This window comes from Zalophus californianus, chromosome 1, assembly GCF_009762305.2.
Source record: "Zalophus californianus isolate mZalCal1 chromosome 1, mZalCal1.pri.v2, whole genome shotgun sequence".
In the NCBI taxonomy this organism is placed as follows: domain Eukaryota; kingdom Metazoa; phylum Chordata; class Mammalia; order Carnivora; family Otariidae; genus Zalophus; species Zalophus californianus.
The window spans coordinates 157081290-157326509 of NC_045595.1; the positions used below are offsets into that span (position 1 = coordinate 157081290).

The 245220-nt window shown below is 39.6% G+C and overlaps 5 protein-coding genes and 1 pseudogene across 18 annotated transcripts; 2 read left to right on the forward strand and 4 right to left on the reverse strand.

Annotated features, from left to right (window-relative positions):
• Window positions 1-3374: 3374 nt before the first annotated feature.
• QTRT2 (queuine tRNA-ribosyltransferase accessory subunit 2) lies at window positions 3375-29351 on the reverse strand. 5 transcript variants are annotated; one of them, XM_027585273.2, is made up of 9 exons: window positions 29254-29351; window positions 23534-23751; window positions 22706-22761; window positions 20930-21006; window positions 19149-19361; window positions 12760-12959; window positions 9943-10094; window positions 7741-7858; window positions 3375-5444 (listed from the first exon to the last, which is right to left on the reverse strand). In XM_027585273.2, the coding sequence occupies exons 2-9, from the start codon at window positions 23731-23733 to the stop codon at window positions 5213-5215; spliced, it is 1248 nt and encodes a 415-aa protein (XP_027441074.1). In that variant the 5' UTR covers window positions 23734-23751; window positions 29254-29351; the 3' UTR covers window positions 3375-5212. The 5 variants fall into 5 exon arrangements, with proteins under 5 accessions (XP_027441074.1, XP_027441073.1, XP_027441076.1 ...); XM_027585272.2 differs by lacking the exon at window positions 29254-29351 and adding an exon at window positions 28578-28712; XM_027585275.2 differs by lacking the exons at window positions 20930-21006; window positions 29254-29351 and having other exon boundaries at window positions 23534-23613.
• On the forward strand, window positions 28812-117887 carry CCDC191 (coiled-coil domain containing 191). 7 transcript variants are annotated; one of them, XM_027585266.2, is made up of 17 exons: window positions 28814-29068; window positions 31381-31419; window positions 38966-39107; window positions 42696-42839; window positions 45989-46167; window positions 47865-48088; window positions 51082-51235; window positions 62054-62244; window positions 70514-70760; window positions 74462-74907; window positions 75695-75807; window positions 78206-78288; window positions 79250-79351; window positions 100403-100546; window positions 104766-104918; window positions 105446-105591; window positions 106772-106898. In XM_027585266.2, the coding sequence occupies exons 1-17, from the start codon at window positions 28979-28981 to the stop codon at window positions 106872-106874; spliced, it is 2700 nt and encodes an 899-aa protein (XP_027441067.2). In that variant the 5' UTR covers window positions 28814-28978; the 3' UTR covers window positions 106875-106898. The 7 variants fall into 7 exon arrangements, with proteins under 7 accessions (XP_027441072.2, XP_027441067.2, XP_027441069.2 ...); XM_027585265.2 differs by lacking the exon at window positions 106772-106898 and adding an exon at window positions 116784-117887 and having other exon boundaries at window positions 28818-29068; XM_027585268.2 differs by lacking the exons at window positions 100403-100546; window positions 106772-106898 and adding an exon at window positions 116784-117887.
• On the reverse strand, window positions 96382-96708 carry LOC113917484 (annotated as a pseudogene).
• A 673-nt stretch (window positions 117888-118560) lies between the features above and the next one.
• Window positions 118561-130736, reverse strand: ZDHHC23 (zinc finger DHHC-type palmitoyltransferase 23). Of its 4 annotated transcripts, none has more exons than XM_035728169.1 (5): window positions 130479-130736; window positions 129704-129873; window positions 126943-127653; window positions 125052-125210; window positions 118561-123169 (listed from the first exon to the last, which is right to left on the reverse strand). In XM_035728169.1, exons 2-5 carry the CDS (start codon window positions 129844-129846, stop codon window positions 122902-122904), a joined length of 1281 nt encoding a protein of 426 aa, XP_035584062.1. In that variant the 5' UTR covers window positions 129847-129873; window positions 130479-130736; the 3' UTR covers window positions 118561-122901. The 4 variants fall into 4 exon arrangements, with proteins under 4 accessions (XP_035584062.1, XP_027440246.1, XP_035584061.1 ...); XM_027584445.2 differs by having other exon boundaries at window positions 125052-125219; XM_035728168.1 differs by having other exon boundaries at window positions 129704-129974; window positions 130479-130614.
• A 2261-nt stretch (window positions 130737-132997) lies between these two features.
• On the reverse strand, window positions 132998-217999 carry GRAMD1C (GRAM domain containing 1C). Its single transcript, XM_035728963.1, has 18 exons — window positions 217892-217999; window positions 213354-213503; window positions 202965-203049; window positions 193059-193162; window positions 192359-192454; window positions 185574-185654; window positions 166306-166424; window positions 163504-163636; window positions 160213-160375; window positions 153088-153225; window positions 146470-146588; window positions 144547-144689; window positions 143662-143769; window positions 141984-142159; window positions 140819-140876; window positions 138696-138806; window positions 138376-138481; window positions 132998-133126 (listed from the first exon to the last, which is right to left on the reverse strand). The coding sequence occupies exons 1-18, from the start codon at window positions 217916-217918 to the stop codon at window positions 133046-133048; spliced, it is 1998 nt and encodes a 665-aa protein (XP_035584856.1). The 5' UTR covers window positions 217919-217999; the 3' UTR covers window positions 132998-133045.
• LOC113917028 (ATP synthase membrane subunit DAPIT, mitochondrial) lies at window positions 185888-186194 on the forward strand. The gene has a single exon (XM_027584446.2). The coding sequence runs from the start codon at window positions 185904-185906 to the stop codon at window positions 186078-186080; it is 177 nt and encodes a 58-aa protein (XP_027440247.1). The 5' UTR covers window positions 185888-185903; the 3' UTR covers window positions 186081-186194.
• Window positions 218000-245220: the final 27221 nt, after the last annotated feature.

Here is a 245220-nt window from a genome sequence, read left to right on the forward strand (position 1 = left end):
GAAGATGCTTGCCCTGTTTCTCAATTATTGGAGGACCCCCCCCCACCTTTTGGGTTGCCTCCCCTTTTATCCCCTCCCTCTCATCCCCTATTGGTAGCAGCTCTAAAGCAGTAGTTATGAAAGGGTTAGGAAATTTTTATTTGAAGCAGAGATGAGTATGTGGCTTGGGAGGGAAGGGAAAAGGACTAAATAAAAGGAAGTGACTCTAAGCTGTTAGGAAAGAGAAGGCCATTAATAGCAACATCTTGATTTCATTAGGAGGTGAGCTGAAGCCATCCGAAACAGGCAGGGAACTAGGTGATAATAAGAGAAAATGTGTTTCTCAGACAAAGGAGCAGACAGCAGGGGACAGCGGCTCAGGGAAGGAGGCGACAGGATCAGGGAGAGTGTGCAGAGAGGACGTGCTAATCGCTCTGAATCGTACCAGCAGAAGCTCAGGGCCGTTTGAACTCCTTGGCCGCAGCAGCCTGGTCTCAAAGTACCTCGTGAGGAATGAGAACAAAAGAAAAGTTCACTCCGAGTTCCTCTTGTCAAAGCAGGGGAAATTGCTTTGAGGCCAGCACTAGGAGATGCTAATGGTAGAAAGCGAACCAAGTAAAAGAAGAAGAAAAAATGTGCCAGGTCACCGGGAGCCTGCCTGGCGTAGAGCGAGATAAAACCACCACTGACAAGACATTCAGCCCAGGTCCCACCACGCACTGCTGTGCGAGCCACTTCTAACCTGTGCTGAGCTGGCTACAATCCGAAGAGAAGGCCTCAGCTGCTCCAAGAATTATTCGTTCACTTGACAAACCATAATTGAGCTCTCACTGTGTCAGCCAGGACTATTGCTGTTAATGCTGGAAGGTGCACTAGGAGCCCTTATGTCCTGGTACCAGCCGGTTTTGTGAATCAGAAAGGATCACTGGAAAGTGAGTACTGGGAAATTGCTGCTGACCCTGGAAGGGCACAGCTCAGCAGAAAACGTGGGAAGTGTAGGAGAGCCAAAGTGGTAACTGGAAAGAAACAAGTGTCTGTTTAAAATCCTGGAGAGGAAAGACCCACTGACTGCTGGTCTTCCTTCTCCGGGCCTAGCAGTTCTCATCCATAAAATCGGCTGAACAGGATGATGCGTTCTTTCCCTTTGAGCAGATTCAAAATGGTGCTGGGAGTTTTCTGGGGATCACGCCATGGAGTTGGGACAACGTGGGGATCTCCTAATGTGGGAATCTGTAATCAGCTGCAGGAGCTAGAAACCAGAGGTGCTTTTTCTGTATGTTTTGATGAGTCACCGAGAAAATTTAAAATGTTAAAAGATGTCACAAAGCTTTCGCTCCAAATTCTAATCCCGAGGCTGCCAACTCGGAGCACCTGGGTTTTGTTTGTCTAGCAGAATACTTTTGAAAACTTGAACCAGCGTTTACAAATTGTGAGATTTCTGAAAATCCAGATTTGGGGCTTCGCTGAGAGACTGGAAGATCTAATGGCACTGGCCCCACATCAGCAAGTGGTGAGAGGTGGGTAGCAGCTGTCCCATTTAGGTGAGGCACCTGCTCTCCGGTTTGACCATCTCTACCACTCATCATGGGGACCACATAATTTGTCATCCAAACTAAGGCACTTTTGAAAGTAAAAGAGGGTGCTGTTTGTAATTATGCCTGGATGCACAGACACAAACGAGGGCTATTATGGGCAATGAGGATGTATGGTTACCCTAATTCCTGTTGCTTACACTGGGCTTGCTTTTCTTTTTTGCCCACTGTTACTTGGGTTATGTGGTCATAAGTCAGGGACTCCCCTGAGGAAAATAGGGAGAGAAAAGGTATAAAGTGAGGATGAGACCTGAACGTTGAAAAACAGGGAAAGAAATGAAAAAGAATATTCAAATGAATGCCAATTACACAAAACCTTCAGGTGGAGGCAGAGCCTTGCTGGTGGCTGGCTCAGCATGTAAGTTTGACCTTCCAGGCTCCCTGCCCTCCACAGCACTGTCAGTTTTAATAAGCTGTAATCCCATAGCTACGAGCGAGACTAATCAAACTGCAGAGAGCAGCCTGTTCCTAATCAGGAAGGCACAGGATCATCATTTAACTCTGTGGTTTCTCAGTGAGCTCCAAGCTGCCTTGACAGGAAAAAAAAAAAAAAATCCTGCATAAGATAGTTGCTTACACTCTCTAATCTTGACCTTTTAATGGTCTTTGTTTGAAATTTTTATTAAAATGCTTTAATTACCCAAGTATTTGGCTTAAAAAAATATTTTAGAAGAATCTTTTTCCCTTTATTCCCAAAGAATAGAGTAGCGCTCCCCCAGGGCACTTTAGGACACTTCAGACTGCCATTGATTCCCTGAGTCTGCTTGAACTGACTGCAGACCCCAACCCTTTCAACACCACTCAGGGTGTGATTACAGTCCCCAGATTGGGGGCGGGAGGAAGTGGGGGACGTGGAATGGCAACTCACGTTGAGCACCTACAGGGGCCACCATGGGCCCTTCCCCATGGCAGGAGTGGGAGCCAGGCCACACCACAGTGAGGCTCCAGAAGTCCCCAACACCTCGGGGCCATATGGCCCTTCTAGTTCTCCCCCTAGAGGAACTAGGGGCTACTTCAACCCAGGGGCAAGTCACAAGAAGTTATTTAGTGCAATGCTTTCACTGCAGAGTGTTAGATGCGGCTAAAGTTTAACTTGGAAGCTGACTAGTGGCAGGCCCTTAGGCAAACTACTCAACCTTCCAGAAATTCCTGGTAGGCCCTTAGGCAGGCTACTCAGCCTTCCCGAAACCCAGTTCTTTTTTTTTTTTTTTAAGATTTTATTTATTGATTTGACACAGAGAGAGAGAAAGAGACAGCTAGGGAGGGAACACAAGCAGGGGGAGCGGGAGAGGGAGAAGCAGGCTCTTGGCTGAGCAGGGAGCCCGTTGTGGGGCTCGATCCCAGGACCGTGGAATCATGACCCGAGCCAAAGTCAGGCGCTTAACGACTGAGCCACCCAGGCGCCCCTTCCTGAAACCGAGGTCTTAACATAGGAATAATATCCACACCTCATAACCGTGCTCTAAGGGTCAACGAGATATATAAGGAAAGCATTTACTAAGGTGACTGGTTCGTTAAAAATGCTCTCCATAGGTTATGGTTATTATTATTTTTATTATGTGCTAGCATGGCCTTAAGGTCCCTAATTATATAATTTAAAGAGACAGATACATTGCTGAATCTCCTTGGATTCTGCATTTAGTGTGAGTGCACTTAAAACAATGGACCACAGATGAAATAAATGTAGAAAAAAATTCTTTTCCAATGGAGAACATTTCTAGTACCATGGAAATTTAATAGTTTGCTTAATAGACTCACTAGTATTTACAGGAAACAAGACAGTGTATTTTTTTAATTAAAAATGTTTATTGGCTATTGACTTTAATCGACTTACATTAAAGGAAAAAAACATTTTTTCCAAATGTGCTAATAAGAAAAAGACCCAGAAAAATGAACAATGCTTGAGCAGAACATTCAGTGTTTTGAACATAAATAAAACTCGTAATTTTTATATGGATTCTGGGATATTAATACTCCCCCAACAATGGATTTGGCCTTGAACAGGAATATAAACCTATGAACGAGTCTAGTCCAATATATTTCAAAGCAAGCAGATCCTTGAGAGCAGAACTTTCATAACTACCCTTGCCATTCATGGAGAGATTATAGGAATGTCATGGACGTTCCTAAATCATTAATAAAAGAAAAACATACAGATACCTAACACAAAAATAGAGTAACCACATAATAATTAAAAACAATGTCAGTAATGCCCACTGAAATGAAAAAATAGCAAAATATAGCCTAAGAATGTAAAACAAATATATTCCACGCTCCTACAAAAACAAAGGCATTTTTTTGGTTCTGTTGGTTGTTTTTACAAAAACTACGTGTGAATGTACTCTTACAGAAAACATGACAAATACAGAAAAGCCCAAGGAAAATAAAAATCACCTGTCAAATCAACACGAACGTCACTCCTTTGGTGAGAGCAGAAAAAAACTCATAGAATCAAAGATGATCCAGGAAGGTCTTCCCAGTCTCAGGATCTGCTGATGCCAACTCACCAATCACTTCAAAAGTCACAGGCCAAACCTCTTTCTAGGCTCTCAAACATCTCGACTGTTGCCTGATTCCTGGTACCACTGCACTTTTCACTAGGCCAACACTGATCAGTAAACAAGGACATAAGAAAGCTACGACTATCATTGACAACTTTTTGTTCCCCCAACATTACAGCTAGATAGAATCTTGGAAGTTCATGTAGTCCTACCCCCCATGCCTGTCTGTGTTCAGGAGGAAACAGGCATGGAGGGGTTAAGTGATTTGCCTGGTGTCACAGCTGAGCAGAACTGAAACCCAAGCTTCCATTTGCCAGGCCAGGGCTCTGTCCAAGTGAACACATGGTGAATGAATCTCCCCAACTGATGGGGCTACAGTTCTTATGTGGCCAGACTATTAATGGCCTGAAGGGCAGACCAAAGTGGATCTGTATGACCAGATGAAAGCATCTGGGCAAACTTTCGCCTCATAACAGGCAAATTGCATGGGCTCTCAGGAGACAAGTCACACATAGATCATGTGGTCAAACGAAGGCGCCCTGGGCCAACTGATCGTAGGAGCAATGTGTGAGCCCCACATTCCATGAGGATACGAGCCTAGTTAAGTCACAAGAGCCTTTTCTGATTGACTGCAGCAGCGAGGCAGCTTGGAAGGCACAAGTGTCTGAGAGGCTCCTGAGAATATAAGGATTAAAGCTAGGAAACTCTTAAAATCAGCCAGATTCCTTTTACAGTCAGCAGTCATGTGTCTACAGAAGTCATGCTGCTCGTGACCAATCATCTCTTTTCAAGCTCTGATCCAACTCTGCGAACCCACACAATCTCATCAACCCTGCTTCAGGGCTGCCCCTTCACAACTAAAGCTTTTGTCTTTGACTAAATGAATCTCCACTGAAAGAGCACTGAAATATTAGAGGTCATGGTTCAATTCTTTCTGATCAGTTGGGGTCACTTAAGTCTTTGGAAGAAATCTCTTTAGCCTCAAGTCAGCAGAGTTTGTTCAAACGTTCCTTATTTATAAGCAGATTCTATTCTCAAATATAAATGATTAAAGCTAAGATCATTTCTTGTTCTCTTCTTTCCACATTCCAACAGCGGGACAGGCTCAGTGCTAAGAGTCAGACTTGCGTATGCCAGGTCTCAAGATGCTTGCCTGCGGATGAGCTCTTTCAACTGTGCCAGTCTGTCGCTTTTTAGTGCTTCCCGGATGGAGTGGAAAAATCCAAAATAGTGTTCAAAGTTGTGCATCATAAGCAGGACCCCAGCCAACAGCTCGTTGGTCACCAGCAGATGGTGGATGTACGCACGAGTATGATTCTTACAGCAGTAACAGGAACACCCTCTCACAAGTGGATCAAAGTCTTCCTGGTACCTGAGAAAGGAAGTTACAACAATAGTCCAGAAAATGAGGAATACAAGAGATCCACAGCCTTGGCTATCTATTCTGCTGGTACATAACCAATAATTAATAACCTCACTGGCAAATGTAGTGCTGGGCACCTGCTTAGGATGACAATGTGGTGAAAAGTTAACCTAGGGCATAATGAGTCAGGAGACTCGGGAGTCTTCCCCTGACAGACCTAACTTCCTGGACTGAGGCTTACACAAGAGCATCAGGAGAGAGTCCCCGGGTCACTCCCTCATGCTGAGCTTTGTTAGTCACAATGTAACGGCACACAAGGACAATAAATGCTGTTCTGATGCATGACACACGTCTCCCACTCACCACCAGAACTAGTACAGAAGACATGGTATGACCTTTCACTTGCAGAGCATTTGTGTGTGTGTGTGTGTGTGTGTGTGTGTGTGTGTGTGTGTGTGTGTGTGTGTGTGTGTGTGGACTGCAAAGCACTTGGACATACACAGTCTCACTTAACCTCTGCAACCACCTTTGAAGACAGGCATTTTTATTGTCACTTCCCAATGAAGACTACTAAGGGGGTAGAGAGGAAGAGCTCCCGAGCTACTGGGCCTAGGTTTGATGCCCAGCTCACAACTCACTTGGGCAAGTCACTTAACTTCCCTCTGTCTTTGTTTTCTCATCTGTAGTGGTAATAAGTATAATAACAGCATCTACCTTAGGGAGTTATTACAAGACTTAAGTGAGTTGATATAGCAAAGCATTCTCTCTCTGTGTCAAATAAATAAAATCTTAAAAAAAGGGGGGGGCCACCTGGGTGGCTCAGTCTGTTGGGCGTCTACCTTCGGCTTGGGTCATGATCCCAGGGTTCTGGGATTGAGCCCCATGTCCATCGTGCTCCCTGCTCAGCGGGGAGCCTGCTTCTCCTTCTCCCTCTGCCTGCCACTCCCCCTGCTGTGTACTCTCTCTCTCTCTGTCAAATAAATCTTAAAAAAAAAATACCAAAGGATTTGTACACTGCTGGGCACATACCAAGCACTACATATGTGTTACTTTTTATCAGCTATTAAAAAGAAGTTAAGGGGCGCCTGGCTGGCCCAGTCAGTAGAATATGCAACTCTCGATCTCAGGGTTGTTGAGTTCAAGCCCCACATTGGGCATGGAGCTTACTTTAAAAAAAAAAAAAAAAAAAAAGGAAGTTAAATGACTTGACCAAGGTCACAGAGCCAATGAGTAGTGCTAGGCTCTGAACTTCAAGTCTAGTGCTGACAATAAAAGAACTACAATTTCCAGTTAAATCTATAATGTGAGAGAAGTTTAGTAGTAACCCATTTATATTACCCTAGCATTTGAAAAACAGAAATGAATCTCCTTGGCTTATTTTTCAAGTTAAATGTAGTAAACATCACCATTTCAGACCTACAATCAAGAAGCCTCTATAGAATATAGATCAGTCCTAGGATTTTCATATTCTTTCATAAATTTTCAAGTCCATACTATTCTTAGATGGACATAAATTAAATCTGAATCCCTAGAATGTTCCTTTACATAAGACAAAAAACACCCCAGCACTAAAATGAGAATACCAAACTCATAGAAAAACCTCTCAGTGGTTCACTAATAATTACTACTTTGGGCCAAATACAAAGTTACAAGATCTCTTAGTTCATTCTTTTTTTTTTTTTTTTAAGATTTTTATTTATTTATTTGTCAGAGAGGGAGAGAGAGAGAGAGCACAAGCAGGGGGAGCAGTAGAGGGAGAGGGAAAAGCAGGCTCCTCACTGAGCAAGGAGGCCGATGTGGGACTCGATCCCAAGACCCCGGGATCATGACCTGAGCCGAAGGCAGACGGTTAACGACTGAGCCACCCAGGCGTCCCCTTAGTTCATTCTTTATAGAGGGAAATATTTTATTAAGATTTATGACCTGTATATAACCAAGATGACTTAAGTTCCTTAGAATTGAAACACTTTGTTGTTTTTTATCTTGAAATCTTTATTTTGCTCTGACATTATTTAAAGTAATCGGAAAGAGTAAAAGACACCAGACAATAGATTTGGTCTAATCTTTCTGACAGCTCTTCTAAAACACCAGTTATCTAGCCTCGGTTTTCTGACAAGACAAAGTACACAAACTCATCTGCAGAAAAAATGAGTTTTTCTGGAACTGAATTTAAGAAGGCCCAAATAATATCCAACTATAAATATTTTATGAAGTCATAAACTGAAAAGGGAACAGTTACATAAACTTTTTAAAACAGACTAAAATTAAAAAGTCAGAAATCAAAATCTAAAAAAAAATTCCTTACTTTTTTTCCTTCAGATTAATTTCAAATGATGTCATTTCTTGGTTGCAACTGGTTGTTTTAATTTTCTTTGTTTGATCCACATATTTTATTTCTTCCTGTATCCCATTTTGTTGTAATACTGAAGGACAAACCAACAAGTCTTGAATAAAAATCAGATAAAGACTGGCCATTGGGAGATTATTTTAGTAACTATTTTATGGCCTTTGACCCTGTAAATTCCACTCATAAGAATTTATCCTAAGGAAATGACATAAGAAAAGTAGTAATATGGGTCAAGATGATCACTGACATATTCTCTATAACATCAAAACTTGGAGATTCAACAATGTCTAAGCAAACTATGGCTACAAGTAGATAATATATAATCTTACTGTCAAGGAGTGATTTTAAGAAAACAGTTGGGGAGAGTGTGTGTGTGTTTGAGAGAGAGAGAGAGAGATAAATGTGTGTGTATATTGGAGTTATGTCTCATCATCATACACATGCAAATTAATTGTGCTTTGTAACTGCTTGTGTTCCAAATAGATTAAAAGTAGAATATGGTTTTAACTTATGTATTTTATGGGGACCCTAGCCTTCCAGGGAACTCAGATTATCCAGAACTAGATGGGGACTTGAGTTGTTCCCTTGAACTCTTTAAGAAAGAACATTACTGGATATATAAGGAAAATACCAGTTACTATGCAAAGAGCCAGCTGTCTTGAACAACCGCAAGTAGAGAAGTTTTATTGGGAAGGAGTAGTAACAAACACAGGGTCAGCCCAAGGAGAATGGGCAGACAGTCCTAAGAAGGTAATTTTGTCCACATCAAAGGAAAAAGAGAAGTGACCTGAGCATTGAGCAGAGGGCTATTATTTTGCTGCCATGAATTTGCACGCTGATGTGGGAAACCACAATAATGCCCTGGCTTTCTGGAAAATCCTTATCACTAGGGGGAACTATATTAGTTCCTATATTAGGCAACTTATTCCTTTGTAATTTTCACTTTGCAATTAACAAAAGACTTTAATTTACTACATATACACACACACAAATATGATTAATAGTAATACTTTAGTGGAAAACGTTCAAACTATTTCAATTTTCCTGATCTTTATAAAGAAACAGCTTTCTCTAGCCAAAAAGGAATTTGTCTGTTCTGGAGAACTCAATATCAGGTTCTTATGTTTTGCATATTCATGGTACAGAATGGTTAACAGTTACCCATGTCTTTGTGGAAATAATTAAGCTTGTGAAGAACATTTATAGTGTTTGTGGTATGCTTTTCCACCCGTATACATTATGTTCTAGGCAGTTTAAAGGACAGCAAAACTGACCTCTTATATATAAGAATTTGACCAATCTGATTTATTTTGTTTCCAGAAGTAATTCAATTTCGGTTAGTGGTTAAATTACTTTACAAAACTGTAACATCTTCTGGATGAAATTTTAATAACTTGTGGGGAAGAAAATGAATCTTTAAGGAAGTCTCTGGCCCGAGCTAAATGCAGGGCCAGCGGTGACAGAGGAGGAATTCAAAGGACAGCAGGAAATGGGAAAGGAAATCACACCTATGAAGGCCAGAGGGCAGACAGGGCATGCAACACTCTCCAGAAAAACTGGGTAGATATCCTAAGGGACCCCAGCCCAAAGCCCATATCCCAATTCTTTTCCTATTGTCAGTCAAATGTCAGACTCTGAAACTGATATTCTTGACTTCTGAATAACTAAGCAATACAAGAAAATGGTGGTGCTTCAAAGAGTATTAGCTTTCACATCCCTGTGTGTAAAAAAAAAAAAAAAAAAAAGCAAAAGTAACACTAGGATCAGAGGGGGTGAGAGACTCCCTGTATTTTGATAGCATGGAGTTTGCAAAAAGCAGACAAGAACTCTTTTGTGAAAAACTAAATTAACTTTTACTAAGTAGTTCAAAGGTTTTCTGTTCTTAGATTTTCATCACTATTCACCCTGAATGTTCTCTTTTCAGATTGTTAATAGAAAGGGTTTTGTTTTTCTTGGTTCTGCTCACTCTAAGATCACTCCCCAATATTGAGGAGCTACGGTTTTGTATGCCAACATGCCAGAGCATACAGATAAGAAACAAACACGGTAGTTTTATAAAAGGCTGGCGTTATAGTATGCACATATTTCTGGCTTGCGACTCAAGGCCAATAATGAAATAAAAGAAACTTGAGGATAACAGACTAACTTCAGAAGACCTACATGTCTCTTCAGGGTTCGGCTGGTAATCAAAGCTGAAAGTCAGGGCACATCCCCGCTCTGTCACTTGATAAGGGAAAAAACTCTCAAATAAGTCCACTCCCCTTTCAATACACTCGAGGACCTCATCTGGCCGGCTGACTCCACAGATGAGCCTGTGAAAACAACAGTAAGAACAGTGACCTGAGGACAATGCCAGGAATGGAAGCAGAGACTCTTCCCAGAGGGTGTTAAAAGTAGTAACAATGAAGGTACCTGGGTGGCTCAGTTGGTTAAGCATCTGCCTTTAGCTCAGGCCATGATCCCAGGGTCCTGGGCTTGAGCCCCATGTCTGGTTCCACGCTCAAGGCCACTTCTCCCTCTCCCCCTTTCCCTCTCCCTCTACCCTTCCCCCTGCTCATGCGCACTCTCTCTCAAATAAATAAAACCTTTAAATAAAAAAAAGTAGTAGTAATGAAACCCACCAATCACGGTTGCATGGCAGGCAACAGATAATACAGTGTGATAGAAAGGACATAGGACTTTGGCAGCAGAGACCTGGGCTCGAATCCCAGCTCTGCCTTTTATTTACTTACTGTACTATTTTGGGAAGGTTTCTTAACCATTCTGGGTTTTAGTTTTCTAATCTTAAAAACAAGAGCAGTAATATATACCTCACAGATTTGTTGTAAAGATTAAGAAGAGATTTGAAAAAGCACACTGTGGAGTTTTGGGTCCCAAAGAGAAGTTCAGTAAAGGTTAGTTTCCTTTCCCCTCCCATTCCTTCTAAACAACCTCTCTAGTCTTCAACTGAACTTTACAGCCTGTGTATCCACAACATAAGATTTTTTTGAGGGTGCAAAGCTATATGTCAACTGTACATCAATTTTTTAAAAAAATTTTTTGAAGAGTGCAAAGCTGTGTGCTTTATTTCCCCCTCAAATACTTTCCATGTTTTAACTGTATTTTGCCTAGAATTCTTTTTCATAATTGGCTCAAGAAAGACATTTTTTATCTACTGTATTCTTTATAGGTTCATTTGCAAAGCAACTCTTGCTCTCAGAATTTCAACTCTGCCCATAAGATCTGAGACTCTATTTGACTTTCTTTATTCTTCTTTTATTTTCTCCATTAATAAAAAGTCTGCATGATGGGATGAGATGGTATTTTCAGAGGTAATCGGTAAGGCATTCTGGGAGTGATCATACCACTCAACCGGGTTTTGCCACTAAAACAAGAGGGGGAGGTGCACTTGATCAGGGTTGGCTGGCTGGCTGGCTGGCTGCTATCTTTTGTTTGTTTTTCTACCCATAGTCCCTTTTATGAACTGGCAGAGAAAAGCTTACAGACTCCCTGATTTCTAAGAGAAGTCCAAAAAAGGCTTATGTAATATTAAACAACCAGAACACTTAAATATATGCTGGTTTTTCTGACTATAGTTTCCTTCAACTAATGTAATGTTTTAGAACTCCTCTCCAACTGAAGCTGGCATTTCTATGCACGTTATAGAATGAAAACAATCCCAGCTCTCAAATCCAGTAACAGACATCTGTGAGCACTTAGCTCAAAGAAGTCTAGAAAATAACTAGAAATACTAGTGCTGAATTATTATCTGCATCAGAACAAAATCAGCACAGGATGGGGAGGCAATGAACACAAGAGAGCTAGGTTAAAACTGTGGGGCAAGTACTGCCCAGGCTACTGGAAGTATCTTGCTCTGGCTGATATTTCCAGGTTGTATTCGTGTGTAAAAATCCATCAAACTGTATATAAGATTCACACACTTTATTGCAAGTTATACCTGGATTTTTTTTTAAGTGGTAAAATTTACATATACTGTATACCATTCAACAGCCTGAGGGGCATAAAGCAGCATCCTATAATCAAACCCCTTAATAGATCTGTAGGAAAAAAGCATGAATATTCATACCAAGTTGGATGAAAGACTAGGGATTTAAAACAAAAAGAAAAGAAAAAAAAGAAAAATGTGGGTAGTCTATTAAAGACATCAGCTGTACTCAGAACCTTGAGATTTTGAGCTTTGAATCCTGCAGATCGTTTCTCTACACCAGTATATAGTGAATCCCGTGTTTATGGAAAGAACCAGCCCCATTAGTGTTGCCAGTCCTCTTGACTTCAAAAAGTGACTTAACAACCTGCCTCAAATCTAAGAACTTCTTCAACGTCCTTATTATTACTACAGCCCATGTTCATTCTGCTAGGCACCCAAGATCTGTCCTCAACTTTCCTTGATTAAGGCCAGAGTTCCACATGATTTTATACCTGTCCCCAGGCACCATGGTATAATGAATAAAGAACAAAACTTGCATTTGGCATAAAAATGAGGTGAAACAGTATAACACTTGCCCTCACTTATGAAGATCAAATAAACTAATTCAGGGGACGCCTGAGTGGCTCAGCCATTAAGCATCTGCCTTCGGCTCAAGTCATGATCCCAGGGTCCTGGGATCGAGCCCCACATCGGGCTCCCTGCTCAGCGGGCAGCCTGCTTCTCCCTCTCCCACTCCCCCTGCTTGTGTTCCTGCTCTCGCTATCTCTCTCTCTCTCTGTCAAAATGAATAAATAAAATCTTTTAAATCAATCAATCAATCAAATAAACTAATTCACCTGGCAATTGTCCTCATCTACGTTCTGAAATTGAAGGTGGGACAGCTGTGATGGAAACTCCCCCCATAGTCTGCTTCAGCAGACTCAGCCCAGAAAAGACACAATCAGTTCATCAAAAGACATGCCCATGTAGAGACTCTGCATAATACACTACACCAGCACTCCTGCCCTGCAGCCCACAAGGCGTGGCCTGCATCCTCACTGAACACTAGCCTTGGTTTGTCTTCCGGCAGCTCTGCGGTGACTGATGACAACAAGTACAGTCTAGTTTCCAGGGTTGCTGGATTCCCTTGAAAGCCATCCAGAAGGAAGCCACCTACGGGCCGCTTGGCGGTCTCCCGTGCTGACCTCAGCCTCTCCTCCATCACGTCTCCACCTTCAATCACTCCGATGATGGTACTTTTCTGAAGGACCTAAGGGGAAAAAGGACTAAATGCTTTTAACTGTTTCCAATAGTGGAGACCTTCGTTTAAATGAACTTCACATGGAAGAGATCTCAGTGCAGCTGCTACGGTTGAAGCATGAAAGGGGGATAGGGCTTCCTCCTCCCCAAAACACACCACTTGAAAGCCACCCAAATAGGTAAGAAAAGAGAAACTGAGCAATCAGTACATGCAGTCATGTTTGAGCTTAGGTTAAATTAAACACACACTGAGGGTGCCTGGGTGGCTCAGTTGGTTAAGTGACTGTCTTCGGCTCAGGTCATGATCCTGGAGTCCCGGGATCAAGTCCCACATTGGGCTCCCTGCTCGGCGGGGAGTCTGCTTCTCCCTCTGGCCCTCTTCCCTCTCGTGCTCTCTATCTCTCATTCTCTCTCTCTCAAATAAATAAATAAAAATCTTTAAAAAAAATAAAAAAATTAAAAAAAAACAAAACACACACACACACTGAGCAAGTATGAGAGGGAAAGGACAAAAGTATCAGTTTTCATTCATTTAAATGACTATCCAGGCCCTCTTTAAGCTACCTCCAAGTCTCCCTGTTAGAGATAACTTTAAGAACTCTGTGGTTAGGATAACTGACAATCCATTTGGAAAAAAATAAATCTACACTGCACACCATCCTCAAGAATAAATCCCAATGGCCCTCTAATCTAAACATACAAAAGAGTTACCCAAGTCTCAAAAAGATATATTCAAGTTTACATAATCTTGGAGTAAGGAAGGCCTCCCTAAGCAAGCTAAAGCTTACCAGAAAAGGCTAATGTATTTAAGTACAAAACTTCTCTAGTGAAATATACTCTCGACAAAGGCAAAGGAGAGCTCACTGCTCATTGGAATAGACAAATACTATAGGAAACCTCCAACAAATCTTCTATGGAAATGACAACCCCATAGAAATCTGGGCAGATATGTGAATATGAACTTCAGAAAAGTAAATGCGAATACCCTGTACACATGTGGAGAGCTAACTAAAGCTCACCAGGAAGGAAATACAAATTAGAAATAGTTAGATACCACTTTTGCCCATCACTCTGACAAAATAGTTAAAAGACAGATAGCAACAGTGTAGAGGTAAAGTGTTAGAGAAATGACATAATCTGATAACTAGAGAGAGTAAAGATTAGTTCAGCTTCTTGGGAGAGCAAGTAGACAACACTTCTCAAAATGTCAATGCTTTGGGCGCCTGGGTGGCTCAGTTGGTTAAGCGACTGCCTTCGGCTTGGGTCATGATCCTGGGGTCCTGGGATCGAGTCCCACATCAGGCTCCCCCTGCTCTGTGGGGAGCCTGCTTCTCCCTCTGCCTCTGCCTGCCACTCTCCCTGCTTGTGCTCTCTCTCTGTGTCAAATAAATAAATAAAATCTTTAAAAAAAAAAAGTCAATGCTTTTATCTTTATGTCCTAAAATTCCACTTCTAAGAATCAATCCTACAAATATATTCATTCATACGCATCAAGGTATATTTACAAAATGTTTAGAATAATGAAAAACTGGAAACAAACATACATCCATAGTGTAAAGGCTTACAGGAATTATGATACATTCGCAGTATGGTTTCCTACACAAGTGTTTTAAAAATAATGCAGTAGAGGGACGCCTGGGTGGCTCAGATGGTTAAGCGTCTGCCTTCGGCTCAGGTCATGATCTCAGTGTCCTGGGATCGAGTCCCGCATTGGGCTCCCTGCTCAGCGGGGAGCCTGCTTCTCCCTCTGCCTGCCGCTCCCCCTGCTTGTGTTCTCTCTCTCTGACAAATGGATAAATAAAATCTTTAAAAAAAAAATGCAGTAGATATAGCAATGTATGCACTGACAGAGAAAGAGTTTTGAGATATTGCTAAACAAAAACAAGCACATTTCTGAACATATGATCATACTCATGTAATGAAAACCCCATACAGTAATGCACGTATGTAAAAACTATGTGTATGCAACTAAAAAATAAAAAGGCAAATCAAGAGTGGCTCTCTGGTAGAAGAGAGGAATGGGGAGAAAGCCTGGAATGTGGTGAAGAGGGAATTTTGCTTCTCAGTTTAAGCAGGAGGGACACAATCAGAAAGAACCCTTGCGCAGCTGTGTGGAGAATGAATTAAGAGTGAGTATGGCTAAAGGATACGTAGGAGGCAAGTTTAATAATTCAGGTGAAAGACAAAGAAGACCCAGGCTAAGGCAGTGGCAGGAGTAAAGGGGAAGGACAGGATCCGAAACTTCATCAGAAGGTACAATCAACAGGGGCGCCTGGGTGGCTCAGTCAGTTGTCAGTTAAGCATCTGCCTTGGACTCAGGTCATGATCCCGGGGTCCTGGGATCGAGCCCCACGCTGGGCTCCCGGCTCAGCAAGGAGTCTGCTTCTCCCTCTCTCTCTGCCCCTCCCCCTGCTCATGTTCTCTCTCTCTCTCTCTCTCAAATAAATAAAAATCTTAAAAAAAAAAAAAGACGGTACAATCAACAAACTTGACCGATTACTTGCTCACGGAGAGGATGATAAGTCTAGGATGACTCCTGGCTCCTGTTCTAGAAGTCCAGGGAGACAATGGGAAGAGCAAAGACAGGGAATCCTAGGAAAATAGTGGAGGATGAGGCAAGATGATCATTGTGTTTTGTGCATTCTGAGTTTGAGGTCATCAGCCGCCGAGGACACGTGTGATACAAATGTGACGAGCCAGGCTGGAACAGCAACACTGGCACACTGCTGCCACTCCCCACGGCAGATGTGGGGGACAGATAGGTACTCTCTTCCTGCTGCACTGAGGCACAGCTCCAAGCACCTTGGGATGAAACCCATTTGCCATCCCTGGCCCAGGAAATATGTGGAGAAGAGAGCCAACACTAGAACTTTGGGGAGCTTCAGTATTCAAGGGCATTCAGAATAAGAAGATCCAGTGAGTAAAAAAAGGAAGAAATCACAGGAAAAGGGAAAGATGGATGCAGACATACAAAGCAGCTAGTTAAATGGGCCTGCCCCTTTACGTGACTGGCAGAGCCCTAACCCCTGCCTGAGGAAAGGCCCAAGAATTTTGGCATTGGACAGGACAACCAGCCCAAAAGGGACCTCACCCGCTGTGTCAAATGGCCCCGCTACATCCAGCTGCAGTGGCAAAGGGCTTTTCTCTATAAATATCCGAAAGTACCTCCCGCAATTAACAAGTTCACCCAAGACCTTGGCCTTGGACTGCCAAACAACTACTCGACCTGCCTAAGCTGGCCCACAAATACAGACCAGAGACCAAGCAAGAGAAGAAGCCAAGATTGTTGGTCCGGGCTGAGAAGAAAGCTGCCAGCAAAGGGGATGTCCCCACTAAGATGCCACCTGTCCTTCCAGCTGGGGTTAACAGTCACCCCTTTCGTGGAAAACAAGAAGGCTCAGCTGGTAGTGACTGCACATGATGTGGATCCCATTCAGCTGGTTGTGTTCCTGCCCATCCTGTGTCATAAGATGGGAGTTCCCTACTGCATTATCAAGGGGAAGGCCAGGCTGGAGCATCTCGCCCACAGGAAGACCTGCACCACTGTTGCTGTCACACAGGTTAACTTGGAAGACAAAGGAGCTCGGGCTAAGCTGCTGGAAGCTATCAGAACCAATTACAGTGACAGATATGAAGAGATCTGCCATCACTGGAGAGGCAATGTCCTGGGTCCAAAGTCGGTGGTTCACATGGCCAAGCTGAGAAAGGCAGAGGCTAAAGAACTGGCCACCAAACTGGGCTAAGTGTGCACCATTGAATTTTCTGTACGTAAAAGTAATAAAAAGTTCTCTTTCAAAAAAAAAATTTAGGACACATGTAAGCGTAAAAGAGGGCGCTATTAATAATTATGTCAAGAAAAAGGCATGTTCATAGGGATAGAAAGAGGGACCACCACACAGCAATAATGTGAAATGATAAGGCTGACTAGCATGGAAGAGGGACTTGAGGCTCATCCGGCTGTTCTAATAATCATGCTGTCACACTCCCTGTCCTCCTTTCTACTCATGTAAACATTACTCACCCTACAAGGATAATGATTGGCTCAAAACAATTACTAGTGAGCAACACTAACAATTAGGACCCACAGCAATGTCCCCACGCTGAACTCTTACTGTGGATATGAGAGTTCTATTCAGAATGACAACTAAGTTTCCTCCAATCATTTTATGTATACTAACTTTATCAGCCAATTATATTTTTCATTGGTACACTCAAGATAACAATGTTCCTCAACCTCAGTGCACTTTGCCACAGTGGGACCTGATCACATTGCTCAGGATTACTCCACATAAGTGATCTGAACACTGAATTCTCCCCTCCGGTCACACCTTCTCTTCTCTCACCAGCTCTGCTCTCTCGTGACTACATCCTTTCCCAGCTTCATTCATTCTGCTACCAGGGTATCTGATCTACCACCGCAGCTTCATCCTCCCCAGCCCGTCAATACCAGCCACCATCAGCAAACATTTACTGAGGGCTCACTTATGTCAGGGATTATGCTACATGATGGAGATACAAAAAGGACACTGACAAACTGAGTTTAAGGAGGTCACAATCTAATAAAGTTAAAGGCCATTAAGAAATCATTGCACTATAATATGACTGGAGCTATAATACAGCCACATACAAATGAAACGGATGGCAAAGGATGAACAGAACTTCCTGGAAGGATCAGGGACAGTTCCCTAGAACAATGAATGAAATGGAATGAGCTGGGTCTGGAAGCAAGAGAAGCAATATGGCTGGAGATCAGAAAAAAGAAACAGTCCAGAAGGAAGTCCGTGGACAGCCTCAGCAAAATGAAACAGGGAAATGCCTTGGGAACTGTGGGTGACTCAGAAGGGCCTCAAACACAGGAGAAAGAGGTTGGCACTGAGCTGGAGGAGTAGGCAGAGGTCAGGTCACAGCAGCCTGTCCATGTCACATAAGAGTTGACATAGAGAGTCATTAAATTCTCTTAGGGAAGTGGACATGAGCGATTTGTGTCTTATGAAGATCTCTCAGATAGCCGGGCTAAAGATGGATTGGATGGAAATGAGAAGAGACAGAGTAATTAAAAGGTAATGTCTACATAAGAGATGATGAGGTTATTGTGCCTCAAGGTGGTGCTAAGAAAGATGGGGAGGTGGGGGCAGATCCTAGATATATTTAGGGACATGGAATCAAGAAGGAGCAAACAATTGGATATTAAATTGGGTATTAAAAGGAGCCTTGAATGTGGAATTTAAGAAACCAAACAAATGAACATAGGGGAAGGGTGGGAAAAATAAAATAGGATGAAATCAGGGGGCGCCCGGGTGGCTCAGTCGTTAAGCGTCTGCCTTCGGACCAGGTCATGATCCCAGGGTCCTGGGATCGAGCCCCGCATCGGGCTCCCTGCTCGGTGGGAGGCCTGCTTCTCCCTCTCCCACTCCCCCTGCTTGTGTTCCTGCTCTCACTGTCTCTCTCTCTCTGTCAAATAAATAAATAAAATCTTAAAAAAAAAAAAAAAGACAAAATCAGGGAGGGAGACAAAACATATGGGACTCTTAACTCTAGGAAACAAACTGAGGGTTGCTGGAGGGGAGGTGGACAGGAGGATGGGGTAACTGGGTGATGGGCATTACAGAGGGCACGTGATGTAACGAGCACTGGGTGTTATATGCAACTGAGGAATCGCTAAACTCTACCTCTGAAACTAATAATACACTACATGTTAATTAATTGATTTTAAATAAAACTTTTTTAAAAAGGAGTCTTGAAAGACTCAAATTTCTGGGCTGAGGAACTTGGTGGCTGCTATGAACTAAGACAGAGAGGAAAAGAAAGGTTTGAGGAGATCAGATACAGAGTTTGGTTTCCTCTGAGTTTGAGGTGCATGTGAGGGATACTCTAGTAGAATCCAGCTGCAGTCCACTTTATGTCATTCTGAAGCTAAGCAGAGTGAGCTTGGTTATCCACGCAATTTGCGAATTATTCAGCAATTAAAACCAAGGGGAGGCTGCCCAGGGAAAACATCCACAGTGGGGAGAAAAGAGAGCCTAAGGCAGAATTCTGGAGAGTTAGAACACGTCTGGCTCAGGACAAGAAAACAGGAGAGTAACAGAGACCAGGAAGTGAGAAGCAAGGAAGCAGGAGGAGGAGCTGAGAAGGCAGTAGTATGGAACGGCAGTAAGCCAGAGTTTTAAACAGCAAGGAGTGGTGGGTGCTGCAGCCTTACCTCTGACTCTTCCTGTAGCCGTAGACAATTATCCAGGAATAGGAGCGATCGATCAACAGACTTCCTGGCTCTTTTTATGGAAGTTGCTTCCTCGCAAGATGCCTCTCCATCTGACAGACACTGGAACCAGTCTGGCTGAAGGGCCTGCTGAATTGCCATGAACTTGGAAGCAGTCATTTCCACTCGTCCCCCAACACCCCACACGGACACAGACTGCCATGGAACAAAATGATGAGGAATCAGCAAGAGTAAAATGCAAATCAAAAGGAAATAATAAAATGATAAAGCAATACTGAATTTAATCCTTCCTTACAAATAGAGAGATGGTGGCATTCATTATCTTAGACGTGGGGGGGCAGAAGAAGCTTCCTGTACTATATTCCAATCCTCCGAGCACCTTATAGCTCACAGAGAATCCTTCAGCAGCCACACAGCCAGCTTCTGAGCTAGCCCCAAGAATTCTTTGGGATACTTTTCCAGCCCAGTCTTCCATTCTCCGAGACCCCACCCCATGCATGCTGTCCGTAAACACACCACAGACTTTGATCTTGCTCTTTGATCACATTGTTCCTTTTGGCTGAAATGCCCTCCCCCTACTTCTCTGCCTGGTAAAATACCATGCATCCTTCAAGAAAGGTCCAAATATCATCTACTCTATTGTGCCCCCCAAACGTATCTGGGCATAATCCATCACTCACTCTTCTAAGCTCTTACAGCAATCTGTACTTATGTCTTTTATGGAAACGATAGTACTGAGTATCCCAATTCATGTCTGTGCCCCAAAAGCCTAGTGTAGGGCCTCACACATTATTGAAGGTTAGTAAGTTTTTACTGGATTGAGTTAGATACGGACACAAAGAAGTCACGTAAGCACCTCGATGTAACGTTCTTTGGTTACTCCTTCCCCATTAGTATCTTTCTTCTTAGAAGAGACTGACAAGGACATGAATGGGGAGGCCACATAGAGTCTCTTTATTCTGGCCTAAGGCTGAAGAACACTGTTTAAATGAATCCTCTCTCCCTTACAAATGGGTAAGGTAGGTAACTGAGGTAAAAATACTCTCTTTTGGATTAAAATTACAAAATAAAAAGAAGTTTAAAGCAGAAGACTCATTTAAAACACTTCTCTTAGGTAAGATTAATAGATATTATTGACAACAATAAAGCAGGTGCAGGAAAAGTAGCTGCATTTGTAAAGCAGCAGCATATATATGGAGGCCTTGCCAGAATGTAGTCTTCAGGGACAAGACCAATGCGCCATGTCTCAGGTGGAAACTTTTAATGAAGTCCTTTTGATACTGTTCGTCACTAGCTAAAATCTCTGGCTGTGCACCCAGCTTTTTCAAATGCTGTTCTAAAAGCAAGCAGTATTACACGGAGATTCTACTATATATAGTTATACATGTGATAACACTCATCAGCAACTTTCCTAGCGCTTCCTGAGGTTGTTAAAACTGCAAATAAAGCATGGCATAAAAAAACTATTGCTTTCTACCATCATAGCAATTTCTTTTTTTGCCATGTACTTGACCCTCCTTCATCCCCAAATTTTTTTGCAACAATGAAAATGCTGAGGATATATTCCTTACCCCATCTGCAGGCAGCCCTACTCTAATTCCTATAAACCACTCATCCCACTATATTCATTGAAATAAGGAGAAGGTATAAAGGGGTCAGGAATGGGCTAGTATCCCAGGCAGTGGGATCTAGCACTGGAAAGCTACAATAGGCTGACTTTCTGGGACAAAGCTGCAGCCGTGGAGGTCCTTCTGAGAACACACCTTGTTTGTTACATAACCAGCTGGGCAGGGGCTCACTGGATCATGCAGGGAACAGTACAAGAGTGATTCTGGCATGCCTGTATAAACATAAAAAAGAACTCTTGCAAGCACTTACATCAACAATTACAAAGTGTTGTAACAGAGGGCAGCTTCATATGTGTACTACTGGATAAAGTAAGTATTGTTAGACGTTGTAAACTGTTCATACCCGATCTTAGAATTATAAGAGGCCTGTCAACATGAATGAAAAGATTACCTTTAAAACCTACTCATCTGAAAAAAGAACTGAAGGTTCATGTCTAATGACTGAGTTGCTACAAAGGAAAAGTGTTTCTTAAAGTACGAAATACAATAAAAGTGTTTAGTGCCATGTTGATGTTGACCCTACTTGATTTATTTTGAAGAAAAATATAATATCAAGTATGTTCATGTTAGGTACCATCCAAAGGAACAAGCTACTGGAAAGACAAAATGATATGGTCAAAAGGTAATAATAAAGCTATCCCACATCATGGGACCTAGGGACAGAATTACAGGGAAGCTATAGCATACTGAATGAAAATGGATCGAATTCTCAGTAAGTTTCATTGACTCAAGATGACAATTTCTTAGGTTCTTTAGTCAAAAATATAGTCATATAAAAAAATTTTTTAAAGTGTTTACTAAACCATATGTGCTTAAATTTCCTATGCTACCCTATATCTTCATTAAAAAAAAAAGGGGGGGGATTTCACTGAAAAAAGACCCAGAAAATAAAGCAAGCAAAAAACAAAAAACTCTGCAATTCTCCACCTATTTTTCCACAATTTCAATTATTATAGTTATCTCTAGAAAGCTTTTTAAGCTATTTTCACTTAATTATATGCTTGTATACTTTAAAGCTGGTTTTAAAATTGGATTCAGTTCAAGGAAAACATTACATAAATCCTTCTACTTAAAAACAGGGCCTTGTGACCAACAAGTCGTCATGCAATTCCCCAGAGAAGCAGAGGACTGAATAACCAGTGGAAACAGAATTTTCATTCACTTAAGTGAGTCTTAGATATTGGGAGAAAGCTCAGGAGAAAGTGATCCACAGAAGAATGGATTCTCTAGCTGCCACTGCAAAGCTTTTCCTATAATCAAATGGACACATGCATCTGTATATAAAATCCTATTTTTGGAACAAAAGATAATATTAACATACCAGAATACAGCTATAGATAAACACTTCATCTTCTGCTTCATCTTATGGTTTGGCTCAAACACGGCTAGACTGCTTTGGATCTTAGGTATGTCCCATGTAGTTTCTTACCTCTGGGTCTTTGCTCTGTGCCTGGGATGTCTGCCCACACCTGTCTACCACCACTACTGCGCCCACCTCCCGAGCTGGCTAAGTCCTACTTTTCCTTGACTCAGAAAAGGTACCCCTTCTTCCTCCCTCTCTCAAGAATCCTTTCCTTAGTCTGACCTCCATCCACATGAACCCTACAGCAAATTATGTGCTCCTCCCTCTGGGCTCTCCTGGTACATGTACATATTCCTAATCCTGCAAATGTGGTCACTGCATCCTACTAGAATTACCTATTTATCTTTATTTCAGACAGGCTCTGAGTTCCATTGGGGAAGCAACTGTTTCTATTCATCTCTGAATCCCCAGTGTGTACTTCTTAGATGCCCAATAAATGCTCATTAAATTAATGAATAAGTAAATGTATGAATGAAAGATCAGTCAACAGTGCCTCCAAACTTCCAATTAATATGTCATGAGGCAAACACAAATAACATGATTTCTACCTATAAACTTTCCAATTCCTTCCTTATAGTCTGCCAAGATTTCATGGTGTTCTGCCCTGTAAGCAAAACAGAAAAATACATAATGATGAATCATTCTATAGACACTCTATGCAACAACTGAAACCCACTTCCCTGCACCCAAACAAGCTATGTGACAATAGTAGTAGTAGTAGTCTTGAACAACAAAGTACGCCATTATTCAAGAGTCGCAACTCATTAGGCTGTGTTCATTAGCCAGAGTACAGGTCTTCAATTTACAAGTAGTTCTGTGAGAACAGAAACTGGCAAAGATCAACTGCTTCCAAATGCCCCATTTTCTTCTTCCCCTCTCCCCTTTAAAATCACTATTATTAACACAATATTGCAGTTATTTCATCATACAGCAGGTTCTTCAATTAAGCATAAAGTCAGTATGTACATTACATAAAATGATCTAACTCCATTAGTTTTGTTTTCATAATGTAGTACTAGCAAGTACATGTGCAGATACAGGGAAACGTTTGAGGCTGGTGCGTGAAGACAGCCCCTAGAGACCAAGTTTGGTTCTCACAGATCATTTCCTGCCCTGTCACCTCTGGGAGGCAATGAGGGCCACCATACTGGCACAGTTGGGCCAGAGGAATAGTGAAGCAGCTCTGACACGTAGGTCCGGCCTATGGCTTCCAGATTAGGGCCAGATGACGTATTAACACTTGACATCTGATTTCATTCTAAAAATCTATAAATTTCGTGCATATAATCAAAAAAGTCTTTCTCTTTACTGCACCTTATTAAGGTATCTGAGCTGCTGCCAGAATTGATACTTAAGTGATCGGGTTTAATACTTACAACGAGGACAGCGTAAGCTGAGCCATGGCAGGAAGCCTGTGGATAGTATGCAGTGTCTGATGGGTCAGGTGTGGGGCAGAGCCGGTCTTGGTGTACAGAAGGCAGGCTGGAATGTCCATGGTGTGGTCCCCTGTTTTGCCCAGGTTTTTTATTTTTCCTAGGCGACAGCCATTAACTACCTTGGTAAGACTCAGCTTCATCCTAAGAGATTCCTCTACCTAATTAAGAAAAGAAGAGTAAATTCAGGAGCTCCATGACATCTAAAGGCTAAGCATTTTACAAAGAAAGTAACCTACACGATGATGAATGACAGCATGTTTATTACTACTTCCAGTCTACAATTGTTTTAGATATCAGGGAAGATATCTCTCCCCAAAGACCCAGAGCAAAATGATGACATCAACCACATTTAAATTCGGTCATGGAATTTTTGTCTGCACTGATAAAAATCAAACAAATGGAAGGACAGGAGTAATGACTAATCACAGAAAGAGTGTGCATTCTTTTGCCAAAGGCTAGCTTTCAGCCTTGAAAATGTATATAAAAGAAGGCCACCCTGCTTAGGCTATACTGATTATTGATTTGATCCTTTTTTTCCTTTAATTTGAGAGAATGCTAGGCAACATAGCAATTTCTCCTAATATGTTAAGTAAAGAAAGCAGGTTCCAAAACAGCATCCCGGTGTTTATTGAACTATATGGAACAATATACATCAAAAGATAGAGATTATCTCTGAGAGGTAAGATTATTTTCTAATTTGTTCTTATATGGTGTCCAAATAGAAGTGAGAAACCACATGGAGCATACGTGCGATTCATAAGCAATTCAGCTTTACTTTTATCAGGGATCTTGGTGACTAGTCCCTGGTCCTTTTGTGTAGCAAGCCCTGGATCTTGTCCATACACCTAGCACAGATCCACCCTCAGGGTCAGGCTCAAACAAACCAATCTCAAAGACTGAACAACAAAATAAGAATGCACATTATTTAATCTGAGAACCAAAAAAGGAAAGAGGACCAGTTCCTGTATTCATGCCCTATGGCGTACCACACAGGAATCCAAATGCCACATGAGTATATTAACTGGAATAGGAAGGGTAAGTAATGATTTACATATCTATGTAAAGATAACTGAAAGGAAACCCACTGGTCCTCAGATTCCCCAAGGTTAGACACAGGGACTGTCCGAGAGGGAAGCAGTGGGGTGCCTGGGTGGCTCAGTCGTTGAGCGTCTGCCTTCGGCTCGAGTCATAATCTCAGGGTCCTGGGATGGAGCCCCACATCGGGCTCCCTGTTTCGCGGGAAGCCTGCTTCTCCCTCTCCCACTCCCCCTGCTTGTGTTCCCTCTCTCGCTGTGTCTCTTTCTCTGTCAAATAAATAAATAAAAATCTTAAAAAAAAAAAAAAAAAAAAGCAAGCAGCAACTAGATTTGAAAGCCCAGACTCTTGGCTTCCAACACTTAGCTTTCTCTTGGGGACCTCTTAGACCTATCCTTGTGGAAGGAAACAATGAACATGTTCTAGGAGTCCCCATCTTCTGACAGAAGAGTTTCAATTGTGATTAATCATCCGCTCAATTCTGAAAGCATTTTCTCTTATCTTCCTTTCCCACTGTTCCCTCAATTGAAGAAACAGATTTCTTCATTCTTAACGCAAGGTCTGTCATTAGGTCCTTGGGAGCTTTAGAGGACACTGGCCATGTTCTTGGATGCAGAGATGGGTTCTCCTGTGATACAATGCACAAAAGTTTAATCCCCATATTTTTAAAAATAAATTCAAAGTCCTCAGCTTCGTATACTGAACCTACTAGGTCAGCTAGAAAGGAATATCCAGTTGGCTCTCTCCATAGTGCAGGACTCTGATGCTATGTACTCACACCTGCTGTTTGGGGCTTCTTCAGAGTCCCATCCTAATGATGATAAATCGACATGTCACCAAACAAAAAAGCAAACAAGGAAAAGTAGATGGCTGCATTTAAGAAAAAGTATTGTTTTTTTTTTTAAGATTTTTAAAATTTATTTGACAGAGAGACACACAGCGAGAGAGGGAACACAAGCAGGGGGAGTGGGAGAGGGAGAAGGTTTCCCACGGAGCAGGGAGCCTGATGTGGGGCTCGATCCCAAGACCCTGGGATCATGACCTGAGCTGAAGGCAGATGCTTAAACGACTGAGCCACCCAAGTGCCCCAAGAAAAAGTACTGTAATAGATAAATTGCTATTGTCAGTGATTCTCTGTATCATGAGAATGAATACAAATATTAGAGGGCATTAGAAAATGCCCTTCAGCTGGAAATCAACATTAAAAAAAAAAATGCAACTTTGCCCAGAGCTAGAAGAACCACACTTTCCTTTCCCCATTCACTATTCAGTTTATGATAATTTTTATAAGTGCAGCCATTTTCTAAGGGCTCAAATACAACAAGTTTTTATCACGGAGTAATGTAAACATAAATACGCACATACACATATTCACGCATATGTTTTTTTAAAACATGCTTTGGGGGGGTGCCTGAGTGGCTCAGTTATTAAGAGGCTGCCTTCAGCTCAGGTCATGATCGCAGGGTCCTGGAATGGAGCCCACATTGGGCTCCCTGCTCGGCGGGAAGCCTGCTTCTCCCTCTCCTGCTCCCCCTGCTTGTGTTCCCTGTACCGATGTCTCTCTCTATCAAATAAATAAAATCTTTAAAAAAAAAAAATGCTTTGGGAGGGATACAATCTAAACCAAGCAAATTTCTCAAGAAACAAACCAATAGTCTCCAAAATACCAGCTGACTTTTATTTGCCTTCATCATCACCCTCTCCCCTGTGGGTCACTCACTGAAGGTACCTTCTAAGATTTGTGGTGTTATGCTTTTCTAAATACACATTCACACTTCACTTTTACAAATGGAGTTCCTAGGAAAGTCTAAAGGAAAAACCATTAACAAGAGCCACCTGGAAATTGTTCATGGAAAAAACTTTATCACTTTAAGGACAAGTGATAAGCTGTCAATGGAACTATGCCTTCACAAGGGCTAACAGAGATTCCCTGCACCTTTGGTAGCATTGTACCAACATGTCCTAACGGTTCCAGTGCTACACATGCCCCACCCCACCTCCCCAGCATTCCCTCAGAAGAAGGGATTTCTAAATGTTTTTTAGATGAATTCTCTACTGACTATCATGACTGTGATATGCTAAGGAAAAAGAGTAAGCTTAGGTGAGCACATTTTTTTGTGAAAGAAAAACTGTATACATGTTTATAAACATATATGTACACACACATGCTACAATGTTTTATACATGCATACAAAAAAGTCTGAAGGACTTCGAAACAATATGGTGCACTGAGTTGACTCAGAAAGACACAGAAATGATGGATTTTAAATTCTAGAAAACAATAACAGAAGATGAGACAGAGCTTATTCAGAGGCAGAGTATTCTAAAATCCTTACACTATTTGGGAGGGGGAGAGAGATAATGAATGATGTCAAACTGTTAAGTATGTGTGCCAAAAATTTCAAAGTAACCATTAAAAGATTAATGACGGAATGCATAATTTCTGAAACCGTTGGTGAGGGATGGGGGATGATAAAAGAAAAACTGGTTAATACAATAAAAGGCAAGAAAGAGGAAAAGAGACCAAAAAGCACATCTAATATAGAAAATACAAAATAAGATGGTAGAAGTAAACCTAAATATGTCAGTGATCACAATATAAGTTAACAATTTCACATAATGACAATAGTAGCAGCTAACATTTATTGGGCATTTACCATCTTTTACATATTAACCCTGCTAAAATGTATCATATCGACCTTGTAAGACAGATGCTATTAAGTGCATTTTACATGAGAAAACTGAGGGTAATAGAGTCACCATCTGGGGAGTGGCAGAGCCAGGACTTAAATCAGGGAAGTCTGGCTTTAGAGATTGTACTCTAATAGGCTGATAGCCTATTAAAAGTCTCATCTTGTCCATACACATATGCAATGTTTATATTAATTGTAATGTTAAGATACAATTTTATAATCATATTTTCCATTTTGCTATAGTGTTCTTATTATTTTCTTTGTTTTCCCTCACCTTTCTTCTCTGCTTCTATCCATCCTCCCAGCCTCTACAACCTTTCTCCATACTCATACAAACATTTAAACATACTCGTATATGGGAGGGGATTTTTTTTTTTTAATGGAAACATACCACACTGTATGCACTTCTCTGCAATTTGCTTTTTTCCCAGAAGGAAATGGATATCTTTCCTGGAGAAGACACAGAACTAACTTACCCTTTTAAAATAACTACTTCATGATATTACGTAAATTGGATGTGACACAATTTATTCAACCATCACCCTTCTGATGGACACTCAAGTTACAGAGCAGGTCCTATGATCTCTGCAATAGTACGAGGACACAACTTCCCTGATCTCATTTTCACCAATCTCAAGTCTAGTTTAGTTTATGTTTCCTGGCAAAGCGCTATGTTTACATTGATTTTTCTTCGTTACAATATTCCAGTGATTTAGGTTTGCCGATGAGTAAATCCAGGGTTCGCGTTATTAAAGTTTCCTCAGGTCATACAGGCACAAAGCTGGGTTCAAAGCTCCCACGTAAACCACTACCCCTCCTTACAAATCCATGTATCCTAGAAAGTACTGCCTCGGGAACATCTGAGTTCAGTCAATAAGGATGGATTTTTCTTCACTCCATGGGCCCCCTCCACTGGCCCCAGACCTCGCGAAGCCCTTAGCTCAGGGATTCGAGATCATCCCAACCCTCCTAAGTATCCTGTGCAGTCCAGAAAACACTTCCGGCTGAGAGCCTGATTCTTGAGCAGAGGCCGGTGGAAAGGAGGCCCTTTTCTCTCTGAGATGCAGTGAAGCTTACACGATTTGGGAGAATCTGGACTTAGAGAAGCCAAGATCCACCAGGAGAGCCAGAAAAGGGAAGGAGAAACGTCAGGAGTACAACTACAGTTACTACAACACAACGAGTACGCGTCTGAGCGCGACGCGACTCATCCACCCGTGGTAGCCCCCATTCTAACAGGAAAAGGGGGCACTTACCTGCACACCTCCCACCTTGTTTTGGCCTTGAGACCCCTCAAACTCCTCGTATTTCGCTACCACGTGTCCGGCCAGCAGAATTCTCGGCCCCCTAAACCACCGCCTCCGCTGCAGAGCCAATCAGGGAGCACTGCGTCATCCCCGGGCGCCAGGAAAAGGCAAAGGTAATATCAAAGCGAGCTCTGGTGACTGCGAGGCCGCGGGACCGCGGCCGTTGCCATGGGTTACTGAGCTAACCCGTTCCGCCTGCACAAAGCCTCCTGGGAGTGGTGGTTCGGCGGCGCCCCACACCTGCCTTCTTTGCGGCCGGAGGAACTACAACTCCCAGGACGACCAGGAAGCAGCCTAGGCAAGGGAGCGGTAGTTCCAGCTTCGCGGTGGTCCGGGCCCGAACCTGGAAAATGCTGCTGGCGCCCAAGGAAAGGTCCTCTTCTAGGAAGAGGACGGGGCCGAATCGCTGGAAACAGTTTACAAGGAAGCCGAGTCCCAAGGTGATCCATCCCAATCGGGAGTTCTGGGGGGGCGGGGACCGGCCCCGAGGCAACCGGCTGGGCTGCGCTACCTCCCTCTTCCCCCAGGGGCATCCTTAGCTGTCTGCCCCTTGCCTTGACTGCCCTGGAGCCGGCATTGCCCTGGTGAAGGGGGCCTACGAACTTTTGGGGTCTGGATAACTTACGGCTTTGGTGGGCAGTACCGTGAAAGAACTATTTCCATTTTCTTAAACAGGAGAGGTCTGGTAGTGCCCATCCCGGTGAAGAGAATTCTCGAACTCCCTCGCCTCGCATTCCCACCCCCGCAATTTTAGGGAATTTCCCGCACATTTCTTTCTTTCCTTCCCTTCCCATTTCCCTCACTTTCCTTTCCTAATTTTAGATGTTATTGGAGAGGGAAGACCTTCATGTTAAGTCCTCAGCCTCATATTTCTCCCCTTCTAATTTTTCATAAAGTATCAAAAATGAACTCAGGAATGCAAGTGGATATTGGACGTATCAATACTTGATTCACTTGAATTTTTTTGAATTCAACCGACATTTCCTTTTTATATGTTACCTCCTTTGATGCCTTAGCATCCAAAGACATGGAAAACTGGTAAGCCTATTTTAAACTTGAAACATACATAAATGCCATGTGCAAAGTCACAGTCACACGGTGTGTGCTTTCCACGGACTACCTTTTTAACAGTCACAAAAATAACTGCTTTAAATGTAAGTGAGAGTACCAAAATGGAGTGGTTTCTCAGCTTCCAGCTCCAGAGCACTTTCACCAGCTGTGTTCACCCTTAAGTTATACTTTCTTAAAAAAAAACAAAAAACAAAACTCGACACGTGGCATTCTTAGGGCTCTAGGCAATCGTGCTTGCAGTTTTTTCTAAATATACCTGTTAAATAATGCCCTGGACATATTCCACTTGGTGAATATCTTGCCCCAGATACCAGAGGGTGTAGATAGGAGCATTAGAGAGAGTTGGAAACAGAGTCAGCTCCTATTGTAATGTGCTAGTTCCACAATAGATTGGATCCCAAATAGGTTATGGGTATAGACTTGATGATGAAAGGTAAAAATCTGGGAGTTTCTTAAGACTCCAGAAGGAAAGATTTTTGCTGCTAGTGCTCTTTGTTACTGCCTAGAGGATAAAAAGGAAAAAGCACAAGAGCTTCTTGAAGTTCAGTTGTGTTTTAATAGGATCAGCTCTTTCTTTGTTGCAGTGACAAAATTATTCAGCAGTACAGCTGCATTAATTAGTTATCTTAAGGTGCTTTGAAGGTGAAGTGTTATGTAAGTGAAAGAGAGTATTATACCTTTCCTTCCTCCATGTGACGGTATGCTAATTTAGATATTCCCTTTATTTAAAGATCCACCTGAGTTATTAGCAAAGCAAATACCTCTATTTGTTAAGTGACTGTTAGAGGGAATTCCACAAGATTCTAAGAGTTACAGAGAGTAAAGAAAGGAGGTACCCTACTGGTTTGATTTCTAATTTCAGATTAATATCTGACTGACCTGGGTAAAAATATATGTGATCTTTACTTCATTTTCTGCTTTGTAAGAAGATTGATTATCCCCCACTACATCCTCCTACCGCCAGCACCCCTCCCCCAGTTATTATCGGACCAAATAGTATTCCTGTTACAGGTAAGATAGGAAAGCCCCTTGCTACAGGTTGTTCTTGAAAAGACGGACCCGAGGAAAGGGGCATACCCTTCTCCAAGCAGACTTGCTTCCATGACATTTGAATAATCTGGCTCGTTAATCAGTGCTTGTTTGGTTTTTTATAAAGAATAGATTTAGCATTCCTCTATTTTGGCTCTTGGAGAGCTTTATTTTTTTTAAGATATTACTTATTTATTAGAGAGAGAGTATGAGAGGAGGAGCAGAGGGAGAGAGACAAGCAGACTGCATGCTGAGTGCAGAGACAGACGCAGGGCTCCATCACAGGACCCTGAGATCATGACCCAAGCCGAAATCAAGAGTCAGCCGCTTTAACCGACTGAGCCACCCGGGCGTCCCTCTGGAGAGCTTTAAAAAAAAAATAATACTGACACCTGGGCTCTATTCCAGACCAATTAAATTAGAATCTCCAGGTGGGCTTAGGCAGGAGATAAAAACAGAAGAGATCCCAGAGAAGGCTTCACGTTTTCTTCCTCTGACCATCATTCTGTGTCCTTGCTGAACTTCCTGACGAAATGGCTTGGGGAAGGAAAAAGGACACTTTTCCATATGCTTTAGTCAGAAGGATAGATTAAAATGGCAAAGTTGAAAAAGTTATTGCTGTGTATTAATATTCTCTATATATTATCTACAGCCTGCCTTTGACCCTGACAATGTGGAACACTGGATTAAGGTGAGGATATTGCACAGTTAAGATAGAGAGTTACGAGTCAGACATAATCTGATGGGAAGGAATACTGATGGACCTCCATTTTGCAAAAATTGCAATTGCAATTGCAAATTGCAAAAATAGCAATGTTTTGCTATTTTTATTCTCATGTGGCTGTGTTGCTTTAGTTTTATATTCCTTAGTATTTTTTCATTCTGTTGCTTTTCATGAAAATATGAATGACAAGAAAATGGGTATAGACATGCTCTTTTTTTTTTTAAAGATTTTATTTATTTATTTATTTGAGAGAGACAGAGCACAAGCAGGGGGAGGGCAGAGGGAGAGGGAAAAGCAGACTCCCTGCTGAGCAGGGAGTTGACATGGGGCTTGATCCTGATCCTGGGACTCTGTGATCATGACCTGAGCCAAAGGCAGATGCTTAACTGACTGAGCCACCCAGGTGCCCCTAGACATGCTCTTTCAAATGCTGTGAGGATCCCATGAAGAGGACTAAAGGAGCAGGGGAGGAGAAGCTGTAAGAGAGGATGTGGTGGCCTTCCTCAGATATTGGAAAGACTGTACTGTAGTTACATTGATCTATGGGACCAGTGCATTAGGTGAAAGCTGTGCATGCATCGTAAGAATTTTCTAATGCCTGGAGGGATCCAAAAATGGAGCGGGCATTCTCATAAAGAGATCAAAAACTAATGATGTATGGTGATTAACATAACATAATAAAAAAAAGATGTATTTTCTATCGATGGAAGTGTTCAAGTGGATTCTAAATGGCCACTTAATGTTAGGACTAATGAAGACTATGTTTGAGCATTCTGTGAGGGGGGGGGGATTGAATTAGGTAACTTTCTGAGCTCTTTTCCAGGCCTGAGATATGTTTTTGAGTACAAGTACCATTTAAGTTGAAAGTACTATTAAACTACTTCAGGTGCATGCCTTTGAGTATCAGTTTGGCAACTTGCCTTACTCAATTCATTTGTGCAGCATGTTTCAAAATCATGCAGCATTTTCCTGGGAAAATATCATTCTGCCTGGTAGTATTTTGAAGAGCTATTACTTACCAAAATTGACAGGCATAAGTTCCAGATGGAACCTAGGCCAGATGTAATCACTGTGAACTATTTATTTATCCAGCCAGTATTTATTAAGTGCCTTCTAAGTACTAGTCCACTCTGTTGAACACTGAAGATAAAACCGTGCTCGGGACAGGTATAATCCCTGCCTTCCCAGAGTTTATAGTCCAGTGGGGATTAAACAACTTACTTAAAACCAGTGGGAGAATTAAAGATGTAATAGAAGCAGGTGGTAGGGGACGCTAGTCTAGACAGGCCAGAGAAGGCTTCCTGGTTCCTGCAGAAGGTCCGACTTAGAAGACCACTAAAACAGATCTGCCCTTGTGGAGGCCGGCCTCTGGGAAGCCCACTCCTCAGCCTCCTACTAAGCCTAGTTTCCATGTCCGTGCTGAGTGTCCCAGTGCCAAGCCCCTGCAGGGCTCAGTTGCACATTTAGTTACTGTCTCCTCCAAAGGGGAAGATTTAAGTGAAAGAGAAGGATAAAACTCTGCTCTGACTTTATGCAGTTGTCAGACAGCTTGACCGGTTAGATTTTTATCATTCCTCTAAAATTTCCGCAATAGCTCTGTCTCCATTATGCCCTCAAATCTCCCATCTCAAAAAAAAAAAAAAAATCAGTAAGTCCTTACTTGACCCTGCAGTCCATTCTGATTATGGTACAGCATCTTTTTCTTATCCAAGTCTTTGAGTGTATAGCCCAGACTCCTTGCCCTTGCATTTTTATTATCCTCTGTTGTCTACAGTAATTTCCTCCTGTTTCTCACCACTTCACAGCAATGGTTGTCCTAAATGACTTCCTGATCAAATCCAGTGTTCTCTTCTTCATCCTCAAACTTTGTAAGGTTCGTTTGATCCAGTTATCACTTTTTTTTATTCTAGAAATCTTCTCCTTCGTTATCTTTTTATAACCCTGTTTTCTCTTGCTTCTCCTACTACTTTTCTGTTCACTACTGTCTTCTTTTCTGATTTTGTTCCCTAATGTATCCCAACTCTGGGTGTATCCTAAACAGGACTTCTGAACCTAAGACCTCCAAATCCCCTTGAGTGCACCACCCTCTCAAAATCAGTTTAGACCTTGTTACATGAAAGAAGGGAGAGAATATGGAAAGGCCGTGAAGCATGGTGAAGATCAAGAAAGGGCTCTCTTCAGAACAAAAAAGATCACTGGGGCAGCACTGGGACTTGGCTGAAGCAGGTAACCAGAATCTTAATGTGGTACCCAAAATTGGTAGATCAGATTGACCTGGCCTCGAAAGTTTTCATTGGAGAGGTAAAGATACAAGTGATCTGAGGCTTATGTAAGAGAGTAGCTGAATATCCATGCAGAGTAGGAAGGAGGGGACCCTTCAAAGAACTCCTAGGTTGGGAGGAGGAGGCCTGTAGTGACGAAGGACTTGGTTAGGTGCAACACCAATGTAGTGGAGGAGGGGGAGCAAAACAGGGAGATGGATAAGAGGCTGATGTTGGGGAGGGGGTTATCGGCTTTGGGGTTGAACAATGGGGAATTCTGTGTGATGTGGTTCAGGATGACCATGTCAGTGGGTTGCAGAAGTACAATTGCAGGAAAGGCTGTTGGAATACAGGAGATGAAGCAAACCTTGAGGCTGAAATATTGGTGAGTCTTCCTCAGGGACGCTGAAGTCACTTAGAATCAGGCAGATACTTGAGAACTGTGAGTTCTGGGGCAGGTCACCCAAAATGCAACAATTCACCATGATTTATAATTTATCCTCATCCTGACTTGATAGACTCATCTTTTTACTCCTGTGCATTCTGTTACTTCGATGCTTAAGCTTTCTCTAAACATTTTCATTGATTTTCTATTCTGGAACCTTCAGGGATTCTGTATGCCATCCGATGAAACTGTAAATTCCAGATGGGCACTTACAGCCCTCTGTCAATCTAGCTGTAATATCAACCCACCTGTAACAGCCCCTTTGCTGATACTCTGTGTGACTTGTCAGGCCAGTCTCCTTCCCCTTCTGTCTTCCCTTCACTTTGACTCACACTGATCCCCCAAGCCTGGAATATACCATTCCTCTCTTGGAGGCCAATCCAGATCTTTCCCTTAAAGCTCAGCTTGAGATGACCCTCTCAGTGAACAACTCCCCTGACACACCTCAACCACCTAATCCCATCTTCTAATACTTTTTCCCTTGGAATTATGTTGACATTCATACACAACAGAGACTGCATCCAGCATTTGCTTGTGTACAGAGAGATTTAAAAAGAATTGGACACTTTCAAAAATTTATTACTCCCAAAACTATTATTTATAAACATGCAGTTTGCACTTGAGTGTATATGAAGAAACTTGTGTTTGTACCTCCCAGCCTTGAGGAAATGAAAGAGTGCATTGTAGCTGCTGTTCCTGCCGTCCAGTGGACACTGGGATTGATGTGTGTCATGGGATGTAAGGAGCGTTTATTGAGCATTTATAAGATCATGGAAATAACTAAGATAGTTTCTTTACAAATTATATATTTACATGTAACACAGTTACTGAGTAGGAAACTTTTGAAGGTATTTGGGGTTTCTTATCACCCTGTGTTCCTTTAGAACTGTTCTTGAATTGTGTCTTGCACATGTGGCACATGGACACAGTAAATAGTAGTAGATAGGTAGATAAAAGTGAACTCTTTGATGGTCACTTTTAGTTTTGTTTTCCCCTCAGTGTCCACTAAGGTAGTGGGAACAGTGCTAGCCTTCAATCCTTCAGTCAACTTGCTTAAAGAAGAAGTTGTTAAATTGACACTTTGTTTTATTGAAATATAATTTAAGATGGACCTCTTTTTTTTTTTTTAAAGATTTTATTTATTTATTTGACAGAGAGAGAGAGTGCGAGCAGGAACACAAGCAGGGAGAGTGGGAGAGGGAGAAGCAGGCTTCCCGCTGAGCAGGGAGCCCAATGTGGGACTCGATCCCAGGACCCTGGGATCATGACCTGAGCCGAAGGCAGACGCTTAACGACTGAGCCACCCAGGCGCCCCTAAGATAGACCTCTTCTGTCTCTCACGTACTTATTTGGAATGAAATGGTAAGGATGTAATATTTTAACCAAGGAAACACGAGACTATTTCTTTTTTTTTTTTACCATAAAACAGGCTTTTTTTTTTTTAAAGATTTTATTTATTTATTTGACAGAGAGAGAGAATGAGAGATAGAGAGCACAAGAGGGAAGAGGGTCAGAGGGAGAAACAGACTCCCTGCCCGATGCGGGACTCGATCCCGGGACTCCAGGATCATGACCTGAGCCGAAGGCAGTCGCTTAACCAACTGAGCCACCCAGGCGCCCAACATGAGACTATTTCTAATCCTTAATATCATCTAGTATTTTTTTTTACCAAAATCTTCATTTTAAGTGATATCCCAAATACATGCTTTGTGAGAGCCCAAGCAAACATTTCTCCTTACTCCCTTCCTTGTAAGTCCCAGCCTGTGTCCTTCTTGAGTACCAAAATCAGTCTTCCCCTGTGTCCAAGCTCTGTCTACCTCCTTCATTAAGAATCTGTACCAATTCCAATTCAGGTGAGATGACCTATCATACAGAGTTCCTTCTTTCACTCATAGCCTGAGGAACTACGTCTACAATCCTGTTTTGTTATTTATTTTTTGTTTGTGAATGTTGGTTTAAAAACTGAAAGTTGATCTATTTGTACATTATTTACATATATGTGTATATAACATACACAATGATACATGCGAAATTCATCTTGCTGTCTTAGAATTTTTAAGGGAAGGACTGTGTGCCAAGCATAATGTGACCATCCAATAAATGGCATATCGACCATCATAAATTTGGGCACATCAGAGGCCAAGAAATAATGTGGGAGACAGATCTCTCCAGAGTGACCTCATAAAGAGTGAATGATATTTTCTTTATTCTAACCCTGATTAGATCATGTTTTCTTCTGGTTTATATCTTTCCCTGTGTGTTCTATTTTCTACATCTTTTTCAAATCACCCTTAGCTTTTCAACTTTATTCCTCTGTTTCTAATTCAAACTTAATATATGAAACCCTTGAGAATTTAAAAGGTAAAGTCCCAGGGCACCTGGGTGGCTCAGTCATTAAGCGTCTGCCTTCCACTCAGGTCATGATCCCAGGGTCCTGGGATTGAGCCACGCGTCGGGCTCCCTGCTCAGCAGGAGGTCTGCTTCTCCCCTTCCCCCTGCTTGTGTTCCCTCTCCTGCTGTCTCTCTCTCTCTGTCAAATAAATAAATGAAATCTTTAAAATAAAATGAAAGGTAAAGTCCCTGGCAAGTTTTGGCAGAGGTACTACCAGTCTTTCCATGAAGGGCAAGAGGAAAAATCATTTTCAAAATAGGTCAGGCAGCAATATAAACTGTGGGGAAAGTACAGCTTTTTAAAATAAATTTTAGGGGTGGCACCTGGGTGGCTCAGTCATTAAGCATCTGCCTTTGGCTCAGGTCATGATCCCAGGGTCCTGGGATCAAGCCCCGCATCGGACTCCCTGCTCAGTGGAGAGCCTCCTTCTCCCTCTCCCCCTCCCACTGCTTGTGTTCCCTCTCTCGCTGTGTCTCTCTCTGTCAGATAAATAAACAAAATCTTTAAAAAAAAATAAATACATTTTAGGGGCGCCTGGGTGGCTCAGTTGGTTGAGTGTCCAACTCTTGATTTTGGCTCAGGTCATGATCTCAGCGTCTTGGGATCACTGAGCGGGGAGTCTGCTTGTCTCCCTCTCCCTCTGCCCCTCCCTCGACTCATGCTAAGCTCTCTCTCAAATAAATAAATCTTTAAAAAAATAAAATAATAAAATTTTACATGTATTCATTTTTTAACTAACATTTATGGGGCACCTAGATATGCCAAGCACTGTAATAGGTACTGGGGGTTTCACACATGAAGAGGACAAACATGCCTGCTCACATTCTGCTAAGGGGAGACAGTATATGGTAAAATATAAGGTCATAAGTGCTATAGAGAAAGTCAGAACAGAGAAAGGGAATAGGGAGAGCCGTGAGGAGGGTGGTTACAGTTTCATGTAGGGTAATTCAAGAAAGCCTTACTATGAAGGTGACATATGGGTAAAGACATGAGGAGGCAAGAGAAAGTTGTATGGCTATCAAGGGAGAGCAGTCCAGCAGAGGGGAAGTAAGCCAAAGGCGCTGAGGTGGGACTGTGCTTGGCATATTTGAGAAGGAATGCACAAGGTCAGTGTGGCTGAAGTCAAGTGAGCAAAGGGACGTAGCAGACGAGAAGGTTGTAGAGCTCACAAAGGGCCTGATGGTGCAGGACCTTGAAGCACATAGTAAGGACTTTGATTTTTATTCTGAGTGTAATAGGGAACCATGAAAGGGTTTTGAACGAAGTTATGTATGGCTTTCATTTCAAAGGGACTGTCTGCTGTGGTGGGAGACTATCACAGAAAACCTGTCAGGAAATTGTGGTGCCTTGGACCAGGTGATAGCAGTAGAGGTGACAAGAAGGGGTCAGATCCTGGATATATTTTGAAAATAGAGTCAACAGATTTCCTAACAGATTGTGGGGTAAGAGAGAGAGAATAGATTCAAGGACTCCAAGGTTTTCATCCTGAGACCTGAAAGAGTGGCATTGTCACCTAGGTTGGAAGCCTGGGAACACAGCAGATGTGGAGGAAAGCAAGTTTGTAGGGAGGGAGAAAGTCAGGGATTTAATTGTAAAAGAAGTTCTTTTTTTTTTTAATTTTATTTTTTAAGATTTTTATTTATTCATTTGAGAGAGAGAGAGAGAAAAAGCACAAGCAGGGGGAGAGGCTGAGGGAGAGGGAGAAGCAGACTCCCCGCTGAGCCGGGAGCCTGATTATGGGGCTCAGTCTCAGGACCCTGAGATCATGACTTGAGCTGAAGGCAGATGCTTAACCATCTGAGCCACCCAGGCGCCCCAAGAAGTTCTTTTATATTGTGCAGGTAAACCAAAGTGCCAACACAGTTTGCCCACCTCCACCAATCCCATGAATTGGGCTGTGTTTTTACTCTTGATTTAAAACCTTCTGGATGACTACAGTTCAGTGACTCTATCCCAATTTTATTTAGTCTATAGTTTATTATATGATGGGAGGTTCATTCCAGGGGTAGTAATTTGAGGAAGTATAGCTACTGTGCCTCTGCTTCATATTCATATGCAAATCCTAGTGGCAATGGGAGTTAATATTGTATTTTTTATTTAAAATAAAATATCCAGGTGTCATGATCTCATCACTAATGCTCTAAACAAAAGTTAACTAAAGTTTAAACAACCTTTTGTTCAAAAATAAATATTGTGAATACATGTTAAAATTTGGTAAAATATTGCAATTAATTTCATGTTTAAAAAATGAAATTATTTGGGGTAGTTAAGCCTCCAGAGTTCCTTTAAAAATGGAACAGTGGAAGTATCTTAGTAGGTGGTAGAAAATCAGTTTTCTTGAGTGGGAGAAAAATTCTTTAGCCCTGAACAAAGTTGTCATCATCTTAATGGATTTTTTTTTCTATGATATTGAAGAAGGTGGAGAAAGCCTCAGAATTTGCAGTTTCGAAAGCATTTTCTCCTACAAATTCCAATTTGTCCAGAAGGCTTTGCAGCCAACTCATAGATTTGGAAACGTCTGAGCAAATCGGGGATCATGATGAAGTCTATGCAGAAGGTAAGAGAATACATTTTTTTGCTGCGGTGTTAACAGTTCTTTAGAATACAGCTTATTAAAGCATAACCTGTAATGCATTTCAAAGTACAGAATGGAAATTTTTCTTTCTCTTGCGCTTAAGTTTCATGTTTTTCCACCTCTCTGAAACTAATCTATCCTGGAGTGAACTCCCAATATTATAGGTAAGGCTATATTTAAGGCTCATTCTGTCTCCTGAAATGGAACCACATCAAGAGGCAGGTTGATATGATGCAACTAACTAGTGAGTGTTATAAGGTATCCCTCCTGTGACATGGAGGGCAACATGATCACTTGATCTAGTATTATGAGATCATTTGACCATTAGTTTGTAAATCCACTTTATTCTTTATGAAGAGAGTCTAAGATTGATCTAACCTTTCTACCTCCCCAAAACATTTACTCCTCTGGAATTTAGTATTTTAGTTTCTGTTGCTCTTGGGAACTCCAGCATTTAGGGATGAATAGATCAGGAGGAACCAGCAAAGACTGGAAAGGAGAAGCCACGGAGGTAGGAAGAAAGTCAGAGTGGCCATGTCCTGGAAGCCAGCTTCCATTTGGATGATTGTCTCTTTTTATTCCATTAACTTATTCCATTAAATGTCTCTATTTATTCATAGCATGTCTTTATTCAAAATATATATATATAATTTTTATGTTTATAAGTATATGATAAAAACTTAACATGTTTATAATATAATCTATTATATATATTAAAAAAATTATCACTCTGTGCCAGGTACTATTTTAGGTACTGGACGAACCTAAAATTTTGAACAAGTGAGGCAAAGCCGTTGCTTTCATGGGGTATACATGCTAGTGTGAGAATAAAGGAAACTTAAAATTATTAGGTAGTGACAAATCATTCAAGTTTGGACCTGAATAATAAGAAGGAGCCAGCTAAGCAGTAATGGAGGAGGGGCATCCTAGACAGAGGGAAAGGTAGCATCAAGAGTTAAAGTACAGACAAGCTTGGTGTGTTTGAGGAACTGAAGGAAGACCAGTGTGGCTGGAACATCCCAATGGATATGAGCTAGCAGGAGTGAGCAGAAGACCTAGTACATAGGGCCTATAGGCCTGGTAAAAGAATTTAGATTTTATTCTGAGTATGATGAGACATCATTGAAGGGTTTTAAGCAGAGGTACAACAGATCAATATTTTAAATATATGAAAAGTGGATTATAGGGGAGAAAAGGAGGGAAGAGGGAGATCTGTGAGAGGCTGATGCAGTGGTCTGGGTGAGCAGTAAAGGCCCTTGGTCTTGGGTGGTTGGTAGAACTGGAGATGGAAAAAAGAGATTGGTTCAGAAATTGGCAAGGCTATGTCTTGCCCACCCCATCTCCCAGCCCACTATTGGGAATACACAATATACTTTAGCCTCTTAAAGTTTCTGAGAAGTCATGCTGTCTAAAAAATAATGTTTACTTACCCCAAATCCCAAGCTTCCTATACCTGGAAACTCCTTTTAGCCTGAAATCCATATTCTTATCCTGAAGAGTTAGTGATACACATTAGAAAGTACTAGTGTATGAACAGAACATGGTTTTCAAAGGTTTATATCCCTTTTCTCCTCTCATCAATCATCTGTTAATATTCAGTAAGAACCAGTGTTCTGAGGAACATATTTTGAGAAACTCTGCCTTAATGTAGCCTTAGAGCCTCTGATCCAACAGGAGATGTTCCTGCAGTTGAACTCTCCAAGGGTAGTTCGCTTTCTTTGTGCTTTTGGGGCACTTCATAGCAAACCCCTCTTTACTAATGAATGGCATTGAGTAGATCTGAATTAGTCTCCATATAAATTATTATACATATAAATGTCTGACTTATTGTGCACAGGGTTAATCAGTAAATATCTGTCCCCTTTCTCTACCTTCCTCTGAAAGCCAATAATATTTTTTGCTAGTATACTTTTTACACTTGATTTCTACTATCTTGATTCATTGTTTTCTATTTTATATGTCCCTCATTCCTGTCTATTTTAAATGCCTTTTGGCCTCATTTAATGTAAGAAACATTCCATTCCCTCAGAGCTATATGATCATGGTAACAGTGATGAAGATAGTGCTGAAATATATACTTTTATTCTTTGAAACCCCTATGCCCTACCCATAGAGCTGTTTGATAATGATGATAGTGATGAAGGTATTGCTAAAGTAGACATTTTCTCTCATACCTATATATTTAAGATTTTCTGAATATCACCAAGAAAGAAATTCAAATAGAAGTTGGCTTCCAGGAAATCACACTGTTTTGATTTTTCTCCTACCTCAATGGCCTCTCCTTCCTAGTCTGCTTTTCCAGTTCTGCCTTATCTCTTCAACCCCTAATGCCGGAGTTCTTCAGGGCTTATTGCTGGAACCAGTTCTCTATCCATCTTCCTCTTTTGGTGCTCTCACGCACTTCTGTGGCTTTAAATTTTATCCATATGCTGACGACACCCACATTTATTTCTTGAGCTTGGACCTCTCCCCAGAAATCCAGAGTGGTATAGCCAATACCTGTTTGACATTCTTATTTTTATGTCTCCTAAGGATTTCAAACCCAACTAACTAGTCTAAAACTGAGTTCCTGATCTTCCCTGCTGACCTGCTTCTCCCTCAGCCTTCCCTGTCTCAGTAAATGGCATCTCCATTTTTGCAGTTGCTTAGGCCAGAAACCTTGTAGACGTCTTTGATTTCCCATATCCACTACATCAGCAAATCCGTCAATTGCATCTCAAAACAATACTTTCTAAAACTGGACGATTTTTAATACTTCCTCTCCAGGTCCAGGCTACTATCACTTCTTTCCTGGATTATTGCATTTGCCTCCCAGTTGGTGTCCCCTGCTTCTGTGCAAGGGATTTTCAACCTCAGCACTGTTGATGATATAACAGATAATTATCTTTGGGGTGGGGGCTGTTCCATGCATTGTTGGATGTTTAGCCACATATCTGCCCTCTGCCTATCAGATGCTAGTATCATTTATCCCTGTTATGATAACCAAAAATGGCTCCAGACATTGCCAGGTATCCACTGGGGGGCAAGATCATCCCTGATCTAGAACCACTGCTCTAAATCTGATCCCCACATTACCTCTTTACTATATCTCCTGTTATTCCCCCTTCACTCACTCCTTTCTAGCCACACTGCCTCCTTTCTACTTCTCCAACACTGTGGACATTCTCTTCCTTAGGATCTTTGCAAATGCTTTCCCTCTGCATGGAATAACCATATGGCTCACTCCCTCATTTTCTTCCCTTCTTTGCCCAAATGTCTTCTCAGTGAGGCCTTCTTTGAACCCCAAATTTAAAACTATCAATACCTGCCTTCCATTTCTTACACACCATTTCTCCTTTGCCTGCTCTGTTTTTCAGATTTACTTATTTATTGTCTCTCTTCTCCAATTAGAATGTAAACTTCGTTGGTGATAAGTTTTATTTGTCGTATTTGTTGCTCTTTTCCCAGCATCTAACACAGTACCTGACACATGATAGATGCTCAGTATTTACTGAATGAATGAAAACAGTGAATGAAGAAAGTCTCTGAAGTAATAGGAATATTAAAAAGATTTTTTTGTTTTATTGATAGCTCAGGAGCTAGTCAATGACTGGTTAGACACCAAACTTAAGCAAGAACTAGCAAGTGATGGTGAAGATGGTGCTGAAGACACTGTGTCAAATATCTTTCCTGTGCCAGAAGCCAGTGATCATTTGAAATATGGCAAGTTTGATGGTAAGAACTTGTCTGATTGTTCTAAGCTTTAACATCTAATGGATGTATCTAAGAAGTCTTTTTAATTATTTTAAATAATAAATGATATATTATTTGACTTTTCTGTGATTTGCTTAGTTTTATAATTGGCTTTAATTTTTCTTGGTTCAATTTAAATTACTTATCTGTATCCTCAGTATGTTCATGGTGTTTTTTAAATTAAAATATTCTATTTGTAATTCTTCTTATGATTATAATAGCAATTAATGCTCTTTGAGTGTCTCTTCCCATATATTATTGGATGACTCTTTACTTTGATGGGGCTACATTTAAACATTTTATATTTGTAAAAGAGTTTACTACTTGTACACACAACTAGTGAGTGAGGGTTCCTCGAATGTACTCAGAATTTGGCATTTTTTTTCCTCAGCATAAAGATAGGCCTGGTGATGGTGGTGGGCAGCAGCTCCTCATGTGTGACTCACACACCCTTGGTAATCTCACCTGGCAGCATTCCCCTTGTTTAGGACTCTACAAAAATCTACAAAATCCCCAGCCCAGGAATCACAAAGTCATGAGCTCTTAAAGTTAGAGAAATCCTTCCAGATCACCTAGTCTGATCTCCCCGCTTCACCCCCTCTGAGAGAGATCCTTCTATAGTATCCCTCACATGGGGTGATATACTCTCTGCCAGCACATCTCCCAGGATAGGAGGAGCCCATTCACTTGTTGTGGGGCTCTAATCCTCATATATTTTTCTCTCAGGAGAATTAGGAGTTTGACCTCTGTAACCCTTTAGAATAAGAGAAAATAATACCATGTTCCCTTTCCCAAGAAAAGTAGTATTATTGTTGTTTTTTGCACGTGATATAATCATATCTGATCTCATATACTTCAATGTTCCTAGCTTAAATATACCAATTCTCACAGTAGTTCTTTATATCACATTGTTTCTAAATCTTATCATGCTGGTTGCCTCCTTCTGGATGTTTTCTAATTTATTAATGTCATTATTAAAGTGAGGCATTTCCATACTTCATATTTATTCTGAAACATATACAGAATATAGTGAAACTATGACTCCTTTTATATGGTGCTAATAGATCTAGTTATATTTCTTTACTTAGATTGGCAGTTATCATCTAGTATCATACCAGGCCTCATTCATCTTACGCTTGTAGAGTTTTTTGTTTTATTTCCTTTTTTTTTTTGATTGCAACATTCCTATTATGTAGCCATTTAAAAAGGATGTTTACCAAAAATACTGATTAATGGGATTATCTCAATAGACTCAGAAAAAGTACTTGACAAAATCTGACATCCATTCCTGATAAAAATGCTCAGCAAACTAGTAACAGAAGGTAAATTTCTCAACCTGACAAAGGGCATTTACAGAAGACATACAGAAAACAAATACCAAAGTGACAAACATAAGCTATACGTTATCAGGAATTACATCTAATGTAAATGGATTAAATAGTCCAATTAAAAGACAAAGATTGGCAGAATGATTTTTAAAATATGACATAATTATATGCTATCCACAGGAGACACAATTTAGATTCAAAGACACAAATGCTATACCATGCAATCAGTAACCAAAAGAAAGTGAGAGCAGCTTACTAATTCAGGAAAAAAATAGACTGTAACATAAAAAATTGTTACTAGGGACCAAGAAGGGCATTTGATAATGATAAAGGGTCAGCCATCAAGAAAACATAACAAGTATAAACATACGTACACCTAACAAAAGAGCCCCAAAACAGGGGCACCTGGGTGGCTCAGTTGGGTAAGCATCTGCCTTCAACTCGGGTCACGATTTTGGGGTCCTGGGATCAAGCACTGCATCGGGCTCCCTGCTCAACGACGAGGCTGCTTCTCTCTCTCTGCCCCTCCCCCTGCTCATGTTCTCTCTCTCTCTCTCAAATAAATAAAATCTTTAAAAAAAGCCCTAAAATACATGAAGCAAAAACTGACAAAGTCGAAGGGAGAAATAGGTAATTGTACAATTCTCCAAATTATTTGGAGACCTTATGCCCCATTTTCAATGATATATGGAACTAAACAGAACATCAACAAGGAAGATGTTCCTATCATTAGTCATTGAGAAAATGCAAATTAAAACTACCTTGAGTAACCACTACATACCTATCAAAATGGCTTATATCCAAAGACTGACCATACTAAGTATTGGTGAGGATGTAGAGGAACCAGAACACTCCAATACTGCTGGTGAGAATATAAAATTTTGTGACCACTTTGGAAAACTGTTTGACAGTTTTTTAAAAAGTTAAACAGATACTTCTAAGATCAAGCCATTCCACTCCTAGGCATTTTTCCAAGAGAAAAGAAAGCATATGTTCATACAAAAACTTGTACACAAATGTTTATAACAACTTTATTTGTCATAGCCAAAATCTGGAAACAGCCCAAATGTCTATCCATGAATGAATGAACAAATTATGGTATACCCATACAGTGGAATACTAATCAGCAATAAAAAGTGATAAACTGTTGATATAACAACATGATGAATCTCAGAAATAATTACGCTGAGTAAAAGAAGCCTGACCAAAAAAAGAGTACATAGTGTATGATTTAATTGATAAGAAATTCTAGAAAATGTAAATTAATTTATCCTGAGAGAAAGCAGGTCTGTGGTTGCCTGGGATAAGACCAGGAACATGGGGAGGAGTGGGAGGAAGAGATTGCAAATCAGCTTGAGGACCCTTTTGGAGCTGACAGACATGTTCTTTATCTTGATTATAGTGATGGTTTTACTGGTAGATGTGTATGTCAAAACTTATGGTAGACTTTAAATATTTACAGTGTATTGTATGTCAGTTATACCTCAATAAAGCCATTTAAAAAAAACAATGGAGTCTTCAAGGATGTTTAGACTGAAGTAGTATCTTTTACATTTGGCAGTGAAGGAGTCTTTCGTGACTTGGGTGATGATAATTCCTCATGAGTGGAATTTTCTTTCCTCTCAGTTGAAGGTAGTTAATTGCTGAGGGCTATACTCATCCAATTGGCATTATCAGTTACTATTTATTGAACACTCACAGCTTAGTATTTTTATTGTACCAAGATTATTTATATAAATATGGAAATTGTACTAAATTTTTTTTTAATTTTCCCTTTTTTTGTTGTTGCTCTGTCTCCCCCAGAGTTGTGTGGCTATTTGGAGGAAGAAGAGGAAAGTACCACCGTTCAAAAATTTATAGACCATCTGCTCCATAAAAAAGTGGTGGATTCTGGAATGTTGGAAGATCTTGGAATGAATGGAAACCAAGACAAGCAGCAGCAGAAGGATCCTCGTCTTACCATGGAGATGAGACATAAGCAGGTGGGAGGGAAAAACAAAATTAAAATGGGTAACAGGAAGCAATCTTTGTGTAGCACATTTAATAAGCTTAAATAAAGACTTAGGCTTTATTATGAAAAAGAGTGCCATCTGTGGTTTGGTTAGAAAGAATAAAAATAAAATATAAGAACTTCAGAAGAAAAATAATGCTCATAAACTGAGGACAGGAAACAGTTTATTTAAAAAAACCAAAAAAAGGAATAATTGATTTTGAACAATGGAGTGGTGAACTATATTAGTTTGTATATGGTACTATTATAAATATGTAGATTGGTTTTGCTTGAATTTGATTTTTGAACTGTGACATCAAAATATTAATATCATGAATATTCTAGTGAATGTTATAATGATAATTCTTTTCCAGACAACTGAAAAATTCACTCATTTTGTGATTATAATTTGAAAGGGAGGACAGATCTGAATTAAATCTAGTTCAGCTGTTTTGAATTAGAAAGGCATATGGGAACTTTCCTTTCTTCAAAGGGAATAAATAGTGGGTTATAGGAAAAAGATGCGTCTCAATTCTTTGTAGGGGAGCTTCAGGAAATCAGAATGACCAAGTCTTTTCCACATGTCCAGAACTAAGACTGAACTAGAATGAATGTCTATACATTGTATAGACATTTTTTATAACCCTGAATAGAAATTTTTTTAACCCTATAACCCTTTTTATAACCCTGAATTTCTGATTCCTTTAAAGCATTAAGGTGTGCCTAATCAGCACTAAGGATGTTAGAAAAAGGGGTAGAAGTATGATCCTAGTTTGGGTTTGATAAAAGGGAGGAGAGAAGGTTCAATAAGAGATTGCCAATATCTAGAAGTCTTTTTTTTTTTTTTTTTTTTTTTTTAAAGATTTTATTTATTTATTTGAGAGAGAGAGAGTGAGAGATAGCATGAGAGGGAAGAGGGTCAGCGGGAGAAGCAGACTCCCTGCTGAGCAGGAAGCCCGATGTGGGACTCGATCCCGGGACTCCAGGATCATGACCTGAGCCGAAGGCAGTCGCTTAACCAACTGAGCCACCCAGGCGCCCTATCTAGAAGTCTTATAAGTAAAGAGTAAGACAAGGTCAGTGAAGAGGGAGGTAGAGGAGCACTCCTTAATTCATAGCTAGAAGAGCCTCTAGAGAATTAATGGGTTTGAAAAATTGATTGTGCTTATTCAGAATATCGTGGTTTTGATTTCTAAATATGAGCCAGAATCATTGATACATTTAAATAATGATCAAAGTGAATAGTGTTGTGTTCCTCAGGCAGTAAATCACTGTTGTATCTTTCACGATGTAGCCTCCCCACTATATCCATATTCTTTCTTAAATGGCGTGCACAGAGGGCCTAAATAAACAGCTGTAGTATACACCTTGGAAAATTTTAGGGGTGGGATATCATTACTAAGTAAGAATCCAGAACTTGGCATCTGACCCAGTAAATTTTCAACCTTCCATGGTGCAGATCATTCCCAGAGTGCTGGGAGTCCTCTGACCTGACTTCATCTAGACTTTTGTATTGGCTCTTACCCAAGTAAACAAATGAATTCTTCCTATTCTTCCAGTGAACAGTGAGCTTCTGGGCCAGAATGTTTCAAACTGGGCATATTGTGAACTTGAAAATGTATTCTAAGCTTTTGTGTATCCTTTTCTACTTGAAAGGCTGCATTCCACCCTCACTGTGTTCTCTTTAAGGTAAAAGAAAATCGCATGAGACATGAGAAAGAACTGGAGCGCCAGAGAATGGAAAAGGCCCTGAAAAAATCGGTCTTCTTAGAGGCTCAGTATTTGGTGCAGGAAGAGAAGAAAAAGAAGGCTCTGGAGGCCAAGAAAGAGGAGGAGGAGATTCAAAGGGAGATGGTAAAGCTGCGGAGGGAGATAATTGAGAAGAGACGAACTGTGGAAGAAGCATGGAAAATGTAAGCCAGCCGTGGTGAGCGGTGTGAAGTTTTTTTTGTCTAAGCAGTCATTTTGGAAGTTTAAGTTTTTCTGTTTCCTCTGGGTCTTGATCCCTTTACATACTTAATTGCAACCATAAAGTACATTTATTCTGCTTGTTTTAGTTAACACATTGCCCAGAGTCCTGAGGTCTGTATATTATTACTCCATTGAGTTCCTAGACCGTAATTTATGTAATGAGCTTCCCCCCCATCTGATAAGCATTTCAACTATTTCAGGTTTTTCACCATATAATAATGCAGTGAGCTCCCTTAAGCATAGAGCTTTCTACATTCTTAGGCATGTAATTAGAGTTAAATGGTATAGGCCTTTGATGACTCTTGAAACATTGGCAAATTGCTTTCTAAATGGGTTGTACTTACACCATTGCTGGCAGTGGACGAGGTTACCACACTTTTTAGCATTGGGAAGAAATATCATTTTCAATACTTCTGCACTTTTAATAGGTATTATGTTGGTTAGTTTGCATTTCTTTGGTTACCTGAACATTGTTAAAATTGTTTGCTAATTGTGCCTCAGCCTATGTGAAGGGTGTGAGTGTCTTATCTTCTGATAATCATACAGAGTCATCATTGCCTTCCAACCACTGATAAAAACAGGAATATTTGACCTAACAGGAAAATCAAAATAGTCCTCACAGGATGTAGTACTGTTATATATCCTCATGCAGAAAATGAGCTTCTAAGTGAAATAACTAATGTATTCATTCTGAGAAACAGCACTGATGCATGAACTGCAAAAAGCCTTGGAGTAACGTGCCCGAAGTGACTGAATACTCATACTCGGAGGCCTGTAAGACCTATTCGATAATCCCTCCTGCCCCCATCAGCCTACACAGCTTTTCCCCCTGTGTTCCTGATTGCTCTTATTCTACCCAATTTAAAACAGCTCAGCAGTGGACGAGTGCTTTGCTCTTTCAAGTGCCAGCCTCAGGCCTCCTCCAGACACCATTCCTTTTAGAAAGCAATCACCGGTTTTTAGTGAGTTCTTGCTAAGGTCAACCTTACTTTTAGATTGCTTTTAAACCCTGAAAAATCTAGGCTGACCTAAAATAAATTGTGAAAACAAGTAACATTTGATGGGAGCAGGACGCTCTGTTCATAGTGGGCACTCAACAGATGCTCACTGACCACTCATTAAAATCTTATCCATGGTTACAGTGATTCAGGTAACATGCTATACTGCTAGCAGATGAACTGATTTAAATGTTCCAGAAGGCAATTTGGCAATAAACAGGAGCTATAAAAATGGTATTACCACTTGACCTGGAAATTCCAGTGTTAGGAAAACACCCCTAAGAAAATGATCAGAAATCCAAAGATTTGTGCACAAAGATAATATAATATTATTTATAATGGGCATTAATAAATACTGGAGAAATTAATGAAAATGGTTATACAATGAGGCAGCACTGACATGTTGTCAGTGTTTGGGAGGAAATATGGATGGCTTTTATATCCAATTTTTCACAATAAGTGGCTATCCCTTTTATAACAGATACATATTTTAATGTTATTTGAAAGTCAGATCCATGGTATTAGAACTGTATTTCTTTAAATGGCCACTGTGGTCGGCCTATAACTGTCTAACATAACACTGTTATGGCATTTGGATAGAGTCAGTAAAATTTTATTATTGATAGAGTTTTTAATTTATTTGTAAGCTATCCTAAATCTGCTTTATTGCATAGTTTCAAAATATCTCCTCTAAGAGATTTATTAATTATTAATTAATTAAGGCAAAAATGGCAACTTCATACTGGAGAGGTCCCCTTAGCCAAGTGATGGTTAACATCACCAATAATAAGATATAACACTGTGTGTCCTCCGTATGTATATGAGAATTAATGAGAATGTCTATAGAGTATCCTGGCATCCCTCTCAACTTGAGTTTCCACAACTATAAAGTCAAATTCAGAAAGATAAGGTGACTTGTGTGAGTTTTCACAGCTGGTTTGTGGCCAGAGCCCATGAATCCTGATTCCTGACTATTTCTACTGTGTCACTGGTAGTATATATACCTTCCACACATACACATACATATACTTTAGTACACTCCAGTAAGAAGGCAGTGACTGTGAACTTGCTTGAATGGGTATGTGGAAGAGGGATGACCTGGATGAGAAAGGATATGTGGGCGAGACAGCAGATGACCAGAGAGATGAGCAACAAATTTACAGAGCGATTCCTGTCACTTGCCTGAAAGTTTTTTCCTTATTGTTATTAAGTTCTATTTTTTCTCTTTTCAACTATTTTAGAATTAATATAAATTTCACTCGTTATATAAGAATACCTGATTCTTTTATTATTTTTCTCCCTAGAAGCCTTGTAAAAGCCTTGGGGTAAAAATCTCATCCCTCTCTTACCTGAGGGTCCTTTTTTTTTTTGTCTCTCCCTTAGAAGAAAAGAGAGAGCTTATGTCTACATATTGTTAACTCTCAAATTTTGATCAAAGTATCCCTTGATGATAAACTCAATAAAAATACTTTACCAAAATATTTATAGGGCTTTCTACTTTTCAGAGTGTAACAGTCTCATTTAATCTATATTTTATAAAGGAGTAAACTAAGGTTTAAAAAAAAAACACCCTACAATGTAGTTTTAGAACCAAATCTAAAAATCTGTCTTCTGGGGGCGCCTGGGTGGCTCAGTCGTTAAGCGTCTGCCTTTGGCTCAGGTCATGATCCCAGGGTCCTGGGATCAAGCCCTACATCGGACTCGCTGCTCCGCGGGAAGCCTGCTTCTCCCTCTCCCACTCTCCCTGCTTGTGTTCCCTCTCATGCTCTGTCTCTCTCTGTCAAATAAATAAATAAAATCTTTTAAAAAAATAAAAAATAAATAAATAAAAATCTGTCTTCTCATGGAAAATTCAGTGTTCATTCCTCTATAGTAGGTTGTAATTACCCATCATTAATTATGTTGTTCATACATGTATTTTTTAAAATTGTTAACAGAGAGAGAAAAAAGCAGGAAGAAAATTCTCCCAAAAATACAGAAAAAGGCATGGTTCAGAGTGATTATATTCTTCTGGGTGAAGAAAAAATGGCAAAAGAAAGAAAAAAGAAACTGAGAGAGTTATTAATCCAAACTTTCAAGGAAAATCATCAGGTGGGAATTATAACTTCTCTTTTATCAGCATTCTGTGGTGTAAATGACAGAGGGCTCCATCAGAGATGGGCCAGTGTCACACTAAACCCAACTGAGCCTCATCACAAATACCAAAATGCCCACACCGTTGGTTCTGTGCTGCCCACCTGGCCTAGGGCATGGGGTCGTGCTCCAGTCCGCTGTCCAGGGGCTATTCTTATAGATACTTTGTGTGATCTTGGGAAATTGGTGTGAATTTAGGGTGGCTTCCTAAATTTCTCTTTTCAGAATAGCATGTAACTACTAATGTAGATCTCTGGTAGGTTTTTGAAAGCTTGGCTACCACAGTCTTCTGGATTATTCAGAAGAATTACTCAGAAAAGTTACTTGCCTTCTGGGAGCTAAGATCTTAAAGCAATGATACACTTCTCCTTTTCATGGTCTGCATTTTATTTTACTCTTTTCTCCTTCTCTTTTACTTTTTGTAAAAAACAAAACCAAACAACAACAAAAAAACTAGTCTATTTTTATTGACAAATGAGCATCCTTTTCAGGCCATTTAAGCAGAAGTTTCTTTCAGTGAAGTGGGATTGACAGCAGTATGCATTTGAAACTTATAACATTTCAGGTAAAAGGGATTAGTTGGAAGATATTTAAAGTGAGAAGGTTGGATGAGAAAAGATAAGTATGATATTTTATATTTCTTGTAACACCCACCCAGAGCCTTAGGCTTCGCTGAAATTCAGTGAAAGTTAGTGAAGTGAATGCAGGAATGCACAGATTTAACAAGAGAAAAGACAATGTCAAGATGATATTGAGGGAGCTTGATAAATATAGGATAGATTTACAGAAGCCCTGGAAATCAGTATCAGGAATTTGAATATAATATTGATAACTGGGGTATGAGCAAGAAAGTAATGTAATCTAAACAACATAAAAAGAGACATGGGGCGCCTAGGTGGCTCAGTTGCTTAAGCATCTGCCTTTGGCTTAGGTCATGATCTCAGGGTCCTGGGATTGAGCCCCGTGTCAGGCTCCCTGCTCAGCGAGGAGTCTGCTTCTCCCTCTCCCTCGTGCTCTCCCTCTCAAATCTTAAAAAAACAGAGACATGTTTGATAGAGGTATTTTGGACTGATGGGCGAGAAGTCATAATTATTGAGATATAAAACAACAAAAGCTTTGGTCAGAGTTTTGGCTTTAGGAATAGTGAGGGAAGAGTTAGCAGGAGGAAATGTTAAGAGTTGACATTAACATTTTGAGAAAGATTGGCAAGGACTCAGATGTTGTATCCTTCACAAGACAGATAGAATTCGTGTGTCCTAGAATAACAGTTCAGATTTCTGAAGGAAAATGGGAAAGGAGATGAATACTCAGGGGGCCATCTAGAGAAGGAGTGAGGAAAACGTGCCATGTTATGTCACCCATCCAATGAGAGATGAATAAGACATGTGTTTTCTAGAAACTTAAATTTTAAATTCACTGTACAGGAAGAAATAATACATGTTTTAGGTGGAAGTGGCTAGCTATGGATTTTAGACACTTGTGAAGAGTTTTACAAAATTAGTGGTCCACCTAAAACCGATTACTCAGTTTTAAAAAGAACAACCAGTGTAACTTAAAAATGTGAGATTATGAATAAATTATCTCCACTCCTCACAGATTCTGCTTGATCTAAACCTATACTATATTGTTAAGTTCTTATTTTGAAATAATTTTAGACATACAGAAAAATTGCCGAAACAGGACACAGAATACCTGAATTCCCTTCATGCAGCTTTCCCCAATGTTAACATCTTATGTAAATGTAGCATAATTATCAAAACTAGGAAATTAACCTTGGTACAATACCATCAAATACCATTAACTAAACTATACACCTTATTAGAATGTCACCAGTTTTTCCACTAATGTCCTTTTTTTATTCCAGTACTTAGCCCATGATTCTACATTAGAGAATGCCTAGGAATAATAAAATTAAAAAAATTAAAAAAAAAAGAATGCCTGGGAGTATATATCTAGGACTCAGTCCATAATTCTGTCTCATATAGCTGTCATGTCTCCTTTGCCTCTTCCAGCTTTATGACAGCTCCTCAGTCTTTCCTTATCTTTTATGGCCTTGACAATTTTTTAAGGGTACTGATCAGGTATTTTGTAGAATGTCTCTTGGCATTCTGAAAACATTGGGTTTTCTGATATTTTCTCCTGCTTAGATTGAGATTATGCATTTTTGGCAACTTTACTACAAGAAGTGATGCTGTGCCCTTCTCAGGATCATGCTGGGGGTACACAATGTTAGTATGCTGGGTTTCTGTAAAGTTGCTTTTATTTTTTATTGTATTTATTATTTTTTTAAGATTTTATTTATTTCTCAGAGAGAGAGAGAGAGAGCAGCAAGCCGATAGAGAAGCCGGTTCCCCACTGAGTAAGGAGCCCAATGTACTACTCGATTCCAGGACCCTGGGATCATGACCAGAGCCAAGGCAGACGCTTAACCGTCAGAGCCACCCAGGCGCCCTATTTTCTTATTTTTTTGAGAGAGATCAAGCATGAGCGAGAGTAAGGGGGTGGAGGGGGAGAGGGAGACAGAGAATCTCAAGCAGGCTCCATGCCCAGTGCAGAGCCTGATGCAGGGCTCGATCTCACAACCCTGAAATCATGACCTGCGCCTAAACCAAGAGTTGGATGCTTAACTGACTGAGCCACCCAGGTGCCCCCGTACTGTAAAGTTACTATATCTCCTTTGGAATGTTTTAGAGGAGATATAGTAAAATTATGCAAATATCCTGTTTCTCCTTAAACTTTCACTTATTAATTTTAACATCCATTGGTAGGTCTTGCCTATAACATTAAATGTATTTGTCTAATGATGATTTTGTATCATCATTATGATACAAATGAAATGTATTTCATTTCTTCTCCATTTATTAATTGAAATTCTTCTAGAAAGAAAACCTGTCCTTTCTCCCCATTTATTTATTCATTTATTCAATTATGTCCTTTTATCAGCATGGGCTCATGGGTATTTATTTTATTTTGTGGGTGATTATTATTGTTTACTCTATTACTCAAATTGTTCTGAGTTTGGCCATTGGGAAGTCTTTCAGGTTGACTTCTTTGTTCTTTCAAAATGCTTCCATCCTTTTTTGAGCACTTCCTTTCTTTCTGGCACTGTAGGACATTCCAGGCCCATCTTGTATTTTCCCTGTTCTAGCCCCGGAATCAACCACTTCTATACGGAACTCTGGTTTCTTTATTGGAGAATAGTATTTAGAAACCCAAATATGAATACTGGGTGCTGTTACTGCTACTGGGGTGTCATTACTCAGCAGACAGAGCTGGGAAATGTGTGTGTACTAACCTACACATATATACACATTATATGTATTTCTGTGTTTGTCTATCTGTAGACATATTAAAATCTGTGAGTTCATACTGATACCTCAAATTCCAGTGCAGTAACACAGGGGTCATGGTATCCTTTGCTCTTCATTATTTATAACTTCTTTCTATAACTATCTGTATGTTTATTAAAATAATCATGAGTTCATAATGATGCCTTCAACCCTAATCCAGCACCACACCCTTTCCCCTTTGCTTATTTATGATTCATTTCTCTGGCAGTGAGAAATCTGGCACTCATTACCCAAAATATATTTACTTATTTAATCCTGCTATACTATAAAAGTAGTTTCAGAATTGCTAACCCATACTGCTATGTAAACAAATTCTCTAACCAGGGTACAATATTTGTACATTATTTTCATTTTCAGTCACATTCAGCCAGAATATTATTACTTAGGTTATAGGTTAGGTTCTGTTCTTCCCCTTCCATTTCAGTGTGATTATGTTATTTATTTGCAACATGGCCAGTGAACCTGTAATTTTTATTTCCCCCATGTATATGAGTATAACTGAGACATGGGGAAAATCCCCCTACCAGACTCCTCAGGCTTTTACGTAGATTTGGTTGGAGACAGGACAGTCCTCTGGTAAATGCCACGGAGTAGCAGACCCCCGGGCTCATTACCTTGGCCCCAGTCCACATTCCTAGCCTGGTTCTAAAGGAGCCTAAAGCTGCCCTTGGGTAATGAAACTTGAACACTCAGCAGCCTAAATATTACCACAGGATAAAAAGGGGGAAAATGCCTAGCTGGCTTGCAGTGAGTGGCTAGATAACAGGAAACTTGTCAGCACCCTCAAAATGGTTCACTGGCACAAGCCCAACAGCAAGCTATATGGAGTATCTGTAGGAAGACTTTAAAGAATCTGTTTCTAGGAGGAGTTCCAGTTCAAGCTCCTTTAATTCTTGTAATTCTCTGTGCTTTGACTCTGGATTGTATCTGTTCCCCCAAACAGTCTCTTTTAACATCACATGTGGGTCCAGTTATTCAATAGGAGACTTTCTGAGAGAAACAGAGCTGGCCCTCTTATCCAAACAGAGGTTCAGGTGCAGTGCTGTGCATGCATCTTCCCCACATATTTCATTGCCTGGTCTCTTTGTTATATCAAAAACATCTCTTTCTGTATAGAAACTTTCTGCTTCCATTTTCCATCCTATTTTCTCTTTGATCTTGCTGTGAAATCTCTTGGGGAGATACAGCAATCCTCATATCATTGCTAATTAGCAGAAACAACAAGGGATTAACTGTGAAACTCTTATACTATTTGGGAAATGGCCTTCTTAACTCTCACCCTGTTCTGAAATACATTTTATGTTTTCTTAAGAAAGTCTGTGATCTTTGCTGCTTGTGAAAGTTGAAGAGAACAATGAAAGATGAGTTGATACTAACTTAATTCTGTGCGGGAAGTTTTGGTTTGCTTGTTTGGTTGGGTTTTTCTGTTAGAGAGTAAGATAATAGTGACCCAAAGGAATCATTGTTAATGTTGCTCTTACGGCATAGCAGCTTCCAAAAGGCCACCCCAAACTAAACCAGGGGAACATGGAGTTCCCCTGTAGTTAAGTACCTCATTTATATAGCACGATTCATCCCCAAAGATCTTTGTTCTGTTGGGACTGCCTACATGCCACTGAAGTAAAGCCATTTCTGAGTGGAAACATAGCAACCATCCTCTCTGTTTGAGGAAGGAAATGAAGGAAAAACCTCTTGGCAAATAAAACTTCAGAGAAAGAAATGCCGGGCACACATGTGAAGGATGTTGGGATTCATGTAACTCTCCCCTCTAAGCTTATTGCCAAAGAGCAAGTGTGGTGTGTATTTTAGGAGGGGTTTGAAACATTATTATATATTACTTCATACAGCTAACTCTGGGAAATTTCCAATTAAAATTTTATCGGCATTAGTAAGGAGGTTGTTTATTCTGCTGTTCTTTTCTTCCTTACCCTCACCTTGTGAGTTGCTCACATTTCCCATTCTCCCAGAAGGGACAGTGAGGGCCATCTTACCAAAATATCGTGTTGGTGTTTTGCTTTTCAGAATGCCATGAAGCCGTTTTTGAGCCAGAGGTTCCAATTCATGTATAAGTAATTTTTTGTCTTTTGAAAAAAGTACTGATTAAATTCTGCTTTTAAAGAAATAAGAAAAGAGCCTTTGGCATAAATGGAGCCCATTCCATAAAATTTTACAGCGTAGAATATCTTTTCCCCTAAATACTAGACATTTCAGGTGACTATTTTTAAGGATCTTGAGAACCAAATGACATAGAAACATAGAAACAAATGACATCACATCATTGTCTTACTGTCAGACTACGCTGGAGGTGAACCTAACATTTGTCTAATATATTCTGAGGTGAGCTCTACTCTTGGCTTAGTTCTAGTGTGTGTGGCTGGTGGGGGGGGGGGCGGTGGAGAATGGGCAGGGAGTGGGGATTGGTGGAGGGGGGAAGGAAGTCTAGAAGAGGAAGAAAGAGGAAAGGAGAGAGTTCATGGGAAGCAGCGGGTCTGCCCTCCCTAAAGACATGAGGCCCTGAAAACTGGTCTAAGCTACGTTGGGGAAGGAGGACTGTCCTAATGAATAGTCAGGTTATAGGCTGTATTGTGATCATTCTTCTTTAAAAGATCCCAGAGTTTTGCTTGTTAAGAATTTACTATATGGTAAGACTAAGCAATTGCTTTCTGAAATTGTATTGTTTCTGAAGTGAAACAGAATTAGATTAATAAAAGCAATATTATTGATTAAACTTCTTAGCAGAATTAAGAAGAATTTACAAAATGTCCTAATGTTGGCCATACATACTCACACATTTATGAGTGAAGTGATAAAATGTCTGATGTATGGGATTTATTTGTAAATATTCCAGAAAAAAATGGATGAAGGAGAGAGAAAATAAGATCAGCAAAATGTTGGTAATTTTTAAAGCTGAATGAGGGGTTTATTCTTCTGTTCTACTTTTGGGTATGTTTGCTAAATTTCTGTAACAAGAAATGTTTTTTGTTTTTGTTTTAAGTTTAAAAAAGGAAGGAGAAAAAACTTAAATACAGAAGTTAAAAGAGCATTGCATCTTCCAGGATATAACAAAAGTAGCTTTTTGTCTGTAACCAGGGTTAGCATTTCACACAGCAGTGGTTGTCAAAGCTTAGGCCTCTGGGCTTTTCCATGGAACCAGGCATTGTCCAGGTCTTAGCACTGTGTGCAGGGAACTGAATCTATTTTCCCTAATGTAATTAGTTATAGGAGTGTTTATGCTCTGGGGTAGGGGGCACAATGACTTCCTCTCTTTTCTTTGGGGCATAAGTATGAAAATCAGGAGGAGGGTGGGACACAGGATACTGCTTCCCAGGGGCATTCATTTTGCCCTGATAGGATCCTCCTCTCCCCAACCCCCAGGGACTGCAAAGGTTCCATGGGGCTTTTCCCTAGCTGGAGTGGTCCCCAAAAGGAAAAAAGTTACTTCCTTGGGTAGCTATAGAGTGCCTATTCGTTTTGGCCAGGGAGCAGCAACGAGAGTCACCTGGGGTCCTAGGGGGCGTGTAGCTTTCTTGCTAACATGGAGGCGAGCCTTGGCCAACTCCCCTCGACCACTGGTTGCACCACAGTTAGTTCTGTTAAGCAGAAATAAATTGTAAACTTGTTGACATTTTTGTCCTCTTTACAATGCATTGTTTATTTTTCCATGACTGAGAATTTTGATGCAATTATCACTGAGCTTTCTGACAAAAGGGAAATAGCTGAGGAATTTTGATGAGTTACCCACTTCATTAATCAGAACAAGCATCTCTAGTGACAGGGTTAGAATTACAATGAAGATTAGATAGCAAATTGCTGTTCCACCTAACGTCAATCATTCTCCGTGACAGCAGTGTGATTACACTTCAGGGAAGAGCTTTTCTTGCCAACAAAACGAGGGCAACTCCAGTGCAGGTAATAAATTTAGCAGGGCGAGCTGTCATTTCTTCTCTTGAGTGGAATCCTTAACATTATCAAGTGATGTCTTATAGAAGATTTTGAGACGAGAAGAGCATTTCCCTTAAAAACTTTCAAATTTCACTTTGTAGTATTTGACTTTATAAATTATTAGAGATAGAGATAATGTATTTAGGAATAGTTCTTCCCACCGTGATTTTCAGTATTTTACTTACCTGTAGGAAGCCTTAATTTTCACTACCACCACTATGTTAAAGGGATGTGGAAGTTAAAATCCATGACTATATTTGAAAATCCTTCAGAAATAAAACATGGTGCAGAAATAAAGGAACTAGGTAAGAAAGGGAGGGAGGTCAGCCTAGTCATCCAGCTAGTTAAAACATTAAATTCTGAAATAGAACTTATTAAATAGAATGAATTAAAGTGTATTCCTCTTCCAACCCGACTGTGCTTTTAAATAATAGTTCTTGTTTCTGAGAGCAAAAGGATAGAGCAGGGTTGTCACTCCCGAGCGTAGTACTGAAGAGGAGAAGCAGGCCTGGCAACAGCAGGGACTCAGCTGGGGGGAGAGGTAATAGAAAGAATAAATAGATCATGACTATGGAAGTATGCCACTTCTCATCCCTTCTAAATAAAAGCAGAGTGCTAGCATCTTCCAGAGAAGACAGGACTGAGAATATTTTCCTTTCCCAAATATTTTCCTCCAAGCACATTTATGGGACTCCTGTTTGCCTGAATAACATTTGCTCTGAATCAAGAATAAGTGGCTATTCTTGGTTCACACTTGTATTTTTTCATTTAAATTTTAATGAGATTGCTCTTTTGAATAGGCAGGAAAAACCGGTAAGTTGATTTCAAGAAAGCAGTTGCTATGAGTCTGTCGCTTTGCTATTACTAACTTCTATGTAGTGAAACTGAATTATAGACCTTTAAAACTGATCATTTTGCTTTCGAAGTCTAAACTTAACTATTTTAAAGAAATATGTTGACTATAGCATTTAGGAGCTCAAATTTTCCCTTCTTAAATTCAGTTATGTTCTAGTGGTGCTCTTGTACCATAGTTAGTTATGTACTGACTTCTTTCTCTTTCGGTATAAAAGCAGCAGAGATTTTGCCCTTCGTTTTTAGGAGACTTTTTGCCTAATAGATTAGGTCATCAGGATCCAGAATGTTTCAGTTTTAGCCTTAGGTGTACCACTAACTTTTCACTCTGTGAATTTAGTCATTAACCCTTGTTAATGACTTGTTACCCAAGTAACGTCTCTACTTGAAGTTCAGCTTGGTATGGTAAATCATAATAATATCTGCAGTCTCTCTATTTTGCAATGATGGTCTACAAATTAATAAAATGGTGCATGTAATATTGTGCTTACAGTAATGCCTTGAACTTAATAGACAAGGAATGTAGAAATCCAAGAAGCATGGATTAATAGTGTTATTAATAGTGTTATTATTGTCCAGGTGGATTATGTTTATACTATTTCATCATTAGAAATATTCCAGGAGTTAAAATTAGAGATAGCTGTACATCAAGAGGAGTCTCTTAAATGAATCTGGTAGACAGAGGATATTTTCTTTTGACTATGGCACACAAGTTAACAATATATTTTTTTCATGCTTTATTTTGTGGGTTAGACAGGCAAATAATAAGGCAAAAATTCATCCTGGCCGCTATGTGTCTTTGCCTTTTTATGACTGCAGGCATATCCTGTATTCAGCAAATGTCCCTTCCTCCCTCCCTCCCTCTCTTTTCTTCTTCCCTCACTTCCGTGGGATCTAAGGTGAAGGTCTAGACAGTACACCCTCATTTGACATAATGGAAAGGGAATGAGAGCTTTTTAAAGTTTGCCATGGTTTCTCCTAAAAAATAATAATAAAGAAGATTCTGTAATTTGTCTAAATGGTAATAGAACTGAATTCTTGTGTAAGAAAACATTCCTAGCCAAATGGGCTATTTCTAAGAACTCTAACATATGCTCCCTTAGGTTATTAGTCTTTTAATTTATTTGCCCTCTTAATTTTCTTCAGAGTTCCCCAATTTAAACCCAGTGGTGGCTGCTTACTAACTGTTGAAATAGTGAAAGATAAGTGTTGTTACACAGATAGAAGCCGTAAATAACAGCTGACCCTGGTAGGGCTAGCAAGTGCTTGAAGCTGGTCATCAGGCACCCCCTCTGTCTCCCACAGAGTCACTTTCTATGAGGTTACTTTCTATTTTATTGCTATCAACACTTGGTACAACTCTCAGATTTGCCATTTCCATTCATGGGACCCAGTCCCTTCCTTCTGGAGGTTCACAGTCTAGTGGAAACCAGTAAACAGGTGGTTATAATACAGTGTAATGAGTGTTTTGATGGAAAGCAGAGGTTGCTCTGGGAACATAGTGGAAGAACACTTATATTTGGGGAGAGCAGTTGGTAACAGGAGAACTTCCAGAGAGAAATGAGTCCTGAAGTAGTCAGTCAAAGAAAGGGCAGAAAAGGAGGACCAAGAAATTAGTATGAACATAGGAAAGCGTTAAACAGTGTGGTTGATGTAAGGCCAAGAGCGAAAGTTATGTGATGTAGTGGGAACATTAAGTTTACCATGAAGGGGGCGCCTGGGTGGCTCAGTCGTTAAGCGTCTGCCTTCGGCTCAGGTCATGATCCCGGGTTCCTGGGATCGAGTCCCACATCGGGCTCCCTGCTCCGCTGGAAGCCTGCTTCTCCCTCTCCCACTCCCCCTGCTTGTGTTCCTGCTCTCGCTATCTCTCTCTGTCAAATAAATAAAATCTTAAAAAATAAAAAAATAAAAAAATAAAAAAAGTTTACCATGAAGGTAGGAGATGTAGGCAAGGGCTAGATCTCAGAGATTTACTAGGACCATGAGTAATGTTCTTCTCTAGGGACATCCTTAGGCTCAGTAGAACCTATCTTACTTGTCAGATGCATGTAGTGGAAGATCCCAAGCATCCTGAGCATCTGGTCTCTCTAGGCACTCATCAAAGCTCTGTCATGGTCAGTGGTGGCGCAGCTGAAGCTGTTGTTTTAGCCGTCTTGTTTCCAGGGACCAGAGTCCCCCATTCTATCCTCATGGGATCTTCCATGTTCCTTTGTGCAGGACATCAGCAGCATTAGTAATAGGAATGAATTACTCAGGTAGTATTTAAACTCCAAGACAAGCTGGCAAGCCTACTGGAAGCAGGTGTTTCAAGCTTTTCAAACGAGTTCCTGAACTCGGGTCTTCGATGTGACTGTTTATTACTCGGGCTCCCCATCGGACCGATGCCTTACAATGAGAACTAAGTATTGAAGTTTAAGTCATGAGCCCGGGAGTACCTCAGCTGCATGACTTGAATATTTGTCGTCATTATTAGCAGAAAGCAATTATATTTTGCTCCCCTTCCATCAAGACAACAGTTCCTAGCTTTGTTAGAAAAAGTGTGAGGGGGAAATCGGAGGTGACAGCTCTCAGTATCAGATATTAGAGAAACTAGTGCTCATTCGTGGTGATTTTCCACATGTTTCCATTGCAGTGTCAAAAACGGTATTTCTCTGCCTGGCACAAGCTGATCCTTGATCATAGGATTAAGCTGGGAAAAGCTGGGACCCTGTCCAACTGGAAGTTCCAACTGAAGGTCCTGCGGGCCTGGAGAGACTACACAAGATCCCAGAAGTTGGCGCGGGAGACTCAAGCCATGCAGAGTGACCTTAGGGAAGAAAACAGGTACTGTTATTTGTATCATGAAAACCCTGGTGTGTTTAGGACTTTTTTCCTCCTGAAGAATTCTGAAATAAACTCTAAAAAGTACGTCATCCATTATAAAATGTGGTAATCCCTGTTTTTCTGTATCACATCCCAAACTAGAAAATTTTAACTGAAAAATGTAAGCAAAAAAAATTTTAATTAAAATATGCTAATGTCCATGCTTTCCTTTTTGATGGAAGCAAGTATTATGCTTTTTCTCTTCTGGTGTCCTAGAATTGCTACCTTGGACCATCTTACAATTCAGAAGACAGAGTTGGGTTTATACGCCAGTAATTCTCATTGATAGAAATCCCTGTCTGCACACAGAATGTTAATTAGGGACACAGAGAACATTCATCTAGGAGGGCAGACCTGCCAAGGTGATTTCTCCCACTCCATCTTTTATTCCACACCTTGTTTAGAGATTTTTGATACCTTTATATCAGCTCCCTCTTAGGCTTGTGAATGACATAGAATTTGTCTTCAAATAAAACTTGCTTTGTCCTGTCATCTCAAAATTAAATACATTTTCTTCTTTTCATTTCCAAGTTCAACTTTGCACCTTGAACCAAAATCATGGCTTTAAAAGGAACCATTTGTTTATTTGGGGGCGGGGACAGTTTATGTTCTTGTGTGTAATCACTTCTCTCACCGGCTACTCTGTTAGTCATTCAGGGTGAAAGTCGAATGAATGGTGTCTGAAATCATTGTTACGTAGAGGGAAATGGTTCCCCCTATATTTGTGCAACCCTGTGACAGCATCAGGCCCTGGGGTGGATACACAGGAGCCTAATGCCTGGCCTCACAGTTCTGTGGGGAAGACAAGATCTAGAAATAGGACAGGTGTGCATCCTCTCTGTTGCTGAGAATTTAGCAGAACGAAGTGTCGAAGGGATTGAGGAGGCTCCTACAGCGTGCCAGGAAGGGCTTTATCAGGAAGGTGGGTCATGAGCTGGACTCCGTACCATAAGTAGAACGCTCCTAGGTAGGGACGAGGAGATGAGGTAATGGCATGTAGTGTAGCCATCCAGGTTGGTTGGAAGATCATCAAGTATGTGGTTCTCAAGTTCATCAACCTGTGAAAGGCCTTGAATGCCAAGACAAGGAGTTTAGGGATTCTTTGTTAAATAAAGGTGAAATCTTGACAGATTTTAAGCAGAAGAATGACCTAGTCAATTTCCCTTTCTTTACAGTATGCCAGGGGGAATCTTCAGTTGGGGGGAAAAAGGCAGCATAGAAAACTCTTTCCCATAATTTGTTTCTAAGTTCTCAGGATCCAGTAATTGATACAAGGAATTGGGATGATAGCCTACTGAAAAAGGATTGGCTAGCAGGATTTGCTGGATAAAGGAGGGAAACTGGAGGTGCTATAAAGGGGAAGCAACATGAGTGAGGGCATGAAGGGAGTGGAAATTGAGTGGTAAAGTTAAAAGTGGCCTGTGAAATTTACATGCCAGAAGAAACTTGTAGAAGAAAAATCTGAAGAACTTGAGATTTCATTCCAATTAAACTGTTTAAATATAAAAATCACTAAATGGGGATTTCATAATAGCATGATGTGCCAATTTTTTTAAAGATCTTAGAACTTTTTGTCTCATATCTGTGAATTATTTTCAGGTGTCTATTTTTAAATGTTCAGAATGGGTACTACATTTTTTTTAAAGTGCCAGAGTTAGAAAACACATAATAATTTTTTTACTACAAAACTTTAGAGCAAAAAAATCTTAGAGTAGGAAGTCACCTCAAGGATCGTCTAATCCTGCCTGTCATTTTACGGATGTTAGAAGTAAGGTCTGGAGAGAGTAAACGAGGTGAGGTAAGAGTAGCTAATCCACGACGAGAGTCTGGTCTTTTTGATTCTGAGTCAGATACTTTTTCCTATACCACCCTGCTTCTGTGTTAAATGTTAAATTGCATCTAGGTGGTGGTTCCCTAAGACAGCCATATTTTTCAGTTATATGGCAATTTACTTTAGGTGGTTGCAGATGAAAAATAAAGTAGCAATTAATAAATAACAAGTCATGCCAGAAGCATATGAGAAGAAAGGAGCTATTAAATACAAACCTCCTTTGTGCTGCTTTCCTGCAGATCCCTGGCTCTCTACATGTTTTTCTTTGTTCTAGAAATTAAGTTGGGTGATTTTGTTCCAAGAAGGTCGGGATATTACAGGTGGGGGGAAAAGCTCCAGAGGTAGATACTGTGAGCAGAAACCAAGAAATGTCAGTGGGATTGAGAGTGTCTGGAGAGCCTCTTTTCTGTGTTCATCAGAGTTTCTCCTAGTACCTCAGGGGACACCAAATATACATTTGTTGAGTATAAGTGAGTGAATGAGTTCATTTGCTTCCTCTCTTGTAATTTAACTTGATAGTGTCTTCAAGCATTTTTTTCTAATAATGAGCTCAAGGAATATAATGGGTTACTCACTGTAGAAACTAAACTCTCACCAGATTGGCAAAACACAGGTCGTTCTGTGGCCTATCTACCTGGACATGGAAGTCATTTGCTGTGCCCATTACTCGGATGTCAGCTGTGTCTTCACTCTCCAGCTCCTGCATCCACTTTTGTTTTTGACACCTGGGGTTTTCCCCTCACTGGCCTGTCCCCTGTGCAAGGGCCAGCTTTCCTGGCTTCCTTCTTCCTTCCTTCCTTCCTTCCCTTCTTCCTTTCTTTCTTTCTTTTCTTTTCTTTAATTTTCTTTATTTTCTTTTCTTCCTTTCTTTCTTTCTCTCTCACCCTCCTATTTTTATCTATCTCTTTTCTTTTAAAAGTAGTTATGGAAATGTATTATAAAATTTCAATACAATATCATAATACAATCTCAACATTAACAAATATTCCCAGACCCTGAGAATTCACTTGCTTAGGTAATACAGCAAAACCCTGGTGTACACACCAAGTTAGGCCCTTTGATGTGATGGTATTGGAATTTGAACTGTATTTTTAATTTGATTGTTAGCATGTTCACTTTCAAAGCTGCCTTTAGTTCTTCCATTGCTCCTCTCTCCCTTCCACTCTCAAATTTATGGCCAGCCCTGGATAAAATTAGGAAGAAGTGGGGTTTGTTTTCAGCATCCTCCCCCAGCCCTTCCTGAGCCCCCAATTTCTCAGTTCTTCCCTGAGAAGCATCTCTGTCCTTCCCTTATTAACCTCCACATTGCCTGCAGTCCTGCCCTCTCTTGCGCCAGAGCTCTGGGCCTTTCCTGGAATATGCTTTTATCTTTTCCCTTTGTCCCTCAAGCCCCTCGTGCTTTTTTACTGTGATCCTCAGTTGATGTTATCCCTGTCAGGAAACTTGTATTTTCACCGGTGTTGTCTGGAAACAGTGCGCAAAATGTCAGTGATGGGGATTTGAGGATTTGAGGGTCCTGTGGCCAGCCAGTGGACAAACTGGTCCTTTGACATCCCTCAAACCATGACATTCATTTGTTCACTTATTCTTTCATTCTGTTTGATGGAATTTATTCTTTCAGCCAACCAGCTTTACTGACGTTTACTGGGTACTAGGCTCTCTCCTAAGTCCAGGGAGGGGGACTTGGAAAAAAGTGTTAAACACTTACCTTCTAGGAGTTTTCAGTCTAAGTGAAGTGAAAAAATGGTACCCAAATACTAAAAATAATTACAACAGAAGGCACCATAAGAAAAGTACTTAGGAATGACATAGACTTGGCTATCGTGCATTATAATCCCCCGAGGAGCTTTTTAAAAATAGGAATTCACGGGCCCCATCTTCTGAGAGATATAGAAATGTGGCTAAGTAGAAGAGGGCGTTTTTTAATTTGGGGGGGAAAACTGGTAAACCAGCACATAGGCAGCTTGTGGGAGAGCAGGCTGGGGTGAGCCCAAATGCTAGCCTAGAGGTGGGGAAGCTGAGTTGAAAATAGACTATCAGATATCCCCATATCCCCACTCCTTGTTTTAGCATTGTTTTGGGCAATCACTTATGGAGCCCCTCTGTGAATCATGTTCAGTGCCCTTCCCTCCATGCTCACCTGGGTATCCAGGCGAGATGCCAGAAACTGCAAGGCATCCGAAGCTGGTAAAGCTCCTCATAGGTCTATCAGACAGGCAGGGGGCCCACACTTGCACTGCCTGGCTTGCTTTAAAACACTTTCAGACAGAATTGTTATTAGCTTCCACTCTTTCCCTGGGGGCTGCCTGGTGCGTTATTGAATGCATTAGCTTATCCATCCCTGTTCCTGTTCATCCCAAATGCAGCTGTCCGCCCTGCTACTGTTTTCGCGTTCTGCGTCAGATTTCGGCACTTAGTCAGATCACGAGTATGTGGTTATTTATTTATCATTTCTCATTTCCTTTTAAAAACTTCAGACACTTTTTAGATATCTGGTGGTCTTGTCCTAAGATAGTGTTATCTTCCATGAGAATTTGTTCTATATATTCAGGGGTGTGTGTGTGGGTGTGTGTGTGTTTTAAATTAGATCTTTAAAAAAAAAAAATCCTGTAGGACAGGCAATGTAGGTTTTGTTTTTTGTTTTTTAGGGTGATACCATTTTTAGGAGGAAACTGAGGCTTAGAAACTTCCAGGCGCTTATCTAGTGTCCCCTGTCTAGTTAGTATTCTTCTGACTTACAGGTTCTAGAACATGTACTTATCACTAAGCGTCATTTGAGGTGTTGATTCTAAACAGCACAGTTCATATTTAAGTTTCTATTTAAACCTTTATATTTTATATTCTTAGGTGTGAGATAGTAGAAAATGCATATTGGTCTCTGCCCCTGGTTTCTGGAACAGAGCTCCTAAAACCCATATAATTTCCTAAATGATAAGAGTACTAGGAACATCTCTTGTTCTAATATCTTTGACCTCTGCTCCTGACACAGAACTCCTGAAACCCTTGTAATTTCCTGAGTGATAGGAGTGTTTTTTGTTCTAATGAGATAGCTCTGGGTTGGCTCCTGGGTGGCTCTTGGATGAGGGTTAGTCACCAGAAAGACCAAGCCATGATCAGAAACTTGGAATTTTTGGCTTTGCCCCCCATTCCCTTGAAAAAGGAAAAAGGCTGAAATGGAGTTAACATCAATCATAGCTACATGATGAAGCCTCCATAAAATCCCAAAAGTACAGGGTTCAAGGAACTTCCGGGCAGGTGAACACATCCACATTGACACCCCAAGTACATGGGGACAGAAGCTCTTGTGCTCAGGATCCTCCCATACCTCACTTGATGCATCTCTTCATCTGGCTTTTCATCTGTATCCTTCATCATGTTCTTTAATAAACTGGTAAACATAAATGTTTCCCTGAGTTCTGTGAGCTACTCTAGCAAATTATCAAACCCAAGGATGGAGTGGTTGGAACCTCTAATCTATAGCCAGTTGATCAGAAGCACAGGTGATAGATAACCTGGGTTTGTGACTAGCATCTGAAGCTGGGCGCGGAGGGAGTGTTATGGGACTGAGCCCTTAACCTGTGGGATCTGACACTGTCTTTGGGGTAGATAGTATCAGAACTGAGTTGAATTCTTGGATACCATGCTGCATGTCCAAGAGTTAGTTGCTTGTTGGTGTGGGGAAGAACCTCCACACATTTGGTAACCATAGTGCCAGAAGTGAGGTGTTCTCTGAAAGGGTAAAGGAGACACACAGGAGACAAACACAGTGGGGAAGAAACAGGTTTTTCCCTGCAGAGGAAGGAGAATGGAGTTTTTCCATTATATTTGGTCTTTAGGGACAGCCTTTCTGTGCGTGCAGTTACATAACTGTGATGATCAATTTATATACTCTTGTCAGAAATTCCCAGATTTCAGCTTGGAAGCATCTTGGGGCAGGGTGTTTTCCATAAGGGAACTCTGCCCTTCATTGTATGATTATCTGGGAACTGTGTCTGAAACCATTTCTTTTGGTTAGCATACCTAATTATGTATCAGATTGAGGTTTTAAGAAGTTTGAGTGATTTTTCACTTTCAGAAATATTTATGTTTTTAGTGTCATCTTTTAAAAAGTATGGAAACTAAGCTTATTTGGAATATTATCACTTTGCCGAAGTGAACTGCAGAGGAGCAGGAGTAAAACCAGCCTGTGTCTGGATCCCTAGCTTCTGCATTTCTGCTCTTCCATCTCAATGCACAAATGTAGATATCTCCAATACTGTGAAATCCCCTACATAACCACTATAGAGTGGGCCCTAGGCACTATGGTCAACATGCAACTTTTACCTCTTTTCTTACTGTTTAGTCTTTTTGTTATAGTTGCAGAAATATTTTTCTCTTTACCTTTTTATAGCGTCCAAATAATCTCTTCCATAACAGTCGAAACCCTAGTGCTGCTTTTGGCTGTTTATGCTCTAAAAACATGAAATTAACACATCAGGTAAATTTCACACTCCCCCTTCCTAAGCAGATTGATGTAGATTGAATTTCACATTAATCAGACAGAGCAGTATACATCTTCTGTCCAGTGGAAATTTATGATTTTCACTTACTTAAGAAAAGTGCTGTAGGCTTTTTATTTGTTTCACTATTTAAACATTGATATTTTTGGAGCTTTTTTCTTACCTGCGTTGCTACCTGATTTGTTATCCTTATCTCCTCTAAAGTTTGTATTTTGAGGTTATTCAGTCCCATATTAGATAATTTATTTGCATCAAATTAAATTCCATGTATAAATATTTATATTACCACTTATATTGTACTTTTATTACAAAAACTTCAGTTAATCAAGTATTAATTGAGTATCATTAATACAGTAGAGGGAAGCAATTAAATACAATGAAATACACTGTTGGCAGAATTGTTGTTAGTGTTTATTCTGAATTTCACCATTTCAGTTGACTCTACTCCCACTAATTGGTTGTTTCATCCAACTCCTCTGACATAGGTTAAATTCTGTGACTTTAGAGTAGTCTTTTTCAAGCTAAGGGTTTTAACCCATTAATGGGTCCTGAAATCAGGCTCCAGATGAGCTGTATTTTTCAAAGAAATGGAATGGAACAGAAATTCCAGAATGCACCTCTGGTAGTAAGGATAGATCTTGTTTGCTAAAACTTCTGTTTCAATTATATATACTTTTGTTTCATACACACACACTTAAACTTGTATATTGTGTCTCAGTGTAACATTTTTCTTACTGTAGGTGCCAGTCAAAAAAGATTTAAGTCACTTAAGCATTTAAGAACTCTAGAAATGTTCTCCTGACTCATTGACTTAAGAACTTTATGATTTTTTTTTATATATATAACCCCAAAGAGTCCATGAGGAGAGTTAACCATTAAGGGATGTTTAACAGAAATGGGTCTGCAAATAGTATTATAGAGAACTTATTTGAGTCGCCTTTACAAAATAAAATCAAGTAGGTGTCTATACAATAGATTTTAAACCTCAAAACTGACCCCTGATGCAATATAATAAGTCCCAAGCTCTACACCTTCTTCAGGGACAGTAATCATCCACTTATAGATAGAACTCAGAGACCTCCACAAAAATGTCTCCTAATGGAGATCCCCTTTGGGAAGGGAATGTAGCAGGTGGTTCCCAGCTCCACTCAGTGATGTCCCCTAACATCATGAAGTTTCCAGGAATCAAAAGGAGCTCTTCCTTACAAAGAGAATGAACCAGACCCTCTACTGGACTGGAAGGGTGTGAATGAGTTCCATGAGAGCAAGTGCCTTGTCTTTGACATGTCTTTTACACGTTTCCGGTGTTCAGGTCTCCTCACAAGGCAGTGCTTCATTCATTCAGTTTAAGGGTTTGATAAATGAATCCTTTTCTTTAGAGATCCTGTCCCTGATCAAGTCCTTCTTTCATAAGATCCACCCTCATGGTTTCATACTGACTTTTTATAAGTCTTATACTTATTGACAGTTCACTTGTTATATCTTGTTCCATTGCCTTTCTCCAAAACCTCTGTCTTCCTTAGATTTGCAAGCATGGCTGAAATCTCCCTCACGCATTCATCCTTTTAAAAGTAGCGATTTATATGCCTATTTCTTTTGCTCCTTCCTCTCCAAAAGCTCTCAGAAACTATTTTGTGGTAATTTAAAAAATGTAATATGCCTCTGTGACATGATAGAACTCTTTCTTCTGAGGTAATCTCTTAAGGTGCCAGCTCCCTCTACAAGCAGACCTTTTGCACCAGGGAATTTGATAAAGCGATTCCATTTAGCTTAAATAGAAGGATATGCTGGATCGAAGATGGAACATTTCTGGGACTCCTTTAGACCTGTGTTTCATTTATATTACCAACAAACAAGCTGTAAATGGCTTCTTTTTAATGGGAAATACTTTGTTGCTTAGAAAACAACAACTGGCCACTGAGTATAACCGGAAACAAGTTCTCCGACACCGCTTTACAGAATGGCAGCATTGGCACCGTGTGGAGATCCTGAAGAGGGAGCTGGCTCTAACAAAAGAGGAAACTAGGAAGAAAATGAATGAGCTGCTGGAGGCGGCATCACTAGGGAAACTGAGCACAATTGGGTCATCAGGCATCAGTCTACTTGAGGCAGGAACTGTGGTGCATCCGCCTATAAAAAATGGAGAGGTACATTGTTTTTCCTTTGCTCGGGCTTCTGCTTATTGAACAGTGGCGTTTGGGCTCCACACATGTATACAGCCTGGGTTATATTAGCCGCTGTCAGATTGCCTTGCCTGGACTATCTAGAGGATGAAAGCTGTATACAGTGCACAAAGGTTACCTTTCAGTCAGTGTTTATTTTCTTGAACCGAATCTTCATTTTATATATCACATATAATCTTCGGTATACTTGAGACTTGGTAGGGACATAATATAGAGAGGGAATTTAAAACAACTAAGTGAAAGACTCCTTCAGGAACAGTTATATAAAGCATTGTTTATACCTCTTGAACTCCTCTTACTTGATCATCAGACATTTCCTATCTAAATGAGCTTGATTATATATATATATATATATATATCACACACATACATTTAGATATACATTCATACACACATATATGTGGGAAATTTTTAAGTTTTTATTTTTCTAGTAAGAAAAATCATATGTGTTAATTATGGTAATTTGATAGGAGAAAATGACAGGAAAAAGCAAAGTAGCCTATAATTCCATCATCTGGAGATAACCACAAGTAACATGTTGAATAGCCATATAGTCTTTTCTCTATTCAGGCATATGCAAATTTTTCTCTGTAATATTTTATTTAGCTTTTAAATTTTCTTCAGTCAAGTTATTGAGGATATCTACTTTTTCATAATACATAATGCAGAGAAAGTAGGCCATTTTTTTTCTTAATAATATAACTATTCTGTTTTTTTTTTTAAGATTTTATTCATTTATTCATGAGAGACGGAGAGAGAGAGAGAGAAGCAGAGGGAGAAGCAGGCTCCCAAGGAGCAGGGAGCCTGATGCGGGACTCGATCCCAGGACCCCGGGATCATGACCTGAGCTGAAGGCAGACGCTCAACCATCTGAGCCACCCAGCTGCCCCCTATTCTGTCTTTCTAAAAAAAATTTGCAATTTCACATTATAACATGAGAACTTTCTATGTCACTAAATCTGCTGCAACATTAGTTCCCAACTGACAGTAAACCACAGATCAGACCTGCAGAATCAGCATTTCTGGTTGTGGGGCACCTGTATTATTTTTTTTTAAGTTTCACAGGTGTACCTGATGAATACCCTGTGATTAAGGACTGCTATTCTGTGCCATCATTTTGTAATGGCTCTCAGATATTCAGTCATGAACCCTAAGATAGAATCTGTTTACCTTTTTCTGTATTGGTGAACATTTAAGTTGTTTCCAGTTTGTCACTATTGCAAACAGTGCTTCAGTGATCATCCTTGTAACAAAATCTTTGCACACATACACTTTACTTAAATGCTTTACTTAGAATAAATACCTAAAAATAGAATGCAAATTGATTCCTTTCTGGAAGGGTTGTGCCAAAGAAATGCCTGTTTTCCTCCCTGGTTAACACCTTTTTTATTGTTGCTAAGTTGATAGGAAAATATTTTCTTCATCTTATTGCTTCAGCATTTGCATTTTTTTATTACTAGTGAGGTTAAACATTTTTTATAATGGCCATTTACATATATATGTATGTGAAAATGGATATAGATAGATATTTAGTGACTTGTCTATTCCTGCCCTTATACATTTTTCTACTTGGTTATATATCTTTTTCTTATTTATAGAAGCTCTTTATATTTTTAAGACTATTGGTGTTTTTATTACTATATATTTTGCAATTTTTTTCATTTTTTCATTTGTCTTTTTGGGTAATTTTTGGTGTTTTGGTACTCTACAGAGTTAAGTTTTTATAAAGTGAATACTATCAGTTTTTGCTTTCATAATTGCACTTGTCATATTTGAAAAGTCCTTTGGAGAAGATCCTCTATCCCCTCACCTTCATCCTAAACCCCTCCACATAATGCTATTGGGTACTTAACTCAGACATGTAAAATTAAATTGGGCACCAGAGGGGCCCCAGTCTTGCTTTTTACCATGATTACTGCCAGCAAGTAGGCTGGTTTTAATTTAAGCCTAGCCTCTCAGCAAAGGGGTATCATGAGGATCCTTATGGGGACTGATGTCCTCTAGGCAATTTATCTACCTTTATGTCAGTTAGATAATTTTGTTTCCATTAAGACAGCAGAGTCTTCTATCTTAAGAAATAGCTGTCTGAACTTTTTACTTTACAAAGTTACACTGTTACTATCTGTAAATTTTTAAAAAGTCAACAAAGTATTTTTTACTTGCATAAAACAGAAAAATTACTATGTGTATCTAGTGCGTATATGTACACACACAATGTATATATATGTGTGTGTATATATATATATATGACTCAAGAAATAAAAACCTTTAAATCTCTGAAGTTAACTCTGAAAAGAATTTTATAAAGAAAGGATATTATAAAAAATAGAGCAAGTGAAAATAAAAGGATGTAATGGACTCTCTAGGTTATTAGATAAATCCTAATTTTTTCCAGAGTATAGAGTATAACATGAACAAATATGATATCTTTAGTTAGATGCCCACTTATTTATACAATCATAGGGACTCATGTACCACAAATGCATACATTATTCCTTGAAAATTTTCAAAACTATCAGATAGCTAATAGATGACTTTCGCTAATTATGCCAGACTATTCAGTCCTGTTCTAGTAAGTACAATCTGCACCATTAAGCTTTGTTTCATTCTCTTATTTTCACCTTGAAAAGTTACTGTGATCCAAAAGAAATCTTTTTGCTATACTCAAGGCTTTTACAGTCTTGCTGGGTTAATAATGTACCATTATCACAAAATTTAAAAGGGCCTAAAACATATACCCTGCTTGATGCTAAATTACTTAAGCAGGTGTTCTCATGAATAAATGTCCATTGACATTTCTGAAATAGAAGGTTATTTTTTAGTCTTTAGCATGTCATATATCACATTTTTTACTTGAGCTGAATCTATAGGAAATATTTCCATCATCATGAAAAATATTTTTGAGTACCTTGGAGTGAGAAGCTTCTAGGATACAAATACTTCGTAGTATTTTTCTTCTTGTACCACTGCAGATGGCAGAATCAAAAGCTGGTTAGACCTTAGGCCATGGAATCAGACCATTCTAAAAGAGACATTTTAACTATGCATTGTTTTGGCCAGGAAAAGTTTTTCCGATTAAGAATTCTGTTTCCTCCCCCTCTATATAGAACTTAAAATTGAGTATGATACCTCAGTCTATTAAATGAGATCCATTACATGATAAAGCTTTGAAAACTATTAAGCCATATGCTAAAATGTAATATTATTGATAATATTCTTATGTAATGCAGATATTTGCCCAGTAATCCTGGGCTTACAGATATTTCCCACAGATAGTCTGGCAATAGTCTGGAGACTGTAAGCTTTAATCCAGGCTTTGATCCTGAGGATGAATGAATGAATGAATGAATGAAAGAGTGAATACGTAATTACATACGTACATACCTTGTGATTAATTTATTAGTGGCAAGAGAGGCATTGAGAGAACAGAGCTGTTACTGATTTGTAAAGGTATTTGTTAGTTTCAAACATTCTTGAGGGAGAATATATCCTTCACCACAAAATTCAGAGTTAATTCATGCAGCTTAAAATTCCTGTACTATGTACCTGGAGTAATCCTGCCTCATTCACAAACCAACTATCCAAATCAGACATTTCTAAGAGCACGGTTTTCTTATTGCACAGTCCTTTAAACAGCTGAGCGTAACATGCTCCTTCTCTCTCAGGTGACTGCCAGGCCGCCTCTGTGGGAAAAGTCTCCCTCAGGGAGCCGTGATTGCATGCCCAGCCCCCACCTAGGAAGACCAACAAAGAGCGACTTGCGGGTTCCCCTCCAGCATGTCCCTCTGAACACATCCGACAATAAGCAGCACATGACCAGGGATGTCGAGCCCTCCCAACAGCCTGGAAGCAGCAAGAAGCTCAGAACCACCAGCCAGAAAGCAGAATCCATTTGCATCGGTCATTTCCACAACCGCCATGTCTTCCAGCAACAGTTGATTGAAAAGCAAAAGAAGAAACTTCAGGAACAGCAGAAAACAATTCTGGAGCTGAAGCAAAGCCAACGGCTGGCAGAGGCTCGGTGGGCTGCAGCAGTCACAGATGCCCAGAGCTGCCTGCTATCAAATCCCAGAGGAAAAGAACCCAAGAGAACCTGCCAGGTGCTTCCAAAGTATGTCCACTATATCAGAACATGCTTTGGACTCATGATTTGGGTTTTTTCACCCTGTGGTAGAGAGGCCCCTGAACCTCTTTTGCCCAGCTTCCAGACTCCATGATCTCTCCTTTTCTTTTATTGTATACTTTCAAAACAAAGAAGCCCCCCTACATTGTGATTGGTCTGTGACAGGTACTAACAGTATTTGAGGCAACTGGTTACCTGTGAATTATACACTTAGCATTTGTGTTGTGCTACCTTTGGGGAGCTCTGTTACTATACCAGTAAAAGAGAACAATGCTTACATGCTCTACCTCAATTTCTGGGTTTCTGATTATGTTTAGTTCTGAGAAGCCGGGTTGTACTATGTCAGGTACAAATGGAGCAGCCTCTGGGCTGGCTAATTACCTAGCTTAAATTTATAGTTGTTTTGGATAAAAGTAAACATCTTTGAGGCTAGAATAAGAGTCCAAATTTCTCAGAAGCCACTTACTATGATTTCAGATGTGTTTGAGACATACTCAATACATGTGATAAGGATAAGAAGTGGGTGATAAATACCCATTGATTTGAAGCACTGGTATGGGAGTCAGAGCACCTGACTCATTGCAGACTCCGGCCAGTCACTCAGCCTTTCCATGCCTCATTACACCAGTAAATCGAGTTCGTTTAATACATAGTTATCTTAGAGAGTAAAGATTAATTAAAATGTGTGAAATGCTTTGAGTTTCTCAGGTTCAAGAGCTTTTAACAGAGCTGGTTATTGTTCTGAATTCTTTTCCTTTTTTTTTTTAACCCCCAGTTCACCTGTTGCTGCCCCTGAGACTGATGGTAGAGGAAGTGACTCCCCAAATTCTCTGTCTGGACCCAGAAGGAACCCAAGGCAGCTGATGGCATCCCACCCCATACTGAAAGGCAGGGCAGTCTTGGTGGTGGTCTGGGGGTGGTTATCTTCCTTCCTGAAATAGAATATGCTAGGACTGAATCTGGGAAACTCAGGTTTTGAGACTTGGCAGAACCTGGTCAAAGATGGCTGGACATGTGAGGAGTGCAGTGCACTAGAGAACTTTTTGGCCTTCCCAAAGAATACCAAAAAAAAAACAAAAAAAAAACCAGTGGCTGAAAGGTATATCATTTTGGATTGGTTTGGATTATGAAAAAAAATGGGACAGTTACACAAATGAGAAAACTCTTGAATAGCTGCTAAGGACAAACATTGATAAAGATCACCTATCACTGTACTTCATTAACCTTAAATTATTGATCCATTTATAGCAATCCACATCATTTTATGAGTTGTACCTTGATGATAGGCTTTTAGTAATGAAATCTACAAATCAGACATTTTAATTTAATAACATTTTTGAAGCATGTAGAAATCACTATTTAGGGGCACCCTGGGTGGCTCAGTCGTCAAGTGTCTGCCTTCGGCTCAGGTCATGATCCCAGGGTCCTGGGATCGAGCCCCGAATCGGGCTCCCTGCTTGGCGGAAGCCTGCTTCTCCGAACCCTCCCACTCCCCTGCTTGTGTTCCCTCTCTGTCTCTCTGTCTGTCAAATAAATAAATAAAATCTTTGGGGGAAAAAAAAAAGAAATCACTTATTTAAACCAAACAATACTATGAGAAGAAAAACATTCGCCATCTAGTGAATCTACTAATTGTTTTTACTGAATACGTAGGCATGCACTGTGCATATATTTGTGTATGGAGGTAGGCACGTTGGCAATTATATTGTGGTTATAAGTCTGATTTTTCACCTTCGGCAGGATTGCTGCCCTTAGAAGAAGTGATGTCATCTGAAGCACGTCATGCCCGAAGTCAATTCCTTTTAATGAAGAAATTAGCAGTCTTTGCATCGACTCTCTGCCAGGACAGCAGTTTATGCCATCTTTGCCTACACTGAGGATGATCAGGAAATGCTCAGTTCAGTGTGGTTATTTTTTAAAAAAGTATTGTTTGACCAAGGAGTTAACCATATTTTAGAACTCCCGCTACTTTTCAAGTGGTCTTTAACGATTAACTCTAGAAAAGACGGGAAACACGCTTATTACTGCAGACTCTGCCTCTCAGGGCTCTCACTTTATTTATTTATTTTTTTAAAGTTTTTTTTATTTATCTGTTTGACAGAGAGATACAGCGAGAGAGGGAACACAAGCAGGGGGAGTGGGAGAGGGAGAAGCAGGCCTCCTGCAGAGCGGGGAATCCAATGCGGAGCTCGATCCCAGGACCCTGGGATCGTGACCTGAGCCGAAGGCAGACACTTAATGACTGAGTCAGGGCTCTCACTTTAATCCTTTAGTCTATTTCTGCCTCTTCCAAGACAGCCTCACTGCCGCCATCTGTGGCACCCCCTCTCTTCTTTTTTCAGCAATGCAAATACTTAATATATGTAAGAAATAGCCTGGTGAGTTTTTTGTTTATTAATTCTTGAAACTTGGACTTAAATTTTCTTCTCTATAACATGGCACAAGGAAGCAAAAGTAATTACTGGCTGACTTAGGTGAGCAGAACTTGATACTCCTCCCACCCATTCCCCTCTTCCTGTAAAAGCCCCGACTGATGACAGAGTCATATTTTCAGACCATCTTGCACATTTGCTTCTTTTGGATCGATATTTAATAGACTGTCAAGAACAGGAGTCTGACACTTGAATTTGTTCAGATGCCAGTTCTCCAAATGCCTAGTACAATTCCATTTCCTGCCCATCTGGATATCTATCCAGGCCTTAAAACTAGATTTTAATGTATTCATTGTGACCCTAAACTTTAGTTTGTTGTTGTTGTTGTTGTTACATACACAGACATATGTATAATGACTTAGGAAAAAATAGCAGACTCAATGGGATTTGAAGACTGACTGTACTGTCAAAGTATTTTTTAGATGTAATTAAAGTTTTCTCCATTCATTAAAGAATTACCAAATTAAAATTCTGGTTTCTGGGTTTCAGTAACAAAAGTATCATCGAGGCACATTATCTTATTTAAACCAGTAAACAGTTATTCTAATAGAAAAGTAAAAACAATTTGCCAATTGTTCATCACTGCTGAGGGTAGGATGGTAGGTCTTTAACCCATGGGGGTATATAAATAACATATATATACTTATATATTTATAAATACAACTACAACTTATATTTTTAAAATATAAATTTTATATTTATATATTTATAAACAAATGTTTCTGAAATTGTAAACACTCAACTTGCAAGAAAACCCTAACATTAACACAAAATTTTGCTATAAAATGTGGAGACATTTTCTCTTGCTGTGTTCCTTATATTGTTTATATTGGAACTCTGTTACTATTTTCTAGCCATGGAAGAGAGAGCAGTTCAGCGAGCTGAACGTAGGCGGATCTTGGCAGAGAGGAAGAAGAAACAAGAAGAGGAGAAATTGGTAAATCAAGAATGAAATCTGAGGCAAGAAGAAGGATTTATATAGGTCTTTATTAAAAGAAATGAAGCTTAGGGGTTCATGGGTGGTTCAGTCGGTTAAGCGTCCAACTCTTGATTTTGGCTCAGGTCATGATCTCAGGGTCATGAGATCGCGAGCCCTGCATCAGGCTCCCCGCTGGGCATGGAGCCTGCTTAAGATTCTCTCTCTCTCTCTCTCTCTCTCTCTCTGTCTCTCCCCCACTCTGCCTCTCCGCCCCCCCCCCAAAAAAAATGAAGCCTAGCTTAAGTGTCTTGAGACAATCAAGCTAGATCAACTTCAGAAATAACTTTTTATCCACTGGCCTGAACTCTGGAAATTTTAGGAAGAGAAAGGGAGAAAACAGTAACACTATTACTATAGCAAGACGGAAATGTTATAAAAGTTGATGGGAGCCAGCAGTGAGGAAGATTTACACATTTAGATTTAAATGTCCAACCTGATAAGTTGCAAAGGTGTAACTTTTGCAGTTACAAAAGTTGTACTACAAGGTGTAGTTCTTGCACGGTTTTGACGTAGACTGTCAAAAACAAATTTTATTATCTATTAAGAAAAAATAAACAGTTCCAGCAGTTTGGGGGTTTTTTTTGTGTGAAACGAAAGAAAAAATTTTTCCTACGCTCTGTGGAGTTTGGACTTAGTATTTCCCAGGTAAAAATAACTAAAAAGGAATCATTATTTGATGAAAAATTAATGTTCCTTTCTTGCTCAGTATCACCTTCCCAAGTAGAAGAGGATTCTTTCGGAGAAACTTAAGTTACACAACTGACCACCTGTTGGTTGGATTTTCTACTTTTATCAGGAAGTATTGGCTTCTTTCAGAGACAGGACAGGTACTCTTGGTAGATATTTGACTTTCCTCAACGTAAAAAATCTTCCATACAAACATAGTGTTCTTACTTTTTCCTGACTCTCATCTTGACAGGCCCAGTTAAAGGCCCAAGAGGAGGAGCGTCAGAAAAGGGAAGCAGAAGAAAAGGAGGCTCAGCTTAAGAAAAAACGAGAAGAGAAGAGACTGCAGAAAATGGTTCGTAGAGTCTGTTTGGTCGGTCACCTGCTTAAAGCCTATTGGGTGCAGTACTGTGGCCCTGTGCACCTTCTCCGTTCCCGAACTTCCCTCCAGAACACTCTTTTCGCACCTCCACCCTTTCACCCACTTTAGTGAAAACCTGCGCATTCTTCAGATCATAGCTCAACATGGCTTCTCCCAGATGAGCCTTTCTTGCCTTGTACACTCTCTTCTCCACCCAAGGTTAGGTTACGTTCCCCTTTGTGGATTCTGAAATATATTTCCTTCAAAGCATTACCAGGGCTTATAATTATGCATATGTTTTGTGGTTGTCTTATTGATTTCAGCATCTCCAACTAAACTGGAATCTCCTTGAGAATAAAGGGAGCAGTCTGGTGTTGCTCACTGTTGTATTGATGAGCAGTGTCCCTGACATATAATAGGAGCTCAGCAAGCATGTTGAATGAGTAAGTGAATGAACAAATAAAGTAACAAATGGAAGAAAACAGCACCCAAGAAATAAGAGATAAAATTCTTACTTTCAAGATTATTGCATTCTAGTTGGAAAGATAAGGCCTAAATATGCACACCTGTCAGACAATATAGTACAACACATGTTGTCTTGTGCCCCAAAGAACGAAGAAGGAGCACCTGGGTGGTTCAGTCAGTTAAGCGTCCAATTCTTGATCTCAGCTCAGGTCTTGATCTCAGGTCATGAGTTCAAACCCTGCGTTGGGCTCCATGCTGGGCGCAGAGCCTACTTAACAAAAAACAAAAAACAAAAAAAAACCAAAGGAGATCAAGAGAGCCATAGAAGGCAAGACCTATAAAGATTGAGGGGATAGTAGAGACATTTTCATAGAAAAGAGATTTGAATTAGAAATTGTATTAGGATTCTACAGAGAAACAGAAGCAATAAGTTGTATGTGTAGGAAGAGATTTATTACAAGGAATTGGCTCATATGATAATAGAGGCTGAAAAGTCCCACAGTCTGCCATCTGCAAGCCGGGAGACCCAGGAAAGCCAGCAATGTAATTCCCGTCCTCATCTGAATGTATGCTATAAACTCTAGTTCAAGGGCAGAAGACCGATGGCCCAGCTCAAACAGGCAGGCAGAAAGGAAAAGGGGGCAGATTCCTCCTTCTGGTTTTTAGTTTTTTTGGGGGGTTTTTTGGTCCTAGTTAGCTCTCAAGGAATTGGATGATAGCCACCCACATTTGGGAGGGCAGTCCCACAGGCTCCATGGATTCAAATGCTAATCTCTTCCCAAAACACATTCACAGATACACCCATAAATCCAGGCACCCTGTGGCACATTCAAGTTGGCACATAAAATTAACCATCACAAGTCTACCCCTTATCAACTTGGCACCCATACACATCTCCTTAAACCATACTTAATCTCCAAATAAAGACAAGATCATAATTCTGCTTAACATGATTCAACTATCCTGCATACAACCAAAAACGTACTAACCCCTTCCACAGAAGAGAAGATAAAGTCCTTGAATGATGTTTACTCTTCTCATTGATATTCCATGACTTAAATACTCTGATGTAAAATTAAGAATACTTAAACACAATGATACAAAGTCAATACATCTTATATTACTATTCATTGTGGAACATTTGAGAACTACAAAAAAAATGAAAAAATATGAGCTCAGCAATAAGACGTAACTAAATATCTTAGTATATTTACTTCTTTTTCTCTAAGCATCTCTTAATAGATTGATAATTTGCAGGGGGGAGGTATATATAGTTTTTAATCTGCTTTTTTTGCGTTTAAGAGTCTCTCATCAGTATTTTCACTTACCATTAAGAATTCTTCAAAACCTTTTTATTTATATGTTGAAGGTAAATTTTTTCTTTTTTTTTTAAGTTTTTATGTAAATTCCAGCTAACATACAGTGTAATAATTAGTTTCGAGTGTAGAATTTAGTGATTCATCACTTACATACGGTACCTAGTGCTCATCACAAGTGCCTTCCTTAATACTCATTATTTTTTTAAAAATCAGCTTTTTGTTTTGGTTTACTTAGGTTTATAAAGAAGTTGCAAAGGTAGTACTGGGAGTTTTCGTATACCCATCACTCAGTTTCAGTTTCTCCTTAATATTATCACCTTACATTACCATGGTGCATTTGTCAAAATGAAGAAACCAACATTAGTACATTAAGACCAGACTTGATTCAGATTTCACCAGTTTTTCAGTTTTTCTGACTTCTCACTGTGTCTTGTCATGGTGGAAGGAGGTAGGGAGCTTCATAGGGTCTCTTTTATGACAGCACATCCCATTCATGAGGGCTCCACCCTCATGACCTAATCACCTCCCAAAGGCCCCACTTCCTAACACTATCACACAGGCATTAGGATTGGGCGGGGGGGGGGGGGGGGGGGGGGGGCGGGGGACACACGACACGTATTCAAACCATAGCACATAATCTTTCCTTGTTTTTTATAGCCTTGGTAATTTTGAGAGGAGTACCTATAAGGTATTTTGTAGAATGTTCCTCAATTTGGGTTGGTCTGATGTTTTTCTTAAATTCTTCTGGGGTTATGGTCTTTGTTTTAAGAATGCTACCTAGATGAAGGGCCCTCCTAATCTCATCACAGCAGGGGCTACATTAAATTAAGATGACTTGTATGGTGACTAACGTAACATAATAAAATAAGATAAAAAATAAATAAAAAGATGACTTATCTCTGGTGATACTTTGATGACTTGTGTAAGGCAGTGTTTGACACGTTTCTCCACTGTGAAGTTACTGTTTTTCCCTTTTCATACTCTATTCTTTGGAGGCATTTCATTAAGTCTGGTCCACTCCCAGAGTAGGGAGGAATGGAAATTAAGCTCTGTCTCCTGAAGGGACAGGTGTCTACACATATTATTTGGGATTCTTCTGTGAGGAAGATTTATTTTTCTTTCTCCATTGTTTATTTATTTAATCATTTACATCAGCATGGATTCATGAATATTTATTTTATACTCTGAGTTCTAAAAAATATTATTTATTTCGTGGCTCAAATTCTTCCCACTTTGGCTATGGGTTGCTCTTTAATGTTGGCTCCTGTGTCCCTCTGACATGCCTTCATCCTTTTTTGGTTTTGGGATGTTTTACTTTCCAACACTGTTCTTGTATTTTCACCCTAACCAAGATGCCCTGGTTCTAAATGGTATTTGGAAAGCGAGATCTGGGCAGTGAGTGTACTCATTGCTTCTGGGATGTCATTAATTCTAACACCTCGGCAGAGAGAGCTAAGTAATATACATATGTATACTAAACCATGTACACACCTATCCATAATTATTTCTGTATCTATCCATCTGAGTAAACATTAGTATGAACATGAGTTCATACTAATATCTCTGGCTCTAATCCCACATCAGATGATTTATTTTTCCCTTCCCTTCTTGCTTATCTGTAAGTTCCCTATTTGACAGTGTAAGATCTAGTTCCCACAATTCACCATCCACTTACCTAAGTCGTTCAGCTCCCGTATACATGTAAAGCAAGTTCAGAACTGTACCCCCATGAAAAAATTTACCACCTGGAGTACAGTATTTATACAGTTTCTTTTGCTCTTAACCTTACAGTTTTCAATTAAAATTTGGTTTTCTAGGTCAGCTTCTATTTTTTCCCACCTCCTTGCATCATTTGTAGTAAGTTTATTTCTTTTGCATATAGACGTTCAGTTGTTTCAGTATCATTTGTTGAAAAGGCTATCTTTTCTCCATTGAAATGCCTTTATACCTTTGTCAAAAATGAGTTGACTGTATTTGTGTGGATCTGTTTCTGGATCTCTTTTCTGTTCTTTTATTCTTTATGTATATTCCTTAGCCACTACCACCTGCCTTTGATTGCTGTACCTTTATAGTAAATCTTGAAATTGGGCAATGTGAATCCTTCTACTTTATTCTTTTTCAGAATGATTTGGCCATTCTGTTTTCTTTGCCTTTTTATATAAGTTTTAGACTTATCTTGTCAATGTGTACAAAAAAAAATGCCTAGATTTTGATTGGGATCATATTGAATCTACAGATCAAATTGGAGAATTAACAACTTTGTTAACAACATTGTTTCTTTAATCTATGAGCATGGTATATCTCCTCATTTATTTAGATCTTTGTTTCATGAGTGTTTTATAGCTCTTCACATATCTTATATATGTTTTGTTAGATTTATACCTACATACTTCTTTTTTGGTGCTATGATAAATGATGCTTTTTTTAAATTTCAAATTCAGTTTTTTCATTGCTGGTATATAGAACACAGTCCATTTTTTGTATGTTAACCTTGTATCCTGCAACCTTGCTAAACTCACTTATTAGTTCTAGGCATTTTTTTGTAGATTCTTTGGAATTTTCTACAAGTTCTCTGCCAATAAAGGCAGTTTTATTTCTTCCTTTCTGATCTATATGCCTTTTATTTTTCTTGCCTTATTGAACTAGCTAGGAATTCCAGTGCAAGGTTGAATAGGAGTAGTGAGAGAAGACATCCTTGCCTTGTTCCAGATCTCAGGGAAGTTTCAGTCTCTCATCTTTACTGTCATACATGTCCTGTATTTTACTTTTATATATAATATAAATACCCAATACCTTCTTACTTTTATTGCTTTAAACAATTGTGTTTTAGTGTGACTAAAAATAAGCTGGAGGCACCTGGGTGGCTCATTCAGTTAAGCATCCAGCTCTTGTTTTCGGCTCAGGTCATGATTTCAGAGTCATGAGATTGAGCCCTGTGTGGGGTTCCATGCTGGGTATGGAGCCTGCTTAAGATTCTCTCTCCCTCAAATAAATAAATAAATCTTTAAAAAAAAAAAAGATTATAGTTTTTCATTTCTTTCATTTCTGATGCTCTTTATTTCTTTGTGTAGATCTAAGATTGTAACCTATATCATATTCCCTCTGCCTGAAAAACTGCCTTTAACATTTCTTGTAGGATAGGTCTGCTGGTAGTGAATTCTCTTAGTTTTCATTTGTCTGAGAAAGGTTTTGTTTCTCCTTCACTTTTTTTTTTTTTTTTTTTTTTTTTAAGAGCACATGAGCAGGGCAGGGAGAGAGGGAGAAAGAGAACCGACTTAACCAACTGAGCCACCCAGGTGCCCCTCTCCTTCACTTTGGAAGGTATTTTCACTGGATATAGAATTCTGGGTTGATAGTTTTTCTTTCAACACTTTACCTATGTCATTCTGTTGTCTTCTTGCTTACCTGGTTTCTGACAAGTTTGCTGTAATTCTTATCTTTGTTCCTTTATTGTAGGTGTCTTACTTGGGTTGCCAGTTCTATAGACTGGACATCTGGGATCAGGGTGCCAGCATGGTTGGTTTCTGGTGAAGGCTCTAGTCCTGGTTTATAGATGGCCACCTTCTCACTGTGTCCTCCCATGACCTCTGCTAGTGAGAAAGGGAGTACATGAGCTCTCTGGTGAGTTAAAAGTATACTAATTTCACTTTTAGGACCTATTTTACCTTAATTACTTCCTTAGAGGCCCCATGTCCAAAAATAGTCACGCTGATTGTTAGGACTTCAACATATGAATCCAGAGGGGGGTTATAAACATTCAGTCTATAACAGTAGGTAAGGTGGGTTCTTTTCCCTCAGCTGCCTTCAAGACTTTTTCTGTCTTTGGTTTTTAGCAGTTTGAATATGATATGCCCAAATGTGATTTCTTTGTTTTTTTTTCCCTGCTTGGTGGTCTCTAAGTTTCTTAGATATGTGGCTTTGTATCTGTCAGTAATTTTGGAATATGTTTACCCATTATTTCTTCAAATATTTCACCTGTCCCATTCTTTTTCTTCTCCTTCTGGGATTCCTGTTGCAATGCTTGCATTACACTGTTTAATACTATCCCACAGCTCTTGGATGCTCTGTTATGTTTTTCATTCTTTTTTCTCTTTGCCTTTCAGTTTGTGTAATTTCTACTAATTCAACTTCAAGTTACCTGATTCTTTCCTTGTCTCTGTCAAGTCTAGTGATGAGCCCTTTGAAGGCTTTCTTCATATGTTGTTACATGGTTTTTTATTTTTTAGCATTTTCATTTGACTCTATTATAGTTTCCATATCGCTGTTAAAATTATGTGTCTGATCTTGAATGATGATTACCTTGCCCATTAGAGCCTTTAATGTTATTATAAGTTATTTAAAAATTAAAATTCCCTCTCTGTAGTTCCAAAATCTGTCATATCTGAGTCTTGTTGTAAAGATTGATTTATCTTTTTAGACTGTGTTTATTGCTTATCTTTTGGTATGTCTTTGTTGTTGCTGTTGTTGTTGAAAGCCAGGCTTGTTGTACAGGGCAATAGAAACTGAGATAAATAGGCGTTTAGTGTGGAGACTTGTGTTAATCCAGCCAGGAGTTGGACTACATTTCAAGTTTGTTGTTGCCATGGTTACCATTGATGAGGTTTGCTATTACTATGAGCACCATAGACTTCAGTTTACACTAGCAACTTTGTTTTTGTCTCCTTTTTTTGGCTTCAGGTCTTCCCTTTGTGCTGTTCCCCAGAGTGAGTCTATCTCTTTTGCAGGTCTCTCACTTGTACTCCACTGTTATGACTGGGGGTTTGTTTGTTTGCATGCTGGTGGGGTGTGGATGAGGGGAAGCACTCTATAACAATCTTATTAAATCTCAGTCTTTGGAGTGCACAGTATTGGGCAGTCAGAAGAATATCTGCTCCTACTCCTCTGTTCCCACCTTTTAGTATCCACTGGCTCAGTCTTTAACCTTAAAGTCCTTCCCTCTGTAAAGGGAAGCCCTTCCCCCCAGCTGCAGTAGCATTCCACTAGTGTCCTCAGGTGGGGCCACTTACAGATGAAGGCTTTTATTTTCCAAGGGAGAATGGTCTGGGCAGATTTTACAGTGGTTTCTGTTCCTCTCCACCAGCCAGAACCGTGGTAGGAACTTTATCTGGATTCTCCCTGATCCTCTCTGTGAGAGCCTGCAAAAAGGTGGAAACTCTATGGAGTTCCTAGAGCAAAAGCCTGCAAAAAGGCGGGAACGTCCCTATGACTATGACCCCCAGATAAAATACAACTTCAGTCCATAACAGTAGACAAAAAGACTTTATCACATAGACTAGTTTCCATTTAGTAAATGTACACATTGATGGTGTTTGAGCTTTTTTGCAAGCGCTTCAGATCTAAAATGCACTTGGTGGGGTGCCTGGGTGTCTCAGTCGGTTGAGTGTCCCAACCTTTGGTTTCAGCTCAGGTCATGATCTTGGGGTCATGAGATCGAGCCTCACATCAGGCTCTATGCTGGACATGGAGCCTGCTTAAGATTCTCTCTCTCCGGGGCACCTGGGTGGCTCAGTCATTTAAGTGCCTGCCTTCGACTCAGGTCATGATCCCAGGGTCTTGGGATCAAGCCCCACATCGGGCTCCCTGATCGGCAGGGAGCCTGCTTCTCCCTCTCCCTCTGCCTGCCGCTCCCATTGCTCATTGCTCACTTGCTCCCTCTCTCTCTCTGTCAAATAAATAATCTTAAAAAAAAATTTTTTTAAAAAGATTCTCTCCCTCTGCCTTACCCCACCCTATCCACCACGTGCACGTGCTCTCTCTCAGAAAACAAAAATGCACTTGGCAGTTGTCTCCTTTGCTTCTGGACAATCATGCTCCACATAGTGTATTTCTCCACCCAGTTTATCATCAGGTCATTTTGCATCTGATGTATCATATTCTGCACAGGTGATTTTTTTACCTCCTTGTAGACTTTATATAGCCATTACCAGTAAGCAGTCACCAAGGCCATGGCAGAATTATTCCTCTGGACATCAAAAAGATAACGACACTTCTGAGCCAGTACCTGCTATGACTTCTCTGAATAGTCACATCCTGGATGTGTTTGATGGGAGCCTGCTTCACCTCTTCTAGTTGGGCATTTTTTTTACTCATTAAGTTTATTAGTTTATGGTGTGCAGTACCATATTTTCTAATTATATAGATGAGGTGCCAATATGGTAGAGAAGTTCTCTAGGGCAATCACATGAATTTCTTTGGATAGAAAATGCAAGATAAGTCCTTTGACATGTTTTAGGATAAGAGAACTGGAGGAATTTCTCAGGGATGAGCCCATGACAGATTTGTCCTCCATATTCAGGAAGTGGTTCAGGGTTAAGTAAGACATGGCTGCCCTCTATGATCCTTGTTACCGACAATTCCCCTGGACCTAGAAGTGCTGCATTCTTCGGGGGGGTGGCCACTCTAACCGTGGCAGGAAGTACCACCTGGGACAGCATGGTCATTGATGTGCAAGTGTGTTTTAGTGTTCCTGTGGCCCTGACAGGATAGCCTCTCTGATGTAGCAGTATGATGGCCTCACGCAATGACCTTTTGAAAATAAAAATCTAAACTCCTCTTAAATCCCATTGCTCAGTGGGGAGCCTGCTTTCCTGTCCCTCTGCTGCTCCCCCTGCTTGTGCTCTCTCTCACTCTCTCTCTCTGTCAAATAAGTGGATAAAATCTTATATATTTATAATATATATATTTTTATATATATATAAAATGCTGTGTAATACAAAATTTTGGCTCAAGCAGATCTCTGTTAAATGTTTTTCTCTTTTTTCATGGAAAAGTAGACTTAAAAAAAGGCTAGTTTTCCCCACTCCATCAGAAAATGGATTTCCTTTGGAGCCTACACCACCAGCCACAGAGTTATAATTCTAGGAAGATAGTTACACTGTAACTTAGGTGTGCATGTGAACAGGGTTGGCCAGCCTGAGGATTTCTCCAAAGGCTTATTATCTGTGTTAGATTCCTGTCTGTAAGTCACAACTGCTGTCTCAGTGCTACCGGAACATTTCAATGGATGTGAAAATAGCTACTTTCTGTTTTCACCCCCCACATAACCCTCAGCTGTACTTGTTATTCATAAGAAAATTCTTGTAAATAATTTTTATTTCTGGCCGTCCAGTTCAACATCTCAGGTGTCTGAAAGGAAGGTTACAAAGATAATTTGGGGTTAGTGCTTTAGAGAATGTGGACATTTCATCTTGAGGAATTTGTACTGAAACAGGTAATTTGGATTGGAAGATCAGGGCAAATCTCCCTTCCATAGTAGAAATGTTCCACTGTGTGCTCTCATTTTTTTCTCACAGAATACTCAGCAATTAAGTAGCTTGTCAGAATCAGCCAATTCACCACACTTTTCCTGAAGTGAAATGGGGAGGTGGGGTGGGGAGAAGCTTAAATGTTTTTGTAATTATACTACATAAATGACAACTATTGTGAAGACAGTCTGAAGTCTTTGCTTTGCTCTTGTGACTTTCATAAGGGGTATCACTTGCTACCACTGACCATTTTTAGGTAATTTTTTTCTCTCACTTTTATTATAGCCTACTTTTATTAAAAATAGAAAAATTAAAAAATCATATCTCTACAGTAAACCATTATGCTTCTGTCATCTTAGCCCCTCAAGGGGTACATTCTTCTTTGAGGAGCATGGGGGCTATCTTTTCTCAGGGTATTACCAGAAATGGTTAATCCTTCTCAGAGGAGGGAGGGCTGCCTAATGATCATCAAATACTTTTAACTTTTTTCTGGACTTATTTTATTTGTTCATCACTTTTAAAAAGAGCACAGTGTAAGAATATTATTCTAGGGCTCCTGGGTGGCTCAGATGGTTAAGCATCTGCCTTCGGCTCAGGTCATGATCCCAGGATCCTGGGATCGAGTCCCGCATCGGGCTCCCTGCTCCTTGGGAGCCTGCTTCTCCCTCTGCCTCTCTCTCTCTCTCTCTCTCTCTCTCTCTCTCTCTCTGTCTCTCGTGAATAAATAAATAAAATCTTTAAAAAAAATATTATTCTAGGCTTTTAATGCAGTATGGAGTATCTTTAAATTTAAATAGGGTTATTTACATATCTCTATAATCTAAATGAAGGGGCTGTATTGCTATGTTTCCCATAATAATGAGGGAGAAATATTAATTGCTCTCCTAACTAGATACTTTACTTTTGAGTAACATAGTGAGATACAAATCATCTGTGAACAACACTGAATATATCTAAGACTATGTACAGCACTGATTCTTGTAGTACTCATGACCACCTTTTCCTTACCCACTTGGCAGAATTGTTTCCTTTAATGCTCCAGAGTTCTGTTACCATGATTAGCACACTGTTTAGTGGTTATATGTTCAAAATTAAGTTAATTAGCTATTTGTTGATAGGAAATTCATTAGTGTTTTGGTCATGGCACTTTTACTTATTTTTTCAGTTCTTCTGAGGTATAATTTATAAAACTATAAGGTACTTAAAATGTACAGTAGGATGGCTGCTGGGAAGGTGGCAGAGTAGGACGTCCCTGGGCTCACCTCTTGCCACGTGGCCGCCAGAGAGCACCCACATCGGCATAAATAACCCAGAAAGCAGCCCCAAAACTGGCAGAACAGACTCTCCACAGCCCGGCATAGACAAGAGGCCACAGCGAAGCAGATCCACCCCCTCCAATCGCTCTTGGCAAGATCCCATCAAAGCGGTGCCACAAGCCTGGCAGTGGGCGCGCGGCCCAGACGAGGGTCAGCACCGCTCCAGAGTGAGTCCTGCCCCAGGGAGAGGGAAGATAACACACACCCGTCTGACTGTGACCCCAGCGGTGGGCTGGGGCCAGGCAGCTGGTCTGTCTGCAGGCCCCACCCACCACCAAAAGCTTCTCAGGGGACAACACAGGGAACGTGCCTGCAGTTTGTTGCTACTGCATCTCTGGCAAACACCTGGTCTGACTCAACTCAAGCCCAAGGCAGCTCCGGCCAGACCGGCCCACTAACACCATGGGGACCAGACTCTGCCCACAACAGGCAGAGAGCCATCACAGGCTGGACTGAAGTAAACACATCCAGCCACAACGGTAGGACACCCCTGGGAGCAACACATGTATAGGAGACACCCCCTGCAGCACCACTTTCTGGTGAAAAGAAGACATTGCGCTACAGGACCTCTTCTTCATAAGCCACTACTTTCAAGTGCAGTTGACATAGCTGACTTTCCTAACACAGAGAAACAGACACAGCAATAGACAGAATGAGGAGACAGAGGAATATGTCCCAAATGAAAGAGTGGAAAAAAAATCAGAGAAGTAGACCTAAGTGAAATGGAGATAAGTAATTTGTCTGATAGAGAATTTAAAGTAATGCTCATAAAGATACTCACTGGACTTGAGAAAAGAATGCAGAACCTCCATGAGACCCTCCACCAAGAGATAGGAGATGTAAAAAAGGAACCAGTTAGAGCTATTGGACTCACTAAATGGAAATAAAAATAGACCACCTGGAATAAATAGCAAACAAGAGGAAGTAGAGGAACGGATCAGCCACCTGGAGGACCAAGTAATGGGAAGTAATCAAGATGAGCAGGTGAGAGGGGAAAAAAAATACACAAAATGAGAATAGACCCAGGGAACTCAGTGACACTGTCAAGCATAACAGTCGCATGATATGGATCCCAGAAGGAGAAGAGCGGGAAAAGGGAGAAGAAGATTTGTCTGAAGAAATAATAGCTAAAAACTTCCTGAATCTGGGGAAGGAAAGAGAAATGCAGATCCAGGAGGCACAGAGAGCCCCCAACACAACCAACCCAAAGAGGTCTGCACCAAGACACAAAGTAAATAAGATGGCCAAAAGTAGTGAGAGAGAATTTTAAAAGCAGCAAGGGGAAGGAAAGCAGTGATATACAAGGGAAACCCCATATGGCTGTCAGTGGGTTTTTCAGCAGAAACTCTACAGGCCAGAAGGGAGCAGCATGATCAATTCCAACTGCTAAAAGGAAAAAATCTACAGCCAAGAATACTCTATCCAGCAAGGCTTTCATTTAGAATAGAAGGAGACATAGAGTTTCCCAGAAAAACAAAAGTTAAAAGCAAAACCAGCCACATCCCTGTCACACATGCCATCGGCCTTTGGGTCCCAAATTCACAGTCCAGCTGCCCTCCTGCCCGAGTCAGCATGCCCAATGCCGAGTCAACATGCCTTCACCTCAGATTGCCAGGGGCTCAGACTGCACTCTTCCCCACAAATTCCAGCCCCTGTGCTCAAGTTTGTGCACAGAAGTGGGCTTAATTATAACAGCAGAATGAAGCAACCCAGTGACACTATTTCTGTGGACTATAGAATGGATAAAAGGTGTGTGCTAGGCTGAGAACATCTCCAGCACGCACATCAAAGAACAATACATACAGCATGATTCTGGTTAGTAAAAAAAAAAAAAAAAGCAAAAAAGCAAAAAACCTGGAAAGAATAAAACAAGATGAAATCAGAGAGGGACACAAACCAAAAGAGACTCTTAAGCATAGGAAAGAAACTGAGGGTTGCTGGAGGGGAGGTGGGTGGGAGGGATGGGGTAACTGGGTGATGGGCATGAAGGAGGGCACATGATGGAATGAGCACTGGGTGTTCTATGCAACTGATCACTGAACTCTACCTCTGAAACTAATAATACACTATATGTTAATTAATTGAATTTAAATTAAAGGAACCACCCCCCTGCCAAAAAAATGTACAATAGGATGATTTGATGTACTTATACATTGTAAAAGGATTCTCACCATTGGGTTAACACATCTGTCACACACCTTTTGTGTGTGTTTGTATGTGTGTGTGTGTACACTTAAGTTCTCTCTTAGTAAATTTCAGTTATAAAATATAGTATTAAAAACTACAGCCACCATGTTACACTTTAGGTCCTCAGACTACATTCATCTCACAGCTAAAAGTTTGTACCCTTTTTCCAGGCTCTCCTTATTTCCCCCGCTCCCCTCAACCACTTGCAATCACATTCTACTCTCTGTTTCTAGTTCAACCTTTTTTTTTTTTTTTAAATAAAGATTCCACATATAAGTGATACCACCTAGTACTTGTTTTTCTCTGGCTTATTTTACTTGGCATAATGAGCGTGATGTCCTTAGGGTTCATCTATGTTGTCAAAAATGGCAGGATTTCCTTTTTTTAAGGCTAAATAATCTTCCATTGTGTGTATATATATATATATATATATACCATATTTTTAAATTCATTTATCCATTGATGGAAACTTAAGTTGTTTCCACATCTTGGCTATTGTGAATAATGTTGCAATAAACATGGGAGTGCAGATATCTCTTCAGATAGTGATTTTGTTTCCTATGGATATATACTCAGAACTGGGATTGTTGGATAATATGGTAGTTCCATTTTTAATTTCTTGAGGAACCTCCATACCGTTTTCCATAGGGGATGCACCAGTTTACATTCCCAACAGCAGTGCACAAGGGCTCCCTTTTCTCCACATTCTTGCCAGCATTTATTTCTTGTCTTTTTGATAATAGCCATTCTAACAGTTGTCAGGTGATAGATATCTCATTGCACTTCTCTGATGATTAGTGATATTGAGTAGCTTTTCCTGTACCTGTTGACCATTTGTATGTCTTCTTTAGAAAAACATCTATTCAGGTTCTTTACCCATTTTTTAAATGCGTTATTTGGGGGTTTTTTGCTGTTGAGTTGTATAGGTTCCTTGTATATCTTAGGTATTAACCCTTTATCAGATATGTGGTTTGCAAATATTTTGTTCCATTCCGTAGATTACCTTTTCATTTTGTTGATGGTTTTCTTTGCTGTGCGGAAGCTTTTTAGTTTGAAGTAATCCCACTTATTTTTGTTTTGTTGCCTTTGTTTTAAGGTGTTCAATCCAAAAACTCATCTCCAAATCCAGAGTCAAGGAGCTTACCTACTGTGTTTTCTTCTAAGAGTTCTAGTTCCAGATCTTACATTCAAGTCTTTAATCCATTTTTAGTTGCTTTTTATGGATGGTTTAAGATAAAGGTCCAGTTTTATTGTTTTGCAGGAGGCTACGCAGTTTTCCCAGCACCATTTATTGAAGAGACTTTCCCCCTTTGTATATTATTGGCTCCTTTGTTGAAAATTAATTGACCACATATGCATGGGTTTACTTCTGAGCCCTCTATCCTGTTCCATTGATCTGTGTGTCTTTTTTTTTAATGCCAGTACTATACTGTTTTGCTTACTGTAGCTTTGTGATATAGTTTGAAACCAAGAAATATGATGCCTCCAGCTTTGTTCTTCTTTCTCAAAACTGCTTTGTCTATTCAGGATTTTTCATGGTCCCATACGAATTTTAGGATTGCTTTTTTTATTTGTGAAAAACCATTGGAATTTTGATAAGGACTGCAATGAATCTGTAAATTGCTTTGGGTAGTATGGCCATTTTAACAATATTAATTCTTCCAATCCATGAGCACAGTGAGTCTTTCCATTTATTTATTCTGTGAAAAGATTCACAACAGCTGTGTTTTGGTTTTTGAAAAGGAAAGAAAACTTTATTGTTTTTAATATAGAAACCTAATAGGAACAGAAGAGGAAAGAAATCTACACATAGATGAAGGTAATAGTAGGCAAGAAATGAGAATAAGGCAAAGTTACGTCAAATTGGGTATTTACAACATCCAACCTCATTAGCTGGGGAAGCCCCGTGGAAACAGCTAGGCTGGAGTTCCAATTGAGAGGTCTGGGCAGAGCATCCTCCCCTCAGGTGAGACTTCCAACTGACAATATTTACAGGGCACATAACAGGGTTTGAAGTTAAACATTTGTTTGTCTACATGCAATTTGGAGCAAGCTGCATTTCTTTGTTATCATGTTTTTATGTTTTCAAGGAGCCTGGGCTATGTGTGTCTGCCTCCCTGCCTGGATTCTATTCTAGGGAGCCAGTGCAGCCTGGAGCAGGAGGGGATGTGAGACAAGATTTATAGATCTTGGTATCCAGAACAGAAGGGCCAGTTCTGACCTGGAGGCCAGATAATATATTTCAACAGCCAGGCTCCCAAGGTTATTCACACATCACAAGTCTCACAAACAACATTCCTTAGCCTGCCTACGTATGTGCAGGTCTAGGTGGCTGGTTATGCAGTACAAATCACAGAAAAAAAATCTATCCATATAGGACATTTGTGTCTTCTTCAGTTTCTTTCACCAATATTTTATAGTTTCCAATGTACAGATATTTTACTTCCTTGATTAAATTTTATTCCTAAGTAGTTTTTTCTCTTTAATGCTATTGTAAATGGGATTAATTTCTTAATTTCTCTTTCTAATAACTCATTATTATGTATAGACGTGCAATTGATTTTGTATACTGCAGTTGTACTAAATTCGTTTATTCTAACAGTTTCTAGTGGAGTCTTTAGGGTTTTTGATATATAATATCATGTCATCTGCAGAGAGAGACAATTTTACTTCTTCCTTTCTAATTTGGATGTCTTTATTTCTTTTTCTTGCCTAATTACTCTGACACTTCCAACACTATTTGAATAAAATTGGTGGGCCATCCTTGTCTTGTTCATAATATTAGAGGAAAATTTTTCAATGTTGAGTGTGATATTAGCTGTGAGCTTCGCAAGTATGGTCTTTATTATGTTGAGATACGTTCCTTCTATACCCAATTTGTGGAGAGGTTTTATCATGAAAGGATGTTGAATTGTGTCAGATACTTTTTCTGCGTCTATTGAGATTTTTATCCTTCATTTTGTAACATGGGAGTATCACAGTAAGTGATTTGTGGATGTTGAACCATCCCTACATCCCTGGAATAAATCCCACTTGATCATAGTGTATGATCCTTTTAATGTACTGTTTGATTTGCTGATATTTTGTTGAGATTTTTTGCATTTATGTTCATTAGGGATACTGGCCTATAATTTTCTTTTCTTGTGTCCTTGTCTGGCTTTGGCATCAGGGTAATACTGGCCTTGTAAAATGATTTAGGAAGTGTTCCCTTCTCTTATATTTTTTGGAAGAGTTTAAGAAGGATTGGTATTGATTGAAATATTTGGTAGAATTTACCAGTGAAGCCATCTGTTCTTGGACTTTTCTTTGTTGGAAGGATTATGATTACTTATTCCGTCTCTTTACTAGTAATCGGTCTGTTCAGATTTTCTAATTCTTCATGATTCAGTCTTAGTAAAAGTTGTATGTTTTTAGGAATTTATCCATTTGTAGGTTATTTAAGTTGTTGGTATATAATTGTTCATAGTAGTTTGTTACAATCCTTACTATTTCTGTGTTTTCTCTTTCATTTCCGATTTTATTTGTCTCTTTTTTTCTTAGTCTAGCCACAGGTTTGTCTATTTTATCTTTTAAAAAAGACAGCTCTTAGGTTTTTGGTTTTTTTTTTAATCCTTTCTATTGTTCTTCTAGTCTCTATTTCATTTATTTCTGCACTGATCTTTATTTCATTCCTTTTGCTAACTTTGGGCATAGTTTCTTTTTCTAGTATGTTGAGATGTATAGTTAGGCTGTTTGAGATCTTTCATTTTTTCTAATGTAAGTGTTTACTGCTATAAACTTCCCTCTTAAAACTGCTTTTGCTGCATCTCATAAGTTTTGGTATATTTTGTTTCCATTTTCCTTTGCCTGGATGTTTTTTGATTCCCGTTTTGATTTCCTCTTTGACTCATTGGTTGTTTGTAAGCATGCTGTTTAATCTCCACGTATTTGTGTGTTTTCCAGTTTTCCTCTTGTAATTGATTTTTAATTTCATAACACCATGGTTGAAAAAGATGCTTGATATGATATCAGTTTTTTTCAATTTATTAAGATTTGTTTTGTGGCATATAACATATGATCCATCCTGGAGAATGTTCTATGTACACTTGAGAAAAATGCATATTCTGCTGTTGCTGAATGAAATGTTCTGTATATGTCAGTTAGGTCCATCTGGTCTAACATATAATTTAAGTCCAATGTTTCCATAGTGATTTTCTGTCAGTGTGATCTATCCATTGTTTAAAGTGGGTTATTTAGGTTTCCTACTATTATTGTATTGCTGTCTAGATCTCCCCTGAGAATGTTAGTATTAGCTTTATGTATTTAGGTGATTCAAAATTGGGTGCATAATTTTTTTTTATTAGATGAACTCATTTGATAAATTAGGCAAAGAAAAATATGTGCAACTGAGTAAAAAGCACATTCTCATACTACTTGAACACACAGCAGTGGTCAAAAATAATTGTGGAATGGATCCCAAGATTTAAAGCAAAAAACACCCTCTACAGAAAACTTCAGGCTTCTAACTTCACTGAATCCAGTACTAAACATGCTTCCTTATATTCCTCAGCTTCTTGCAAGTCTTTTCCACTCTCTACTAACTGCAAAAGATCAGTACATGTGGCTTCCAACCTGTGCTGGCAATCTGGGATCATTATCCAGGACTCTTGTAGGATCTCTGCCTGCTTTTTAATTGGACAATTTTCACCATCTTCAGCTTTCATTTTTTTAAATCTTTCTTCTTACTGTTTTGCTTCTTTTTCATGCATAATTTTTTCTTTGACCAATCGCTTCACCATGCCGGTTTTGATCTTGATCTACCTCATTTGAGGCTTGACCATGACCCATTGAGCACCACAGGAAGGAGGGGTGGAGCCAAGGGAACCATGGAGGAAGACCGGCGTATAAATATTTATAATTGTTATATCCTCTTGATGAATTGACCCTTTTATCATGATATAATGACCTTTTTTTTTTATCTCCTTACAGTTTTTGGCTTAATGTCTACTTTGTCTGATGTAAGGCTAGCTACTCCTGCTGTCTTTTGGCTTCCATTTGCATGGAATATCTTTTTTCCATCTCTTCACTTTCAGTCTCTGTGTGTCCTTAAAGTTGAAATGAGCTGCTCATAGGCAGCAGGTTGGGTCCTGGTTTTTTTTCAGGACTGAATGGCCTGTATTCAGCCACTGTATGGCTTTTCATTGGAGAATGTAGTCTGTGTACATTTAAAATAATTAATAGGCGTGGACTTATTGCCATTTTGCTGTTTTCTAGCTCTTTTGTAGTTCCTATATTCCTTTCTTCCTGTCTTGCTTTCTTTGTGATTTAATAATTCTCTGTAGTGTTATGCTTTGATTCCTTTCTCTTAACCCTTTTTTGCTTATTTACTGTAGGTTTATGCTTTGTGGTTACCATGAGGCTTACATAGGGCATCTTGTAGTTTTAACAGTCTGTTTTAAGCTGATAACTTCAAATGTATACAAAACCTCTACATTTTTATACTCCTGCTCCCACAGTTTGTGTTTGATTTCACAATTTACATCTTTTTTTTTAAGATTTATTTATTTATTTTAGAGAGAGACCATGAGTGGGAGGGGCAGAGGGAGGGAGAGAGAATCTGAAGCAGACTCTGTGCTAATGTGGAGCCCAACGTGGGACTTGATCTCACAACCCTGAGATCACGACCTGAGCCAAAACCAAGAGTCAGATGCTCAACTGACTGCAGCACCCAGGTGCCCCACAATTTACATCTTTTATAGTGTGCATCCATTAACAAATTATTATTATAGTTATTTTTAATACTTTTGTCTTTTAACCTTTTTTTTTTTTTAAGATTTTTTTTTATTTATTTATTTGACAGAGAGAGACACAGCGAGAGAGGGAACACAAGCAGGGGGAGTGGGAGAGAGAGAAGCAGGCTTCCCGCCGAGCAGGGAGCCCGATGTGGGGCTCGATCCCAGGACGCGGGGATCATGACCTGAGCCGAAGGCAGACGCTTAACGACTGAGCCACCCAGGCGCCCCTTGTCTTTTAACCTTTATGCTAGAATTATAAGAGATTCACCTACCACCATCACCATATTATTCTCAATTAAACTATTTATATATACACCTTTACCAGTGAGTTTTATAGTTTCATGTTTTTATGTTACTAGTATCCTTTACTTCAACTTGAAGCCCTTTTATTTTTAAAAGATTTATTTATTTATTAGAGTGCACTAGTGGGGAGTAGGGCAGAAAGAGAGGAGGTGGGGAAGCGGACTCCTGATGAGCAGAGAGCCCATTGTAGGGCTGGATCTCAGGACTCTGAGATCATTACCTGAGGCAAAACCAAGAGTTGGACACCAAGAGTCGACAAAACCAAGAGTCAGCAAAATCAAGAGTCAGACACCTAACTGACTGAGCCACCCAGGTGCCCCTTGAATTAGTCCTTTTCAGGGTTGGGTATGACATAAGGCTGGTCTAGTGTTAATGAATTCATTTAGCTTTGGTTTGTCTGGAAAATCCTTTTATCTCTCCTTCAATTGTGAAGGACATCTTTGCTGGGTAGAGTATTCTTGTTTGGCAGGCTTTTTCTTCTAGCATTTTGAATATATCATCCCACTCCCTCTGGCCTGCAAGGTTTCTACTGAAAAACTTGTTGATTGTCCTATGGAAGTGCCCTTATATGTAACAAGTTGCTTTTTTCTTGCTGCTTTTATGATTCTCTCCTTGTCTTTAACTTTTGACAGTTTAATTGTCTTTGTGTGTGCCTCTTTAGATTCATTTTGTTTGGTATTCTTTGGGCTTCTTCGATGTGGATGTCTGTTTCTTTCCCCAAGTGTGGGAAGTTTTCAGCCAGTATTTCTTTGAGTAAGCTTTCTGCCCCTTCCTTTCCTCTGCAACCCCTATAATGCATATATTTGTACTCTTGATGGTGTCCCATCAGTCCCTTATGCTATCTTCATTCTTTTTTCCCTAATTGGATGAATTCTCTGCTCTGTCTTTAAGTTGGCTGATCCTTTCTTCTGCCTGATATAGTCTGCTGTTGAACCCCTTTATTGAATGTTTCAGTTCAGTTACTGTATTCTTCAGCTATATAATTTATGTTTGGGGTTGTGTTTTTTGTTTTTTTTTTTGTTTTTTTTTTTTTTGTATGTCTTTGGTGAAATCCTGTCTTTGTTCATGCATTGCTCTCCTTACCTCAGTGAGCATCCTTATGATCATGGTTTTGAACTGTCGATTGGGTAAATCATTTATTCCATTAAGATTGGTTTCTGGAGATTCATCTTGTTCCTTTGTTTGGAAGATATTCCCATTTCTCTATTTTTCTTGACTCTTCCTGTTGGTTTCTGCATATTAGATAAAGCAGCCACCTCTCCTAGTCGTTACAGAGTGGTCTCATGTGGGAGATAAACCTTGTCAGTCAGCCTCGCCCAGGTTCTTGGTTGTCTCTCAAACCTTTGTGATCATCCAATCTGCTTTCCTTGTTCTTAGCTCCCAGTAGTTGAGCTGTACCAGCACCTGCCAGTGTTCCAAAGGGGAGAATTTCAGTCAGCACCTAGATGCAAGCCGATTAAAAACTGTACCCTCAGGCAGCAGCTGGGAATGTAGGTAACTAAGCCCCTTCCAGGGAGAAACTATGAGATGTGTTTTGCCTGCTCCCTCTGCACTGAGCCCAGGTATATAGCCACAAGGGGAGAAGGGTGCTCCTACATCCATTTAAAAGTTACTTCTTTGTTATAGTCCTGTAGGACCTGTGAATGTAAGCGCCATTGGCTTTCAGAGCCAGGCAAACCAGGGTCCCATCCCTAAAGTGGTAATCATAAATGTTGGGTGACCAGATTGTGTCCAAGCTCCTTCCAGAGAGATGCTTGTGGTTTGGTTTTATCACTGGAATGAGCTAGAGGGAGAAGGCAGGGGAAGGGTCCATTGGGCACTTCCTTTGGGGAGGACCACAGCCAACCCCTAAAGGTGTACTAAATAAGAAGCTGGACCCTCAGGCATTAGCTTATAAAATATACAGTCAAACCGCTTTCAGAGAGACTGGGAGATGGGCATGTTTGTCTGCTCCCTCAGGGATGAGCCCTAGGGGGATAGCCATAGGGAGTGCGCACACATCCATTGAGAACCACTTCTTTGTTTCCTGTCGTTTTATGTATCTCATGGACACAAGCCCCAGTGGCTTTCAGAGCCATTCATTTTAGGGGTCCATCCTCTGGGTGGTTGTTTTAAAAGAGGAGGTGCTAGATGTGCAGTCCAAACCCTTCATTCCTCAGAGAGAAGCTCCGAATTGGGAATTCCCTCCCTATTGTATGGTGCTGTGCTAAGGATGGGGTTTCTCTCAAGAGTGTGTTTCAGCCTTTCCTACCCACTTTGATGTGGGTATTTCCCTGATAGGGAAGAGTCACTCAGCTGGTTTCTAGATTTCTTTCAGAGGGAGATGCTCCATTTGTAGTTACACACTGAATGCATCCAAGGGAGGAGGGAAGTCCAGGACCTCCTATGTCACCATCTTGGTCCCTCCTCAGCATTTTTACTTTTTAATTTTTCCCAGAAAGAACTAGAGAAGCAGAAGAGAATTAAGAGGACCCAGCAGCTGGAAGCAGTAGCCAAAGAACATTATGAAAGGGTGTTGCTAAGAAAAAAAGGCCTGGAGCCTTGGAAGAGATTGAGAATGCAAAGCAAGCAAAACATCCAGGTATAGTGTCACATACTTCCTCCCAAAATTACAAAATGGACTTTTCTTTTTTTTTTAAGATTTTATTGATTTATTTGACAGAGAGAGAGACAACAAGAAAGGGAAACACAAGCAGGGGGAGCATGAGAGGGAGAAGCAGGTTCCCCGCCGAGCTTGGAGCCCGATGTGAGGTTCGATCCCAGGACCTTGGGATCGTGACCTGAGCCGAAGGCAGATGCTTAACGACTGAGCCACTCAGGTGCCCCAAAATGGACTTTTCAAATGAAATAAATATCCAATTAGGATTTGAGGGTTGTTTGGTGATTTAAAAGCCAAAAATATAAGCTAATTGAGTGTGTATGTATTTCTTTGTTTTGGATAACAGTTCAGATTTGGTCTTCCAAGACAGAGAAAGATTTCTATAACTGGATAGGATGGGAACAAAATGAGTAGATTTTTTATTAAAGACTTTCAAAGTAAGATGAATAGAGGCGTCTCTCAATTTTAGCCATGTTTCTCATAAAAAGGAAATAATTACCATAAAGTATTAGGTTTCTGTTTCAATAAAGCAGCATAACAAACAGCCCTCAAAAATCAGCAGCTTACAATTTAGGCATTTATTTCTTACACATCTATGGGCCAGCTGTGGATTACATTCAGGTCTCTCCACAGCCTCTTTCTGATTTCAGCAGTAATTCGGGCCATGCTTTTCACCTGGCAAATGTCTACAGTGCAACAACTAAACCCAATGATGTAAACCCATACGATACCTCTGCCTGTATCAGGTCCATTGACATTTCATTGGCCAAAGCAAATCACAGATCCAAACTCAGGGTCATTAAGGGAAGGAAAAGGTTCCATCTACTTCATTGGGAGGCATTATGAAATCACATACAAAGAGTAGGGATATATAATCCTATTATAGGGAACAATAACCTACTCTGCCACACGGAGATATATAAAATCAAATAACATGAAACTTCAAACTTACCCAGTACATAGGGCAGGGCATTCTAAACTAAATGATCAGAAGCTCAAAATAGATGAAATGTTACTTTTAGAATTCTGTATAAAAATAAGCACAGTAATCTATTCTAGGTATGACAACTCTTACTTACACATTTGGCCAGGTTAATATTGAAAAGTAAAACTAGCATTTTGGGTTATGAAAACCAAATAGAGTAAGAGTCCCACTAAATTGAGTAATGCTGCAGATTATACCTCTGGAAACATGACGTAGGCTCCCTGCCTATTCGTTCTTCATTCTTTGTTGTCTTCCTGTTTTTCATACTTTCTTTTTACCTTCCCAAAATGCCCTTCCCATTGTTTTTTCTCTGTCCCTCATTTTTTGTCCTCAGCCTCCTTACCAATGGTTCTGGAATTACTGAGTATTCCAAACCAGCTGAGGAAGCCCATTTGTGGTGATCAGGCCTGAGGGCAAGAGGATCCATCTGTGCCCCAGGTCATTGCTATTTTGCTGTGGCTTTTTCCTCATAATGAGAGGGGAGGGCTGACTCTCTAGTCTTCTGAGTGAATGAATCTGGAAATAAAATTTTTGAAATTTGAATTGAAATTTTCCTTACAGTACACTACTACAAAGATCATTTGCTATTCAACTCAATGCTTCTAGTTTTGTATTATCTGGCTTTTGTATATTTGGGGGGTGGTCATTTATTAATATACAAAGGAAAAGCAGGGAATGGAAAGATTCATTCTTATATTCCTATCAGTTCTTCTTTTTTGGTCCTAGTATTTGACTGAATAAAATTTAAAAAAGGTATAAAATTCTGAAACAAAATTGTATCTATGGGGGAATAACCAAATTAAAATTTTACAATTTATTTATTAGAATATAAAAATAGAAACAAGAGTTTGAGCTCAAAATGACAACTATAGGCTTTAAGTACAGAAAAATCCAATTAAAATAAAAACAGGAAAACAGATCTGAAACCAGCATTTCCAAGTTTTTCTGTTCATAAAACCTGTTTTCTGTTCATCTGGAGAACTTATAAAAATGCACATTCCTAGTCCCACCTCCAGGTATTCTCAGTAGGTCTGAGTTGTTGGCTGGTGTGTGTCAGGGAATCTGCATTTTTAATATGTAGCCCGGGGTGGGGGTTGGGGGGCGCCTGGGTGGCTCAGTTGTTGAGCGTCTGCCTTCAGCTCAGGTCATGATCCCAGGGTCCTGGGATGGAGCCCCACGTCGGGCTCCCTGCTCTGCTGGAAGCCTGCTTCTCCCTCTCCCACTTACCCTGCTGGTGTTCCCTCTCTCACTATATCTCTCTCTGTCAAATTAATTAATTAATTAATTTAAAAAAAAGTAGCTCAGGGGATTCTGAGTGGTCTGAGCACCACATTTTGGGAATCACCTCTCTAGCTCATAACAAGTGTATTAGCTTCCTATTGCTGTTACAACAAATTACCACAACCTTAGTGGCTTAAAATAACACATTTATTAACTTAAAACTGGACTTGCTGGGCCAAGGTCAGAGTGTCAGCAGGGCACATTCTTTCTCATGGTTCCAAGGGGAGTGGAGTCTGTTTCCGTGCCTTTTTCACCTTCCAGTGGCCACCTGCATCCTGTTGCTCTCAGCTCCCTCCTCGAATCACTCTGCTCTCTGCTTTCAGGTCACACGTACTGATGCTGACCCTCCCGCCTCCCTCTGACAAGGATTCTTGTGATTACATTTAGGGCTCTTGCATATCATGCAGGATAATCTCCCCATTTTACGATCCTTCACTTAATCATATTTGCAAAATCCCTTTTACCACCTAAGGTAGCATATTTACAGGTTCCAGGGATCAGGACGTGGCCATCCCTTGGGGCCACTATTCAGTCTATCACAACAAGATAACAGAATTCTAGAACATTAACAGTCCTCTCCACCTCTTTCCATTTGTAATAAGGGCACTGAGCCTTAGGAGAACTGACTTGCTTAAAGTCACATAGCACGCTGGTTACAAAGCTAAAGTGTAGCGAGCACCTGTGAACATAGCCCAGGAACGCGGCCCGGTTCTGGCACACCGTTAAACTGTATAAGGATCAGAGAGTTTATGTAGATGGCAACCACCAGTTGAAAGTTAAAAAATAAAAAGAAGTAAAAGGAAAAGTTCTGGAGGATGGTAAAAGGAACGGGTAGCTTCTTTACCCGTCTGAGTTGGCTTCCAGGAAGGGATAGAAAAAAATTAAGAAAAAAGAAAGGTCCAGTTAAATAGTCCCTGCCTTGTTTGTAACATTTTTTCGGAAGAGTTACTTAGCATTTTCCCTTAAACTCATGTGTACTATAGGATATTTAATCCAAAAACCATTTTCCGAGCTTCTGTGAGACCTTCTGATAATCTTTTTCTTCCTGGTTCTCTGTTTTCCCAGAGGACGAAGAGCAAGGAGCATAGGAGACTCCCCGTGCCTTTTGGCTCACAGGTGGGATGAGTCAGGCCAGACAGCGGTCTCAGGTGCCACAGTGACCTCCTGGATGGTCATTTTGGCCAATAAATTGGACTGTTAAGAGATTCACTTGGATCATTCCCATTCACGGTGCTGGCTGGCTAGGCAAGGCTTAGAAAAATGTGTGATTGGACAGGATTAAGAGAGAAGGGTTTTTCCCTCCTGCCTCTTAAAAGAATATAACAGTTACCTTTTAAAACTCATAAACTCTGAGTTACATGTTTATTTTGATAGAATGATGCTCTCTCTGACCCTTTTAAGTTGGTAAGACATTTAATTATTCATCATGTTGTTTTCCTATCAAATGGTTTTGTGGTTTATTGATAATGTCTAAATTTCAATGCTGGTGACAGCTCATACTATAAAACTAATTGAAAGTATTGGCATTTCCCCAATTAGACGGTGGTTAAGTACATAATAGAGAGGTTTATTATGGAGTTGCTGTCCAAGCTCCAGGAGAACAAACTGAGAATATCATCAGCCACGCACTTCAAAACTTGACACAAGTGGAATAATGGCTTTGGAGGTTTATTCCATTTTCCTAATAACCAGCCAGTCGCTGTGGTCTTCGGGGAGTCAGCGCTGAAAGGCTGTGCATGATGTGAATCTAAAACCCCTATAAGATAGGGTCAGTAGTCAGAGCTCTTAAGACATAGTCTGAATGCCCTTAAGATTTTTCCCTCTGTAACTGCCTACGTGTAGTTTATAGCATCATTTGCCAAGGTGATGTGTATTTCCTTAAATGATTAAACATATAAGGAATAATTTCCTTTTCTCATTTAAAAAATTGTCCAGGTGGCCGAAGAACATCACTCTTTGGCTCTACAGAGAAAATGCCTGCTGTCCTGGTTCCAGTATAGTCAGGAAATCCTGGCTAGGAACACAGCCCGGGCCGATCAACTCTATTGCCAAATATTGCTTAGGAGAGTTATCCGGAGCTGGCAACAGGTAAGGCCACAGAGAAGGAAGCTTTAAATATATGTCTCTGCTCAATCCTATGTAAGAAAATTAGATGCAATCCAGATGTCCATAACCATTGTTTTTTCAAGAACAATATAGAATAGTCAATCCAGTTCCTTGCTTTGAAATGAATATGAAAATGTCACATCACTTCTTTCTTAGTATAAAACATTTTTCACAGTGTCCATAAACTGTTCATAAACTGTAATGTATCATTACATTAGCTTTTGTTTTTATACTCATTTCTTGTTTCTTGTCCCATAATTGCTCAAGTAATTTTGTTAGAAACCTACCCCCTCAGGCTTAGAACTGTTTCCACACCTCTGGCTCCATTGTTTTTTTTTATACATTGCAGAGGATATTATCTTGGCTGCCATGTTATCTTTTTCTCTTTATGCCCCCAGTGTCCTTTGTTCTTTTGTATTGGTTGCAGTTCTCTTTTGTACTGTTTATTTGCTCTAATTCTTTGTCTACGACATTGTTTGTCTCACTTCTGTTCCTGCCCTCATCCCCAGTACCTGACTGATATGGAGGAAGAAGTACAAAAACTGCGGGTGCATCTTCTTCAGAAGAAGATATTCAGGGCCTGGTTTAACATGGTCAGGGAGGCCAAGACCGATTCCCAGAGCAAGCGTGAGATTGCAGGGCAACATCATGACAGGTGAGTTTCCAATCTCTGAGGAAACTCACTCAGACTTCACAACCCTTCCGCAGCATATTCTATGCCCAGAATATGGCTGAAAGATGAGGTGGGGGCTGGGAGATCTGGGTAGTAAAACATATACCAGACAGCGGGGAGAGTCCCAGCTCACGCACTGACTACGTGGAAACCCCTGGAACTCCAGGGTCCCCATCTTAAAAGGGGGAGGAGGATGCCTGCCCTTCCTGCCTCACAGGGGCTGTCCAGAGGGTAAAAAGATGAGAAATACATGAATCACACCTGAGCAAAGTGTACTGTCTGTTAGTCATACAGGTTTATCTTTGAAGTTCAGTTGTTAACATTTATTGTGAAATATAACACAAATACAGAAAAGTACTTAAATCATACAGAAACAGCCTAATGAATTACTGTCAAGTGGACACCCATGTCAGCACCACTGAGGTCAATGTTTTTTTTCTTGGATTTCTAATTTTAAATATTTTGGAAAGACATGTTCTAAATTTCATTACATACTTCCCCTTGCAAGTAAACAAACAATCTGTGTTTCGATGATCAGTAGTCATTGCTTATGGAGCATGACGTGGTGGGCATATGCCTCCAAGCTCTGAGGCGGGAAGACTGCAGTTTAGGTGGAGAAGGGACCCCTTCCTCACTACACCCAGATTAATTTTTGGTTGCTGTGTTTTCATTTGTGTGTATGTGCCTGTGCTAATGTCTGGTGTTTATGAAAGTGTTCCTCTCTTGCCACTAAGGTGTCGCCACCACCAGCAAACCCTGCTCACCCTTGCTTGCTTTACAGGTTACTGAAATCTGCGGGCTGGGAAAACGATAAGCAAGTTGATTCTAATTTGATCTAGAAGAAAATAAGCAATGAGTGAGGGTACTCAGAGGACTTGTCTTTGAATAAATGCTTCACTTTGAAGGTTGAAGTTTGAGACTCAGGGTCTGTGTGTGACCCTGCACAGATAACCTTTCAGAGCCTCCCCATTCCTCTTTTGGAAAATGAGGATAACAACAGAACCAATCTTAGGGCGTTGTTGAGAAGACTAAACAGGGTAACACAATACCTCACTCGACACATGCTTAGCCCCCAAATAAGAGCTACTTTTTGTTTACTGTCATTGTTTAAGTGTTGTTAAACATCCTGTCTGCCCACCTCTACTTTCTTTCTGTTTCTCAGCTGCTGTGTACAGACTGAGAGACGCCCTGGGGCGGCTGCCCGATGTGGCACAGGACAGCTTGACAGGGCTTTCATACACGCCAGAGAGGAGGGGGCCGAGTGAGGAATTTCATTTTCAGGCAAGCACACTGAAGCTACAAGCAGGTCGGTTGCCCAAGGTACACAAATAACAAATGGTGGTGCCTGGGCAATAAACATAGAGGTGCTTATATTTTTTCAAATTCGTGTTTCTATATTCTTTGAGTAAATACCCAGTGGAATTATTGGATCATAGGGTAGTTCCATTTTTAATTTTCTGAGGAACCTCCATCGTTCTCCACAGCAGCTGCATCAGTTTGCATTCCCACCAACAGTACACAAGGGTTCCTTTTTCTCCACATCCTTGCCAACACTTGTTATTTCTTAGGGTTTTGATTTGCATTTCCCTGATGATGAGTGATGTTGAGCATCTTATCATGCGCTGGCTGGCCATCTGTATGTCTTCTCTGGAGAAATATGTCTTCATGTCTTCTGCCCATTTTTTAATTGGATTGTTTTTTTGTGTTGAGTTGTGTAAGTTCTTTATATATTTTGGATACTAACCCCTCATTGGATATATCATTTGCAAATAGCTTCTCCATTTTGTAGGCTGTCTTTTTTTGTTCTGTTGATTGTTTCCTTTGCAGAAGCTTTTTATTTTGATACAGTCCCAATAGTTTATTTTTGCTTTTGTTTCCCTTGCCTTAGGAAACCTATCTAGAAAAATGTTGCTATGGCTGATGTCCAAGAAATTACAGCCTATACTCTCTTTTAGGATTTACATGGTTTTAATTCTCACATTTAGGTCTTTAAATATGTTAAGTTTTTCTGTATGGTGTACTAAGAAAGTGGTCCAGTTTCTCTCTTTTGCATATAGCTGTCTGGTTTACCCAACACATTTGTTGAACAGACTGTCCTTTTCCCATTGCATATTCTTACCTCCTTTGTTGAAAATTAATTGCCCATATAATCATGGGTTTATTTCTGAGCTCTCTATTCTAGTCCATTGATCAGCATGTCTTTTTTTGTGCTCTTGCCATTCTGTTTTGATTACCACAGCTTTGTAGTATATCTTGAAATCTGGGACTGTGATACCTCCAGTTTTGTTCTTCTTCAAGACTGCTTTCACTATTTGGAGTTTTTTGTGGTTCCATACCAATTTAGGATTATTTGTTCTGGTTCTGTGAAAAATGCTATTGGTATTCTGATAGGGATTGCATTAAATCTGTAGATTAACTGAGTTGTATGGACATTTTAACAATATCTGTTCTCCCAATCTATGAGCTTGGGATATCTTTCCATTTGTTTGCATCATCTTCCATTTCTTTCATCAATGTTTTATAATTTTCAGAGCAAAAGTCTTTCACCTCCTTAAAGTTATTCCTAGGGATTTTATTATTTTTGGTGCACTTGTAAATGGAACTGTTTTCTTAATTTCTCTTTCTGTTAATTCATTACTGGTGTATAGAAATGCAATGGACTTATGTATATTGAATTTGTATCCTGCAACCTTATGAATTCATTTATTCTACTAATTTTTTGGTGGAGTCTTTAGGGCTTTCTATAGTATCATGCCATCTGCAAATAGTGAAAGTTTTACCTTCTGCCTTACCAATTTGGATGATTTTTATTTCTTTTTCTTGTCTGATTGCTATGGCTAGGACTTCCAGTATTATGTTGAATAAAAATGGTGAGAGTGGGGCATCCTTGTCTTGTTCCTGATAAGGGGGGAAGCTCTCCATCTTTCGCCACTGAGTATGATGTTAGCTGTGGGTTTTTCATGTATGGCCTTTTGTTCTTTCTTTCTCTCTTTCCTTCGTATCTGGCCTTTATTATGTTGAGGTATGTTCCCTCTAAACCTACTTTGTGGAGAGTTTTTATCATGAATGGATGTTGTACATTGTCAAATGCTTTTTCTGCATCTACTGAAATGATCATTTCTCTTGTTGATGTATCACATTGATTTGTGAATATTGAACCACCCTTGCATCCCAGGAATAAATCGCACTTGATTGTGGTGAATGATTCTTTTAATGTATTGTTGGATTAGGTTTACTAGTATTTTGTTGAGGATTTTTGTGTCTGTGTTCATTAGAGATATTGGCCTGTAGGTCTTTTTGTTTTTTTTGTTTTTTTTGTTTTTTTTAAAGACTTTATTTATTTGAGAGAGAGAGAATGAGAGATAGAGAGCACGAGAGGGAAGAGGGTCAGAGGGAGAAGCAGACTCCCTGCTGAGCAGGGAGCCCGATGTGGGACTCGATCCCGGGACTCCAGGATCATGACCTGAGCCAAAGGCAGTCGCTTAACCAACTGAGCCACCCAGGCGCCCTGTAGGTCTCTTTTTTGTAGTGCCTTTTTTTTTTTAAGTTGGCTCCATGCCCAGCTTGAAGGCCAATGTGGGGATTGAACTCACAACCCTGAGATCAAGAGTCAGATGCTTAACCAACTGAGCCCCCAGGCACCACTTTCTTATAGTGTGTTTATCTGGTTTTGGTATTGGGGTAATGCTGGCCTCATATAGAATGAATTTGGAAGCTTTCCTTCCTCTACTTTTTTTTTTTTAATTTATTTGTCAGAGAGCACAGCAGGGGGAGTGGCAGACAGGGAGAAGCAGGCTCCCTGTTGAGCAAAAGCCTGATGCAGGACTTGATCCCAGGACCCCAGGATCATGACTCAAGCTGAAGGTAGGTGCTTAACCAACTGAGCCACCCAGGCGTCCCCTCCTACTACTTTTTGGAATAGATTGAGAAGAATAGATCTTAACTCCTCTTTAAATGTTTGGTCAGGGCTCCTGGGTGGCTCAGATGGTTGGGCGTCTGCCTTTGGCTCGGGTCATGATCCCAGGGTCCTGGGGTTGAGGCCCACGTCAGGCTCCCTGTTCGGCGGGGAGCCTGCTTCTCCCTCTCCCTCTGCTTCTCCCCCTGCTCATGCTCACTCTCTCTGTATCTCTGTGTCTCGAACGAATAAGTAAAAAAAAAAAAATTAAATGTTTGGTCAAACTCACTTGTGAAGCCATCTGGTCCTGGACTTTCGTTTGTTGGGAGTTTTGTGGTTACTGATCCAATTTGATTGTTGGTAACTGGTCTGTTCGAATTTTCTATTTCTTCCTGGTTCAGTTTTGGGAGGTTATATGTTTCTAGGAATTTATCCATTTCTTCTAGGTTGTCCAATTTGTTGGCATAGAGCGTTTCATAATATTCTCTTACAATCCTTTGTATTTCTGTGGTGTTGGTTATTATTTCTCCTCTTTCATTTTTTTTTAAGGTTGTTTTTTTATTCATTTGAGAGAGAGAGTGCATGAGCAGGGGGGAGGGGCAGAGGGAAAAGCAGACTCCTCACTGAGCAGGGAGCCCAATGCGGGGCTTGATCCCAGGACCCTGGGATCATGACATGAGCTGAAGGCAGACGCTTAACTGAGCCACCCAGGCACCCCCTCTTTCACTTCTGAGTCCTATTTTTTTTGTTGATGAGTCTGGCTAAAGGTTTAGCAATTTTGTTGATCTTTTCAAAGAACCAGCTCCTGGTTTCATTGATCTGTTCTATTGTGGTCTTTTTTGTTTCATTTTTGTTTTTAGCTTCAATTTTGTTTATTTCTGTTCTAGTCTTATTTCCTTCCTTCTACTGGTTTTGGGTTTTGTTTTTTCTTTTTCTAGCTCCTTTAGGTATAAGGTTAGTTTTGAGGTTTTTCTTCTTGAGGTAGGCCTGTGTTGCCATAAACTTCCCTCTTGGAACAGCTCTGCCCATAAACCAAAGATTTTGGACCATTTTATTTTCATTTTCATTTGCCTCCATGTATTTTTTGACTTCCTGTTTGATTTCTTGGCTGACCCATTCATTGTTTAGTAGAATGTTATTCAACCTCCATGTATTTGTGTTATTTCCAGATTTTTTTCTTACGAATGATTTCTAGTTTCATGGTATTGTGGTCAGAAAAGATGCATGGTATAACTCTGATCTTTCTGGATTTGTTGAGATTTGGTCTGTGTCCTAACATCTGATCTGTTCTGAGAATGTTCCATGTGCACTTGAAAAGAATGTGTATTCTGCTATTTTAGGATGGAATGTTCTGAATATATCTGTTAGATCCATCTGGTCCAATGTGTCATTCCAATCTATTGTTTCCTTGTTGATTTTCTGTTTGGATGATCTATCCATTGATATAAATGGGATGTTAGAGTGTCCTACTATTATTGCTATTACTATTGATTACTTCCTTTATGTTTACTGGCTGCTTTATGTATTCGGGTGCTCTCATGTTGGGTGCATAGTCATTTACAATTGTTATATCTTCTTGTTAGACTGTTCCCTTTACAATTATGTAGTAATTGTAATTGACAAATCTACTTTGTCTCTTTTTACACCAAAACACATAGTAATTAAAATGGCAAAAAGGTAGTGATAGAGAGTTTTAAGAGCAGCAAGAGAAAACAGTTACATACAAAGGAAACCCTATAAGGCTATCAGCTGATTTTTCAGCAACATTTGCAGACCAGAAGGGAGTGACATGATATATTCAATGTGCTGAAAGAAAAAAAATTGCAACCACAAATATTCTATCCAGCAAGGTTATCTTTCAGAATAGGAGACAGTTTCCCAGACAAACAAAAATTAAAGAAATTCACCACCACTAAACTAGCCTTACAAAAAATGTTAAAGGGGACTCTTTTTTTTTTAAGATTTTATTTATTTATTTGAGAGAGAGAGCACATGAGAGGGGGAAGGATCAGAGGGAGAAGCAGACTCCCCGCTGAGCAGGGAGCCTGATGCAGGACTCGATCCCGGGACTCCAGGATCATGACCTGAGCTGAAGGCAGTCGCTTAACCAACTGAGCCACCCAGGCACCCTAAAGGGGACTCTTTGAGTGGAAAGGAAAGACCATAATCAGGAGTAAGAAAAGTAGGAAGCATAAAAGCAGTAAAATTAAGTATATCTATAAAAATTGGTCAAGAGACTCACAAAATAAAAGAATATAAAGTATGATACCATATACCTAAAACATGGTGGTTGGGGGAAGCAGGGAGTAAAAATTTGGTGCCTTTATAATGGGTTCAAATTTAAACAGCCATCAACTTAATATAGACCACTATATGCAGAAGATGTTATATGTAAACCTAATGGTAACCACGAATCAAAAACCTTTAATAGATATGGAAAAAATAAAGAGAATCTAAGTATATCACTAAAGCAAGCCAGCAAACCATGAGAGAAGAGCAAGAGAAGAAAGGAGCAAAGAACTACAAAAACAACCATGAAACAATGGCAATAGGCACATACCTATCAAATTACTTTGAATGTAATGGACTATATGCTCCAATCAAAAGACATAGGATGACAGAATGGAAAACAAAGCAAGACCCATCTATATGCTGCCTACAAGAGACTCATTTCAGACCAAAAGACACCTAAAGATTGAAAGTAAGGGGATGGAGAAACATTTATCATGCAAAAGGAAGTGAAAAGAAAACCGGGGTAGAAATACTTATGTCAGACAAAATACATTTTATTTCTTTTTTTTTAAAGATTTTATTTATTCATTTGACAGAGAGAGAGACAGTGAGAGAGGGAACACAAGCAGGGGGAGTGGGAGAGGGAGAAGCAGGCTCCCCGCTGAGCAGGGAGCCTGACACGGGGCTTGATCCCAGGACCCCGGGATCATGACCTGAGCCGAAGGCAGATGCTTGACTGACTGAGCCACCCAGGCGCCCCACAAAATACATTTTAAAACAAAGACTCTAACAAGCGACAAAGAAATACTTCTTATATTTCCAATATTGCCTTGGTACTATATTTCTGAAGCATTTTGTAGTCATAGGTCCCTTCACAGTAATAAATCACATACCAAGACCCCCAAAAATGCACCTATGCACATCCCATACAGTGTTACATAAAATGTCAAGGAGTTTGTGGACCACAGGGTAAGAACTCTCATGTTGTGACTTAAATCACATTTATTACATAATACATCCATAGCTCATCTATCAAATCATATTTGCCAAGCATAAAAAATAATAACATGGTATCTGGCTCATAATTCAGTAGAAAGGTAACAGATTAGAGGGGCGCCTGGATGGCTCAGTCGTTAAGCGTCTGCCTTCAGCTCCGGTCATGATCCCAGAGTCCAGGGATCGAGCCCCATATCGGGCTCCCTGCCCCACGGGAAGCCGGCTTCTCCCTCTCCCACTCCCCCTGCTTGTGTTCCCTCTCTTGCTGTGTCTCTGTCAAATAAGTAAATAAAATCTTTAAAAAAAAAAAAAAAGGTAACAGATTAGATACATACTTATACACATACCCTAAGTAAGTACCAAACCAGTGATTGTGACCACATGCTGTAGGAGTTCAGAGGAAGGAAAGATAAATGCAGGCAATGATGGTCTAGGAAGATTTCCTCTAGCGGGGGCAGAGCATTTCCATCAGGGGAGAAGAGTAGGAGATGAAATGTAGAAGTCAAAAGTGGAGGGGTAGCCAGGAGAAAGATGTGAACAGAGATAAGAGTGGGAGACAGGCAAGGACTGAGTGGGCAGATAGTCGAGGACAGTGGCTCTAAGTGGAGGCCTGGATGGACAAAGGAAGAAAGCAAATGAAGCAGCTGCACTCCTTGTAGCCTTTTAGTTTTTAACTTCCAGCAACAAAAATCAACATTATCAGAAATAGCAAACCACCATCAGCCATAGAGTTAATGGGGACTGTGATGCATTCCAGGGTTTCATGAGAAGGTCAAGAAGCTAGAAGAAATCCCATCTGTGCCTCGAGTTGTGAAAATATAAACTTAGCTACTCTGCATTTTTGTTTCAGCAACATAACTCTGCTTATAATTCCTTACACACACCATGCTATTCTAGCCTGTTTTGCCTTTACTCAAGACATACCCTCTTCTAGGAAAGCCTTTTGTCTGACAAAAATTCAGTTCAGATAATCTTTCAAAAACTTGTGATGTCCCTCACCACCAGACTGGAGAAGTACCCAGTGCTTATCTCCACCGTGACAGCTCCTCACTGCATTGAAGTGATCTGTTCACCGGGGTAACTCCGTCTGTGGGCAGAGACTATCTGGCTTACCTTCACATCCCTAGTGTGCGGGTAGTTGGTTATCCTAAAAGGCCACTGCATGTCTCCCCTCTGACAGCAGATAATCCTTGCTTCTACTTGTGATTCTCCAGAACCGTTGATTCCAGAACCTGGACATTAGGGTAATCTTTTCTCAACTAAAATTCAAGGGTGGTGGTGTTCATTGTTGGAGGTGATGTTACCAGTGGCGTTTTAAACAGTATACACAAGCACACCTCAGAGATACTGTGGGCTCAGTTCCAGACCACTGCAGTAAAGCGAATGTCGTAATTAGTGAGTCGAGTGAATTTTTATTTCCCAGTACTCATAAAAGTTATGTTCATACTATACTATTAAATGTACATTAGAATTATTTTAAAAAACAATGTACTTACCTTAATTTTTTATTGCTAAAAAGGCTAACCATCATCTGAGCTTTCAGGAAGGTCTTGCCTTGATGTAACTGACTGCTGACTGATTAGGAGGGTGATTGCTGAAGGTTGAGGTGGCCGCAGCAATCTCTTTAAAAAGACAACAGTGAAGTTGACTGCACCGATTGACTCTTCCTTTCACAATTTCTCTGTAGTATATGATACTGTTTGGTAGCATTTTACCCACAGTAGAACTTCTTCTAAAATTGGAGTCAATCCTCTCATCCCTTGTTGCTGCTTTATCAACTAAGTTTATGTAATATTCTAAATCCTTTGTTGTCATTTCAACAATCTTCCCCAGGAGTCGATCGCCTCTCAAGAAACCACTTTCTTTGCTCAGCCATAAGAAGCAACCATTCGTCCATTAAAGTTGTATCATGAGATTGCAGCAGTTCCATCCCATCTTCAGGCTCCACTTCTAATTCTAGTTCTCTTGCTGTTTCCCCCACATTTGCACTTACTTCCTCCATTCCAGTCTGGAACCCATCAACCCATGATGGTTGGAATCGACTTCTTCTTCACTCCTGTGTATGTTGATATTTTGACCTCTTCCCGTGAATCATGAATGTTCTTAATGACATCTAGAATGGTGAATCCTTTCCATAAGTTTTTCAATTTACTTTGCCCAGATGCATCAGAAGAATCACTATATAGAGAGGTATAGCCCTAAGAAATGTATTTCTTAAATGATAAAGACTTGAAAGTCAAAATGACTCCTTGATCCATGGGTTGCGGAATAGATATTGTGCCAGCAGGCATGAAAACAATCTCATTGTCCATCTCCATCAGAGCTCCTGGGCGACCAAGTGCATAGTCAGTGAGCAGTCCAATTTTGCAAGGAATCTTTTCTTTCTGAGCAATAGGTCTCAACAGTGCGCTTAAGATAGTAAACCATGTTGTAAACAAATGTGCTGTCATCCAGGCTTTATTGCTCCATTTATAGAGCACGGGCAGAGTGGATTTAGCAGAATTCTTAAGGGCCCTGATTTTTGGAATGGTCAAGGAGCACTGGCTTCAACTTCAAGTCACCAGCTGCCTTAGCCCCTAACAAGAGAATCAGGCTGTCCTTTGAAGCTTTGAAGCCAGGCACTGACTTCTCTCTAAGAAAGTCTTAAATGGCATCATCTTCCACAATAAAACTGTTTCATCTACAGTGAAAACCTGTTGTGCAGTGTAGCCACCGCCATGAATTATCTTGGCTGGATCTTCTGGAGAACCTGCTGCTTTCCCTTCACTTTTATGTTACGGAGATGGTTATTTCCTTAAACCTCATGAACCACCTCTGCTAGCTTCCAGCTTTTCTGCACCTTCTTCATCTCTCAGCCTTTCTAGAATTGAAGAGTTAGGGCCTTGCTCTGGATTAGGCTTTGGCTGAAGAGAATGTCATGGCTGGTTTGATCGTCTATCCAGACTATTCAGACTTTCTCCCTATCGGCAATAAGGCTGTTTTGCTTTCTTAGTATTTGTATGTTCACTGGACTAGCACTTTTAATTTCCTTCAGGAACCTTTCCTTTGCATTCACAGTTTGACTTTTTGGCAAAAGATGCCTAGCTTTTGGCCTGTCTTGGCTTTTGACATGCCTTCCTCACTAAGCTTAATCATTTCTAGCTTTTGATTTAAAGTGAGAGACATGTGACTCTTCCTTTCACTTGAACACACAGAAGCCACTGCAGGGTTATTAACTCACCTAATTTCAATCCTAATTTCAGTTATCATTGTGTCTCAGGGAATACGGAGGCCTGAGGAGAGGGAGAGAGATGGAATGGCTAGTCAAGCAGTCAGGACACACACATTTATCAGTTAAGTTTGCTGTCTCATATGGGCGTGGTTCATGCCTCAAACAGTTACAATGTTCACATTAAAGGTCACTGATCCCAGATCACCGTAACAAATACCATGATAATGAAAATGTTGGAAATATTGCGAGAATTACCAAAATGCAACATAGAAACACGAAGTAAGCAGATGCTATTGGGAAAGGTGGTGCCGACAGACTCGCTCAGTGCAGGGTTGCTACATACCTTCAGTTTATAAAAAAGGCAGTATCTGCGAAGTGCACTACGGGAGGTAGGTCCATAAGTCTGTAAGTACCTGGGCCTCAGTGCCTGTAACTGTGGTGCTGCATTTGCTTCTCCAACATCTTTGCCTTGAGGGCTTTGGCTGCTGGAGCCTTTGGTCCACTGGTCCTGTCTTGAGCACAAGACGCAGGCTGTGATCAGATCACCTGGGGGTGTCTCATGGCCTGCGTGTTCAGAGGCCCCTGGGTGCTCTGCCCAAATGTCACCTCACAGAGGGTTTCCCTGATCGCCTGATGGAAAATAAAAATGACCTAGCAGTCCCTCCATCCTGTTTCGCCGCTGTATTTTCTTCATTAGCATTTCTCACTGTCCCATTTCCAATTTGATCTCCGTATCTTTTATCACTGTGTTCAAAGAATTCTTCTACAGTTTTTAATGTACTTCAGATGGAAAGTCAACCTTTCCATCGAGTTTAACTTTTCTTCCTTTTCTGTTTAAAGGAGGACTCTCTGGATCACATTTGAGACATGGAAGAAGTTTGTAAAATTTATGAAAGAGGAAAGAATAAAAGAAGAAAGGCGAGAGCAACTCCGCCGGAAGGTGGCTGAAATTCTCCCAGACTTCCAGGCGCTTGCGCCGCGCTGAGCCCGGGTGCGGCAGTGGCGGCGGACACTGGCGCTGAGAGCGGGTGCCGCGTGTGGGCCGGGCGTCCGCACGCAAACACCTGCTCTGTGGCCTGCTGGGCACTTCTTGGATCAAAGGGCCTCTCTGGGGAATTTTTACTTCCTTCTTTGTTGGATTGCTAATTAGTTCACTAGAGCATTTATCACAGCAGGATCAAAGAACAGTGTAAAGCTCAACTATTCAAATGCATCCTATATATTTTTAGCATCAGAAATTTTTAAAGAGTACAAGTGTTTGCTTGCCTGAGTCTCTGAAAGAAAATGTGTCCCTATAGTTTAACATATGAGTTGTTGACAAATGTTAACTTAATAGAAATTAAAGGCAGTGAGTACACAGAAAAGGAGTCACAGGTGGTCCGTGATCTAGTACCGTAGCATCGGCAAGAGGCCCTCTGCCCGACGCCATCCTTTGTGCCCACCCTGCCGGAGAGCCGCATCTCAAATGGAACCCAGTGCAGCTGCTGCAAAGGGCAGCAATTGTCTCCTCATTGCAAGGCAACTCTGGCACCAAAGATCCTTCTCTTCAGTGCATCCTGACAGGCATGAAGGGAAATCCAGAAGTTAATGACTCTCTCAGGGGCAGTCCAGCAGTTCGTTAAAACGTCTGCATGCTTCCAACTACAGCTTCTAAATAATACACTCCGTCTCTCTTCTAGTCCTCCGCTCGGTTTGATCCACATAACGAGATGAATTCAAAGAACGATTTTAAGGTGCAGATGACTATAGAGACTGGCAAAATGCTCTTCTATGAATTGTCTGAATTACCTGCTAGAAAAAAATTTTTCATTACAAAATACATGTTCGTTATAACAAATCTAAGTAATAAGTGCACCCGGTAGAACAAGAAAGTCCCTTGCAGCCCTGAGGTAACTGCTAGTAGTTGCTAGGTTGAAAATTCGAGTTGGTAAGATAAAGTTCAATATGTGTTCAATAAATTGTTGTTGTCCTTACTTCCTAGAAGGGATATCCAGCTCCACCACCTGCACAATGATTTACATCCTTTTTCTGTGGAACATGTGTGAGGATTTACTCAGAAATGACAAAACACCCTAAATTGAACTTTATTCCTTCTACAGTGTCCCTGTCCCCACATCTCTTTTCCTTTAATATGATTATACAGTTGTCATCTAAAAACTCTTTTTAAGACTAAGCCGCTTAGTCTTAAATCCCATAAAGCTTAAGTTTCCTCTCTTAAGCTTTCCTTTATTTTACTTCACCTCAAGCATCAATTAGCCATTGAGTCTTTAGCAGCACATATTCTGACTGGGCCAGTGAGGACTTTTTACCTACTTATGGAACCTCCTAAAGACCCACAGGAAAATCCCTTAGTAAATGACCTGTAGTTCTTACCGGGCTATCCTAAAGACATGATTAAAAATAGTGCTGCTGACAAAATGCCCAAACAAGCAGTACCCCTGGCCTATAAAACGAGACAAAGTAACCACCAGGAAACGGGGTGTTTAGGGCCAGAGATAACAGGCCCGCAGGACGGGACACCTCAGGAGCCGGCGGAGCGGCCCAGCTCTAACACAGGCTTCCCTCGAGGCAAAAGAGTTCAGGAGACACACCAATACACACCAACTACTTCCCTTAAAGAAAGCACTTTATTTTCCATTTAAAGCAAATTGGTCACAGTACATTATTTTACATAAATGGCAGTAGTTTAAATCTCCATTTAAAAGGCCTTTTGTCTGAGTCTGAGGTGATAAGAGGATACGAATACATGTATAAAAACAGTGCAAAACGTCTAGCCCACAGCCTCCCACGTTGGCGGCAGGAATCCCCTTTAATGTTGCTGGGCCAGTTGCATTAAATATCGAACATTAAATATTCCTGGATGTCCTTTAGCCTAACATGAGACCCAGAAATGTAATCAAATGAAAAGGTTCAAAAGTCCTAACAACGCAAATCATCAAATCCCCCCAGACCACAGGGTCAGAGCAGACTGAGCTTCCCAGTTCTGGAACATGGCATCGTGTCAGTGGTGCCATGGGAAGAAATACACGATGTGTGTTGCATCGGTAACTAGAATCGACTGGCTCTGGTTTTAAAGCTTTGCCTTTGAGGAATGAATTTTCTAGGAGAGAAGGTGCCACCACGAAGGCTAGAGTAGCAGTTAAGTCAAAAGCCCAACTCAGAAATAGCTGGAATTAGCTGCAGCCTCTGAGAGATCTGTCTCCATGAACCACTCCGTCTTTGGCTACTGCCGGCCACTGTAGTGAAGCACGGGGTGCCGACGCAAGTGGGGTAACAGCCCATTAGCAACAAGATTACATGTAGCTAATTCTGCAGAAAGTTTCTGTTAATCACAGCAAACACCCACAGGAACACAGGGGACTTTTTTATTAGAGTTAAGCATAGCTCTCCTTCTTCCCCTGCATCACACCTTGGCGGTGTTTAACATAAAACGGCATACTTGCCCCGCTGCTGCTGAGAAAACCAGATTCCCAACAGATGCCTCAAGCGAAAGTCTCTATCCTCCCTTGCTTGTTTGAGGAAATTTTCTTTTTTCAAATGCAGGGTACCCACATATGGCTAAAATGAAGTCATATAAACCCACTTACCTCATTTAAAGAGACCCTTAAACTTCACAAAACACTGTTAAACATCCTGGTTAAAACTGTGCTTCTAGATGTCATATTTTTGCTTACGGTAGTTGAGTTTTGTAATAAAAAGCTAATGTCCTACCCAAAGGAAATATAGTCTATGAAGCAGATGGGTCAGTATTCTAGTGAAACCTTACTGGTATTGTGTTTTCTGGCAGTGGGAGATTCTAGTATAGAAAATTTTCTCTTACTAAAAATATTAGAAGTACCAAGGACTATTGCATAAGAAAAAGTTCATAGCAGTCTTTCTGCTAGGCAGGTGGCACAGTGGATGACAACAATTACTTCATTCAGCAAAGGACAACACTACTTGAATAGCAAAGATTTCCGGTATCCTAAGCAGACACAGAGGTGGCTGAGGTGAGATGACCAGCAGTGTCCCTAAAACTCACTTAAGGCTTGTTCACGGTCAGTTCATTTCAGGTGGGCCCAGCTAGAACCACAAAGTACTCTTTGGGTATCATTAAAAAAGCATTTTAAATACTGAAGGACGTTTCTCCTTTCGCAATCCTGATCCTTAACTATTTTTCCCTTAAATCTTGCGAATGGACCCATTTCCCTTCCCCAGGAATAGCACACAATGGCATGACCATAATGTAAGTGGTCAGAATATAGTAGATGGTTTGCTAAAGCTCCATATCAGTATGTTTATTAACAGGCTGAGGATGCAAGGGCAGGGGCGGGAGGGGGGTGGAGAAAAGGGAGTTGTGTTGTGCTGGGGAAGGGCTTGCCTCTATGGCCAACAAACTGCTGGTTTATAGGACTGCAGCGCAATTCTCCCGTGGCCGCCGCCACCGCCACCACCACAGGTTTCTCTGGGACTCTTTCGTTCCTGGAGACCTTGTCCTTTAAAAGGACAAAATCCCTCAAATAGTTCCAGGTCATAAAAAGGTGTAAAAATCTAGGAGCGTAGACTTAGGGTGTCCCGGGGCCTACAGAAACCCTGCTCACAAAGAGCCCCTTGTTTGCTGCTCCTTGTGGTGCAAATACTTCAGTAGGCTTTTATCCCCATAAAACCACAGAACTTTTTCAAAAGTTTGAGCTTTCTCCTGTAAAATGCCAATCATGATCTCAAGGAACTTAAAACAAGCAACTTCATCCCAACCAGCCGGAGTAATATACAAGGAGTCCTCATGGAGGTGAGGGAACCTGAGAGGCCCCATGTAGATAAACCATTAGGGCTGTGCTATTATAAAAATGGCAGTCGTTCCTGATTCTCCCACATGACTGCGGTCTCTTGGGTACTACTCATCTTTATCATGTCACATTTTGATGGTTGTTAAAGATTTGCCAAGAGGCTAAAATTACCGACCATACTATTCCTTCTATGAATTCTATTATCAACCGTTAGACGATCAGAGTTGGCTATACACCTGGCATTCAAGAGACTACAACTAGAGTTCTGGCCACATGTGCTGTCCTTGACATTATTCCTCTCTCTCTTATCTCAAACCTAGCAGAACAGAATTAGTTCTCTCAGATCCAGTGTTAATTCCAAATGAATGCTTGACTCTGGGCCAGAGCCAGGGCATCACTGTAGAAACCACAGACTGCTAATACCCCAGACTTGCTCTTTGGCTCATCCCAGTGGAATACGGAGCCTCTCACTGGTTAAACAATCCATCTCTGGGGAGCAGCAACAAGCCTGTATAAAGAGGTGGTGACTGTCTTAAGGACAGCTTTGTTTCCCGGCAGAACTAGGGATGGTGCTAGCTGCAGACGGCAGAGTCGCAGGAAGTACCAGTATTTCCTCTCAACATTTATGAACTTATGACAGCAGCATGCACAGACAGACTGAAAAAAACTGGCAACATTTCCCCAATTCTAAGCTATAAACCAAAGTAAACTTAAGGACTCATGAATTTTCTTTGGGACTGCAAAATAAGCACATGTAAAAAACTAAGTATTTCAAGAGGGCATTTTTCCCATCCAAAATTGCCTCATCCTAACTCTATGGCAGAACAGACCCATTCTCTATATAAATATTTAATCTTTTATACATTTTCAGTTTCAAGATACAAAAAAAGATAAGATTTTAGGAAGAGCTAGGGAAGAACCATATCCATTAAGTAGTGGAAACCATATATACCCTGTTTTTTCTCTCCAAGTGAGATATTTTGTCTAGGGCAAGGTGAATGAGAAGTAATGTGCAAGTAGGAAGATGCCCATCGACTCCTCAAAGAGAGTTCATGCCAGAAGAATATAAATGCCAAAAAACTGGTTTTTGCAACCGAGTACTGTAACTGACAGTGTTTGCATTACTTACATGGGGGAAAAAAAAAAATCGAGCCCTTGATATTGACCAGCCACCCTACCCAGGAAAGAGTGTAAACTGTTCCCCCACAGGAGTGTCTGTTCCCCTCTTCCAGCCTCATCAAAAGTGTGCTAGCACCTTCCCAGGTGAAACATGGAAAGAGGAAAAAAACAGTAATGCCTATTCGAGTTTGGAGTTAGAGTAAATCCAAACAATAAATATAGAAGAAATGAGATAAATGTAAGGACTCACCATCTAAACTCATGACCACTGTAACTTAATACTACCAATAAATAGAACTGTTTTGACTGTCCCTTCAGAATTAGATGACAGTGCGAATCCATCCAATCATCTTCTGTTTGAGTAGCTAATGTCTAATACTTCAGAAAGAGAAATTACCGTAACTGTACAATGTGGTACAATGTAGTATTTCAGGATCTTTCTTTCACTCTGAAATGCTGAAAATGGATTCCTCGGATAGTTTTGGCTTCTGTATTCTGACCTACAAACATTTTTCTCGGTCTTTGAGTTTTCCTAATAATACTTCATCCCTCTTGGGTGCTTCTGTCATTTTCCAGTGCTTTCCACACACCTGGTCCCTTGCACGACCCTCCCGACCGTGAGGTAGCCAGGGCAGGCGGCAGCACCCCACTTTACGGATGAACCTGAGACTTGGGGAAGTGACTCAACGAAGGGTCACATGGCTATCAGGAATTGAAAGGAGGACTGGAAACGATCCTAATCCAAACTCTTTCTCCCCTGCTAAGGGATGGGAATGGCTTCTATCAAGCTGTGCATTAGCAATCCGCATCGTCTCCCGCTCCTGGTGACTGAGTTAGTGAATAAGGTGACTGGAAAAGAATGGCTCTACTTTTACTGCTTCGATATAAAAATCTCTTAAGGTGAAATCAGAAAAATTCATTTCTTCCCAGTCCTGTGTCTAAACCTGAGCATGGCCCTAGACAGCCTTTAAGAAACGGGGGATAAAAGCGAACATCCTGCACGGACGCCGACGTGTACACTGGGAGGGCGCAGAGGGGAGAGCCACCCCTCACAGAGCCACACAGAAGGCACTTCAGACAATGTCCTCGGCTGGGTGGTGGCAGGGGGCGGCGCCCAGGGTGGAGAACTGATGCCAGTTCCGCAGGAAGCCCCGGTTGTACTGGCCCGTGTCCACGATGAGCCCGCAGAGGAGCCGGCGCCCCGTCTTCTGACGCAGGGCCTGCTGGACTTCCCGCTCGGTGACGTTGTAACTGATGTTGATCAGCTGGATGAGGAAGATGTACGCCATGCCCGCCGTGATGATCACGGAGTACCACACGCAGGTGAAGGACAGGGCGGAGCTGGGAGGACAAAGGGCAGGTCAGGATGCCGACCGTTTCGGTCAGAAAGCCGGCACCATCCTCACGTCTGACACACACAGCACCCATCACCAAGGGCTCTGGTGCCTTCCCCAACTATCCCAATTGGAAGATGCTTTTCTACCCTCAGAACACCAAAATGCTTAACCTGTGACTACTCACATGTCCTGTTTTATACTGTCATTCTTGCTGCCTCTTTTCCTAGGATGTTATATTAGAATAGCAAGGACATTTTTGCACTTGGTATCCCCCACACAAACACAGCGCCTGACATAACAGCATTCAAAAGCTATCAAATGAATGAACAATTCCTAAATTATTCGTAACTGAGGGGAAAACGAAGGCACCATGACATGCTATAAACGTCCCCCAGGAAGCTGGAATGGTGCCAAAGCTGTCCGTCTCCACTGTCTTCAGTACAATGGTGAACGCAAGGGAGACGTGAGTCCTTTACTTCCATGTAGGAGCACCGTCACATTTCAGGTCCAGCTTCTTCCAGCCGAACCGAATCACACAGGACAAGAAAGCTCCTTTCAGCTCCTTACAAAGACAGGAGGAGAGGCTGACTAATGTCCGCCAAATGATTATTTTCAAACATTCGCAAATGAGTTAGCGGGAAATGAACCCATCCTGAATCTTCATTTGTTAAGCTGAAAGGGACTCAGAGATGATTACCCCACCATAAAGATGAGGAACACCAGGGCTCAACAGGGTGACGTGAAGCACCCATACAGAGGGTGGGTACCCATGGCGGACTGTGTTCCTCATTCCACGTCAGCGATCCACAGAAAGTCCACAAAATTCATGCTTAGTGACATACAGACGTGCTCTGCTGTTAGGACATTTATCATGCGCAGTGTGACTGCAGAATTTCACAACCTACTAACACTCTCAATATAGAAAAATAAAAGGAACTTACCCCGAGCAGGAGGACCAGTCTGTTCTAATAATGCCCACAAATATCTAGATCTATGATGGCAATGGAAGATCTGTCCACAGACTAAGAAGCAAATACCTTCACAGGGGCACTAGGTGGGTAAAGCAGGGATTATTCTGAGAAAAGAGTGGGAAGAAAGAAAAGGACCCGGGGGACGGCGCTGTCCTAGCTCGGACTGGGGGAGTTGGGGAGGGGTTGGCCAGAGATACCAAACAGCATCTGCATCAGAGGGAAACGAGAGGAGGAGGGCACAAAGAACCCAGGCAGGGCCCCCCGCCCCCCGCAGTGATCTGGGGAGGGGCTCGCTGGGCCCAAAGCTGCAAAAGCCCAGCTTCTGACAAGGCATGGAGATCTTCACAATATATAAATGTGCCCCAACCTAACAAAGGAAATTTTGACCTAGATACCACAGTAATCATGAGTGGTGATTTTTTTAAAAAGTAGAACAGGACAAACCAGTGGAGGCTAAAAAGTAAATGCTATAGAAATTGTGAGAGCTCCACAAAAGGGTCAGAAGCAATAAATCAAGATAGGGCTAAAGAGCACGAGAAAGCCACAATCAAGTGACTTGCCATGATCATTTAGGACAAAACAGACCCCACACATCCCCTGGGACTCTTAGTTTACGGCTCTCGGTTCACCATTGCTAGCGGGGACGGGGCGGGGGCACGCAAGTGGTCATGTGAGTGACCCGGTCCAAATGCAGGGTACTAGTTCCTCACTCTGTAAGGGTCAAAGAACCTTTTGCCATCACCCTAGAACAACTCACAATTTTGTTGGCCATTTCAAAGATACCCAGCATCCAATAACCTGTCCTATGTTTTGGCTGAAAACTCCTAACCTAGCAGCAAAGCACGGCCCCTTGCATTAACAGCAGTGCCCACTCTCTCGTCTCTGGGCCTCGGTGCTCTGGTAGTCACATCTCACCTGTAATCTGCATAAACTCCAGGACAATAGAAGAGAGCTGTGAAGACACTTCTATCTCTACAAATGGTGTCCAAGGTCAATGTTATCCCGTACACCGAGGTGAGCAAGAAGATCGAAAGGGCAAGTATAAATGCTTGATGGTTTGATTCTCCAACACAGCTATTTATCCTCAAAACAGCAGAGGGGGAAGAAAAAGCAAACATTTTTTAAAGTTCTTGATACAGACGGGAGCTAAATGTATCATGCTGATGATCAATGCATAATGAATATAAACGCTGAACGACTATGCTGTGCACCTAAATCTAATATAACATTGTAGATCCACTATAGTTCAATGAAAAAGGAAAAAAATGTTCTCCATATAACTCACATAATGAACACGAAAGTTTCAAAACAGGGATCATGGGAATTTCAGCTATTAAAAAGTAAGTTCTCTTATTTTTCAACTTTAGGGAATTAAAAATTTGCCCACTGAGAGATGTAGTCATATTTTCCGCTTCTTCCAAAGTGAAATCATATCATTAGGACAAAGCTAAGTAAAAAGCAGAACCCAGCTAACAAATCTTTCTAAATCGTAATGAGTCTATTACCCAACCATGAAGAGGATTAATATTGTAACTACCACAATAAGGAAAGGCTGGTATCAGTTAGGAAAACTTAAAAAACCGAAAGTATTACACACTATGGGAAAATATGTGTTAAATACATATATTAATACAAAGATCCCAAGAGGTTAGAAATGTGTTGTGGGGTGGAGAACAACTCGATAATACGCAGACTACTTGTCAGGAAGAAAGCTCTGTCTCGTGGCCATTTGTCAGGCGGAATGTACGGGCGTCTCTCCAGCCCACCGCACACCAAGAGGCCCCAGTGGGCAGAGAGCTTTTTATTCAGAGCTGTCAGGCCCCCTGCAAACCAACTCTTGTAAATGGGCCACCACACACGCACACACACGCACACAAGAATACATGAAGACTCAGAAGTTAAAATCTAAAAGTGAAAATACCTGTTTATTCCTAAAGAAAGCCCCAGAAAAGAGCTATCCCTGTGCTTGAGGTCCACTCCAAGACCCTCCTGGCCTTGCTGCACCCTCTCCGTCCCCTACGTGCCCTCCCATGCGGGGAGGAAGGTATGCTACAAGCATGACCAGAATCCTAGCCATAAAAAGCGTACTTCACTCACCACAAGTGCCTTGAGAGCTAAGAGCTAGAGAGTAGCAAACATGCTACTTACAGCATTCACATCTGAATAAACGCTAACCCCTTTTAGATTTACTCAGTGAAGCAGCAACATTATCTTTCAAAGTTGTGCTTCACATGGCAGGGGTCTTCCGTGTCCTCATTAGGCACTGGTCAGCTGGCAGGCACTAAAAAAGCCCATTTATCTGCAAATAGCAAATAACAAAATAGGGAGTTACCTGGCGGGGCCTTATCTCAACAATGTAGGCTAGGAGAAATCAAAATGATGAAGGATGTATGGCGAGGGGACAAAGTCACCTACAACTACGGGAACACTTTCTTGAGCTCCGTGTTCAAAAGGCACAGGGCAGGGAAATATACCTAGATTGATTCTGATCCATTCTTTTCTAAAAAACGTCACTCACCTGCAAATACTTCTCTTTTACAAAGGAGAAAGTCAGTGAGGGGCGGCTTGGAAGAGAACAGCAAACTAGCAACAACAACAACGCCCTTCGGGAAATGACTGAAGGAACTACATCTGCGGAACTGGGAAAGCGGATGACTAAGTGGGAACATCATACCAGCCCACAAATATCTGCAAGGTGCAAAGCTGGGAAGGAGTGAAATTTTAGGATGGCACAAAGGAAGATCAAACAGGGCCAGGGTCTTAGGGGACTTTACACCTTGCAAGCCTCCAAATTTTTCCAGCATACCAGACACAGTGATGATCCATTCTCCGGACGCAGACGCCGCAGAGCCGGCAATGCCACGCCCGGGCCGGCCGCACCAGCTGACACTTGGCACACCAGTCCTCCTTCACCTTGGCAGGGCTTCCGGCCAACACCCTGCAAGGGCCCTTAAGATCGTCCTTCGGCGTGCGGTTGCTGAGACTGCCCGACGATCCCGCACCGGGGAGCCCTCTGGTCCTCTCCAGCCCGTCTCTGCTCAGGCATTCAACTTGGCTACTGCTGAGAGATTTGTCCTTGCTTGCTGGATTTCTGAGGTAGCCTGGATTCTTCTTGGCTCTGTACAGGGCCAAGAGTACCAGAAATAACCCGCAGGTAAGAAGAGCCAGCTGAGTGGGCCCCACACGCCCTTTGGGGACCACTTCCTGCAGGAACACATAGTACATGTAGCCCAGAGAGAACAGTCCGAGGCCCAGGAAAAACAGAGTCTGTTCTTTCCTTCTGTGAGTGAGGTAGTAGTACCATAGAGCCAGCACAGGAAGGGAGGTCAAAACCACCACCCCCAGGAGGAAATGCCAGGAAGCCACGCGGAGGAAGACGGGCAGGAGGATGAGTGGGGGGATGATGCTAATGTTAACTTTTTTGGCTCCCCTAAGCCAAGGAATTCGGAGGCGATCAGAAATAGTATCCATGATTCTTTCGCAAGTCTCTGGCTGCATGGATTTACATGTGATCCATCTAGTCAGAAGAGCACAAAGAGAAGGCACTTCACATGGGTTTGCTAAATTCAAAACCACGGACCACTGTAGGCTAAACAGCAGGATAAATGATAAAAGAGGCCAAAGGCCAAGTACTCTCCTTCCATACCACTGAACACGAGCTCTTCGGATCACATAGCACTTACTTAATATGAAAGAGAAGACAGTGTTTAGAAATCTAACAGTTAACAGTATTTCTCCACAAAGCAAACACACAGGAATACACACACATACTCTGTACAAGTACTGTCCAGACTTGGGTGAGTATAGATCCTCAAAAAAAATTTCATGATCTAGTTGTGAAGACAACAGGGATTCGGGAAGGATCAGAGAAGGGACAAAGCAGCAAAATCGCCCAGTGAACTATCGTGGCCAAACTCCGTAAGGTGTGCTCAGAGGAGAGTGGACACTGCTGGGTGGAGTCATGAGAGGGATCGCTGTGAAAAAGGTGGGACCTGCGCCCCACCTCGACAGCAGGCCAGCATGTGGCGGGGGGGGGGGGGGGGGGGGGGGGGGGGTGGGGGGGGGGGGGGGGGGGGGGGGGGGGGGAGGGGGCGGGAGGCAGGCAGGCGTTCCAGTGGAGTGGCACGTGCACAGCACAAACCCGTCCTGTGCCCGGGGGAGTCACGAGTCTAGCAGGGCCAGGGGCTGCACGAGTTAATAGTGGAGAGCTAACTAGTCAGAGCGAAATGACCAAGCTTCGTGGACACACGGCATTTATTGACATGTTTCTGCTTAGGCTAGCAAGACAAGGAACGATAACTCTTGATTGTAGACAAATAATTAGAAAAGTAAGGCAACAACTTGGACATGCGGGCGGTAAAGTTAAATGGGAGTCACACAGAGCACAGGACAGAGGGAAGACTGGGAGCCTATCTCCAGGGAAGGGTACGGCAGGAGCAGCGGGAGACTCAGGGACGGCCCAGTCTCAACGCTAGAGACAGAAAGAAGGTTAATGGAGAGCTGTGGTCTCGGTGATGGAGGTTATGGAAACAGCATCATTTTCCATTCATTAAAGCAGAGTGCTCCATTTTCTCCGTATGGATTTTAGACTAAGTCCATTTAAAAATACCTGTAAAAAAGACTAACGACACTATCAAGGAAGAATTACAAAGGTCTATAGGGTCTTGAGGGCTCTGGTAGTAAACTACAGTGGTCCCAAGATGCTTTTCACATCTAGATGAATGCACCAAGCTCTAAGTCAGCAACGTGCCACTACAGTGACTTTTTTTGACCGAAGTAATCATTAATAGGATAAGCAAGTTTCCAACATCCTTATTCTCCTCCCACATTGTGCTTTCCATAGGGCAACAATTTTTAGGTATATAATTATTTAGAAAATAGATTAAAACCTCATTATTACTGTTTGGTACAAAATTTTTTCTCTGATGTTAAAAATCATCTTTTTGGATAGTAATTTGCAAGATGGGATAACGGTGAAAATAAAAGCCAAATACGATGATTATCAGTCAAGACGTTGCTACCCATGCTGAAAACAGCCAGTCCAGTGCAGGGCCATGCCCCCCCCCCCCCCGCTGGATTTCCTCCCCAGGGAGAAGGGTGAGACTAATGGGAACAGCAAGAACATGATCTTTCAACCCTTTGTGGCCAGGTGCAGTCCAGCCTCAAGTAGTCGATCTCTAGATGCTGAGAACACTGAGAATGTAGGAAGGTCCTAGTAATAATGTTCACTTAAATGTACAGATTCTGCTGGTCTGCACTTTATTTTTTATACATTTAACTTGCCACTATCCCTTTATTTGCCTGTCTCTCCATCATCTTCTCCCTTGAAGTGAAAAATAATAATGCCTACTAAACTGAGCGGAATAGACAGCTGCGCAGTTGTGCACTACTGAGTAATTCACCTTCATAAAATCCTCACACCTGACACATAAGACAACTCTCAATTTTAGATCCTGGGAATAGCATCAAGAGCAGATTCTAGTGTTCTGGATGGCTAAGCTTAAAGTAAGCATGGTAGTTCTCCAAAGAGCCAGTGGGGTCAACTTCAAGAAAGACTCTGCCCTTACCTATCACACCCTTCATCGAGATCCTGGCAATCACACAAACAAGCGGCCACGTGGTTCTTTTCCCCATTTCGATCGATGTACTCGCAGCAGCACAGGGGCTCCAATTCAGGTTCTTCCGCTTTGTTTTTCTTCAGTGGCTTCATACTGCCCTTCTGTGTCACGATTTCCACCTGTCACCACGAGGTTTTAAGAAGCCTTCAGTAGGTAAAGGCGAAAAGAACACGACTCACATCTTGTAAACGCATCCACGCCTCTGATTATCCGCCAACGCCTGAGAAATCAAACAGGAGAGGGAAGAGGGGGAGGGGGAGTCTCATTTTCATCAGGCTTTTCTTGCTCGGCTCGGCCAGACAGGGAGCTCTAGGGGCTCCCAACCGCCTTCACCGCCCCTTCCTACCAGGGCTGGCGCCGTCTGGGTACCAGCGGTTCCCATGGTGACAGCCGACCACACGGGCCCGGACAGCCGGGGCGCGGGCGGCTGCGCTCACCTGCCGGTGCAGGATGGGGAGGGCCGAGCGGCCCCCGCCCAAAGCCCAGGTGCAGGTGAAACTCACCCTCTGGGCTGCGGGCGGAGAAAGGCGTGTGCCGCGGGGGCCGGCGCCCGCACCCGGCCTGGGGAGGCCACCAGACGCCCGTGCAGCGCTCGGGGTCGCCGTCCAGCCCTGTGTCTCCAGCTCCGCGCAGGGCGCACCTCTCCCGCCCCCGCCGACCGTGAGGACGTGGGCGGGCCGCGAGCGCCGCCCCGCCCGAAGAATGACCTTGGAAGGGAAGTTACCTGGGTTCCGGGGCCGAGGTGCGGCTGCAGCCAAAGAGGCCCAGGTGGAGGGGAGAAGGGTAGATTCCTCCCGAGGCGCGGACGCGTCTTCCGAGCTCTGCTCCGCTGGGCTCTCTGTATGACGGCTGGAGTCCCGGAGACCCCGGCTCCGCTCCGCCGCGCCTCCGCCACCGCCCACCTGTGAGCACAGGCGGCCGCGGCCCGGGCACTCGCCCGCCTCCCCGTCGCTCTCCTGCCCGCCGGCTCGGCGTGGCAAGTCCGCGCGCGCTTCCGGGTGCCCCGCCCCCGGCGCCGGGGATCCCCTCCCGCCCGCACGTGCGCCGCCCGGAGCCCGGCGGAGCCGGCCGGTCAGGCCCCACCCCCGGCCCGAGGCCCTGGCGCCGGGAAGAAGCAAGGACCTGAGGACCGGCACCTGGGAGTGGGTGCCGGCGGCGGGGCCTAGGCTGGCCCGGCACGCCCGCCCCGCCCGGCCCCGGTGCGGCCCCGCGGGTGGCTGCGGGCGGTACGTGGGCGGGGCAACCCCAGAGCCCTGGGCCGGGGGGAGGTGCCGATGGAAAGATGGGAAACCCGGGAACCCGGAGGATTCCCTAAGCACTGGAGACCCGTGGGTCGGCCAGTCTTCATTCGGACGCCGGCCACAAGCTTAGGTGGAGATCTCCACCGCAAATTGTTACCAAGGTACCGCCCCCACATTCTCCAGCCTTCCCTTAAAGGCCCATCGCTGTCCCTGATCTGTTCATTTATAAAGCTTGTTCATTTTCATGATTTCTGGCGAGCAGATTCTACATTCGACCGGCAGGCCGACTAGTACTTTTGTCCCAACAGTCTGCATATTTGAAATGAAACAGTCTGCATATTTGAAATGAAATGAATCCTCTTTGAGTTTTATTTTTGCACAAAATTTTTTAAAGAGTGTAGGCCCAATACACGTTTTCACTATAGCAGGTTTCTAGTTATTTGTGTTTTGGGGTTTTTTTAACAGAAAAAAAAACTACAACTCAAGACATTTTGGGTTTTATTGATATTCAATTTACGTAACAGGCTCAAATGCAATTAATTAAGTTCTGCATACATACATGTTTAGTCTTAATATATAAAGCAACTTTGGTAATTTTCTTTGAGGTATATTTATGAAGTACAAGTTTTACAGAAACATCACAAAAATATTGTTTGCCACTGATCTTTTTTGTGAATTTAACAAAGTCTTCAAGTTTATAATCCAGTGACTCACTCACAGCCCCACTTCATAAATCAAAAAACCCCCGGGTAAGTACACTGGTACCCCAAGGTAGGTTTGTTGGGAATCACCCAGAGAAATCCATTTTCCCTGTACTTAATCTCAAAAATGACTTTAGCTATCTCCTGTGGCTCTGGGGAAAGAGAGAAACATGTAACTAAAGGCAAGCATTGTCCAAACAGTAAGAATATATACCAATTATTGGGCACTGTCTTTCTCTTGTTCCAAAGACATCACTTGTATTGAGACATATATGCCTAAAAACTTTTCATGAAAGAGCCAAAGCTTCTGTCTGATTTCAGACTTCAGTCAGTGCCCTAGTATTGGGACATAGTGCCCCCAAAAGTTTTTATTGAAGAGCTAAAGTTTGTGTCTGGTTATAACTTACCACTGAAACAAGTCGCACACATGAATGAATAAATGAAGACATATGTAGCTACTGAAAAGTAATCCACAAATTATTTTCAACCAGGTGTTTCACTTCCACCATAAAAGAGTGCTAAGCTGAAGCCAAGCTTAGTTCAAGTATTCATTTGATCTGTCACTAAATGCCCAGATTTTAACATAATCCTCTGGTTCTTAAAATCAGAGCATGGTTCTTCATTTTGAGTGTTGGTATCCTATGTTTCCTTTTCCAGAACTGACTCTTCTGCCATTTGATAAATGAAGGGGCAAGATAATCTCACCTCTGATAGCTACCTGAAGAAGAAACAACCATTTCTTCAGAAAAATACAACATGGCTCAAGAATGTTTCAGATAATAATTACCAACTTGCAGACTCAAAAGGTTGGACTATTGAATTTGCATGCTAAATAAGTGAAGACATTGTAATATTTACAGTATACAAACTTAGAAATGTTATATGCCTGAAAATTGGTCCTTCAAAAGTAGTAATGATAAAGAGGTTTATTCTTTTATTGTCTTCTTTAGCCTCTTGAATGTATCTCAACGGGGAAAGCAGCCTATCGGACATCTACTGATTCTGTGCTAACAGATAAAGCATCAAGCTTCAAACCCCACTGTAAAAATCAGTTCAGAGTGTCTCATTTTCTTTTTGTATCAGAAATTCAAATCCACAACATATTTCATGCTTCACTAGAGAAATTCACTGCTTAGAATTATGTATAAGAAGTGAAAGAATGGATTGTAAGGCTATCAGAAACTAGTTATCAAATTAATGTTATTAAAAAGAATGTTCATATTAGAAGTACCAATAATGAGAAAATGTGGAAATGTTCCTGTGACAATTAAAATCCTTCATCCTCTGGTTTTCTTTAAGATGTTTTCTTTTACTTCCAAGTATCTCTACATTTTCAGGCCTTGAGATCACTAGCTTTCGACAGTCATGCCAGTCTTGTTCTTATTTAGTAGATCAAAAGTTCTCTGAAGCGTAATGAGTGAGCTCTTTAACTGCAAACAAAATTAATTTTCAAAATCAGTTTGTTTACATTTTTTCTTATTTTTATGCTAAAAGTTTACATTCAATATGGTTTTGTTTATACTGACGCCCAAATAAAAGACTGAATTTATAAAACACATGGCTGCTCGGGGTTTACGTCGGTATGACTGCTAAGGAGCTCTTCCTGTCCACTCTGGTCCTGCACTCCTCCCCACTCTCCTGCCCTGCACTCTGCCTCCCAGCAGGTGGTTTTCTGAAATGGTTTCTCAAGTTGCACTGGCCTCTCCACTATCCCCTACACAACTCAAGTTCTCCCTCCAGGCCTCTGCTTGCTATTATGCTCATGCCTGTCTTCAGCCATTTAAAACGTACTCATCCCCACCCTCTCCGTGTCACCTTCCCTAACCATCCTGCCTTTAAACTCCCGAAGTATTATTACTTACCTGACACTTTATACTTTTTTGTAGTTTTTAACAATACACATGGACATCTGATTTCTCTAATAAAATTATAGGTGACTTGAGAGCAAGAATTATGTTTTATGCTTCTTTATATTCATTCATTTGTTCATTCATTCAGCAAATGTTAATTGTTTATCTACTACATGCTGGGTCTGTGCTAAGCCAAGCACTGGGTATACAATGGTAAACCAAATAGGCACTATCCCTGCCTTCATGGAGCTTACAGACTAGTGAGGGATACAGAACTAAAACGAGTCATCACATATATAAATATGTACTTCCACAAGGCATTAAGTTTTTGACTGGAGGATGACAGTGTCATTTTCTGAAATACGTCAGCTAGAGGAGAATCAGTCTGGCTCAGGATGAAAACTGAATTCTATCTTGGACATGATCAATTAGTGGTGGCCTCTTAGTATCCAGGTGAATATGCCACGTCAGCAGGTGACTGTGTGGGCCTGGAGCTCAGGGAAGAGGTCCGGTAAGAGAGATGGGTTTGGGAATCAATGATGTGTAGCACAAGTAAGGGGAGTGGATCAGACCACCTAAAGGGAAGCAGAGGAGAAAGCCTGGAGTACTAGGCCAGGGAGAGGAGATGGTTTTAACCAGCAAAAAGCAGTTTTACTTTATGCTAGGTACAAGTCACAAAGACCATATAGTATATGATTCCATCTATATGAAATGTCCAGAATGAGCAAACCTATAGAAATAAAAAGTAGATTAGTGATTGTAGGAGCTGAGAGACTGCTAATGGGAACAGGGTTTCATTTGGGGGTGATAAAAATGCTCTGGATTTAGGCAGTGGTGATGGTTGTGCAACTTTGTGAATATACTAGGAATTCTTTCAAAGGTTAATTTTATTGTATGTCATTTATATCACAATAAGGCTGGGTTTTTTTATGGTTTTAAAGAAGGAAAGATTAGATACGCTTCAAGAAAGGAGTGGTCAGCTCTTGTCAAATGCTCACACTGTAAGATGTAAACTAAAAAAAGGTATATTAATTTTAAAAGCCAGAGGTCACTGGGGACCTTAGCTTGAGCAATATCATTGGAAGATATGAGGGAAGAAAACAAGGCAGGAGTGAGGTGAAGAGCAAATAAGTGGCTTAAATATAGGCATCTAATTTTGCTCCCTCCTGAAACCCCACTAAAAGCACAATAAAGGGATCTTTTAAGGCATAAATCCAGGAGGACAGGGAGCACAGAAACAGCAAAAGCAGCAACACAACATCAGAAACTAGAAAGCGGATGACTTAGCAGACCAAAAAAAGTGGAATCCTAAACCAACTGTGGAGAAAGCTGAGAACCAACCACATTTACCCTGAAGAATCCTCAAAAGCCTCAGGAATTGACAGGAATCTCTGGAAGTCGGAATAAAGAGAAAGGGACTAAAAATGAGGATTATACAAAAAAGTGTTGAGGCCATCCCCCTATGCCCTGCCCTCTTCCATCCCTCTACTTTCACTCTGCTTCTAAAATGCTGGCAGCCAGCCCTTAATCCTTCAGATGCTCCTCTATGGGAACTGACCAATCTAAGAGGAAAGACCTAAAGATAGTGATACCGGGATTTCTCAACCAATAGCTCTGCCAGATCTACAGAGAAGTTCAGGGTACACCGGCCCAACCCACATTAAGAGCTTAAGAGCTTCTGATCCACACAAGCAGACAACCAAGGACTACAGACATCTAATGAAATCCCCTTACTCTAAGGATAGAAATCAAAACAGGGAGAAAGGATCTTGATGGAAAGTGAGTAGGCAAGAAGGGGAAACATTTTTAACCATCAGTAATATGATCAGAGAGATGAAGATACTATAGTCATTTTAAAAGATCACAGTGCCATTAAAAAAAAGAAAAGTCAAACAAGTGGTAGGTCTTTGAAATTAAAAACTTGTTAGCAAAAATTGAAAGACATAAGAATGTGAAGATTAAGTTGAGGAACTCTGAGGAAGCAGAACAAAAAGGCAAAAACATGGAAGCTGGAAAGAAAAAATAAGATCAGACAGCCTGTCCAAAAGAAGGCAGACATCTGAATTACAGGAGCTGTAGAAAGTCAGAAGAGAGAGAGTGGAGGGGAGGAGATCATCAACTGTGTAACTCAGTATTTCCCAGAACTAAAGGGCATGAGTTTCCAGACTGAAGAATGAGGGATGGTAACAGTCTCAGGTTTCTTAATAGCAACACTGGAAGCTGAAAAACAATGGAGAAATGCTCTGAAGGAATATTGTTTCCAAGCTAGAATTCTATCCCCAGCCAAACTATTAATCAAGGGGAAGGATAGAATAAAAACTTTTCACACTAGTGAAGTCTTAAAATATTACGTCCATGTTCTCTTTCTTAGGAAGCTACTAAAGGATATGCTTCATTAAAAGAAAGGAGTAAACCATTCTGGATATAGGAAACAGAGGAGGTATTCAACAGGAATTCCCGGGACCAGAGCTGTGCACCTGTGGAGAGGGCCCCTGGGCCTGACTGGAGCCAGTCAGAAGGCTCCACTCATAGAAGACCTGAGGTGAATGAAGGTTAGGTGAGGAGACATCTACAACAGACAGAGCTTTAGGAGATGAGATACTTATAAATAATACAATAAACTAATCAACTGTCATAAGACAATTTCAGGGATAAGAAAAAGCACAGAAAAGAAAAAGTAGTCATGGTTTATTCCATGGCTCAGCTCAGAATAGCAAACTTAGTCAAAACAAAGCAAACACTGGATACTGAGCTAACCAAAATTATAACTTCCTTGGGAGGACAGGGGAATCAGAAAAGAGGACAAGAAGAAAGAAAAGCTTTGTCTTCCATAATAGGAGGTCGAAAGATCATGTCTAAAACTGAAAAATCAAGAAGTATTAATACATGCTTGTTGTTTATAAATATGAGGTAAACACAAAAAGAAACTAAAAGAGTTAAAGATTGTTGTGTTTGGCAAAGTATATAGTGGGATTGCTGTTTTTCTGAACAAACCTTGTAGAAAAGTTAACCATGTGAAGGAGTCACTTTGGTGAAAATAAAACCTTTAAAAAGTGAATGGGTTATGAAGGACAAAGTAGTGACAGCCACAGCAGACAACTCTGAAAGAGCCAGACCATGAAAGGAAGCGAGAGAGATGGGCAGACAGAGAAGGATGTGGATGGTGTGGGTGCTTTAATGTAGGAGAGACCGGAGCAGGGCTCTGTGCAGACGGGAAAGACCCAGCTGACTGCAGGAGACTGAAAGCAGATGCCGGAGGGTGACGGATGGAATCTCCCACTAACACCTGCTGGGACTCTCCTGACAGGCAGAGCAATGCTCTGACGGATGGAATCTCCCACTAACACCTGCTGGGACTCTCCTGACAGGCAGAGCAATGCTCTGACGGATGGAATCTCCCACTAACACCTGCTGGGACTCTCCTGACAGGCAGAGCAATGCTCTGACAGAGCAATGGACATGAACAAGAGGACGGGGTGCAGCAAGTGGAGATCTGTAGATTTGGTTATAAAAGGCGAGGAAAACTCTTTTCTCCTTGAGGCAGGGTTATCAGTCGAGAGTTGGGGAAATAGGAGGCTGAGGAGGAAAAGTGCAAATATGAACCACTCTGAGGGGGGTAGGGGGGGAAAATGTCACCAGGAGCTGTAGATACTGTGCATCTGAAAAACGCCTAGTTGAAGGTAGGTAGTTTAATGCCCCACATGATATCCTGAGAAATGTTCAATAAATGGATCTTCTAAAAAACAAACCAATGCATAGCAGAAAAGGATGGGAGGAAACAAAGTATTAACAGTGACTGCCTGAATGCTAGAACTATAGGTTTTCTTCTCTTCTACCACTCTCTAGTTTTCAATCTCGAAAAGTATGCATACACTATATCATAATGGAAATAGTAATCTCTATTTTTCAAAGAGAATTCTAAGTTTTGGTTCATGGAACTGAGCAGCACATATTGATGATACTGTGTTCAAGAGATAAATGTTTATAGCAAAACATCAAAATAACCTAAATGTTCATTCTTCAATGGAAAACTGGTAAAATAATTATACCACATTTATACAGCTGAATTCTATGCAGTCATTAAAAGAAGAGGAAGTCCTTTATATACTAATATGGAAGCATCTCCAAGATATTGGTTAATAGATAAAATAATCAACAGTGTATACAGTATCTACCATTTCTATAAAAAGTTAATATTAAGCATAAATTTATTGATAGGAGTATCAATAAAAAGAATGAGGTAGATGTATACAGTTGACCTTTGAACAACATGGGTTTGAACGGCATGGGACCCCTTGTACACAGATTTTTTGCAGGACAGCACTGTAAATGTGTTTTCTCTTCTTTATGATTTTCTTAACATTTTCTCCTCTCTAGCTTAACTTTGTAAAAATATAGTATATAATACATATAACATACAAAATATGTGTTACTTGACTGTGTTAGTAAGGCTTCTGCTCAACAGTCGGCTATTTGTAGTTAAGTTCCTGGGGAGTCAAAAGTTATACACAATTTTCGACAGCGCAGGGGTCAGCAGCCCTAACCCTACCATTATTCGAGAGTCAAATGTACATGCTGATAAGGAAACATCTTCAAAATATATTACTACTTATAAAATGAAGGTATGCAACAGTGTATGCTTCCATTCTGAAAAAAAATACAAGTGACTGTACACATAAAATGCATAATACAGAAACTGGCAAGGGTAGTCGCCTCTAGGAGGGGAGTTTCTTCAAATAATGGTATCGTGAATATTCTCACACAACCAGAAGAGCAACTGGTTCATACTGCTATGAAAGTACTGAGTCCTATGATACAGAGTTGCCTACCTGTTCAAGCATCATGATGGAGTCTCGGAGCACTCCTTTTAGACTCTGGGCCTGATCCTTTTTCTTTTGAATATTTTCCACTCTTGACACCATATCAGAGGCTAAACTGAAAAAAAAATCTTAAAAATCAGGGGAATAGCTTCTAATCTTTCATTTCTAAAAATCATTCATGTCCTATAAATTTGCAAACAAAACAAAAAATTAAACAAAAAAAGTTTATGACTACAGAACAGTTAGCAGATCCAAATCTCTAAACTAGAATAAGTTTTCTACAACTAAAGAATTATTGAAATAATAACAGGTTAGGGGGAAAGACTTACTGTAAAGATTTCTCTTCTTGGAGGTGGAGACGGTAAAAGGACTGAGCAGCATATTCTATCTTTGACAGCTTCAGAAACAGCGTCACATTCAACAGAACTAGCAACAGCAAACTAGGTAGAGCAAATCATACCTGTTAATCCACTCTTATCCAGGCCCAAGGCACAGCTCATGTAGAACATACACGTAAAAACTCTAAAAACGTATGTTGTCTAGACTAGTTTCCAATTGTTATTATTTAAATCAGTTACTCCTATTTTATTGTATGAAATAACTACATTTTGATATTAAATAGACAGGAAAAAGTTGAAAGGTAACTAGAGTGACAGTAATGTCCTCAAAGAAAGCCAATTGGGATTATCCCTGATATCTCTACTCTCTGGGAGGAATCCCAGCCAGTGCTGATGTGTGACCACCAGCTTAGAAATCTACCAGGTAAGCTTTCAAGATCTATTTTTGGGTGCCTTCAGCTTAAGCAATTGTACACCCCATAATGCTGCACTTCAAAAAGGAAATGAAGATCAATATGGACTTGATCTTACAGAGATGAACAGGCATCTTACTCCCGTGGAAAGCCAAAACAAATTTTTTAAATTACTATTCAGAAAAATTTCTTCTAGTTCAACTTAGACAAAGGAAATATAAAATCCCAAATATACATGAACGGCATCATATATAAAATGTTACATGCTAAATGGACTTACTCTATTGGTTCTCATAGCAGCCTTTCAATTGAATGGATATATTTCTTATTACACATATATGCAAATATATAGGTGGCATCGTATCTCTCTTATTTTTTCTGTTAAAATATTGGCTTGCCCTTAAAAATATGCAGTATTCATCTTTACCTGCCCAGAAGAGGATTTTTTTTTAAATGAAAACTAAAGTAGGAGCAAGAAAATCAAATCTATGATATAATTGTGGCACTGAAATGGCATGTAGATCAACATTTCAACCACTGACTATAAATTTTCGGCATAGTACTATAGTACTATAAAAGTACATAGTACATAGTACTATAAAAAATCACTGATAATATTTAATATTCAAAATTGTCATAGCAAACCAACTTAAGCAGAATATGAAAATCTTTTGTAAAACTCAAAGGTATATCAAACATTTTCTACATTCTGAAATCTATAATTAGAAAAAGTAGCTGATCTGAGAACTTCATTCCAAAAAATATTCACCAAGAGTGTATCACCCAGTCAGAACCAATTCAATTAAATCCAAATGACTACCTCAATACTCAAATACAGCCATGTAGATAATAGTCATCTAAATATGTCTACCTGAGTAGATTCTGAGGTTCTCGATCCCTGCTCAAGGGATCTGGGTGATCTGACTCAATCTCTGGGTCTGGGGCCTAGAAATCTGCATTTTAGAAAGTGATCCTAAAGGGTAAAGATCACTGGTCTAATCAAATAGAGCAAAATAACACTATTGGGAATTTCATCAGCCTACAACGATAAATATTCTCTTTTTTTTTTTAAGATTTTTTATTTATTTATTTGACACCGAGAGACACAGCGAGAGAGGGAACACAAGCAGGGGGAGTGGGAGAGGGAGAAGCAGCCTTTCCGCCGAGCAGGGAGCCCGACACGGGCCTGATCTCAGGACCCTGGGATCATGACCTGAGCCGAAAGCAGACGCCCAACGACTGAGCCACCCAGGCGCCCCTAGATAAATATTCTCTTTAAGTTTAGGGAACTTCCAATAAAAACTTATGATGGTAGAAATAAGTCAGATTAATTTAACAAATAAAACATTTAGGGGCACCCAGGTGGCTCAGTCAGTTAAGCGTCTGATGCTTGATCTCAGCTCAGGTCTTGATCTCAGCATCATGAGTTCAAATCTTGCGTTGGGCTCCATGTGCGAAGCCTACTTAATTAATTAAAAAACATTTATTGAATGTGTACTTGGCATTCCCTCAAATTTAATAATTCTCCTGAAAACCAAAAACTATCACACTGAAGCATATAAAATTAATGTTTTTGTAGACCAAAATTAGTCAAATAGTGGCAATTTCTACACAACATACAAATGCATCCAAATCCTTTTGGAAATTATTAAAACATAAGTGAAGACACAAGCAAAATAAGCATTCAAAACAAATACTTACAAAATACTCATCACCACAATAAGGGCAATGTTATAGCTTTCCATTTCCTTTTTCTTTCCTGCAGATCACACACACACAAATATATTAGAACAGGACTGTGATTAACAAAGACTGGTTAAAATTTAATTCCACTTGAACTGGAGAAGAAAATTTTTACATGATTTGTAAAGACAACTTGATGTAGGGTAAATTCCCAGCACCCTTTATTGATTTCTAATATCTGGACTAATTTGAAACAAATCTACAAAAAGAAAACCTATACCAGTCCTGCAAATTCAGCCTACATTGCAATTTAATCTACTCTAAAATAAGCAATTCAATGCATCATGTATGACCTCTAGCTAAGTTCCATCTCTGCAAATAATATTTGAGCTGGGTTTATGTACAGTGATTCTCTCCTTAAAAAAAATTTTTTAATCATCCTCACCTGTTCTCTGCTGCCCAAATGTTAAATTCCAAAACTAAAGCATTATTAAGCTTACATCACAGATAAACATTCACACTAAGATATAAGCCTTAGAAGAGGATTTGATAATGTAGAGGGATGAGAAGGAAGATAGTTTTATAGTTCTGAGAGGGAGGGAGTAACAGTAGAGGCAAGGTGTCTTCAAAATTGAGAGTGTGGATAGTAAAAGTCAAATTCTTCTTTGCAAGTTGTTGGGCTGGACCTGAGAGTACATAAGGACTAAAAGCATATAATCAGTTTAGTACTTTCAAGGGTAGAAACCAAATGTCTGTAAATGCGAGGTCAGAAATTCATGAGTGAAGCATCCAGCAGCCGGGGACAGTGGTAGGGACTGGTGACTTGGGGAGCACATGCTCTGTCTATTGGAGTAGCTACTACTAAGCTCTGACTGATTGTTGCTGTGAAGGATTTGAGTCCAAAGCTGTCAGATTGGAGTTTTTATATAAAAATGTCCAATTTTTAAAATATTACATTGGCCCAATAAAATTACATCAACTGGCCATATGCCTGCCATTTTGTGATTGCTTCTTTACACTTATACATTAGTTATTTTTAAGGAACTCAGAGTTGATAAACATTATCAGAAAAGGAGAGGAAAAAGGGAGACCTCCTAACTGACGTGTCCATAAACAGGACACATATTCTGCTTCATGTAAGTAAACTAAAATCTTCCATCTCCGTTTACCAGATAAAAGCTACCTGAAATATCCCCTTTGGCATCTAAGCCCCCATCTCCAGAAGAACGCTGAGAGGAAAGTTTAGGAACTGTTTCTGCTATTCGGTTGAATGTTCGCCTTCTCCTTCGCAAGCCGCTAAGTTTTCCTGTGTCTTCAATGGACTGATTTAACATAGATTCTTCCATTAACAGTCTGATTCTAAGAAGGAAAAAAAAATCTTTAGATAGTGGAGAAACTTCAATTATAAGATATAGGGACAGGAGGGGTTGTTTTGTTTTTAGGTTGCTTTTTTTTTTTTTCAAGCCTTGGTAACTTTCTAGGTTCTTATGGCCTAGATTCAAAACTTACTCTTAATAAAAGTTTTGGACGGCAAAGTGATCCTATAATGAGGCTTCACTATTCTAGGAAGAATTATCTGTATTAATAAATGATGGGATCATCAGAGCAAATTCACCATGTGCTATATTAAATATTAACATAAAGATTTCAGTTATGAAAACAACAGCTAGCCCACTTATATTGGATCATTAGAAAGATTTCCAAGATAGATTGTGGTAGTTGACTGTTAATATCAAAGGAAGTAGCAGCATATAATAAATAGTTCTACTTTTCAATGAGGGTTTGCAAAAAAGTAAGTATTGGCAAGAAAATCTGCAAACAACCTAAAAACCTCATTTTTGTCATTTGTTTCGACCTTTCCTTCACCAGATTTTTTATTAGAAGCTCATTATCCAGTGGCCAAACTAATTTTTGAATTTCATTTTCTTTCCTCCTGATTAGGAGTTTAATAATGAATAGCCAAGAGAGAAGAGCAAGGAAAATAGTCAACAAATTAGATGATGAAGACCTAATTTACCCTGAGCTTTTAAGCAGAATTATATTCATGTATATATATATTTTTTCTCATCTTTTATTTTAAGGAATATTCAAACAGAACAAGTATATCACTTCCACAGTCTAGTACCCACTGTCACCAAATCCATACAGGTACATGATAGCTACCATTGCTAAGTGAGCCTGCATAAACCCAGGGAAGCTGCATTTATAAGGATTGCAGGAGAAGGGGCGTGCACCACAGAGCAGAAGTGTGTATTGTGATCAAGTGAAGCAGTCTCTCACTGCAGTTAGATTCCTTGGCTCCTTGAAGAGGCTGTGATAGCTCCTAAGTGTGTGATCTTGGACAAGTCACTTAACTTCTCTCTCTCTTTCAATATTTATTCTTTAGTAAAATGGAAAAAAAAATAATACCTACCCCACAGGGTTGTTAGGAGCTAATTATAAAGCACACAGGACACAACTGGCATATAATAAACATAAGTGTTTGTTAGACCAATGAAAATTAAGTTTTCTGGGGTGCCTGGGTGGCTCAGTTGTTAAGCATCTGCCTTTGGCTCAGGTCATGATCCCAGGGTCCTGGGATCGAGCCCCGCATCGGGCTCCCTGCTCAGCGGAAAGCCTGCTTCTTCCTCTCCCACTCCCCCTGCTTGTGTTCCCTCTCTCGCTGTCTCTCTCTCTCTGTCAAATAAATAAATAAAATCTTTGAAAAAAATTAAAAGTTTTCAAATTCCCAGTGGGGTAGAGTTAGAACCATTCAGTGGGAGTCAATCCAATATCATCTACTAGTTCCAGCTATGATTCCAAATGAAGAATCAATCTGTTTTGTTAAAAAATACTATCTTTACAAAAATCAAGAAATTTACAAACCAAGCTGTTTGAAATAGTCCTCCAAGGAACTCCAGGAATTCTTTTCAATTAGAGATTTGATAATGGCCCATGGTTGTTTTCTGTATTTCAAATCTGTAGAAACTCTAATAAAATAAGGAGGAAAGAAGAATATTTATTTAAAGGAAAGAATTTAGTTCTATTAACATTGCAATTAAGTGTAAGATTATATTCAGTGGAAAGCCAAAAAGACTCAAAGTCATTAGATTATAAAAGAAAATTTGTTCCCTGATGATGATTTCTTAAAAAATTGCTGTATGCTGCTAATAACTTCATGAAATTTTCCTTCTAAGTACTTGGGATTTTATTCTTTTCTTTCTCTAGGCCTGAATTTTCTTACTTTAAATAGCAATAAAGGCTCAAAAAAAATCTAAATTTTCTAAATGCCTTTTATAATAAAATCTCTAGTGGTCAAAAATTAGGTTGAAAGTAACTACATTCGCTAAGACCAGGCAAAGCACGTGGTGGCCCATCACTATCTTTGATGCACCACCATTTCTTATTTCGCATTGCAGCAATGTGCTCACCACGTGCTCCTCAAGAATTCACAGCCGCCTTGACATTAAATAAACTCCTGTGACTAGTTTTGGCCACTGGACTGTGAACACAGTTCTATAACTCTCTCTTCTTCCTGTAGCAACTGAAACGAGACATTCTGGATTGTGTTGCTCCAGGATGTCAAAGCACCCATCAGCAATGGGCCTTGAGTGAGGAACCCCATCCCTCTGCTGATCATTGGTGGATGTGTAAATTGAGCAAGGAATAAAGCTTGGTTGTGTAAGGCTACTAAGATTTTAGTATTGCTGTGTTCCAGAATATAATCTCACCTAGGCTGACTAGAACACTCAGTTACCATAGCTCACCTCAGCCGGCATTTCTGTTTTGAGGATCGGATGATATGGTATCTGTTCAGGGTATAGAAGTAATCATGGTAGGGAACATCATGTGTCAGTACTTCTGAATCTACCAAATAAAATTTTGCTTCCCGACTTTCTTTATAGAGTGTCTGCCAAAATAAGATTAAAAATTTTTTTGCAGGTACAAGTTTAATATATTAAATTCCTTGCCAATTTAGAATATATATAACTAGAATTCCTTCTCAAAAATTATAAGACATGAGAAGCCTACATACAAACCAGAGAGCCTCCATGTTGGCTGTGCCATCTATGAATTGAGAAGATGGGACCTACAGAAATAGTATTTGCTGCCTCTCTGTCATTTCATTGTACAATTATTATTTTCTTTCTTTTAGGTTTGAGGAGGAGAGAGAAACCATATAGTCTCTTGTGTATGTAATTAGTTTATAAAGAATTTTAAATGTTGCTCATAGGGGAACAATTCAATATCCAATTGAACGAAGCAAGGATCCACACCAAAATTCTTAAAAATTTAACAATCACCCTTCACCAAAAAAGTGAAGGAAAAGGACAACCAAAGAAAACACTGTTTTCCCTAAACAGGATTGGGGTGGTTGCTGGCCAATCCTTCCTCATTTTAACCATACCTTTTCAAGGTTATCAAAGACCCCAATATCAAAATACCAAACTTTTCTTAAATGTTTGAAAATCTTTTGAAGGGGCACCTGGGTGGCTCAGTTGTTAAGCGTCTGCCTTTGGCTCAGGTCATGATCCCGGGGTCCTGGGATCGAGCCCCGCGTCGGGCTCCCTGCTCAGCGGGAAGCCTGCTTCTCCCTCTCCCACTCCCCCTGCTTGTGTTCCCTCTCTCGCAGTCTCCCTTTGTCAAATAAATAAATAAAATCTTAAAAAAAAAAAAGAAAGAAAATCTTTTGAAAAAAATTTAAGTCCTTTTAATACTGGACAAAAGCCACAATCACATAACTAGTTCAGACATTAAGATATTTTCTTTTTTTTTTTTAAGATTTTATTTATTTATTTGAGAGAGAGCACAAGCAGGGGGAGGGGCAAAAGGAGATGGAGAAGCAGGCTCCTGAATGAGCAGGGAGCCCAACGTGGGGCTCCATCCCAGGACCCTGAGATCATGACCTCAGCTGAAGGCAGACGCTTAACCAACTGAGCCACCAGAACAGATACACTATACTTCAGTACAATTTGATCAAACACAAACTCCACTATAAAGACAGTGCCATACTCATGCATGGCCACTGAGTAGAGCACTGACTATCTTATAATCTCTTCCCATACATCACTGCAGCCCTCTAGTTATTTGGCCCTAACTCTTGATGTGATCCTGTATGTCAGATTCTAGTAGTGTTCTATTTTAACCATTTATTATGAAAAAATTCAAACACACACAAGAGTAGAAATTAAGTCTAATGAACCCTCATAAACTCATCAACTGGCTTCAACAACATTAACTCTTGCTCAGTCCTGCTTCATCTGTACCCTACCCCCACATTCCCTCCCTCCACCACCATGCTCTGCCTGGCTAGATTAACTTTAAAGGATACCCCAGACAACAGTATGATTTTATTCATAAATATGCCTGTGTATCTCTTTACAATTTCTTTATGGTATCTCTTTAAAAGATAATCTTTTCTTTAAAATATAGCTACAGTACCATTATTACATGTAAAAGTTAGTAATTCCTTAAATCTCATAAATATATTTTTACTTGGTTTGTTTGAATTAGGATTGTGTTGATTTGGTTGATATGCCTCTTAAATCTCTTTTTAATCTGACAGTTTCTCCTCCCTTTTTTTTTTTGCCACTTGTTTCTTAAAATTATCTTGTAAACTGGTGACTATGATAAGCATCTTCTCTCTTCCCACACATGATTATTTTGGAACACTGACAAAGTAGACATACCTGCTTTTCAGTGGCAGCAGTGCACTTTCCAGTAAGTGGATTATTAAGGACTATAGTGTAGGTCATGGTTCTCAGTTGATCACCACCAGGTTCTACTTTCCAAGGGGTGGACACTACATCTACTCACAGCAAACATAAAAAGAGAGTTGGTTCTAAAAATCTGAAGAGTACAACTTAAAAAGGAACCAGAGGGGTTTTTTTAAGTATAATTAACATACAGTGTTATATTAGTTTCAGGTGTACAATATAATGATTCAACAATTCTATACTTTACCTATGATAAATGTACTCTTTATACGCTTCACGTATTTTGCCCATCCCCCACCCACCTTCCCTCTGGCAACCACCAGCTTGTTCTCTGTATTTAACTCTGGCTTTTTGTCTCTTTTGTTCTTTGTTTTTTCTTTTGTTTTCTTAAATTCCGCATATGAGTGAAATCATATGGTATTTGTTTTTCTCTGCCTTATTTTACTTTGCATTATACCCCTCCTTGTCCATCCATGTTGTTGGAAATGGCAAAATCTCATTCCTTTTTTATGGCTGGGTAATATTCCATTATATATATCTACACACACACACACACACACACACACACACACACACACACACACACACACCATTCTTTATCCATTCATCAATTGATGGACACCTGGGTTGCTTCCATATCTTTGCTATTGTAAATGATGCTGCAATAAACACGGGGGTGCATATATCTTTTTGAATTAGTGTTTTCATTTTCTTTGTGTAAATATCCAGTAATGGAAATACTGGATCATGCGGTAATTTTTAATTGTTTTCAGGAAACTCCATACTGTTATCCACAGTGACTGCACTGATTTGCATTCCCACCAACACTGTACAAAGGTTCCTTTTTCTCCACATCCTTGCCAACACTTGTTATTTCCTGTGTTTCTGATTCTAGCCATTCTGACAGGTGTGGGGTGATACCTCATTGTGGTTTTGATTTGCATTTTCCTGATGATTAATGGAAAGAAGTAGTTTTTAATTATTTAAATTTTTTTTGGCCAGTCCTAACTTCATTATGACTGTGTTATCATTTCAACAATAAAGGAAAATAAAATTAAACGTAAGGCACTATTCTTGTATGTGACATATTCCCCATCTTTGATCCATTTACTTCTAATTGTGGTCTATTAATACGCTTTTTTTCTTTAGAAAAGAAAATTAAAAGTTGTTTCATCTCTAGTCTTCATTTTGAAGTTCCCAGTACCTGGGAAGAGAAGTAATGGCACCTGCCTTATCAAACACAAACAAAACAACACTTTAACATTCCCATTATTGAGGACAAAACCTTGAAAGACATTTGCCATTATGCAAAAATAAGCCCTTGATCCCAACTTGTGGAAAAATCACATTAATAAGAAATCATGTAATGAGAAATCATGTAATGTTAATGGCTTATCTGTCAAAATCTTTAATCAAGGAGGGGGCTATGGAATATAAATAACTATATAACATTTCTATAATTAAGAAAGCTATAAGAAAATCTCTCTGTATTTATGGCAAGATCTTGGTTAAAATCCTCTTATTTGCTTAATAATAACACAGTGAGGGGTGCCTGAGTGGCTCAGTTGGTTAAGCATTTGCCTTTGGCTCAGGTCATGATCTCAGGGGCCTGGTATCTGCTCATGCTCAGCAGGGAGTCTGCTTCTTCTTCTCCCTCTCCCTCTGCCCCCCCACCTGCACGCACGCGCGCGCGCGCTCTCTCTCTCTAATAAATAAAATCTTTATTTAAAAAAACAATAACACAGTGAGTAAAAACACTTTGAACATACATATATATTTTTAGAACACAGTACCATACAGCGAAGATCATTTAACAAGCCAAAGACTAGATTCCTAGTAACAACAGCGTGAACTCTTTTCAAAGATCTGACTAAATCACCTAATGCTGTTAGCACTCATGGACTTAGGCAATTAGTATGTTTGACTGCTACTTGTCAGCATCCTAAAATATAGAAGTCTTTATCTAACCCATTACCCATCATCAAAAAAAATGAAGCAAGCTTTATGATATAGCCAATTTTACTCAACTTCTTTCATACAGATAGGTCCCAGATTTTTTGAGGGACCCCAAAGCTGCCTTTTGAATATCTGGAAAAATCTTTAAACTAAAAAGGGAGCATCACAAACTATAGAATCTACCATGCAAAATTTTGTAATATATATATTATTTTATTTATTTATTTATTTATTTATTATGATCTCTACACCCAACATGGGGCTTGAACTCATGACCCCAAGATCAAGAGTTGCATGCTCTTCTGACTGAGCAGCCAGGCACCCCTACCATACAGAATTTGCTGTAAAAATATTTTTTTTAGTTGTATATGAAAGAAGATACAAAAGTTACTTTAAAATAATTTTCAAAAAATTGATATGTCAGTCTGTTTCAAAAAAATTATAAATTATACAAATAATCCATTATTAATTAGCAACAGAATTTTAAGATATCATTGAATTCTATTGTTAAAACTGCATATTATTTAACAAAGCAACTATTAACAAGGATAAAAGTATGTCTTCCACTTGTATGTCACCAATGTTGCCAACAATCCTACTGAATACCATAACATCATATAATTAACAATATTTTGGAATAATCAAGCCCCCCAATACCTAAGTAAACCTCATCATGATAGAAAAAATTGGGGATGAAAATATAAGAAAAAATGGCAACACTATACAAAGGACACATGTGCCATTTTGATACACTGAGTTAAGATAATAAAAAAGCAGGAATTGCAGAATATTCTGTGACTCCTTTGATGTAATAAAGTTTTTAAATTAGTGAGTCTTCACACCCATTAGGATGGCTGTTATTACAAAGACTGAAAATCACAAGCGCTGGCAAGGATGTGGAGTAATTATACATTGCTGGGCAGAATGTAAAATGATGCAGCCACTATGGAAAACAGTATGGCCGTTCCTCAAAAAGCTAACCATAGAATTACCTATGATCCAGTAATTCCACTTCTAGGTATATACCCAAAGGAATTGAAAGCAGGGACACAAACGGAGATTTGTATATCAGTGTTCACAGCAGCATTATTCACAATAAAAAGTAGAAACAACTGAAAACTCCATCAATGTATGAATGGATAAGCAAAATGTGCAATATACATGCAATTGAATAGTATTCAGCCTTAAAAAGGAATGAAATTCTGATACACGCTACAACATAGATAAACCTTAAAGACATACTAAGTGAAATAAGCCAGACACGGATGCCTGGGTGGCTCAGTCCGTTAAGCGGCTGCCTTTGGCTCAGGTCATGATCCCAGAATTCTGGGATCGAGCCCCGCTTTGGGCTCCCTGCTCAGTGGGGAGTCTGCTTCTCCCTCTCCCTCTGCCCCTGCTTGTGCTCTCTCTCTCACTCTCTCTCAAATAAATAAATAAAATCTTAAAAAAAAATAGAAAGAAGCCAGACACAAAGGGATAAATATTGTGTGGTTCCACTTATATGAGGTATCTAAAGCAGTCAAATTCATAAAGACACAAAGTAGAATGGTGATCATCAGCAGTTGGGAGTAGGGGGAATGGAGAATTATGATTTAATAGGTAGAGTTGCAGTTTGGGAAGATGAAACAGTTCTGGAGGTGGATGGTGGTGATGGTTGCACAACAGGAATGTACTTAATGCCACTGAATTGAACACTTAAAAGTGGTTCAAATGGTATACTTTATGTTATGTACATTTTGCCACAAAAAAAATTGGTGAATCTTGGGAAAGTCATATGGGTTTTATTATACTACTCATGCAACTTTTCTGAAGTTTTACAATTTTCAAACTTAAAAAGTTGAATAGGAAGACTTAACACTTAGTTTTGAATTATAAAAGTAGTATCACAAGCTGTAAACAAAAATTTAAATGAATACCTATTTAAAAGCTCTGTAATTAAAAAAAAATCCAATAGTACCATCTTAGTGCTGAAATTAAATCCACAAACAATTGACTATACACAAATCTTTCTGTTAAAAAGAAATATTTCTTAATATTATTAAAAAGAAGGCTTTGTGGGGTACCTATGTGGCTCAGTTGGTTAAGTGTCTGCCTTTGGCTCAGGTCAATCCCAGGGTCCTAGGATTGAGCCCCATATTGGACTGCCTGTTCAGCAGGGAGCCTGCTTCTCCCTCTCCCTCTGCTGCTCCCCCTGCTTGTGCTCTCTCCCTCGATCAAATAAATAAATAATCTTTTAAAAAATAAAAATAATAAAAATAAAAAGAAGCCTTGGAACTGAACTTTGATTACCAGGTAACAAGTTCAGAAGATAGCAGAATGGTGTGTAATCATAAACAGATTATCTCTTTGGGAGCAAACCTTCTCACTAATTCTAGGTCTAAATAGCAACATTCCTATTACTGCTTATACTTGTAATTAGCAAGAAGACTTTGCTTCCAAAAGCCACTTATAACATCAGATAGCAAATATGGTCATCCATATTGAAGCTAGATATGATATCAGACACCTAATACAGTTGTGAGTCAAAGAATAAACTTCAGGGGCGCCTGGGTGGCTCCTACTCTTAATTTCAGCTCAGGTCATGATCTCAGGGTCCTGGGATCACGCATCAAGTTGGGCTCTGTGCTCAGTGTGGAGTCTGCTTGAGATTCTCTCTCTCCCTTCCCCTTTGCCCCTCCCCTTGCTCTCTCTCTCAAATAAATAAATAAAATCTATTAAAAAAAAAAAAACTTCATTTTGTACCAGCATGGAATACCATGCTAGTCCCTCATGGGCCTTTCCAGCCATAACAGTGCAGTGCAATATCAACAGGCATCATCTTAGAAAATTAAGAAAAATAACATATTCAGCTCTTCTGAAATATCAAGTTCTCCAGATAGACACGAATAGCAGGAAAATACAAAATAGATTCAGAAGAGATATAGTTAAACATAAGTTACTGAGGGAAGAGGAAAATTTATATCCCTCAGATATTCCACATTCTTAAAACTAGAAGAACAGAAAAAAATGATTTTTTTAAACATAAAGTTCTTAACATAATCACAGGACTCAATAGCTATCAATGAGAAATCACTTTGCTATACTCTCTGAATACTAAGAAAAAGGTATTTTTTTGTACCTAGAATCTATATCAATGATATATTCTATGAACATGTAATTATGTTTACATAGAAGTTTCACATAAAGCAATAATACTTAATGGTTAATAAAGTGGTTCAATTATGAACTATATTTAAATTGACTGTAGATGGTGCCTGGGTGGCTCAGTTGATAAGCGTCTGCCTTTGGCTTGGGTCATGATCCCAGGGTCCTGGGATCGAGCCCTGCATCGGGCGCCCTGCTCGGCAGGAAGCCTGCTTCTCCCACTCTCCCTGCTTGCATTCCCTCTCTCACTGTCTCTCTGTCTGTCGAAAAATAAAAATTAAATCTTAAAAAAGATAAAAAATAAAAATAAATAATAAGTTGACTGCAGAATAACTTTCTCTTTGACTGTATCAAATGACTCAACTTATATGAATCTCTGCTGCTACTGTTTGCTATAGAAAATTATAGCAAGCTAAACCATGTGCTCCCAAAGTTTATAAAATATATTGGAATATTTAGGAGAAATTCAGTTTCAAACTAACTATAAGCTTATTTGAGATGTTTACCAAAATAGAACTTTCAACATATAATCAATGAAATCCTTTTTATGAGTATAACTAATTTCCTAACTGGAATCTTTTTTTTTGTATTTTCATTGAGATATACCATAGATACTGCAATCTGAAGTGTATAGCTCCATGAATTTACACAAAGAAAACACACATGTGTACCACTACCCAGATCAAGATAGACTTTACCAACATCCCAGAAGCTCCCTCCCACTCTTTACCCACCCAACTCTCCACACAGTAAATACTATGCTGATTCTGTGTCCATAAATTAGTTTTGCCTGTTTTGAACGTTATATCAAGAAATCATAGTATGTACTCTTTTGTGTCTGGCTTCTTTTGCTTAACATTAAATCTGTAAGATTTACTGATATTGTTATAAGAAACAGCCATTTGCGTTTTTTTCATTGCTATACAGTATTCTTTTGTGTGAACATACACAATTTGTTTATCCATTCTAGGAACTGGTGGATATTTGGGCTGTTTTGTTTTGGGACTATTATAAATACGCTGCCATGAACTCTATACTACATGTCATTCACAGTACACATGTATCCACTTCTGAAGGATACATACCTACTAGTAGAATTGTTGAATCAGAGAGAATTTTTATGTTCAGCTTACTGCCAAACCATTTTGCAAAGTGACTGTATCAATTTATACCCTACTAGAATCCAACTGTTCCACAATGGAATCCTTTTAAATAAGGTTCAACCCAACTGAACTGTTACATTAATAAATAAATGGAGTTTTAGTTTCAAAGAGTTTGAACTTAATTGTAGGTAGGATCTGACGAACTGAACAATTAGTCAATGTTTACATGTAAATTTAACCAAAATGCTTAAATACCAATTCATATATCACCAAAATAAAATCAAAGATTAATTTTCCCCCTGACAACATAAATCAATTTATACAGGCTCAACTCTTAAAGGATAATAAAATTCTCCCATATTTATCATTAGATAGACACAAGACCAACCGATTATATTTCTAGAATTGGCAAATCTCTGCATAAAGCGTGAACTGGTGAAGAGCAATTCAAACATTCTCTCAGCACTGATATGAAAAACACGGTTGATATAAAGTCTTCCATGAAGATCTTTCTCAGGAATATTTTCTGGGGAAACAAACAAACCACAAGACTGAAAGGGAAGAAACCAAGGAATGGTAATTTCAAGATTTTGTTTTGTTTGTTTTGGCACAAAATGGTTTTTAAATGTGATTACAATTATCAGCACATTCCAAAACACTATTAAAACTCTAATTTGGCATTATATACATAGGTACTGTATGTAAGTATACATAATATATATCTAATTAAACTATATATGATCAATATTTCAGTCATCAAAACCCAAAAGATACAAAAATATCTAACTTGAATGATACCAAACTTCCACAATATATCTCTCAAGAGTATTTCAAAAGTGACAAGGTTAATACTGGGACACATAGGAGTGTGTTTACCACAGCAATTAGCAGGTCCTATTTCTGAATGCTCATACATTCAGTAAATATTAAATAATGAATGGCTCTAACATCTGCTGCACTCACTAACTCAGTCAGCTGAATAATGCTTCCAGCCTGATTTAAAGCTGACTGCCCCAAGATAAGTATCATCGTATTCACAACCTATTCCCAATACCACACAAAAGAACTAAGAAATCCTTCTGAAAAGTATTCTTCAAAGCTAAATAATGGAATATCACATTTTTCTGGGAACCTGATAATGATAATGATGTTGAAAACTACTGGTAGCAAATAAAGAAACAATATCTGCTCACCTCTCCTCATGTTCCCTGGAAACATTATATAAAATAGCCCATGCTTATAGGGTACTTACTGTAAGTCAGGCATTATACTAAGCATCTTACAAGTATCCATTCATCTTATCCTCACAGCAATCCTGGGAGATGGGTGATATCATCATCATCTCATCATATAGATGAGGAAAACTGAGGAACAGAATTGCCAAAGCTCCATAACTAGTGAGTGACTGAAATGGAACTTGAATTTACTGCAGCTCCAGGGCACACAAACTTAACCTCTATTTTATACTGCCGGGAGTTTAATTTAGAAGAATGGAATGGAATGGAAAGGGAAAGAGAAAGGAAGGGAAAGAGAAAGGGAAAAAGGAAGGGAAAGAGAAAGGGAAAAAGGAAGGGAAAGAGAAAGGGAAAAAGGAAGGGAAGGGAAGGGGAGGGAAGGGAAGGGGAGGGGAGGGGAGGGGAGGGGAGGGGAGGGGAGGGGAGGGGAGGGAAGGGGAGGGGAGGGAAGGGAGGGGGGGAAAGGGAAGGGAAGGGAAGGGGGGAAGGGAAGGAGGTTAAAAAAGAGAAGAGAAGGAAAAAGACAGCCAGGAATAAGAGTCTGGTAAAGGAAATAGAGTAAAGCAATCCAATGTGAAATCTTAATGATTTCAGGACTGGGATTATTTATTATCTCCAAGATTATGCTCCATTAATACAGAATAAAAACTGTGACAAAAGCTCCCCATATTACAGATATCACGCTCTAAGAAATATCTGTGTAGAGCATCTGTCAATATTAAGCCATTGGGAAGCAGTCTGGTCAAGTAAAGGCAGTAGTCTAAGAATCAGAAAAATTCTTCTAGCTCTGCCTTCATCCCAACTATTGATTTTTCTCCCTCATTAAATGATTTGTGTCTATTTTGCTACAGGTGCAAAGAACTTAGGGCTATCAGGCAGATATTGATTTACCTTTTCCCTGCAACAATACTATATGTAGGCAAAAGCTAGGCATGGCAATTTCAAATAATGGCTCCTTTGGTATAGAAATAAATCACTGAAACTAGGTAATGTGCTAAGGTTTTGTGAGATAACTTCCCAATTAGGCTTGAAAAATAGCTTTTTCTGAAAGAGAATATATGTTCATTGTAAAAATAATTCATATATTCACAAAGAAAGCAGATAAGTATAGGTGATTCTATTGATCCTGCTCATTTCCCTCACAGATCTTATCTCTATTTGTAATTATATCTTTATTGGCTTATTGACTTGTTTATTGCCTCTCTCCTGCATAAGAGTCTAAGTTCCATGTGAGTAGAGACCATGTCAATTTTAAACACCTGTATACATTATGTACTTGGCATGTAAGTGTTAAATAACTATTTTTGAATAACTACTAAAGATGCTTAAAAAAAGTATATTAGGATCAATTTTTATTTACAGGACTTTCATTGTACAACCATATTTTTTAGCTTTTTATTTTGGAATAATTTTTAATTTATAACTAATGAAGCTGGGTGTTATTCCCACCCTTTCCCAGTAATGTCCTTTTTCTGTACAAGGATCCAATCCAAAATGCCACATTGCATTTAGTTGTTTATCTCCCTCGTCTCCTCCAATTATAACAGTCCCTCGTTCTTTCCTTGTTTTTTAATGGCCTTACACACTTGAAGAACACTGGTTAGGTATTTTGTAAAATGTCCCTCAATTTGGGTTTGTCTGTCTTTTTTTCACCATTAGACTGGGGTTGTGAATTTGGGGAGGAATGCCTGCAAAGGTGAAGTGCCCTTCTCATCAGACTCAGGGGATCCGGGCTATCAACATGATTTATGATAATGTTAACCATGATCACTTGGTTAAGGTGGCATCTGGCAGGTTCTTCCACTGTAAACATTACCATGTTCATCTTTCCATGTTCTGTTTGTTAGAAATGAGTCACTAAGTTCAGCCCACACTCAAGGGAAGGAGAATTAAGCTCCATCTCCTGGAAGGGGGAGTATCTATGTATATTATTTGAAACTTGTGCTTTCTCCCCTATTTACATATTTATTTGATCATTTATATCAGTATGGACTCATGAATAGTTATTTTATACTTTAGGTTATAATCCAGTGCTATCATTATTTATTTTGTTGATCAAATTTTTTTACTTTGGCCATTAGGAGCTCTTTCAGGTTGACTCCTATGCCCTTTTGATACTTCTTTTTTTTTTTTAAGCATTTCTTTATTTCTGGGCCTACAAAGTACTCCAGCTTCATTTTGTGTATTCCCCACCTCAGCCCTAGAAGCAGTCATTTCTCTAAGGAGTTCTCAAACTGTCATTTTTCAAAAGCAAGTTTCTTGTTCACAATTATGAAGGAAAGAAAATTACACTCATATAAACATTTTAATATATTTTCATATTTCACTTAAACTCCATTATTAAATTGTTCTGTATTATGACTGATAGAATAGAATTCATGGTACTACCATTGGAAATTATTAATACCTTTTGTATGTAAATTAATTCAAAGAAGTAAGGACATGAAATAAACTATTTCCACCTGGGATTATATATTTATGACATTCACAGTACTTTAAAGCCTCCTGTACAGGTACCATCACCAATAATATTGTTGTAACATATGAAGCTAGCAAGTGGTATTTCTTTTTTTTTTTTTTTATTCATTTGAGATAGAGAGAGAGAGAGAGAGAGCATGAGCAGGGAGAGAGGGAGAAGCAGGCTCCCCGCTGAGCAGGGAGCCCGATGCGGGGCTTGATCTCAGGACTCTGGGATCATGACCTGAGCTGAAGGCAGACGCTTAACCATCTGAGCCACCCAGGCGCCCCTAGCAAGTGGTATTTCAAGTGGGGAAAGAACACCACTCAACCTGGTAGCAGGTTACTATTTCCAATAAAGAAGGAATATTTCTTGAATTGAAAATTTTCAAATCTATCAGTTTTTGGCCAGTGGAAATGATGGGAAAAGTGAGACAGATAAATAAATATGAGAAGGACATGGGCATAAAGGAATAAAACATATGTTGACAGTGTTTTGAGGGTTCACGAAAAATGTACTAGGTAGGTATGCAAGAACAGCGTATGATTTGGAGTTTGAGTAACTAAGGACACACAATTTGTTATATCTTCTATCTTCCAAAAACTGGTGACCTGCTGTCTTCTTGACTCAGATTGAGGGTTTTCTTTGCATCTGAAAAACCAAGTTCAATTTGAGAGCGTTGTTCAAAAACCTGACTCAGGTAACTATGTCAGGGTTACCTGGTTTAGTCTCATGGCTGCTTCCCTGATGTGCTAGACTATTTCATGGCTTTTGCTAAGCTTTCTCCAGAGGTCTACTTGTCCTCACCTTTAGTAATTAATAAGCATCACCTGATATTTGATTCCTGTTTTTCTTTGCTTGGCTTTCCCATTCATCTTGTTCTGTCAGCTATAGGTCACAGATTTCAATTTTGCTATTCTTATGTGCCCCTCCCCCAGCCTAATCTTTGCCTGACTTAGCTTCCATTCTCAACATAAGTGACTTTGGTTAGGGAATCCTGCCACACGTTCTAATCCCAGCTATATAAAATTAAATTTAACTTTCATGACACAGCCCAGGCGTCTCATGCCCTCAGACAGCTTGTCAGTTTCCACTCAAGGCTCTACCTCCTGGGGCAGAGGTTTCACAGACTATCCATGACATGATAGAGCAGGGCAGGTGAAAGAAGTAAATCCTAACAGCAACAGAAATATTGTGGCCGAAAACATGGCCATAATGTCCTTACACTTGTAGATGTGAATACATTGTGTCAACTCATCTTCATCTGCCAGGAAACCCCTAGCACCTTCTCATATGCTCTAAACTCCTCCCCAAAACTGGGCATGTAGTTAATAAGCTGAAGAAAGCTTGTCAGCAACAAGACTCTGGATAAACAAGGTTCTACAGCTTATTCTGTGAAGTATTACATATCAAATTTTTAAGTTCGTATATGGTTTAACAGATTAAAACACAATGCTTAGCATTTTGTTCAGGAGCTGGCAGCCCAGAACCCATTTCTGGAAGTACAGAAATATTCCCAAAAAGGCACCCTTCAATCTTGGTGGGTTCTAAACTGCCTATCAAAGAGTAAGAACATTAAAAAAAGAAGCCAAAGCAGATTCTAGGCTAACTTTCCCTACACAGGCTTCAGTTAAACTCCACATCAAAGGGACTGAACTAGCTGCTTCTGGTCCCTCTGTGAGATATTTCATGATGCACTGCTTTGCTGATTCCTCTCAGGGATACATGAGTCTCTACTTCAAATGGTCCAGTGCCCCCCTCCCAAAGATTACAATCTATAGGTGGCAGAAAAGAGGAAAAAAGAAAATCCTCTCATTTTCTCACTGAGTGCTCACAATGGTAGATCAAAATACTATCATTTTATTTTTTTTTAAGATTTTATTTATTTGAGAGAGAGAGCACATGAGAGGGGGGAGGGTCAGAGGGAGAAGCAGACTCCCTGCTCAGCAGGGAGCCTGATGCGGGACTCAATCCAGGGACTCCAGGATCATGACCCGAGCCAAAGGCAGTCGCTTAACCAACTGAGCCACCCAGGCACCCCAAAATACTATCATTTTAAATAAAATGATGTTGGGTTTAAAATAATCTGCCACCTACCTAACTCCCTCTAAATACACACACAAATTTCCTGGGATGGTTTGCTTCTTTTGACCTTTCTTATTTTCCCCAGTTCACTGACTTCAAGTGTCTTCACAACCTCACAACTTCCAAAAACTAAAAAATAGATTCATTAATTTAATGCACATAATAGGTCTGATAAGCCTGAGATTTTGAAATCTGCTTAGCGAAAGCAATGGAAGTACTTGATTTGTTATGTAATGATAATCTAATAAGAAAAAAGTCATCCCGTTCACCTTAAAGAAAACCTCCACAAAAGAAGGCTGGATACCGTATGTAACGTCTCAATGCTGTAAAGCCAGTCTTTAAGGGACACCAGCAAGGGAGGAAATGGGATCAGGGCTCCCATGCAATACAGCAACTACACTACTGCTATTCTTTATTTCTAGATATGAATGCAGCTCACATGAGATTTAATATTACCCTTTATGAAGCTTATCATTAATGTTAATTTGATAGGATCAATAAGGAAACTTCTTTTTAAGAACCATTCTTATAAAAAAGAGCAGGTAAGACAGAGGAGGAAAAGAAATCCCTGTTTTGGCCTCACTTACCTGTGTGGCCACTGGGTGCCAGAGCAGACCTTCCTAAAGTCAGAAGTTCAGCCAGGCAAGATTACTAATTCATACTGCTGCATACCAAAGCATGAATGGTAAGGACACTAAGAGAGTCTAGTCATTCATGGAGCTCAATCCTTCTAAAAGAACTTATTCTCAACTATCTTTTCAAAAGAATTCAACAACTGTCTTCTTAGTGCATTCTGTGATTTTTAGGAACTACTGAATTTTTATTTATGTATTCAAGAGCAATGGATTTAGTTTTCATTAAAGATACTTGCTACAGTGTTCCCAAACCAAAGTTGATTTAGATTTGGTTTTCATAGATTTGGTCTTGGTTTGCTTTGAGATTTGGATTTGATTTTAGATTTGACTTGGATTTAGTTTTGGCTTCCACGGATTTGGTTCTCACTATAATAAAAGGCTTCAGGGGCTTCCACACCAGGTCTAATCTGAACAGTAACTGGACTAGCGAATACAATCATATCCCACAGATCCAAATCACTATAATGTCCCCATGCTAATATCCTGAGCATTGCTGGACAGAAAGCACAAAGAGCAAAATCCACTGGCATTGCTCCCTTTCCTGAAATTGGAAAGCAGTCACTCTTCTGTATCTTTCCCCATGTCTCTCCACTTCACTGTTTCAGATGTCAACAATCTTACAGTTAAAAAAAAAAAAAGATTCCTTAAAATGCCCACTTAATAAGTATGACAAGCCCCAGGTATTAACTGAGAGAAGGTAGAGAGAACATGATTTCTTATAAAGTTTCCTTTAAGCAATTTTCTACTTTTGTATCTCTCTCTCTCTCTCTCTTTTCCTTCCTTTTTTCTTTCTTTCTTTTTTTTTTTTTTAGTAGTTAAAAGAAAGTAAATTATGGTGTGTATAACACTATGAAGATTTTTATTCAGATTTGCCTTTCCATTCATGGAGATCTTCAAATTCCAAGCTGAAAAGTGGAGATGGGTTACACCTAGCAGCTTCTTCCCACTATTTTTTATTAACTTCCACCTTTCTTTTGGTTCTTTATAGAGTGACAATGTGTCTAATGCAACTAAATTCTCAATCTGCATTCACCCAATACAAAGATAAACATTAAAAGACGTAATTGAAATCTTATTAAACTTTATAAGAAATTCTTTACCTTCATCAACAGAATCTGAGGTGCTGCTTTTGTCCAGAGAAAGATACTCATTTTTATTCAAGTCCAGTGATTTTGATGGCATTCTACTTAACCTCTTTTCTGAAGTTAGTAAAGGACTCTTTTTTATCTGTTTTTCACTTTGGGGTGCCTCTTTCCCTAACCCCTAAAAGGCAAACAATCCAGTTAAAAAAACATTTATTGGCTTAGATTTTAAGGAGGGAGCTTTAATAATAAAGATGGTTTGAAATATAGCTCTTTGAAAAATGTTTGTTATGTTTACATCACATTTCTAATACAGTCCATAAAATATTGATAAATAATAATATATTATCTTACAACAAATTCTAAAGTCATCTTCTTACACAGTAATGAACAATAAATTTATGAAGAACATCATATAAAAAAGAACTCACAGCATCATGTAAATCACTTAAGCAGAAGGGAAAGGGGAGCAGGGGACAAAAATAATGGAACAGCAGGTTCTTTGGGGTGGGAAAGGGAGAGGAATCAAGCCCAATTAGTATCCCCAGACAATACCTGCCCCATCATCTCAAGGAAGAGAACTCCCCCATTCTCAAGACCAGTAACTACAGGGGAAAGGGAGAGAAATAGATAAGAGTCAGGTAAGAGTACAGTAGAGGAGACTGGATTAACAGGAAACATTAGTTTCATAGCAAACTTGTAAGAACACAGTTGGCTTTGCTGTTAAGGGACTAAGAAATTGGGCATTAAAAGATATTCAATATATCATACTATCCATACTTTCTGGGGATGATTTAATCAAGATACGTCATTTCTATAATAAATTTAATGTTAGGCATTAAAGTATGAATGCTATTGCTATGTTAGTATTCAAGTAGAACTGTATTATAATTAGGTTTAATAGAACAGTGTAAAAATATAAACAATACAGCAAAGTACCTTCTTGCATCATCTGTCTGTAAGCAGATGAAAGACAGCATATTTCTAATTCTTACACTTCCTGCCCCGTGAGATCTTTGAGCAGCACTGAAGGGCAGAAGCTCCAAGGAGGAGACAGGTTTCTATTGGCCACTCAGAGAGCAGAATAACAACTGGGACCAAAGACACAATTTATGAAAGGATTATACTACCCTAGTCAGAGGACTGATTCTTCAAGCAGAGATTACTGCTAAAATTGAGATTTGATTTATTTTGGAGTTTCACACTACAAAGTAACATGCTTACTTAGCTGACCCAGAACCTCTTTAGCAAATCCTAAGTAGAGTAAGTTTCCACTCATATTTCTCCTGTTGTTTGTAATTAAGATATGGTTCCTATTATAAAGAATAGGGACAGATACTTTTAGGAAAAGTAACAGTCACTGTCTTTGAGTGGTTGGCATCTGGACAACTTTTATTTCTTTGCATTCTTTTCTATATTTCCTGAATTCTTCCAAAGAATATTAATTTTATAATTTAGGAAAGTTGTAATTCCATTTAAAAATGTTTTTAAAAATGTTATTTTTCACTTTTTGTTATTTCCAACTTTCTTGGAAGTATAAATGAAACAAAGTAAGTGACATATGATATCTGTTGACATCTGAGAACCTCACTATACTGTTCTCGAATGCAAAAAAAAAAAAGGAGTGAACTTCTATATTACCTGTATTCCATAACCCAAAAACCTCTATACTAGACATCAGTGAACGTATGATCACTCTTAAAACGTTAAAGTCTTCCTCTATATTCCATTTCCTTTCCCTAAAGGAAATATAACATCCTTTAGGCAAGAACCAATGGATTATCTATTGTAAGAACAGGTACAGAAGATGATGTCATGGCGGTAGTAAGAAAGACTCAAGATTAGTAGTTTTGAGAATGCAGTCCTCAAAGTCAGGCTTTTGTAAAAGGATCAGGAAATTGCAAGAGATCTCCCGTCCTGGTACCTCCCTAAAATTGAGTGGTTTGGTTTTCTCAATGAGAACATATACAGAGATTGGCATCCAAAATCACCTCCCTTGTACCAATAATAAGTTTCTAAGGGTCTCTAGATGAATAGTTTTGTAAGAAATCCACAGTACAAAATCAGACTGGGATAAACGTATGACGGTGGCCTGAAACCAGTTGGTAACTTGGTGGCCTTTACATATTCTGTTTCAGTGTTTTCCCAACACTTCTTCACAGATGCTGGGAGCTCCATGGGAGAAGGTAGAAAAGGTCCCTTGCTGGCTACATGCAGATTCACCTTCAATTATAATAGCTCATGGTTATTGAATACTTAATGTGTGTTAGGGATCCTTCAAAGCACTTTCACATATATTAATTCATTTAATCCTTATTTAAAACCTCAATGGGGTATTATTGTCTTCATCTTATAGCTGAGAAAATGAAAGTATAGAAATGTTAAGTAATTAGGTTAACTTCTTTAAGGGCATTCAGGCAGCAAGTGGCAGAGATAGGATCTGAAAGCAACGCTCTGCTTTAAACCAAGAAATTCAGCTGTGGCCCAGACTTGCATCCCCAGTCAGCAGAACGAAAGCTCTACAGTAGGAGCCCCCTCAAGACTCAGAATGTGGTCTCCAAATGCCACTCTTCACTAAGAACTATGGCCCATTAGGAAAATGGTTGATACTAAGTCTGGGACAGTAAGTGTACAAAGTGTGCCTGGGACACATAGTTGTGCTAGAAAGAAAGGAAGCCATCAAAGATTATTGATCATTTCTAAAAAACAAAGAAGCCAATCTGAAGTGGCTCCTGTTGGCAGAGGAGACAAACCAAGTATTTAAAATAATAAATATAATGACTCAAGTGATAGAAACTCACTGAAATTAAAAAAAAAAGCAATGGGCTTATAATGATACTTGAAAAAATAAAGGAAGAAACTAAGTAACTATGAATTAACCAGATGTGCCTGCTTTCATAGTCAACTTAAGAAGCACCCGTTGTTACTCAAGCATGCAGCGCAGGGTTCTCATCTCCCCCTTCAAAACAGATTCTTTCTACCACACATTCCACTTAATCTGAGAAAAATTCTGCTAACTATGAATTCCTCTATATTATTATATCTTTAATGACATCCAACCCCCTTATAGACTAATGCTCAGGAAACTGTCTGGTAGTTCTGCTCCATATCCAGCTCTGAACAAAACCACGTATTATTCCCATATAACCTCTGCTACTTACAGACTTAAAATCCTTCTCCTAAGATAAAGGAGCAGCCTGACATCTTAAAGTTTTAAACATTTTGTACAGTGTATTTTTATTTGATCTTGCATTACGATTAACACATAGCAGCATCAGATATATTTTAAAAGCGATACCATGCACTAACCCCTTTTGGTGGATTTCCATCAATTGACTCTGCTTCTGAAACCCGATTAACTGATTCTCGGGTAAAACTGATGGACTTGGAAAATTTTTCATCTCTCTCTCCACAGTCATCCAAGCTACTTCTTCCTGGACTTCTGTAAGAAACACATCATTATAGAAATATAATCAAGGTCAATTCTATACAAATGAGTGATTTAGTCTCCCCACTGAGGTCCTTTGCTATTATAAAGCATTTTGACAACAAATGGGTTTTTGTAATGTAACAAATAAGCCCTACTTATAACAAGGCCATCTTCTTAAATCACATGCAAATTGACTTCATTTCAGAAAACAAAATATGCTCACATGAGATTTTATAAATTTTAGAAACCATTAAAAAATTAACCATGTACAAGCGGCTGTAACAACAACTAATACAATGAGTATTATAGTTTGTTTAAATTTCAGTTATAGACCACCACACAGCTTTGAAAGGTACAGGGTAGATGTTTGTTGGATGCCAGTCAATACCAGAAGGCAGTTTCAGATCTTCTGATTCAGTTCCAGCTGAGGTGGTGAGTCCCTCCCAGGAGGGGGAGCTCCTGATATCTGAGCACAGACCCCATCAATTAGTCCATGCCCACCTTTTTGCTCTTCTCCTTCCTAAGAACAAAGTTTAAGGAACAGCTTTCATATGGTCATAGGAACATGACTACAACAAATGTCCTGAGACCTACTTTTCCTATCTCAGGGAGGAACATAAAGAAAGGAAAATCTATGAAAAATAAAAGGAGTACAACTGATCTAATGTCCAGGTCTCAAACTTACTAAGCAATTATTCCTATGTAATCTTTGCTACATAGAGACTTAAAGCTTTTTAAAAATAAAGTAGCAGGCTATCATCTTTAGCCATGTTATCCTAAGGAAGGAACACCCCTATTCTACCCCACCCAAATAATACTTAGGTCTGCCACCAAGTCACTCTTGGCCAGGCAGAATGGCAGGGCTAAGGGGACCCAACAAGAAAAATGGCCTTGAGACTCGCTCAGCAGCTGAGTGTCTGCATGTGGGGATTTTAAGGATGGGAGTGAGCTGTGGAGAAATACAGAAAGGAAAAAGGAGGAGGGAGAGAGTGATAGAGAGAATGAAAATGAAGACAAAGAAGATGGGAAGAGCTGAGGAAATAAAGGTTTGAGACATATACGCTTCTTTCGGGTAATGGGAAGAAAGAGAAAAGGAGGAGAGGGAATGAGGATCTGGCCACATATTCTCTGAGAAAGCACTCAATCACCAGAAGAAAACAGCAGCTTCTCTGGTGATTTCAAAAAGCTGGACCTTAGAGTATATAAAGCAACTCATCAAAAATATTCATTCCCTTCTTCTTCAAAGAGTAGAAACTCCTCGAGGTGGCAGGGACCTTGGAGCTCATCTCATTTCAGAGATGAGTAAAGTGAGGATCAGAAAGGCTTAGAGACTTGCTTGAGGTTGTGCAGTTACTTGGTGGCCAAGTCCAGACTAGTATCCAGATCTTCTCCACCATAATCCAAGGTTCTCTGCATTATGTCAACTGCTTTTCTACCCAGCTCCAATACCTAAGAGAGACTAGGAAACTTCACAAGAAGAGCAGTACAATGGAAATGTTTAACATTACAGAAAACTAATAAAATATGTATGTGTAACCACATAAAAAAGACGAAAATGTTGATGCTGAGTATAAAGAGGATCAGCATAACTAGAAGGCTACCTAAATAAAGGAAAAATTATGTACACAGTGAGACTTCTAAAAGATTTCTATTTTAAGATTTATTTGCTACAGAATTTTTAAGTAAGAGTTTTATTAAGATATAATTCACATACCATAAAATTCACCCCAATACAGTGTACAATACACTGGTGATAGAGTTGCACAGTCATGATCACCACTATATAGTTTTAGAACATGTTCAGCCCCAAAAAGAAATCCTGTACCCATTAGCAATCACTCCCCATTCTCCCTTCCTCCCAGCCTCTGGCCACTACTAATCTACCTTCTGTCTCTATGGATCCACTCATTCTGGATTCCATTTCATATAAATGGAATCATAAAATATGTGGTCTTCAGGGACTTGCTCCTTTCACTTGCTTCTCTCACTTATAATGTCTACTATAGAATTTGATGTATTATCCCTAATTGTTTTTATTGCTATGACCTCAATTACCGTTGGACAAAATGCACTTTTACTTGTACAGGTTAATAGAAATGTCCATTCTTCCCAATGAATCACAATCAGTCAAAAATGATCTCTCTCACCTCTGAATCTCTTTATTACATTATCTATTGCTCTTTGGCCTTTATCATTTTCAACCTTATATTATAATTATTTGCATTCCCCATAGTACTATCAATTCCTTTCATTAATGCATTCGATATTCATCGAGTGCCAACTACATGTCAAGCACTACTTTAGGGTTTCCTCAAGGAAACATCAAATTATCTTTGTATCCTTCAAAATAACTACTAATTTATTTTATTGTTATCTATACGATCAGAGATGTCACTAGGTACTTCTCCAGATCCTTAAAAAAAGCTTTACTAAAACCACACTTTAAGCAAATCCTAGATAGCATAGTTACAAAACTAACATTTCCTTATATGTCCTGTATTTGCTTACCAATTTAGCAAACTACTCGCTGTCCTCACCTTTCACTGCATTCCACTACAGTGAACAGAGGCAAATTCCACCCAAAGATGAATTAACAGAAATTCTAAATTAGTAAAGTCTAAAATAATTCTGCTTGAATTAATGATTAATAAATCGTGAAATTTCAAGACATTTTGCTCTACCTTGGCTGCACATTATCCTCAATGGACAGAGACAAGTTTTCCATCTCTTCAGCACTTAAGCCTAGCTCATTGCCATAGTTCTGCTGGAGCAGCTGCCAGAATTCCTGTCTGGTCAAGCTCTAAAATGACAGAAAAATTACACTGAGTATTGGAAAATATAGGATAGGACAACATAGTGATTCAAAACATGAATTCTGAAGTCAAAACGACCTGTTGTGCAGATTCTAAATGAGTAACTTTGGTCGTTATTTGACCTTTCTAGATGTCAGTTTTCTGTATCTGTAAAAAACGGGTCCACAAAACTTATCTGACCAGGTTGATAGGGGGAGTAGATAAAATGCTGATTTTAAAGTGTGTAACATAGGGCGCCTGGGTGGCTCAGATGGTTAAGCGTCTGCCTTCGGCTCAGGTCATGATCCCAGGGTCCTGGGATCGAGTCCCGCATCAGGCTCCCTGCTAGGCGGGGAGCCTGCTTCTCCCTCTGCCTCTGCCCCTCTCTCTCTCTCTCTGACTTTCATGAATAAATAAATAAAACATTAAAAAAAAATAAATAAAGTGTGTAACATAATAACTACTGTAAATGGGAAGTAAGATGTTTAAAATGGCCTTTGCTTATTATAGTTTTTTCACGGTATCTGGCAATCACCAATCTGCAATTTAAATTCTACAATCCAATCAGTCTTTTATGACCACTGGATCAACATTCAGAGTTCTAATCATCAATTCAGAACCATCCTCTTAATTCATGATTTATCTGAATATTTTGACCATTTTAAAAACCTTATATATCAGGGGTACCTGGGTGGCTCACTTGAGCATCTGCCTTCGGCTCAGGTCATGATCCCAGGGTCCTGGGATCAAGCCCCTTGTTGAGCTCTCTGCTCAGCCGGGAGACTGCTTCTCCATCTCCCTCTCCCTCTCCCTCTGCCTGCCATTTTCCCTGCTTGTGCTCTCTCTCTCTCTCTCTGTGTCAAATAAATGAATAAAATCTTAAAAAAAATAACTTATATTTCAGAAAACTTTAAGTTATATTTTCCTAAAATACAAAAGGCAAGAGGCTAGAATTCAGAGTATTTTCTTTGATTTATTTTTAACAAAATCCAGCTTGTTCCTTCTTTGTAGGTATCATATCAGAGTTAAAATCATCTAATACAAAAAACTCATGCATTACATAGCAAAACAAAAACAGTAATAGTATGATAACCAATGATCTGATTTTTAGAAATATTTCAAGTGGTTAATTACATGATTAAGCAAGGTAGAGGGAGGCAGTATAACACCTGAGGCAACTGTTGGCAAGATTCTTTATCTCTCTCATTCATTCAACAAATATTTATTTAGAACCTACCAAACATGTATCACTGCACTACATGGCAAAGGAGGACAAAAATAATGTACAAGAAAGCAAAAATGAACTTTTGGGATTTCATTAAGATAAAAAGCTTCAGCACAGCAAAGAAACAGTCAACAAAACTAAGAGGCAACCCATGGAATGGGAGAAGATATTTGCAAATGACACTACAGATAAGGGGCTGATATCCAAGATCTATAAAGAACTTCTCAAACTCAACACCCAAAACACAAATAATCCAGTCAAGAAATGGGCAGAAGACATGAACTGACATTTCTCCAAAAAAGACATACAAATGGCTAACAGACACATGAAAAAATGTTCAACATCTCTAGCCATCAGGGAAATACAAATCAAAACCACAATGTGGGCGCCTGGATGGCTCAGTGGGTTAAGCGTCTGCCTTCAGCTTAGGTCATGATTCCAGGGTCCTGGGATCAAGTCCCACATCAGGCTCCCTGCTCCACAGGGAGTCTGCTTCTCTCTCTGCCCCTCCCCCCACTCGTTCTCTCAATCTCTCCCACCCTCAAATAAATAAATAAGCTTTTTTAAAAAAAAAAACACGAGATAATACCTTACACCAGTTAGTATGGCAAAAATTAATAAGACAGGAAACAACAAATATTGTTGAGGATGTGGAGAAAGGGGAACCGTCTTACATTGTTGGTGGGAATGCAAGCTGGTATAACCACTCTGAAAAACAGCATGGAGGTTCCTCAAGATATTAAAAATAGAGCTACCCCATAACCCAGCAATTGCACTACTAGATATTTACCCCAAAGATACAGATGTTGTGAAAACAAGGGGCACATGCACCCCAATGTTCAGAGCAGTAATGTCCACAAGAGCCGAACTATGGAAGGAGTTGAGATATCCTGCAACAGATCAGTGGATAAAGAAGATGTGGTTCATATATACAATGGAATAGTACTCAGCCATCAGAAAGGATGAATACCTACCATTTGCATCGACATGGATGGAACTGGAGGGGGATTAGGCTAAGTGAAATAAGTCAAGCAGAGAAAGACAATCGTCATATGGTTTCACTCATATGTGGAACATAAGGAATTGCACAGAGGACCATAGGGGAAGGGAGGGAAAACTGAATGGGAAGAAAGCAAAGAGGGAGACAAACCATGAGAGACTCTGGACTCCAGGATACAAACTGAGGGTTACAGAAGGGAGGGGAGTGGGGGGATGGGGTAACTGGGTAATGGGTATTAAGGAGGGCACGTGTTGTGACGAGCACTGGGTGTTATATGCAACTAATGAACTGTTGAACACTATATCAAAAACTAATGATGTACTACATGTAGGCTAATTGAACATAATAATAAAAAAAATAATGTACAAGTTAAGCTCCTTGCTCTCAAACAACTTATAATATAGTTGAAGAAACATGGGAGACTTTTAAGTTAAATATGACAGGCTATAATATTATTAAGTACTAAAGTACTGATAGAATCAACATACTATAAAAGTCTAAAAGCAAGAAATATTACTGTGGATTAAAGGTGATCAGATAAGGCTACATGTTGGAAAAGGGTCTTCAGCAGAGCTGAAGGAAGGACATGAATGGGGAAAACAGAGAAATGAGGAAATTTTGGGAGAGGGAAACCAACATACAAATACAGAATAAATACATAAAGAACATAGGTAATGCTTGCTTTTTTTTTAAGTTTTATTTATTTTTATTTTAGAGAGAGCAAGCGCGCATGCTCGCATGGGTGAGGGGAGGGGCAGAGAGAGGGAGAGAGAATCCTCAAGCAGACCCCTCACTGAGCATGAAGCCCAATGCAGGGCTTGACGCCAGGACCCTGAGATCATGACCTGAGCCCAAATCAAGAGTTGGCCACCTAACCGACTGAGCCACCAGGTGCCCCCAGGTAATACTTGTTCAGAAGTCAGTTAATAGTTTATTGACCTAACTGGAGTAAAAAATTTAAGTCAAAGAAATTTAAGTCGGATTTTAAGTCAGAAAATAAAGATAGGGAGATTTAATGAGGCCAAAACATACATATGCCTTAAATTCCTCCCTGATACTCCCCTTGACAAATGCCACTTCTTTCTTTCTCCTCGTTTCTTCTCCCTGTCTGGTGGCTATGGAATCTTTGTTACATTACACTAGATGACCTTCATTATATTTCATGGAACCTCAAAGAGATTAAGAACAAAATTTCTATAGTTTAGACCACTAGTTTTCAATTTGCCATACCCAGACTACTAGGATTCCACAAGAGTAGTTGATGAAAATTCAGATATTATCAGTACTTTATTTTTTTTTTAAAAAGATTTATTTATTTGACAGAGAGAGACACAGAGAGAGCGGGAAAACAAGCAGGGGGAGTGGGAGAGGGAGAAGCAGGCGTCCCACCAAGCAGGGAGCCCGATGCGGGGCTTGATCCCAGGATATTTTTTGATTTTTTAAAGTATTGATAATATCTGGGGGCGCCTGGGTGGCTCAGTCATTAAGCGTCTGCCTTCGGCTCGGGTCATGATCTCACGATCCTGGGATTGAGCCCCGCATCGGACTCCCTGCTCAGTGGGAGACCTGCTTCTCCCTCTCCCACTCCCCTGCTTGTGTTCCCGCTCACGCTGTGTCTCTCTCTGTCAAATAAATAAATAAATAAATCTTAAAAAATAAAAAATAAAAAATATCCAAACAGTTACCTACAATAAAGTTATTCAAACTAAGTAAAATGTCAGGGCTCTTTGAGTCTGAATTACATTAGCCTAGAATAGTTATCTAAGGCTGATAAGAAACTCTCATTGTAAATAATGTGTGTCTAATGAACAATAATGTTCTAACGTTTTATTATTTGGTATACACCATTTGTTTGGTGGGCAAAGTTTTTTGAAGATTAGTGTCCATAAAAGAAAAATAAAAAGGATCACTAGTGGCAGAGAAAGTTAAGGAGCCACTGTCCTTGATGCTAAAGGTGTCCCCACACATTTCTTTTCTGACTCCCACACCAGAAAAGACATTTGTGAATAGCAATTAGCTCATACTAATAACTCAATCTTTCAAAGACACTATCTTTGAAATACTTTTAGTGTCATAAACGGACGGTTAACTTTATAAAGAGAAACAAGAACTATTTCAATATACTTGTGGAAGATTAACCTTTTATAAAAACTTCTCTGGAATAATAAATATGAAAGTATTCCAAAAACAGACTAAAGGAAATAGATAAACCAATGATAAATATTCAGACAGCTTCCTAAGAGTGAAAGATATGAAACTTAGACATAAAATATTAACAACAAAAACACAATTTTCTTTGACTACATAAATAAATGTTTAAAATATATTATCAAATACTATCAGGAAGTTAACAGTAAATAGAGTAATATACTTTTTTATCTATGTTTATATATATATGAACTCATATATAAAGTATATATTTATATATACAAATATAAAAATATAAAAGTATATATAGTATTTTATATAAAAGGTATAAAGCATGTACATATATAAATTAGTGGAAAACAAAATACAACTCATTTAGTTCACTATCTTTTTTTTACCATTTTTTTTTAAATTCACCATCTTACAGATCTGCTAATTTGTTAAAAATAACTTTTTCTACAAAGTTAGTCAAAAGTCGCAAAAAATGTGGTTATTTCTAGTCATACTGAATATTTAAACATTAAAACATATACCCACACTGATATTCATGATTCTCTGAATAATAATTCTCTGAATCTAAAACAACCTAAATTTTCAACAAAGGCTGACCACCTACCTGCAAACAATGGAGGGTCTCCCGGGTTCAGCCTGTAGAGAGTACTTTAATAAAATAAAGATGAACCAAGTAGCAATCAGATAAGACTCAAAAGTCAGAAGATCAATTTCTGGCCCAGAAAGCTTTGTATCCTCAGTATTCTGCAGTCTTTATCTGCATCAGAGTTCCAAATACTTAATGACAACTATGTGAAATCACTGCTTTACTCTTCTCATTTCGTTATGAGAAGCTTTTCCTTATGAAAGACACGTTCTACTGAGTTTAAAGCACATTATTTGTCACTTCCTGGTCTGTAGAATCAGCACTTTCCAAGGTTGCAGGTCAGAATGCAGAAGTGGTAGTTACACCTCACTCTACAGGTTCCTAAGCCACTCCTACTAAAAGAAGATAGGTAAACAGGGTTTTATTAAAGGGACAGTTCTTAATTTCTTCTTTTCCACACAAGATTAGGAACAATAAAATGCCAATGAAAATATCTGCTTGTGCTCAATTATGTAAGATGCCTATCGCAATATTATTCCAATCTCATTTTAGAGATTAAATATATTAAAGGTTAAATTTTTTCTCCATGCTAACACTTTCTTTCAACTCTGACGATGTCATTATTACTTCTTCATATGCCACTTCTTCAGTATGGATGTAGCAGCCCCATCAGACTTGTGCATTAACCCTTTACAACTATCAAAGATTGTTATCTCTTAAGTATTATAAATGGAACACCAAGAAATAACAGGAAGAGCAAGCTATTCAATTTCAGCAATTCCAATAAGCACTCAGCACATCATTCACCACTGAAAAGTTTGTATCTTCATTACTCAATAGTTCTTTCCTTTAAAAATATTTTTTACTTTCTTCAGAATAACTTCCTGGCAGGGACCTGAACTGTAATAAACACTATAGAGAGTCTCATCTACCAATTCCAATGTATTTCCCTGAAGAAAACTTTTCTTCTAAATGAAAAATCACAGCTTGCCCCAATTTCTACCTAGTTATTCCATTTAATTTAGTAAGATGTGTGGACAACATCAAATGCTACTCAATGAACTGTGACGATATCCTTTGCAGGGGGGTGTTAAAACCTAATTATTGTATGCAATAGCAGAATGAAGGACCAGAGCAACACTGGAGAATACTACTCCCTCAAACTAGAGAGCACACATGGGGGCTAGAGTCCACTGTCTAAAAATTAGTGGTTTTGACATATTATGGTAGTTCTCACAGGCTGAAACTGTAGATAGATATCCTTACTCTACTATGATAACCAAATTGCTATGAGAAAAATATACATTAACTATACTAGAAGTGATTTTATATACCTTTGCTAAATACAAAAATCCCTATAGCAAACCATGAGTATATAGTAAATTTAGTAGGCTTAAGGGGGAAAATAGAATCTAAGATTTAGCCCCAAAAAAGCCTGGTACACAAAGGCTGAATAGAAGAGGAGTGGCCAACAAAAAAAAAAAAAAAAAAAAGAGGGAAATACCAGAGAGGTAAGAGGGAAGTCCAGAAGGAATGCTGTCATGGAAATCAAGGGAAGAAGGTGCTCAAAATGGAGGGAGTATATGGTGGTTGCTGACAGATCAAGTACAAGGACCACATACATGGCAAGTACAAATGTGCCAAGGAGTGAAACAGCCTGGCAAACCAGTTCACCATGACTAGCATTGGTGGTAGGGAAAGTAGAGAAAGGGAGAAGGAAAAGAGTCAGTGGGAAGGGGAAGCAGCCAGAGCATGAGGAGCCTTGTATGCCACACTGAAGAATATGGGGTCTACACTGTTAAAATATAAAAAGTCACCTACTAGTTTCACATAGAAAAGTAAAAAGTTCAAAACTGTGTGTTTGAAAGATACTCTTTTAAAACTATTATCGCTTTGGTAACAATCTAAAGGACAGATTACAGTGTTAAAAAGAGATCATTAGGAGACTTTTGTAATGGTTCAAGCTAGACATGATGAGAGCCTTCATGAAAAACATGACATGGTTGGAAAAGAAGAGGTAAGGAACAAGGATACCTCCAGGTTTCTGGCTTGGGGGACCAGGTAGAAGGAGGCACACTTCACTGACCAAGGGAAAAGAGGTGGAGGAGTTCTACTAATCAAAAAGGCAAAAAAGAGGGAACAATATAAGAATACAAATACTTCTCCATTACCAGGCTATTATATAGAAAATGTTACTAAAATAGTTAGCAATTTTACATTTATTTTTTCCCAGGTAGGTTTGAATGTTGCACTTACTAGATTTATAGCACTACTAGAAAACTTCTACATTTCCAAGTAATTCCAAAAGAAGTGATCATTGGGGAGAGCCCCAAGAAAGAATAAGGGGATTTGATAAGGCTGAGGAGTCTGCAGAAGGCGGGATGACACTCTTCCAAAAGGTTTCAGAATTTGACATTAACTTCATAAACTGACCACTTTTTGGAGAATGGCCTGAGCATTGTCAGCGCCCTGGAGTTGCACTCAGAGTGGCTAACTTTAACAAGCCACACTCCCAGACCTCATATACTCACTCAGTGGTAAATACGCTAATGCACAATAGGGGAACAGGCCTTTCTAATCATCCAAAATCTTTCCTTCTGCCACACAGGGTGCCTCAACACCTTGGCAGTCATGTATTAGTAATCAGAAATTTGCATGATAAGCATGGAATCAGGGCAAAGGTAGACAGTTTTCAAGGACCAACTTTGATGTTGGTGTGGCCTGATGATTCATCTCTGTACATTGTCTAATGATAACAGTCTGCCTCTGTGACTCTATTTTTCTATCCTAAGTCCTAAGTTCTTGGCCTAAGTCCAGCCAAACCCCCTTCGGACTGACATATTTTCTTTATATATACTAACACATTCAATCAACTGTTTTTAAACCCATTTTTCTCCCAACCCACCTGAGGAACAGGACCCCTTTTTGTCATTCTCCTATTAGCAATTCCCAAAATAGAAGCTGGGATATCATAATTTGGAAAGGGAGGGGTCTGTACACATCTGAAGAGTGCCTCTCATCACCTCATCCCTAATTCTGACACATGCATCTCCTTCTGCCCTTAGGGACTAAGTGTGAAAGCCATTCTGTCTCTTTAACTCTTACAATTTTTTTTTTAAGATTTTATTTATTTATTTGATAGAGAGAGAGAGCGAGAGCAGGAACACAAGCAGGGGGAGTGGGAGAGGGGGAAGCAGGCCTCCCACTGAGCAGGAAGCCGGATGTGGGACTCGATCCCAGGACTCTGGGATCATGACCTGAGCCGAAGGCAGACGCTTAACAACTGAGCCACCCAGGCGCCCTAACTCTTATAATTTAAAATGTGTGCAGATTTCTGCTCTCAGAGGCCCTGGATTTAAATAATCATTCTCTTGGGGCACCTGGGTGGCTTAGTTAAGGTCCAACTCTTGATTTTGATTCAGGTCTTGATATCAGAGATTGAGTCCCCCTTCGGACTCCATTCTGAACATGGACCCTGCTTGGGATTCTCTCTCTCTCCCTCTCCCTCTGCCCCTCTCCCACTCGCTCTCTCTCTCACGAAAAAAATAATAATAATCACTCTTAAATGTACTCTCAAATTTGCAAGAAGAGCTAGCTTCATAGCAGCCTCTGTGTACTGGCAAGAGAGACCACTATTATCTGAGAGAAAAACAGTGCAAAAAGAACATTTTGATTCATCCTGCCTGTATTGTATCAAAAATCCTAAATCCAATTATATGATAATATCACTAGGAACATGAAAGGATTAATATTAAGATTTGAGCTTTAAACAAAAGTCTTTTAAGTTTTAAGCCTGTTAAAAGTAATAACCTTATATATACATCTTTTTTTTCTAAGATTTTATTTTTTATTTTTTTAAAGGATTTTATTTATTTATTTGAGAGAGAGAGAATGAGAGATAGAGAGCACGCACGAGAGGGAAGAGGGTCAGACGGAGAGGCAGACTCACTGCTGAGCAGGGAGGCCAATGTGGGACATGATCCCGGGACTCCAGGATCATGACCTGAGCAGAAGGCAGTCGCTTAACCAACTGAGCCACCCAGGCGCCCCACTTTAAGATTTTATTTATTTATTCATCAGAGAGAGAGAGAACACAAGCAGGGGGAGGGGCAGACAGAGGGAGAAGCAGGCTCCTGCTGAGCAAGGAGCCCAGCGGGGCACTGGATCCCAGGACCCCAGGATTATGACCTGAGCCAAAGGCACATGCTTAACAAACTGAGCCACCCAGGCGTCCCTACGTCTTGTTTTCTTAATAACTCAAGTATACAGAAAATAACATTCTTTTGGCAATTGAAGATTCTTTAGTGTTTCAAGATAATCATTTGTTCTCATGGCACAAAGAGGTTTAAGAAATTGAGTTAAATGAACATTCAACTTAGGGCATACCTTGAATGCTGTTTCTGTAACTAAATGCCTGTGTTTTCTCCCCATCATTTGCCTTTTCCTTGAGCAGAGAAGTGAAAAAGTGTTGTTACTTAAATGTAATGATTATCGGGAGTCTAAATCATTGAGGTTTTACTAAATTGAGTCAAAAAGTATTGAGCATCAGCTATTTATAATACAACCCTATAAATTATTGTCCACTTTTGAGAATAAAGGGCACTATTGACAGAGTGCTAGATGATCGTGGGTAAATCAAGATGTATGCCAAACCAGTTATATAGTAAACACTGCACTTGTCACTGGACATAAAACAATGAACAAGACAGATATTGTCCTTATCTTCAAGACGTTTATAGTCAAGTGAGGAGAACAGAAATAAAACAAGAATTATAAGTGTAATGAATGTTACAAAGGAAAAGTGCAAGATTTTACAGAAAGGTGAAGGAATGGATCTGACTTAGTTTTATTAATGAGTATCACTTCAAACTAAGGTGTGGGAAAGAAGCAGGCACAAAGACCATGTTTGAAGATCTAGTGCAGGGGGGAAAAAAGGCAGAGCATTTAAGAACAGGGAAGATGTACTGAGATGAAGCTGGAGTGGTGGGCTGCCACCAGATCATGCAGTCCTTATAAAAAAATTTTAGATTTTTATTCCAAGGAAAATGGGTATGAAGCAGGAAGCTAATATTAGTAGGTATACATTTTTTAAAAAGATAAATTTGGCTGTAGTATTGTTCAGAGGTCAAAAACTTTCTGTGGAAGGCCATATAGGAAATATTTTAGGCTTTGCGGACAAATAGGTCTCTGTTGGGACTACTCAACTCTGCTGCTTCAGTGTGAAAGCAGCCCTATAATAAACAAACGAGCATGGCTATGTGTCCGTCAAATTATATTAATGAACAGTGAAATCTGAATTTGTCATGAAATATTATTCTGTCATGAAATATTCCTTTATTTTATTTTTTGAAAAACGGTTTAAAAATGTAAAGCCTGGGGGCCTGGGTGGCTCAGCCCATTAAGTGTCTAACTCTTGATTTCAGCTCAGGTCACAATCTCAGGGTAGTGAGAGCAAGCCCCACATTGGGCTCTGCGCTGGGAACGGGGCCTGCTTAAGATTTCCTCTCCCTCTACCTCTGCTCCTCACTCCCCTAAAAAAAATAATAATAATAAAAATAAAATAAAAAATAAAACCATTCCTACTTTGTGGACCTTATAAAAACAGTTGGCAGGAATGCTTGGCTCTGATATAGAGCATGGAAGGGGTAAGAGCTTTAAACTAAACAAAATAGCTGAGGGTGGGGAAGGGTCTAGAGTCTTATCTTAAACCATGGTTGCACAGTTATTTACAAAAGACAGAAACCATCAATTGTATCAAAGAATGCAGTGGCCACTGTCTTTTGGTCGCACAAATCCCAGATCCTCAATGTACTATCTAGAAAAAGGGTGCTAAGCTCAAAGGTTGTGAACTAAGCTGAAATGATATAAATTACTGCACGAATAAGCATACTGACAGTTTAAACACATGTCTAAACATTGAGGATTTATGTCAAACTAAGCCAAATATCTGAAATAAACTGTTCTTTCTGAAGCAGTGCATCAGAGGAAACTTATGAATGAAAAAGATGTACTTTTATTTTTTGAAAAAAGATTTTATTTATTCATTTGAGAGAGAGAGAGAGAGAGAACATGACAGCGTGGTGGCAGAGGGAGAGTGAGAAGCAGACTCCCTGCTGAGCAGGGAACCCCACTCAGGGTTTGATCCGAGGACCCCAGGACAATGACCCAAGCCAAAGGTAGACACTTAACCGAATCAGCCACCCAGACACCCCCCCCAAAAAATGTACTTTTAAAAGCATTCCTAGGGAGCCTGGGTGGTTCAGTCGGTTAAGTGTTTGTCTTCGGCTCAGGTCATGATCTCAGGGTCCTGGGGTCAAGCCCCACTTCAGGCTCCCTGCTTTGTGGGGAACTTGCTTCTCCCTCTCCCTCTGCCATTCCCCCGGCTTGTGAGTTCTCTCTCTCTCAAATAAATAATCTTAAGAAAAAATAAAAATAAAAGCATTCTTTCTTGGGGCACCCTGGGTGGCTCAGTTGGTTAAATGTCTGCCTTGGCTCAGGTCATGATCCTGGGGTCCTGGGATCGAGCCCCGCATTGGGCTCCTTGCTCAGCATAGAGTCTGCTTCTCCCTCTCTCTGCTCATGCTCTCTCTCTCAAATAAATAAATAAAATCTTTAAAAAAAATCATTCTTTCTCAAAGGCACCATATTTGTCTCCAGTTTTTTTTCCCTTTTTGTGGATTTTTTTTATTGGAGAAATCAATAAAACACACATACACATACACACAATTTTAAAATCATTTTGTTGTATATACCTTAATCTTTTTTCTAGATTAATGTGCTTTGTTTTTAAGGCCTTCTCATGTAAGAAGTAAGCTAAGTAAGACATATTTACTCTTACTCTCAGATTCCCAATTACAAGTGAATATGAATATAATATTAACTTAAATTCTCTTAAAATATTTTTAATATATATAAGACGTATTATTCAAATGACTTGTGTTGTTTTATAGAACTCTGTAGTTATGTTGTGTATTTTATAGATTTTCCTTTTTTTTAAATAGTATTACAAAAGATCAGGAAATCTAACCAATGTGGCTTTATCACTTTAAAAAATTAGAAGGTTGGGGCACCTGGGTGGCTCAGTCGGTTAAGCACCTGTCTTCAGCTCTGGTCATGGTCCTGGGGTCCTGGGATCAAGCCCCACATCCAGCCCCACATCAGGCTCCCTGCTCAGCAGGAAGCCTGCTTCTCCCTCTCCCTCTGCCCCTCCCCACTGTTCATGTGCGCTCTCTCTCTAATAAACAAATAAATAAAATCTTTAAAAAAAAAAAACCAAAGAGCTTTTTAAATATTTTTATTAAAGTTCAGATCTCAGTTTCTTCCTTGGCTCATCGGTAAACCTGAACTTTGTCACTTCCCTGGAGTTATTTGTTTTCATAAGGATGTATACCAACTTTCTCACCTGTGATAAGCGCAAATGGGATTTGGGGAGGACACTCAGATCAGGTGCATAACCAAATGCAGTAGCCGTCTTTGGCTCCTTGTTAGAATGAGGGAATGCACCTGGGGGATTTCCAGAGCACTCAAAAACCTTGGCTTTGTAGGGTAGCATTAACCAGGTCCCTAGGGCAACACTGGAGTTTTCAGCCCATGCCAGTAAAAGCAGCCCATTGCAATTGTAACAATGCATCCGAACATGGGGCTCCAAGGAGTCAGAGTGCCCAAATACCAAGAAAGACTCACGAGAACGGAACAAGCTTGGACATGGTGCTTCACTGCCAGCCTTGTCTATTCCCTTAAGGAGGGAGGAGGGGCTAGACTTAGCAAACCCCCCCACCCCCCACCTCTCTCCTCCATCTGGGGACTTCCAGGCCACTTCTTGTCCCCAGCACTTGGGGAAGTGAAAGCATCCCAGTGGGGCACTGTTTGGAAGTCCCTGACCACAGCAGCTGCCCTAAATGGAAAATGGAAAACCATTCAACCCTAGAGCCACGGAGGCCACAATTTGTCCACTCCAGTGAGGGTTTTAGCTGGAGAGTGGGGAGGAGAGGAGGGAAAGTTCTGGCCTGCCATGTTTGCGCACCAGCAGCAAAGGAGCCTTTCTCATCAGCTGGAAATCTGTACTCCACCCCCCAAACCATTTTTTTTTTAAATAACAGATTTAACAGGTTTATTGAGCTATAATTCACATACCACAAAATTCACTTTAAGTACAATTCAGAAGTTTTTCACATATCTTAAGCTGTACAACTATCACAAGTTTTAGAACATTTCATCCACCCAAAAGATACCCAAATCCATTAGCACTCAACTTTTCATTCCTCCCTCCTCCTGGAAACAAATTTACTTTCTACTTCTATGAGTTTGCCTATTCTGGACATTTCATAAAAGCAGAATCATATAATATATGTTCTTTGGGGACGGGCTTTTTTCACATACCATAATGCTTCAAGGTTCATCTATGTTGTAACATGTACTGGTACTTCACTCCTTTTTATTGATGAATAATACTCCATTGTGTGAATATACATTTTGCTCATAAGTCATCAGTTGATGAACATTTAGGATGTTTCCACTTTTTGGCTTTATGAATAATGCTAAGAACCTTCAAGTGCAAGTTTCTGTGTGAACATACACTTTAAATTCTCCTGCATAAAAACCTAGGAATGGAATTACCAGGTCATGCAGTAACTATGTTTAACATTTTGAGAAACTGACAAACTGTTCTCCAAAGTTTTCAAAATTTTACAACCCCACCAGAATGTCTGAGAGATCCAGTTACTCCATATCCTCAACATTTGTTAATGTTTTTTTTATTTCAGCCATCCCAGGGGATGTGAAGTGGTATCTCGTTATGGTTTTATGTTTCCCTAATGGCTAATGACATTGCACATCTCTGCATGCACTTATTGGTCATTTGTATATTTTCTTTGGAGAAATGACTATTTGAAACATTTGTGTATTTTCTTAATGGGTTATTTGTCTTTTTTTTTGTTGAATTGTAAGAGTTCTTTATATGTCCTGGATATAAATACCTGATGAGATATAGAACTTGCAAATATTTTCTCCCAGTCCATGAGTTGTCTTTTCATTTTCTTGATGGACACTTTCAAGCATAAAAGTTTTTAATTTTGGTAAGTCCAATTTATCTATTTTTTTTCTTTTGTCATTTGAGCTTTTAGTGTCATATCTAAGAAACCACTGTCTAATCCAAAAGTCATGAAGATTTATAACTACAGTTTCTTCTGAGAGTTTTATACTTTAAGATCTTACATTTAGGTCTATTTAGGTCTATGATCTATCTTGAATTAATTTCTGTATATAGTCTGAAGTAGGAATCAAAATTCATTCTTTTGTATGTGTTATCTAGTTATTCCAGTACCATTTGGTGAAAAGACTTCTTTCCCTGTGGAACTGTTTTGGCACTCTTGTCAAAAATCAAATTAGGGCTGATAAGTGTAAGATGTTATTTCTGGACTCTCAATTCTATTCCATTAATGTATATATCTAGACTTACACCAGTAAACCTACTGCCTTGATTATTGCAGCTTTGTAGTAAACATCAAAACAAAAAGTGCTGGGGCGCCTGGGTGGCTCAGTCGGTTAAGCATCTGCCTTTGGCTCAGGTCATGATCCCAGAGTCCTGGGATCGAGTCCCACGTCGGGCTCCCTGCTCCGTGGAGAGCCTGCTTCTCCCTCTCCCATTCCCCCTGCTTGTGTTTCCTCTCTCGCTGTGTCTCTCTCTGTCAGATAAATAAAGTCTTAAAAAAAAAAAGTGCAAGTCCTCCAATGTTATGGAATGAATTGCATCCCCCTAAAATTGATAGGTGAAGCCCTAAACCCCCAAAGTCACCATAATTGGATATAGGAAACTTAAGGTTAATGAGGTTGCTATGGACTGAATTGTGTCCCCTCAAAATTCTTATGTTGAAACTCTAACTCCAAAAAAAAGAAAGAAAGAAAGAAACCCTAACTCCCAATGTGATGGTATTTGGAGATGGATTCTTTGGGAGATAATTAGCTTTAGATGAGGTAAATGCAGGTGGGACTCTCATGAAGGGATTAATGCCCTTATAAGAAGACACCAGAGTTTGCTTGCTCTGGCTCTCTCTTTCCTTCCCGGCTGTGTCAGAACACAATGAGAAGGCCAGAAAGTGTTCTCACCAGAACCCAACCAAAGCTGCCATCCCAATCTCAAACTTCCAGCCTCTAGAACTATGAGGAAATAAATTTCTGTAGTTTAAGCCTCCCAGTCTTCAGCATTTTGTTATTGCAGCCTGAGCTAAGACAGAGTTGTGAGGGTGGAGCCCTACCCTAATAGGACTGGTATTCATATAAGAGGAAGAGATACCAAGAGTGTGCATGAACAGAGGGAAAGCCATGTGAGGACACAGTGAGAAGGCTGCAAGCCAACAAGAGGCGTTTCACCAGATATTCACCCTGCCTATTCCATGATCTGGGACTTCCAGCCTCCAGAAGCATGAGAAAATAAATTTATGTTGTTTAAGCCACCCAGTCTCTAGTATTTTGTTATGGCAGCCCTAACAGACTAATTAATCCAGTTTTGTTCTTCTTTTTCAAGGTTGTTTTGACTATTCTGGGTACCTTGCATTTCCATATGAATTTTAGGATCTGCTTTTCAATTTCTTAAAAAAAAAAAAATTCCAGTTGGGATTTTGATAGGGATCTGCAGATCAATCTGGGGAGTATTGCCATCTTAACAATATCAAGTCTTCTGATCCATGAGCATGAGATTTTTTTTTCACTTGTCTTCTTTAATTTCTTTAATTTTTTTATTTTTTTAAGATTTATTTATTTATTTGAGAGAGCAAGAATGAGAGAGAGAGAGTACATGAGAGGGGGGAGGGTTAGAGGGAGAAGCAGCTCCTCGCTGAGCAGGGAGCCCGATGCGGGACCCGATCCCAGGACTCCAGGATCATGACCTGAGCCGAAGGCAGTCGCTCAACCAACTGAGCCACCCAGGCGCCCTTTAATTTCTTTTAACAATATTTAGTAGCTTTCAGTGTTCATCTTAAAGTTCCTTTTTAAATTTATTCCCAAGTATTTTATTATTTTTGATGTTATTATAAGTGAACTATTTAATTTTTGGATTGTTCATTTTGAGCACATAAAATATGATTTTTGTATTTTGATCATATATTCTGCAACTTGCTGAACTTATTAGTTCTAATGGGTTTCTACTGACTTTCTTAGAATTTTACATATATAAAACCATATCACCTGCCAGTGGAGATAGTTATATTTCTTCATTGTTAATCTGCATGTCTTTTACTTCTTTTTCTTACCTATTTTCCCCAGCTAGAACCTTCAATACAATATTGAATAGAAATAGCAAGAAAGGACATCCTTGTCTTGTTCCCGACCTAAGGCGGGGAAGCATTAGTCTCTTGCCATTATGTTAACTGTGAGCTTTATCAAGTCAAAGAAATTCCCTGCTAGTTCCACTTTGTTTTTGTTTTTGTTTTTATCATGAAAGGATGTTGGATATTGTCACATTTTTTCTGTATAGACTGAAATGATCGTGTGGTTTTTGTCCTTTATTCTACTAATATAGTGTATTACATTGACTGATTTTCATATGTTCAATCAACCTTGTATAAATCCTACCTAGTCATGGCATATAACTGTTTTTATATGTTGCTGGATTTGTTTTGCTAAATTGGTTTGGTTTTGTTGAGGATTTTTATGTCTATATTCATAGACACAGTGAACATAAATATTGTCCTGTAGGTTTCTTGTGATGTTCTTTGTTTGGACTTGGTTATCAAAGTAATACTGGCCTCATAGACTGAGTTGCAAAGTGTTCTCTCCTCTTCTATTGTTTGAAATACTTTGTGAAGGATTGATGTTAATTCTATGGTAAACACTTGGCAGAATTCACCAATGAAGCCATCTGAGCCTGAGTTTTTCTTTGCAGATAGATTTTTTATTGCTAATTCAATCTCTTTCCTTGTTATAGGTTTATTCAGATTTTTTATTCCTACTTGAGTCAGTGCAATGGTTTATGACTTTTCAGTCACAATTGTCCATTTCACTTAGGTTAACTAATTTGTTGGCATACGATGTCCATAGTATGAACCCTTTTCATTTTGTAAGGTCAGTAGTAATGTTGTCAGTTTCACTTCTGAATTTAATAATTTTAAGCTTTTTTTCCTGGTCAGTCTAGTTAAACTTTATTGATCTTTTCAAAGAAAGAACTTTTTGTTCTGTTGCTTGTCTTTCTATTCTCTATTTCATTCATTCTCTTCCAATGTTTAGCATATCCTTGTTTCTATTTGCTTTAAGTTTAGTTTGTTTCCCTTGCCCTAATTTTTTAAGGTGGAAAGTTAGGTTATTGATTTGAGATCATTCCTTTTCTTAATATTGGTATTTATAGTTATAAAATCCCCTCTAAGCATTGCTTTAACTGTACCTCATGAGTTTTGGTATGTTGTGTTTTTGTTTTCATTTAACTCGAAGTATGTTCTAACTTCTCTTGTGATTTCTTCTTTTACTCATTGGTTATTTAGGAATGTTTTGTTTAATATCCACTTTTTATGAATTTCCCAAATTTCTGTTACTGATTTCTAATGTCACTCACTGTAGTCCATTGTATTATTTCAATCCTCTTGAATTTATTAAGGTTTCTTTTATGACCTTAGCATATGGTCTGTCTGGAGATTGTTCCATGTGTACTTGAGAAAGATGTATATTCTGCTTTGAGTGTCCCATAGATGTCTTTTAGTTCTAGTTTATTGTTTTGTTCAAACCTTCTATCTCCTTGTTGATCTCTGTGGTTGCTCCATCCATCATTGAAAGTAGGGTATTGAAATCTCCAACTATTATTGTTGAATTATCTATTTCCCCTTTCAGTTCTGCTAGTTTTGTTTCATGTAATTTAGGGCTCTGTTATTGGGTGCATATATGCTTATAATTGTTATGAATTCCACATGGATTGACTCTTATTATTATAAAATATCATTCCTTGTCTCTATTAATCTTTGTCTTAAAGTCTATTTTGCCTGATACAACTGCAGTCACTTTAGCTCTTTTGGTTACTATTTGTATGGTTTATTTTTTTCCACCTGTTTGTATCTTTAAAACTAACATGTTTCAGGACGCCTGGGTGGCTCAGTTGGTTAAGCACCTGCCTTCGGCTCAGGTCATGATCCCAGGGTCCTGGGATCGAGCCCCGCATCAGGCTCCCTGCTCAGCAGGAAGCCTGCTTCTCCCTCTCCCTCTGCCTGCCACTCACCCTGCTGTACTCTCTTGCAAATAAATAAAATCTTAAAAAATAAATAATAAATAAATAAATAAATCTAACGTATTTCATAGAGACAGCATATAGTCAGATCATATGTTTTTGTTTTTCATTCTTTCTGCCTACCTCTGCCTTCTGATTGAAGTGCTTAATCTATTTATGTTTAATGATTTAATGTAATGTCTGCCATTTTGCTATTTGTTTTCTATATCTACATCGTCCATTACTGCCTTCTTATATGTTAAATAGATAGTTCTAGTGTACCATTTTAACTCCCTTCATGTTTCTTTTACCATATTTTTAAAGTTATTTTCTTGGTGGTTACCCTGGGAATTGCAGTAGTCCCCCCTTATCCATAGGTTCACTTTCCCCAGTTTCAGTTCCCACAGTCAACTACAGTCAGGAAGCAGACTGTCCTCCTTCTGACATACCATCAGAATGTCAGTAAGTAGCCTAACAATATGTCACAATGCCTGTCATTCACCTCACTTCATTTCATCATGCAGTCATTTTACCATCTCATATCATCACAAGAAGATGAGTATAGTACAATAAGATATTTTGAGAGAGAGAGATACCACGTTCACCTAAGTTTTATTACAGTATATTGTTATAATTATTCTATCTTATTATTAGTTATTTTTATTAATCTTTTACTGTGCCTCATTTATAAATTAAATTTTATCATAGGTATGGATGTATAGGAAAAAACATAGCATCTATATTGAGTTCAGTACTATTTGCAGTTTCAGGTATCCACTCTGGGTCTTGGACCATATTCCCTGCAGATAAAGGGGTCAAGACTTACTGTAAAATTAACATCTTAACATAACTATGGATTCTGTTTTGCTTCAAGTTTCATCTTAGAATTTAAATAATCTAGTCAAAATTAACTCCAGAAAAATAAAACTCCAGAAAAATTCAACTCACAAACACTGGGAGGTTGATATTATAAGAAGCACCTGCCTCTGGTATGAACACTTACCTTTTCTAATAGTACATTCTGCCACAACCTAAAGATACTGAGGTAACTTCTATCTCTGGCACCAAAAGATGTAAAGAAAAACTGCAAAGAAAAATGGTAAAATAATTTTAGTGTCATTAAAAAAAAAGTGGGGGTGGGGGAGAGTATCTGTCAAGATCTGTTGGCACTTGCTATGGTTAAAGCAAACTAGTAGGACACCATTCCCTACTTCATATATTATTTTTGTTTCGCTCTTTGCTACAATAAAAGAAAAACAGGTAATTGGTGCATGAACAAGGTGTCTTTAAAAACTATCTTACAGGAATTGGTGCCTTCTGCAAGACTGAAATCATGGCAGGTCCAGAAACTGATGCTCAATTCCATTTCACTGGTATCAAAAAATATTTCAACTCTTATACTCTCACAGGTAGAATGAATTGTGTACTGGCCACATATGGAGGCATTGCTTTGATGATCTTATACTTCAAGTTAAGGTCTAAAAAAACACCAGCTGTGAAAGCAACATAAACGATTTTTAACCTGTACCTCATCTGTTAAATTCCCATGCCTGGAGAAGCTAATGTCAACTCATCATGTGATACTCAATTTGTACAATAAATTATGAACCTGGAAAAAAAAAAACTATCTTACAGGGGCACCTGGGTGGCTCAGCATCTTAAGTCTGATCTCAGGGTTGTGAGATAGAACCCCACATTGTGGAGCCTGCTTAGATTCTCTCCTTCTCCCTCCACCCCCCCCAACACACACTCAAATGCTCTCTCTCTCTCAAATAAAATAAATAAATAAAATCTTTAAAAACTTTATCTTACAGCAAATACAATTTTATCAATATTTATTCAGAAAAGAAGCTTGAATAGGTAAATATTTATGTGCATATAATTTATTACAATAATCTTAAAAATGTACGAAAAAAAATTAAAATTTTATTTATTCTGAACTTTCCAAAGAGACTTGATTTGGTGACCATTTGAGCCAAGTATACATAAAGAATAAAAAAATTATAAGTGGGGGCACCCAAGTGGCTCAGTCAGTTAAATGACTGACTCTTGGTTTGGGCTCAGGTCATGATCTCATGGGTCATGAGATGGAGCCCGCTTGGGGCTCCGTGCTCAGCAGGGAGTCTGCTTGAAGATTCTTTCTGACCCTCCCCCTACTCGTGCACGCACTCTCTCTCTAAAAATAAATAAATGAATAAATCTTTAAAAAATTCAAGTGGATTTCAGAGATCAATTTATTTTAAGGATCTTAATTTCAAATCATATCATCTTTCATAGTCGTCTAAAAAAATCCAGAAATGCTTAATTTCTACTAATTATAGATATAAAACACCCATGTTAAAATTTAACTTTGCTTTGAATGCTATAGAAAAAAAATAGCATGTTTCAATCTATAATTCTATGTTTGCTTTTAGCCCTATCTCTTCCTCTGCATTTAACTGATTTTGCAAAGTCACGTTTTAAAATAGGCCTTTATGAGAAAATCTGACAAGTGACAGCACTAAATACAGTCTCTCAGTGTATCATCTCTTCCGACCCCATAGTTAGTGACTTTTCATGATTGAGTAGTTATTTTTAGGGATGAGAAAGCTCAGTTATATGTTTGATTTGCTAAATAAAATGTCAAACAAATAATATTTTGGGTGTTTACGCTTTTCACAGAAAGATTTTAAAGTGCTATTTTCCAATTAATAAATTGAAATGTTGCTATGTAATACTCTCCATAAAGCAAAACTTTTTAAAAATTTTTTATTGTTATGTTAATCACCATACATTACATCATTAGTTTTTGATGTAGTGTTCCATGATTCATTGTTTGTGCATAACACCCAGTGCTCCATTCAATACGTGCCCTCTTTAATACCCATCACCAGGCTAACCCTTCCCCCACCCCCCTCCCCTCTAGAACCCTCAGTTTGTTTCTCAGAGTCCATCGTCTCTCATGGTTCATCTCCCCCTCTGATTTACTCCCCTTCATTCTTCCCCTCCTGCTATCTTCTTTTTTTAAAGCAAAAAATTTTCATAACAAGGATATATCGAAGAGATTTTCCAAATGGAATTATATATATAACATGTGACCTAATGATGACTAATTACTATCCTCCATTTCCTTTTCTTAGACCAAACTGTTTTGCTTTCTTGTATTATAATAATCTTACAACCTTTTGTTCAGATATATAGATAAGTAAAATCTCCTAGTCTATCTAGTCCACACTTCTTAAACTAAATCACTTATCAATTCTATCCACTCTTGTATACAATCTACCACTTAGTTCTACAACTTTGGGTCACTTTTCTTTTCCTTAGTTTCCTCATCTGAGAAAAACGGGAATAATTATAGTAACAAATTTTTGTGAGAATTAAAAGAGAAAATATCTGGGCGCCTGGGTGGCTCAGATGGTTAAGCATCTGCCTTCGGCTCAGGTCATGATCCCAGGGTCCTGGGATCGAGTCCCGCATCAGGCTCCCTGCTTAGCGGGAGCCTGCTTCTCCCTCTGCTTCTCTCTCTCCCTCTCCCTCTGTCTCTCATGAATAAATAAATAAAATCTTTAAAAAAAAAAAAGAGAAAATATCTATAAAGAACTTAAAACAGTGTTAGAACAAGTATGTTCAGCAAATGTTAAGTTGTTGTTATCATTATTAAAATTAAAATGCTTGACCCTGAAATGTCACTATATATGTGAGAAACAGTCACACATTGGGCTTACGAAGGCATGGTCAGGCTGTTCACTGCAGCAGTGTTAATAATAACAAAATATTGGAAATGAACCATGGTAAATTCATTTGATGAAATATTATACAGCATATGAATAAACAGAAATAGCTCCATCTAGATGTGCTAAGCTGTGACTCCAAGAGATATTCTTTTTTTTTTTTTTTTTTTAAAGATTTTATTCATCCATTCATGAAAGACAGGAGAGAGAGAGGCAGAGGGAGAAGCAGGCCCCCAAGGAGCAGGGAGCCCGACGCAGGACTCGATCCCAGGACCCTGGGATCACGACCTGAGCCGAAGGCAGATGCTTAACCATCTGAGCCACCCAGGCGCCCGAGATATTCTTTTTTTTTATTAAAGATTTTTATTTATTTTTTGACAAAGAAAAAGACAATGAGAGAGGGAACACAAGCAGTGTGGGAAAGGGAGAAGCAGGTTCCCTGCGGAGCAGGGAGCCTGATGCAGGGCTCCATCCCAGGACCCTGGGATCATGACCTGAGCCGAAGGCAGATGCTTAACGATTGAGCCACCCAGGCACCCCTATTAAGTTCTTCTTAAGAAAGAACTGAAAAACAACATGTATAAAATAGCATTTACTTCAAAAACAAATGAAAACTATATGTCTATATATATATAGACACACAAAGATATATATGTGTGTGTATGTGCCTATATATGTATCTATATATATAAACACACAAAGGAAAAGTCTGAAAAGATATATACCCAACTGGTAATAGTGTTTGCATCTAGAAAAGCAATGGGATTAGGGATTATAGGCATGGAAGGAAGATGTTAGTTTAAGAATTGTTTGATGATTTTGTTAGGGAATGCAATATATTCATGTATTAATTGTAAAATTAAGAATATGATTTTTAACTCTTCTTCCCTTCCTGAACAGTTGAGCCATAAAGATGTTGGTGGAACAGAGAAAGTAGGCATCCACACTAGAGGTGAGGGTAGGGAGAAGGAGCTGCAGTAGCCCAAAACAATGTCAAAACCAGAAAAGTCGAGGAGGTTGTCACGTAGGATTGACCTATGTGGAGTGTCAGATCCCAAGTAGGTAAGAAGGGCCTCCATGGAGCACGGTGTTAGAACAAGAACAGGGTGAGAGGCATGAGTCAGAGCCTACAGAGGGTGACAGTGTAAAGGGGTGGTAGCCTGGCATCAGAACCCAAGCATGGTGAAGAATGTGACCACAAATGGTGGCAGCCTACAAAAGCATGTCAGAGCTGGAGCAGGTGAGGGTGACATAGTGTGATGGAGTCCATGAGGGTGATTTTGTGCTGGGGAGTCAAAGCCTGAAAGGGCGAGGGGGGCAACCACACACAGTGACAAACTGTCATAGAATATTAAGCACAAGCAGGGAATGGAGGGCATCCTCTTAGATGAGTGACCTGGCACAGGGTAAAGTAAATGCAGGAAAGGTGCTTAGTATGGGATATCAGCTTAAGCAGAGTGAGGAAAGCTTTCACATGGTGAGAGCATCTGTGTCATGATGGGATGGGCAGCAGCCTGACATGAAGTGTCAGAAACCAAGTCAGGTAAAAGGGCATCCATATGGAGGGGGGGGCGCCTGGAGGGCACAGGTGACTGAGCATCTGACTCTTGGTTTCAGCTCAGGTCATGATGTCAAGGTCATGAGATCAAGTCCCGTGTCAGGCTCTGTGCTCAGCACAGAGGCTACTTAAGACTCTCTCTCTTTCTCAAATAAATAAATAAATCTTTTTTTTTTTTAAGGAAAGAGGGGCATCCATGTGGGGAAGGAGTGGCAAAGGAGAGGAAGATTGGTTACATAGAGGCCAACTGATCAAGTAGGTAAATATACTGAGGATAATGGGAGCCTGGTTTCTCACAGTCAGGGAAGGGAGTTACAAACAGGAAAGGGAGAAAACAAAAATGAACTCTGTGGTCTTTGATAGGTATTAGAGATATTAGGGTAAATTCATGGTTTATGACAGATAAGTAGACAGACATTGATGTACAAGTGGATATATACGTGTATATATTATATAATTATATATATATATTACATATACCCTTATTCTGACCATTTAGAGGGCTTGGAAATAGTGACACCCCAATAGCAAGGAACACACTGGCTTCTAATATCAGTCTCCCCTTAAAAGAAATCAGAACTCTTTGGAGAAATGACTGATTCCAGGGCTGAGGCAGGGAAAGCCTGTAATATGCCAAAAATCAAGGAAATGCTCAAATAATGCTGAGAATAGTCAGAAGGACACTGACGGCCTCACATTGGCCAAATTTGGGACAATTTGAGCATCAAAATAAATAATGATTGGGACGCCTGGGTGACTCAGTCAGTTAAGCGTCTGCCTTCAGCTCAGGTCATGATCCTGGGGTCCTAAGATCAAGCCCCGCATCAAGTCCCACATCGGGCTCCTTACAAGGAGCCTGCTTGTGCACACATGTGTTCTCTCTCTCTCTCCTGACAAATAAATAAATAAAATCTTTAAAATAAATAAATAAATATATAAATAAATAATGATAGAAATGGATTAGAACTCATTGAATAAAACAAGAAACCATGAGGGCATACTGATTTAAGTAAGTGAATGCATAAATTTAAAGTCTGATAAGGAATCATATATTCACATAGTTTCAAAGTAGCTTGCCACAAAGTATTATTACAAAGGAAAATGAACTAACTTTACAGTAAAGTCTTGCAGACACCATCTTAATCAGGTGATCCAAGTGCATATCACCAGTAATGGTAGAAATTGAAATCATGGGTCATCTGATGGGATGCAATGGAAAGAACAGAGCATCACTTTCATGACATTTCTGCCAAAATTACATAACCCAAGTTTAATTACAAGGAAATATCAGACAAACACAACTGAGGGATATCTTACAAAATAACTTACGTGTAATCTTTAAAAAAGTCAAGGGCAGAAAAGTCAAAAAAGACTAAGGGACTATCCCAGAATAAGGAAATTAAAGACCATGACAACTAAATGTAATTATGTATTTCTAAACTATGTCTATTTGCTATAAAGGATATTATTGGAATAATTGGGGGAATTGAGGAAGGTCTGAGGACTGAACTGTGGTAATGATCAATGTTAACTTCTTGATTTTGATGGTTAGGATGTGTTTATGCAGGAGAATGTCTTTGTTGGAAATCCACACTAGAATATCTGGAGCGATATCTGGAGTGATGAGGCTTCAGAGTGACAACTTACTCTCAAATAGTTCAGAGGAGAAAGTTTTTTATACTGTACTGGGAAGCATTCTGTAAGGATAAGATTATTTAAAAATAAAAATAAAATGTAAAGTACATTTGAAAGAAACTACAAGATTTAAAAGTATCATTACAATGATTCAATGTTATAATGTTTCTCTCCCCTGCTTCTCTTTCCTTTCTCTTTTTCTTTCACTGCTTACCTTCATTCCTTCTGGGCTTCCTTCCTTCCTTCCTTCTTCCCTCTCATTCCCTTCCATACTTGCCTTCTTTTCCTTCCTTCTTTCCTTTTCTTTCTCAGCATTATGCTTCTAATGTCACACACAGAGCCCTAATCAATCTTCCAGGTGGGTTCAGAAAGATTCTTCATATATCCCCACTAAAAAATGGCAGATATTGTAGGTAACTGCCATCCTAAAAAAAAGTATTATAGTGATAATGTGTTTACTTATATGCTGCCCAAATCTCTGTTCACCAGAACCATTTGTTTTTATTAGTTGCCACTGTGCAGGTATTATTGATTAAACAATATCATGGGATTATTAGGGTATTCAGAAATAATGATGTTTTGCCAAAGCTTACCCTACCTACCTCTTACAGCAGTGAAAAATATGGGAGAAAGTTCTCTGTGAACTATAAAGCACAAAAAATGTTAGCAGATTTAATAAAAAAAACCACTGATTACATGTTTAAAAAAATGTTAGCAGTCATTTAATTAGAAGTAAGTATTTATACAGAAATCTAGTATTAAATACAATATATCTCTATTACAAATTCCTAACTCCAAGAAGAATTACCAACACTGACGGATCAGTATGATGCAGATTTTCTCCACATTATATAACAAAGCAAAGGTAGAAAAGTTTTTCACCTTTTCACCCTCTGTAACAATCTGGATAGCATTTGGGATGAGTCGAGCAGTTTTCTCCTTAGTCATGAAGGTTATATTCTTTAAAGCAATACAAATCTAAGCACACAAAAGAATGAAAAATTATTAAATGGATTTTTCAGAAACATGTAAAGCACAAAATACCAAGTATTACATCAATCTAATCCAGAATATTCCGTTGAAAAACCGTAAGGAATTAATAATAATAAGCACATGCTTGCATTCTCTGAGAAAAACAGAGTAAGCAGCCAGACATTCTCCCCCGTCAATAATTTCCTCCACAGCTCTTATCTCTAAGTTTAGGATAGAGTGTGAAAAGACATGTGGGTGTTCGTGTTCCATATTAACACATACACACACAAACAAAATTCAGACAGTCTGTCACGTAAGACATGATTTTGGCAGTCAAATGGATGTATGTTCAAGCTTTTTTCAACCTGAAATCTCTTTCTCCAACTGTATTAAATATGTACAAATGGAGCTCGATGTATTAAGAAAATAGATCACACACTTCTACAATATACACATTGTATACATATCGATTACATGTATATACAAGTATTATATACAAATATACATAAATTTACTTTGGAATCTAAAGTATATTGTTTTTAGGAGGACTGTATATATTTCTATCTACGCAATTATTTGTATCAACAAATCAAATCCAAATACGTCTTACTGTAGTTTCCCATCTGAAGATGTTGCTATAGAAACACAGCCAGTTTTCTGAAAGATATAGACGTCCCTGAAGCAAAATGTCCCTCTGAAGAGCACAAGCATAATCTAGATACACAAGAATAAGGAACAACTTATTCACAAAAATCTGGCAACTTTATAATCTTATCCTACTTTAACACATGAAAAGTCATCACTCTTTGTTCATTAGTTTGTTCATTCAATCACTCATTCAGATACTTTGGGCACCATACACCAGATATTTTGCTGGAAACTAACGTTACCAAACATGGACCTTGCCCTCGTAGAACATTCTAGAAGTGAAGGAATACAATAAACAAATACAAAAGTAAGTATAATGATCAAAGTGTAGAGAAAGTCTGAGAGACTATAACAAAGAGGGCACAGGTATGAGGGGACTGAGCAGGGAGAGAGTATATCAGAAAAAGTTCTCCAGAAAAAGTAGTCTTTAAACTGAGAACTAAAGGTCAATAAATGGTCAGCTGGACCATGAGGAAAGAGCATGTGCAAAGCCCCGTGGTAGAAAGAAAAAGCACATTTAAGCAACTATACAAAGAACTCTGGGATAGAGAAGCTGGAGAAACTAGATCATGTAAGGTTCACGGGCTATGGTAGACTGTGAACTTTACAAGAAGCCATTGATGAGTTGTTTTGTTTTGTTTTGCCATTGATGAGTTTTAAGTGGAAGGGGCATGATCAGATGTATATTATTTTTTTTTAAAGATTTTATTTATTTATTTGACAGAGAGACACAGCCAGAGAGGGAACACAAGCAGGGGGAGTGGGAGAGGGAGAAGCAGGCTTCCCACCAAGCAGGGAGCCGGATGTGGTGCTCGATCCCAGGACCCTGGGACCATGACCTGAGCCGAAGGCAGACACTTAACAACTGAGCCACCCAGGTGCCCCCAGATGTAGATTATTAAAGACTACTTTTTTCACACTGTGAGAATGGATTCATATAAGTGAATTGGAAGTCCAGGGGAAAACTGATGGTGGCTCAGACCAAGAAATGACAGTATTAAGGGAAAGAAGTAGTTAGATTCGGAGATATTTAAGAGGTAGCACTGATGGGAGATTGGTGATTAGTTAGACACTGGAAAAGGGTGAGGAAAGGAACAATAATTACTCCAAAAATTTTATACTTAATTTTAAGTTAGTTTCAAAGTTGATCCTCTCTGCCTCAGCACTAAAATCCAGTTCTGGTAAATGCCACTATCCACCAGTAAGTTAATACCATGATTTAGATTTGGCTCTTTGGCTAATGTAAAGAATATGGCTAAATTATCAATAACTCAAGATATAAAGGGCTACTGTTGATGGGGTTTGGGAATATAGGTGAGGTGTGGGTGAGTTCTAGAGCCCACAACCAAGAAAGGATTCTTGAGACATCTTTGGTACAAAATGGTGGTTTATTAAAGCACAGGAACAGGACCCGGTGGGCAGAAAGAGCTGCGGTACTGGGGCTGTCAGGGGTGGGGGATTTTATACTCAGGAGTTGGGGGAAGTAAGGAAAAGGGAGGTTTCAAAAGAACTTTCATATGCTAAAGAGGACCAACCTACAAGGTACCTACAAGACACCGGAGGCCATCACATTATCAAGTTAAGGTTGTTTTCCCTTCTAACAAGATAGTAACATTAAGACCGTTGGGACAGCAGGGAGTATGCTTCTCCCTCTGCTGCTCCCCCTGCTTGTGCTTTCTCTCTCTCTCTCTATCTCTATCTGTCAAATAAATAAATAATAAAATCTTAAAAAAAAAAAAAAAAGACAGCTGGGAGAATCCTGGAAAAATGTCACACATGTTCCACCCAGGAGTGGGGGGAGGGGGGAGGTTGCAGGGTGTCAGCTTATGCTTTGTCTTTAGCTTGCCTTATGCTCACTCATCACTGTGAGGAGATTTAGTTTAACTGATAAATTTAAAAACTATATAAAGTGATTAGCAATTTAGGAAAACATCGTTGAGGTATAAACCTAAAAATATTTAAATTTAATCATGTTAAATTTGTAAGCAAAGTAAAAATTGAGCAAAGTAATTCAGTTTTTCAAAATGTTTCCTTCAGCAAAACAAAACTGAGATGCCCCCAAACAAAAATCCTAGTAAATAATTAAGTAGATTAAGTTACTCATTACTAGTATGCATCTCTAAAACAGGGATTGGGCTCAAGGTCACCTTGGGGTGTCCTGAAATGTTTATCTAAGCCACTGAAACATTTTATTAATTTAGTGCTTCTCGCATTTCAGATCAGAAATACTTGGCAGACTTATTTTAAAACACAGATTTCCAGGACCCTCCCAGAGTTTCTGATTAAACATGTCTGGAGCAGGGTAGAGAGTTTCAAGTCTAACATGATCCCAGGTAACACCAACATCACTAGCCTGTGGACCGCACCATGAGAACCAGGGCACTATTTTACATTAAACTATGTTCAAAGCCATAGCAACCAACCGGATTATTTTAACTGAAGACTATTTGATATAGATTGACAGACTTTTTTCAGTGGTTTAAAAAAGGGTTTCCCTGGGGCACCTGGCTGGCTCAGTCAGTTAAGCATCTGACTCTTCATTTCGCCTCAGGTCATAGTCTCAGGGTGGTGGGATGGAGCTCCATGTCCTGCTCCATGCTCAGCAAGAAGATTCTCTCTCTCCCTCTTCCTCTGCTCCTCGCCCCCACCTCTAGGATGGATAAATAAATCTTTTTTTTTAAAGGGGGGGGTTGGAGTCCCAAAACATATATATTTTATTGGAATAAACTTATACCTCAATAAAAATTTGTATAAAATGGCTTTCTAGCAATATGGTCCACGCAGGAAATGGAAAAAAAATTTTAAGCCAGATTTTCCTTTTTTTTTTTACTCCCAATTTCTCTACTGTTAAGCAAACATGTAATTATCATTTCAGAAGGCAATATTCTACCTAATTTGAGTCAAATAACAATCTGATTCATCTAGAATGGAATAAGAAAATGTTTATCAAAAATTGTTTTATGGATTTTATAACTTTATAATTAGTGACTAGAAAGTTAGAATAAAATTAAGTAAATTAACCAAGCAACATAGATCACTTTGATGTGTGTGTTAACATCAACTAACTAGCTATTACATAATCAATTTTGAAACGATTGAATGGCTCTAATTCTTACAGATTTACTTTTTTAACTATAACATAACAAAGGTTACAGTGGAATTATGTTATGGAAATACAGATGGAATGAATCAGCACCATATACTTCTAGAGTAAGATTACACAATAAATAAACAAGATGTCCTATTTATAGTTTTATCAAAGAATTTAGACATCATCTATCCATAAAGGAGATAACAGTGAATTAAAAGAATGTGTTTTTAAACAATCATGTCAGGAAACACACATCCCAAAGTATTCTTTTCTAGCAGCAATCATCTTTGGGAGTCCAATAATGCTAACATTGCTTTAAAAAAGACTCCCCAGAACAACATTTTTAGGATTGCTTTCAGATTTAATATTTAAATTATAAAAGAAACCATTTTCCTTATTTATTTATTTATTTATTTTTTGGAGAGAGAGCAAGCAGGGAGAGGCAGAGGGAGAAGAAAGGGAATCTCCACATTGGGTGTGGAGACTGAGGTGGGGCTTGATCCCACAACCCCGAGACCATGACCTGAGCCGAAATCAAGAGTTGGACACCCAACCGACTGAGCCACCCAGGTGCCCCAACCATTCTCCTTTTTTATACTTTACATTTTTTGTGTTGTTTGCTTTTTACTTGAGACAACTGTAAAGGTAAATACAAATTGAAAAAGAAAAAAATTAATTTTCCCTGGTGCAAAATGGGAAAAAAAGACTCCCTCTTCACTTCTCTTTTATTATTTTCTGTAGAAAATTTGTAAATTCTACCATACGATCCAGCAATTGCACTACTGGGTATTTACCACAAAGATACAAATGTAGGGATCCGAAGGGGTACGTGCACCCCAATGTTTATAGCAGCAATGTCCACAATAGCCAAACTGTGGAAAGAGCCAAGATGTCCATTGACAGATGAATGGATAAAGAAGATGTGGTATATATACACAATGGAATATTATGCAGCCATCAAAAGGAATGAGATCTTGCCATTTGCAATGACGTGGAGGGAACTGGAGGGTGTTATGCTGAGTGAAATAAGTCAATCAGAGAAAGACATGTATCATATGACCTCGCTGATATGAGGAATTTTTAACCTCAGGAAACAAACTGAGGGTTGCTGGAGTGGTGGGGGGTGGGAGGGATGGGGTGGCTGGGTGATAGACATTGGGGAGGGTATGTGCTATGGTGAGCGCTGTGAATTGTGCAAGACTGTTGAATCACAGATCTGTACTTCTGAAACAAATAATGCAATATATGTTAAGAAAAAAAAAAAGAAGAAGATAGCAGGAGGGGAAGAATGAAGGGGAGTAAGTCGGAGGCGGAGACGAACCATGAGAGACAATGGACTCTGAAAAACAAACTGAGGGTTCTAGAGGGGAGGGGGGTGGGGGGATGGGTTAGCCTGGTGATGGGTATTAAAGAGGGCACGTTCTGCGTGGAGCACTGGGTGTTATGCACAAACAATGAATCATGGAACACTACATCAAAAACTAATGATGTAATGTATGGTAATTAACATAACAATTAAAAAATTAAAAAAAAGAAAATTTGTAAATTCTTTTTTCTTGCTCCTTTGAGATATATGTGAATCTTTTTATTTTTTTATTTTTATTTATTTTTTAAAGATTTTGTTTTATTTATTTGACAGAGAGAGACACAGCAAGAGAGGGAACACAAGCAGGGGGAGTGGGAGAGGGAGAAGCAGGCTTCCTGCAGAGCAGGGAGCCTGATGCGGGACTCGATCCCAGGACCCTGGGATCGTGACCTGAGCCGAAGGCAGACGCTTAATGACTGAGCCACCCAGGTGCCCCTACGAGAATCTTTTTAAAAGCAAAATAAAACCCTTGCCAGTTTTAGAACCCAGGAATGTTTTCTCAAGGACCTAGTAGCCATCTCTTTGAAATGTAATCATCAAGAGAGATAGTACCCTTATCTCCCAGTTTCTGTGATAGGGTAGGAGCTTAAGGTCGGTGGGCATCTTGCTACAAGTTGCAAAACTAACTCCTGTCATAAAGATATGAGTTTATTTTTCCTTTGCATAAAGTCAGTTAGCTAACACAGAGTAGCCCCAATTATCAGGTGAATTTATGATGAAATGTGTGTGATAAATAGTACTATCAAGTCCTCTTACTTGAGGACTAGTTATCATTTATCTTTAGAACATGTGTAAAGGGTTGTATCTGTTTGGTTATTTAAAAGGGTGAGATTTCTTTCTGTCTTTCTTAACAATCTCTTTTACAGATTACCTGTGATGCACATCCCATTCCAGTTGAATGCTTATTCAATAATAAAAACTGTTTTCTTTCTTTTCTACTTTTGTGGAGTTTTCAGGATGGGTAGGATATTTTCTTTTTAATTATATTTCCCCAACATAACATTTTCTTTGGCCAAGATTAAGCAAGAAAAAAAGAAGGCACAAATGAATATTAGAAGTGAAAAGGCGGACTCCAGCTAAAGCAGATGTTTAGAAATATTCTAGGGATAGTTAGTTGTCCTAATCAGGAATTCACACTTGGGATAGGTCAGCTAACAATTTAATTAGGACTACACTCCTTCCGGGGCTACTATAAGCCCTTCTGTTACCTTTATTACTGTTTAACAACAAATGTTTGGCTAATTAGCATAGACACATTAGAAAAGGGTTTTCATTAGTGAAATTAGTGGCTTGTTTATCAGTATATTGGATGCTACACATGGGTGAAATCAGTTGTATAAATATACATGGATTGGTTAAAATCTTTTAGAGATCCTCTGCATCATTATTATTATATGCACAGAGAATAAGAACCGATTAAGCCTTCACCCTTAGGTATGGCACTTAAGTGTTATCCTACATCAGAGCTTCTCAAACTTTAATGTGCATATAAATTACCTGGGAATACTACTGGAGGACGATTTGTGTCTTCTCTCCCATGCATTTAATTATTCAAGCATTTATATCAATATAGACTCATGGATATTTATTTTATTCTTCAGGTTATAATCCGATATTGTCATTATTTTATTGCTCAAATTATTCTGTCTTTGATCACTGGGAGTTCTTTCAAGTTAGCTCCTTTTTTTTCTTTCTTTCCTTTTTTTTTTTTTTTTTTAGCACTTCATTACTTTCTGGCACTGTAAGACTGTATGATACTCCACAGTCATTCATCTTGTATTTTCACTGTCCCAGCCCCAGAATGGACCTTTTCAAGGAGCTCTCATTCCTTTCATTGGGGAATGGTATTTAGAGACCAATATCTGGGTCCCGGACATGCTCACTGATACTGGGATATCACTGTTTCTAGGCCCTAGCAACAGACACAGGTAGGGAATAGATGTATATATGCTAATCCACCCTTGAGTCCAATTATGTCACTCATTTGTAATACAGTTAGATTCTTTTTTTACCAGTGGCACTGCAACCTGGGATCTCCTGATACCTGGTTGATTTAATTTGTATACAATAAAGTTACCTCTGTAAAGGTTTAACATGCAATTATGTAACCACCACCACAGTACTATATAGAATCACTGTAAAAATTCCCTTGTGAAACCACTCTCCCCTCCCAGTGCCCACAGATCTGTCTTCCATCCTTATATATTTGCATTTTTAGATTGTCATATAAATGGAATCATAAAATATGTAACCTTTGGAGTTTTGCTTTTTTCAATCACTGACCTCTACCTCAGAAACCAATAATATATGTTAATTGGATTTAAATTTTAAAAAATGAAAAAAAATAAATGAAAGGGGCCATAATTACAGATCCAATAAAAAGTAAAAGGATAATAAAGGAATAATATGAACAACAAAAAAAAGAAAAATGTATTGAAGTTTCATCCATGTTGCTGTGCATATTAATAGCTTGTTCCTTCTTACCGCTAAATAGTATACCATTGTATAGATGTACCATAGTTTGTTTATTCATTCACCAGTTGAATGACATCTTGGTTATTCCCAATTGTTAATAAAGATGCTACAAACAATCATGTACAGGACTTTTGTGAACATAAGTTTACAGTTCACTTGAGAAAATAACTAGGATTAGTAGGTCATATGATTAAGTGTATGTTTAACTTTACAAGAAACTGCCAACTTGCCACCCAAAGCAGCTGCACCAGTTTGCATTCCCACCACTAATGGATGAGAGACCTATAGCTTTGTATCCTCATCATCATTTGGTGTTGTCAGTTGTTTTGTTGTTGTTTTTAATTTTAGCAATTCTCATTAGCAGTACAAGTAATTTACTTGTACTTTAAGGTGCATTTCCCTATAATAATTGATGTTGAGCATTTTTTATATGCTTATTTGTCATCCATATATATCTTTGGTAAAGTGCCTATTTACCTGTTTTTAAAGTGAGTTGTGTTCTTATTATTGACTTTTAAGAATAGTTTTATTCTAAAGACAAGGGTTTTTTTAAAATCAGATATGGGATTATCAACTATTTTCTCTCAGTCTGTAGATTGGTAGAATTATACGTGGTTTTAGTTTTCTACTTTGTAAAAGTCTGCATCTTCCAAATTTTATACAATGAATAGGTTTATTATATCAGTGAGAGAAAACTATAAAATGTAAATTTTTGAAAGCGAATTTACACACTGAAAAATACCTAGAAAGTTATCCAAACAATTTTAACCAAAATTATATGTAGGTGTTAGGATTACTGATAATTTTCAATTTTTTTCTTTATATTTTTCTGTATAGCTTTAATGTTTTATAAAGAGTATATGTCACTGTATCATCAGATTCTTTCAAGATGGCAATGACAAGTATGATAAATTTTGTAAAGGTTTCCATGAAAGTATTTAATTTCAAGTGACAAACTGGCAAGAAACATTTGCAACACACATGAAAAAGATCTAATTTTTTAAACATCTAACAAGCTACTACAAATTAAGAAAAAGACAAACAACCACCAGAAAAATGGGCAAAGTTTTTGAAGAGAAATGTTCACAGGAAAAGAAATACAAATGGTTTATAGACATATGAATAGATGTTCAATCTCCTTTTAATTAAAGAAATGCATATTTAAACAATGATTAAGTACCATTTCTACCTACCAAATTTTACTAAAGCAAAGGTCCTAAGGTGTGGCAAAACAGGTACTTACACTGTTAATGAAAATGCAAATTGGTACAGCCTTTTTGAAGGGTAACTTGGCAATAGTAAACTTTTTAAATGCTCATTACCTTTTTGCCACAATTCCACTTCATAAAATTTTTTATCCTACAATATGTGTGCACAATGTGCCAAAACAAATGTAAAAGTTTCAGTGCAACATTAGCAGAAATAGTAAAAGACAAGAAGCAATCAAAATGTCCATCAATAAAAGATTTGTTAAATAAATTATGGTACAAAGTTCATTTAATTGAATACCAGGCAGGCATTAAAAGAATGAAGTGGATCCTTAAGTAAAGCTAATAAAAAGAGCTCAAAACAAGATTCAAAGAGTAAGCACAGTATGTTCCCATTTAAATTCTGTTAGGAATATGCATATATGCCTCTTGAAATACCTACAGAAAATTTCTGGAAATATATGTAAGAAATCACTAAAAGTGGTTATATAGCCTAGGAAGAACATTGCAGTGGTCTTGGTCAGAAGGACCACTCATTTCTCATTATATGCCCTTATACAGTGTTTGAATATTTTGTCATGAGAATGCATTACTTTCAAATGTTCTTAGAAATTGTTTTAATTCATTATAATGATATTTTGGTACTGAGCTGAACTATCCAGAAATTCAGTTACATTTTATTGAATATTGCCCAACAGTACCAGAAATCAGAAATTTCTATGAATAAATGGTTCAAATGAAATATACACTAAAATTAAAATTGAGTTTTATATTTTGATTACAAAGAATCTATATTAAGCTTATATCAAAAATGAAGCACTTTTATAAGGAAAATGGCTAAATTTTTCCTCTTAAAGTCTATTTCAAACAAAATCTATCTGAGAGATTACATGAGGGGCACCTGGCCGGATCAGCTGGAAGAGCATGTGACTCCTGATCTCAAGGTCATGAATTCAAGCCCCACACTAGGTATAGAGATTATAAAAAGAATAAATAAATAAACTTTTAAAGAAATGAATGATTACACGAAAATAACATAGCCCTAGAAAGTTTTATAAAACTGCTCATCTGTTAAGGAGTACCTTTTTCCAGGGAAAGGTAATATATATTGAACATCAAATTTAAAATTTTTCCTACAAAATCATATGAAACAAGCACCAGAAGAAATTGTGACAATAATTTTCTTTTAGTTCTATTTTCTTAGCTAGTACTTAGGTTTTGTTTGTTTGTTTTTGTTTTTTTGGTGCAAAATGGTGGTTTTTATTAAAGTACAGGGACAGGACCCATGGGAGTACTTAATATTTTTATGTCAGAAATCACTCCTCCCTGGGGCACCTGGGTGGTTCAGTCGATTAAGCTTCTGCCTTCGGCTCAGGTCATGATCCCAGGGTCCTGGGATCGAGCCCCGCACCGGGCTCCCTGCTCGGCGGGAAGCCTGCTTCTCCCTCTCCCACTCCCTCTGCTTGTGTTCCTGCTCTCTCTATCTCTCTCTCTGTCAAATAAATATATAAAATCTTTAAAAAAAAAAAAAGAGAGAGAGAGAGAGAAAGAAGTCACTCCTCCCCAAATTACAACTTGGTTTTACATGATCTAATATGAAGCTTATCTTGAAAAATATTTTCTGTCTAGCACAAAGGCTTAAATTTCCTACAAATATTGTCACTCCTCAGTTCTACTTTGATAATGACATAGTAAAATGGTTTTTTCACAACTTCCTGTCTTTTTTACCTGCTATCAGCTTCTCTGTATCAGGTAAATGAGTGAACTGTCTTTTGTATTCCTCATTCCTGTCTTTATAGGTAGAACTTGAAATCTGCAACAATAAAAAGATTAAATTTCCATTTAATTATAATCTTCATTAGATTAACTGAAATGTAGTGTCTTAGAAAATAAATTTAAAATGGGCTGTAAAATAACATGCTTTTTATGCAATATTTTGTATGTTTTTATATGAAAAACCACATACATAAACATTTCAAAAACCACCAAAAGGAAGCAAATGAAGCTCCCAGCATACTGGAATAAGGAGTTCAGCAAATTCTCTCTGCAAAAACAAATATACAGCTGGGAAAAAAAAACTCAAAAATATCATCTCAAATTACTGGAAACTGACCAAAGGCATACAATAAACTGAGAAGTATTTGTTCATGAAAATCTACTGAACTTAGGAGCCACAGAAGTCTGTGGCACTGTTTCCTTGGCCAGCAGCTCCCATTACTCTTCCTCCCCCATCGATTAAGTCAACGTGACAGTTCTACAGGCCATGAAAACTAGCAGCTATGCTGACAGAGGTGGCTGAGTTGATTCAGAGTGGAGAGCAAAAAAGCTATGCCCAGAAAAGGGAAAAATCCACGAGAGTGTGAGGTTGCAGTCTCAATTGGGGCAAGAAACAAGCACAATGGCAGATTAGCAGGGGACTTAACAAAGAGATCTTGGAGGAGAGATAGCCATAAATGGGCCTGATAAACTTCCCATGTATTCCTGGCTAAACAGAAGCTGCATGCATGTGTAGCAGAGACTAGAGAATTCCCGAACTATCCACACATTCCTGGCTAGAGACATAAGAAGTTTCCTGAGGGAAAACATAAAAATTGAGACAAACTTGAAAATGTCCTGAACACTGAATGCATTCCCCAACCTATACACAGATCTCTCAGAAGAAGGGAAAAATACTACTGGCACTATGCATTTGAGCACAATTTCTGACCAATCACTGGCTGACATAAGGGGTGACCACTGGGAAGTCAGCCTTAAAAATAAAAACAATGACAACAACAATAACAATAAGCTGAGCAGAGACCAGACAAATAGATTTCACAGATTTACTCTAGGCAAATTACTACACAAACAAAAATCATCAATGACAAGATTTAGGGGTAGAAAGGATATGACCAGAATCCACAGTTGCTACAATACATCATCTAAATTGTACAATTCTTAACAAAAATTATGAAACATGCAAAGAAAAAGAAAAATGTGACTCATACTAAAAAAAGAGAAGCAGGCAATAGAGTCTTTCAAGGTCCCCAGATACTAGATTTAGCAGACAAAAACATCAAAGCAGTTATAAATATGTTAAACAACGGAAGAGAACCATGCTTAAAGAATTAAAGGAAGGGGCACCTGGATGGCGCAGTTGGTTAAGCATGCAACTCTTGGTTTCGGCTGAGGTCATGATCTCAGGGTCCTGGGATCAAGCCCCACATCGGGCTCATGCTCAGCGGGGAGTCTGCTTGGGATTCTCTCTCTCCCTCTCCCTCTGCCCCTCCTGCTCATGCTGTCTCTCTCTCTCAAATAAATAAATAAAATCTTTAAAATTTCTCATTATCCTAGATAATAGAAAGCATATACTTAGGATGAAGTCTTAATTAATATCCCAATAACACATTACTATTTCAGTTATTTTCCATATTCTCTATGTCATTCATTATATATGTTAATTTATTGATAATTTCTTAGTAGTCATGTTACTTTTCCAAAATATTTTTCCATGTTGATGTTGTCATCTTTAAAGAAGTATACATGTTTAAAGACATTATTTATTTGAGAGAGAGAGAGAGAGAGGGGAGGGGAGGGGCAGAGGGGAAGGGCAGAGCGAGAAAGAGAAGCAGACTGCCCGCTGGGCAGGAAGACTGACCCAGGACTCCATCCCAGGACCCTGGGATCATGACCTGACTTGAACACAGATGCTTAAGCCGACTGAGCTACCCAGGTGCCCCCAAACTATACTTTTTAATGTCACTAGTAGCTTCTACTTTGCAAATCCAATAGTCAATTTTCAGGCCTCACTTTACTCTATCACAATAGGTCACTCTGTCCATGCCACACTTCCTAAGATTTTATCTCATTAGCCAAATCTCAGTTTCTTTTGCTAGTTCCTGCTCTACCACCTAAACATTGGAGAGAGGTTCTAAACATTGGAGAGTCCACTTCTTTGCTTTATCCACACTTTTTTCCCTAGGTGATCTCATCCAATCTTTATAAATTTGTCTTTAAATACCATCCATACTCAAAGTCTCCCAAATTTACTCCCCGCTTCAATCTCTCTCCTGAGATTCAAGTCATAAATCCAATAGCCTATTAGACTTCGCTACTTGCATATCAAATATGCATCCACTTGATTTCCCCAACCCCCAAAACTACTTCTCTCCTGTCTTTCTCTTCCCCTAAGTGATGCTTCCATGCACCTAGTTGCACTGATCAGAAACCTAGGAATCATTATCCTTGACCTTTTTCTTCTTCCTCACACACCCCAGAAAATTAATTTTGAGAAAAGCAAAACCATAAAAGCAAATCTCTGAAGACCTTCCAGGGGTGCTTTAGGAATAAGCTGTTGTGGTGCAGTCAATTAAGTGTCCAACTCTTGGTTTCAGCTCAGATCCTGATCTCAGGGTCATTTGATGGAGACATCTGACCCCATCAGTAAGCTGTCAAACAGGCTAATCTTATTCCTGCCTCTTGCCTTTCCACAGAACACCACTCCCCTTTCCCCTTCCTCACGTGATTCATCTGTGTTCTTTCCTTGTCCCCGATACAGGGCTCTCTCAAATGCCACCTCCTCAGAAAAGCTTTTCCAGACCATCCTAACTGAAAATGCTACCCCCTTCCATGTGATTCTCTATACCTTACATTCCTCTATTGTCTTCTATCACTACCTGACATAATATTACACATTTGCAAAAAAAGAGAAAGAGAGAGGGAGGCAAACCATAAGAGACTATTAGCTATATAAACTATAGAGAATAAACTGAGGGTTGCTGGAGGGGAGGTGGGCAGCAGATGGGCTAAGTGGGTGATAGGTATTAAGGAGGGCACTTGTGATGAGCACTGGGTGTTGTATGTAAGTGATGAATCACTAAATTACCTCTGAAACCAATACTATACTCTATGTTAACTAGAATTTAAATAAAAACTTGAAACAAAAAAAAATATATTACACATTTGCTTATGTGTATACTATTCATCTCCCAATCAGCTCTAGAATGGCAGAGATATTTAGAACAGCCTGGTGCACAGAAGACACTCAAATGAATTACTAAATTACTATTCCTGGGGTACCCGGCTGGCTCAGTCAAAAGAGCATGTGACTCTCAGAGTCGTGAGTTCAAGCCCCATGCTGGGTGTAGAAATTACTAAAAAAAAAAACTTTTTTTTAAAGCTATTCCTATCTTAATTCATGTATATCTACCTTTGCCACTTGTTTGATAATAATGTCTCTGCTCATATACTCTTTTCATTTATCCTGTGAGAGACTGATTCTGGTCTTTCATCAAGAGTAGAAAATTTTCAGGCATATCTTTTTGAATATTGCCTTTATGCTGATCTTCTGAAACTTCTATTAGATTCATATTGGATTCCTCTTCTTTTCTTATCACTTAAGCCATTCTCTTTCAAATTTTTCTATTGTCACCTCTAGTGGCACAGTGTAACAATTTCCTCATATACTAGTTTACTGATTTTTCTCTTTAGCTGCTATAGCCCATGTCCACTGAATTTTTAAATTATTATTTCAATCACCATATTTTTTATCTAGAAACTGTATTTGGTTGTTTCCCAAATCTGCCTGGTGTCTTTAAGAATGTCTTATCCAGAGATGCCTGGGTGGCTCAGTCAGTTAAGTGTTTGACTCTTGGTTTCAGATCAGGTCATGAGATCAAGTCCCACATTGGGCTCTGTGTGCAGCACAGAATCTGCTTGAGATTCTCTCCCTCTGCCTCTCCCCCTGCTCATTCTCTCTCTCTAAATTAAAAAAAGAAAAAAGAATGTCTTATCCATTTATCACATGCTTAATTCCTTCTAATAAGTCTTTAATAATATCAAATAATGGTTGTATAGTTTTTTTAAAGATTTTATTTATTTGGCAGAGAGAGAGAGAGAGTACAACCAGAGGGAGTGGCAGAGGGAGAAGCAGGCTCGATGTGGGGCTCGATCCCAGGACCCCGAGATCATAACCCAAACCGAAGGCAGACGCCCAACCAACTGAGCCATCCAGGTGCCCCGGTTTTATAGTTTTTATCTGGTAGTTTTATCTGAAGTTTTGAGGGTCTAATATGCTATTTATTGAATCTCCTTCTGCTCACTCATGAAGTATTAAATTCAGGTCTCAAAACATCATGAGAGATTGATAGAGTTGTGTACTCTCAGGAAGATTTCTCTCCTCCACTACTCCAAGCACAAGTTAGGCAGGTAAGCTTCCTTGTCTTCAAATGGGCAGGTGTAGGTGAATTTCTTTCCTAGTCTACCTTTCACAGAATGTCTAACTCTTCAAGAATCATGGCTTTATAAGGAGTTCCTTATAAAGTAAGGAAGCTGTCAAACAGGCCAATTTTATTCCTACAAGTCCAAGGCATCATCTCCGATCCCAGTGTGGCCATTAAAGCTTTCGTTACTGAGACAAATACACTCCTCAGGGCAGCCTCAGCATTGGCTCCTGGGCTTACAACTCTGGTAATCAGTTCCCTCTTCTTTTTTAGCCCTTAGGTATTTCCCTTGTTATTTTGCGAGCCCAGACATTCATTTTAAAAACATGTTTGTAACATTTCATCCAGCATTTCCAGGTACTTTGTAGCGGCAGTTAAACGGTCCTCATTCCATATTGCCAGAAATGCTAGCTCCTATTCCTTTACAACTAAACCTAAAAGTATTAAGATATCTAGGTTTTCAAACAAAATCTATCTATAATTAAATTTTAATTGGATAAAATATGATTTTCAAATCCAACAAAAATTGGAAAATAAATGTATTGTTTTCTCTCAGTTACCAAAGTGAAAGTCTAGAATAACCTTTTTAGCTTGAATAAATCCAAGATACATTGGGGAAGACTAACATGTGATTACAGAAAAGAGCTCTCCGAAGTTGCCAAAGTATGTTACAAACATACTAATTAATCCTCTTGGGTTTTTGTTTTTATTGTTATTTAACAGTGCAACATTAATTAATCCTCATGACGTAACTACCTCTAAATCAGGTTTGTGACAAGTTTTATTCCCCCACTTATAAGTAGAAAAGCTTACTTGTGAATAACATGACTATGATCATGCTATAAGTCAATGATAAAGAGTCAATACTTCTGATTTCTTATATAATTAGAAAAAACTTGATTACAATCTAGAAAAATTCAATTCTAAATATTTTTCTAACAAAACATAAGTATAGTATTTATTTGTACATATACAATGGTTCAAAATCTAGACTTGTTTTATTCTTGTTTTAGAACAGGGGCACCTGGGGGGCTTAGTCAGTTAGGCATCTGCCTTTGGCTCAAGTCATGAGTCCCGCATCGGGCTCCTGCTCAGCAGGCAGTCTGCTTCTCCCTCTCCCTTTGCTCCTCACTCCCCCCGCCGCCCATGTGCTCTCTCTCTCTCTCAAATAAATAAATAAAATCTTTAAAAAAATGTTTTAGGACAAAAATATTTTTTATTTTTATTTTATTTATTTTTTGAGAGAGTGTGCAAGTAGGGGGGTGAGAGCGGGGACAGATGGAAAGGGAGAGAGAGACTCTTATCCAGGCTCCATGCTGAGTGTGGAGCCCAGTGTGGGGCTTGACCTCACAACTCTGAGATCATGACCTGAGCTGAAATCAAGAGTCAGGTGCTTAAACAACTGAGCCACCCAGGCACCCCAGTATGTCATTTTCTAAACACAGGCAACAGAAAATCTCAAGGCTTTTTTCTATTTTGAGTAGTTACTAGCCCTACATCACTAAGAGAAGTTACATTAAATCAGTGTGTCTGCTGCAAATCTCTATATGCTTTTCCTGTGGGACATTAATCCACCTGGAATACACCATTATTTTAGTCAGGAAAAAAAAAGAGGTTTTGTTTTGTGGGTTTTTTGGGGTTTGGTTTTGTTGTTATTGTCGCTTCCGCTATGTATTTTTACTAACAGTTAAGGACCAAAAAAGCATAAATATTTATTTGCCATTAAGTTTATTTCAAGTTTTTTTCCCTTCACATAATTTTTGCTACATTGAGACTTAAAAGTTACTCATAAAACTCATTTCCCACATACTAGGATTAAATATTTTAATTTTTAAATAAAAAAGAAAACAAATATAACAATTAAGATTCCTCTTTCTATATTACAGGATTGAAATAGAAAATCTGCAGCTGTTGGTCTCACTATCAGGTCTATGCTGATTTAATCAAACTCCTTTTTTTTTAAGATTTTATTTATTTATTTGACAGAGAGAGAGAGCGCGCGCACAAGCAGGGGGAGCAGGAGACAGAGGGAGAAGCAGACTCCCCACTGATCAGGGAGCCCGGTGTGGGACTCAATCCCAGGATCCTGGGATCATGACCTGAGCCAAAGGCAGACGCTTAACCAACTGAGCCACCCAAGCGCTCTAATCAAACTCCTTTAAATTAAAGTCCTACTGTCAGCTGTTAACTGCCCTGGAATTAAATAAATAAATAGAACTTAAAAATTAAGTCCTACTGTTAGAAAGACACTCACTAGCCAATCTGTTAAGCAGCACAAGATTAAATGGATAACGTCTAAAGAGAAACCAACCTCAACAACAACAAAAAACTTTTAGTGAACTCTGTTTCACTGTCTTGTATCCTTTTGTCAAGTTTTCACAGTTTTTTTATTTATGGGGAATCATCAAAATATATTTTCCAGTATTACAAATAGGAGGTCCTCTTATCCAGCACTTTTCAACACTTTTTACCATTCTTAAGGAAAGGTGTTCCCCATGTAACATACTCCCACTGTATTTGCCCAGAGTTTTTTATGACTGATACGCAGCTACCAGGAATGTAAATTATGAGCACTTGCTAGCCAAACACCCCCTCCACCTTTTTTCTCATATTGATTCAAGACACACCAATGTTGCAATACTATGGCCCAATCTCTCATTTTATAAATGAGGCACCTGACAGGTTAAACAACATACTCAAGAGCACCACACAGTGAAATTACCAGGGACAGAGTGTACACTCTATGCCAGATTTTTTTTAAGATTTTATTTATTTATTTGACAGAGAGAGAGAGACACAGTGAGAGAGGCAATACAAGCAGGGGGAGTGGGAGAGGGAGAAGCAGGCTTCCCGTGGAGCAGGGAGCCCAACGCGGGGCTCGATCCCAGGACCCCGGGATCATGACCTGAGCCGAAGGCAGACGCTTAATGACTGAGCCACCCAGGCACTCCTATGCCAGATTTTCTGTTCCCAATCTCCAATTCATTCAATGATCTCACGCTGCCCTCTAAATTCACTACTGTGGAACAACTGAGTTAGCCAAGCCAGAATATATGAGTTATTCTACACCAGTGAGTTTTTCAGGTCCTTGGAGCTTAACTCTTTAAATACCAAAACTTTAAAAAGTTATCAATTCCTTTGGTCATAAACCTTCCATAAGTGTGAAGGCACAAATCCAGATTCCTTGGGTATTCCAGTGAAATGGCTCTGATGTTTTTTCAATTCTTTGCTTAACTACCAGGTCATTGCCTCACGAATATTTTCCTGCTTTGGTCCTGGTCTTTCTTGTGTTGATCTTGGATCCCTCAGCAAATGCAGCCATCTTACTACACTCATTCAATTCATTTACTGCCAGGAGAATGTGAAAACACCAACAGGGTGGTGTCAGTGGTAGAAGCAGATGGAGACTTCTGCTTCTGAAGCAGACTTCGTAACCATCACTTCTACCAATAACTGTATTATATTAGAGCCAACTAATCTGCATAGACCTTTGGCCTCCACATTAAGAAGCCCACGTTGCTACACTTTTTGACCTTCTGATGTCATTTCTTCCTATTGTCCATGTGTTATCACCAAGTAATTCCCCTATCTCCAATACCCTTTTCAACTACAAAATGGGAACCAACTAATTTAGGCTTATAAAAAATATGTCAAAAATATATTAAAGGTATTCCAAATGAATAATTGAGGAATTCTCCTCCACAAGGTACATCAGCATGACCTTTGATTTAGCTATTCAGGCTCTTTTCGTTTTTGTTTGCTTCTCAGTTCTGATAGTACAGTTTCTGGGTAAGTGACCTCTGAAAAAGTCAGTAAGACTTTTAAGATGTTGTATTTGTCTTTAAATCTATTCCATGTGGGGGCGCCTGGGTGGCTCCGCTGTTAAGCATCTGCCTTTGGCTCAGGTCATGATCCCAGGGTCCTGGGATCAAGGGTCCTGGGATCGAGCCCCGCATCGGGCTCCCCGCTTGGCGGGAGGCCTGCTTGTCCCTCTCCCACTCCCTCTGCTTGTGTTCCCGCTCTCGCTAGCTCTCTCTCTCTCTCTGTCAAATAAATAAATAAAATCTTTAAAAAAATAAAATAAAATAAATAAATAAATCTATTCCATGTGAATTCATATAAAAATTCCTCAAAAAAAAAAATTCCTCAAAATAAAAGTGCTTGTAATCAGCACAGAGACCTCAACTGAGCCAAAGCAGACCTTCAACGCTCTAAACAAGTGCTTCTCAAACTTGAATGCGCATACAAATCTCCTGGAATTCTTGTGAAATAAAGATTCTAATTCCGTAGGTCTGAGGTTGGGCCCAAGACTCTGCATTTCTAATCAGCTGACAGGTGATGCCAAGTCTGTTGGTCCCACATTCTACACTTTGAGTGGCAAAGCTCTAGAACACATACCTCTTTTTTTTTCTCTCTCCTATTACAAAATCCTTATTCCCCTGCTTGTTCCTTTTCTTGCTTTACCCTTCCACTTGCTTTAAGTCTGCCAAGAATAAAAAAGTCACTGTGGAGTGACTTTTTAGCCCTGTAGATAGCTCTTGGAACTATAAAGATTTTCCAATCCATAAGAAAGCTACAAAAATCATAGTGCAGAAGGGCCAAAACACTATAATAGTCACAAACTTTCTCTGAATGTAACCAAAAATAATATAATCAATATAGATGACATAATTTTCAGGATGTGCAGTTATTTGGTATATTTCTTAGCAATTAAACATTTTCCTTAGGATATGATTTTTAAAAACTTATGTTGAGTTTCTTAATAGGAATTAAGAAGCTGTTACTCATGTTAAGATTCAATAATATTCAAAAACTGAGCTACTAATTATGAACAGAATAATGGTACTTGTACTAATCTTTATAACCATTAGTATCATGTCTTTTTTTTTTTTTTTTTTTTTTTTAAAGATTTTATTTATTTATTTGAGACAGAGAGAATGATAGAGAGAGAGCACATGAGAGGGGGGAGGGTCAGAGGGAGAAGCAGACTCCCCGCGGAGCGGGGAGCCCGATGCGGGACTCGATCCAGGGACTCCAGGATCATGACCTGAGCCGAAGGCAGTCGCTTAACCAACTGAGCCACCCAGGCGCCCAGTATCATGTCTTTTTTAAGCTACTCTAAAATTATAAGAAATTCTGCCACCAAGTATACCTAATCATCAAGAGATCAGCTTTCTAATAAGTTAATATTGGAACTATAAATGCCTTATAATCTTATATAAATTTCACTTATAGTTGCATTATACCAGATTCTGTCAAATATCTCATAACTCTCATAGGAACTGCTAGATTTAGAACAAGCCCTTTAAGATAATAAATGCTAGCATTCATATAGCAATAGAAATGCTGTTCTTACCAAAAGATTCTGTGCACCTAGTCAACAAGCAGGAGTCTCATTTTACAGTGGGGGAAACCTGAACCATATTCAGGTTATGCAACCAAGTAAGTACAGTGCAAATAGAATGTGAAACTCTTAACTTTAAAACCTATCTTATAATTATTATATGCTACAGGTCAAACATTGTTAAGCTTCCTTTTAGGTACCGAAACTAATTCTTTAAATAAAAATTATGTAAAATAGCTGACTTCTCAGTAATACTTTGAAATATGGTTTCTGCATAACGTTAGTCTTGCCAATACAGTGAACAACAGTGTAAGTGGAAACCAATTCTGTGGTGTAGTTTTCTCCCAGGGAAACGGAAGCAGACAATTCCACTCCAACAAACCAGACAACAGTGCATTCTAGTGGCCAAAGGAGAGCATAATCAGAAATGTCCTGGACTCTGGACTAAAACTTAAATATCTGAAATCTAGAAGCGAATAAGACAATACTATAAGTATTATATGAATTGCTATAAACTTAAAGAAACTTTGCATTTAAGATTAAAATGAAGTTATAAGAAAGGAAAAATATTACCCAAAAGCTCCAGTCACTACTCCAGTTATGTAAATTTGGCCCCTGTTTTTTTGCTGAAACTATATTATTCTCATCCACAACTGGACTAGGAGTCTCCGCTAACTCTTCCTGTGGCTCAGTGGCAAAGCTTGACTCCCCTTCGTTTATTACCTGGAAACAAGTATCAGTAATTTAAATTACTTACTGGGAAATGCTCATTTTAAAATGAAAAGAGTTAATGTTCAAACTAAATAAATTAACTTGAAAACAATATTTAAGCTTTTAGAAAACAGTAATTTATGTTTTTTCTTCTACAGTTCATATATTTACACATGTGACAAACATTCTCCAACTACTACTACTTGTTAGGTAGTTTAATTGGCACTGGGGATTAAAAACTGAATAAAACAAAGTCCTTAGCCTCCAGAAGTTCGTAGTCAGCTAGAGGAACATTAAAGAGCAAAAAATACCATGTAATGGGAGTGACAATTAGTTCAACCTCTTTGGAGAGTAATCTGCAATGCCTAGTAAGGCCTAAAATGGGTATAAACTGAAACCCGGTGTACATGGAGTCAACCATGTTTGTAATACTACGAGAATGGAAGCAACCTTACTAACACTTGTGGGAAGTTGGTAAATTCACTCTGATTCATACTACCAGTGGAGTTAAAAATAAATGAATCAGGCATTGGCCCCCAATCTATGGAGCATTCGGGGAAAGACTATACCCTGTGCAAGATATGGGCCCAGTGGGTGGTCACTCGTGAAAGAGAGTCATTATGGAGTTTAAAAAAAAGAGAGAAAAGAGTTGGGAGGAGGGAAGGGAGCACCCATTGTGAGAACAATGAGCTCGCTGGGCCCCTAAATACCTCTGTTGTTCCTGCTTGCCCTGTTCCTGCTGCCACCTATACATCTGCTGCAACAAAAATCCTAATCCTCTGGGGTTACAGAGAAAACCACCCAGCGCACCCATGTGGCATAGCGAGGGGATAATTCAAACTCAACTTAAGCTCAGGGTTTTTATTTTATTTTTTTTTTAAGACACAGAGAGAGAGCATGAGCAGGGGAAGGGGCAGAGAGAAAGGGAGAAGCAGACTCCCTGCTGAGCAGGGAGCCCCAGCGGGACTCAACCCCAGGACCCTGAGATCATGACCCGAGCTTACAAATGGCCTTTTAAAAAGCAGGACCCCATGGACTACCCTTCAATCCCTAGGTAAAACAGTAAATACAACTCAATATAACATAAAACAGGGCCTTCAAGGATTGGAATTTATTATATAAGACCTAATTAGTGAAAGAGTGAGTATCGCTACTGCTTCTCCACTTAACAGCCTGTTAAAGTTGGAAAAATGAATGGTGCCTCACAGTTGATTACCTGGCCCTTGATGCTGTGCTCCTACCCATGAAGGCCCCTATCCCCAATACTATGGAAATTATTGACTCTATCCAATCAGAAACTGGTAAATACTTGATATTCTAAATTTGGCTAATATTCTATTCAATGTCTCTTTCAATAACCTCTCAGTCATGTTTTTCCTTCACCTCTAGTGGGACACGATACACCTTCACCTAGCTAGTCACAGGATACCTCAAAAGGCTTGCCATCACATGCAGACTTTACAGGCAATATCGTAATTGTATCCGTTCTTCTCCAGGAGCAAAGGAATGACATTACATTGATTACATCATCCTCTGAAGACATTCTTCTGACATACCCAGTCAGGATATACAAATATGCACAAAGGAGTTCACGAAAAGGGGATGGACCATTGCCCAAACACAGCGTAAGGACTGCTACCTTAGTTAAATTCCTGAAAATTATTTGGTAAACCAAGGGCCTCTCCACCCCTAACAATGTCAAGAAAACCCTCTCAGCACCCACAACATTAAAACAAGCTCAACATTTATTCGGCATTTTGGGGGTCTAGAGAAATATCTTCCTCGTTTACAAATTTCACTTAAGCCTACCTACACTGTTACTTGCAAATGAGTCATGCTAAATGAGGACCCCTCCCGAAAATGATTCTAAAATTTGTCAAATTGTAATATAACAGACACTCCCATTCGTGCTATTCCCCTCCCGCCCCCCCCCCCACCCCAAACACACACACATACACACAAAGAATCCTTCACCATAGAGACTTTCGCAGCTTCTTTCCATGACTCCTGGAGTCTCTGGACCACCCACAGTGTCTGTAAGTTGTCCATGGGCTTCTGATGCAAGAAACTACCTCCCTAGCCCTACACTCCATGCCATTAGAGCGGCAGCTCCTGACAGCATAATGGACTCTCCTGGAAATAGAGGATCTACAAGCCCTGTGCCTGTGATCCCCCATATCCAGCTGTTCATGCTAGGAGCCAACACCTTGCAGCTCAGCATAAATACCAAGGCCTTGCTACAGGATAAAACCAAATCTGGGCCCCCTGGCATATCTCACTTGCAGGATGACATGCTCTCCCCCGTCCTCATTCTTTTGTCAGATGTCATGGTGCTGGAAGAGGTCACCACTCTTCTGAATCCCTTGAAAACCTGAGGAGTAACTTGGGTTCAACTGAGTGAACTGCAATCAGAGTTTGTACACTTCAAACTCCCATTTGAAGTTCAATGGACAAACTTTCTATTCAGTGGACAGCATCACCACCATTACACACAATGGAGCTCACCGGATATTTACTGCTTTTCACCAAGATGTCCTTGATAAAGGTAAGGACCCAAAGGTCAGCACAACTGGCTAAACTTCCCACAGTCATCTTACTGGATGCTTGGGCCAACAATTGCCTTCATCTGCACGTTTTCACAGACTCTTGGGGCACTAAGAGCTGCACCCTTTGGGGTAAAGAACTCTGGAAATCTCTCGTTTCACAGATATTCAAAATATAAATCAAGATCACACATGTCTCTTCATACACGAAAGCCATAATAAAAGGCCTCACCAAGACCCTCCTATCCCTGTTAGAGTTCCAGACATTACTAACAGTGACCAAGGCACTCATTTTATTTCTCAAAATAAACGGAGGGGCTCTTGAACAGGGCACTCAACGTAACTTTCATCTTCCTACTAGGTGCAGGCTGCAGGCCTCATGGACAGCCATGATGGCTTACTTAAAAAAGTTCAAAACCTAAATGAAAAATAGTACATTTCAGTCATTAACCGGACATGCAGGCTGAATTACAGTAAGGAGTTTGATTCAATTTTTTTACGTTTGCCTGCGGACAGCTATTAAGCCCCTCCTCTTCCTCTTCTGTCCCCCAAACGGGGAAACTGGTAAGAAAGCCTGGGCGATCTTAGCTTTGGTGTGGGTGAGTCAAACCAAGCAAGCCCCAGTCCACACACAGGAACCCACTCCCTGACCCCAGTTTTAACCTCAATAAAAACCCGGATCTAGCTTCCTTTCCTTGCCCTTTTAAGTCGTTTAGGGTCTTCTTGAGAAGCCGGTCCTGCTGTTCCTTTTCATTAGGTAGGTGTTTAATAAGACATTATATAGAAGTAATAAGCCTTTTCATACACGCATGGTGTGTGTGGCGGTGTGTGTGTGGCATCATTCTATACCCAAATCAAACTCTTTGGGGGGGGGGGGGGTAAGGTTCATTCTGGCTTTATAAAGTGCCTGCAACAGAATCCTAACTCTTTAACTTATTAATTGTGTGATCTCGGCAGGCAGTCTCTCTAAATCTATTTTCTCCGCTCTGCAGTGGGGGTAATAACTCTCTCTGGTCTAGACTATAAACTCACTGAGAGCAGGGGTCATGTCTCTGTTGCTCACCATCTCAACACCCAGTGCCAGGGACAGGGGTGAAAAAATAACTCACTGGGTTCATTTATATCTATCATGCCTATTTCATAGTAATGTTTTAAGAATCAATTGAAACAGTACACCCATTTGCTCATTCAACAATTATTTGAACGCCTCTGCCATTTTGTAAACTGTAAAATGCCTCTCAAATAAAAGGCATCGCACTGATTGCAGTTCTCTAAAAGTAAAATCTATGCACACAACCAATGTAAAAGTAATGAGTATCGTGTTCAGAAATGCAGGTACTCCGGCAACGAAAGTAGGCTTTCACCCTGAAGATTAATCAGCAAGTTCTTCCGTTTATCCAATAGGGCAGTAAACAAATAACAAAACTGGTTGAAACCAAAAGCTTGGTTGACAGCACAGTGATTTAAACTCGAGTTCTGGGTCCTTTATTCAAGAGCTGATAGGGGAAGCGGGTGAGACTGGATCGACGTGATGTCGGGTCAGAATCGCGACCAAGGGGCCTGAGTCAGTGGGGCCTGAGGCTGAGACATCTGGACTAGGACTTTTCGGGACCAAATGCCAGCTCTCCCCGCCCACAGAGAAGCAGACGTTCCACCGTCGCCCAGAGGGAAAGGCTCGCAGGAAGCACAGGAAACCGTTTCTTCGGTAACAACTTTCCAAATTACTCCAAAGAGCACCAAGACAAGAGAAGGGACGAATTAATTATCATAACCTGAGAGGGTTCAAACCACTATCGTGAAGAAAACTGCCGGTCCAGCCACCGCTAGGGAAGCTGCCCCAAGCGAGGCGCCGCTTACCTGGCGGACAGTCAAAGCGCCCTCCATCGCGGCTCCCTCCGCCGCCGCGGAACCGCGCACGCGCGCCCCGCGCGGGGAGGGGGCGGCCCGGCGCGTTCCCCGCGCCCACCTCCCACCGCCCCCCCTACCCGGAGCGCGCTCCGGACTCTGGGCCCCTCGCGCCCCCGCCGCCAGACCGCAGAGGGCCACCTGGGGTCCTGCCGGCGCGCCTTACGCCCTCTGGCGGCAGTTGCCTTTGGCTAACTCGTAAGGATGTAATGTTAATTTGTTAGCCTGGAGGCCAGTCTTTACTGAGGATCAAGATGAGCCCCAGTCCTTACCTACCTCCCAACCTCAAACTCCTGTGCCTGTCTTGAAATGGCTTCTGGGCACAAGTCACTCCTCATAAAGCACCCCCCTCACCCTCTCTCACAATACTCTGCTCCAATGTGCAAAAAAGTGAATTGCATGGCAGTCTCGTTCCTTCAAATAAAAGCTATTGAGTGTTGCAGATCCTGGTTCCCTACCTCCCAAAAAACAGCTATAAAAGACATCGTAGAGCAATTGAGGAAGCTTGAATATGAAATATATATGAGAGTTAGTGTTATGGAAGAAGTAAAAATTTGTGGATAAAGTTATTGATATTCATTATGAATAATTAATACTTTGTGGTTATGTTGGAGAATGTCTTTATTACCAGAAAATTCGTGCTCAGGTATTTAGGAGTGACATGTCATGATGCCTGCAACTTAATTTCAAATCCTTCAACAAATATGGATGCCATAGGCTGAATGTGTCCTCCTCAGATTCATACGTTGACACATAATCCCCTTCCACTATATGTGGACACTGTAAGAATACTACAGTCTATGAACAGGATGTGGGTTCTCACCAGACACAGAATCTGCAGGTGTCTCAAGCCTGGACTCCCCAGACTCCAGAACTGTGAGAAATGTTTGTTGTTTCAGCCACCTAACTTACGGTATTTTTTGTTCTAACAGCCTATATAAACTAAGACAATAGATAAGGAGAAAGAGAGCAAAATAGCAAAATGTTAACAATTATTCCATCTATGTGGAGGGTATACCACTATTCAGTTATTCTTTTTCTATTTCTGTATGTTTGAAAATAATCATAAAAGTTGAAGAGAAAGAGTCAAATCCACTTTCATGAAAAGTCAGATACTGCATATATTTTTTTAAATGTATTACATGTTAAAGAATAATTACCAAATAAGATAATCAAGAAGGAATATACTCTTGTTTTTGTCCTGCAAAACAGCATAAGTTGTGTTTTCCTTCAATATTGTATACAAGAATAGGCTGAATCAAAAAATGCCTATTTTTTGAAATGAAGTCACGTCAAGAACTCTACTTTGGATTGAAGGAATTTAGTATTGCCAACATTTTTTAATGGTACAAGATGAATGTGGTTATTATGTAAAGTATTTTAAAACTATTTAAATTTTTTAAAATTTTGAAACAATTTCAAACTTACAGAAAAGTTGCAAATATGTTACAATAACCTTTTCCCTGAGCGATTTGAAAGTAAACTATCAACAGCGTGCCTTATCAACTCTGAATACTTAGGTGAACATTTCTCCCCAACGATCATAATATGACCAACAAAATTGGGAAATTAACATTATATTACTACCTTCTAATTCTCACACCATATTAAAATTCCACCAGTTGTCCCAATAATATCCTTTGTCGTAAAAGAATCTAGCCCCAAATCACATGCTACCATTTGTTGCTATATCTCCTTCAATGTGCAATATTAAATGCCCCCCTGCACAGACTCCTTCTTCATCCATCCCACCCTAACACCCCTTGCCCTGGCATCGTGGTCACTGCATTCTGCATGTACACCCTTCTTACCCTGCTCAGATTTTACAACCCCTCACAGTGCCACCCCACTAAATGGTTTAAAGTATTTGTAAAGGAGGGGCGCCTGGGTGGCTCAGTCATTAAGCGTCTGCCTTTGGCTCAGGTCATGATCCCGGGGTCCTGAGATCAAGCCCCGCATCAGGCTCCCTACTCGGTGGGAAGCCGGCTTCTCTCTCCCACCCCTTCTGCTTGTGTTCCCTCTCTCACTGTGTCTCTCTCTGTCAAATAAATAAATAAAATCTTTAAAAAAATAAAATAAAATAAAGTATTTGTAAAGGAGGAAAAAAATGAAAATAATCTAATAACAATCCTGGGGTTGGGCTAGGTGAATCACTATTTAGGTTTTAGACCCAATTTTAAAAGGATGACATAATTTTCTTTTTAAGATTTTATTTATTTATTTGACACAGAGAGAGAGAGCATAAGGAGGGGGGAGCGGCAGGCAGAGGGAGAGGAAGAAGCAGGCTCCCCACTGACAGGGAGCCCCGATGCCGGACTCGATCCCAGCACCCTGGGATCATGACCTGAGCCAAAGGGCAGACACATAACCAACTGAGCCACCCAGGCGCCCAAGGATGACATAGTTTTAAAATAGAGATTTAGAAGTTGAGAAGATAAAGAGGAAACAGCAAAGACTCTGAGAAGGAATAGCCAGTGAGATAAAAGACCTCACCCTGATGCCAAATAAAGTATTTCAAGGAGGATGAAAAAATCAAAGATGTCGGATATTGCTAACAGTTCAAGTAGGATGACAACCAAGAATAGGTCTGTATCGCTGTGTATTTAGCAATCTGGAGATCATTAGTGCCCTTAACAAGAACAACTTTGGATTGAGAGCAAATTCAAGAGAAAAAGAAGGGAGTAGAAGGCAGTATGTATAAACAACTACTTGGAAGGGTCTTGCTCTAAATGAGGCAGTGAAATTGGGTGGTAGCAGAGGGGAGATTTAGGGTCAAAGGAGGGTTCTTTCTTTTGCCTCGTTTGCAAATTTTTATTTGTTTTTTCTAAGATAGGAACAATAAGAGCATATTTGAATACTCATGGGAATGATCCAACAGAGAGGTAAAATTTCTGATGCTGGAGAGGTAGAGAGGGCTGCTGGAGGGAAGACCTTGAATGGGTAAAGGGATAGGATCTACAATGCAAGTGGATGGGCTGGCCTAGAATAGGAACGTGGACTCATCATCCTTAGTATCATGAAAGAATATAAGGGTACCAGTGCAGACCAGTGAATAGATGTGAAGAGTTGAGTCTCTGTGCAAGTTTTTTAGGGTTGCTTCCCAGCAGTCCCTGACTGGCAGGAGATGGCAGGGTACTCCTAGCAGGCCACAGTGGTCTGTTGAACATAAAAAATTACACACAACACCCGTGTTTTAAAAGAGCCACTCTGCGACCATGACTGAGCAAGACCAAAACAAGTCCACTCCATAGTCATGTCAACAGAGACAAAAATATGGACATGGTTCCAACCACAAAGAGGACCGACTATCCCCCTATGCTGGCTAATGGGAGTCACGGCTGCTTCTCTGTCAACCGGTTTTCACTGCACTTTGTTCCTCCCAACTTCTACATACGATTTATTAAGACACCTAACCATAGAAAGGACAAGAGTGCCTGGGTGGTTCAATTGGTTAAGCGATTAAGGGTCCAACTCTTGATTTTGGCTCAGGTCATGATCTCAGGGTTGTGCAATCAAGCCCCTCTTTGGGCTCTGTGCTGGGCATGGAGCCTGCTTAAGATTCGCTCTCTTCTCTCCCTCTGCTCTTCCCCCTGCCTCTCCCCCTCTCACAAAAAACAAAAACAAAAACAAAACAAAAACCAGCTGAGTCTTAGTAAGAGAGCTCTGTGACATTTTATTTTACTCTAGTACCATCCCCCACTCCACAAGAGCCCACATTCCTGGTTCAAGTTCCTAGCCTTGGAAGGGGTAGCACAGAACTTATTAAAGAATTGGGGTTGTTTGCTTTGACCTGTCTGCTGGCTCCCTGAAGGACAGCTCAATGATTTGCCTTTATTTCACATAACTTACAACTCTCCCAGGGGTGGGACAGATACTTAAAAGGGGAGGGCTGGTAGCAAACATTTGCAGGCAAATGAATTAGCCCCTGCAACTTAGAGCAAAGGAAAACAGTTGAGACAAACTTTTTTAAGTTTTTATTTAAATTCCAGTTAGTTAACATACAGTGTAATATTAGTTTCAAGTGTACAATATGGTGATTCAACACTTCTGGAAAGTTTGAGAGGAAAGGCTAGGGAATAAGGGCTTTGAAAAGCTCCTCCAAATTCCAGGGGATCTAGAAAGTCACACATACTCACAGAAGCCTGCACAGAAACGACCTCAGGAGGCCCTAAACTCTTGCCTTGAGGCTCTGCACAGCAAGAAGGCAAATCAAAGGCAGAGTTGTAAACTGCCAGAATGAATGTTGTAGGCATGACCAAACACGGCCTGCAAAGACTATGGATCTTTCTTTTTTCGTTTTCTTTTTCTTTCTTTCTTTCTTTCTTTCTTTCTTTCTTTCTTTCTTTCTTTCTTTCTTTCTTTCTTTCTTTCTTTCTTTTTCTTTCTTCTTTCTTTCGTTCTTTCCTTTTCTCTTTATTCCTTCCTTTCTTTCTCTTTTTCTTTCTCTTTCTTCGTTTCTCTTTCTTTCTTCATTTCTTTCTTTCTTTTCTTTCTTCATTTCTTTCTTTCCTTCTTTCTCTTTTTCTCTTTCTCTTTATTCCTTTCTTTCTTTCTCTTTCTTTTTCTTTCTTTCTCTCCTTTCTTTCTTTTATTTCTTTTCTCCTCATTTCTTTCTTTCTTTCCTTCTTTCTGTTTCTCTCCTTCTTTCTCTTTCTCTTTCTTTCTTTCTTTCCTTCCTTCCTTTAGTTTTTGGAGTTTAAAAATCTCTGTCAAATCACTAGCTGATCACTAAGCTAACAGAATAGATTTCTATGGCCACACATAACAAAGAGCATAAATTTACAAAATTAGTTCAACTTATGAGTAGTCAAATTTATAGAGCCAGAAAGTAGAACGGTGGTTTCAAGTGGCTGGAAGAAGGGTAGAATGGGGAGCTATTGTTTAAGGGGTATGGAGTTTCAGTTTGGGAAGGTGAGGAAGTTCTGAAGGGGGACAGTGGTGACAACTGCACAGCAACATGAATGGATTTACTGCCACTTAAAATGGATAAATGGTAAACTTTATCTTATGTATATTTTATCACAATAAAAAAAAAACAACCAAGAAGTACTAGAACAAGCAACAACAACAAACTCTGAGGAGGGGGGACAATCTGATTTCTCAGAGTTGCCACATTATAATATTCAAAATGTGCAGTTCTCAACAAAAAATTACAAGACTTTTGTAAGAAGAAACAAGAAAGTATGACCCATATATAGGAAAAGTTCATCAAAACTGTCCCTAATAAAGCCCAGACGCTGAACAGACAAAACTTTAAACCAACTATTTTATATATGCTCAAAGAGCTAAAGGAAACCAGGTACAAACATGGAAACCATGAGAACGATGTTTCACCCAATAGAGACTATCAATAAAGAAATTATAAAAGGGACCACATAGGACATCTGGAGTTGAAAATTACAATCACAGAAATGAAAAATTCACTAGAGGGATTCAGTAGCAGATTTGAGCCAGCAGAAGAAAGAGTCAGCAAACTTAGAGACAGGTCAAGTGAAGTTATCAATTCTGAGGAGCAGAGAGAGAGAAAAAAGGCTGAAGAAAAAATGAGCAGAATCTAAGAGATCTGTGGTACCATCAAATGGAATAACATACCTATAATGAAAGTCTCAGAAGGAGAGGAGAGAGAGAAAGAGACAGAAAGAATATTTGAGGAAATAATGGCCAAACAAAAAAAATGAATGAGGAAATTCTTTAAGTACTGATTATGGAAAGATCTACAAAATATATTGTTAAAGAACAAAAGCAAGGTACACAACTACATATCAAAAATGCATGCTATGAATCTAATCAGGAGAAAACATCAGAGAAATTTAAGTTGAGGGACATTCTACAAGTAGTTGACTTGAATTCCTCAGAAATATCAAGCTCCTAAAAGCCATAGAAAGACTGTACTATTGCTCCATATTAAAGATGATGAAAGACATGTGGCAACTAACTGCAGTGTATGATCTTGGATTGGATCCTAAACCAGAATTTTTTTTCTTTCTTTCTTTCTTTTCTTTTTTTCCTATAGAGGACATTATTGGGACAACTGGAAAACTTTGAATAAAGTCTACAGATTAGGTGATAGTATTTGTTCAATATTAATTTCCATTTTTGATAATTGTACTATGGTGAGAATGTCCTTGTTTGGGGGAATATACTGCTATATATTTATTTAAGTCATGTATTTAGGTTTAACTCAAATATTCAGGAAAAAAAATTATGTGCAGAGAGAGAGAGAGGTTAATCAAACAAATAAAGCAAAGACAGAAATGTTAATAATTGGGGAATGTGAGTCAAGGGTGTATGGGAAGTCTTTATACTATTTTTCAACTTTCCTTATTTCATAAAATTAAAAACCATTATAACCTGTCAAAATAAAGTGAAACCAGCCTGCACAGGTGTGTGTGTTTTTCTGAAGTTGCACTAGGGCAAGCACAGAAAGGGCTGAGTTGGATTTAATTAAAGTTGACTTTTACCAGGTGAATATGCTAAAGCAAGAGGGGAGCAAGGGAAATGAGTGTGTATGCGTGTGTGGCAGTAATGATTGTCCTTGGAATCCCAACTAGGTAAGAGGTAAAGTAAGGTTATAGGACTGTGAAAGACAGGTGAAATATACTAGGATTAAAGGCATGTAAATCTAGATGGGGTTGAAGGATGGCTGGTAATAGCTACAATTAAGAGTTGTCAGCTCTATGTAAACAATGTGACAAGAAGAAGCTCATTCTGTTTCTCACCTGGCAAAATTCATAAAAATTTGGATAAGTACATTAACTTTTTTAAGTTTTTATTTAAATTCCAGTTAGTTAACATACAGTGTAATATTAGTTTCAAGTGTACAATATGGTGATTCAACACTTCATACTACACCCGATACTCCTCACAATGGATAAGAACATTCATTTTTTGTAAAGATTTTATTTATTTATTTGAGACAGAGAGAGAGAGAGAGAGAGAGCAATTGCACAAGCAGGGGTGAGGGGCAGAAGGAGAGGGAGAAGCAAACTCCCTGCTGAGCAGGGAGCTGAGCAGGGATCCCGACGCAGGGCTCAATCCCAGGACCCGGAGATCATGACCTGAGCCAAAGGCAGACGCTTAACCGACTGAGCCACCCAGGTGCCCCAGAACATTTTTTTTTTTTAAAGAAAATAATCAGAGGTGATAAGTTGGAAAAATAAGATATGGTGCTTGCAACTGAGATTACGGACAAGCTGTGGTTATAACGGTAAGTTCTCTGATATGAGCCTCAGAGTGGGTGGCTGCCTAGAGTAGACAAAATGATGGGGGCGAGGTCAAGGAATTAAAAAACCAGAGATTGGAGATAGAATCTTAGTGGATATTGAAATCATCAAGTGCTATGGTCTGAATGTGTCCCCCCAAAATTTGTATGTTGAATTAATCCTAACCCCCAAAGGTGTTGGTAGCAGGAGGTGGGACCTTTGGGAGGTGGGGTATTTGGGAGGCTCTGCTCTCATGAATGGAATTAGTGCTCTTATAAAAGAGACTCCAGAGAGCTCCTTGCCCCTGCTACGCGTAAGGACACGGAGAGAAGGTGCCAGCTAAGAACCAGGAAGAGGGTGTCACCAAAGCACGACTGTGCTGGCACCTTGATCCTGGACGTCCTAGCCTCCAGAACTGTGAGAAGTGAACTTCTCTTCTGTTGTTTATAAGCCACCTGGTCCGTGGTATTTTGTTATAACAACCCAAATGGACTAAAACACCAAGTATAAAAACAGCTGCATAGAGGAAAGTGACCATAAGCAAGGGACAAAAATCTTCAATAAAAAGCGGAACATGAGTGAGTTGGTCCACAATTATAATAAAGACAGGTAGTCTGGGGCATTGTTTTCTTCTTTCTTTTTTTTTAAGAATTTATTTATTTATTTATTTATCGAAGATTTTATTTATTTGAGAGAGAGTGAGCGAGCATGAGGGGGGGAGGCTCAGAGGGAGAAGCAGACTCCCTGCTGAGGGGGAGAAGACACCCCATGGGACTCCAGGATCATGACCTGAGCTGAAGGCAGTCGCCCAACCAACTGACCCACCCAGGTGCCCCAGTTTTATTTATTTGATTGACAGAGAGAGAAAGAGTGAGAGCACAAGCAGGAGGAGTGGCAGGGAGAGGGAGTGGGAGAAGCAGGCTCCCCACTGACCAAGGAGCCCGATGCGGGGCTCCATCCCAGGCCCCTAAGCCGAAGGCAGATGCTCAACTGACTGAGCCACCCAGGGGCCCCATGGGGCATTATTTTCTCACATGAAATTCAAAGCTAGGGTTTTAGGGAAGAGTGAAGGAGAAGAGTCTGGAAGTAACAGGAGAAAAGGCAATCACTTTGGGCCCAGACATGTTCCAGTTACTTACTATGCTGCATGACACATCACCTAAAACCCAAGAGGCCAAAAACAGCAATAATCATTCAACATTTTCTCTCATGGTTTCTGTGGGTCGAGGATTTGGCAGCGGCTCAGGTGAGCAGATCTGGCTCACAGTCTCTTGTGAGGTTGCCCTCATTAGCCATGTGGGGCTCCAGTCATCAAAAGGTCTGGTTGAAACTGGAGGATCCACTCTCAAGGTGTCTCATTTACATGACCAGCAACCCGGTGCTGACTGTTGCTTTGGGACCTCAGTTCCTCTCCGCATGGGCCTCTCCAAGAGGCTGCTTTGAGCCCTCATAGTATGGCAGTGCCTTTCCTCAGAGCATGTTGATGCAAAAGACCAAGCCGAAAGTTGCAGTAAGTTACTCACTGTCACATACACCACCTCCCATTGGGTTAAAGGGTCAAGGCTGACTCACTGTGGGAGGTGACCATACAGGGCATGACTCCCAGAAGGCAAGATCACAGGGGTGCTTCTGGGGGTGAAGCTCCCACCAGTGGTGTGACAGTGTGGGAGAAAAAACAACTGCCACTTGAGAGGACTGCAGGGAAAGCAGTGTCCTCAGGGGGAAGCTACGTTTCAGTCACAGCAAAGTGAAGAGAAGTTCTAGAGGATTTTCGGTGGGGGGGAACCTCTGAGAATTTAGAATATAGGGGATTTTGTTAAGGTTTGATCTTGAATTCCACAGCACACCAAGAAGGAATTTGAGAGTTGGAGATGCAGGGGTTGGGGGAGAGGGCAAGAGAATGGATAGAGCTGCATGGTGATGAGAGTTTGGGGGTAGAGGGAGCTGGAAGCCTTGGATGTCTTGTACTGACTGACATAAATAAAATTATAGGGCATAACCAGGTTATTCTTGATGGCTATATCAATCTCCAAAGAAATAGAATCCATTTTATATATATACATAACCAACTACACAATCTGCTTTCTGCGGGCTGGAGATCCAGGAAAGTTGGCAGTACAGTTCTGAGACTAGGAGAGCCAACAGAATCATCCCAGTCCAAGAGCAGAAGACTGGTGTCTCAGCTCAAGCATTCCAGCAGATTTTCCCTTCCTCTGACTTTGGTTCTATTCGGGCCCTCAACAGATTGGATGCTGCCCACCCACATTAAGGAGGGCAAACTGCTTTACTCAGTCTCCAGATTCAAATGCTTGTCTCATTCTCAAACATCCTCACACAGACACACCCAGAAGTAATGTTTCGCCAGATATCTGGGCACCTTGTGATCCAGTCATACTGACACATAAAATTAGCCATCACGATGTCTTTGAGGCAGATAGTTGTAGTGAAGATACAAGTGTTAACGAGATAGCTATGGGTATTGCCAGGAGCGCATAGGGTCCTGGGACCACCTCTTCATTCCTTCTCATTGAGCTCCATTGGCCAGGCCAAAAACAAAGTGAAAAAAAAAAAAGTACACTAATTTTTGCCCATTTACTAAGTGAAATTTTCCTGAATTACAACTCTCTCCCTTAGATTTTATTATTAGAATTTTAAGAAGTTTACAAATTTCACTCTTTCAATTTTTTTTAAATGTTTGGTATGACTGACTTTAGCATAGATCCTTGGAAAAGACCATTCTTTTTTTTTTTTAAAGATTTTATTTATTTATTTGAGAGAGAGAGAATGAGAGATAGAGAGCACGAGAGGGAAGAGGGTCAGAGGGAGAAGCAGACTCCCCACTGAGCAGGGAGCCCGATGTGGGACTCGACCCCGGGACTCCAGGATCATGACCTGAGCCGAAGGCAGTTGCTTAACCAACTGAGCCACCCAGGTGCCCCACATAAGACCATTCTTAATTTTTATCATTTTCTTTTCTAGAACTGCTAACCCATAAATGGTGAGTCAATGTATCTTGTACATATATATCTAATTTTATTCCTTCCCGAAACCCACCAAAACCCCAATAAGAGGAATTGTGGATATGGAGAACAGGAGAGGACAAGAGCAAGGAAATTACATAAGCTAGAAAGCAGTGGAACGAGGGGTAACTGATTTATAAAACTGGGAAAGCCAAGTCCTCAACCTATATTGGGGAAAACTGAGGACCAACCTAACTTATACCTCAGAATCCTGAAAAGGCTTTGAAATTGGCAACACCAGAGTACCCCTGGAATTGGTGATAAATAAGAAGGGGTGGGGGAGTAGAATGGTCGCTAAAAAAAAGGAGGACTACTGTCAAAGTTGTTTGAGAAGCAGCTATGTTTCTAGGTCGTCTCTGCACCTCCAGACTGCTGGCAACTGTGTGATTTTAAGATGTATAATGTGTCAAAACATTTACCTCCCTTCCCGAGAAAGAAGCTCCTGGAGAAACTGCACACTGAGAAACCAGTAAAGACAAAACGTGGGATACAAAAAAAACTGGAAATGGAACCAGAAGAAGGATAAAGAGAATGCCCAAGAGAAGCCTGAATACGGATCCCAGGATGGCAGCTGGGGAGCAGATGTGGAAGGCAACCAGTTCCTACTAGGGCAGTGCAGCTCGAGACAAACCGGGTGGGCACTGGCATCCCTAGGATCCTTGTTGTCATCGGCCACCACCTTCTTCCTCCTCCCTTTCTCTTTCTCCTTCTCCTGTAGCTGAGGACAGAATCCCCCCACAGGCCATGCTCAGATTCTTTCCTGTACTTAGCTTGTAAAGTAGATATTCTGCCTCCATGCTCTGCTGCTTTGCTCTACAGGTTTCTGCTTTGACTTTCTCTTGAGGGCTGCAAGTAGCCAGGGGAGGTTTATAGGCAGAAAACAGAGCCCTCCACTCTCTCTGGCCATGATCTTTCTTCTTCTTCTTCTTCTTTTTTTTTTTTAAGATTTTATCCATTTATTTGGAGAGAGAGTGTGTGAGAGAGAGCACAAGCGGGGGCAGGGGGTGGGGAGGAGGGAGGGGGAGAAGCAGACTCCCCACTGAGCAGGGAGCCTGGTGCGGGGCTCGATCCCAGGACCCTGGCATCATGACCCGAGCCGAAGGCAGCTGAGCCCACCCAGGCGCCGCTCTCTAGCCATACTTTTGCTAAATGTCTAGTATCTGGTCCAAGGGCCCAAACTATGGTGAACCTTATGCTTGCCAGGATGCTGGAAGGCCCTTGCCCACTGACCTCCCTAGAAAGGATTTCTATAAATGCTCAGGGAACCTGATGCCAAATCATGACCCATAGGCTCTGTTGAGTTGATTTTCTCCTAGAACCATTATCTGATAGTGGCAGTGTCACCCTTCCTCATACAGAAAGATTGCTGCTTGCTACTCACTTGCTGCTCAGCTGTTATTTTCTTTTTTTTTTTTAACTAAGGAATATATTATTTAGAGATACATATGTAGGTGGCAAATCTATAAAATTTTTAAAAGACTTCATTTATTTATTTGAGAGAGAGAGAAATTGAAAGAATGAGTGGGAGGAGGGGCAGAGGGAGAAGCAGACTCCCTGCAGAGCAGTACTCATTCCCAGGACCCTGGGATCATGACCTGAGCCCACGGCAGATGCCTAACTGACTGAGCCACCCAGGCGCCCAGCAAATCTATAAATTAAAAGAGGAAACTGATTAACACAAATGTCAAAGTAATGTTTATCTTTAAGGGAAGGGAGATGGATGCAATTGATGGAGGGACATGGAGGGTTTCTATGTTACTTAAATGTTCTATTTTTTAATCTGAGTAACGGATACATACATATTTATATTGTTAAATTGTCCATGTAAATATTATATATTCTTCTGTATGCATGATTTATTTCATGGTATTTTTAAGTAACTAAAAAACAATTAACAAAAATAATGATCCTTTTATTTAAGTGTTGCTTATTGAATGTTAGATGGACAGAAAAGTTTTTGTTTTGATTTGAATGGTTTTTGTAAGATGCAAGTGGCTGGAATATATTTTTAACCTAATAGGGAAAAGCCAATAGAGAAGTTTAACAGAGAGCCAAAAGAAGTTTAAAGACCAAGAAAGGATAACATTTCCTGGGATAGTAGGAAGAGATCCACTGGACGAACAACTTTAGAGACTGGTCAAAGTGAAGAATACATGTGAAGTAGAAGCTAGTGTTGGGGTAAAAGAGAGAAGTGCAAACTGAGAGACTGGCTACATCATTTGCTAAAGGTATTGGGTCTCTAGATTGCATTTCATTAAACTGTGAATTATTTAAATCCACCTGGAGCCAATTTCTGACATGGGATGCCTTATATTAATTATCTAATGTAGCACTATAACTTACGATGTTAAATAAATAAACATACCTGAATTTGACCTGCCATCCCTCTCACCCTCTCCTATCCCTGTGCCTTCACCACATCTACAACTGTGCAATTTTAGCATTGCTATTTTATGTAGGAACACTTTGCTTTTACAAAGATATAAGCAAATGTTTTACACTACTGACAGTGTAATTAAATTTAGAGATCATCAAACATATTGAGACAATGTTTTCTTTCATATAACATTCTTCCTGAAAATTAGATATATTTAGAAACTACATTACGCATTTTATTGAATCTAACAGGCCACAGGAGTATCATTTTTTAAAAATCTCTAGCGAGATCATTTGCAATTTAGCGGTTATAATTCATGGCTAAGTGTTAATTCTGCCTACTAAAGATAAGAACAGAAACCATGCTCATTGTGATCAGAACTTAATGATAAATACATACAAATTGTAAAATAGGTAGTATTTTTTGTGTAGCTATGTTTGTTGGAAGCAGAGACTACTAATACCAGTGGGTAACTTACCTTGGACCACACAATGGTGTGTTTAAAAGTAAGTACAATCCCTTGGAAAATGGCATCTATGTGTGATTCAGATCCTGGAACAGAAGAAAGACATAGAAGAAAAAGATGTGGACTTGAATTCTCAATTCCCTTGAAATCAAGGCTACAATATCTTTTTTTAAAAGATTTTATTTATTGATTTGAGAGACGAAGGGAGAGGGAGAGGGAGAGGGAGAAGCAGACTCCCCGCTGAGCAGAGAGCCCAATGTGGGACTCAATCCAGGACCCTGAGATCATGACCTGAGCCGAAGGCAGTCGCTTAACTGACTGAGCCCCGAAGGCTACCATTTCAAAACCTTCTTTTAGTGAAAACTTCTCCGAACAAGATGCTTGTCTGACCATATTCAACATGGCTGGAAAAAATCAGAGTACATAGTCATTTCCACTCAGTGAGAATTTCTATGGAAGAGAAAATGGAGCAGAGGGAGGAGATGGAAGGTAATCTATTGAGTTCAGTTCCCTGGAAGCCCAAGTGTGAGAAGAATCATGTGAGTGATTTCCTGAGGGGAGTGGTGCTCTGAAGAAATGTGTAAGGGAGTGAGGAAAGCAGGAAAGAAGACGAGACACTGATGAGAGATGTTTAGCCTGATCCCACAGGGAGCTCTAGAGAATGAATGTTATCACAGACTTGTGTCTCCTTGAGGCAAGAGGATTGGTCTTTGATACCCTCATATTGGCTTGTGACCACTAGGTGTGGGGGCCCAGGGAGCACAGATACAGAGTCCTTTACCTTCTAGACATTGCCAGATGTGCTACCTCCTGTTGGTTGAAGGCAAGTTTCAGTACAAATGTGCTGTGAGTTCTTGGCTGCCAACACTCAGTTGGTCTGGTAAAGGAGCTATGGCCAGTTTACCAGCTGGGGCAACTACAAATAATATTTTTATTTGTGCTCTTTTTTCTTTTATCCTAACACCTCACCATTTACTTCAGGTACATATTTTAACTCCAGAACTTTTTTGGTAGTAGCCATTAATATGTTAAAAATAAAACTGAATTTTATTTTATTTTATTTTATTTTTTAAGATTTTATTTATTTATTTGAGAGAGAGAATGAGAGAGAGAGAGAGAGCACATGAGAGGAGGGAGGGTCAGAGGGAGAAGCAGACTCCCCGCTGAGCAGGGAGCCCGATGCGGGACTCGATCGATCCCAGGACTCCAGGATCATGACCTGAGCTGAAGGCAGTCGCTTAACCAACTGAGCCACCCAGGCGCCCTAAAACTGAATTTTAAAAATTTAAACACCTTTTTATTTAGCATCTGGGTTCATTGTTATCTAATACTTTAAAAAAGCAAAATTAAAAGTTAAATTACTTTTCATAAAAGCCCCTGAAAGTTTTCAATCTAAATAATCAATCTAGATAACCAATCTAAATAAGTAGTTGGGTGTTTAAAGGAAAAGGTTTGAGTAAAATAAAAGTGGGTTTAAATTCTGGCTCCACCGTCCACTAGCTGTGTGATTGTGTGCAAGTTTCTTCTATGCGCCTCATCTGCCTATCTGGGAAAAAAAGAGGAACAATAGTAACTCCTTAGAGTTGTTGTGAGGTTTAAAGAATACATGATAGAGTTCCATTTCTAGTTTGGAAATAGGGTGGACCACAAAATTGGACAAAACTTCCCACTAGAAATAACTAAAAATACTTTATAAAGTATTTTCAGAAGTCTTCTGTAAATCATCAGAGATCTGACAAGATAAGAGTTATCGGGCCAATGTCTAAAGAACACAGAAAAATGAGTCAAGTAACGACGATGCTTTGGCCCTGAACGTGGCCAAACTCTAAGGTTTAGTTTTCAAGGCCCAGGGAGGAGAATGACAGAAGACAAAATCCCAGTGTGGAGACTCTAACGGGAACCATCTTCCCACAAAGCAGGGAGTGAACTTGAAGAAAACCCATCCCATATTCTCACCTACAAGAAATTAGAAGGTAGCTGGGGAGCACATACCCGAAAGTTTGTAATTATAAACCAACCATTATTCTGCTTTGCAGACCATATGCACACTCGTGAATATGAAACTTCAAGCTGTGAATTTAAAAGCCATCCTGGATGTCCTTTTTTCTAGAAGAATCTCAGCTAAAAAGTATAGAAGGGATGATAAAATTGGATACCACAAGCATGAAATAATGAACCTAAACGTGTACTTTCCAATATAGTAACCACTGACCACAATTTGCTATTTAAATTTAAATTAATTAAGGGGTGCTTGGTGGCTCAGTCCGTTAAGCAGAATCTGACTCCTGATTTTGGCTCAGGTCATGATCTCGGGGTCATGGGATCAAGCCCCAAATCAGGCTCTGAGCTCAGCACAGAGCCTTCTTGAGATTCTCTCTCTCCCTCTCCCTTTGCTCCTCCCCCTGCTCACGCTCTCTAAATAAATAAATAGATAAATAAATAAATAAATAAATAAAAACTTTTAAAAAATAAATAAATTTAAATTAATTGATATTAAAATTCAATTCCTCAGTCACATTATTACATTTCAATGCTCAATTGATTAACTATCATACTGACAGCACAGATTTAGAACATTTCCATTAACTGAAAGTTCTATTGGGCAGTCTCAATCAAGGCAATAATCATCAGTGGCTGCTAAGATCATTAGGTGAAATGTAAGAATGCTAAAGTCAAGATTGGCTGACAACATGTAAACCCATGATCAGTTTTAATACACACTCACACACACACACAGGATTTGTTTAAACACATATAGTCATCATAGGACTTGCATCTACAACCTAAAACAACTACAAGTCAATAACAAAAAGCAAGGCAACTCAATTTTAAATAGGTAAAATATTTGAACAGGTATTTCATATATCCAATAAACATAGGAATTGCCCTCAATCTCATTAAACATAAGAAAAAGACAAATTAAAACAATAAGATGCCACCACCCACCCCACAGATGGATTAGATTACAGAGATTGACAATACCAAGTGTTGATGGAATGTAGAGAACTAGAATTCTCATTTGCTTTTAGGAGAGTATATTGGTAGAATCACTTGGAGAACTGTCAATATCTACTGAAGTTTTAATATAAGCATACCCTATGTCATAGTGCTTTCACTCCTTGGGCTATGCCCAAAATATGTGTTCAAATGTATACCAATAGACATATAAAATAATACTCAGAGCAATATTATTTGCAGTAGCCCCCAAATTGGACCAACTCAAATATTTATCATCAGCAAAACTGATAAATAATGGTATAGCCACACAATTGAATATATAGATGGATGAAAAGAAAATAACAATAAAATAATTGCTACCTGCAAAAACATGGATGCTTCTCACAAATAGAATTCAGAATGAAAGAAATCAGATAAAAGGGAAACATTCTAATAATTCCATTCATAAAAAATTCAAATGTAGGTGCCGTGTCTTTAGACCTCAGTATTGTGGTTACCTCTGAGGTGGGTTGGTGGCTTGGACAGTCTTGTGGGTGCCCCTAATGATCTAATTGTATGTCTGGTTGTTATTTACTTATGAATGGCCATTTGGTGAAAACTCAAGCTGTACTTTTCTGTTTGTATACTTTAATAAAAGAAGTTTATTTAAAAAGATACCATATATACTGACATGCATAAATGAAGTGGATGAAGGAAGAAAATAAACGAATCCATGAGGAAGCAATTAGATCCAGAATATGGGGTCAAGACAAATCAATGATATGAATAAAAAGGAGGTCCACTCTAGATTTAAAAAAACTTAAGAGGCATAAGAACCAAATGTGATGTGTGGATCTTATTTGTATTCTGATTTGAAAAAAAATCCTAAGAATTTATTTAAAAACAATTGGGGAAATGTAAATACCATCTGTGTATTAGCTAATATTAAGAAATTATTTTTGTTAAGCATGATAATTGTGGTTATGGGGTTATGTAATTGTCAGTTATTATGGTTATGTAAAAAAAAAAAAAAAGAAGGAGAAGCAGAAGAAAGAAAAGCCCTTACGTTTTGGAGATGGATTTTGAAATATTTAGCAAAGAAATTTCATTACAGGTATGGTTTGTTTCAAAATAGTTCAGCAAAAATAATAAATAAAATGTGGCAAAATATAAATAATTGTTCAACCCAGTTAACTGGCATCTTGAGTCTTTTTGTTGTCATTGTTGTTTTTAACTTTATTTTTTTGTAATCTCCAGCCCTAACGTGGGGCTCGAACTCATGACCCCGAGAGCCAGTGTTCTACTACCTGAGCCAGCCAAACACCCCTGAGGTTTGTTATACCATTATCTCCACTTTTCTGTATATTTGAAATTTTTCATGATAAAAATTTTGTAAGAATTAAGTCTTGTGGTTATATGGGGTTAGGGATGAGTTGGAGAGCAAAGGGATGGTAGGAGGGAAGGAGGTGTGGTTACAAAAGGTCAATAGCAGGAATCCTCGTAGTGTTGGAACTGTTCTATATCTTGACTAGTGGTAGATACCTGAACCTACATATGTGATCAAATTGCAGAGAACTAAATACACACACACACACACACACACACACACACACACACACCCCAAAAGAAAGCAACCTGGGGAAATCTGAATGAGAATGCTGCATTGTATCAATGCTATTATCCTGCTTACAAGATTATACTACAGGTTTGCAAGATGTTACCACTTAGGAGGAACTGAATAAAGGGTACATGTTATTTCTGCATTATTTCTTACAAGCGCATGTAAATCTACAATTATCTAAAAGAAAGTTTAAATTAAAATTAAAATAAGGGGCGCCTGGGTGGCTTGGTTAAGCGTCTGCCTTCGGCTCAGGTCATGATCCCAGGGGCCTGGGATCGAGTCCCGCATCCGGCTCCCTGCTCCACAGGGAGCCTGCTTCTCCCTCTGCCTCTGCCTCTCTCTCTCTCTCTCTCTCATGAATAAATAAATAAAATCTTTAAAAAAATGAAGTTAAATTAAATTAAAATAAAATAAAAATAAGTAAAGAAAAAAACAATGACATAGCCATGCAACTTAACATTACTGGCCTTTATAAACAACGACATAGAAGTTTATGTAGACGAATGGTTAGCTCTCCAACATGTATTATTAAGTAAAAAAGAAGCCAGTTATATAATAACATGTGTCTTACCCTTCTGAGGGTTTTTAAGTGTGTATTTGTGTATATGGGAAATTTCCAGGAGTATAAACAAAAAAAGCAGTTGATGGGAAGTCTGGGTGGCTCAGTCGTTAAGTGTCTGCCTTCAGCTCAGGTCATGATCCCAGGTTACTGGGATCGAGCCCCGCATCGGACTCCCTGCTCCGCGGGAAGTCTGCTTCTCCCTCTCCCAATCCCCCTGCTTGTGTTCCTTCTCTCGCTGTGTCTCTCTCTGTCAAATAAATAAAATAAAATAAAATAAAATAAAATAAAATAAAATAAAATAAAATAAAATAAAATAAAATAAAAATCCAAAAAAAGTAGTTGCTTTTGTGAAGTATACCTTATGCTAGGGTTTTGGGTTTTTGGTTTTGGGTTTTTTTTGTTGTTTTTTTCTTTTTTAAAATTTTGTTGTGGTAGGGCGCCTGGGTGGCTCAGGTGGTTAAGCGACTGCCTTCGGTTCAGGTCATGATCCCAGGGTCCTGGAGTCGGGTCCCACATCAGGCTCCCCCTGCTCTACGGGGAGCCTGCTTCTCCCTCTGCCTCTGCCTGCCACTCCCCCTGCTTGTGCTCTCTCTGTCAAATAAATAAATAAAATCTTTAAAAAAAAATTTTGTTGTGGTAAAATACACATAACATAAAACTTAACATTTTAGCTATTTTTTTTTTACTTTTTGTTTTTAATGTAAGCTCTACACCCAAAATAGGACTTGAACTCACAACCCTGAGATCGAGTCAGATATTCTACCAAATGAGCTAGCCAGAAACCCCTTAACATTTTAACTATTTTTATTTTTTTATTAGTACTATTTCTAAGTATACAATTTAGTGGCATTAAGTACATTCACATTGTTGTAATTAATTATGGTTGTTAATATTTGTATGTCTTCTTTGGAGAAATGTCTGTTCATGTCTTCTGCCCATTTCTTGATTGGATTATTCTTTGTGTTGCATTTGATAAGTTCTTTATAGATTTTAGATACTAGTCCTTTATCTGATATGTCATTTGCAAATATCTTCTCCCATTCTGTCGATTGTCTTTTGGTTTCCTTTGCTGTGCAGCTTTTTATCTTGATGAAGTGCCAATAGTTCATTTTTGCCCTTGCTTCCCTTGCCTTTGGAGACGTGTCTAGCAAGAAGTTGCTGCTGCCGAGGTCGAAGAGGTTGCTGCCTGTGTTCTCCTCTAGGATTTTGATGGATTCCTGTCTCACATTTAGGTCTTCCAACCATTCTGAGTCTATTTTTGTATATGGTGTAAGGAAATGGTCTACTTTCATTCTTCTGCCTGTGGCTCTCCAATTTTCCCAACACCATTTGTTTAAGAGACTGTCTTTTTTCCATTGGAATTCTTTCCTGCTTTGTCGGAAGATTTCCATACCATGTTTTATTTATCAATACATCCAATGGACACTTGAGCTACTTCCAGCTTTTGGGGATTGTGAATAATGGTGCTATGAACATAGGTATATAAATAAATATCTGTTCAAGTCCCTGTTCCTTATGTCTGTCTGAAAAAAAATATTTTTAAAGAGCTAAATACATGCATTGTCTGTATAAATATTAAATGCTTAAGAATAAATCTAACAAGAATTGTACTGGACTTCTTTTAAAAAATTTTTAAGTAGGGCGCCTGGGTGGCTCAGTTGGTTAAGCGACTGCCTTCGGCTCAGGTCATGATCCTGGAGTCCCAGGATCGAGTCCCACATCGGGCTCCTTGCTCAGCAGGGAGTCTGCTTCTCCCTCTGACCCTCTTCCCTCTCGTGTTCTCTATCTCTCATTCTCTCTCTCTCGAATAAATAAATAAAATCTTTAAAAAAAATTTTTTTAAGTAGATATTAAGAAATTTTAAAGAAAAAATAAATGGGATGATGTAGCATGTTCATAAATTGGAATAGTCAATATTTTAAAACATCAAATATCCTCAAATTTATATTAAATATAGGGGCGCCTGGGTGGCTCAGTCCGTTAAGAGTCCGATCCTTGGTTTTGGCTCAGGTCATGATCTCAGGGTCCTGAGATTGAGGCCCGCACTGGGCTCCATGCTCAGTGCAGAGTCTGCTTGGCCCTCTCCCTCCCCCTCTACTCCTCCCCCCACTTGCACTGTCACTTTCTCAAATAAATAAAATCTTTTAAAAAATTTTAGATTAAATGTAAGTCTAATTAAAATTACAATCTTGTTCTAGAATTGCGAAGAACAGCCAAAATAAGAACAGCAAAGTGGTAAGATTTGTCCTATTATATATCAAAATTTATTATAAAACTGCAGTAATAAAAACAGAGTAGTAATAGTACAAAGATAGACAAATACAAGCAATGAAAAATGATAGGCAACCCAGAAATTCCTCACTTATGTGAGTTCTTGATTTATGACAGAGATGATACTGCCATGGGAAACGACGGGCTTTACAGTAACTGGTTCTGCAAATATAGAACATTCATGTGGAAAAATGAAATGGGATTCTTCTACCGTCCACCACACCTAAACGTGAAAGACAAGTAATTTAACTTTCAGAAGATAATATTAGAGAGTATCTTTATGAATGCCAGGATTTTCAAAACAAGACACAAAAAAATACCAATCCTGAAGAAGAATAAATTTGATGATATTAAAATGCAGAACTTTTATTAATGTAGGAACAGATAATTATAAACAAGTGCTTAACCTATGTGAATGTCTGCTGGAATGTGTGAGATTCATGCGGGAGACAGGGTGACTTTGCAATACTTCACATTTCAAAACATCTAGTGTCTTTGGTCCTGCCCATTAATGTCACTGGCAAAGAAGTCCCCATTCAAAACATGCGCGTGCACACACACAAGTACACACACTAGCGCCCGCGCACACACACACGCACATGTACACACAGGTGCGTTCACACACACGCACATGTACACATAGGCGCGTGCACACACATGCACATGTACACACGGGTGTACACGCACATGTACACACAGGCGCGTGCACACACACACATACACAAGCGCGCGCACACACGCACATGTACACACGGGCGTACGCACACAGGCGCGCGTGCGCACACTAGCACATGTACACACACGAGTGTGCGCACTCACACGCACGCGTACACATGGGTGCACACACATACGCATATGTAACAGGCGCGCGTGCACACACACGTACACACGGGCGCGCACACACGCACATGTACACACAGGCATGCGCACACACATACTAGCACATGTACACACAGGTGTGCACACTCGCACGTGTACACACGGGTGCGCGCACACACGCACATGTAACACATGGGCGCACACGCACATGTGCACACAGGCGCGTGCACACACGTGCACATGTACACACACGGGCGCTTGCACATACACACGTACACACACAGGCGCGCGTGCACACACGTTCACTGTGACAAATTTTAAGATCTTCATAAATTTCCAAAAACATCCTTAGGGATGATGCATCCATCATCGAGAAACACTGATCTTTCAGATCATGATGAGATCACCATCATGAGAAACTCATGATCTTGGTTCACGGCTTCCTGAAATAAAGGTTACGTCTCCCAATTTGTTTTGCAGATAGATATGGCCTTGTAACTAAGTACGGGCCAGTTATGTGTCAGAAATGCCCTTAAGGAAAAGGATATGTTTTTCTTATTCCTGATGGATGGAATATGCTTTGTAAGCTTCGGCAGGAGCTGCAGCGGCCATCTTGGGCTTGAGGATGAAAGACATGTATTGAGGATGGAGAAGAACAAACAAACTTGGGTACCTGAAAGTCAGCATCCACTTCACCAGTCCTGGGATGCTTACATTTATGTAAAAGAAATAAGCTCTGGGCGCCTGGGTGGCTCAGTTGGTTAAGTGACTGCCTTCGGCTCAGGTCATGATCCTGGAGTCCAGGGATCGAGTCCCACATCGGGCTCCCTGCTCAGCGGGGAGTCTGCTTCTCCCTCTGACCCTCCCTCCTCTCATGCTCTCTCATTCTCTCTCTCAAATAAATAAATAAAATCTTTTAAAAAAAAAGAAATAAGCTTTGACCTTATTTTAACCACATTATTCTGGATTTCTGTTACTCAAGTTAAACCTAATCCTAACTAAAACAGGTAGATATTTTTATCACCCCCATTTTACAGATGAGAAAACTGCGAGGTTAATTGTCCAAGGTTGCACAGCTAGTATGTAGCAGAGTTGGGATTTGAAACCGTACAGTCTAACTTGAGATCTTATGCTCTCACTGGCCGTGATATTTTGTCCCTGCTATTAGACAAAGGGGAAGGAGTCTACTGGAACAGGAGCAATTGAAAATGAGGATGATATTGAGAACAGCTGTGTTTTAAAGCTCTAGTGAGAAATGCATATATATATATATATATATACACATTTAGTTAAACATATTATTGTCACTGTAGTTCAGGAATTCTTTCTTCAAAAAAGCAAGCCCAGTATGTTAAGAAAGAAGAAGAAGATAGCAGGAGGGGAAGAATGAAGGGGAGTAAGTCGGAGGGGGAGACGAACCATGAGAGACAATGGACTCTGAAAAACAAACTGAGGGTTCTAGAGGGGAGGGGGGTGGGGGGATGGGTTAGCCTGGTGATGGGTATTAAAGAGGGCACATTCTGCGTGGAGCACTGGGTGTTATGCACAAACAATGAATAATGGAACACTACATCAAGAACTAATGATGTAATGTATGGTGATTAACATAACAATAAAAAGCAAGCCCATTGTTCCTGTCATGTGTGTGGAGTAAATTATTTTAATGAAGCATAATTTAATCTTCAGTTCGTAACATTTAAAGTGATATCACTTATACTTCAACCCAATTTGCTGCATATCTCCCTTTCGGCTCAATATTTATACTGTGTTTAGCCTGTGTTTCTGTTTACAAAGTTCCTAGGGATTAGTCTAATCTCATGAACATATGTTTTGAGGATATGGTAAAAGTGACATAGGTCATTTAAAAAAAATTATTCAAGTATAATTAACATACAGCATCATATTAGTTTCAGGTATACAATTTAATGATTCTAAGTAGGCCTTTTTTTTAATGGGCAAAGAATTGTAGCTAAAGTTAGGGGGGTCCAAGTAGGTTGATCACTGAATTTGGGATAAAATACAGGCAACGTGGCGCACACAAAATTCCCATTGGGAAGCTCAAAAAGACACCTCAAAGAAACAAAGCAGCTTTAGAAATATGTTGTGCTATTTCTTCCTTGAGCAGCTCTGTAAATAACAGGGATTTATTTAATTATGGTTATTAAAAAGAGCATAGTTAAGAGTGAACTCTCAAGCTTCCCTGGAAGTAGTTTAAACAAAGTAGTATCACTAGGTGCTGCTACAGGAAAAAAATATATTTGAAATGGTGTCTTGTTCAGTTATTCGATTTCATTTAATTTTTAATTTTAATTTTTTGAGTAGGTTAACAGTCACATGATTCAAACGTTGAGAAATATGTTTTATTATTTTAGAATGTCACCTCCTGAAGAGTTTTGCATTTGATGATGAGTTTCTATATGGAATCAAGCCAACATTTAGGCTCCTTTTTAAAAGTATTTGGCAAGCACTTATATTTTAACAGGCACTAAAACAATCAGTCTGGCTTTTTTTTTTTTTAACTTACAGGCAGTTTTGCTGCAGTTTCTACTTTGAAGACCACCTTCACGATTTTTGTTGTGTCTTTTTATTGTCTATAACTTTCTATACTTCATATTTTTCTTTAACAATAGCTTTAATATTTACTGTTTGGCTTCCTCCCTAAGCAAATCCTTGAAATCTTGGATATGAAGTACTAAAAGTTCATCTCTATACATTAAAATGTACACTATTCATGTCTTTCTCTGGACACAGAGCTGTGCTGTGCAGATCTCCCCTCAAGGAAAGACATGCATGCAACGTGTCAGCCCAGCTGCCTGGAGTGTTTAGCAGACAGCCTTCTGCTGTTAGCTCCTTCCCAGTCAGGTGTGCAGATGCCACCTTACCTGGGGTCATGTCCTCACAGGGCAGCCTCAACCTGGAGTCTAAGGGAAGCAGGAGTAATAAGGGCTGGCCATTTCAGCCAGATGCATGTCAACAGTGATTGGCAATATTTGCTCCAGAGCTTCCTCACAGGAGTGGCCAAGTCTTTGTCAGGCCTGCTTTGTATTTTGATTTCCACTATGCACACCCTGTTTGGCCCCTTCTTTGCTCAACATCGATTCCGAAGGAACAACTTGCACCCCCATCTCCTTCTCAACATGTTTCCAGAGAGTCTAACCTGCAATGCCACACTTGAGAAAATACTGTCCTAAATTGTGTTTTCAGGACAAGTGTCAAAGGTCTTCATAATGGCTTTAAAATTAAGCATGAAATTTAAAAATAAAGGCCATGAATATGATTTTATATGATTGAAGGCAATTTGGCTTTTATACAGGGTATCCAAAACTTTAAGTGCAATTTTAAGTCATCTAGTAAATGCTAGATGTTATTAGCTATTTTGGAAGTTATAATAGTATAAGAGCTATTCAGATGATGGTTGAAAAATCATCAAAAAATTATCTTAATGGATTTTTTAAAAAAGAATTTGAATCCCAAGACAAATGCTGTTTTTAAAAAATGGAACTAAATTACACTCTTTTATAATTATATTCACAAACTAAGCCTGTGTATGACAAAATTCAAATATGTCACACAATTTTGATTCTTTTTTGAATTCGCCTGCATATAAAGAAATGGGCAGAATAGAAACTGCTGGTCCATTCAGTAAATACTGTAACAATCCTGCTTGAAATCCGTACATAAAGCAATTACTACTGTTCAAATGTCATGATTTCGGAATATTTTGTCCTACTGTCAGACCATTCTGAATCTAAATCAGTCAGGAGAATACATGTAAATCAGCACAGCAGTGTTTAAGGTCAGTAACAAGGGATGTCTTAAATAGGATACATGGTTCGGTAAAATTTTGTAACTGAGAATGTGGCACAGCTAGTTAACATTCTGAGAATACTTAAGTCTCCTTTGTTACCTTTCAGGTCTAAGCATTGAATAGATACTTGTTTCACAAAACTTGCCCCATGCTAAGAATTACCTGGGATGTTTGTTAAATTGACTCCTATACCCTCTCCCTAGAATATATTTTAATTCGGTCCATTTAGGGTGGGCCTGAGAATCTCTATCATAAATACAGCCCCAGGGGCACCTGGGTGGCTCAGTCGTTAAGCGTCTGCCTTTGGCTCAGGTCATGGATGGTCCCAGGGTCCCGGGATCCAGCCCTGCACAGTCTCCCTGCTCCGCAGGAAGCCTGCTTCACCCTCTCCCACCCCCTCTGCTTGTGTTCCCTCTCTCGCTGTGTCTCTCTCTGTCAAATAAATAAATAATATCTTTAAAAATAAATAAATAAATAAATACAGCCCCATATATTTCTTATGTTCAGAGAAGTTTCAGAAACAGCTAATCAAGACACATATACTTATTAAAACATCTAACCTTCTTTATATAGTCATCTGTTGCTGCTTGGAGGACTGTGATATGTATTCATGGACGTCTGAATACATACTTGTTTGTGACTGGCTGTATAGCCTGTCTGTGTGGTCTCATTAGCTTCACTCTTCTAAGAATGGACTATTCCCCAAATCCTGGTCAACTATTTGACAAACCAAATTACTGGTTACAAAGAGAACTGAGAGTTCCTGAATTGAAAAATTCAAATCTATCATCACTTAAAAATCAAACAAAAACATGATTTTATTATTAGGTAGAACTTAAAAGCATTTCAAAGCCACCACTAAACATTTCTTAGTGAAAAACCACTTTATTTTTTTAAAATTATTTTTAAGTAGGCTCCACACCCAGTATAGAGCTCAACAAAGCTACTTTAAATAAATAGAAATCCTTTGGTGTAAACTTTTTTCTTTTGGTAAATTTATTAAGTATGGCCTATGTACAGAAAAGTGCTTGAATCCTGTGTGTGAATTCTTACAAAATGAACACACCCATGTAAGCAGGATCCACAAGAATTAGAGCATCAACACCCCAGAATTCCCCCATAGGCTAGCCTCCTGTTGTAATATCACCTTCCCCTCCATGTGTGATGCTATCCTGACTTCAAACACCATGTATTAGTGTTATAGTTTTGAATTCTGTATCAATGGAATCATACAGTTTGTATTCTTTTGTTTGGCTTCTTTAACCACTATATTTGTGGGAGTCATGCATGTTGTTGCATTAACTCCCATTTCTATATACTATTTCATTGTGTGAACAGGCAATTTGCTTATCCATTCTTCCAAACTGCCCATTTAGGTGGTTTTCAGTTTGGGGCTATTACAAATAGTGCTGCTATGAACATTTTGGCACATGTCTTTTGGTGAACATACATTTATTCATTTCTGTTGCGTATAGACCTATGAATGGGATTCCTAGGTTATTAGACATTCCTAATTCAACTTTGTAGATACTACCAGAATAGTTCTCCAAACTGATTGTACAAATTTATATTCCCGCATGTATGACGGGTTGCATGTATGAGGGTGTGGTCGCTCCACACCCTCACCAACACTTTGCATTCTGTTCTTTCCATTTTAGTCCTTCTAGTGGTTATGAAATGCTGTCACATTGTAATTTTAATTTGCATTTTCCTGGTAACTAGAAGCTAAGCATCTTATTCATATATTAATGGGCCATTTTGTGAGGTGCCTGTTCAAGTCTTTTACCCATTTATCTATTAAGATCTTTTTTTTTTTTTGACTTGTCATTCTTTATGAATTCTGGCTGGATACAAGTCCTTTTAAGATATTTGTCATGAATTGTTTATGTTCTTATTCCTCCACATTTTGATGACTTCTTGTAATTTTGATAAAATTGGTTATTTCCAGACTCACCTCCCTAAACTCTGGCTCAAACTGTTTCTCAGTTATATTTTCCTTCTTAACATGAGTCATCACACTATGACTACCTTGTTCAGCCAGTCATTCCTCCCTACCTTTCTTCTGGTTTAACTTTGTATGTCACATTTATTCAAACCAACTTCCTGGTTGTATGAAAAGTACATACATAAGAAAAAGATAAACAGTATGATTTAGTACAAAGAGACACTAGAAATTAGGAGGCTTGAATGCTGATATT

Coding starts and splice junctions, on each gene's coding strand:
- QTRT2 (XM_027585273.2), bottom strand. CDS start 23,733: ATGAAGCTGAGTCTTACCAAGGTAGTTAATGGCTGTCGCCTAGGAAAA. Junction 21,007..22,705: donor AGGAATTGGAAAGTTTATAG/GTAGAAATCATG, acceptor ATGTTTATACAG/GCATGCCAGAATCACTCTTG. Junction 7,859..9,942: donor GCCGAACCCTGAAGAGACAT/GTAGGTCTTCTG, acceptor TTTGTCCTTCAG/TATTACAACAAAATGGGATA.
- CCDC191 (XM_027585265.2), top strand. CDS start 28,979: ATGCTGCTGGCGCCCAAGGAAAGGTCCTCTTCTAGGAAGAGGACGGGG. Junction 51,236..62,053: donor CTTTCAAGGAAAATCATCAG/GTGGGAATTATA, acceptor TTTCCATTGCAG/TGTCAAAAACGGTATTTCTC. Junction 75,808..78,205: donor ATCCCACCCCATACTGAAAG/GCAGGGCAGTCT, acceptor ACTATTTTCTAG/CCATGGAAGAGAGAGCAGTT.
- ZDHHC23 (XM_027584445.2), bottom strand. CDS start 129,846: ATGAAGCCACTGAAGAAAAACAAAGCGGAAGAACCTGAATTGGAGCCC. Junction 125,220..126,942: donor ATGGATCATCACTGTGTCTG/GTATGCTGGAAA, acceptor TGCTGTTTTGAG/GATAAATAGCTGTGTTGGAG. Junction 123,170..125,051: donor GGAGTTTATGCAGATTACAG/GTGAGATGTGAC, acceptor TTGTCCTCCCAG/CTCCGCCCTGTCCTTCACCT.
- LOC113917028 (XM_027584446.2), top strand. CDS start 185,904: ATGGCAGGTCCAGAAACTGATGCTCAATTCCATTTCACTGGTATCAAA.
- GRAMD1C (XM_035728963.1), bottom strand. CDS start 217,918: ATGGAGGGCGCTTTGACTGTCCGCCAG. Junction 185,655..192,358: donor TTGTTACAGAGGGTGAAAAG/GTGAAAAACTTT, acceptor TTTTCTTTGCAG/TTTTTCTTTACATCTTTTGG. Junction 138,807..140,818: donor ATTGTGGTGATGAGTATTTT/GTAAGTATTTGT, acceptor TGCTCTACCTAG/TTTGCTGTTGCTAGTTCTGT.